Source organism: Periplaneta americana, chromosome 8, assembly GCF_040183065.1.
Source record: "Periplaneta americana isolate PAMFEO1 chromosome 8, P.americana_PAMFEO1_priV1, whole genome shotgun sequence".
Lineage (NCBI taxonomy): Eukaryota > Metazoa > Arthropoda > Insecta > Blattodea > Blattidae > Periplaneta > Periplaneta americana.
Window position 1 is genome coordinate 38633346 of NC_091124.1, and position 251821 is coordinate 38885166.

Consider the following 251821-nt stretch of genomic DNA (forward strand, 5'->3'; position numbering starts at 1 on the left):
CACTCCTATGGATGAATATCAGTTTGGATTGGAACTCTACTCATCTTCGCCACTTCCTTTCCTCCCCCATCATCCTTTCCTCATCATTCCGTTTCTGGTTTTTTAGTTCACTCTAAAGGCGGCCTCCCGGAACTACTGTCTCTCTCAACCGGCCTCCGTGGAATGTAACTAAGCGACGTTGGATGGCTTCTGCAACGAGCACCCGAGGCGGACCTACTCGGAGGAGGAGTTTCGCCTCGGACCGTCAGGGGGGCCTTGGAGGGTAGTTGCCGAAGAAGGAATGGTATATGGATTTCTGTTGGTTGTAGGGACCGGTCGTCAGGGAGTCATGTGGTTAGGGCGGTGCGCGTAGGGGATCTATAGCATGCAACTCATTCCATATCGAGGGTTAGCGCAATAGATGTCAACAGGTCGCAGTGCTGGGCCACCCGTGCCCCCCTCACTTAAGTATTTAAAGCTGTCCACTTGCTCTATTGCCTCATTTAGAATTCGCAAGTTTATCTTGTATTGTATTATATTTGTATTTTTCTTCCTATGACCATGGTCTCTACAGCGTCGTTAAATAACCAACTAAAAAAACCATGGTATTCGTCTCTGCTCACAGCTGTCATTTAGCTCCAGTAGCATATCCTTTAGTATAATTTCCTCTTCTGCTAACAACGCCATATAGTCAGCAAATCTTATGCACTTTTTTAATATCTTTATAACGAAAAAATATCTGATATACGAGCATATTTAAATGTAAAGTTTGTATCCGTTGCCTTGACTAAATATGTGTCTGCAGAAGATTCGAGAAACGTTTTTGATACGAATCAAGTGAAATCTTATTTTGTTCATTTTTTTACACAGGAAGTTGCTGTTCAACACCGTTGATATGATAAATCTTTAATAGTTAATGTCAATATTGTGTTTACACTACTTTAAATTAAAATAATAATTTCTATTGTGGTACTGAATGTTGTACGTCTAGGGGAGAGAGTTTTCTGTGAAGCTGTAGTTCTAATAAGGGTCCTGTTTTGAGTTTCATAAATTGTGGTCACATTATTTTAACCACACTCGACCCATCTACTCATCCAACCATCCCTTTATACAGTCACCGACCTACCCACCAGCTACTCTCTTATCAATCACACACCTACACATTCATGAAGCTACTACTTCCTTATTAAATCATGTGCATAAATTTCTTCCAAAAATGTATACATGAAAGAAAATTAATAGCAACCGTCACTCAAAATGGATATCGTGTGTTATCAATATCAAAGTATATCATCTTTATACTGATGGAAGTCTTAACAAGTTTGCAAAGATTGGAAAAGTGAAGCATTACAAAAAATAAAACAATTAAATAACTTACGGCAATATTACACATACATACGTATTCGTTTATTTATTTACTTATTTAACTAGCTAGCTAGCTATTGAGTACAAATTAAAATTATAAAACAAAAATGTTTCTAGTCACTACCGTAAGAGCCAGGCTCGTGTACGGTGTGATCTTAGTCAATAATATAACATAAAATTTACAAGGACAGTTTACTAAATATAGTAAGTAACTTAATTCAAACCAATAAATAACACACAAGAGCAAAAAAAAAAAAAAAAGAGGAAAAGAGAGAGAAAAAAACACATTAAATATAAATTGACAATCAGACAGAAGCCGGTGATATTCAATAAAACATGAATATAGTCGACAGAAATAGAAGGTAAAAAAAAACACACATTTGTTAATATTATATATCATGAATAATTTTATAAATTTCTTTTTTAAAAGCTTCAATTTTAAAATATTTCAAATTTTGAAAATGATTTGTAATTTTATTATAAAGTGTTGGGCTGAAACTAGCACCATGTTTAAGAGCTGCACTTGTATGACATTTAGGCTCAATTAATGGAAAAGTAGACCTCTGTCTTCTAGTACGATATTCATGTCTGACTTACGTTTTATTTGATTTCTGTGGCAGTGAGTTAGTAAACTATATTTATACATTTCTTCAATAGTTAATATTTAAAAATCTGTATAAATTAAATTTGTTGGGTAATCCATATTTTTGGGTAGACAGATTTTTATTAATATTTTGTGTAATAAAATTAATGGATTCACAAAATAGTTTTTAATCAAATGCAGTGGGGGAGGGAGAATCATTCATAACTGTAGGCTTATAGCCAATGTCTGAACAGAGGGAAAAGAATATTTCTTGCAGTGACTGAGAAATTTTCCTCATCTTTCCTTCTGCAAGTCTCACAAATCTGTTTGCTGGAATAATATATTATTTTATGCTGTTCTATATTCGTACAACGTGTTCATAATATGTGCGTCCGTTTCATCTGCAATATTCGCCGAGCTGATCACGTAACACCATCCCTCGAAATGTTGTCCTGGCTCCGTCTAGAAGATCGTAGGAAAATCCACTGTCTTTCCCTTCTCTTTCACATATTGCATTTCTCCACTCCTGTATATCTTGCGTCTAGTTTTCAAAATTTATCCACCCATCATAACCTAGACACACGATCACAACACTCCTCAATATTATCCATTCCCTCCCACCGAACATCCTCATATTCATCTTCTTTCACTGTGGCTGTTCCTCGGCTTTGGAATTCCCTACCGAGTAATGTCAGGACTGTCAGACATCAAACCAATTTAAGAATAGGCTAACGAAATATTTTCCTAACAATTCTTATTAATAATAGCTGTTTCAGGTTTCTCAATGTTTAATGGTTATATATATATATATATATATATATATATATATATATCACAGATAAATATCTAAATTATCTCATTATTATTATTATTATTATTATTATTATTATTATTATTATTATTATTATTACCAAGTCCGTGCTGTTGATACTTGCATCGTGCAAGGGAATGTAAAAATGTAGACGCAATGTGCTGCGCTCTGGCGGCGTGAGACCTAATTAGATGCTTACGTAGCCGTCAAGTGGAGCAGCGTAGCGGAGACTTTTTGAACGTTCAATGTATGCGACGTACTGGTCGGCATTCACTTTCTTTCCATGGCAAAGCAAGCGGTTCATATTTCGCATTCCGCTAATTGTGTATGGAAATATATGGAAGAGATAAATGCGAGAAAGAAAATCATAATGCTTGAAGGAATCCTGTTTGCAGCAATCGGTGGCGGCTATTAATACATTTTAGCGTGCCCGGCTAGCTTACTGCATTCTTCCAGCTTTTATTAATGATCCAGATTTGGTTCGCGTGCCGCTGGAACCTTGAAGGCCTGCATTGATTCATTGTGTGAGTGGACACACCAATTCCGTTAAGTCAAATGGGCTCCAAGAGAAAAATTCTCTCAGACCTTCCACTAGGGTTACCATCCGTCCGGCAAAAGGAGAACATGTCCTCTTTTTTAATTTGAAATGTCCGGCATTTCGCATTTCAACTAGAATTAATATGAATATTGAATAATTTGCGATATTATGTACGCAATGTCTAAACAAATGGTGAAAAACCTATGAAAGAATTTAACAAACCTCCTACATCTATCGATTATTGTCTTATACATTGTAAATGTCCGATTATTAAAGAGTCCTCTGAAGTTAAGTATTTAGGCATAATTTTCGATAATCATTTAAAATGGAACAAACACATTAATTACCTTTGTAATAAATTACGTAAAATAGTATGTTATTTTGTTTTATTGAGGAATTACTTGTCAATAAGTTTATTACGCACAATATATTTAACTTTATTTCAATCGGTAATTATATATGGAATTATAGGACGGGGTAGCTCATTTAAATCCAATTTTAATCCACTTTATTTATTGCAGAAGAAAATAATTAAAATATGTCGTCATAAACCTATTGATTTTCCATCTCAAAAATTGTTTTTAGACTTTAATGTACTTAACATAAGACAAATTTATTATATTGTATTAATAAAATTCATACATAAAAATCGTAATAATTTTGAATTGTATTCTCATAGTTATGAAACAAAAGGTATGAATACTTCAAAACTGCTTGAACCAAAATGCAACACTGTTACAGTATTTAATCATAGTAGTAATTTAGACCCAAGAATATATAACAAATTTATATTTAAATATCCTAATCTTGTCAATTCTAATAGTTCTAGTATTACATTTAAAAAGTTTTGTATGGATTTTATAAAAATTGAAAAATTGTAAATTTAAATTTATATATTATAATTGCATAGTAGACATAATACAAATTGTATTGCATACTTCTTAATTTCAATTCAGGAATCCGTCCCTGAGCACGAGTTGTACTCTTTCAGGGGCGAGCTACAGTTTTTCTGTATATATTATATTTTATGTTACAATTATTAGCAAAATAAAAATAAATAAATAAATTATAAACTGCTTTCAATGGTTGAAGCTGGAGCACATAAAAAAACATAAAGTATGATGACCTATTGACATGCATTGAATTATTACTCTAAAAATGTCACTATTCGTGATTCTAAGCTATTATACCAATTTTATTCTTCAATGTACAAAGATATGCCAATCAAGTTAATTTTGACAAAGATTTAAATTTAGATAAACAATGGTGAAAATTCTTCAATTCCAATAGTTCTAGGAGCACTGAAACTTTCTCAGAACTCTGAAAAATATGTCAGTTCTATTTATTTATCCAAAGTCACAATGGAAGTGCTGAGAGAGTATTTTCCCTAATATCTGCTCAATGGACAAAAGAACGAAATCGCATGCTAACGGAGACAGTCAGAGATATCTTCATGGTGAAATATAATTTCAAGGACATGTCCTGTGAACAGTTCCATAGTTATTTGTTACAAGATAGAAGCTTGTCTCTTCAGGCTCTTGTGCACTCCACCGATAAGTAAGGTACAGATGTAATACTGATCCAGCAACTAGTGAGAAAACTAACTAAGGTGAGCCATTGTTTTTATCTCTAGTTTTGTTCATACCAATTTTTAAAAAGTTCTTCTTTTTTCAGCAATGTCCTCTTATTTTAGATTCCATGTCCTCCTATAGAATTTCTTCTCATGGTAACCCTACCTTCCACACTACTTTTTCTGCTACCTCTTTCCCCCTCCCCTCCTTTTTCGTTCTTTTTTATCTTTCATTACTCGTAATCCTCTTCATTCTTCTGTTTCTCTTTATATTCTTTCCCGTCCTTTTTTTTTCTATGACTGTTATGGTTATCTAGCGTCTGAATGAGATGAAGGTGATAATGCCAGTAAAATGAGTCCGGGGTCTAACGCCGAAAGTTACCCAGCATTTGCTCGTAATGGGTTGAGGGAAAACCCCGGAAAAAATCTCAACTAAGTAACTTGTCTTACCAGAATTTCAACCCAGGTCCGCTCGTTTCACGGTCAGGTATGCTAACCGTTACTCCACAGCGGTGGACTTCCCGTCTTCTTACTTTTATCCCTAACCTCTCTCTACTTTCTCGTCTTCTTGTTATATTTGAGACAGGCAGGTCAAAAACCCACTAACTCAAATTTTTTACAAACTTGAGTTAAGGGCTGGATGGTGCTCTTTACTTTGTCCCGTATGCATGTAAGGCAAGAATATACTAATTTCGACATTCATCTGCATTCTGGGAGCTGTTTTAAAACTCGTGGAAGTCAGAATCCACTTACTCCATGGAATAAGAGAGTTTTTGCATTCCAAGCTTAATTTCCCAGTAGGTGGCAACACTATCGCTCAACCAGCTGAGTAAAGTGATACGGTATTCAGAATCTCAAAAAAATCTATGAAATCCATATAAGTAAGACTATTAAAGGCACAATATCGAGTCGATTTAACTTCCAGAAACCCAATACAGATGCAACGTTTCCCAGTCAACTAAAGTACAATTCAGCATTGCCATTGAAAGAAGAAAGCAGTAAAAGGACTTGCAAAATTTAATGGTTTATTTCCGAGGAAAGTAGGATGTATTATCAAACTCTGTTTTTGGACAGTAATAATCTAGAAGCGCAGGAAGAACATGAAGGTGAGACAAAAAACAGAATGTGTAATATGAATCAGACTGTGTTAACATTTTAATATTGTTTGTCGTTTTATTCGTGTAGTTTGATGTGCTTCATGATAATTTATAATCTTCTGTCTCATATATTTGAAATTAAAAAAAAAAGTAGCAATGTTAATCTTAATAATAAACTTCCATTTTCTAGTATATTCCAACGTTTCATAGGGGAATTATGATATACTTATATTTTTTCACGTGGCTCATATTTATTCACTTTTCTTAATGTATACACTGTGGAAGTCAGAAAAGCACTAACTCCAGCAGTGTTTCTTTCAAATTGTAGCGTAAGATAATATAAAAATTTAGGTTTTGAAGTATTTAATTGATAAAGAATGTAATTTTACACAATATTAATAGGTAAATGTATAATATTTAAGTTAGTAAGACAGTTGATACGTTTTTTCTCTCTCCTGTAGAATTTAGTTTATTGGAATTAGGGAGTTTTTGATTTCCCTGTCTCATTTATTTAGGTAATCGGAAATGATAGACTCATAGATTGTTTTATTTATCTTTTTTCCCTTCATCTTTTCTTTTTCTTCTTCTTTTCCTTAGCTTGTTCCTCTCTTCCTCCATCCAGTCAACCTGATGCTTGTTTTAGTTTCAGACTCTCTCCCTCGAACTGTCTTCGTTCATAGATTGCGTAACTGTTAGCAATATATCGTGATATGCGAATGCTAGGTCCGACCGTTTCTCCATGAATTTATTTTACCCATTACTCACTGCATTCTGCTGAATGGAAAAATTATAGTAATCACGCACAAATTGACTTCCAGATTTCAGCGGAACAACCGCCTTTGAGTCCAGTTGACCGCGTTGTAACTTTCGCAATGACGTCAGCGCGTACAACATGCAGTATGTATGCCAGTGTGTTATGAATGCATCACTGTGATAAAGAACTCCACACGAACCAACAAATATTCTTTCATCTCAATATATACCTGTTGTCCCAAAAATAATTACGACTTTAATGTCTAACGTTCATTTTCGAACTAGCCTACATAGAAAAAATTAAAGGATTGTGTGAAACGGAAATTACACTGAAGTCATCCCATGGTTCCTATGAGAAGCTTATGTCATATCCGATAAACTCATCAATGTAAAGGAGACCATTCCTATGCAGAATGGGAGTCCGCAATACATACACATACATTACCTACTTGGAAGATTTTATTATAGAACTAGCCGTACCCGTGCGCTCCGCTGCACCTGTTAGAAATAAATATAAAGTAATTACATACTTAAAATAGGACGTTTGATCCAGGGTACATTCGTGTTTGATAGAAGGGTAAATCCTTTAATATGTTATTTAATTTAAATTGTATTTAAATAATTAAAATGCGGTCATTTTGGTCCAGAGAGCAATCATTTGGTGCAATGACAATTCCTTTAACATGTTTCTTAATTGTTATTACATGCAACCATAGTTTAATGAAGATTGACATATCATTTAGTTTTAATATTACTTGCTATATGTTTCAGAAGTTACTATAATAACATTGTAGAATTATGTCCATCTAAAGAAACTACACTTTCCAATGGTGAAATAATAATTAAACAATTAATTAGCTTCCTATATTACTTCATACAAACACAGAAACATTCTCTGCAGGCTATGTTTAATAGCTTTCGATTGTTGTTGTCCAAGGCCCCTTATAGACGAAATCGTTTGTTTTTATTTCAGTACAGCGCCTTAGATGGCGTTGTTATTGTAATTTTGAAACACATTTATCTCATTAAATATCAGTCCTATCAAAATTTTGTATAGAATAAAACTTATCGGAAGTTATTTTTAAAGAAACTTTTGTTATGTAATATTTTTCATAATTAATAATAAGGGAGATATTTCGATTTATTTAATTCAAGTCCCCTTATAACCCCCCTTTTAAATAAAGTATTTTGAACTGCTATATAGCCTAAAATCTAAGTCACAACGAAGTTAATTTATATTCCAATTTTCTTATAAATCGGTTCAGCCATTATCGCGTGAAAAGGTAACAAACATCCAGAAAGACAGACAGACAGACATACAAACAAAAATGTCAAAAAAGCGATTTTCGGTTTCAGGATGGTTAATTATACATGTTGACACCAATTATTTTTGGAAAATCGAAAATTACCAGAAAAATTTTGGCTATAGATTTATTATTAGTATAGAGAGATATAGATATCAGGGATTTCAATATATTTAAAGAAATAAACTTATTCAGTTGTGATTTGTCATAGACTCGAAACAGACGTGTGCACAATACATACGTAACTGTAGAAAGTCAATACAAGCTTGGCGTTACTCACAGATGGATGTCAATAAACCTAGTACCTACATAAAACTAGTACATATTTTCTGTCATGGAATGAAATTATATAATAAGCTTCCCAGTCAATATTATAAGTTACCGACCAATAGTTTCAAAACTAGATTTTATAATTGACTTTTAATTAATCATTTCTACTCTGTAAATGAGTTCCTTAACATAAATTCATATGAAATTGTTTTTTAATAAATAAAGTTATTTACATTTAGTTACAAACAATACATTAAAAGTGAAGTGTTTGAAATAATTTTTTAGAGTTTCAAAATCTTTTGTGTTTTCATTCTATTTAAACTTCACTGTTCTCAATTATATGTGTATTTTCAAATGTATGTTTTTCCCCCCTTCTGTATTTGTCACGAAGCCTATCACTGTATGTTTAATGGTTTAATAAATTGAATTGAATTGAAATAATTATAGGGTTGTCGTAAGTCTCGAGATCTACATCCCGGGATCCCGAAAATACTTCTTGGGACACACAAATGTCAGGGTTTTCAACGAACAAGAAGTAAGAGAATAAAATGGCGTTCACTTCCTTTTCCCACTATTTTATTCCCTTCAATTTATGGATGCGGCAGCTCAAAATAATTGAACTTAGTATTTCCAGGATTATGTTGTCTATGCCACAAGCATTGCGATAAGACATTCGTCGGCAGAAATAATAATAATAATAATAATAATAATAATAATAATAATAATAATAATAATGTTTTATTTTCGCTGGCAGAGTTAAGGCCATAAGGCCTTCTCTTCCACTCAACCAGCCTTAATCAATACAATACATAAATTTAAATTAGAAATATTTACACTACACTTAAAAGGTTCTCCAGCAATATTCTTCACTACACATTTATTTAAATTTAGATAAATCTATAAGGTAAAGTAGTAAAGTGTCATCGCGATGCCTGTTACTAAGTGACGTAGCAGGAGCAGGCAAGGAATACACATCTCCCCTTCCAAACCCTTTGCAGGTACATTGTACAAGCAGCTACCAGTGGCGTAACATACAGCTAGTTAAGCATGGCTCTATCCAAAGGTAGGAAACGTGTATTTACAGAAGAATGGGAGGAGAAGTATTTTTCTTGTGCTTATGGAAATAATAGTAGGCCTATATGTTTATTGTGCTCGAAAGTTTTAAAGGGCGTTTATCAACACAATATTAAATGTCATTATAATGTAGCCTATGTCATAAAGAGCATCAGAAGATCACAGGTATTTATGAACATTTTAAATCAAAATTGCAGTACGAAGGGCAATAGCAAAACGTAGTAGATATGTACGATATAGTGCAATCATTCATTACAATGATAGACATCTGGAAATCAAATATGGGGGAAAAACAGTTCCATCATTTTCCATGCTTACAGTCTCTTTCTGATATTTCTGAATCAAATTTAAATAATTATGCTCATCTAAATGTAAAAACTGAATTTCAACAACGGAGATTCGATGATTTTAATAATATTGTAAATGATTTCTTACTTTTTGCGAATCCTTTGACCATAGACATAAGGTTAAGCCAGAAATGCAGCAAGTAGTAGCTGAGTGATGCATATTTATTTATTCATCTGTCGTAAAAAATCTTAGCTTCTTTTTTGATAATAATCTAAGTTGGAATTTTCAAGTTAAAGAAACGATAAAAAAAAATCTGTTCCTCCATTCACTCTTTGAGTCGCTTGAGAAACGTCTTGCCCCAGCAACTAAAACTTACCCTAGTACAAACCCTAGTAATGCCGCACTTCGATTATTGTGACGTTTTGTTAAGTGACCTAAGTTCTGAACTGTCAGTCAAGTTACAGCGAGCTCAGAATATGTGCGTCAGATCCGACGATATGATCACATATCACCGTCCTTCGCAAGTCTCTCGTGGCTCCAACTTAAAGAACGCAGAACTTTACACTCTTTGTCTTTACTCTTTCGAATTCTGAACACCTCAACACCAAATTACCTTTCGTCTCGTTTCTCTTATCTATATTCTAACCACGACGTAAATACCAGATCACTTATCTGTGGCACGCTAAATATACCTCTTCTTATTCCTCATCTTTTACAATATCCACCTCGCGCTCAATGGAATTCCTTGTCACAAAGTATTAGGGGCTGCAAGACAATAAACACCTTTAAAAACAGCTTAAAAGATAACCTTATTAGCATTTCACTCCAGTCATACTGATTTTAACTATCACTGACTACACTGTTACTTTTTTCTTTAGACATCATCCTGATTGTGCTGTATTTTCAAAATTGTCTCATAATAATCTCTTTCTATTATCTAATATCATTTGAAATATATTAACATTCTATGTATTTTAGTTTAATTCTGCTACACAGTTTATTTCAGTGTTTAATTAATAGTTCATAGTATTTTGTTGTTTAATTCGTAAATAACTCTTGTATACATGTAACTCTCATCTAAATCAAATTGTTGAATTCTTTGTAAGTTCATGCATATGTATATACACTTTTTGCTGGTTGAGTGGAAGAGAAGGCCTTACGGCCTTAACTCTGCCAACTAAAATAAATCATTATTATTATTATTATTATTATTATTATTATTATTATTATTATTATTATTATTATTTACAAACGCGGTGCAAAGACATGTGTGGTTTAAATCTCTTTAAAATTCTGTCTACGGAAAAATATGCTTCCCTTAGGTTATTTGCAGCCAATATAATAGCGGCTATGTTTGGTTCCACTTACAGTTGCGAACATTTTTTTTCCCCCAAAATTGAAACTTGCAAAATCAAAACAAAGATCGCGGCTGAAAGATGAAAGTTCATTCGCTATCTTGAGATTGGCTACTTGTGACATAAACTTAGAATTCTGTAGCACGTTGAAAGTTACGGTACAGTAGATACGAAGTTTGTATGGCTGCACGCCACTGATGTCTTAGCGGGCTCTCAACCCTACCCTCAATCATGCGACGTCATGAGTATTGCTGGTTGCATTGCCTGATGTCATCGTGAGTACAATTCTGCCGATGACTGCGATAAGACAGACGGCATATTAGAAGTGCTGAAACTTGTACCTGAACGAAAATCTCTAAATCCATTAGTATTCGGAGAATCACAATACATTTTCTTTATACCAAGTCTAATGAAAAATTAAAATTATGTTTCTGGTATTATAATGCAGTTACACCGCTACTCCATAGTCCACATCATCATCATCATCATCATCATCATCATCATCGTCATCATCATCATCATCATCATCTTCTTCTTCTTCTTCTTCTTCTTCCTAACAAGTATTAGGCCAAGTGGCCTGTTACGGTCTCAAACTAGAATTTTCAGTCCATCTCTTCTTTGGACGGTCTAGAGATCTTTTGCCATATGGATGGTAATGAAACAGTGCTTTTGGAATTCTGCATCGATTCATTCGTTCGAGATGACCCTTCCACTGAAGTTGATATTTGCTGATGAACTGCATAATGGGTTCTATTTGAAATTCTTGCATTATATCCTCATTTTTTTATGATCCCAGCGAGTATATCCAGCTGTTGCTCTCATAAACCTCATCTCACTTGCTGTTATTCTACTGACATCTTTATTCTTCACAATCCATAGTCCACAAAATTGTTGATATTATCCAAATTAATGCTGTATTAGGGGAAATCTTCAACATCAGAGCATAAATAGATACTAAGATAATAAACAGTGCATGTAATACTTTCAACGAAGACTTGCTTAACAGATAACAGTGTCAGATTTGACCTTCATGAACATTGCTTCTTTAGAAGACATGAAAAAATGAAACGGTCAAATTTTATTGCTGCTTTTATTATAGCAATGTCTATTCATTTATAGCCTACCAAGTGCCTATGAGCGGAAATATGCGTCATTACATAACACACATTGATCTGTCCAAATGACCATCTGCATTTTAAACTTTAAACACACGCCAGGTTGTTGACTTTGAAGCAGGCGCACCTTCATCTATTTCCGAGCAGACAATTCGCGTGCCGAGATGCAAATTGTGTTGTGATCTTATCCAAGAAACTTGCGAAGCACCCATACTTTATAACCTTCATCACGTCTAAATTATAAATCTATATTTATGCTTCGGAGAATTGCTGCTGAGGTTTTCGAACTCAGAACCCTCATATATCATTACATGTACTTGTGAACGTCTACTCCATAATGACTTCCCAAAATTCAGATGAATTGAAAGATACAACTCAAAACTAACACTTCGTATGACCTCAATATTTCATGACTAAGATGTATTCAAGTTGGGGTTTCATATTTCTCCAACAGAGGAGAGAAATTTAAGTTTCTTAACGTGAGACGTATATGCGCTTGACATTAGAGAAATCTAATCACACTTTCTGACGTCATCAAACAAAGCAGGCCTTGGATGATTGAAATATGATGAGTTTAAAACAAATTATTAGTTTCGAATTCAGCCAGCCGTGATAAAACAAAAAGAGGAAACAAATGAATGTGACATCAGAATGAATTAATTATTTTTCGTACATAAATGATGGAATTCGGATCATTGTGCTAAATATGTCAATAACCACGAAATATATTTTTTCTGTCGCAAAAACTACGGAATACGCACCAAAATTTTATTCAGCACTTTTAAAAAACATGTTTGTAACTTTTGTTTAAGTTCTTTTGAATCGCTTGGTAACGCCAATATTTCTGTATTTTCTTTGTGGGTATAGTGTACACTGGCATCCAAAGATATCTGACCTACAATTTTCTGATCTTGTAAGCGAACTTTCTTACCACGGGATGAGTCAGAACCAAAAATATAACATATTAACAAACCTTGAAATATACGACAGCGAAAGGCAAGGGTCCATAAGAGACCTGGAACTATTTAAACAGGCATATAAAGTGCCACCAATTAAACCTCCCAAATATACCGGTTCCTCTTACATGACATTATCAATTTGCTCACTCTACTATTGGTAGAGTTACGTTGCCTTGAAATATTTCAATTTCTAACTTGTCATATGACCTCCTACATTTCTTTTAAAAGGAAAGGGTCAATTTAAAAAAAAAAACACTTGAAATGCTCGTAGTTCCGATAGTTGTCAATAGGTGACACTATTGGGACGGTTAAAAAAGTGTCGGGGAAAATGATGTAGATTAAGCATAAATTATTCTCATAATTGACAATTGACAATATCAGTGGCTTTCCGCTAAATCCAGAGTTGTTTTACAAGCAGCAGAGCGGGATGAAATTTTGAATTCTATAATACGGTATATTTATGTACGGTTGGCAACGCTATTGTTGTCGCCATCTATTCATAGAAGTAATAACTAAAGAAGCCACACTTACACGAACAAATTATCGATCACTATCGATTAGTAGAGTTCAGGCACAGTCTACTATATACAGTCGCGAAGCTCAATATGTAGTAAAAATGCAAACATGGGTAGTTGCCCACCACTAGGATCGCTACTATCGCCTCATCACAGATCTCTCCTAGCAGACGACAAAATATGTTACACTTTCGTTGTCGGGTTCTTTTGGAAAAATTAACACCTTCCTTCCATTATTGAAATATTAAATGGATAAAGTTCATTTATTATTTTAATGAAGTATGTTAAATTCCGCCATAAACTCGAAGATACCTGCAAGAAATAGGTTAATATTTTTGTTTGTGCAAAACGAACTGAAATTTACATAATCGCTTCACTCATTCAAGATTATAGCAATAATGAACTATGAAACCAATAAATATTAATTTGCATTTCCCTTTACAACAATAATATAATAACAATAATAATGGAAATATGAATTAATGGAAGTAACTTACGTGTACCGGTACTTGTAGTGTAGGCTTACGTAGTTAACAAAGTGGGATGAGGTTAAGCAATAATAATCACACCAGAATTGGAAATAAAACGTGATCAATAAATTTTATTGTAACAGACTTACTTTTTCTACGTCTCTAGTAAAATAACAAATAAAAATAGCAACAAAATTAACGGCTATAATTAAAAACATATCCTATGAAAAAAAGTAGGCCTAAGTTGTCTGAAAATGTACAATTATTCAAGGAATCAGCTGATACAGACGTAGAATTAATGCAAAGCTTTTGTCTCTCAGCTGCAGGTAATAACAGAACAGGTTTATTTGAAACATCAAATAAAGTTCGAACTGCATTCCAGATTAATTTACTTTTGTTTTCATTCATAAATTGTGTGTTTTCGAAATGAAGAGAGCAAAACTTTATATTATTATAAAGATATGCTTCATCCTTTGTCATTAGATCTTCCCTCCTGCTGTTTATTAACCACTTTTTGCATCTAGAAGTAAAATAAGAAATAGATGTTAGGATTTTTCTTCACGAGCATCAATGCGAAATACGCAACGACCTAGCACTCGATAGAAATACGACACAGCCGACTCTAAATCCAAAGTCGACAGTGGACAGCCTATTGTTTCTAGTTGCTAACCACTTGGAGCGCTTTATAGCGAGATTTGCAAAAAATCACCTCAAGCTTCGCGACTGTATATAGTAGACTGTGGTTCAGGTATCTTTCAACGCCAGTGTACACTCATTTTTATTATCTCTATGACTTTCGGAAGACATCGATTTCTGTAGTCCACTGCAGAAAAGTTTGAAGAATTCTATGCACCCAAGGCAATATTTTGATGCGAAAAGGTTTTGGGAAGATTTGTAGAGAACCACAGTGAATGTGGCGTGAATTGTTTGCAACCAAAATTGATTCCCTCCATTTAATGTGAGCAGTAAGAGGAACTTTTCTTCGTACAAGAAAATACTCATCGATTGTAGCACAAATCTTCGAGCGGACAATGTAGAAATCTTGTTTAATTTTTTTAGTGATGCTGATATGTGATAAGTGTAACTAAAAAAAAGTAACAAAAAGTTTTATATGAAACATAACATAATACATTTAATTGACGATTTATTTCACGAAACACCCACCGAATTGACAACTTATTTCACGAAATACCGACCGAATCACTGGCAGGTTTAACATCGATATCACTCAGTTTATTTCACCAAAAATATGGTTCCTAATAATGCTTATCCCCGCATTAAGGATTGAGTTAAGGCTCATTCACAATGAAAATTAAACATAACGTAAGCGTTAACTTAATGTTACAGTAAAATCAAGAAGTCATACCATCATTCACGATGGGAACATAAACATAACAGCAAACATACTTGGTAACCATGGAAACATAAAAACGACGCCATTTCCTCATTCTGTCGTATACTTCAGCGCTCCACGATTGTGTTCTGTTTGTAAATCACGTAAGCATAAGCACGAAAGTTTGGAGTTTGCAAACTTTCATGTTAACGTCTTACGGTAATGTTTATGTCAATGCTTATGTGAATCATTGTGAATGATCCCATTTGGTAGCCTGGGCGCGAACTTCTGTGTTTATGTTACGGTTATGTTTATTCGCTCGAGGAATTGTCTATAGTAGTGTCAGAAGAGATATGAGATTTGCCGATAAATCCACGAGCGAAGCAAGTGGATTTATTTGGGAAATCTCAGACCTCGAGTGACATTTATTAGGACTATTTCGTGAATAAAATAAAAATGTAAATAATATAGCCCTAAAATTCGCTCACAAAATATTAATAATTGTATATTTATGAATAGTCTACTTAACCTTTCAGACATTGTGAAGTCGAATTTTTTTTTATTTTATTGGGTTATTTTACGACGCTGTATCAACATCTAGGTTATTTAGCGTCTGAATGAAATGAAGGTGATAATGCCGGTGAAATGAGTCCGGGGTCCAGCACCGAAAGTTACCGAGCACTTGCTCGTATTGGGTTGAGGGAAAACCCCGGAAAAAACCTCAACCAGGTAACTTGCCCCGACCGGGATTCGAACCCGGACCACCTGGGTGAAGTCGAAATAGATGAATAACGATTACTGCAAAAAAGAAATTGAAAGTTATTCAGTAATGCCAATTGAGAAAAGCGAAATATAGTTTTAAAAATGTTAATTACATGTACTGCGCTTTTCTCTTGTTATTATAACAGAAATACCTTTTCATTATCTGCTGAAATCATAATTTAATTTAAACATTTTATAGTATAATTACAAATAACCTGAATAATACATTAATTAAATGAACAATTGTTATGAAGGAGTGTAATTTTCTTTAGATACAATGGACATGGAATTAGAAGATGAAGATGTAGATGTGGAAGTAGGATTTTGCACTTTATTTAATACAATGGATTCATGCTCATCGATTTACGTGGAAACAGTTGGCGACACTGACTAAACAAAAGAACGACCATGCGATAAATTGATAGTGATAAATCGAGCTGCAGAAATTATCGCGATGTATGACTGTGATTGGTTGGAATTCAGAATTTCATTACACTTCATTGGCCGAAAATGGAATGACGTCATATAAACGAAATCGTCAGCGTAATATTTCTTTTTTCCTGAAGGCAGACTAAATATAATTTTGACTGTCATAACATGTTCTACAGTAACTATAGGTGCAAATATTTTATAAACATTTTTTACCACTAAACTGCTTCATACACAATTACAATAATTTTCCAAACTTAACTTTTTTATTTCCTGAATAATTTTGTGGCCAGAAATAGTCTTCCAATACTTCGATGTCAATTTATTGAAATACAACAATGGCGTGACACTTGATTTAAAAGCTCATAAATATTGCCGTCAGTGAAGGAAACAGGTGGAAGTACTCGAGACTTATATCATCGAAGGGTGCACACCTTATCATTGAAACGATTCGTACAATTTTTGGATTTTCATTCTACACCATTCATATTTGATGCTAACATAGCCTGTAATCATGAAATGCAATATCGTTCCACGTTCTTGGTATGTTGCATGAAAATTCTACGGATTGAAATTTTCCATATTTACAATTAATGTCTCTGTTAGGGATGTCACGAATATGACTAAATGTCTCAAGCACTTAACGTCTCGTGCGATCGCAGAGACCTTCAACGGACAGAGGAGAAGAAAAGACTGAAAACAGAGTGCAATACATATTGAAAGGCTGCAACTTTTAAGAGATCTAAATTTGGGACAAGCAATTATAACCTAAGTCTTTTGGCTGATGTAACTACCCGTGGATTTATTCAGACTCGGTGAGATCTGAAACCGAAGAAATTTGGAGAAAAACATACGAATACAAGAAATGTAATAGAATTCAGCACAGCATCATTGAATGCCGTTACCAGAAATATTATGGAACCTGGTGCAGAATCATGTAATACCAAAAATTACATAAAAACCTGGTCCAACATCATCGATTACGAGATATTTTATAGACTCTAGCAATGCATCATCGCGTACCAGAAATGTTATGGAATCTGGCATAGAATTACAAAGTACCAGAAATATCATGGAGTCTGGGACAGTATTATTAAGATACCGGTACCAAACATTTTCGTGGAATCTAGCACAGTAGTATTAAGAACCAGAAACATCTTGGAGTCTGGCAAATTATTACATACCAGAAACTTCATGGAATCTAGGGCTGTATTATTAAGTACCAGAAATTTCATGGAATCTGGCATAGTAGACTATTATTAAGAACCAGATACCTTATGGAATCTGGCACACCATTACTAAGTTAACAAAATGATAATGGAATCTGGCACAAAGTTGTTAAATACCAGAAATACCATGGAATCTGGCAGAGCATCATCTATTACCAGAAATTTCATGAAATCTGGCACATTATTAAGTAGCATAAACTTCATGGAATCTGGCACAGTATTATTAAGCACCAGAAACTTCATGGAATCTGGCACAGTATTATTAAGTACCAGAAATTTCATGGACTCTAGCATAGTAGACTATTATTAAGAACTAGATACCTTATGGAATCTGGTACACCATAAGTAAGTTAGCAAAATGTTGATGGAATCTGGCACAAAGTTATTAAATACCAGAAATTCCATGGAATCTGGCACAGCATCATATATTACCAGACATTTCATGAAATCTGGCACATTATTAAGTAGCAGAAACTTCATGGAATCTGGCACAGTATTATTAAGTACCAGAAACTTCATGGAATCTGGCACAGTATTATTAAGTACCAGAAATTTCATGGACTCTAGCATAGTAGACTATTATTAAGAACTAGATACCTTATGGAATCTGGTACACCATAAGTAAGTTAGCAAAATGTTGATGGAATCTGGCACAAAGTTATTAAATACCAGAAATTGAAATTTCATAGAATCTGGCATAGCATTATTAAGCTAATCCTCGGGCCTCACCTCATCTCACTACATCTCGCCAAAATATTGTAATAAATTGTAGAAAATTGTAAAAACCGTAAAAATTTTAAAATATTGTAAATATTGTAAAAATTTGTAAAAATGTAACTGTTATATTGGTAAAATTTTGACTTGTTCCACATCTTAAAGCTTCATGGCTCATGTAAGATCTATGGAATATAATATAATAAATGAAATAAGTACCAGAAATGTCATGGAATCTGGCACAACATTATTAAATTACCAAATATTTCGTGGAATCTGGCATAGTATTATTAATTACCAGGAACTTCATAGAATTTGGCACAGCATTATTAAGTACCAGAAACTTCATTTAATGTAGCACAGCATTATTAAGTACGGTACCAGAAATTTTATGGAATCTGGCATAGTATTATTAATTATCAGGAACTTCATAGAATTTGGCACAGCATTATTAAGTATCAGAAACTTCATTTAATGTAGCACAGCATTATTAAGTACGGTACCAGAAATTTTATGGAATCTGGCACAGTATTATTAAGGACCACACACTTCATGGAATCTGGCACACCACTGTTAAGTTAGCAAAATTTTAATGGAACCTAAGAGAGCATTGTTATTTACTTAACAAATTGCTTTTAAGGAACCCGCAGGTTCATTGCCGCCCTCACATAAGCCTGCCATTGGTCTCTATCCTGTGCAAGATTAATCCAGTCTCTATCATCATATCCCACCTTTCTCAAATCCATTTTGATATTATCCTCCCATCTACATCTCGTCCTCCCCAAAGATCTTTTTTCCCTCCGGTCTCCCAAGTGGGTTTGCCCATACGTGCTACATGCCTTGCCTATCTCAAATGTCAGGATTTAATGTTCCTAATTATGTCACGTGAAGAATACAATGCGTGCAGTTCTGCATTGTGTAACTTTCTCCATTGTCCTGTAACTTCATCCCTCTTAGCCCCATATATTTCCCTAAGAACCTTATTCTCAAATACCCTTAATCTCTGATCCTCTCTCAAAGCGAGAGTTTCACAGTATTGTTAAATACCATAAATTTCATGGAATCTGACGCAGTATCATCTATTCCCAGACAATTCATGGAATCCGACACATCATAACTAAATACCAGAAATTGAAATTTCACGGAATCTGACACAGCATTATTAAAGTATCAAAAATTTAATGGTATTTGACAGAGCATTATCAAGTACCAGGAATTTCTTGAAATTGATACAGCATCATTAAGTACCAAAGTGCCAGAATTGTTATGGAATCTGGCATAGTATCACTGAGTACAAGAAATTCGAAGACGGCGAAGTATTTGGAAAAGAACACAGATTTTGGTCACAAGAAATTTGATAAAAATCTGCCATAATTAAAAAATTTCAGATAAAATTGTCCTAAAATTGTCATCTACTATCATTTTATAAAATTAAAGAAATTCATATTAACTGATTCAAAGTAGTAATTCTGGTGAGTAGACAAGAAGGATTTAGAGAAAATTCGTCCTACAACATCTATGAGAGGTTGTAACAGAATTGTGATGCAGTACTTGAGACACCGTCAAGTGATAATATTACGGCTGGGTCTATGACCAACAGGGTACCAAAAATATTGACCCTAACTCTAAAGGTCATAACAATGACGATTTACAAGCGATGTGCAATACGTGCGTGCAAGAAGCTCCAGTTTATGACAGACGTCTGCGTAGGCGATCTCAGAGTTCAACAGCCACGAAACTGAATGGTTCAGGGCCAAGAAAGGACGCTACTCACAGACCTGAGACCATGACCTCTTGCAAGGTGCATGGTGCAACGCAGCTGTTACGGTTTATTACACACGTGGACATGCTTGGAAATTTATTCTCAAATTTTAACTTTCAGACTTTGCTATAAAAATTATTACATTTATAAAAACAAAATTGCCTGTTTATTACATCTGAGGGGCGATGAACTGTCATAAACGATTCAGCTCTGTATGGAAATCACAGGTGGAGAATTTCTTCGTCACACAGAATTGTATGTGCCTTGAAGTTCATCATTACTTGACTTGTAAAGCAGGTTACTCCTCCACAAGTAGTGAGTGAATACTGTAGACCTTTTGACGTCATAGAATGTCATTATCCTACACCACAAGAGCCGCTAGTCTTCCATTCATGCTGGCCGGGTTCGATCCCCACTAGAATTGCCAGGTTTTTATCACCAGTAATCTCACTAGACGTTTTGATTTATCTAGAGAAAATCAAAACTCGAGTGGGATTTAATTGACTATTACACGATTAGAAGAAAGTATATAAAGATTAGAGGTAACGAAGTACTCCAATAAAATAAAATATTAATTGACTTACGAAAATACAACTGTCTTCAAATGTATTATTGTACCATCTCAACATTACAAATATTACGCTAGATGCATGCTAGATGGCAGTAGTGTCTTTATACAGACACTGTAATGATTACTATTCAATAAATCTTAATATTAAACAATCTCTGATACGTGACTATCCATAATATCATATAGCAGAAGTTCTTTTTATCCTCTCAGAGCAGAAGCTATAATATAACCTAACTAATATACACAAGTGTTAGAAAAGTTTTAATTAACGACGATGACATAAAAAATAAACATGAATAATTTTAAAAGGAATAATTATTGAATGTACAATTTTCAAATTTCAATGTGGTTGGTGGTTCAATTGATGTTATATTGGACGTGTGCATAATAGAAGTGGAACTCGTTGATTTAGGCCTACATGGTGTATTCAACTTATTCAGAATTTCCGAATGGTGCTCTTCATTTATTTGTAAATCGGATTTCAGAAGATGCATAGGTATGATCAGTGATTTTTATTAATTCTTGTTCTTGAATGCCAATGCGAGTCATATTTGAAACTGCTGTGCATCGACTGGAGTGGTTTGTAATTTTATATATATTTTTGACGTCCAGACCAGCGCAGTTTCAAATGTTGGCAAACAAAAAAACAAATGCTAGGGACGCGATAAAATTAAACAAATGCTAGGGACGCGATAAAATTGTGCGATAAGCAGCCATGATTGGTTGAAATACGTCCTTTCGTACCGTTTTATTGGTCAAAAGTAGTATGACGTAGTAAGAGTGTAATAGTCAGAAAAAAAACGTAAAATTTGCCATGATATATTTATTTTTTACACTGAATAGAACACTGTTGTTTATATATTCTATATTTAATTTACTCCTGGTATTTCTCTTCAGATTTAGCTGTTCGTAACAATTTTTCATCTTGTTTTGCAAATTGGTGAAAATGTTCACAAATGAAAGACAAATTCAGTAGGGTCTACTATTTGTAGTTCTGATTTGATCAACTCAGGATGACTCCTCTTTATAACAATTGTCCATTTATTCTTCATTGGTGTAAAACACTTTCCATAAAGACATAAGAAGCTGGAACACTAATAACAGTTCAACAAGGTTAAAAAAAATTATTGCAGTCTCAGTATATAAACTTCATTTTCAATGATAGAATAATCAAATTCTTGACTTTATGAAAAGCTATATAACTTTCAATATCGATTATCGTCTGTAAAATCATAGCTTTTTTGAAGTTAATGCAGTAAATTGGCATAAAACTTACAAAAAAATAACAAATATATAAAAAAACAAATAGTGTCATTACAGTATGTAGCCTATGTGATTCACCGAGTAAATTGAATATTCCGAGACTTGTAAATGATAATGATTACGTTATAATAAAACAACCCAATCTCACAAACTTCATCACACAGTTTATCAAAGTTCACAAATTCTTGCAGACTCAACATATCAACCTCATTCTCACAGATAGAATAATCAAATTCTTAACTCGATGAAAAGCTATAGGCTTACCTATTACTTAACTTATGACTTTTAGAGACACCGGAGGTTCATTCCGCTCTCACATAAGCCCGCCATCGGTCCCTATCCTGAGCAAGATCAATCCAGTCCCTACCATCATATCGCAACTCCCTCAAATCCATTTTAACATTATCCTCCCATCTATGTCTCGGCCTCCCCAAAGACCTTTTCCCTCAGGTCTCCCAACAAACACTCTATACGTATTTCTGAATTCACCCATACGTGCTACATGTCCTGCCCATCTCAAGCGTCTGGATTTCATGTTCCTAATTATGTCATGTAAAGAATATATTGCGTGCAGTTCTGCGTTGTGTAACTTTCTCCATTCTCCTGTAACTTCATTCCTCTTAGCCCCAAATATTTTCCTAAACACCTTACTCTCGAACACCCTTAGCCTCTGTTCCTCTCTCAAAGTGAGAGTCCAAGTTTCACAACCATAAAGAACAACCGGTAATATAATTGTTTTATAAATTCTAACTTTAATCTCTTTCGAGAGGAGACTGTATGATAAAAGTTTCTCAACCGAATAATAATAGATATTTCCCGTATTTATTCTGCGTTTAATTTCCTCCGGAGTGTCATTTATATTTGTTACTATTCCTCCAAGATATTTGAATTTTTCCGCCTTTTCAAAGGATAAACTTCCAATTTTTATATTTCCATTTCGTACTATATTCTGGTCACGGGACACATAATCATATTATATTTTGTATTTTCTGGATTTACTTCCAAACTTATCTCTTTACTTGCTTCAAGTAAGCTACAGGCTATAACTTTCAATATCGGTTATTTTCTGTAAAAAAAATTACAGCTTTTTTTTCAAGATAGTGCAGCATATTTTCATAAAAGTTACATTCTATCCACATGCTGATTCTATTTTATTCTTTTCTACCCATTCTGCTACCGGTTGTACTCCACACATCTCTTTTATGTGTTCATTTCTGATTCTGTCATATAATGTTTTGCCACTTATCTTTCTTAACATTTTCATTTCATTTCTATTCATCATCCGCCTTGTTTGAGTTGGTCCGGTTCTTGTTTCTAATGCATATCTTTACAGGTCTAACCACTGCTTTATAACTCTTACTTTTGCTTCTTTTCTCATATATTTGTTCTACCATGCTAGTTCATTAACACATCCTGCTATTTGTACTGCTTTTACTATCTGATAATTTATTTCTTCAATCAGGTTTCCTTGACTGGTAATTTGACACCTAAATAATTAAAATTCATGACCTGTTCTATTATTATTTGCATTGCAAGGGTTTTTTCATAATAACTGTTATTGTTTTTATTCTATTAATAGATATTCCCATATTAAATTTCTGACAGTTATAATGAAGCTGGTACAAAAATCTTTGTAGATTATTGTCGGTTTCTGCTATAAGAACCACATTATCGGCATAAATATTACATCAATTTTCTAATAGTCCACCGCAGTGGAGTTAGGGTTAGCTTATCTGACCGTGCAACGAGCGGGCACGGGTTCAAATCCTAGTTGGTTAAATTATGTTTGAGGTTTTTTCCGGGGGTTTCCCTCAACCCATTAAGAGCAAATGTTGGATAACATTCGGCGCTGGACCTTGGACTCATTTCGCCGGCTTTATCATCTTCATATCATTCAGACGCTAGATAACCACAGCAGTTGATAAAGCGTCGTAAAATAACACAAAAATTTCCTTATCCCCTATTCTTTATTTTCTTACAATATTAAAACGCTCAGTTGAAGCAATAAATAGGTTGACAGTAAGTACAAATAGTGATAACAATGCGGATTTCGTGTCTAATTGTTTGGTCTAGTCAGACATAACGCACCCTAGAGTTCAGGCGACTTTCAAATCATTATAACTAAGTAATTCTGAAATAATAGAAGCGATAAATCTCCAGATAACACTAAATTGTTCTTCATATAGCCTATGACGCGTTTTTTGCACTGAAACCAAAAGAATAAGTATATAATTTTCTGGATTAATTAAGTAGAATTTTGTTATAGTTTTATTTCTAAAGACAATCACGAAGCTTGTGAAGTAGGTCAAGTTTATAATGCAAAAAGAAAATGTAAATTTGGTGTGTGCTGTCGTTGCAATTTTGTCACGCTTTGTCCGATATCGCAGCTTTGTCGCGGCGATATCGCCTTAACATATGCAACACTTCATGTTAATTATTCTTAATGTTATCTCGACCAGATAATTAGCAATTATAAATATTCAAATCGAAAACGTTTCCTACGCAAAATTACTGGAAACGAAGCCACGACATAGATCTAAACCAGGTAAAATTTTTTTGTAACTATGCAATTGAAACATCTGAAGTACGTTTTCATTTCGATTTTTTTTCCCTACATAATAAGACCACAGTCTAGTATATACAGTCACGAAGCTTGAGTTTTGAGGGTGCTAGGAACAATAGACTGTGCAGGTACTACTCCGCATTGTCTGTAATGAGGCGATATTAGCGATTCTAGTAGTTAGCAACTATCTATGGATGCATATTTACTACGTATTGAGCTTCGTGACTGTATATACTAGACTGTGATAAGACCTATATGACGTTGTTAACGAAAGAGGAGATGATACTAAAGGATATGCTACTGGAACTAAATAACAGCTGTGAGCAGTATGGGATGAAGATAAATGCGAACGAGACGAAGACCATGGTTATCGGAAGAAACGTGCGAATTCTAAATGAGGCAGTAGAGCAAGTGGACAGCTTCAAATGCTTGGAGTGTACTGTAAGAAGTAACATGAGCTGCTGCCAGGAAATCAAAAGGAGGAAAGATATGGAAAATAAGTTTTTAATGGAAAAATGAGCATCTTCTGCGTACCTTTGGAAAAAGAACTAAGGAAGAGGCTAATGAAGTGCCTTGTGTGGAGTGTGACATTGTATGGAACAGAAACGTAGACAGTACGAGAAAATAAAGAGAAACGACTAGAAGGATCTGAAATGTACATAGCTATGAAGAAGAATGGAGCGTGTGAAGTAGACAGACTGAATAAGTAATGAAGCTATGTTGGAAAGAGTGGGTGAAGAAAAAAGTAATTCTGAAACTGATCATTGGCTGAGAAGAAACTACCTACTGAACGATGCAATGGTAGGAATGGTAAACAGGAGAAAAGTTCGATGCAAAGGAAGATATCAGATGTTAGACAGCATTAAGATATAGGCTATAAATCGTATGCGGAGATGAAGATGAAGTTGGAAAATACTGAAGATTAGAGAATGCTGATTTGCAGTGAAAGACCTGCCCTTGTGCAGGAAACTATAAGTGGAAGAATATGTTTTTTCGAAAGCAATTAATACTAAATAAGTAGAGAGATTTAAATTCACTCCTCTTTTATAAGATTTAAGAGTAAAAATAGCACCTTAACACCACCTTCAGTTATGATTTATGATACAGAATGTAAAGGCACAAATATGGTACTGTCACAACTTACAAGAACTGAAACCAATTTCTACGGACAAACCGTACGTGCCTTAAGTCCAGTGTCGTTACTCCCGATGACGTGAACTACTAGAAATTCCAACTGGAGAAGAAGAACGCCTCATGAATATTAACAATATTGATATACTAGAGTTAGGCTTCTTCAAACAGCAATTAAGGACGGACGACGTTTCATGACACGAAATGATTTTATTGAACTACTGCATGGATGTCATGACAGCGATTTCATTTGTCAAATCTTGATTGTAGAATTGGTTAAATTTTAAAGCAGAATGGCGACTGCAAAGGAACTACGTGGTACTAAGAAGCTAACATTCCCACGGGGACAGATAAAAAACGTTATTTTTTTTCTTCCACCATGTTAATAATGTCAAAAGAAGTGCTTATACAAATATTGGCCACTCGACCGCTATTACGAGGGCCGTAAAAATAAGTTCAGCAGAGGTCGTTAACAGAAAGAAAACACAATTTCATCGGAAAAATTTATTGGAACAGACACAACATTTGTAGAGCTATTTTTCAACATATTCCCCACCGGAATTGAGACATTTGTCATATTGTCATGGGATCGACAGAGAAGTACAGACGGCTGTCAAACGCTGGTTCCGATTTCAGGCGACTGACTCCTACGATACAAGGATACAAAAATTGATCCCATGGTATGACAAATGTCGCAATTTCAGTGGGGGATATGTTGACAAATAGCGGTTGTATCTGTTTCAATAAATCTTTCCATGCAATTGTGCTTTTTTCTGTAAACGGTCCCAGGGAAAATCATTTTCTGAACGGCCTCGTAATTGCGGTCGAGTGGCCAAAATTTGTATAAGCACTTCTTTTGACATTATTAACATGGTGCAGGAAAAAAATAACTTTTTTATCTGCCATCATCAGAATGTTTGCTTGTCAGTCCACAGTATAAGAAGAATCATTAGGGACAACTCTTGTCGTCACCTTTGATGTTGTTGGTACTAATTCAAGCTCAGTAAGGTCTAGTTCTCAATGAATCCAACTATGTCGCTAGTATCAAACCACTATCAAAATATTAGTAAAATATTTATTTATTTATTTTATTGGTCAGTAATACGAATAATCTTGTATGTATATTATCTATCATTAATATTATGTCACTAGGAAGTCAAAATACTTATATCCATTGTTGACGTTCATGGTCGCACTTCACCGCAACGGACGCCATGATGTATTATGTTGTACTTGGATCAATTTTACCAACATAAGCCTCAAACAGTGACTTGAACGTTAGCGTCAATTAGTGAATATTTTTATGATGATTGCATACGGAAGTAATTATTATTATGGTTATATTGCCATTCCTTTGCCTCATGTCTTTAAAATTATTAAAAGATGAGTAATGAATGTTTTCAGTTAATATTAAATTATGTCAGCCCTGTCGTAGATGAAGATCCATCTGGTGGAGGTTCCAGATAATACACCCGGTTTCGTGACATGCGCACTCAGAATTTGTTCCCACGAAATGGCTTAGGTGTCTTTACTGTATGTTCTCTATACTGTGGTCAGTCTGTAGACCGGTGGATAAAAAAACTATACCAATTCTTTCATAATAATGGACTTAATACTCTTCAATTGTACTTGAGCCTTCATTCTTTGCATCGAACTCTTCAATTGTACTTGAGCCTTCATTCTTTGCATCGAAATAGAATCAAAGCGTTCGATTTATTCCTATGTCATAAAATATCTTCTTCTTCTTCTTCTTCATGCATTAAGCCCTACAAAGGCTTGTTGCGCGCTCCAAATTATTAGTTCATTGGTCTTTCCATCGTTTTTTGGTCTTCCTATGTTTCGTTTCCCTTCTGGTATATAATTTAATATTTTCTTTGGGTATCTTCTCTCATCCATTCTGTCTACGTGATCTAGCCATTTTTGTCTATGATGGTCTATTCCTTCATTTAGGCTAAAAATCTGTAATTGATTTCTTATATCTTCATTTCTGATTCTGTCCCTTTTAGTGACTCCCAGAACTGATCTTAAAAACCTCATTTCTGCTGCCTGTAGTCTACTTTTATCTCTACTTGTCATTGTCCAAGTTTCACTACTATATAGAGCTGCAGGAACTGCCGCAGTTTTATAAAATTTTATCATCGTATCTTTTCTTACTTTATTTTTTAAAGTTCTTTTAATTGTTCCGCATATTTTTTAAAAACATTTCAACTTTATTTCCAATATCTACCTCTTTAATATATGATATTGATGATCTTAAAAATTTAAATGTATTTACTTGTTCAATTATATTATTGTCTAATACAAGTTTACATCTTAGCGGATGAGTTCCTTGAAATGCCATAGATTTGGTTTTATTTTTTGATATATCAAATTATAATTAAGAATTAAAAATATCTATACCTATGAAACCTTGTTCAGACGTCTCCTAGCTAATATGCAATATGACCTTTAATTCGCCATTATAAACTTATTGTTTTTGCACACTTTACTAACACAATATAATTTAGAGTGTGTATTTTATGCATATAATAACTGTGATCGCCGGCACGAATAACCTTCAGCCCGCTGAATGATCCGACTGAAGGCTCTACAGCTACCTGTTTCATAATGCGGCGGTGCTGATAAGCCGGCGGATTTTCCTCCATCGAGATATCTTTCACTTGAATACGTAGCGTGAGGCTCGAATGCAAATCGTTCGTTATTCTCAACACGGTCGACGTTACACGTAGTGGAGTGAAGGCGTTGCAAGCCAGGGAAAGGATTCTTATACACGACATGCTTTCATTCTCATACTTCAACCCTTAAGTACAATGGACAGCTATTGTCACGTAACTACTATTGAGATGTATATGAGACCTCTGTTTATTTTATATATTTACTAGTGGCTTGTGCAGCAAATGCTGCAAATTAAGTTCATTAGACGTTCAAATAAAAATTTTTCAGATTTATTTTCAATGAAGAATACCAGACATTTTGAAAGTTATTTGCTTCCATAATAATGAAACATACTTCCTCTGAATGCTTTTTTTATGCTCAATACTTTTTGTTGAACTTATTCACCTTCAGTTTTTGAGTTTCAACGCGAGAACGCAAGTAGCAATGTCAGGACTATCAGTGATTTTTCTTGTGGGAGTAAAACAATAGCTATTTCAGGTCATTGTGGATTGAAGGTGAAAGTTAAAAATAGTCAGGTTTGCTATCCTTTCGAACAGACATAGCATCTTGGTATAACTGCTGCATGTAGAGCTTGAAATGTAGAGGGTAAAATCATTTTATCCTGCTAAGAGATCTTGCTGAAATGGTCGGGAGACTACAAAATTTTGTAGGCCCCTTATTTTATCAGTAAGTAATACCTTTTGGTCTTTCCTTAGTAACTGTAATTTTTGCGCTCTCTCGAGCCAATACTAAAGAAAATGACGCATATAAATATCTACACCACACCGCCATTAAGTATATGAAAAAGCCCAACTCCACTTGATTAATAACTATAAACAGGTTTGATTTTTAATAAAAATATTATTTTCTTACGCAAATTTTGTAGTTTTAATAACATCATGCCATTAACTATAATAATATTTCATTTCTAATTGGTAATAATGTCATCAAACCACCTCAAGTTTTGTAGATTTTAATATCCAATACACAGCTGTACTTAGAAAATTACACACCGTAGAATCAGACCTGTAAATTACTTTTAGTAAATCTTGAAGTTCTTAATAATCAATTGAATTTGAACTCTAAATATGTCAGCTATCTTGCAGGACATGATGTTCGTGTAATAGCTTATTGTTTATTGTAGTATGTGTTTTGTTTTATTCTGAAATGCATTTAGTTCTCGAAACTGACGAAAGATGGATTTTGGAAAATAGGAAAATTATATAGGAAAACTAACGCTTCACTGAAAGTTACTATTTTCCTGAAAATCCTTAGGTGCCAAGCTTCAAAATGACGGGTCATTTATTAAAATCCGTTGAGCCGTTTTCCCGTAATTTCCATTACCGGTTCAAATTATATATATATATATATATATATATATATATATATATAGATAAAATAAGAATTTATTATGTCCAACATATTCAGCACACTGACCATTGATACATGAGTACAGAATATTATAATATATAAATTTAAGTCGTCTTGAAAATTTAAATAGTCTAAAACAGTACCATGATGAATGAATGTTGGGAGTAATATTTTTAAAGAAAACATCTTCAGCACATATGTCAGAGAAAGAAAATGTCTGTTGAACTATGGCGAGTTTAAACCCATGGACGCGGTGAGTACCAGAATCTCTATGAATACTGCAACATTCAGCCGGCTGTATCACTTCCGGGATTCGATCCGCTGACGTTACGGGAATCCCACATGTAACATAACACCGTGATGATCGATCGTACAATTACAAGTCGTAAGGGTCTACGGGATGCAGGACATCAAGTAACGCCTACGAAACTCAGCTCTGTTTCTTGTTATACGTACACTCATTATATTCTGAGAATAGTGTCCTCCATGGTAGCAAATGGCATCGTTACTAAGCATTGGTGATCACAAATGTTGTAACACAGATAGATTTATACTTCATTCATTCATTTATTTCATTCCATAGATCTTACATGAGCAATGAAGCTTTAAGATGTGGAACAAGTCAAAATTTTACAATATTACAATTACAATTTTTACACATTTTTATAGTTTTACAATTTAGTAATTTTCTATAATTTTTACAATTTTGTGCAATTTTTTACAATATTTTGGCGAGATGTAGTGAGATGAGGTGAGGTCCGATGATTCGCCAAAATATTACCCGGCATTTGCCTTTTGGTTGGGGAAAACCTCGGAAAAACCCAACCAGATAATCAAATCAAAGGGGGGTAATCAAATCAAAGGGACTCGCCATAGACTCGCCATAGACCATCCGGCTTCAGTCCCACGACTGTGGAAAACCTCGGAAGAAACCAAAGACCAAAGGGATCCAACCCAAGACCGAACGCAGCTCTGGATCAGCAGCCCAGCGAGTCTGCCGACTGAGCTACATCGATGGCTCTACTAAAAGTATGCAATACATAGCCAATCAGATTATTAAATTTACAAACGCAAATGATCATTCATCAGTTGAGCTACATTATAATTCAAAACAAGTAGGTTAATCATATTTAAGGCATAAACAATTCAACCAGTTGTGATATACAGAAATTGATAATACATATCATGCAAACTACTTCAAATTACAAACACAAACAATTTATCAATAGAGCTATATAGATTACTATTCAATTTAAAGCATATACAATTCATCGGCCAAAACTATACAATACAAAGTAGCATACTTTCATTAAGCTATACAAATTTATGCAATTAATATCAAGTAGATTAATTCAATTTATAATCATAAACAATTCATCAGTTAAGCTATACAGATTACTATATAGTTTACAGCATATACAATTCATCAGTTGAGCTATACAGACTACCATTCAATTTACAGTAGGCCTATATACAATTCATCAGTAGAGCTACACAGACTAGTAATCATTTCAAAAGCATATGCAATTCATCAACCAAACTATACAAACATATACAATCAAATTATATCTCTTTGAACGTACGAAACCCCCACTGATGTCGATGGTTCAATATTATTATCAGTCTCATTATTGGATCACAGGTTTGTGTTTTTAAACCACGTCCAGGACAATGAACTGATAAGAAAGATACACATCATTAGCACAGCTTCGTCTTCGTAAAAAATTAACCATTCGTCGAAGAACCCTGAACACGAATGACAGGATTCCAGGAAATAGTAATATACGTTACAAGAGCGGTATGTTGACGTTTTCATGTTCGAGGAAAAGATTGAAAAAGCGAAACGTAGTTGAGCTTTTTTAATTTCTGAAAACATGAAAACAAACATACCGCTTGTGTATCGTACATTATTTTGTGCAAAGATCGTTTATTACATACCTGAAAGACGAATTTCTAATTAGTTGCAATGAAATCTCCATCTTGGTTTCTGTTTAATGACGGCAACTTCGGAAAACCAAAATATCTATCTTCAACATTGTTGCTATAAAATGTTTTCTGTGTTTACTATACTCCAGCAGGCCGTGATATACGTCTGCCTTTTTTTCCTCCCAGTCTATAAATGCGAACTTAAAACAAACGGTAAGGTTATGTAATGATTTATTTTTCATTTTAATATTTTAACAATATTATTTATATAACATATTGCAGTAATAACATCGGCATCTGGAATCTTGTTGATTTTTTCACGGCTTCCTTAATGTTACTTGTATCAGGAATGCAATAAGTTTCGTGGAATAGTAGACTTTACTTAATTTTTGCAAATATTTAAAAACAATAATTAACATTGCAATTTAGGTGAAATTGCAGTAGTAAGCTTCCAATTTATAATTATTACTATGTTAAATGTCTCTAAAAATAATATGTTAAAAGCCTAAAGCAGTAAAATGAATGTCGCGCTTAAGCGGTAAGAAGAGGGAAATTGTTATGTATGTGTGTTACGTTGGGAATACTGAATGTGGTATTTCACACTTACCGCATATTGGTTCTGTGCGGAAAACAAGCAAATACGCACGATCTCGCACAAACTTATTTGCTACTATTCTCTGACAAGTTTCTTGCTTCGTTTACAAGATTAAGATTAATTCGTTCATAGCTTGGTTCGATGATCTGTCGGTCGACTGGATGTTCTGTAGGTTAATTCGTCGATTGTTTCCTCCAGCGATCGGTCTGTTTGTTGATCCACCGATCAGTAGGTTCAAGATCAGTATGTTGATTTGCAACCAGCAAACCACTTTTTTTATTACATTCTGTAATAGGACACATTCATTCATCCACTGTTTTCTGCCCAAGGACACGTCTATCACTGCAAACCCGGAATTCTAAAATCTTGCCTATTTTCGCCTTCCTTTTAGTCTCCGCATATGATCCAAGTATTTTAGGCCTAATGTGTTGTTATGTGTTTCGGGAAAATACAAACCGAAACAGATGCGAGAAATAACAATGAAATTCGTTGTTAGAGCAGCCTTTTTCCAGAAGAAATAATACTGAAAGAAGGGAAGTTTTAAATAAAGCCATATCTAGGCCTATACAATCACTGATAATTTTTTATTTGATGGTAGGGACTGGATTAATCTTGCTCAGGATAGAGACCGATGGCGGGTTCCTTAAAAGCCATTTATAAGTTAGTAGTAGTAGCAGTAGTAATAATAATAATAATAATAATAATAACAATAATGACAATAATAATAAAGTATTAATATATATTAGTAATATAATAACAATTATAATTAATATCATGAATATTAACCATTCTGTATGGGAGGTAGGCCAACTTAAATTATTCAGTTACATTAGGCCTCACTGAGGATTTCGGTCACCGGCAGCTACTGGTTAAAAGAGAAGGAAAATAACATAAATAATTTGACAAAGAAGAAAATTTTTGTTCTATAATAAAAAGTTAAATAATATACAGTATTATATGTTGTAAAATACTAACAAAACAAGCTTCACTAAGACCTTCGCGGATATGAATATAACCAAGAACCTTATGTTCCATAGCTGGGAGGCTCATATTGTAGGTTTATGGCAGGTAAAATATTATGCACTGTGAGAGCGCGCAACATTTGTCGCCACTTCCCCCAACGTTGAATTTCGACACTGGAGAACCTCTGTGAATGAAAGAGTTATTAAATAAAATAATACTACTAATTCTACTACTTCTACTAGCACATCAGTACTGTTACTACTTCTACTTTTACTAGTACTATTGTTACCTCTATTATCAGTACTACTATTAGTACTACGGTATTAGTACTAATAGTATTTCTACTTGTACTACTAATAGTATTACTATTTCTATTTCTACTACTAGTACTACTACCATTTCTACTTATAATATTAGTTGTATCACTAGTAGACCTACTGTTACTATTTCTACTTCTACTGCTATACTATTACTCTTTCTAGTAATACTATTAGTGCTTGTATTACTGGTACTACTATTTCCACTTCTACCACTACTACTACTTGTACTACTAGTGATATTACTATTTCCACTTCTACTACTAGTACTATTTGGGGCTAAGAGAGATGAAGTTACAGGAGAATGGAGAAAGTTACACAACACAGAACTGCACGCATTTTATTCTTCATCTGACATAATTAGGAACATTAAATCCAGACGTCTGAGATGGGCAGGGCATGTAGCACGTATGGGCGAATCCAGAGTGTTAGTTGGGAGGCCGGAGGGAAAAAGACCTTTAGGGAGGTCGGGACGTAGATGGGAAGATAATATTAAAATGAATTTGAGGGAGGTGGGATATGCTGATAGAGAATGGATTAATCTTGCTCAGGATAGGGACCAATGGCGGGCTTATGTGAGGGCGGCAATGAACCTCCGGGTTCCTTAAAAGCCAGTAAGTAAGTAAGTACTACTAGTACTACTATCCTATTATTTATAATACTACTTTTATTATTGATACTACTATTATTTCTACTGCTACTACCAGTGCTACTATTTCCAGATCTATTACTACTACTAGTATTATTACCATGTCTCCTACTACTTTTACTACTAGTATTATTACTATTTCTACTACTAGTACTACTATTTCCAGATCTATTTACTACTACTTCTACTACTAGTATTATTACCATGTCTCTTACTACTTTTACTACTAGTATTATTACTATTTCTACTACTAGTACTACTATTTCCAGATCTATTTACTACTACTTCTACTACTAGTATTATTACCATGTCTCTTACTACTTTTACTACTAGTATTATTACTATTTCTACTACTAGTACTACTATTTCCAGATCTATTACTACTACTTCTACTACTTGTATTATTACCATGTCTCCTACTACTTTACTACTAGTATTATTACTATTTCTACTACTAGTACTACTATTTCCAGATCTATTACTACTACTTCTACTACTAGTATTATTACCATGTCTCCTACTACTTTTACTACTAGTATTATTACTATTTCTACTACTATTTCCAGTTCTACTACTAATACTTCTATTACTACTACTACTACTACTGTACTTTAAAATCTGCATCAATTTGACCTGGCATTCAACCAACGAATTTTAAAAGTGCTGGTAGCCGCCAACAAGGAATTTCGGAAACATATTCCTTCCCTCTGCACGTATACTTTTCAAGATCGTCTGTTGCGTGGGAAGGGTGTGGAGGGGTAGCTCAGCCTCTAGCAACACTGGCTTCGTGTAGCGTGTGCCGCTCCAGGGTCAAACAATGCTGAGAGAGAGATATGAGTTGACCGCAATGACGTCATCTAGTTAACGGTGTAATTCCAGTAAAAGAAGCGATCAAAAGACTCCCTGAATTTCCATATTCTGACCTTCACTCGGTTGCAGGGTAGTGACCCATGGGAAAGCACACATGAATTAATAAGTCTGCACTGCATGCACTTTGTAACGGGCGGTTCACGGACACAGACAGCCCTTGCGGCAGAGGGTTTATCATCGCAAAGCCTGGAGAATCCGCAGTCTCCATGACCTATGGACTACAGCGGCTGCATCTAGGGAGACCTGTTTATTTTCTGTCTTTTAAACGACTCAACCTGTAGTCGATATCCAGGCTTTAGATTCAAAGTCTGTTAGGGCCGATTGTATAAACCATTTAATCTTAGATCAGAGGTTAAATTGATCCTTGTTTCAGCTGAACTTGGTATTTTGTGTTGTATAAAGTCTAATCTGAGATTAATTTGTCTCAAACTAAAGTCAACTTTGACTGAAGAAATTTCTCCGATTAAGTTAGATGATCCAAGTTCAGTTATTTCTTTTCTGTTTGAAATATACGAGTGACAGATTGTGCAAATAAAATATCCATTATTATTAATATTAATAGATATGATAGGTACATTTATATATATTTCTTTCAATTTCTTGCCTTAATACACATTCTTATATTTTATAAGGCTCTATCGTGTTCAGCAGTATCAAATAACATAACCTATAATTATATTATGTTTATAACAACCATTAATTATTAATGGACATGATAGGTACATTCATAAATTTTCAATTAACTGTATTACTAAACGAAAATAGTCGTTTTATAAAGCTTTATTATGTTTAGCAGTATCAAACACCATAACATGATAACAACTCGGAGAACAGTCAACCTTCTTCTTATTGTCCGCTATTATTTTCATTGCACAAAAAACCAGTGTTTCCAACAGAGTGTACAGAAAGTCGTCAAAAAGTAGTTGTAAAGTCGCTAGATTTCTCATTATCAACAAAGAAAGATTAAATTTTAACACTATGGGGTGCTAGAAAGGTCACTAAATCCCTATTTAAGCAATATAAAAGTTAAAAGAAATTGTTGTTGAAAAAGAGTTAAAGTCGCTAGATTGGCGACACTGAACAAACCTGTATAACATGGTCCGCGCATCACGTATTTCACCTGTTTATGCGATGTTGCCAAATCCTTTTCACGTGAACTTAGATTGCATTTGAACCAAGGTAATTTGATCGCAGAAAAGTTTTATACAATAGAAGAAGTGTCTGAACTCGGTTCACTTTTCGATCTTCGATCAAAGTTGATCTTTAGTCAGGGAGTTTTATACAATTGGGCCTTAGTGGCCTAACATTGTAACCAGTAGGCCTACACTTGAAGTACGAGCTGTACGAAACTTTACCACCTTGGTAGCAGTGTTGGCACAAACCAGTGCGTTTAAGGAGAGAGGGTAAAGTGAAACATTGATCATATTGGTCAAAATACACGGTTTTTACATTTTTGCTTTATAATAATGTGTAGGATGACCAGATCAAAATGTTCAAAAGCGGGACATTTGAAGGAAAAAAGCAGGGCTTTTGAAAAAAAAAACCTGACAACACATTAAATTCCTTTTCATTCATTGAGAACAATAAAAAACAATAGGCAAACACAGTACCAAAGCTATCCATTGTTATTAATCTTACAATTTCATTGTTCATACTTCTGTGAAGAGGAAATGTCCTGCAGTAGCTCTGGGGATTTCAATAAATAGGTCTGAAATTCTTTACATGCAAAATGCTTCAAATTATATTGTACTGTTACAATACTTTTTACTGCTTATAGGCTACTGATAGTCTGATCCTTTCATCTGACCAATGGATATTTATTAGTGAAAATGCCCTTTCAACATTGACATTATGTGCAATTATTGAAAAAAAAAAGAATTGACATATATGCAGCAAAGTTTGGAAACACTTAACATTCATAATCTGCTCAAAAAATGTACTCCCTGAAAATATATTGTTTCCGTGAAAAATGCTTCATTTTGTTTCAAAACAAATTCTTTTAGAGCACGGAATTCATAAAATGCATACTTTTCATATAACGACAGAAACACATACTTTTGACCTCAGATTTCATCTTATATAGGCCCTACTGTATTTCAGTATTTGGCACATTACGTTGTTGAAAGGCAGAAAGCCGGACATTTTGGCTTTACCGTAGAAAGCCTGCCGGACGCTCACAAAATACTAAAAAAGCAGAACACGTCCGGCGAAATCCGGACTTATGGTCATCCTAGAAGGCTTGGTTTATGAATCCGTACGGACCCTATAAGGTTTGTTTTCATCGCCATTTTTGAAGTGCTGCGTTCAGCTTGCCCTTTAAATTGCTGCACTACATGCCCTCTTATTTATTATTAAGTTTCCTTAGCTCTTTAGAGGAAGGAATTTTATTACAATTGTCAATTCCTGGTCTGGCTGAATCAGAGAGGTTACGCTGAAATTACTACTAAGAAAACATAACAGGAAATATTTTTATAATCACTGCAGTAAACACATGCGCGTTTGTTTTGTGTTCAATTACTGGTCACGTTTCTGAAAACTGTATAATTCTAATCTCAGTGCGTTTACAGTGTTTTATACATAATATACAACTAGATATCTTTTATTAGTTATTTTATAGTACGTTAGGCTTTTTATTTTCTTATTCGTTAGTTGATTTTAGTGTATAAATTATAGACTAATAGTTTCATTAGGTTAGGTATGTATGTTAGGTTATAGAGACCACTGCTTATATATTTTGTATAGTTATTATTCGGTTGAGAAGCTTTTGTCATCTAGTCTGCTGTCAAAAAATCTTAAAGTTAGAATTTATAAAACAGTTACGGCTATATTACCGGGTGTTCTGTATGGTTGTGAAACCTGGACTCTCACTTTGAGAGAGGAACAGGGATTAAGGATGTTTGAGAATAAGGTTCTTAGGAAAATATTTAGGGCTAAGAGGGATGAAGTTACAGGAGAATGGAGAAAGTTACACAACGCAGAGCTGCACGCATTGTATTCTTCACCTGACATAATTAGGAACATTAAATCCAGACGTTTGAGATGGGCAGGGCATGTAGCACGTATGGGCGAATCCAGAAATGCATATAGAGTGTTAGTTGGGAGGCCGGAGGGAAAAAGACTTTTGGGAAGGCCGAGACGTAGATGGGAAGATAATATTAAAATGGATTTGAGGGAGGTAGGATATGATGGTAGAGACTGGATTAATCTTGCTCAGGATAGGGATCAATGGCGGGCTTATGCGAGAGCGGCAATGAACCTCCGGGTTCCTTAAAATCCAGTAAGTAAGTAAGTAATTATTAAGACAGTAATGTAAAGGTCACAAGGCAAAGGGTAGGAATAACATACAAGGCTGGCCCTTTTTGTAATATTCCAGAAGTGATCAGGGTTCCTGTCTCCAGCAAAACTGTAAGTAAATATAACCGCCAGTTTTCACGCGTGAACTTAAGCTCTCACGGAATCAGCCGAAGTGTTCCGAAGGGGACTTAATGGCAGCCGGATTTTTTTTTACGCCTACTGATCTTCGCAAGTCTATAGTGAATGAATTTTCATTTCACTTTTCATATTCAAAAATGATATCATATGATTAGTGTACAAAATGGAAAATTACGGACTCTCTGTCTCTCTCTTCCTTTACCCCTCTTTCTCATTACTTATGCACTATGTTAAGATTGTGTCTTTAAAGATGGCAAGTTAAACGGCTTCGACTTCAATACATTAATAAAGGAAGCAGATTTTTTCCCCTCCCGTTCTTCCTGGAACGCACAACATTTTCCCGAAGACTTCAATACTGTAGATTTGAACTGACATTTGTAATGTCGATTCTCAAGTGACGTTTATTGAACTTGGTTGTGACTTACAGGACCGAACGCAAATAGGCTTCGACATTTGCTCCTCTTCACCGAATTTGTTGACCGTGGTTTTGAACATTTTCCTATAGCGTAATGTAAAATGAATAAAATATCAATAGTACTGTTCCAGTGGTTATTGATATGGCTACAGTGTAACGTAAATTTACTGCTAGGACTTGATATGAGATGTAAGCATTCAAGGTGAGTAGGCTATATTCAGAAGAATTTCAACTTCAATTGAGACCTAATAACCTCAACGTTTCGGAAATGCTTGCAGGTTCCGACATCAGGATAAATTTGTCCAAGACCTGAACTGTCTAATACTCTGTTGGTTATGCCCGGTTACCTCGACATGTAGCTCCAAAATAATAATAATAATAATAATAATAATAATAATAATAATAATAATAATAATAATAATCATCATCATCATCATCATCATCCTTCACGAATTAGGCATCTCTAGACCTGTTTCGGCCCCATCTAGCAGTCTTCTTAAAGGTCTTTCTGGTCGACGATGTCCTCTAGGTTTATATTGCATCATAATTTTTGGGATTCTTGAATTTTCCATTCTTCTTATATGATCTAGCCAATTGAATTTGTATCTGCTGATTTTTTCTTCTACTGACTCTACTTCTAATTGTTCTAAAATTTCTTCATTCCTTTTTCGGTCTAAAAGAGTATATCCTGCTGTCCTCCTGAAAAATTTCATTTCCGTTGCTTTGATTAATAATAATAATAATAATAATAATAATAATAATAATAGTAATACTAATTATTATTATCATACTAGTAATAATAATAACAGTAATAATAATAATAATAATAATAATAATAATAATAATAATAATTAGTAGTAGTAATAATAATGATAGTAATAATTATATATTTATTTATTTACTTACTTATTTATTTATTTGCTAATATTTAATGTAGTATACAACAGCCAGTCAACCTGGTTGGCGAGTTGGTATAGCGCTGGTCTTCTATGCCCAAGGTTGCGGGTTCGATCCCGGGCCAGGTCGATGGCATTTAAGTGTGCTTAAATGCGACAGGCTCATGTCAGTAGATTTACTGGCATGTAAAAGAACTCCTGCGGGACAAAATTCCGGCACGTCCGGCGACGCTGATATAACCTCTGCAGTTGCGAGCGTCGTTAAATAAAACATAACATTAACATTACAACAGCCAGGAGACAGTAACAGTTCAGCACATGACAATATCATTACAAGAACATTAATAATGATAGTAATTGCAATAAAAGTACATAGGAATAATTATTATTAAAATAATGACAATTTAGAATATGACAACTGAAAATGAAAGATGGAATCTTATAAATGAATATAATACAAATAATAAAAGAGATAAGAGACTAATAATACAATATATATTTAAACAAAAGACAAATTAATAACAACTGACATAAAACTCCAAAAGTATATATTACACATTAAATGGATCTAAGTACAAACCATGCAAACTGGCATATTTTATACATCTGCAGGTCGGAGAGAGAGATTTAGAATTTACAATGTAAACAATTTTATGAAATCTTTAACCCTCAGCAAGAATACGAAGACTGATACTGCTTAAGAAGGATTCACAATCAATATCACCCTTAATTACTTTACAAAAAAAAAATAAATAATCAAGATCTTGACGTCTGACAAATAAACTACAGCAATTAAAATATTTGCAGTTAATCTCATATTTATAATCAGCGGAATAACAATAATAATAATAATAATAATAATAATAATAATAATAATAATAATTTAATATACCTGTGGAGTAACGGTTAGCGCGTCTGGCCTCGAAACCAGGTTGCCCGGGTTCGATTCCCGGCCGGAGCAAGTTACCTGGTTGAGGTTTTTCCAATATGAGCAAATGCTGGATAACTTTCGGTGCTGGAACCCGGACTCATTTCACCGGCATTATCACCTTCATCTCATTCAGAAGCTAAATAACCTAAGCTGTTGATAAAGCGTCGTAAAATAACCTAATAAAATAAAAATAAATAATTTAATATAAACTTTGTCATGTACTCCTGAAGAATATTACTTAATAACAGATCCAACAGATGACATAGCCGTTACATAGCTCCAGTTGGATATTCCTACATCTAGACACGGTGCAGAAGCCCAAAAGAAAGTATTATGTAATTTTGTTTTCTAACACTCCAGCATTTTCATATTACGTCCCCAGGAATGTTGTGATTGTAATAAAAATAAAAACGGTCTCAGCAGATACTATTTATAAAGCACTGTCTCGTGTGTCTATGTTGATGTTTTTTTGTTCCGTTTTGTTGTACTTGATGTACATGAATGTGATTGAGATCACAACACTCTGCTGCACGGTTGGTGAGCGGGAAAATATTTTCAGCGATTTAAATGTGGCCCATGCACGTAATACTGGCCGCTCTTTAGCCGCACGAAATATATAAACAATGCATGAGCGATTGTTACACCGAATCCCGTTTTAGAACATTCCATTCTTAATAATTTCAATTTCGCTAGTAACATGATTGAGTAACAGCGCTAGAGAAACATACAAAGGAAACTGGAAGGTACCAACTTCTTTTGAAATCTAGGGTAAAGTGAATTAACCACTTCCCTGATTAACCCGAGTTAACTCGGGTTGCTAACTTGTGTCAAAATTTATTAACCCGATGATGAAAGAGTGATGGAACGGAGAAAAATTCTCTCCGGCGCCGGGATTTGAACCCGGGTTTTCAGCTCTACGTGCTGATGCTTTATCCACTAAGACACGCCTGATACAACCCCGACGCCGGTCAGAATCGTCTCAGATTAAGCTCCATCTCTTGGGTTCCCTCTAGTGGCCGCCCTCTCCACTACGTCATAGATGTCTATGAACGCAGGACCGAAGTCCATACATGTGCTGAGGTGCACTCGAATGAGTGACTGGTTGGCCGGGATCCGACGGTATGGGCGCCGTCTTAAATCACAAAGTGATTTATTACGCATATCATATATATTTTTATGTACCGAAGTACATATGATATTTCCATGCAGATATTCTGCGTCATCATATGATGAAAGAGTGATGGAACGGAGAAAAATTCTCTCCGGCGCCGGGATTTGAACCCGGGTTTTCAGCTCTAGGTGCTGATGCTTTATCCACTAAGACACGCCGGATACAACCCCGACGCCGGTCAGAATCGTCTCAGATTAAGCTCCATCTCTTGGGTTCCCTCTAGTGGCCGCCCTCTCCACTCCGTTCCATCACTCTTTCATCATATGATGACGCAGAATATCTGCATGGAAATATCGTATGTACTTCGGTACATCAAAAAAATATATAAAAAAATATATATTATTAACCCGAGTTAACTCGTTTGAGTCCCATTTTCGCTGCTAAGGATTATATCCCGAATATATACGTTTCCATTCTTTCATTAACCTTTTCCTCACTAGATCGCTACAGAAGTTAGTGATATTGCTATATCTGGTGGTGTTTTTTGTACTTATTCCTTGCGAGTGGAATTCTATGCTCATATAGCATTCATACACAGTAGTGAGTAGATGCTAGTTAGTTTTGGCGGTTTCTGTTCGTGTTTAGTGTTTTGTTGTGCTGTTTTGTGTAAAGATGGATCAAGTTAGTGATTCCAAAACTTTTGATCAGGAATATATTCCTGTAGAAGATTAGGAAATGAAACATCGGTATCAGAAGACGAAGTTATAGACCAACAAACAAATTCAGATCAGTTGATGTCGCGTCTTTTCGAATAGAAGACATCTGGCACCACTTCTGCACCTCCGAGGTCCCCATTCCCTGAAATTTTAACATTGTTCCTGATAACGATAATTCTCAATTTTTTAATTATTCTTTGATAATGACCTCATCAACATTATATTCGAGGAGACGATTCGGCATGCTAATAAGTGTTCACAGAATGCTAAAAATAATTCGTGGCGGCCTACTACAGACTCTGAAATACGTGTAATTTTGGGCATAGTGATACTGCAGAACATTATTCACAAACCTGAAGAACAGATGTACTGGTATAAATATTCAATGACTGCTACACCATTCTTCCCAAAACGCTCTCATATAGGAGAGCAGATAGTACTGTCCGGAATGCGATGTGCCACTGGGCGTAATACCCTGCTTTCGAGTCTATCACACGACAAGCAACATTTAACGCCTTGATAACAGCACTGGTATTGTACCTCATAAATTAATCCATAAAAAACATAAGTTGGTAAATAGTTCAGAAGAAAATCAAAGTGGGACAACTACCAGAGCTGGAATCAAGGTGCACGAGATAACTCGGGATAATAATTCAGGTATGAATGTATGTCTATTTCATAGTAATTTTTTAGGTATGTAAGAAAATTAGTGATTTACAGTGATTCTGCAATATTAAATGATCTCTTTACGAAAATAAAAAAATGACACTTTTTTCACAAAACTGGTAAAATATATAGTAAGGGAAGAGGTTAAAGAATTCACAGAAAGAGAGGTGACAATGAAAAGATGACTTTTAGGATGATTATGAAAAACACAGAGCAAGCGAAGATGCAACAGTGATTACGATGTTTAGGAGATAATGATGAGGATGAATATGAAGGTGATTGCGATAAGTATGATACAGAAAATTAAGATTGTGGTGGTGAAATAGCTGAGAACAAGAGAAGAAAGGTAATAATGAGACATATTAACAAGACGAAGATTGATGATGATGAAGGTGGAAAATAAAAGGAAAAAGATAATGATTATGACAATGTTGGGCAGAAAAATGAGAAGAAAATAATAATAATAATAATAATAATAATAATAGTAATAATAATAATAATAATAATAATAATGGCTTTATTTAACCTGGCAGAGTTAAGGCCGTAAGGCCTTCTCTTACACTCAAACCAGGATTAAAACTTGCTTACAGTTGAACATAAAACTGAATCGGAATTAAGTAAATTACATACTGATACAATTTAGGTACATAATGAGATCAAAAGAGGTAGTTACATAAAATTTACCTCATAAAATAAAAATAAACATAGTGAAATACATATTAATGTTCTTAGAATCAAATACGAATCACATAAAAACAGATGCCGATAATTCAATAAAAAAAATGTACACAGTAAAAATAAAAATAAACACATTAGTATACATATTAATATTAGGGGAGAGTCGGGTAGAATCGGACATCGGGTAATATCGGACAGTGAGTTTCTTTCATCTACCACATGATGATAGTACCTGATTGACATGGTTACGTTTCTGTGATGTCGCATAGAGAAACGTAACCATGTCATTCAGGTACTACCATATGGTGGTAGATGAAAGAAACGCACTGTCCGATACTACCCGATGTCCGATACTACCCGACTCTCCCCTAGATTACAATTAAGTAGGATTTACATAATTAAACCAGAAACCGACAATTGAATAAAATGTACACAAAAATAGATTAATAAAAAAAAAACAACAACACAGTGGGATACATATTGGCGTTAAGTGATAAATAAACACGATTTAGATAATACAAATAAGAAACAAAAAAATAAATAAATACAGTGGAACACATTCTATTAAATATTTGCAACGCGTTAGGTCTGGCAACTCATCATAAGATATTTTTCTAATTTACATTTAAAGGAAATTAAAGTTCGGCAGCCCTTGACTTCAGGCGGCAGAGAATTCCAATGACGAGAAGTAGCAACAGTGAAAGATGAAGAATAAAGAGATGATGTGTGCAGTCGTATTTCTAGCGTGTTATCATATTGTGACCGAGTATTTAAGTTATGATACCGAGAAAGACTGTGGAATCGGACAGATAAGTAAGAGGGAGTAGAGGTGTGCAAAATTCGGTATAAGAGAGAAAGGGAATGTAACTTCCTCCTCTCATTTAACCTGAGCCACGATAATTTATCGAAAGAAGGCGAAATGTGATCGTAGTAGCGGACATTACAAATGAAACGAACACACGCATTATGAACACGTTGCAGTTTCTGGGATAAATCCACCCTGAGATCACTGAATAAAGCGTCACAATAATCGCAGTGAGGCATAATAAGAGTCTGTACAAGCGTCTGCTTTAATTTAGCTGGATAGTGGTACAATCTTTTTAATGAGTGAAGAGTGGAAAATACTTTCTTGCATGTGTGTTTGATATGCGTGTCCCAGGTAAGGTTAGATTCAAAATGAACTCCCAGGTAATGATAAATGAAGAAAAGATGGCCAGAACATCATGATATTCATATATAAGGTGAATCAAAAGTCTGGAACCATATAAATATCTTCAATATGCTTGACTTTCGATCACTATAGGTGTTACCAGTATATTTAAGACCAAATGCTCTACCAGTGACACATTCGATTCTAGCCCTCAGCCATCTCAAAAGCCGCCATTTTGAATGCAACTTTGAAATTTTAAATGGAAAGTGGGTCATGTAGGTACTGCAAATCATATGAAATTTTCAGAGAAAAACAATGGTGCAATCCGTTTTGAGATATCTCTAATCGTTTTCATGTTATTTAAAGATAACTGTCATAATGACACAAACATTAGTTACTGCATCTACATATATTTTGTGTATGGTACGGTACTAAGGAGGCTTTGGAAAAGGTGTTTTTATGCAATTCTGGTAATTAACTTTTCCTGCTTTACTGTTTGGTTAACCTGTGACAGTTTCAATGCTTTGTTGTGATTATTTGAAGCTTTCCTATAACAAATTTCTTGATTTTCGTGATGACATTATCGAAAGAGAAAAGAATTGATATCATTCTTCATTCTGGTAGGTTAAGCCACAGAAATGTTGCACCAGACTTGACGAACAGTTCCCTGGACATTGGATTGGTCGACGTAGACCAGTAGAATGGCCGGTCAGGTCTCCAGATTTAACACCCCTCAATTTTCTCTTTTGGGGTTACATAAAGAGCTTTGTAGGATGAAGAGAAAATTGAGAATGTGGAACATTTAAAGAATTGTATCATTGTTTTCTATCACTTCCCTAGCATTTGTTTTGTTTCTATCACCTCTCTCGCATTTGTTTCTTTTGCCAACATTGCACTTTCAATAAATTGTTCCTTTTAAAATGATTCATGTTTATTTCATCATCCTAAATTAAAACTTTTCTATCATTTACCTTGTTTATGTTATTTAGGTTATGTTATAGCTTTTGCTGTATGAGATTATGGATGGTCACGTATCACAGATTGATAAATTGAAGCGGACTGCAAGCGTTTTAATAAAAATGAAACTAAATCAACAAAGCCTTCTTGACTAGTAATCGCCCAATGAGTTCAATGAAGATTGCATAGTTGGTACAACTGCTGATCATAACACGCTACTGCCATCTAGTGGAATATTTGTAATGATGAGATGGTACAATAATACATGTTTAGTAGTATACATATTTTAGTAAATCAGTTAATATTTATTGTATTAGAGTACTTTATTTCTTCCTAATCTTAATGTACTTTCTCGTAATCGTATAATAGTCAATCAAATCCGACACGAGTTTTGATTTCTGTAGATAAATCAAAATCTCTAGTGAGATTACTATAGATAGAAGCATAAAACAAAAAAAAGCATCAAGAATTTTATTATTATTGGCAGTCTTTGCGGTGTGCCATTTCTGTGCAGTTACTAATGAAAAAATTGGTACTAGATCATCGTGGAATGACAGTACAGGAACGTGGAAAAAGGAAGTATTTGAAGAGAAGTTGCCTTACGTCTTATGACTAGGGATCGGATTTTTAGGTTTTCAAAAAGATCATTTTAGGTTTTTGGAATAGGTGGAATAGTTTTTTTTTTTTTTTTAGGTTTTAGGTACAATCTGTGAAAGGGGTCGCAAAAACTGCCCGATCGTTAAAAGTGTAACCCTGCAGTTACTCTTAAAAAAGTATTTATTAAGGCAACATGGACCATGAAACTGACCTTTTCAAGAACCAAACTATTTATCAAAATTTATAAGATTCGAAATTTTTGCTCCTTCCCCTTTAACATTGTTTGTAGTTTAAATAAATTAATATATGACAATTAACATTTTATCTAATATAATTTGTCTTGATATAACTACATAATTATTTCAATTTTCAATAGATAAAAGGTATAGCACACATACAAAACTTTTGAATTACATATCTTCAAACTTCATCAAGAATTATTTTAAAAAGTAACAAACAAACATACAAAACAACATTATTTACTGCTACTGTTCCTGGTTGCAATATATGACCAAATATTTTTAAAGATTCTGGACTGAGAAGTTTTTTCTATTGTCTCTCAAAATACATTTGAAGGACGAAAAGTTCTTTTCACAGCACATGACGTCATAGGTGCAAATTTCATCGCTATCACTGCAGCAGGTACCCACGGTAACTGACAATTGAAGCTTTCCTCCTGGAAATTGGAGCACACATTTTTTCATTTTCCAAACCCTGGATTCCTCTGCAATACTTTCTTCAGTTTTAATGTGACGGCTCCACCCACGGATCCTGGTACTTGCTTGTGTAGAAGCGAGTCAATGACACCAATTGTATCTTTCAGTTGTAGCGACGAAGATTCCAAGTACTCAATATATTATTTTGGAAGGTCACTGAAATGTGTCTTGAGGAAAGCAAGGGAATCATAGATGTTATCACTGATAAGTACAGATTTTGCCTTAGGGATTGAGGCAGCCTCCTCCACGTCGAGAATGTTCTTTCCTCTCTCTCTCTCTCTCTCTCTCTCTCTCTCTCTCTCTCAATGTTTTTATATTTCTCTCAAAATAAAAAAATGCAATATATATGTCAGTAAATACAGGATAATGCTTATCAACGATGATTTAGGTTTTTTAGGTACTAAGGTCCCATAGGCGGAGAGAGAACCATTTCCTTGGGCGGGGGGGGGGCAAAGTAAAACCATAGAATCCCCATATAACGGGGTTATGGGGGACATTATTTACCTCCTTTCCCCCGTTATAGCTTGACCGTGGTACAGTATATCGGAATATGATCATTTAATAAAGGTATTTTCGAGAGCATGCTTTTATAGTGTTACATCCACAACTGCGATGTTTCGGACCGAGTTGTATAAGGCTTGAACTGTAGGTTTACTACAAATTATAATAGGGCATAACTTAAAACAGTCTCCATCTTTTTCTCTCTCGTACAGAAACACATGCATTCATCAATAAAACTACGTAACAGTGTTAATAGAAATTTTTTTATATAAAGTTTACGTTCCTGAACATATCATTATGAAATGCAAACTCTAATTATTTTATCTCGTCTTTAAGTTTACAAATAATACCGGGATCACTTTTCTTTTTTCTGCATTGTTGTACATTATGTTTTTCATATTTCTCCAAGTGGTGGCCTGAAAACCTACAGACTTGTACAGGTCGTTACAAAAGAAACATTACAGTGCTTCCATTCCTCAAATGAGGTATAGAAATTCTTATATCTTCAGAAATTTAAAATAGTATATTATGCAACGAGCCTATAATGGTAGTAATTAAGACGCGAGTATGTTTATGAAACAAGCGCAAGCGAGTCTTAATTACAATTATAGTCAAGTTTCATACGACTTTTTATGCTCGACCATATTTCTAACTTGAAATTATTCATAAGTATTCATGTTATTCTTATCTGACTGAGGAGCGGAACTGATCTAGTGCAATACCTCGTAAATTGTGAGATGTGCGCAGACGCGAAAGTATTGATTTTTTCCGAGAAACAAATGTTGACATTGACCTTGATATAATCTAGAGAGTAAAATGAACATTAATCTTGATATAACCTTGAAATTGAATTAGACATTGAAAAACGAGATGACAAATTGAATTTATTTGAATATTATGTACAATTAACGCTAATTATTATAGTAACAGAACTAGTTGTCTTTCGATTGCATTTCCGAGAATAATCGATACTTGCGCTTTCATATTGCTACAATGGTATTTTCTGAACTTCAATGAATAGGTGTACTTTAATGAGGTCCATTACATTTCGGCATGGTCGAGCATAAAAAATATTACAGTCCAGAAGTCATTAATTAATCAATTTAAGAACAGAAACTTAATCATAAACAAAAGCAAAAAAGATCAATTTTTTTCGATGTTGGTAACTGTATAGCATCTATTAGATGCTTTATGGTTGTGCTAACAGATGGAGTTATTTGTCAACAATGTGACGCTTAAACGTGTATTCAGGTTACTGCCCAGCGACAGTCGCTAATATTAACCCGGCACACTCACAATCATACAAATTTCCAGACTGTAGACACCCAGGTAATTTTTCTTCTTCAAGAAAAATTCACCGGGAGTCGAGCCCGGGAATCGAACCAGGGACCTCCGGATCAGCAAGCCAGCATGCTGACCAACAGACCACGGAGGCAGTCAAAAAATCCTTTGAATTCAATATTTCCTAACGTTAGTAGAAAAAAATTCAGACAAGTTTGGGGGGGGCAATGTTCCCCCATGCCCCTCCCCCATAACTCCGCCTATGTAAGGTCCAATTTAGGTTTTTTAAGGTTGAACAGAATTCACATATACGAATTCTACGATCATGATTCGGAAAGGTATTGAAGAAATTAGGAGTTCAGAAGCAAGGAAAAAAATAGGTAAAACCCTACAAATCCGGTCCCTAATTATGACTGACACATTGCTAATATTAAAAGTATTACAATCGCGAGCAATAAAGAAGTCAGAAGGAACCTGGTCGACTTCAGAACAAGCGCAGTGAATAGCTTTCAAGTGGGAATTACGGAGCAAGCGCAGCGCTAAAAATAAATAAATTAAAATTTAATCTCCTCAAGGACTTGGCCGGCGAAACATCTGCATAGATTTTTTCCACGAGACGTGCCGGCCGCCCACTAGCAGGTAGGCAGCTCCTCAGAGCGGCAGCAGATGGGGACGATAACAGTGCTCAGCGTTCTGCGCCGCGCCTCGGCGGGCAGTCTGACACGCGGCCATGCGCCCTGCGACCCGTCCCACACGCGCACTGGACATCACACACATACCAGGAACAATAATGTCAGGACTGGACACCGGCTGTGAGCTCAGCTGAAGCTTTGTGTACGTATATTGTGACGATGTTGAAGATATTTTGCTCAATGCGTGTGTTCCTAACAAGAGGGCTTCAGCAGAAAGACTTCTAGACAAGAATCCATCGGGTTTCGAAGTGAGTACTTCCATTAAAAGAACAGAAGAAAGCATCTGTTGTTGATTTTTTTTTGCGACGTAAGAAATTATTGACACTATTTTAGCTAAAGAAGGGACTACGAATTTTTTTGTGTGTTTTCGATCGTGTTTCAAGTGGCGAAGACTGTTCCTCCTGGTATTGATCAAGTGGAAATATTGACTGTACAGAATCTATAATTCTACGAAATCGTGTTGCATGATACCACATCTTAGCAAGTTTATATGTAAGTATTATCTCATACAAATAACCACCGTAACAAATTTCTTAAATTTCCAAAGACTTACACATATTACCTGTAATATTACAGAATCATTGTATGAAACTGAAGTAATATCACTAATATTAAGAAAGGTGGCAAGAAGACGATACGAAGTAAACGAATTTTAAAGTTCTCAGTGAAAAAAAAAAGTTTTGAAAAACATCTACCGGGTTTCGAAGCGAGTACTTCCAGTTACAGAATTCTGAGAGAGAGATTTTACTAATACTTTTTTCTTAAGTATTGACAGTTTAACATTAACAGAACTAAAAAGTTTATATTATGTAATTTGGTGTGTTTTTGTTGTGTTTATATACGTGCAAGACTGTTATGAAACGATACACTGTAAGACTGCCCTCAATATTGATCAAGTGTGAACACCGGTAACGGCGAATTTATAAATAATTAATTCCCGATGGTGCGGCACCTAGACAAGCTTACATGTGAGTACTGACGCTTAAAATAAGACTCTATAATACATAAATTGCATTTTCCTTGAATTTTATGAGAACAGTTGTCAGTAAAACTGCGTAACTACTTTTTAATATTACAACAAAAATAATATTAAGCACAACAAAGAAGTATTGCTATAAAAAGGACAAATTTTTATAAAATTCTGAGTTTTCTCTAACTTTGAGTTTTGCTACAGTTGTATGTGTATACGAAGAAAGATGACTACAATGTCAGTTCAACTGCTTTGGACGAAAAATTCTCAATCAGTGAAAATCTTGGTAGCAACAAACTTGAGCGGCAAAGCATCGGCGTTCTAAACGTTTCGTCAAAGATTTTTTTTGTAATTTCCATACACATACAATGCCTGCAGTGCCTCTTTCAGTGGAATCAAACAGCAACACCAGTACATTTTCAGAAGACCCAGAGAGAGAATTTACAACTTTATACCAAGAATCAGAATTCACAGATGTCTCAGGTATCGCATTTACAGTCTTGCAGGAAGATAATCTCAAGATTAACAGGGATGAAGAAAGCGACGATATCGACCAACCCTTAGACGAAGACGATTTCGAAACACGTGAGCACACCCAAGCGAATCTGAGCCGATTTAACAGTAGCCACAAAGATCAGAAGATACTGAACCGCTCAAATGCCTACATCCTTCAACAGAAGCTTATGGACTTGAGTAAGTCGAACACAAGCGCACATAATCAGAGAAATCAGAAGAAACAGAAGCCTATAGGGAAGGTAATTAATAATCTGAGAGAAAACAAACCTTTGAGTAAATCAAACGGTCACCTGCCTTATCAAGAGAAATATCAGCTCAAGAAAGATATCAGTAAATCGTTTAATAATTTACAACGCCAGAATATCAATCAGAGTGAGAAGAACGTGGAAAAAGAGCATAAAAACTACCACAGATACTGCCATCTGTCCAGCAGTAACTACCTGTACAACAATATGACTTCGGTGAAACAAAAGCCTATCTACGATCGAGAATTTGGAAGCCTAACAGATACCAAAACGCAGAAGATCGAATCAGGGACGGGGAAGAGAAGAAGTCCCCCAGGATCAGAAGCTTACATAACGATGAATGGGAATAACAATAATAATATAAATGGACTGAAAAACAACGAGAAGAACAACAGATTTTACGGGAGCTACACGAAGAACGGATTCACGCACAACAGGATGAATGAGAAGAACCAGATGAACAGCGAGGAGAGCAGGAAGCCGCTGTTCATCACGACGGTGAAGAGCGGCAAGTTCCTGGACCCGCCGCCGGAGCTCGCGATCCTCCTGGGTCTGAACCACACCCTGAACGACTCCGTGTCCAGCTCCACGAACGGCAGCAGCAACTCGCTGAACGGCAGCATCAGGGACCGGCACCAGCAGCAGGTGCTGCTGTACTCCTTCTCGAGCCAGCCCAGGGTCCTGCACCAGCACCACCACAGGGCCAAGTGCGAGGCGGCGGCCAAAGTCGTCAACAACAGAGTCCGCAGGGAGGTGTCCAACAACTCTCAGGACAAAGCGTGAGTAGCGGTTCACTCGAGCTAGAATCCTTTCTTGATGTTGTTCAGAGGTTCATTGACACTCAGCTCTTTACAGGAATTTGCCTTCAGACTCACGAAACTAGAGAACTCACGAAATGTAGAGCCTAGGAAATGGGCAAAAAATTATAACATTTGGTTCTGTAAACCACAGGAAGTTAGATGCGGGTTTCTGGTTTACAGAAAAGTAACATTTCATCCAATTTGAGAATATTTTTAGTATCGTAAATTAAGGCCGTGTCTCAAAGCTACATTTACAACTGAAGTGAACTACATTGTTGACTAAATAGCAGGATTTGACGTCAGAAATTACAACCCAAAGCTACATAGTGCATAGCAATCTAGTAAATGAAAGCTGTTGACTTGTTAAGGGGAGAGGATGGTATTTTTGATGAAAAATTACTAAATTAAAAAAAAAAATCTTTAAAATACACTGTGATAAGTGTGGATCTCCATTTTTTTACTTCCTGCATGATGGATTTTTAAATCACTCGCCCACTTTTATTATTGTTTCCGGTAAATTAAATTTTCAAAACATTTTTTTTCTTTAAAATAACCTTTGATATGTGTGGAATGCATTGCATAACATTTTGTGGGTATTTGTGCCCTTATCGGATGTTGAGACGTCATTTTTAAACTTTCTGCGCTATGGATTTTTAAATCACACGCCCGCTTTTATCGGTTTCCAGTAACTTAATTTTTTTGCTACATTGCCAGACAAAATGGATATAATTTCTGAACTATTAAAGATACAGGCAAGAAATTTAGAACACACATTCTTTAGACTATTAGGAAACTTTTCTCTGTAACAGAATTTTGTTATTTGATTTCATTTTAAAAATACGTCCGTTTGTTTGCAAGAAAGGAAATCAGAAAACTGTTATTAAATTTTAATTTGTTTATTTTACAAACGTAGGGACTAATATCAAAATTCTGTTACAGACAGTTTGTAGAACATACTTTTGCAAATACATTGCAAAAACTATTTGAATCTATCTTTAAAAACGGTTTAGATATATCGGTTTCAGTACAATCCTACATTGGGTATATTTTTTTTCAAATTTGGGCCCCCAAATAATTTTTTTTTTTTTTTCAAATATTTTTATATGGTTGAGTTGCCACAGCTATGAGCTCTCTACATACAAAACATTAATAATTTACAGCAAATAGGAGACAAGTTTTAAAAAGTACCATCCTCTCCCCTTAACTTGTACACTAAACAGACTAATTAGCGATTGGGGTATGAAATCTGAAGGTGCTTTAACATTGAACATTGACTGCTTTACATTTTTTAAATATTGTAATATTTCAGGCCCTTATCTTTTCCACACATTTCGATTGTTGATAGCAAAACGTAATTTTCATAGATATCTTTTGAATATCTTTTACATTTCTACGTTTATTTTCTAGCGTCTGAGGAAACTAAGGTAGATGTCCCTGATATGGCCATGCTAAGGTTTAAGAATTTTTCTAGCCGCCATTTTGAAAAAAAAAATGTAAATCACTTCTTTCTTACTCGTTCTCAATCTAATGGACTTTCTTAAAACAATTTACTTTCCCCATAAAAATAGCTTTAATTGTCCAAAAAGTCCCAAATTCCAAATGTCTACCTAGTGGCCATATCAGGAACATGTGCACATGATATGGCCACCCTTGTTCCATGTTCTACAAATCGTGATTGTTTTCAGTTTGATAGCGCAGTTGTGCTAAAATTAAATAATGTTGGTGTAAAATGAATAAACATAACACTTAATAATCTTTTTTATAATTCAAAAGTGTAGTCAAAACAGGTTTTTCCATCAAAAATTAAGATGTTTTTCTTAAAATACAAAATTTTTGCGTAATCCCAGCTATAAGGCATGTAAATTTGTCAGTGAAAAAATAAAAGTGAAATGAACTTGATATGGCCATGGTGCATTTCATATGGCCATATCAGGAGCAGGTAAGCTTTCACGAAAATAGTTTGATTATGAACAACTCGTAAAAGATACGTCATCAACGACAACACCAATCAACAGAACATTAAAAACTGAATGGAGTACTATGGTTTTCATGAAACAAGTCTTTGAAAAACATGCATAAAACAAAGGAGACTTACCAGAGAAAAATAAGAAGAGGTCACATGAAAACTGCATAACAGGCAACTGACGCCATATTGCTCAACCTGACTGGATGGAAAACGATCAAGTGTCATACTAGGATGTCCTTTCACTGGATGCTGCTGCAATTTAGCGGATTTTTTTGGTTAATTAACTCACAATAGGGGGGTGGCCATATCAAGAACATGGCCATAACAGGAGCACCCACCTTACCATTCATTTTGTAAACCGGAGAATAAAGTTCCATGAACTGTTCACTGGGAAATTGTTTATAATCTCAGAATTAAAATTTCCAAACAATAACAGCTGATAACTCGTAATGAAACTGCACTAGGACACAATTTAGTGCTATAACGTCATGTCATGGTTTTTATAAAAAATAGTCTATGAAGAAGGCCATGATTCCAGCATACATACCCAGAGCTCTCTAGAGCGTAGTTTACAAGTCAACTAGTATAGTTGTGTAGTATAGACTTCAGCTTTGGGGCATGGCCTACTATTAATTCTGTCTTTAATATTATGCAGGGATTATTGATCTATAACGGATTAAGGCAGAAAAAATCGACAGGTCCAAATCTTTACTATGCTGCATGTTTTCACATAGATCTACGTGTGGGTGCGATCATCTATCGACAGGAACATAGCCTTACTATACTGCAAATCTTTACGTAGAACTACGTGTAATTTTTTCCATTATTCTCCTTGTATTTCCCTTGTCATTTTCTTTATCTTGTTCTTTTTCAGTTGGTTATTTAACGACGTTGTATCAACTATTAGGTTATTTAGCGTCGATGGATATTGATAGCGAGATGAGACCGAGGCCATAGATTACCTGACATTCGGTTTAAAAAACCTCGGAAAAAACCCAAATAGGTAATCAGCCCAAGCGGGGAATCGAATCCGCGCACGAGCGCACTTTATTCTCCTTGTATTCTTCTTCTTCTTCTTCTTCATATATTCCTTTTTTCTCCTTCTCTAGTATTATTCTTATTTTCAATGTATTCCCTTTGTCCTCGTCATATTCCACTTGTTTTATTTGTATTCATCTTGCTTTCCTTGTCTTTTCTTTGTTTTTCTCTTCGTTTTCCTCGTGTCCTTCTATTCCCTTTATTGTAATTGTATTCCCCTTTCCCCCTTGTATTTTTCTTGTTCACTTTGTTCTCCTGTCGCTCACCTCTGCTGAGGCATGTGGACGTAAAATTAGCAGTTGTTTGGTCGTGCTTCGCACCCTTCATGAGCTGTCGCGTCACAAATTATTATTATTATTATTATTATTATTATTATTATTATTATTATTATTATTATTATTATTGTTGTTATTATTATTATATTAAAAGAACTTCGGTTTCGGACACCAGCTATATCTGGATCATCGTGCTTACCACACGATATCTCCGCTCTGGTTGGATGATCGTTCACCTCTGTTTATGCATGTGAACGTGAGGTCAGTAGACGGTCTTGAACCTTTTTGAGCTCTCAAAACACTTATTATGTTTTATTTGAAAGAAATCAGTTCCTGATAGCTCCAGATATGTCTTATCGGGCATTGATGTCATGCAAAAATTTCCAAGTAGTCTAAGTGACCATGGACTTGTTCCACTATTCTCCCTTAACCATACCATATCTTATCTTTCTCTGTATCCGGCAAGACAAGACAAAGATAACGTTATAATACTCGTCTTCCAGTGAGTGTGGGTATTCCTCACTAGCTGCCCTCTGTGACTAATGGCATCTCGTCTTGTCTCTCGGTTTGCACACGCTTCCGTGGCGTTAATATCACGAGGTAATTGACGCTAAGTTGCAGTAATGGATTTAGTAATTGCTAATTTGGGAAGGTAATCGATAGCATCTCAGATTGATTTACCATATTACTAGAAGACCATTATGATAACGATGGTGCATACAATATGATGATGATTTTAATTTTAATTTAATTTACAAACTTGAGCATCATGGGTGCAAATGATGAAGATATTTGCACAATTATAATTAAAAATTAATTAATATTATAAAATGACATATCTATGAAACAACAGACACAAGTCAGCGACGAAAAGAAGGCAATTTATCGTTCATGCCTCGCTCATGCTCGTTCTGAAAAGGATTATTAGGCCTATAATGGTACATTTGTTCGGATAAAATTTGTGCACACTTAAAGGACAAAATTAAATTCTTTGAATCGCTTATTATCATAATACACTGCTCTCTTAAATTGACTGAGCATATTAGGAATTAAATCAATGGCTTTTCCAAAACACGCTATGAAATATTTCATAAAAAAATTTATCTCGGAAAGGAAGCAAAAACGAGCAAAATTGCATTAAACTTTTTTGTTTGAAATATCTCGAAGAATAACTCCCTGAAATTAATGACATTAGGCCTACTTACAGTTCACTCTGTTTACCTATACATGCATGGAAGGTTAAGGGTCTTCTTTTCGAAGCTCGGGGAAGTTCTTTTAAATATACTAATAGTTATTTGAAATCTCTAGGCATACTACGGCATGCTATTGAAAGTTTTTTTCCCCAAATTCTAAAGGACTCTATAGTCATACCACTCAATTGTAACCTACATAATCACTATTAGTGTTCTACCATAATTTTATTGCAGTTTTTATAGTTAGTAATGTTGGTTTTCAAATTAGTACTTTTTTCATGTTAATTAGTTAAAGTAAATTCTTGTGTTGTATTGTAATCTGGATTTCAATGGTCACCTGGTCTGCCAGGCCTTTCTTTGTGAGAATTTATTATTATTATTATTATTATTACTATTATTATTATTATTATTATCATTATTATTTTAAAATGTTTTCATTTAGGCAGTTCCTCTGAAAACCCTTTATTTGTAGGGTAAAGTTGCCTAATTCCGTGACATATTTAATAAAGTCTATATTTATGCCAAAATTGTAATACAATTTTTAAATAACACCTAAATGACGTTATTTGGACCTTCAGCTACAGTTTTTACAACATTCAGTGTCAACAGTTTCACAAGTTTGGTATATAATATATGATTCTTAATTGTTATACAAAGGCTCCTAAATCCGTGACAGGGATCCAAATTCCGTGATAGTGGTTTCCTAATTCCGTGACTGATATCCTAATTTCGTGATACTAAAATAATCCTCATTAACTGCTCAGAAAACAAACGTGTATTTGGAAAAACACTTTAAAGTCATGGTATATTGTTTTGATATGGATTAACCAAGAAATTACAACATAGAAGAAGAGCCAAAGTGACAATTTGATAGAAAATACTTGTGTAACTACATAAATACATATTACATATAATTTATATTATAAACAAAATAAATGTAAAGTTAAATTCAATACAAAATTAAATTTGAATAAATTGAATTATAACACAATTATTTCTCACTAGCCGTACTCGTGCGCTCCGCTGCACCCGTTAGAAATAAATATAAAGTAATTACATAATTAAAATAGGACATTTGATCCAGGGAACATTCGTTTTTAATATAAGGATAAAACGTTTATTATGTTACTTAATTTAAATTGTATTTACATAATTAAAATGCGATCATTTTGATCCAGAGACCACTCATTTGGTCATAAAAATTATTTTAGGAAATACAGGAAACGAATGTACAGAATAGCCTATCAAGTTTTCTGTGCATGAGAAGCTATTTTAATCTTACCTGTCCTCGATTCACTCAGAAGTTACTGTAATAACATTATAGCATTATGTCCATCTAGAGAAACTACACTTTCCAATGGTGAATTAATAATTAATTATACAAATCGGTTAATTTAGGTTCTGATATTACTTCATACAAACACAGAAACATTCTCTGTAGGCTATCTTTCATAGCTTTCGATTGTTGCTGTTCAAGGCCCCTTATAGACGAAGTCATTTGTTTTTTAATTCATTACACGGCCTTAGATGGCAGTTATTTTAATTTTATAACTCATTTATCTCATTAAATATCAGTCCTATCAAAATTTTTCAAGGAATAAAACTTATCGGAAATTATTTTTAAAGAAACTTTTGTTATGTAACAGTTTTCACAAAAATCAATAATAAGCGAGATATTTCGATTTATTTAATTCAGGCCCCCTTATAACCCCCCTTTTAAATAATGTATTTTGAATGCCATATAGCCTAAAATCTAAGTTACAACGAACTTAATTTATATTCCAATTTTCATCGAAATCCGTTCAGCCATTATCTCGTGAAAAGGTAACAAACATACAGATAGACAGACAGACAGACATACAAACAAAAATTTCAAAAAAGCGATTTTCGGTTTCAGGGTGGTTAATTGTATATGTTAGGACCAATTATTTTTGGAAAATCGAAAACTACCAGAAAAATTTCGGCTACAGATTTATTATTAGTATAGATTATTTATATTCCTAACAACAGCAGAAATTAAGTTAAATATATGCCCTATTATTTTATTATAATTATAATTGATATTTTCTATAACTTATGGGAGTAAAATTGTGACGCTGAATTATTAAAATAAATATCAATTAATATTTTTTACTTTTATATCGTTACTGCACTTTACAATGAAGGGGGACCGACCGTTCAGAAACCTCGTCTGAACTTCCCGTAAGAAGCAAAAGTTGTACGACACGTGGAATACAAGAACGAGGTTAGTTGCGTAACCATCAGTGAAACTTTCAAGCTCGTACTTGGCGCTCTATAGTCACGCGGCGCTGTTAAACAAAATGGAGACCCTAATGGTTCATGAGTTATTATTATATCTAGATTCTTACGTAAGTGGCATTGTGTACCTCGACATGTCAACCACAACTAGATGTAAACAATGTGACTTTCCAGCAAAATGGAGATACACTTCCCCACCACAAAGGTGTAGACTATAACGCTTCTCTATGAAGTTTTGGCGAAACGTTTAATTCGACATGATACTCACAGCATGTCGATACTTGAAACATCAGATCTGATAACAATGCACTTTGACATTTTGGAGTGCTGTTACTAATATTTATTTACTTACTCACTTATTTACTTATTTATTTCTTCATTTTAAATCGTTTGTGTGTCAAATTAGTTTGTTTTATTGTTTGTTCGTTTGATTCCTTTGTTCATTTCATTAATTTGTTTATTAGTTTATTTATTTGTTTAATTTATTTACTTAATCATTTATTTATTTATTTATTCATTAAAGGGTCTGTGGCAATTCTGAAAAATCATTTATACGGAATATCATAATACCCCCCCCTTTTCTATTCGTTAGTGTGTGATTGTTACAAATATATGTACAAATTTATTATTTCTTAAACTTAAGCTCCTAGTTCACATTTAAATTTGGCTCATCTATCTTACTGTAATCATTACTATTCTTATATGTGTGTTATTCTGTGTTTTTGGCAACCCAGGATGCCTGGGCAGACTATTTCTTGAAATAAATTATATATATTATTTATCGTTTTTTATTTTTGCTTATGTGTTTATTTACTTATTTATTTGTTTGTTAGTTTATTTATTTATTTACTTACTTATTCACTTATTTAATTGTTTGTTTGCTTATTTAGTTATTTATTCATTCATTCTAATTCGTTTGTTTAATATTCCTTTGTGTGTTTAATTTGTTTGTGTGTCTAATTAGTTTTGTTCGTTTAATTTGTTTGTTCATTTGATTCATTTGTTTATTTCATTAATACTGTATAGTTTATATATATATATATATTTATTTATTTAGTCATTTATTTATGTACTTATTGTTTATTTATTTTTGCTTATTTGTTTATCTACTTATTTATTTTTTGCTAGCTTATTTATTTGTTTGTTTGTTTGTTTGTTTGTTTGTTTGTTTGTTTGTTTGTTTGTTTGTTTGTTTGTTTGTTTGTTTGTTTGTTTGTTTGTTTGTTTGTTTGTTTGTTTGTTTGTTTGTTTGTTTGTTTGTTTGTTCGTTCGTTCGTTCTTTATTTATTTATTTATTTATTTATTTATTTATTTATTTATTTATTTATTTATTTATTTATTTATTTATTTTTACTGATAGAGTTAAAGCCATAAGCCCTCCTCTTCCACCCAACAAGTATAAAATACATGCCTATATTTAAGTGAGATACAGAAAACAATGCAATAGTTGTAATACTAATAATAATAATAATAATAATAATAATAATAATAATAATAATAATAATAATAATAATAATAATAAAGCAACAAAAGAGCAACAATTAAAATTTTACAAATCATTAGCAGTAACAGTTTTACTCTACGGTTCTGAATCCTGGATACAGAAAAAAAAAAAACTAAATTTAAGTAAGATAATAACACTGGATAGATCACGTAGAATGAGTGAAGAAAGATAATTATTCTAAGCAAATAATGGAATACGAACCAAAACGAAGGCAAGGTGTAGACAGATTCAGGAAGCGATTGGCTGAAGACGGAACAGGTCTAATGACTTCATCCGTGAATGATGATGATGATGATGATACTATGGCAAAGAATGAAAGAATGGACCATTGAAATTAAATTTTGAAGACGTTTTGCAAAAATTCCCATACTCGCGTTGTGAATCCAAGCACACGTCACCTTATACAACTTGTATAACTAGAATGTCGGAGAAGTTGCCTATACACATCGGCGTTCCGAAAATTTATCTGTTCTTTATTGTTACTAGAATTAATAAAATTCTGGTGAATCCAGAAATGCGTATAGACTATTAGTTGGGAGACTTGAGGAAAAAAAGACCTCTGCGGAGGCCGAGACGTACATGGGAGGATACTATTAAAATGGATTTGAAGGAGGTGGGATATGATTGTAGGGACTGGATTAATCTTGCTCAGGATAGGGACCGATGGCGAGCTCATCTATATGAGGGCGACAATGAACCTGCGGATTCTCTACAAGCCATTTGGTAGTAATAAAATTCTATAAAATATATTTAGACACGATATGATGAAATCATGATAATTGCAATTTTTTATTTTAATTCGATTTCAAACTACAAAAGTTATTCAGAGACAATGGGATGTCTATTAAACGTCATTTTAAACTACACTCACATTTTGTTCTCCAACATAGCACCTTAATTCCTGTGAGATTGTATGCAAAGGTTTCTCGGGATGTTCTGACCCTTTTTCTTCATCCAAAGACAAGGCGGCATTCAGCTCGTGTTATATTCCAAGCTGATTTTCGTAAGATTGAAACTGAATTTTGTTGCATTTCATATTAACTTATCCAAAAAATTGAATTATAGACCATTTCTTTAACATAGCATTGTATAGGAATGCCAAGGGATCGTTCCTTTTAAAATACAGCCGCTATTCATGGACAATGAAATGATAATATAATTATAACTCCTTATTTATTTAAGGTTCCTTTTGAACTACAGGGACTATTCATATACGATAAGATGATAATAAAATTGTAATTTTCATTTAACGTTCCTTTTAAAATACAGTACTATTCAGGGACAATGAAATCATAATATAATTATAACTCCTTATTTATTTAAGGTTCCTTTTGAACTACAGGGGCTATTCATATACGATAAAATGATAATAAAATTGTAATTTTCATTTAACGTTCCTTTTAAAATACAGTCACTATTCAGGGACAATGAGTTGATAATATAATTATAACTCCTTATTTATTTAAGGTTCCGTTTGAACTACAGGGGCTATTCATATACGATAAAAGATAATAAAATAAAATTGTAATTTTCATTTAGCGTTCCTTTTAAACAACAGTCGCTATTCAGGGACAACGAAATGATAATATAACTCATTTGTTTAAGGTTCCGTTTGAATTACAGGGGCTATTCATCTTCTTATATAAAGTCAATGTGGTTATGTATGTATGTATGTATGTATGTATGTATGTATGTATGTATGTATGTATGTATGTATGTATGTGTGTATGTATGTATGTATGTACTCAATACAAATCTACACGCTTTGAACGATATTTGCCAAAGTTTGCACATTTAACCTTCATAACCCGGAGAAGAACATAGGCTTCATTAAAATTGGACAGATGGACGTTAAATTATTGAAAACAATAAAAATTAGAAAGAAATGAGGCATACGTATGATATTAAAATGGCCTCCTATTCTACAGTCAACTGTCTTTTATTGAAGTCATCCAATCACGTCTTCTTTCGTTGTAAAAGCGGCCATATTGTTATTGAAATATTAAATAAAATAACATTAAATTAACATTACGTAAATGAGGGACGATTTCTTGATTGAATGTGTCATGAGCAACAAAATACAAAATTACATAAAGCACATATTTGTTTAGTTTTTATAAATTCAAAATCAAACATAATAGACAGCAAATGTGAAACATTCATAATACTTAAATTGAAGCACTAAAACATGTAGCTCTCTGTAGCATTGTGGTAAGAAGAAAGACTTTGATGTATGAGGACCCAAGTTCGAATCTGAGCTCGACTCCTCTTTTTTTTATTATTTTGATAATTTATTTACATTATTTTAGATACGTTATTTTATTTTAACCCGCCATAAAGGGAGTTAATATATCCGTAATATTTTATTTATGCTGTCTCAAAGAAAGTTACCATACAATTACACTGAAATCTTAATATATAAAAGTGAATGTGGGTATGAATGTTCTCTATACACATCTACACGCTTTGACCGATATGTGCCAAAGTTTGCACATTTAACCTTCATAACCAGGAGAAAAACATAGGCTATATTAAAATTGTACAAATGGACGTTAAATTAATTAAAAATAAAAAATAAAAATAAATACAATTAAACATTAATATGTAAATATTAAAATGCTATCTTCTATAGTCAATTGTTTTTTATTATTGTCTTTTGTATTCAACATCGACTTTCACGAGGCCATGGAAATTATAACACGAATAACATTGTTGATACACATCATGAAGGCTAAAACTAGATAATTCGTACAATAAATATCTTTACGCAGTCCAGGACCGTATTATGAAGTTCTCGATGCAGTTGTAGATAGTGAGCAGGCTGTGTTTTATCCAACTGAATTATAGAATTATTTCAAACTACAAGGATTGCTACCACATAATTTACTTAATATTGAAAAACCAGAAGTACTATTGCGAAATATTAACTGGAAAAACGAAAGGAGAAGATGTTTTTATCTCATGTATTGCTATGATACCCATTCTATTTAATGCAATTGCAATTTTAATGCGACTAGCATTTGTAATGACCACATTAAAATGAAGCTTAAGGACAGTACTTCAAAGTTGCAGACATTGACTTAAAACCTGCGTGTTTTTCACATCCTCGACTATATTTTATACAAAGGAGTGGAAAAAATAAGATTTTACACATATCAAAAAGCAATTAAATGATATTTCTGTCATGTTGCTAATGTAGTATGTGAATGTACGTAAGGCGACTGAAAATAGCATTGTATTAATTCTAAAATACACGTCTCTCAAAATATTGTTGTTCACGTCCGAAAATATGTTACTGCGAAGTTCTATCTTTATAACCACTTTGCAAATGTTATGCGTTGTGGAAATAGCAAATCTCTTAATTTCTAAAATACCGTTAAGCCTATACCTCTCTCAGAATATTAGTCTTTATGTTAAAAAATAACTTATTGCAAGTTTATATTGTATCTGTATTCTGAGTATAAAATAAGAATTAATATAATATGTTCTGAATTTGTGAGATACTGTTTTCCAAGTTATATTAAAAAAAACTGGGCATGATATAAGTGGGTGTACAGCAGTCAAGGGGTAAACAATCTTCCAATATAAATTAAATTATATATGTACATATTGATTCGATGCTGAAACTGATCAGAAAGAGGAAAAGGAATCATATTTTCTTTGGGTTTTACTTTGTTCATAGTTTGATTTTTCTATCATTTGATTTGTATTTCTGGCCTAATGGCCTTAACTACACCAGAATAAATAAATAAAAATAAATAAATATATAAATTTAAAAAAAACCTTGAACGTCAGGCACAATGCCATGTTTTATTTTCGGTGACTGATCTACAACTGTTTTAAATTGAGTTAAAGCTGGCAAGCATTTCGCTAAGGAGTTCATCAATGTATGTAAGTGACGTTAAGTTAAGATTAATCTTAGCTTAGTAAAGGCAATTTGTTTTGGTTGTCTATAGTTAGGTGCCGAGATTTCCGAAAATGTAATAAGCAGTTTAATTAAAAACAGAAGCAGAAAGGAAAACCCGTGCAACGCCGGGTGCTTTTAGCTAGTATACGATAAAATGATAATAAAATTGTAATTTTCATTTAACGTTCCTTTTAAATTACAGCCGCTATTCAGGGACAATGAATGATAATATAATTATAACTCCTTATTTATTTAAGGTTCCGTTTGAACTATAGGGGCTATTCATATACGATAAGATGATAATAAAATTGTAATTTTCATTTAACATTCCTTTTAAAATACTGTCCGTATTCAGAGACAACGAGGTGATAATATAATTATAACTCTTTACTTAATGTTCCGTTAGAACTATAGGTGCTATTCATAGATGATAAGATGATAATAAAATTGTAATTTTCATTTAACGTTCCTTTTAAACTACAATCGCTATTCAGAGACAATGAGATGATAATCTAATAATAACTCTTTATTTAACGATCCTTTTAAACTACAGTCGCCATGATAATGTAATTATAACTCTTTATTTAAAGTTCCGTTTGAACTACAGGGGCCATTATAGATGATAAGATGATAATAAAATTGTAATTTTCATTTAACGTTCCTTTTAAACTACAATCGCTATTCAGAGACAATGAGATGATAATGTAATAATAACTCTTTATTTAACGTTCCTTTTAAACTACAGTCGCCATGATAATGTAATTATAACTCTTTATTTAACGTTCCTTTTAAACTACAGTCGCCATGATAATGTAATTATAACTCTTTATTTAACGTTCCTTTTAACCTACAGTCGCCATGATAATGTAATAATAACTCTTTATTTAACGTTCCTTTTAAACTACAGTCGCCATGACAATGTAATTATAACTCTTTATTTAACGTTCCTTTTAAACTACAGTCGCCATGATAATGTAATAATAACTCTTTATTTAACGTTCCTTTTAAACTACAGTCGCCATGATAATGTAATTATAACTCTTTATTTAACGTTCCTTTTAAGCTACAGTCGCCATGATAACGTAATTATAACTCTTTATTTAACGTTCTTTTTAAACTACAGTCGCCATGATAATGTAATAATAACTCTTTATTTAACGTTCCTTTTAAGCTACAGTCGCCATGATAATGTAATTATAACTCTTTATTTAACGTTCCTCTTAAACTACAGTCGCCATGATAATGTAATAATAACTCTTTATTTAACGTTCCTTTTAAACTACAGTCGCCATGATAATGTAATTATAACTCTTTATTTAACGTTCCTTTTAAGCTACAGTCGCCATGATAATGTAATTATAGCTCATTATTTAACGTTCCTTTTAAACTACAGTCGCCATGATAATGTAATTATAACTCTTTATTTAACGTTCCTTTTAAACTACAGTCGCCATGATAATGTAATAATAACTCTTTATTTAACGTTCCTTTTAAACTACAGTCGCCATGATAATGTAATTATAACTCTTTATTTAACATTCCTTTTAAACTACAGTCGCCATGATAATGTAATTATAACTCTTTATTTAACGTTCCTTTTAAACTACAGTCGCCATGATAATGTAATTATAACTCTTTATTTAACGTTCCTTTTAAGCTACAGTCGCCATGATAATGTAATTATAACTCTTTATTTAACGTTCCTTTTAAACTACAGTCGCCATGATAATGTAATTACAACTGTTTATTTAACGTTCCTTTTAAACTACAGTCGCCATGATAATGTAATAATAACTTTTTATTTAACGTTCCTTTTAAACTACAGTCGCCATGATAATGTAATTATATCTCTTTATTTAACGTTCCTTTTAAACTACAGTCGCCATGATAATGTAATAATAACTCTTTATTTAACGTTCCTTTTAAACTACAGTCGCCATGATAATGTAATAATAACTCTTTATTTAACGTTCCTTTTAAACTACAGTCGCCATGATAATGTAATTATAACTCTTTATTTAACGTTCCTTTTAAACTACAGTCGCCATAATAATGTAATTATAACTCTTTATTTAACGTTCCTTTTAAACCACAGTCGCCATGATAATGTAATAATAACTCTTTATTTAACGTTTTTTTAAACTACAGTCGCCATGATAATGTAATTATAACTCTTTATTTAAAGTTCCGTTTGAACTACAGTCCCCATGATAATGTAATAATAACTCTTTATTTAACGTTCCTTTTAAACTACAGTCGCCATGATAATGTAATAATAACTCTTTATTTAACGTTCTTTTTAAACTACAGTCGCCATGATAATGTAATTATAACTCTTTATTTAAAGTTCCGTTTGAACTACAGTCGCCATGATAATGTAATAATAACTCTTTATTTAACGTTCCTTTTAAACTACAGTCGCCATGATAATGTAATAATAACTCTTTATTTAACGTTCCTTTTAAACTACAGTCGCCATGATAATGTAATTATAACTCTTTATTTAACGTTCCTTTTAAGCTACAGTCGCCATAATAATGTAATTATAACTCTTTATTTAACGTTCCTTTTAAACTACAGTCGCCATGATAATGTAATAATAACTCTTTACTTAACGTTCCTTTTAAGCTACAGTCGCCATGATAATGTAATTATAACTCTTTATTTAACGTTCCTTTTAAACTACAGTCGCCATGATAATGTAATTATAACTCTTTATTTAACGTTCCTTTTAAACTACAGTCGCCATGATAATGTAATAATAACTCTTTATTTAAAGTTCCGTTTGAACTACAGTCGCCATAATAATGTAATTATATCTCTTTATTTAACGTTCCATTTAAACTACAGTGGCCATGATAATGTAATAATAACTCTTTATTTAACGTTCCTTTTAAACCACAGTCGCCATGATAATGTAATAATAACTTTATTTTACGTTCCTTTTAAACTACAGTCGCCATGATAATGTAATAATAACTCTTTATTTAACGTTCTTTTTAAACTACAGTCGCCATGATAATGTAATTATAACTCTTTATTTAAAGTTCCGTTTGAACTACAGTCGCCATGATAATGTAATTATAACCCTTTATTTAACGTTCCTTTTAAACTACAGTCGCCATGATAATGTAATAATAACTCTTTATTTAACGTTCCTTTTAAACTACAGTCGCCATGATAATGTAATTATAACTCTTTATTTAACGTTCCTCTTAAACTACAGTCGCCATGATAATGTAATAATAACTCTTTATTTAACGTTCCTTTTAAACTACAGTCGCCATGATAATGTAATAATAACTCTTTATTTAACGTTCCTTTTAAACTACAGTCGCCATGATAATGTAATAATAACTCTTTATTTAACGTTCCTTTTAAACTACAGTCGCCATGATAATGTAATTATAACTCTTTATTTAACGTTCCTTTTAAACTACAGTCGCCATGATAATGTAATAATAACTCTTTATTTAACGTTCCTTTTAAACTACAGTCGCCATGATAATGTAATTATAACTCTTTATTTAACGTTCCTTTTAAGCTACAGTCGCCATAATAATGTAATTATAACTCTTTATTTAACGTTCCTTTTAAACTACAGTCGCCATGATAATGTAATAATAACTCTTTATTTAACGTTCCTTTTAAGCTACAGTCGCCATGATAATGTAATTATAACTCTTTATTTAACGTTCCTTTTAAACTACAGTCGCCATGATAATGTAATAATAACTCTTTATTTAACGTTCTTTTTAAACTACAGTCGCCATGATAATGTAATAATAACTCTTTATTTAAAGTTCCGTTTGAACTACAGTCGCCATAATAATGTAATTATATCTCCTTATTTAACGTTCCTTTTAAACTACAGTGGCCATGATAATGTAATAATAACTCTTTATTTAACGTTCCTTTTAAACCACAGTCGCCATGATAATGTAATAATAACTCTTTATTTAACGTTCCTTTTAAACTATAGTCGCCATGATAATGTAATAATAACTCTTTATTTAACGTTCCTTTTAAACTACAGTCGTCATGATAATGTAATTATAACTCTTTATTTAACGTTCCTTTTAAACTACAGTCGCCATGATAATGTAATAATAACTCTTTATTTAACGTTCCATTTAAACTACAGTCGCCATGATAATGTAATTATAACTCTTTATTTAACGTTCCTTTTAAGCTACAGTCGCCATGATAATGTAATTATAACTCTTTATTTAACGTTCCTTTTAAACTACAGTCGCCATGATAATGTAATTATAACTCTTTATTTAACGTTCCTTTTAAACTACAGTCGCCATGATAATGTAATAATAACTCTTTATTTAACGTTCCTTTTAAACTACAGTCGCCATGATAATGTAATTATAACTCTTTATTTAACGTTCCTTTTAAACTACAGTCGCCATAATAATGTAATAATAACTCTTTATTTAACGTTCCTTTTAAACTACAGTCACCATGATAATGTAATTATAACTCTTTATTTAACGTTCCTTTTAAGCTACAGTCGCCATGATAATGTAATTATAACTCTTTATTTAACGTTCCTTTTCAACTACAGTCGCCATGATAATGTAATTATAACTCTTTATTTAACGTTCCTTTTAAACTACAGTCGCCATGATAATGTAATTATAACTCTTTATTTAACGTTCCTTTTAAACTACAGTCGCCATGATAATGTAATTATAACTCTTTATTTAACGTTCCTTTTAAACTACAGTCGCCATGATAATGTAATTATAACTCTTTATTTAACGTTCCTTTTAAGCTACAGTCGCCATGATAATGTAATTATAACTCTTTATTTAACGTTCCTTTTAAACTACAGTCGCCATGATAATGTAATAATAACTCTTTATTTAACGTTCCTTTTAAACTACAGTCGCCATGATAATGTAATAATAACTCTTTATTTAACGTTCCTTTTAAACTACAGTCGCCATGATAATGTAATTATAACTCTTTATTTAACGTTCCTTTTAAACTACAGTCGCCATGATAATGTAATAATAACTCCTTATTTAACGTTCCTTTTAAACTACAGTCGCCATGATAATGTAATTATAACTCTTTATTTAACGTTCCTTTTAAGCTACAGTCGCCATGATAATGTAATTATAACTCTTTATTTAACGTTCCTTTTAAACTACAGTCGCCATGATAATGTAATTATAACTCTTTATTTAACGTTCCTTTTAAACTACAGTCGCCATGATAATGTAATAATAACTCTTTATTTAACGTTCCTTTTAAGCTACAGTCGCCATGATAATGTAATTATAACTCTTTATTTAACGTTCCTTTTAAACTACAGTCGCCATGATAATGTAATAATAACTCTTTATTTAGCGTTCCTTTTAAACTACAGTCGCCATGATAATGTAATAATAACTCTTTATTTAACGTTCCTTTTAAACTACAGTCGCCATGATAATGTAATTATAACTCTTTATTTAACGTTCCTTTTAAACTACAGTCGCCATGATAATGTAATAATAACTCTTTATTTAGCGTTCCTTTTAAACTACAGTCGCCATGATAATGTAATAATAACTCTTTATTTAACGTTCCTTTTAAACTACAGTCGCCATGATAATGTAATTATAACTCTTTATTTAACGTTCCTTTTAAACTACAGTCGCCATAATAATGTAATTATAACTCTTTATTTAACGTTCCTTTTAAACCACAGTCGCCATGATAATGTAATAATAACTCTTTATTTAACGTTCTTTTTAAACTACAGTCGCCATGATAATGTAATAATAACTCTTTATTTAACGTTCCTTTTAAGCTACAGTCGCCATGATAATGTAATTATAACTCTTTATTTAACGTTCCTTTTAAACTACAGTCGCCATGATAATGTAATAATAACTCTTTATTTAACGTTCTTTTTAAACTACAGTCGCCATGATAATGTAATTTTAACTCTTTATTTAAAATTCCGTTTGAACTACAGGGGCTATTCATGTACGATAAGACGGTAATAAAATTGTAATTTTTATTTAATATTCCTTTTAAACTACAGTCGCCATTCAGAGACAATGAAATGGTAATGTAATTATAACTATTTATTTAACGTTCCGTTTGACCCATAGGGGTACTGATAGACGATGAGGTGGTTAAGAGTTGTAATTTTTATTTAACATTCCTTTTAAACTACAGTCGCTATTTAGGGAAATTGAGATGATAGTGTAATTGTAACTCTTATATTTAACGTTCCTATTGAACTAAAGAGGCTATTTATATAAAATGAGACGGTAATAAAAACCTAATTGTAATTTTTTTTCATAGGTGATATGATAATTGGTTTTGTTCATTTAACGTGACATTTAAACTAGAGGCTGTTTAGAGAGTCTGAGGAGGTGGTGATTAGATAACAGTAGAATGAATGCGTTTAAAGTCACGATCCACTCGAAGTGACTTCTTCGAACAGATTTGTCGCCGAGATATGCCATACGATTTACCTCGAATAAGATGACAATCTTATTTAGTGAAAATCTGAGAAGTATGATTGGGCAACTCTGTGTGAGTGTAGTAATAGTTTTCGTGTCTTTATATTGTTCCATAAATGACAGCTTTAAGCGGACATGCATAAGGTATTGCAACTGTCCATTACGGTAACAGTAATAAGTAATTTAATGTCACTTCGTGACCATTATATATAGGCCTATTACAACGCGAGGCAAATTATACCTTCTGTGACATCTGACTGTTAGTTCGACACTGAATCAACAAATACAACAAAGGAAAATAAAAATTCAAAATTCATAATAATCTGTAAAGGTTATACAACTTAGCCTGATGATTTTCTGTTACACAGACCAGTCTTGTATTGGAGAATATGTAAGTCCGTAAATAATAGTCACTTAACCAAACAGATGCTTACTGTTTTTGTAAAGGATGCGGCAAAACATCCTCCCTAATTTAAAGTTTAAATAAAGAACAGATGGATCAAAATAAGGAAACTGTATTAATATGAATTGTATCTAAACAGTGGGAAATTTAGGTTTATATGCGTTGCCATAGCGATATCAAATGACATGCGCAAAACAACAAGAATTGACTAGGACAATGAATACACGGAATTGACATTCAATTAGTGCAAATTGTAATCTGTAACGAATTCCAACTATGCCTTGGACGGGTGAAGAATGTGCTTACGCTGTGGTATCGTTTCTGGTAAGTGGTAATTCCGTTGTACTGCTCAGATGTTTCCCGGACGCTTAATTTCTTCACGTGGCGACGTCCCCTGGCCAGCACGATCACCAGATCTTGCACCCTACGATTTTTTTCTATGGGGGCATCTTAAGGCTGAGGTGTTCAAACATCGGCCGAGGACTTTGCCAGACCTAAGAAATGCAATACAGGAAGAAATTGGTCTTATTCCTCAAGAAATTGCTAGTTAGAGTGATTCAGAATTTCCGAAGTCGCATTCAACAATGCATTGATAGTGAAGGACACTACTTGAGAGACACGTTATTCAAAAAAATGAAAAATTCCTGCTGTTAAGATACAATTCATATTAATAAAGTTTCCTTATTTTAATCCATCTGTTTTTTATTTAAATTTTAAATTAGGGAGGATGGTTTGCCGCACCCTTTACATGCTCAATATTCCCACGTGTCTCTATCATTGAAATGGATACCACAGAAATTATACATAGCGAGTCAAACCTGAGGAACCGGCACTCCTGCCGTCTCTCGGCACTATAGTCTGGCGATTAGATCGCGGATAATATTCTTGCCGTTTCAAAACACTACAGTCTGGTAACTGATTTTTCGCATAGCTAGAGAATTACTTATTTAAGGAAATAAAGATAATTTTACCTAAATTTTAGAACAGTTGCTTAAAATGTTCACCATTACATCCCATACATATCTTGCACCCATGTGTGAAATTTTGGGACAATTACTGAAACTCAATAATATCGCGTATTAGCCGTAATATTTCATCTTTATTAATATTTATTAAATAATTTAACAAACAACAATGTTTCGATAGTTGTGTAGCTTCTGTATTTCACAACATCTAATTCCTTACTTCATAGTAGGCCTATGAAGTTCTTTATTTCATCCATTTCTTCAATCCACTGTATCCAATTCTTAAATTCATAGTATTCAAGTTTTTAATTCACAATATCCATCTTCAATTGACAGAGTCCAATTCTTCAATTCACAACATCCCAATCTTTACTTCAGATTATTCAATTCTTCAACTCACAGAGTCCAATTATTCTTGAATTCCTAAACTCCAGTTCTTCAAATTATAATATCAAATTCTTGAATCCACAGACTCTAATTCTTCAATTTAGATTTCAATCTTTACTACACAGTATCCAATTCTTCAATTCATGGTATCCAATTTTTACTTCAAAATATCCAATTCTTCAACCCACAGTACTCAATTATTTATTTCACAGTATCCAATTCCTCAGTCACAGAGTCTAACTCTTCAATCAACAATACCCAATTATATACTTCACAATATCCAACTCTTCAATTCACAGAGTCCAACTCTTCAATCCACAGTACTCAATTATTTATTTCACAGTATCCAATTATTCAATTCACAGAGCCCAACTCTTCAATCCACAGTACCCAATTATTTATTTAACAGTATCCAATTATTCAATTCACAGAGTCAAACTCTTCAATCCACAGTACCCAATTATTTATTTCACAGTATCCAACTCTTCAATTCACAGAGTCCAACTCTTCAATCCACAGTACCCAATTATTTATTTCACAGTATCCAATTATTAAATTCACAGAGTCCAACTCTTCAATCCACAGTACTCAATTATTTATTTCACAGTATCCAACTCTTCAATTCACAGAGTCCAACTCTTCAATCCACAGTACCCAATTATTTATTTCACAGTATCCAACTCTTCAATTCACAGAGTCAAAATCTTCAATCCACAGTACCCAATTATTTATTTCACAGTATCCAACTCTTCAATTCACAGAGTCCAATTCTTCAATCCACAGTACCCAATTATTTATTTCACAGTATCCAACTCTTCAATTCACAGAGCCCATCTCTTCAATCCACAGTATCCAATTATTTATTTCACAGTATCCAACTCTTCAATTCACAGAGTCCAACTCTTCAATCCACAGTACCCAATTATTTATTTCACAGTATCCAACTCTTCAATTCACAGAGTCCAACGCTTCAATCCACAGTACCCAATTATTTATTTCACAGTATCGAACTCTTCAATTCACAGAGTCCAACTCTTCAATCCACAGTACCCAATTATTTATTTCACAGTATCCAACTCTTCAATTCTCAGGGTCCAATTCTTCAATCCACAGTACCCAATTATTTATGTCACAGTGTCCAATTATTCAATTCACAGTGTCCAATTCTTCAATCTACAGTACCCAATTATTTATTTCACAGTATCCAACTCTTCAATTCACAAGGTCCAATTCTTCAATCCACAGTACCCAATTATTTATTTCACAGTGTCCAATTATTCAATTCACAGGGTCCAATTCTTCAATCCACAGTACCCAATTATTTATTTCACAGTGTCCAATTATTCAATTCACAGTGTCCAACTCTTGAATCCACAGTACCCAATTATTTATTTCACAGTGTCCAATTATTCAATTCACAGGGTCCAATTCTTCAATCCACAGTACCCAATTATTTATTTGACAGTGTCCAATTATTCAATTCACAGTGTCCAATTCTTCAATCCACAGTACGAAATTATTTATTTCACAGTGTCCAATTATTCAATTTACAGTGTCCAACTCTTCAATCCACAGTACCCAATTATTTATTTCACAGTATCCAACTCTTCAATTCACAGAGTCCAACTCTTCAATCCACAGTACCCAATTATTTATTTCATAGTATCCAACTCTTCAATTCACAGAGCCCATCTCTTCAATTCCCAGAGCCCATCTCTTCAATTCCCAGAGCCCATCTCTTCAATCCACAGTACCCAATTATTTATTTCACAGTATCCAACTCTTCAATTCACAGAGTCCAACTCTTCAATCCACAGTACCCAATTATTTATTTCACAGTATCCAACTCTTCAATTCACAGAGTCCAACTATTCAATCCACAGTACTCATTTATTTCACAATATCTAACTCTTCAATTCACATAGTCCAACTCTTCAATCCACAGTACCCAATTATTTATTTCACAGTGTCCAATTATTCAATTCACAGGGTCCAATTCTTCAATCCACAGTACCCAATTATTTATTTCACAGTGCCCAATTATTCAATTCACAGTGTCCAACTCTTCAATCCACAGTACTCAATTATTTATTTCACAATATCTAACTCTTCAATTCACATAGTCCAACTCTTCAATCCACAGTACCCAATTATTTATTTCACAGTGTCCAATTATTCAATTCACAGGGTCCAATTCTTCAATCCACAGTACCCAATTATTTATTTCACAGTGCCCAATTATTCAATTCACAGTGTCCAACTCTTCAATCCACAGTACCCAATTATTTATTTCACAGTATCCAACTCTTTAATTCACAGGGTCCAATTCGTCAATCCACAGTACCCAATTATTTATTTCACAGTGTCCAATTATTCAATTCACAGGGTCCAATTCTTCAATCCATAGTACTCACTTATTTATTTCACAGTATCCAACTCTTCAATTCACAGGGTCCAATTCTTCAATCCACAGTACCCAATTATTTATTTCATAGTGTCCAATTATTCAATTCACAGGGTCCAATTCTTCAATCCACAGTACTCAATTATTTATTTCACAGTATCCAACTCTTCAATTCACAGTCCGGCTCTTCAATCCACAGTACCAAAGTATTTACTTCACAGTATCCAATTCTTCAGCTCACAGTATACAATTCTTTACCCCAGATTTATCACTTGTGTTGCGCAAGCTCAATTTAATACAGGGTTTTTTCTGGGAGCACCGTTTCTCCTGTGGCATCTCAACAAATGTACATCATTATCATCATCACCATCTCATCGCAGGTGTAGCTTCCTACAACGCACCCTGGGCAACAACTCCATCGGTAAATTAGTCTACACAACTGGCTTCATATGGGTGAGATACGAAGTGTCAAGTACCCGTAATTAATAAAAAAAAACTTCTTGGTATACAATTTTTTAGATCACAGCATTCTTTGTATCAATTCAAAGGCTTCTATTCTTCAATTTACAGCTTATCATTAAACGTCAATATTAAATGTTTCACATTACAAGCTTCAGTTCACTATTTACAACTTTCTATTCCTCAATTTACAGAATTATGTTCTTAAACTCGTGGTCTCGATATGTATGCTATTCCATTGGGTAGTTGAATAAGTCTTGAACGGCGAGTGAGAAGAATTTTTAATGGATAGTTGAAATTATCGTAAAAATCCAACACGCATATTCACTGAATAATTTCAAGACTACAAAGACAATGAAACGTTTTCTTTTCTTCAACTTTGGAAATATTTATTTCACGACTTCAGAAAGTTATCCAGACAATGTTACGAAATAATTATTGATAATAGCAACATCAATAATCATAAATATTTATTTTCATTGTGGTAACCGTCAGATGTCTCCAAGCAATGAGGTAACAGACATCGTTTTTACGTAATTTGTGTACGTAAGACGTAGGCCTAACCAAGATCATGAATTTATTAGGTTTTATTTTCTGAAGATAAATGTATATCTCAAATTGCGCGCAAGCGAAAGCAGAAAAATCGAGATTTAATATTAATTTATCAGATCTAAGTACTGAGTAGAAGAGGAATCTAAGTTTCTGATGGAACATGCAATATGAAACCTAACTTAGCCAAGAAATATTTAATGCAAAATATGAAATTACCGGTGTAGTTAGGTCGTAGTTTTTTTAGCTACAAACCATCGAATCGGTGTTCAACTGACAGCAGATTTATCTCCATTATTTCATAGGAACTACGTGCGTTTTTCATCAATTATGTTTCCAATATTGTCGCTTCACCGTGCTAACTACACGACTAGAGAGCCATGTTAATTATATCAAAAATGATATGCGTCTAGGCTTTTACGGTGACTACATTCAGTAATTTCACCGTGTCCTGGAGCTTAACATTTCTAATGTTTCGGTCCCATCATCAGGTATGACCATAGGGTCACCTACACTGTTTGGCTTGTTATGTCTGGCTACTTAAAACAGCTGCGCAACGATAATTCTTCCATGTTGCTTGTATAAGATAACTAATTGCAGGAGTTAAATGACACACCTGAATAACATAAACATAGTACATTATAATACAAAATATGTATGTTAATAATTTGTCTAAAAAAAGAAAAATCGAGTCACTGAGTAGTGGGTCGAGTATTGAATATCAATGTTGCAATCAGTAATAAATATTCCGAATAAATTACTTAATTGTCGTTTACATATGAAGACATTATTACAAAAACAACCCTTGTCAAAATTGCTGTTTTTCAGGAGAACAATAAAAATAAATAGAACAACACATGTCAGCTGTTTCCGTACAACTGGTGTTTATCCTTGTGGCTATTGCACTTGACATGTGCCATTTTTGGAGTCTATAAACATTTGAAATAGTAGCAAATTTGCCCTTAATTCAATTTCATTAAAAATGACTAGGGCTGCAAATCAAGATTTCAGGTATAACTCTCTGTAAAGTTCATTTGAATAATTTCGAGGGAAAAATTGTTCCGGGGCCGGGCATCGAACATGGGACCTTTGGTTTAACTTACCAATGCTCTACCAACTGGGCTACCCGGGAACTCTACCCGACACCGATACAATTATTCAAATCAACTTTACAGGGAGTTATACCTGAAATCTTGATTTGCATAATACACGTCACTGTTCGTTAACAGAAAACCACAATTTAAGTCACACGGAGTTAGTGTGCACTCGAAGTTGGTTGCTTGACGGTTGTCAGCCCACTTTGAGGTCTGTGGATATAGAGGGAAAAATTGTATCGGTGTCGGGTAGAGTTCCCGGGTAGCTCAGTTGGTAGAGCGTTGGTACGTTAAGCCAAAGGTCCCGGGTTTGATGCCCGGCCCCGGAACAATTTTTCCCTCGAAATTATTCATGACTAGGGCTGTTTTTGTAATATTGTCTTCATATACATACTAGTCTACTAGCAGTACGTTTGTCTCTGTTCTGTGAACTATACCTTTCCAGATTTGTGAACAGTATCATAGTCATACACATACTTATAGCCTACACCAGAAAGTACTTATAGGAGGTCTGAAGTTCAGATATTGACTTATGTTCTTGTTGCCAGTAAATTCCTGCTATTACTCGTTTCCTACGCGTTGTCGATTCAAGCTTCTATCTGGGAGAGCACTCCTTCGAACAGCAAATTGTCGTTTCAGAAGCTACAAGAATATAATTATTATAGTGCTGTTATGTTCAATGTCCTGATGATATGGCGTTGTTAGCAGAAGAGGAGATGATAATAAGGGATATGCTACTGGAGCTAAATGACAGCTGTGAGCAGTATGGGATGACAAACAACACGAAGACCATGGTTGTAGGAAGAAAAATAAAGAAGATAAACTTGTCAATTCCAAATGAGGCAGTAGAGCAAGTGGACAGCTTCAAATACTTGGGGTGTACTATAAGCAGTAACATGAGCTGCTGCCAGGAAGTCAAAAGAAGAGATAGCAATGGCAAAGGAAGCTTTTAATAGAAAAAGGAGCATCTTCTGCGGATCCCTGAAAAAACTAAGGAAGAGACTAGTGAAGTGCTTTGTGTGGAGTGTGGCATTGTATGGGGGTAGAAACATGGACATTACGACGAAGTGAAGAGAAACGGATAGAAACATTTGAAATGTGGATATGGAGAAGAATGGAGCGTGTGACACTTCACACGCTTCGTTCTTCTCCATATCCACATAGACAGACAGAATAAGAAATGAAGTTGTGTTGGAAAAAGTGGATGAAGAAATAATGATGCTGAAACTGATCAGAAAGAGAAAAAGGAATTGGTTGGGTCACTGGCTGAGAAGAAACTACCTACTGAAGGATGCACTGGAAGGAATGGTGAACGGGAGAACAGTTCGTGGCAGAAGAAGATATCTGATGATAGATGACATGAAGAAATTATACGGATCATATGCGGAGACAAAGAGGAAAGACTGAAAATGCTGGGTTTGCAGTGAAAGACCTATCCATGGGCAGAATACTTATGTATGTATGTATGTATGTATGTATGTGTGTATGTATGTATATATGTATGTATGTATGTATGTATGTATGTATGTATATATGTATGTATGTATGTATGTATGTATGTTCAATGTACTGAGATATAATTGCGATCAATTCGATGGTGCAGAGTGCTGATTCCTTTTTATGTTACATTTGTGATATTTTTACAACTGAGTGTATTAATTAACGTAATAAAAAGTAAAAAGAGAAAAGAAAAACACAGATATTACGATAATTGAAACTGAATATTTTCTCCCTAAACAATAATTTTTAATTGCTTTTTTTAATAAGGAGCATTAGCAAATTGAATTTTATACGTTTAAAATTTTCCAGGTTCATAGTGGACACTCTGTATTTCATCTTATGAATGCAAAGTTTATGGATAGTGGAGACATTTAGTGACAATAACACACACTTCTTTGAAATGGCGCTTATCATTTTTTATTCCTGAACTCTTTATACCAGTAGTCAGAAAGTATAGGAACTTCGGGTGGCAACGCCATGCTCTGCAGGCAACTTCTCTGCCTTGTCCGTGTGCTAAGTGACCTTCTCTCCAGGCGTATAGCCTCAGTGTGCCGACCGATCAAAGGAGAAAGTATTGCTTGAAGTACTCTTCGATATCCAGAGTTTCATGAATTTCGAGTTTATTCCTGAGGGTCAAACTGTCAGTAAGGAGACGCATGTTCCAATTCTTCGACGTCTTCGTGATAGAGTTCGACGAAAAAGACCCAATTTGTGGCAAGGACAGAATTGGGTTCTTCATCATGACACATCGGTCACTATTGATGAACGAATTCCTCGCACAACATAAAATACCAGTCTTTCCACAGCCACCATATTTTCTAGGACAGATATTTTGTGTTGTTCGAGGAATTCGCTCACTAAGAGTGACCGATGTACTACTGGGTGTTCAGTTCAAAGTGTGTCATGGCTCGCTGTATGTCGTCATGTGGCTAGCCGATGAGCCTAGAGAATTCAATCTTCCTACACTTCCGCAGAGGCGTATTACCTATGTGCCAGAGAAGTTGCCTAGCAAGTACGGCGGTCATTTTGAAGAGTACTTACCGATACGTACCGTAACGCCGATAGTGACAGGAATGTGAACTGTTGGAAACACGTACTGGGGTGAGTTTTTTTCCTACTGTTGGGATAGGGGGAGAGAGTTAAGACGATTACTTACGTACAGAATTTGTTGACATTAACTTCGACGGTCAACATGGACACGGAGCATTTGATTTGTATTGTGGAATGTTGCCGTACGCAACCGATGATAACAAATACCCTGCGTACGACTTGCCCGCGCAGAACACAGTTCGAAAGAGGTTATGGTAGCACACAGACAGTACAGACCGCCATCTGTTGCTACGACTTTCAAGTTATACCGTACACGTTCTCAAGTTCAGATTGAACGCATTGATTAATAGGCAACTTCTCTGACATAAAAGCTGACACTCGCTTCAAATCACTGACTCACAACAGTGACATCATGACACACTTTGAAATGAACACCCAGTAGACACTGTCATGATGAAGAACCAAATTCTGACCTTGCCACAAATTGGATCTTTTCGTCGAACTGCATCACGAAGACGTCAGAGAATAATGCAACATGCGCCTCCTTACTGACAGTTTGACCCTCAGGAATAAACTTGAAATTTACGAGACCCTGGATATCGAAGAACACTTCAAGCAATACTTTCCCCTTTGATCGGTCGGCATACTGAGTCTATACGCCTGGAGAGTAGGCCACATACCACACGGACAAGGCAGAGAAGTTGCCTGCAGAGCACGGTGTTGTCACCCGAAGTTCCAGTACTTTCTGACTCTTACTAGCATATTGCACGAATCATTTAGTAACCAACAAAATGTCCATCACATAACCGAAATATCAATGACATTCAAGTGCTCTGCTACGAGCTCACCTTGTAAAGACACCGCGCGAATTATTATTATTATTACTATTATTATTTATCATCATCATTATTAATTTTTATTATCTATTATTATTATTATTATTCTCATCAACATTATCATCATCATTATTATTAATTTCATTATCATCTTTATTATTATCATTATTATTAATTTTATTATCATTATTATCATCATAATTATTATTATTAATTTCATTATCATCTTTATTATTATCATTATTATTAATTGCATTATTATTATCTTTATTATTAGCATTATCATTAATGTCACTATTGCTGTTATCGTTATTATTATTGTTATTATTATTATTATTATTATTATTATTATTATTATTATTTATCATCAACATTATTATCATCATTATTATCAATTTCATTATCATCTTTATTATCATTATTATAAATTTTATTATTATTATTCTCATCAACATTATCATCATTATTAATTTCATTATCATCTTTATTATTATTATTATCATTATTATTATTATAATTAAAATTTAAGAAACGAGATCCTAAAGTTGGCACTCTAACTAATAGCAACTTAGAAATGGCTCCAGAGAGAATCAGAACCAAATCTCTTTTTGTTTCTAGATTTAGTCCTAATGTAAACGAAAATAATATTAAGGATTCACTCTTTCATCAACGTAAATTAAGGTCTCTCGAAATAACTAAATTGAAAACAAAATACCAGTCGTATTCCTCTTTTCATATCTCAGTTGATGAGAGGGATTTCGAGTTAATTAATAATTCTGATGTTTGGCCTGCGGGATGCCTCATTGCACCCTTTTTTGGTAAACTTAAACCTGAGCAGCATTTTGCTCCACCAGGTACTTCAGTTGATTCTAGGGTTAATGCCTCTTAATATTATTCTCTAACTCTCAATGCACAGTTCTAATAATCATCTTGAGATATTTTACCAAAATGTTCGTGGTCTTAATACAAAAATTGATGAAATTTTTCAAAATGTAGTAAGTAATAATGATATCATTATCTGTCTTACTGAAACATGGTTATCTGAATCAGTATTAAATACAAACTTATTCCCTAACAATTATACTGTGTTTCGAGCAGACAGAACGTATGAGGACACCAATAAAAAAAGAGGTGGGGGTGTCCTAACAGCGATTAACAACCAGTTACCTTTTACCTGTCGGCGATATGATTTAGAAATTATTAATGAATGTGTTTGGATTGAAATTAAAATGGCTGATGGTATTAATTTATTAATTGGAAATCATTACTTCCCACCTGATTTCGGTCATAATCACTTAAAATCTTACCTCAATTTTCTTGAAAAAAAACCTTGATACTCATAATTTTAGAATAGTAATTATTGGTGATTTCAATTGTCCTGGTATGGATTGGTCAACTGGTTTTAATCTTAATGATATTCATTACTACTCTAAAATTAAGTCCAGTGATTTATATTCCTCGTCTTGCCTTCTGGGATTAAAACAAATTAATTTTACTGTCTCAAGTAAAAATCTACTTGATCTTGTCCTTACTAATATTATTAATAGTACAGTAAAACTAGCCAATCATTCTCTAGTTTTGGAGGATTCTTATCATCCATCTATCTCCATTAATCTTGAAGTGTATTTGTCGCTACCTGATCACTGCCAATCTAGTACCTTCACAAATTATTCTCAAGGTGATTACTTGAAACTCTATTCCACTCTATACAATCATGATTGGAATTCCATATATCAAACTACTGATGTTAACGTTGCTGCTAACGCGTTATCCCAGATTATGAACAAAGCTATTTCTCTTGCTGTTCCTGTCACTTTCGTAAAAAAATCGCACTAACCTAAATGGTTTTCAAATACCTTGCGTATACTTATTAGGAAAAAGAACAAAGCACATAGAAATTTTAAGAAATTCAAAACTGATCACCATTATCAAATTTTTTCCAATTACAGAAAACAAGTTAAAGCTACAATTAAATCTGACAAATTTAAATGGTTACAATCCATTGATGAAAATTTGAAGAATGAACCTAATAAATTTTGGAAATACGTAGAATCTTTTCGTAAATCCAATAATTATCCCATCGAATTATTAATAAATGGGATTCACATTACTGATCAGCAAGAAATTGCTAATGCATTTGCTAATCAATTCAAATCGATTCAAAAACAGCCTAATTCTAATCTCTGTTTGTTGGAGTATAATTTTACTGACTTCTTATCCTTACCTAAAATTACAGTTGAAGACGTTTCATTAGCCATAAAAAACCTTAAACCTAATAAATCAAAGGGCACTGATGGCATTCCTAATTTTATTATTAAGGGATGTTCTAATATTCTAATACCCGTTTTAACCTTTATATTTAATTTAAGTTTATTAACCGGTACATACCCTATGCTTTGGAAAGAAGCATCCGTTATTCCTATCTTTAAGAATGGTAAAAAAAATGTTGTTTCCAATTATAGACCTATTTCAATATTAAACAATTTCTCAAAAATTTTTAAAAAAAATAATCCACAAACATGTTTCATTTTATGTTAAGAATAAAATTAATTCAGCACAACATGGTTTTACTAAAGGTAAATCAACAACTACAAACTTAGTATCCTACCTTAATCTTGTTATGCCTGTTGTTGAAACCCAAGGTCAAATTGACTCAATTTATATCGACTTTAGCAAAGCGTTTGATGTTGTACCTCACAATATTCTGATAAATAAATTAAAAAACTTTGGTCTCTCTTCTAACTACGTGAGCTGGTTTGAAAACTATTTAACTAATAGACAATGTTGTGTTCGTCTTGGTGATTCTCTCTCGGACCCATTTAATTGTTTATGTGGAGTTCCCCAAGGATCTACATTGGGCCCTCTATTATTTTTATTATTTATTGATGACATATGTAAAAGAATAAGTTCAAACTACCTGTTATTTGCTGATGATCTCAAAATCTTTTGCTCAATAAATAGTTCTGCCGATTGCCAAACTATTCAAAATGATATTAACTCCATTGAACTTTGGTCTGACATTAATGGAATGAAAATTAATGAAACAAAAACTTTTGTCATTTCGTACTCTCGAAAAACTACTTCCATAAAATTTAATTATTCTCTTAATAACGCCTGTATTATTAGGAAAAATTCTATAAAAGATCTTGGTGTACTACTCGATTCTAAATTATACTTTCACGATCATGTTCAATATATTTATAATCATTCAATAAGAATGCTTGGTTTAATAAGGTCTATAACCTATTCTTTTTCTACTCCTGAGTCACTATTAATTCTATACTTTACTTTGGTTCGCTCTAAACTTGAATATGCATCTGTAGCCTGGAATTCCATTACTTCAACCGATTCGGTTAAATTGGAAAATATTCAAAGAAAATTTATTTCCTTATGTGCTTTTCGATATATACCCAATTCCACTGACTTTAACTATGATATTACCTATAAATATTTTAACTGTTGTAGCCTTTATGCTAGACGTCTAAATCTTGATTATCAATTTTTTTGCAAAGTTATCAAGGGTGATATTGATTGTGAGTCTATCATAAACAATATCAGCCTTCGTATTCCTACAAAAGGTTTAAGATTTCAAAAAATTTTTTATAACCGAAATTCAAAATCACTTTCTCCAGTCTGTAGATGCATAAAATATGCCAATTTGCATGGGCACAATTTAGATCCTTTTAAGGTTTAGTTTCGTTTTGATTATTAGTTTTTACTGTTTGTACTCAATTGTATTCATGTATGTTTTTGTTATTTATGATATTATTTATTTTTGTCTTGCACCTTTGTATCTTCTGTTTGTGTATTGTGCTGAACTATAATTGGCCTCTGGCTGTTGTTCAGCACACAAATATTAATAATAAATAAATAAATAAATAAATAAATAAATTGCATTATTATTATCTTTAATATTAGCATTATCATTATTATTACTATTACTGTTATCGTTATTATTATTATTGTTATTATTATTACTATTATCATTACTATAATTATTATCATCTTATTATCATTATAATTGTCAAATTTATTATTATCATTATTATTATTATTATTACTATTATTTTATCATAACATTTATTATTATCGTTATTATTACTATTATCGTTATCATCATTATTATTGTCATTACTATGGTTATTAATATTATTATTATCATCATTATTATCACGATTTTCATCATCATTACTACTATTATTGAGAAAAGCACTATCAATATTAACATTATCATTACTGCCATCAACATTGGCATTGGAATTACGTTATCATCATTTGAAATACAATAAATTATTATAAACATTTTCGTTATTATCTACATCCCTGTTGGCAACTTGAATGCGGTTTTTACTTGTGTAAATACAATTTTTGTTATCATTGTTATTGTTGCATTACTTCCCATTTACGCGTCATGTCTACGATTCATAGTTTGACTATTTTCCCTGAGGGCCACTAATGGAAACTATTGAATACTTTATCGTTACCAAGGGAGTTCTCCTCTAGAGGTCACTGTGAGGTTTTTTGGGGTCTGAAAGCACAGCCCACAATCAATTATACAAGACAAGCTGCATGGAAGACGAGATCGATTCCAGGTAAGTGCACCGGAAATCGATGTGCGTCTTGGCATGAAGAATAAGCTATGCGGCGACGTAGAGATGAAAAGCGGGGCATGAATTAATGATGACTGTCGGCGGAATCGCATTCACCGCGCTCGTCCTTCGTGCCGTGCCGCCGCTGCTGCTTTTTATGTCCAGTTCGATTCCCATGACGAAAGTGGACATTAGCTTTCATTCCACGGTGACTAGGTTTGTGTACCTTGCCTTGTATTTGTCTGTATCGGCGGCCTTACGTCATGCCACTCAAACGATCAGGGATTCCTGCTATTTTTGAATGTCTAATGCTGCTTTATGAACTGCTATGGTTATATAGGGTTTGAGTGAAATGAAGGTGATAATGCTAGGGAAATGAGCTACCCAGCGTTTCGTCGCTGTTTTTATGAAACCTCTTATGTGACAGTACAGAAAATAATTTTTCACGAAGAAGAAAAAATTACCGGTAATTAAAAATCAATGGGCCTACATAAGAATATTCGATAATTCGGTAGAAAACGTTGGTGAATATGATGAATACAGATGACATCATCGAGGATCAGTGTAGGTTTATTGAATTTTAATTAAATTTGTTATTCCTCCTGAAAAATTATTTTCTTTACTAGCCGTACCCGTGTGCTCCGCTGCACCTGTTAGAAATAAATATAAAGTAATTACACAATAAAAATAGGACGTTTGATCCAGGGAACATTCGTGTTTGATAGAAGGATAAATCGTTTAATGTTATTTAATTTAAATTGTATTTAAATAATTTAAATGCGGTCATTTTGGTCCAAAGAGCAGTCATTTGGTGCAATGACAATTCCTTTAACATTTTTTTCTTAATTGTTATACATGCAACCATATTTTAATGAAGATTGACATATCATTTAGTTTTAATGTGTATACTTTATATTACTTGCTATATGTTTCAGAAGTTACTGTAATAACATTGTAGAATTATGTCCATCTAGAGAAACTACACTTTCCAATGGTGAAATAATAATTAAACAATTAATTAGCTTCCGATATTACTTCATACAAACACAGAAACATTCTCTTAGTCTATGTTTAATAGTTTTCGATTGTTGTTGTCCAAGACCGCTTATAGACAAAGTCATTTGTTTTTATTTCAGTACAAGGCCTTAGATGGCGTTGTTATTGTAATATTAAAACTCATTTATCTCATTAAAAATCAGTCCTATCAAAATTTTGTATAGAATAAAACTTATCGGAAATTATTTTTAAAGAAACTTTTGTTATGTATATATTTTTCATGAAAATCAATAATAAGCGAGATATTTCGATTTATTCAATTCAGGCCCCCTTATAGCCCCTCTTTTAAATAAAGTATTTTGAACTGCCATATAGCCTAAAATCTAAGTTACAACGAACTTAATTTATATTCCAATTTTCATATAAATCGGTTCAGCCATTATCGCGTGAAAAGGTAACAAACACCCAGACAGACAGACATACAAACAAAAATTTCAAAAAAGCGATTTTCGGTTTCAGGATGGTTAATTATACATGTTAACACCAATTATTTTTGGAAAATCGAAAATTACCAGAAAAATTTCGGCTACAGATTTATTATTAGTATAGATTATCACATAGGAGGCTTCATAAAAACAACGACAATTTGCTCTTAATGGGTTGAGAGAAAATTCCGGAAAAACCTCAATCAGGTAACTTGTATCAGGATTTCAACTCGGGCCTGCTCATTTCACGGTCAGATATGTTACTAACCGTTACTCCACAACGGTAGACGAATTTCAGTACAAAATCTATTCATTCATTCAGTGTTCTGGCCAAGGGCAGATATTTACTGCAAACCCAGCTTTCTTCAATCTTTCCAATTTCCTGCCTTCCTCTTTGTCTCCTTATATGATTCATGTATCTTAATGTCGTCTGTCATCTGATATCTTCTTCCCCGAATTCTTCTCCCGTTCACTATTCCTTCCAGTGCATCCTTCAATAGGCAGTTTCTTCTCAGCAGTGACCCAATCAATTTCATTTCCTCTTCCTGATCAGTTTCATCATCATTTTTTCTTCATCCACTCTTTACAGTACATCTTCGTGTCTTATTGTCCGTTATTATTATTATTATTATTATTATTATTATTATTATTATTATTATTATTAGTCATGGTTTATGCCAAATTAGGAAAGGATTACCATTGGTCATCGTTGATAACTATGTTGGCTATGACAGATATACCCTCTGGAATGAATAGAATTTCGGCCCAGTATGACCCAGTACTGCAACATTTCAAGATCTATTGCGCTAACCCTCAAGCTAGGCGCATTCCCAAACCTATACCGGCTGACTACACTAAGGTTCGCAGTGTACACAGGTTTCAAGCTGGCAACTCTACTCGTCCCTAAGCCAGCTCCCTCCGTGCGTCGCCAGCTGGAGTTCGGGGAATGCTATGGAATGACGACGGAATGCAGAAATGTTGACAGAATGATGTACATGACTAATATGGGGACACGGGAAAACCCCGAATAAAATCCCAATTGCGATCTTGTCCGCTACAAGTGTCAGTATGGATTTTTCGATGAGATTAGTGGAATATGTACTTAATCGGCTATGTGGCTATGTATGTAATGGAGGGGGAAAGAAACTGGTCACTCTACCCGATTATCTCCTAGTCTAGTTACCTCATAAGTGGTGTCATGTTGCTATCATTTGTGGGATTCAAACCTGTATTCGGACAGTTGACTAAACAACAATCCTAGCTCTGAAGGGAACTCGAACCCGGATCGTGTGACAGGTTCAAGGTCTGACCATTCAACCACCGCAGGGGTTAGATATCATCAATACCTTCTGCTTCTTCTTTCGCCCCGTCTTTCCTTAAAGAAATCGAGGTAGGCTATATTGCAGACACAGCTGCAAGTTTTATGTGTGAATATTTCTCTCATAGAAATTGCTGTTAAGGGAAATGTCAGCAGTGACGACCAACATCTCTCTCCCAGTACATATTCACTGTGCTGGGACTCCTGGGAGCGAAGTAGCCATGACTAAACACGTCAGTTGCTATAGTAACCATCGTGCTATATCGTTTACTGTCCGTTGGTTATATGTCAGCTCCCATTTGAGCTACATATTCCACGAAATTTAATTTTCTTTCTTTACTCAAATTAACTTCCAAATTATTTCAATTTAACTTACAGATTGCTGACTGTTGCTGAATTGAGATTGTAGCCCGGTTCGTTACGAATCGTTTGACACCATTACGAACGTTCTATCGCTTCGCATTCTCGAGTTAGATGCTTCGGCTGTCGCGCGTTTTTCGAGGACTATAGGAAACTTGGCGACAACTCGTTTGGTTTGACTTTTAAAATGTATGCAGGTATTGTGAACACGCTGTAGTCCGTGGACAAGATCAGTATTTAGGTTCGTGAATAGACAATCGCAATCGGACATTACTGACATTTTAATGAGTTTCCTTTTGAGACCAGTAGGTGCAACCTTGAACAAATGTTCGAGGGAATGAATACTTGCCAATGCTCACAAAAGATATAGAATTCTAAATGGTTTTAGATATTTGGCTCTCTAATGTTTATTATTGGAAATAGGGTAATTCTGGAAGATCTCGACATTTTGAAGATCTCGAAGGAAAGTAGCCATTGCGAGCGCTGTTCCTAGTGAAAGAAAAGTTCGAACTATATTTATGAGAACTGCGTTGACTGTGTTTTTAATCTCTGTGTAAGTGAATCTCGTGACTTCAGCTTGTGTTTTGCGTCCACAGAAGGCAATAAACACATTAAATGTAAGTTATACTTTCCTTTTCGGTCATTAAATATAATATACTATCTTTAGTTTATTGTACTTTGACTGGATGTGCGTGATGTTAGTAGATGCACAAATTATTTACAGGTTAGTAAAGGCGACAAAGTGATTACCCTCAAACAATTATCTTTATTTTGGGTGTGCTGTGATATTTTCAATGAAGGTGTCTCTCAGAGAGATTTCAACACTGTGTTTTGGGGAGATCTCGACAAGTGTCAAGTTCTCTCTGATTTCGCTTTTGATCCTTCTTAGATGACCTGAAGGGCTGTCTCTATCTGTCTTAGGAGAGTTCGCAATCCTTTATAGAGCTTTCTAGTGCCACTTTGTCAGTCTATCTGTTTTTCTTTCTCTGTGTCTGCCTGCATGTATGGAAGTACTCATCTTCCATTCAACCAATCTTAATTAAAGTTTATATTTTAATTTTTATTGATATCGGACAAATGGGAAAAGTTACAACTCTCAATAAAAAAACATGAAAGATCAATTAGTTCCTTCGCCTTGATTCTAAAGGATATAGGGGAGAGTCGGGTAGTATCGGACGTCGGGTAATATCGGACAAGACGTGTCTTCCATCTACCACCATGTGGTAGTACCTGAATGACATGGTTACGTTTCTCTATACGACATCACAGAAACGTAACCATGTCAATCAGGTACTATCATCGTGTGGTAAGATGAAAGAAACTCACTGTCCGATATTACCCGACGTCCGATACTACCCGACTCTCCCCTATGGATTAACTATTAATGACGTAAGGGAATTAACATCCTGACTTACTGCAGGATAATATGTTTGAGTACGATCTGATTCTAGCCGAAAATTGATGATAAATTCGCATTGAAGAAGACATTACCACTCTACCAAGAACTCCACAGACACCATCTGCACAAGGACATTTAGGCTTACCTAATTTCTCACCTAGACTACTGATACTTCCTTTGAAGAACTGTCGCCAGTTTCACTTCTAATACTTCATCTGACGGCAAAAGGGTAAGACAACTGCAAGACTCAGACTAATAACGTCTGAAAACTATAGGGAATAGTTGAAGGAGACTAAACAGCAAAACGAAGTTAGACTTTCCCACATACGGAATCCATCTAATGCTCGGAATCTATGAGAAGGAAGCTAGTTCATCAAACAATCTGGACAATCCAAAAAAATATATTGTATCGGGTATATATAACATATTGTATAGGATGACAATGCTATAGAACTTGGTTTCAGTATGTAGGAGAATGCCAAAAATTGTTTAACGAGGCATGAGTGGAAAATGACACCGATGAAAAATGCAAATGTTACCAACGCGAGTAAGAGTATTATAAAATATTTAGGTACATTTCAGGAGCAAAATTTGTGTTGTAAGTGTTGGGTTTTAAAGTGTTTCTTGTGTTTGTTATACTATTTCGAAGTCTCCCCCATTATGGGAGAAGTAGACACTTCGGCATCATCGATTTGTATTTTTTTTAAATACAGAGATATAAAATGATCACATTGGCACCAAATATCTGCAATGTACGGAAAATATATCCACACATATTATGGAAAAACGTTAGAATAAAATTTCAATAAATTTGTCCCAAAATTAACATTTTTCCTTAGCGTGTCGAGATGTCCCTAAACGAACCCAATATTGGTTTGATTTTATAATTAATAATAGTAATAATAATAATAATAATAATAATAATAATAATAATAATAGGGTAAAGCACATTCTGCTAGAAGTCAATGAGGTAACACGTTAAAGTACAGAGTGTCCAACATGCCCGACTGTCCAACAGACCCTAGTTTACCCTAATAATAACAATAATAATAGTTTGTGACATTAAGACACCATACAATATGCGCAGTTATCTGTTTTTTCTCTAGTGAATTTATTACTGGCAGCGAAGACTTATTAGACTATTGATTATTTTCATTGGTTTAAGAAGTAAATTGTCTAGTACAGAAAAGCGTCGTCACGCCAGCTTTCACCTACGCTTTGTAAGCAAGTGAAAATGCAAGAAATAATAAGTAATGGAAATAACAGATATTAAGACTCTACAGATATATAATAAGAATGTTGTGTGACTTGTTTCTAACGCCAAACATTTTACAATCCTTGGCTCTTCTCAATAACTAATAAGCCTGGTCTTAATTAATACCGTACTTAATTTTAATTTTTGCCCTTCGTATCTCGCAGGTAGGCAGATATCACTATATATATATATATATATATATATATATATATATATATATATATATATATATATAAGACAATTACGCTTTAAATCCATTTGCTGCCAGTTTTCTCCATAAGAGGTATCCACAATCATCCACAATATTTCATGAATAATTATTTTGAATTTCATCGAAGGAATGAAATTTGTAAAAGACTGCTGAAGTCGTGAAAAACGATGTGACTATCAACAGCAACTCATTAATAAATATTGTGGATTTCGTTTAAGCAAATAATTTGGAAAAGACTGGTGAAACTGGAAAACATACAGTACGTTGATATAAAATGTAATTATGTACTTTAATGACACAGGTAGAAATTTTTTTTTTACTAATGACGAGTATTTGACTGTTTTCCCCAGCCGTGGGACTGAAGCCGGATGATCAATGGCGAGTCCTCGGCATCAACCCCTTTGATTAGATTACCTGGTTGGGTTTTTCCGAGGTTTTCCCCAACCAAAGGCATATGCCGGGTAATATTTTGGCGAATCCTCGGACCTCACCTCATGTCCTACATCTCGCCAAAATATTGTAAAAAATTGCACAAAATTGTAAAAATTGTAGAAAATTACTAAATTGTAAAACTGTAAAAATTTGTAAAAAATTGTAATTGTAATATTGCAAAATGTTGACTTGTTCCACATCTTAAAGCTTCATTGCTCATGTAAGATCTATGGAATAAAATGAATGAATGAATGAATGAATGAATGAATGAACGAATGAACGAACGAACGAACGAACGAACGAATGAATGAATGAATGAATGAATGAATGAATGAATGAATGAATGAATGAATGAATGAATGAATGAATGAATGAATGAATGAATGAATGAATGAATGAATGAATGTTCGTCATTCACCCATCTGAAGCCAGTTATGTAGATCAATTTACCGATAGAGTCGTTGCCCAGGGTGCGCCATAGGACTACTCTACACACGGTATGAGATAAAAGGTCATGGAGATTTGTTGGGATGGCACAGTGAAACAAGAGCTCCAGGAGAAAACCCTTGTATTACCTGCACCATGTGCTTGCAAAATACAAGTAATAAATCGGGGATACACTGGGTCCGCAGGATTATAAGTCTAGCACTGTAATCACTAGACCATTGTGGCGGCATGTAAGTGAAAAAGTTGTAAACGAACATTGCCTGCTGCACGCTCCGCTCTGAAAAACGCACTACGTCCCGCAGTATTCAGGCCTTAGGGTGAAGCACAGTATGCATTTCGATAACAACACCGTCAATCATAAATTAAAGTGATTTATTAAAAATTAAAGTGTTAAAGGACGTTTAAAACGAAAACGTAACATGAACATTATGCAAAATAACTTATGTGTGAGAACTGAGGACTCTAATTCAAAGACATTGTATTGTATTGTATTTATTAAGGCCCATTCACAATGAAAATTAAACATAACGTAAACATTAACATAAGCACATAAACATATGCCACAAACTTAAGTAGCCAAGGCCCATTCACAATGAAAATTAAACATAACATAAACATAACACGTGTGTGGAAACAAACATACCGAATCAACAAAACTACAGAATCTATTACATAAAAATGGAGAATTGCACAATGACTGACGATGTAGCTATTCAATTTATGTTTCTAATAACTACAATGGGATCAGTATATGGCTGTCAGTACTTGAAATCAAAGAAACGGAGATGTAAAAAACGATGGTGGATTCATCCATTGAATTAAAGAAGAATACAACAGGGGGACTTTTATAACCACATTCACATACTAATATATTTTGAAACACCAATACTTTGAACTATAAAATAATGTTAGTTATAAAATGATTTAACTAATACCTACCTTCAGAATTCATTTTCTGTGCTATTTTTTTTTTTTCCAAACATTCTCTTTTAATGTAATATCTTTGTATGTTTTATGTTTCTTGTCGTATAGACAAGGGTTTTCTTGGTATAAAATAATCAACTTTTCGTCATATGATTCCATGTTGCGCGCCTAGCTATCATCACGGCCAATAGATCAAAATATTGCTTGTAGGCAAAGCCCATGAGATGTTAAACAAAAAGTGAAAACACGCTTTCCGCTTATGTACTGTTTCCAAATCGCATAAACATAAGCATGAAAGTTTGGAGTTTGCAAACTTTCATGTTAACGTCTTATGATTAAGATTAAGTTTATGCTTATGTAATTCATTGTGAATGCTTTCATTAAATAACATGGACACAAGGTTTTATGCTTACGTTATGTTTATGTTTAATTTTCATTGTGAATGGGCCTTTAAGATTCCATGATATTCATACATTACTTCACAGCTAGAATATGGAACAAGTCAAAAAACTTATACTATTATAAAGTCTTAATTTATAGTCACAGTCTAGATGAAATATATACAGACGAGGTTTACAATATAGTCTACTAGTACAACATCAAGTTTTAGTATCAATTTCAGGAAGCGTTACTGAATGTCATGAATTCACCTACAGAACAGAAGGCGTGAGAAATTACGTACTTCTTTAATTTGGCCCTAAATAATCTTATGTTTTGAGTTTCATTTTTTTATATCGATAGGGAGGCTATTAAAAATTTTTACTGCCATATAACGCACTTCTTTTCGATAGCACGATAGACTTGCCGATGGAGTATGAAAGTTATTTTTTGACGTGAATTTATGCTATGAACTGTTGAATTAGTTAGGCCTACACAGTTTTCACGATTACGTACAAGGAAGTTTATTAATGAAAAAATATACTGACAAGCCATGGGCACTATTTGTAGTTTTTTTTTTAATAGTCTAGATTTGGCACCTACTATTATTCTAATTACTCTTTTTTGTAATAGGAATATACTGTTACCATCTGTGGAATTTTCCCAGAATATTATTCCAAAACTCATTACCGAGTGGAAGTATGTAAAGTAGGCCTACAGTTTGTTTTTAAGGTATTGATATTTACTATCTTTTGCATAGATCTAATAGCAAAACATGCTGAATTTAGTTTGGGGGTAATTTCTTTAATATGATTTTTCCAGTTTAACACATTATCGATTTTTATGCCAATTGATAAAATGCGTATATTTATAAATGTGTTCAAAAGATAATGGGACCAAAACTTATCAAGTAAAACAATTATTTCTGTGAAATCTAATCGCAAAGGAACAAAATGCCAGACGACATTTCCATTCATACCATACTGAGGATTCGTCCCTTAAAAGAACACCTTCTATTCTTTATAATATGGGTGGCAGAAGTTTCGGCCTTAAAACGAACAGTTGTTTAGCATACTGTACACGTAACATCTTACAAAAGCGGAAATAGGGTAAACTAGGGTCTGTTGGACAGTCGGGCATGTTGGACACTCCGTACTTTAACGTGTTACCACGCCACTTGTGGGCACCACATTCAGCTAGAAGTCAATGAAGTAGGCACGAGTGGGGCTACTTCCGTCATTGACTTCTAGCAGAATGTGGTGCCCACAACTGGCGTGGTAACGCGTTAAAGTACAGAGTGTCCAACATGCCCGACTGTCCAACAGACCCTAGTTTACCCTATTATTGAAACGAGTTTAGTGAGAAGTGGGTATTGGGGATTGGAACATTGCTTTCTGACTGCACCGCGTGGATGAATTTTTAAAAGCAGAAATTCACAGAGCTAACAACCCATCACCGTAAAAAACAGCTTGTTACAAATCCATACAATAAGGATAGGGACCGATGGCGGGCTTATGTGAGGGCGGCAATGAACCTGCGGGTTCCTTAAAAGCCATTTGTAAGTAAGTAAGAAATTCACAGTAGGTGACAATGACCTTAACGATGACGATGGCAATGATGATAATGATGATGACGACGACGACGATGATGATGATGATGATGATGATGATGATGATGATGACGATGACGACGACGACGATGACAACGATGACTATGCTGTAGCTTGTGAAAAAATTGAACTCCTGAACGAAAGGAATGTGTGGCACTAGTAAAACGATGTGGCCGATATAGGGGTTTAAAAAAATAACGATGTTTCGTCGAAAGAGCCACGTCAACAAATGATGCCGGCGTTTACCAAGACAGAAATTCACGATTCGCGTGTGCAGGCCGCAGTCCGACAAACATGATCGATCCTGCAAGGAGCGGTTTAGTGTTACGAGCGGGCGAATGGTCAGTGGGCGAGATCGATGCACAAGTGTCCTCGTTCAAATTCTGTGGAAAGATTAACCTCGCTGTTACCACGTTAATTATATTATGGAACTGACATTTCTTAATGGTTTACAAACAATAAATAATTATTAAGAGCTTCATTCCGGCACCCTGGCAGTGTTACCGGCTACAAATCCAAAAGACCCTGTGTGTTGTTGTTATTCCATTCGTGACAACACAGTCCTCGAGGGCTAAGGCCATCCAGTCGACTGCTGGGCTGATGTTCATGTGCCTCAGCAGAGATGAACGATCATCCAACCACTACGCGGAACGTGTGGTAGCCGTTAACTGGTGTACGAAACCGGATTTCGCTAACATTGTAGTTCCCGAATTCATCACAATGCTGAGTAGGCAACAGTCCCAGACATTGATCGAAATTATATGGGAAAATTTCTTCGAATTGGCCTTAGACCACGCGGTTACGAGCGAGATATTATTATTATTATTATTATTATTATTATTATTATTATTATTATTATTATTATTATTATTACAGTAAAACCTCGTTAATGCGGACTAATTGGGTGATAAGTTGATCGGTTTAAACGAACGCTCGGATTACAACTCCGTTTATAGCAATAAAACACGTTTATTACGGTGTATTTAAAGGTCATAGTCCTAAATACACTATACTGTACAGTAAAATGCAAAGCAATATCTACAATACAGTACATACTTATACTTTAAACCTTTGTTTGTGTAATCGATAATAATATTTGTTTGTTAGTTTAATTAAGTAATTATAGTACTATAATGCAAACTTGATGGATTTTCTTTATTTTTAATACTATAGGTGTAATATTGTAATTTCATATTCTAATGTATAAAAGTAAGTCTTCAAACAATGTTCTTCAATTTTTCCAAACTCATCTTTTTTTTTTTGACTGTCCGGATTAAGCGAAGTCCGGCTTATCGGGGCCCGTATTAACAATATTTTACTGTATTATTATTGTTATTATCAGGGAAAGGATTTATATGTAAATACATATTTACTTATAAAGCTAATATAATTTATATTTTGCATTATCTTTATGTTTCACAATGTGTAGGGTTGAAAAATCCTACTTTTATTTTCCATATTTTTCCATATTTTAGAGTTTAGTACATATTTTCGTTAATTTCCATATATTTTCCATATTTCATATAAAACAGTCCATATTATATTAGGTTTAACAATAAAACAAAACAAAATTCCATTAACTTTTAAAAATACATTTCAACAATAGAGATTTAAACACATGTTCAGTAATCCCTTTAACATCAGAGTTATTTGAAAATTAGCAGTCCTATCAACAATGGGAAAGTAAGTTACAAAACTGTATTAATTTAATTTAAAATTTTTAACAGACTTCAGTTGTGCAGCTCAACAGTTAAATGCCAGTCAGAGTACACATAGGTTCAGTTTTGTAAATCATACTATAAAGACGGTAAATATGCCAAAAGTACGTCATTCAGTCAATTTAAAATCAAAACTAACAAGTTACATTTCAGAATTTAAAGAAGATGGTTTATCAACTGACAATAAAATATTATTTTGTAATTTGTGTCAGTGTGCAGTATCATCTACACAAAAGTTCCTGGTGCAACAACACATTACAACTAGTAAACATCAGGCCAACAAACAACTAAATTCCAAGCAGAGACAATTGTTTTTAACACAACCAACAACATCGAATGTAAGATCTGAGTTTAACATCGACCTGTGCCGTTCTCTCATCTCTGCTGATATTCCTCTCTACAAACTAAAGAATAAGGTCTTCAGGGAATTCCTTGAAAAATATACTCAACATACAATCCCGGATGAGTCAACACTTAGGAAGACGTATGCTCCATCCATCTACGATGAGACAATACAGAAGATAAGAGATGAAATTAAAGATAGTTCAATTTGGGTTTCCATTGATGAGACTCCCGACAAAGAAGGTAGACTTGTTGGTAATGTAGTTATCGGTTTGTTAAGTGAACAATATTCTGAACGAATTCTTTTACATTGTGATGTTCTAGAAAAGTGCAATAACAAAACTATAGTTAAACTGTTCAACGAAGCTATGGGTATCCTGTGGCCAAAGGGTATTATGTACGATAATGTGTTATTCTTTATTAGCGATGCTGCCCCTTATATGGTCAAAGCTGGACAAGCATTATCTGTTGTATATCCTAAATTGACTCATTTTACTTGTGTGGCGCATGCATTTCATCGTGTGGCAGAAGTGGTCAGAGACAATTTCCCTAAAGTAGATTTGTTGATTTCATCAGTGAAAAAAGTATTTCTCAAAGCTCCCAGTAGAGTTAACGTGTTGAAAGAAATGTACCCTGAAATTCCATTGCCACCAAAGCCAATTTTAACTAGATGGGGTACATGGCTAGAAGCAGTTGAATATTATGCCGAACATATAGACTCTATTAACAATGTTCTCCTTGCATTGGACTCTGAAGATGCAGTCTCAATTGATACTGCGAAAACAGTTACCTGTGACATAAGTGTGAAGAATGACTTAGCTCACATTCAGCATACATTTTCATGCATCATAAAAACGCTCAAAAGTCTCCAAAATAGGCACCTTTCACTATCTGAAAGTTTTGAAATTATAAATAGTACTGTGGAACAACTGAATCGTGGTAGAGGTAAAGTTGCAGATGCAGTAAGAGCTAAGGTGGACACTGTACTTTCAAAAAACCCTGGATATGAAGAACTACAAAAGGTTGTTGCTGTGATGAGTGGTGAATCAACAGTGAAGATTAACTTGGACTTATCCCCAGCAGACATTGTGAAATTGAATTATGTACCAGTTACTTCTTGTGACGTCGAACGCTCTTTTAGTCAGTATAAATCTATCCTCAGAGACAATAGAAGAAGATTCACTTTTCAGCACTTGAAAGAAATGTTTGTAACCTATTGTTATGGTAACAGACAATAAAAATTGTGTTTTGTTGAAACTACATTGGAAGATAAGGTACGTCCATTATATTTTTTGTTTAGTTTGATTAAAATGTACCAATATTTAACGTACATAGTCATTTTTTTATAATTTTAAGTCCATATTTAATTCCATATTTTGGTAAAAATCCATATTTAATTCCATATTTTGGTAAAAATAACTACATATATATTTACATATTTCATATATTTTTAGTCCATATAAATCCGTTCCCTGGTTATTATTATTATTATTATTATTATTATTATTATTATTATTATTATTATTGTAAATTTATAACATCATATTATTTTAAACAAAGATCTGATTTTTTTATTTACATTAACGGTTACTGTCTTTTATTTGCCGTTAAATTAGTTATAGCAAGTCACAAACTATTATTATTATAAATTCTTAAACATCAGATTATTTTAAACAAAGATTTGATTTTTTATTTACATTAACGGTTACTGTCTTTTATTTGCCGTTAAATTAGTTATAGCAAGTCACAAACTATTATTATTATAAATTCTTAAACATCAGATTATTTTAAACAAAGATTTGATTTTTTATTTACATTAACGGTTACTATGTTTTACTTGCCGTTAAATTAGTTATAGCAAGTCACAAACTATTATTATTATTATAAATTCTTAAACATCAGATTATTTTAAACAAAGATTTGAGTTTTTATTTACATTAACGGTTACTGTCTTTTACTTACCGTTAAATTAGTTATAGCAAGTCACAAACTATTATTATTATAAATTCTTAAACATCAGATTATTTCAAACAAATATTTGATTTTTTATTTACATTAACGGTTACTGTCTTTTACTTACCGTTAAATTAGTTATAGCAAGTGAAAAACTGTAACAAAGAATTACACTTTAACAATATCATTATAAAATCAATTGAGTATGGTTTTTATTGGAACTGAGAATGAAAATTAACAGTAAATAAAAGCAGTACAAAATATGTGTTTAAAAAATCGCCACGTGATTCCATTCTTTTTAACGTGAAGTATTTAAGCTCTCGACATTCGACAAATCTGGCCCCACTTCCTGTTAATACGGTGACGTCGTTAATTACAGTAGGCCCTACACCTCGAATGACTGAAAGTATGATGTGATAAAACGCAGTAGTTTCGAATCCAGCCAATTGTGATAAAATACAAAGGGAAAACAAATTAATGTTAAATATTGAATTCGTTATTTATCGTAAACAGACTGGATGATTAACAAATATGGGGAGTGTAAAGACAGAAATAGTTAATTTAACAGTTTAATTCTGAAATACTGCGGTATTAATTTATAAATGAATCCAATTGTCTGAAATTACATTATTATTATTATTATTATTATTATTATTATTATTATTATTATTATTATTATTATTATTATTATTATTACAATAATAAAATTTCAACTCAATGGCGTTATGCTGATATACTGGTGTGTGAATCGTTTTGACTATAAATCTGTTCTGTTGAATAAGTCATAAAGTACCGCTATTAAATAAAAATCTCTCCAGAAAGTATTCATCACTATGCATAGAAGATTTCGAAATTCTTACATCAACCTAGAACACATATTACCAACGAAAGTAGATCTGGAATATTTTTATTTCGCATGTTTTCAAACAATTCCAATGTATTAATTTGGTCAAAGGCCTTTCCATAATCAACGAAAATTAAATGAAATTTTATAGGCCTACTCGAATGAGGGTCATCTAGAAATATTTAAGAAAGTGTTTTTAGAGTATTATTTAATATTTTGTAACAGAAGTTTAGCAAACTTAATCTTTATAATTTTGTGGGTGTCGCCTATCGTTATATTAAAAAATTGTTATTATTATTGGAAGCTTCCATTTCAGTGACATATTTCCGGAAGTATATTGTAGGGCAAGGTGAATGTCTTTTTCATGAATAGAACGTAGGGTATCAAGACAAGTACTTAGGGTTCTATCTATGCTTAGGTAAAATTACAGAAAAAGTGCTGTAATTAAAATGACAATCACAATAGCAGCTGTAGTAGACAATGATCAAAACTGTATTCCATGCAGTAAGTAAACGTTTTCAACCAAACATTTTTTCTATTTTAAATGTGTTATTTCTAGATCTCTTATGTTAGTCCTACCTGAATGTGCAAATACAATAAGTCTAAGCTTTGTAGAACATTATTTCCGATCATCGTGAAAACAACATTGCATGGGAGATGGGAAGCACGAGATATTTGTGTACGTAAAACCTTGGATGTAGAAGAATTATTCGTCCTTCAACACACAAATCCAATATTCGCCATCGGTCTGTATGCAGTCTTGACAAATAGAGCAAACCTCCACTCTGATGGAAGAGTTATTTCATGTGTTTTTTGCCGCTATAACTACAAACACAGCGCCAGACTTATCAGGGCTTTATCTGCCACAATCAATCACTAAGGAAAGAACTGACCAAGTAGAGTCTGAAGCCGGATTTGTCTAGCAGTTTCTTGATATTCCGTAACTATGTCACAGTCCCTGGATGTTCTGGGAAATGCCTATTCAATACTAATCAACGGTTTCAGAAACTAAAAGTTGTAAGATTCATGGAGAACGAAGAAGTCTTAAGAAATGTTACATATATTTTTATTTTATGTGTCCTTCCAGTATACTTTCTGCTCAAAATTCAATTTTAAAATATTGAAGATAATTATAAAGAAAAGCGCCATGAGAAAGCTTACTTAAGTGATTACTGGCTATTTAAAAATATGATGCAATTTTATAACAAAGTTTTTCACATCTACAGGGTGTTAAGAAAAAAGTATCCAATATTTTAGGAAGTGATAGTATGCATCAAAACAAGAAAATAATATCTAATAAACATGGGTCCTACAACACATACTTTCTGAGATCTGAACACTTGTTCATAGGAGGTGCTCAATGTGACGTCCATTCATGGCAATGCATTCCTCTGTCCTACAATACAGCAGGTAATCATACCCTCGCATGGAATACTGATACGTCGCAAGGAATACTGAAAACAAAAGTCTGGTTGCGGATATGAGCGGGGTTCAGCAGAGATGATGTTGTTAATTTTCGTAATCAGCATGTGTGGGCTAATGAAAATCCCCCTGCAGTTGAAGAAACAAGACATCAGTACCGATTCTCAATCAACGTATGGGCAGGCGTTCTGGATGATAAATTAATACGTGCTACCACAGAGATTAACTGGGGATCGTTATCAGGACTTTCTTATTATCGTACTGAAACAAATTTCAAAGAGTTCGTGATTCCTTATGCCGAAGGACAGAGGAATGCATTGCCATGAATGGATGTCACATTCAGCACCTCCTATGAACAAGTGTTCAGATCTCAGAAAGTATGTGTTGTAGGACCCATGTTTATTAGACATTATTTTCTTATACATCTTGATTACACAACTTTTAACACTGTATCACTTCGGAATATGTATGATAAGACTTTCTTATGTTAAATTCTAACGTACCCCAACGAAATTCTCAACACACAACTCAATTTCAGAACACACACACCCTTTGATGCTACACTATACCACACGAACGCACCCTCACAGGAAACAGAACAAGAGGCGCCAAGACCAACAACAACCAGTTCTGAGGATGATCCATAAAAAGGTCGAAACATGTAAACAAGGTACGTTAGAATTTAACACAAGAAAGTCTTATCATACATATTCCGATTATTTTCCTGTTTTGATGCATACTATCACCTCCTAAAATATTGGATACTTATTTTTAACACTCTGTATATTCGACGGCGGCTCCGTTCAAACGTTTTGATGAAACTAACATTAGTGAAAAAGAATTATAGAAAGTCAATTAATACCTATTTTATTGTACGTAGATCTTTTAGAGTACTTTATTTCTTCTAATCTTTTTGCGATCGTCATTTGTTTACCGTATAGATAATCAACTGAAAATAGCGGCTCCGTTCAAAAATATTGGTGAAGCTAACATTAGTGAAATAGAATTTTAGTAAGTAAGTCAATTAATATTTTATTGTATTAGAGTATTTTATTTCTTCTAATCTTTATACACTTTCTTCTAATCGCGCAATAGTCAATTAAATCCCACTCAGTTTTGATTTTCTCTAGATAACTCAAAACCGGCGACGCTGATATAACCTCTGCAGTTGCGAGCGTCGTTAAATAAACCATAATTTGAATTTCCTCACCAAATGTGAACTTTAACCTCATCAGGCAATTCCAAACTAACACACTAGATACACGCTTGGCTGGACTCTTCTAACATGGTGTCAGCAACTCAGCAGGATGACGAGCTTCCGCCTAAAAAATCATAGTGACAACGGAAAACGGTCACGTCCTAGACAGAATTTGAACCCAGGACTGTAGGGTTACACTCGTACTCGATGTTAAATGCTACACTCCCTAATATTTGTGTATCTCGTTTTTCACTGTGTTATATTTATATACTGTATGGATATACAAATTACCTTAAATGAGCGCCTATGAATAGACACAGTTATGTAAAAGAAAACTTCTTCTGTCTGTTATCGACTTAGTATGGATCTGGTGGCAATTTCCTGGCATTTCAGAATTATTTAATCCATACTTTACTTTCTGTGAGTCTCGCGTCGCAGCCGTGTTGTCTAAAGCGACATATCTTATAAACCTGATTAAATAAATATAAACCATTTGTAATGCTGTTTTAACGGTTCTGCTTCAGATAGGCCCAGAAAGTGTCCTCGATTTTAAACAAGTTGACCGATGTCTTTATCAAGTATATACGTTCATGAATAGATTGTCGACTGTAACGACGAAATAATATTTCCATAAAATAGTAGCCTGGTCGATGCCATAGACCTAACTGGTATTAGCTCGATATCTCTGTTCCTTTATCGTACACGATAGCGAAAATATGCCATGGACTAAAAAATTCGGTCTTGCCGGGTTTTCATAATTTCACTGCCGAATTAGTATATTTCCAAATTTTTACTGTTTATAATAATAATAATAATAATGATAATAATAATAATTTATTTATTTAATCTGGCAGAGCTAAGGCCAGTAGGCCTACTCTTCTGCCCAGCCAGACTCTAATTCTAATTGAATACAATTGCTTACACAGTTATTACATTAATAACTAGACCATAAACCAACATGAAAGTAAATAATGAAAGTTGGATAAGTAATGTTAGTGTGACAATAATACACATTGGTAAGAAATAGTTATAATAATAATAATAATAATAATAATAATAATAATGATTAGATAATTTAGATATTTATCTGTGATATATATATATAACCATTAAACATTGAGAAACCTGAAACAGCTATTATTGTTAACAAGAATTGTTAGAAAAATATTTCGTTAGCCTATTCTTAAATTGGTTTGATGTCTGACAGTCCCTGACATTAATCGGTAGGGAATTCCAAAGCCGAGGAACAGCCACAGTAAAAGAAGATGAATATGAAGGATGTTCGGTGGGAGGGAATGAATAATATTGAGGAGTGTTGTGATCGTGTGTCTAGGTTATGATGGGTGGATAAATTTTGAAAACGAGACGCAAGATATATGCCAGTCTTTGGAAATATCTGCCATATTAATGACGGTTAAGTCACAGTCGCATTTTGCTAGTTCAATGTAAATGTGCAAAAATGCGACAACCACATTGGACTTCAGAAACGAAGATAGTAATGGAGAAAATGAAATTAGAGATGTGTTTTAACTAATCTGAATTTAAATGAAATGTTACTGGCATGGACAATGTTCAAAAAGGTATTGCGCAATAGATATTCGGGATTTGATTTCAAACAGTTGGTGCAATTCATGTAAGTTAAGTGAACAATTTCTTCTAATTGATATATATCATTCCATCGCATACTTGTGAGCGAGGATTTTGTTGAATGAATCTTGTAAAAACTGGAATTAGGAACCGCCTTTCAGTAAAAGAGTTAGCACTCTGCTAACAATAAATCTTGAAGAGCAAACTAGTCAAGAATTTCAATGTTTAGTGCCCATAAAACAACGTATTTTAATGTGATGTAAATTCAATAGTAATGATTAACTTACATAAGTATATCTAGAGTGTGGTAAGATGAATTGAAAGTAATAACGCTACAAGAAACAAATTACATAGCCTACTATAACTTTTAGTTTCTGCATATTTTATTAATTTTATCATTCTTCACAAATATTTATAATATTGCACAAGCATTTCGCAATTTGAACAAATATAATTTTTCATTTTGCATTTTGCGACAATTATATATTTTCTAGCGTAAACCCTGATATTAACGATTGGCGGTGATTTAAATACTTTTAACATTTCTGATTTGATTTGACGATTTTGTTCTGTTAACACACTATGTGTATCGCGTATTTCAATTATACTTGAAACGTAACTTCAGGAATAATTTTCATGTCTTCAGTAAATAAGTGGTCCAGAGTGATTTATTAAAAGATCGATTAATTTAATACAAGTTGAAGTATTGCAAGCACATTTATTTAATAACTGAGCTTTTGTGCTTTATTTTATACATTACTGTATAAATATTTGTGTCATTTTATATCCATGTCTTGTGGGTCCCTATCACCACGGCATGGCGCGTCCTCAGGTTGCGGATAGAGGAGACGGCCTCCAGATATGGAGCGTAGCTGCGAATATATTGAATAATCAGTCGTGGACAGCCGATAAGGGGTGGTCCTCCAGCTTGTGGGTTGGGCGAAGGGCTCACAGCCCATCACCGAAAAAAATAGCTTGTTACGAACCCCTACAATAAGCCTCGGAATGGGACTGATTCTCTGGCACGAAAACAGCAAAAGTGGATTAATCTTGCACAGGATCGGGACTGATGGCGGGCTTATGTGAGGGCGGCAATGAACCTTCGAGTTCCTTAAATCCATTTGTAAGTTATTTTATAGATGTTAGAAAATAGTCAATAACTTTTTTTGTTATATTACAAAAAGAGGGATGTTCAGTAAGAATACGCCTATACTCAATGGTATTTTCTAAACTCCGAACGCTCCATAATATGAGTATTATTTCTATCTAATACGCACGTCAATAATTTGTTTAAGGCCTTACCGTACGTAATTCATTGATGAGATACGAATTATTTCGTACAGCTGGGCTGATATTTCTCAAGGAACGGAACGAAATTATCGAACATCAGCGAAATGTCCTCACAACTACTTTCCACAAAAGGATTGACGTGCTTTGTAATAATTAATGACACTATTAAATATTCAGATATGTCTTGGATTTATGCTTTATTATTCATCGATTTATCGAGCTATTCACAAGGAAATGGGTAATTATTCAGGCTTCTACTTTCCCGGTTAGACGTTGTTTTACAAAGCGTTAACAAGATACAGTAACTGTTGAACAGGACTCAAAATGGACCGGAGAGGACCGGTTCGTGGACTTCAGTAACCTTCCTGTTCCGACTCATAAGAGATAGCTATTGCAGTGTTGCAACTGGCCGAAAATAAAATGTACCAGATTTCTCTGAAAATTGTCACAGATTGTACAGATTTTTTTCTATAATGTACCAAATTAGTACCAGCCCAATTTTCTCTTGAAGACACCTATACAAATTACAAATACAGACAAAAAAGCATGAACATATTTACATAGACAACACATGTTAGTGTGTATAGTCTGGAAATCAATGGATGTAACCTTGATGAAGATTCTGGAACTGCAGATGGGGTGGACCGCTCTCCATTTTTTCAGCGTCTCTAACATATTTGTTTGTCACTTGAATCTGTATTCCGTATTTTTTTCCATTACATGTGTGTAAATTACATTTTAATATATCAGTAATCGTAATTTGTCTCTTGCTTCTTAATAATAATAATAATAATAATAATAATAATAATAAGCTAATAATAATATATGCGTCGAAGTAAATTATTAAAGATATGTATATTTTATTCAATGTAGGCCTATTTTTATTCGACCAAATATTAGTAGTCTCCGTTTATATAAATATGATGGAAAGGATTAAAATTTATGAAGACATATGTCCGAAATTTGTATAGGCCTACTAATTGATGTGTATATCAATATTCCATGGTAATACTCGGCGTCATCTCATTGATCATTAATTTCGTCGTTGTCATCAACACCACTGTGCCTACGAAAATAATAGATCGTCCTGGTTCGTGAAAGCGTCCATTTCGAGCCCTGGTTGCACGTCACACCGCTAGCAATAGTAGAGTTAGTGTAACTGATAAAAATGTCCAATTTCGCTTTATGTAAATATCATCACTAGAGCCCGGATGTTTAGGCATATAATATAACAGTTAAAATAGGCAGGCAAAAAAGGCAATAAAAATGTAAGAAAAAAAACACAATTATTTTTTAAAAAGGCATTATAAATTTTGAAAAAGCATAATATATTTTAGCAATAAATTTAAATTATATCAACATAACACATATATTTACTTCGTAGGTGATACATGTTGACTTATAAAATACTCTTTTTCGTAATTAACTTTCTTTTCACAAACTTTACATAACAAAACTGTTCCATCGGTTGAAAACACATGGGCACCAAATTCACTAACGTAAGCATGAAGTTTACTTTTCAATAGTTTACTGAATTTAGGCATTCTAGCTAACCGATCTTATACCTTCTGTCACCCGACAATAACTGACTGTTCCTCACTCAAATTTCTTTCTCCTACAATAATAAACACGTGTAGCACAAAATTGTAACAGTAAGATTTAAAAATATGAAAGAAAACAATTGAAAATGCTACGTGACAACCTCTATGAGAACGAGCTTAATATTTAAAATTAAAAAGCTGATTTTTGGTACCGTGAAGACATGACAATATTATATAGGGTGTCTGAGGAGGAATAATAAATATTTTAGAGAGTGATAGTATGGATTTTTCTGAGTAAAAAAGTGTGTGGATTGTCGATCTTTATTAATATTACACTAATCGTATTAAAGCATGATTATTAGCAGATTAAGCACCGAAATAAATTACTTTTATATACACACTATTGTTAGTAAAGTTAGTCATTGTTTCAAATATTTTAATTTAATATACATGACATTGCAATTAATTAGAAAATTGCAAATAAACAAGAAATATTGATTTAAAATGTCAAAAAAAGGCATTTACTAGTAAGAAACACCTTAAAAAGGAAAAATAGGAAAAATAAAAATTGACCCTATCACTTTGATTTACTCCAAATCATATTAGTGCAAATAATGATTTACTTCCACTCAGTAAAAAAGGCATTTTGCCAAACATCCGGGCTCTAATCATCACTATCACTTGCTTCCAAGTTCAGTTTCATTCGGTCCGGAATGTCTTTTCTCCCGTGACAATATTAACCAACATTAGACAACACAAGATAAATAAGAGTCTGAGAACAAATTACCAAGCATTATAAATGGGAATAAAATCTCACTTCCCTTCCAGGAATCAAATAACATTATTGCTTGAAGCATTACAATTTTTTTCGTTCTTGTTATCATTACTGTTTCTTCCTCAACTTTGTGAATATTTTAAGATAGGAACGGTCTCATTAACAAGTTATCTTGACATTGCTCATTCTGTATGTACAAAGTGCATTATTACTACTATTATTTTATTGCTTTCGCACACCTCTGTGACAATCTGTCCAAGATAGGAACAGTCACATTGACAAGTTGCTGTATTTATGCGACTCACGCTCAGGGCACGACCAACTATTTGACACGTCGATAGAATGACGGAATTTTCCAGTTGTGTGTAGGTGTTTGGAGGACATCTGTTTATTTGTCGAGGTAATTTCTTTGCGTCATAATGTAACGGAATTATGATTACTTCTTTTGGTCTCAGAGGGCCGTATTCATAGACATTCTTAGCGCGGGCTTCCGGTGGATGATCAGCGAACTAACGTTTTTCGTATTTATAAATTAGTGTTAGCGATATGATATGATATGATATGATATGATATGATATGATATGATATGATATGATATGATATGATATGATATGATATGATATGATATGATATGATATGATATGATATGATATGAATCCTGTACAAGTAACCAGTCGATAGCCAGGGCTAGTTCAGCACGCTCGCAGCGCGGACTAGCGAAATGTCTATGAATAGCACCCAGAGAGTTTTTGTTTATTTGTTGTTTTTTAACCATTCTCGTATGAAGATTATGATGCGGATTTCATGCGTTAACATAAAATAAGTGGTTTTGTTTTCTTTATCCATGGGCGACTTAGGTAAGGTTCTTTCTGTAATGGCATTACTGTAATTATATTATATTATATTATATTATATTATATTATATTATATTATATTATATTATATTATATTATATTATATTATATTATATCACTCGGGAGGAAATTAAACGTAGAATAAATATGGGAAATGCCTGTTATTATTCGGTTGAGAAGCTCTTATCATCCAGTCTGCTGTCCAAAAATCTGAAAGTTAGAATTTATAAAACAGTTATATTACCGGTTGTTCTGTATGGTTGTGAAACTTGGACTCTCACTCTGAGAGAGGAACATAGGTTAAGGGTGTTTGAGAATAAGGTGCTTAGGAAAATATTTGGGGCTAAGCGGGATGAAGTTACAGGAGAATGGAGAAAGTTACACAACACAGAACTGCACGCATTGTATTCTTCACCTGACATAATTAGGAACATTAAATCCAGACGTTTGAGATGGGCAGGGCATGTATCACGTATGGGCGAATCCAGAAATGCATATAGAGTGTTAGTTGGGAGATCGGAGGGAAAAAGACCTTTAGGGAGGCCGAGACGTAGATGGGAGGATAATATTAAAATGGATTTGAGGGAGGTGGGGAATGATGATAGAGACTGGATTAATCTTGCACAGGATAGGGACCGCTGGCGGGCTTATGTGAGGGCGGCAATGAACCTTCGGGTTCCTTAAAAGCCATTTGTAAGTAAGTAAGTATATTATATTATATTAATTCATATTGTCCTGCCCAAGGGCAGGTCTTTCACTGCAAACCCAGCTTTCTTCAATGTTTCCTATTTTCTGCCTTCCTCTTTGTCTCCTCATATGATCCACATATCTTAATGTCGTCTATGATCTGATATCTTCTTCTGCCCCGAACTCTTCTCTCGTTCACCATTCCTTCCAGTGCGTCCTTCAGTAGACAGTTCCTTCTCAGCCAGTGACCCAACCAATTCCTTTTCCTCTTTCATCATCATTCTTTCTTCATCCACTCTTTCCAATACAGCTTCGTTTTTTACTCTGTTCATTTCACACGCTCCATCCTTCTCCATATTCACATTTCAGTTTTTATTTATTTATTCTTATTTTAGTGGGTTATTGTAACGACGCTTTATCAACATCTTAGGTTATTTAGCGTCTGAATGAGATGACGGTGATAATGCCGGTGAAATGAGTCCGGGGTCCAACACCGAAAGTTACCCAGCATTTGCTCATATTGGGTTGAGGGAAAGCCCCGGAAAAAAAAACCTCAACCAGGTAACTTGCTCCGACCGGGAATCGAACCTGGTTTCGCGGATAGACGCGCTAACCATTACTCCACAGATGTGGCCTTCACATTTCACATGCTTCTATTCGCTTCTCTTCACTTCGTCGTAATTTCCATGTTTCTGTCCCATACAATGCTACATTCCACACAAAGCACTTCACTAGTCTCTTCCTCAGTTCTTTCTCCAGAGGCCAGCAGAAGATGCTCCCTTTTCTATTAAAAGTTTCCATTGCCATTGCTATCCTCCTTTTGACTTCCTGGCAGCAGTTCATGTTACTGCTTATAATACACCCCAAATATTTGAAGCTGTCCATTTGCTCTACTGCCTCATTTAGAATTCGAATTTTTAACTTTCTTACTTTTCTTCCTATGATCATGGCCTTCGTCTTGTTGACATTTATCTTCATTCCATACTGTTCACAGCTGTCATTTAGCTGCAGTAGCATATCCCTTAGTATCGTCTCCTATATTATATTATATAATATAGTAGCACAAAAGTCGGCAGGTAATTGCGATATCGTTTGCATCATGACTCTTAGTGATCATTTGGACTCCTGAATAGCGAATAGAATTGGTACTGCTTGATCACAGCCCTTACTGTCTCCAGACTTCACTCTATTAACTTTGATATAGGTATGTAAAACTGCATGTTTTTCAGGCATAACCTGTATTTATAGACAACTCTAAAGAAAGTATTTCACATGTTGTCCACCATTTATCATCAGCAAAACTATTAAGTCTGATAGAGACATTTCAGGATTGAAAATTATTGTCCTGAGGTAAATAAATCGTCCTACCAACATTTCGGTAGCAAATACTGCATAGACACTTTTAGTTATGCTAGCAAGAGAAGTTGTTTTATATAAAGCAAGCAATATCAGCCGAGAATAATATAATATTGTTTATGTTTCACAGAAAATAATTATTTAATGTTTTGTTTTGTAGAAAATAATTTATTATGCCTATACTTTTCATTTAAAATAAGACCTACCTTTTGCCATACGTCAAGCGAATATTGTATTTTATCGTCGTTGTTATCACTATTTTCACAGTTTAGCAAGCGTTCACTCGTTTAAACGAACTTGCCATTATCTTCACAGTTCGTGTTGATGCCAATGTGCCAAGTTTCTTCACACTGTGTATGATTTATTTTGCAGATGTTGAACTAATTGCATTACCGTTTAGCAAGTCGCATGATTCCTGACAATTAGCTTCAAGTTGTAACTCAACAGCAATGCGAATATAACGACTCAGAATAGGAGGCGTGAGTCGCACTGTTTACTTTTATGTACCACAGAGCAATCGTTATATTTTTGCTGAGCGCGTGTATATTACAATGTTAAGTAAATGACATGCAATTAAATAATACAGGGACATCATTTTATTTTTACTTACATTTTTATTGTACCTGCATTTCTGAATGTACTTCACTCCCACCCCTTCACTAATGTCCTTGCTCCCGTCAGACACACAAACTTACGGCCGCTGTTGCATTCAAACTCTTCAAGCACTGAAGTAAACACTGCAGTGTATAGTGTGTTTCAGAAATATGATTGCGTTTTCTATAGAAGAAAGAACCTATATTAATAATATCGTACTAAAAAATTATATTCAAGAAACGATAAATTCAATTTCAGAGAATATACTTCAAAATGTTTTTAATAATATGCGTAAAGAATTGAAGCCTGCATTGTAATGAACGGCAACCATTTTCAGCAACTTGTTTAAAAATTCAGATTAGCTTATTTTGAATTGAGGTGGCTACAAGCAAAGGAATGCTAGTGACATTTGTAATAACATGAGTTAAGTGCATCCAGTGTAAGCTAAAGTATCTAAAATTTTAGTGGCAAAGGGATATTTTAAGCTCATCACACATTAAAATTTCAATAAAAATTTCACCGATTTTACGAAAGCTTAAATATTTAAACCCCGTTTTCTCAAAAGTAACTTAAGTGCACTTACAGCCCTTTACTTATGACCTCCACAATTTAAATGTACTCTCTATATTGTATGTTAACACAAATAATAAAATTAATATGCTAAATAAAGTAGACATTACATAATGAACATAGTCGCCTGAAAAGTTGAGTTTTTGAAAAAAAAATGTTACTACTCTACTGTACTTTGATAAATTCCATAAAAGCGATGATCAAACTGAAAATCGTAATATCGTATTTCCCTACAACATAAATGGATACACTACTTTTCTCTCTTCCTATACCTAGTAAAATGATTTGTTTACATATTGCACTAGCAACTTCAAACTCCTGTAATGGAAGGGGGCAACAGTGTTTCCGAGTATAGCCAGGTTAATGTTAAAAATGTTGTTAAAAATAAAGTGATGTCCCTGTATAAAGTATGATACATTCAATCCAACAAACATGTCTGCAAGAGGATAAAACTTTGCCTCTAAGGTTACTGAAAAGTAAGTTCCCATTTCGAAATAGTTGTACATATCAGCAGTTTGGCTTCATATACAGGGACATCATTTTATTTTTACTTCAATTTTTATTGTACCTGAGTTTTTTAATTCACTTCACTCCCACCCCTTCTACTAGTAAACTTCGAACCGTTCACGACACAGAGCCGAGGGCGCGTAAGCAGTACTGAGTTAGCGAGTATAGTACGTTCCAGAAATATGTTCGCGTTTTCCAGTGACGAAAGAGCTTTCAATATTGAATCATATTTTCGTACAGGTACTGTCGTCCGTTTGCCTACGTCGCATTCCGGTTTCCCCCACCTGCTTCTGTTCGCCCCTCTGTTAAGTCTAGTAGCTGGGCTATCTTAGCTCTTTTCTGAAAACATTAATTTCCTGCTAGGAATTGGACGTCTACGTAATATTATACAAGTGTTTAAAATAACTTAAATAAAAGGGCCTCGTTAAGTAATTAACTGTCACGTGATCCCCCCCCCCTTTCTACGATCCTGCGACAAAACCATTTGAACGGACAGTAGATAGCATTTCTGAGTAATTTTATCTTTTTGGATCGGGCAGAAGTGAAGATTGAATTTACAGTACGTAAGGTACTCTTTTATAGAGTAGGTACAGAATTATTTCAACATGAGTTACTCGTACGAAGGACGAAACTGGTAATTGGAATTAGGTACAATAGTCTGCAGTGCGATAATATGCACAAAAGAACTGAAGCCTGTATCGAAATGAACGGCCACTATTTTTAAAAAATGTGTTTAAATATCCATATTATGATTATTTTTCAATTTAACTTCATTCTCTATATTGTACGCTAATATGCTATAACAGTACAATATACACTGCATAATTAATACGTCCGAATGGATAGCTCAATTTGTGAGTAAAACCACTAAGTGTTAATACAGTACTGTATTTTGATTAAACAAAAACCTAATGAAAATTATCAAACTCAAAATTGCGATATTTCCTAGTTTACGTAAATGGATGAACTACTTTTCTTCCCTCCTATACCTAGTAGAGTGATTTGTTTGTGTTTTACGCCAGTAACATCGAACTACAGTCGTGGAAGGGAATAGAAAACTGTGTTTCCGGTTCTCTAAAGATATAGACAGGTTAATATTAAAAATGCTAGTAAAAATAAAATGATGTCCCTGTATAAAGTTTGGAGCAATCTTCTGGCGCGTGAGAGATGTTTTCTTCTCCTCTTCTAGATTTCTCATGTGATGCAGATGTGCATCATTCACGTGTTCCAGTCGCCTATAGATGTTGTAGTCAAATACCTTACTATAACAACACCGGACAGCTAGCAGTTTTACGCGCGAACGACGCTGGTGCTGCTACCTAGACGGCCGGTGTGGCGATACTATATTGTTGCTGGGCTAGTTAATAGTTTTATTAATTAGTGCTGTGTTAAAATGTAAGGGTGTATATGTGCTGTTTATAATTGCTACAAAATTACAGCATTACAAATTACTCCAAATCGTACTTTCGATTTCCGAGGGATCATAAAACATGAGTCAACAACATTCTTCAGTAGGCCTAATTCCTTCGTCTTTGTGTTGATAGAAAAATACAAATTAGTTTTTTATTTAGACCTAATAAATGAACAGAAGTTAAAATGTATCGGAAATGTCAAAGTTTTATCAAATTAAGTTTTATTGTTGTCCACATGCCTTTACTAATTATTACAAGCATCAGATTACTATCAATTTTATTTTTGCAGTTGTCAGCAATGCGTATATAAAGCATTATTGTAAATTCATTCCTAATGTCAGAATTGATTTTGTCTCACTAAACCTTCTATTCTGTAGGTGAATTCATGACATTCAATAACACTTCATGAAATTGATACTAAAACTATGTGTTGTACTAGTAGACTATATTGTAAATCTCGTCTGTATATATTTCATCTAGACTGTGACTATAAATTAAGATTTTTTAATAGTATTAAGTTTTTTGACTTGTTCCATATTCTAGCTGTAAGCATGTATGAATACCATGGAATGTTAATAAATACAATACAATACAAAACCAAAGAAAAAATACGCAACAACTAATTACGGAAAGTAATATGAAGCATGCAATATTTCTCATAATATGCAGTTTTGATATAAGATAATAATTTTACATTAAATATTATTCAACAATTATTAAGTGTTTCATATATTATTCCACATTAGTAACTCACGTTTTAAACAATAGTTCGGATCCCGATATGTTAATATTTGTATATGTGGACGTAATTCCATCCCGCTCCGCGATATTTCGCACTCACGCCAATGCTGCTAGTATATAGCTGTCCGGTATTATTATAGTAAGGTATTTGCTGTAGTGTTGAATGAACTTTCGCATCAACCCAATATGAAAGAAAATGTCGTTTTTGTTCCGGACCACGTAGAAAATAAAAACTCTACTCATCGCGTAACAAACAGCAGATAGACCTATAGATTTGTTTCCTTCCCTAATAACGGAACCATTACGTTGCTTAGAAACCTTGGATGAAACATTAATAATTCACTAAACCGAAAAAAAAAATGACATGTTTGTGCGAGATCGTGCGTATTTGCTTGGTTTCCGCATAAAACCAATCCGCGGTAAATCTAAAATTCCACATTCAATATTCCCAACCTAACACACATAACAATTTCCCTCTTCTTACCGCTTAAGTGACATATTGATTTTACTGCTTTAGGCTTTTAACATTATTTTTAGAGACGTTCAATATAGTAATAATTATAAATTGGATACTTACCACTGCAATTTCACCTAAATTGCACTGTTAATTATTGTTTTTAAATATTTGCAAAAATTAAGTAAACTCTACAACTCCACTAAAGTTACTGCATTCGTGATGCAAGTAACATTAAGGAAGCCGTGAAAAAATCAACAAGATTCCAGATGCCGATGTTATTACTGCAATATGTTATATAAATAATATTGTTAAAATATTAAAATGAAAAATAAATCATTACATAACCTTTTACCGTTTGTTCTAAGTTCGCATTTATAGACTGGGGGAAAAAAAAGACAGACGTATATCACGGCCTGCTGGAGTATAGTAAACACAGAAAACATTTTAAAGCCACAATGTTGAAGATAGATATTTTTGTTTTGCAAATTTGCCGTCATTGAACAGAAACCAAGATGGAGATTTCATTGCAACTAATTAGAAATTCCTCTTTCAGGTACGGTATGTAATAAACGATCTTCGCACAAAATAATGTACGATACACGAGCGGTATGTTTTCTTTCAATTCTCGGAAATTAAAAAAGCTCAACTACGTTTCGCTTTTTCAAACTTTTCCTCGAACATGAAAACTTCCACATACCGCTCTTGTAACGCATATTACTATTACTAAACCGAAAAAAATGACGATATGTTTTCGTTCAGCAACGTGTAAAAAGTGATCAAGGAATACGCAATATGTGAAAAGTGTAGCGCACGGTCATCTTAATACACACGGACAGAGCATTCCAAAACCTGCACACCACCATTGCGTGCAGCGAGGTGTGGAGAAAGTTGTCAACCACACACACACACACGCATAACACAATGCTCTGCAAAACACTCCCCCTCTTGAGTCTTAATAGTCTCATCGACGTGTGTATTCATGAATTAACCAGTGGATACCTGTCGCGGCGTACAGTACATGGCCGTTAAGGCACGGTCCACTCTTTGAAAATTATTTTAATGACGCTGGTGATAGAATAAGTATCGAAATAAGCCAAAATCAAGACTTTGCAGTGCAAAATAATCGATGTCATGAATGTGACACTTCATTATGTGTATTACAAGTTACGTAACAATGTAGTTTCTTATTGATCTTATGCTTTTTTTAATTGGGCTATTTTATGACGCGGTATTAACGTCTCAGGTTTTATTTAGCGTCTGAATGAAATGAAGGTGATAATGCCGGTGAAATGAGTCCGGGGTCCAGCACCGAAAGTTACCCAGCATTTGCTCGTATTGGGTTGAGAGAAAATCCCGGATAAAACCTCGGCCAGGTAACTTGCCCAGACCGGGATTCGAACCCGGGCCACCTGGTTTCGCGGTCAGACGCGCTAACCGTTACTCCACAGGTGTGGACGATCTTATGTTATCAGTGTCATTTCCATTTGGGGTTTATTTTTAACTATTATTCAAGATGCTTATAAATGAAATCATTTACAGTGCACTTCAGTAAGATGAACTGTCCTTTTCCGCAACACAAAAAAAAATGGTTTTTATAAACCAATAATTTGATATTCGATTTAATTTATAAATTGTACAGTTTAAGTGGACGTTTTCGATGGGAATTTGTGAATCAATATGTATTCGGTACCTATAAACATCCAATTATAAAGGTCTTCATAATAGCCGTAAATAATTTATGAAGGGTTCAATTTCGACCTGCAAAGTCGGTCAAAGTCATGTAGAGTGCATCTTTTCTTCTTAGCTACACCTTAGAGTTGTTGTAATCTTTTCTGAAGAAAGACTGGGAAATGATTCATACCTTGGGTTTATTTACGTACGGTATCAATAATTCGTAAATATGTAGTATTTCTCTCAGTCGATCGTTTTTATGACACAACTTTATCATTTGATTTGCCACTCTGCAGTCAAGAAGAGCATCTTTAAAGCCAATTTTAAATAAATCGTCATCGTATTATTCATTTCAAATAATAGTTATTTATGGTACTTGTGAGGTAAGTGCATCTTTATTGCACGAGTGGAAAGATTTAAGCACGAGGCGTCAGCCGAGTGCTTAAATTACACGAGTGCAATAAAGATCACGCTCACAAGTACCATACGTAATTTTATCCATGACCATAACGAAAAATTATGTTTTATAAAAGAAAATATGTTGAAAATAAGTCCTCATGTAATCACATACCGTGGCATGGATTTTAGAATCAATACGTTACTAGGTAGGTCATGATGTAGGAGGCCATGATTAGTAAAGAATGGTATCTAAGGCGTTGGATAAATAACAAATTATAATTAATTATATAATTTAAATATATATTTTTTCTCTATAACGTGTATTTTCGTCTTTTTGAAGTTTCAGGGATTATTTAGAAGTGTTCACGGAACTAATGTGATTAAAATAATTTCACATTTTACTTCTGTAAACTTAAGAGGAATATTAAAACTTAATTAATCATCGTGTCTGTTTAGCTCAGTTGGCTAACGCGTGTTGTTTTAAAATCCTATAAACCCAACTTCGTAGGCTCAAGTCTCCTTGCATCCCAAGAGGTAAATTATTACAAAGTTTAAAAAAGATGCATATTAGATATGGATGTAATGTACAAATTACGACGTAGCAGATAGAGAAAAGAGAAGGAGATTGAGTGTAGGTATATTTAAGAAATTGTAATAAAGAAGTAGAGGTCGTGACATCTAGTAACTAACATATTAACTTCTTGAGTAATAGCTGAATGGAAAAGTATACGTGTGTACCCGGGTACTAGGAAAATACTAATGAACTGTGAGGTAAAGTCTTTATCTCACTAGTGAAATAAAGTAATGTTGAATAATAGCCTACTTTACACACGCAAAAGTATTTAGTAAAGGCATGTTTTTCGTTATGGTCATGGATAAAATCCATTAATTTTCAGAAAAATAATGGATATAATCCATTAATTTTCAGAAAAATACATTTCATGCACACCTTTTCGGGATGAAATGCCTTGGGGATGTTGCATTAAAAAGTTCATTCAATAGTTTAAAAGAAAGCGCTGTACACAGACAAAATAAGTGAGATTTACGTGAACGAGGAAAAGTTTAAAAATACGAGACGAAGTCGATTATATTTTATTTTAGCCAAAATATTGTATGTTTTATGGGTATTTATATGAATTGGATTTTATTATAATGGGAGAGATTAAAAGATGAATCTCGTATATTGTTGTTATGGCAATACGTTTGTAAATAAGTATTGTTGTCCGTGTCGCCATATCTTGAAAGATGTAAGGTAAACCGGGGTAAGTGTAAATTTGGGGCAAGTGTAATCCATGCCATTAAACACAAAAATATGAGATTGTAAAGTGGCGCTAACTATTTAATATTCATGCTACTAGAAGCTACTTCACATATATTCTTGAGTGGAAATATTTTCGTGCCCAAAATATAAAATTCTGATTCTATGTGCCTTTTGATTATTTCAATTTGTCTTAAGCAAAAGTTTTTAGTAATATAAATAACACTTTTCATTTAGTTTGTGTGTCATTTTGTCATTTAAATAATATTTGCAGTGTATTAAATGTGCAAAATATAAAATTCCCATTCTATGGATCTTTTGATTATTTCAATCTGCCTTCAGCAAAAGTTCTTAGAAAAATAAAAAATGCTTTTTATTTAGTTTATGTGCAATTTTATTATTTAAATATTTGCAGTGTGTTAAATGCCCAAAATATAAAATTCTGATTCTATCGGTATTATTTTAATTTGCCTTTAGCAAAAGTTCTTAGTGACATAAAGAATGCTTTTCATTTAGTTTATGTGTCATTTTATCATTTAAATATTTGCATTGTATTAAATGCCCAAAATATAAAATTCTCATTCTATGTGTCAATAGGCCTACCCAGATCCTTGATTATGTCATTTGTGTTCACCATATTCACCAACATTTTCTACCGAATTATTTCATATTCTTATGTAGGCCCATTAATTTTTAATTATTGTTTTCTTCCTCATTAAAAATTATTTTCTGAGAAGTCACACAGGAGATTTCATAAAATAAACAACGATATATTGGTCGAGATTTCATGAGAAAATTTCTTCTCTCATGATAACTCGAACGAGCGTCTGTATTGCCAGTCCAAGACATGACGCCTTAGACCACGCAGCTACGACGCGAAACCTAAAGCTAGAATGCAGAGTGTAAAGGGAAAGAATAATTGACTTCGAACCTGAATTTGCTTTGAACTAAAGTCCAGGTTATAGAGGGAAAGAAGAATTCATTAGGGACGTTCTATGATAGTCTAATCCTAGAATGTAGGATGTACTGTATACCGGCAGAGAAAGAATTCACTATGTATCGGCATATTTTTAAGCTGAATTCAGGGACACAGGAAAGAGAAGAATTACCTGTGTACCAAATAAGTTTCAGACTAGAATTTCAGTACGAACAGGGTAATAATATATCGGAATACACACTCTACGTGCCCTCTGATTCAGGTTCTGGCTGATATGTATATCTATTATCGAGAAGAACAGTCTGATCCGTTTGGGTATGAATAATATTAATTTATTATTATAAAGCTATTATGATAGTATGACAAATTTCTTGCTGATTATATTATGATTAAAAGATAGGGGTTTCCATATTATATGACAGTTAACAATGCATAATCTGAAAGGACAAATGAAAATCGTAGATGATTAAAATGGCTACTACAAATCAACAACAGGCACACTGTGTTCTTTGGTATGCTAAATTTGAGAGTGTTAAAAGAGTTCAAAGGGGATTTCGACGTGAGTATGGTGTGCGTAATGTACCTAATACGATTCCATAATGTTGTAAAAAGGTAAAGGTATCCCCATAACATGCCATAAAGGCACTTGGGGGGGGGGCATGGAGGTAGAGCCCGTAATGTTGTGGTATCGAAAACTTGTAAAACAGGTTCTGTGTTAAAAAAAACATGCAGGAAGTCGCAGGCTTAAACAAGTATGAAAAGCAGCTATCTCTTGGCTTGGTCCCCAAACTCCTCAGATCTAACCTCTCCTGACTTCTTCGTGTGGGGTTTTGTTAAAGACATTGTCTATTCACAGAAACCCAGGAACATTGATGATCTGAGAGTAAAAATTACTCAAGTTTCCAACAAATCACCCCTCTTATGTTTACAACGGACATGGGCTGAATTGCATCACCGTTATGAGTTGTGCAGGGTATGCAATGGGGATCATGTTGAGCTCTGAGGAATATCCCATCTTTCAGTGTTGTATGCAAAAAGTTTCAACAAATAAAGTTCAGTAGTAAATGTTTTACGCAAGGATCACCCTGTACATTTCACTTGATATGTCAGAGAAAAAAACAATTGTTTGTATACATCTGAAGTCTGATTAGTATAATATGTTAATATGTTACTAGTCAGCGATGTATACAATGGAGGGGGAAGGAATTGGCCACCCTACCCCATTATCTTCCGGCTTAGTTGCCTCAATAGTGATGCCTTATTCGTGTCACTTATTAGGTTCAAACCTGTCTTCGGACAGTTGACTAAACAAAAACAAAACACTTTACGTCAGAATACAGAAGGGTCAGAGCAACAGAAGTTCCAACTTGTTCTTTCCATACATGATTCGTTGAACACCATTCTGCAGGTTTCTCGCAACTGCACGTCTGACTCAACGCTTCTCAGAAAAACAAGACAATATCAAAACGAAATTAATTATTGAAGAAACTTTCCACTAGCCAAGACCCACAAGACGTCGGTAAGCCCACTGATCCTCCCACACGGGTTTAGTGCCCCTTATTTCGCATGCCATACCGAGAACTCTCATTGGCGCTCCGTGTGTTATCTATGCAGGAGAACCGGAAGCGCGCCCCGAGGTTACTACGTCACGTTATGGCCAGTCCAGTCGACTTACCACACGGAAATATCGATCTGAATGTCTCAAGTATATTAAAAAGTAACATGGCCACAGCGAGAATTATATGCGGGTATGGATTTGAATTATACATACACACGTAATTGTTACATAAACGGCATTTCTACTTCGACGCAATAATGACAGAATTTCGATCTGTCCCGGGTTCGATTCTTAGCAGAGAATGAGGATATCTTCCTTCTGAGTGTGTGTCCTTTTCTTGTGGTTGTTATGTGTTGTTTTAAGCCCCACTCTTCCGCTAAGCTGACCTATGAACAGGGATTTTGAATGACTGGTTATGGTTCATGCCTCACCATAATGACGTTAACAGGTCGGACACTTAATTATTGAAGTTCATGACGATGAAAAAGATGATGAACAATGTGAAAGTTCTATATTATTATCATTATGGGAGGGAAAACATACCAAATCTATTTGATAATATCGATAAGGCAAATGAAACTTCATGAAGATTTAAAAAATGGAAACAGTACTGGGTTTACAGATTTAAAAAAATCTCCATCAAGAAGACAGAAATAGAGATTTATTTACGAGTATCTACGCGAAAATCTCTAAAACGATTTTTGCATCATTAATTTACATTTTATTGCATTTAATACTGCATATGCAAAGGCAGGCGTGCATGCTATTTCATCACAGAGTACAGCAAAAACCTTTTAAGGTATAAAAAGTTTTACAGTCTTTATTAATATTAATAATGTAAGCTCTACTTACGTGCAACTTTCATATACTGATATATGAAACTATGATTCATACTACTATGATTCATGTATTACTTAATTACTTATGGCTTTTAGAGAACCCGGAGGTTCATTGCCGCCCTCACATAAGCCCGTTATCGGTCAAAGATTAATCCAGTTCCTACTATCATATTCCACCCTCCTCAAATCCATTTTAATATTATCCTCCCATCTACGTTTCGGCCTCTCCCAAGGTATTTTTCTTTCCGGTCTCCCAACTAAAACTCTATACGCATTTCTGGATTCATCCATACGTGCTACATGCCCTGCCCATCTCAGTCTGAATTTAATATTTCTAATTATGTCAGGTGAAGAATAAAATGTGTGCAGTTCTGCGTTGTGTAACTTACTCCATTCTCCTGCAACTTCATCCCTCATAGACCCAAATATTTTCCAAAGAACCTTATTCTCGAACATTCTTAATCTCTGTTCCTCTCTCAAAGTGAGAGACCAAGCAAGCATTTCCCATATTTATTCTGCGTTTAATTTCCTCCCGAGTGGCATTTATATTTGTTACTGTTGCTCCAAGATATTTGAATTTTTGAACCTCTTCAAACAATACATTTCCAAATATGATTCATATTATTACTTACTTACATACTTACTGGCATTTAAGGAACCCGCAGGCTCATTGCCGCCCTCACATAAGCCCGACATTGGTCCCTATCCTGAGCAAGATTAATCTATCATCATATCACATCACCCTCAAATCCATTTTAATATTATCCTCCCATCTACGTCTCAGCCCTCCCAAAGGTCTTTTTCCCTCCGGCCTCCCAACTAACACTCTATATCCATTGGATTCACCCATACATGCTACATGCCCTGCCGATCTCAAACGCCTGGATTTAATGTCCCTAAGTATGTCAGGTGAAGAATACAATGCGTGCAATTCCGTGTTGTGTAACTTTCTCCATTCTCCTGTAACGTCATCCCTCTTAGCCCCAAATATTTTCCTAAGCACCTTATTCTCTGGCTATGGGGCATATAAATTTAACATTATCTTAAGAACCGTATGTATGAAACAATGAAGGAATTACAATCAGTGGGCCATTTTTAGAAATTAGCAGGTTTTTTTATAATTTATAAAACAAGAGAACATCATTTATGGCTGCTAAGTCGAAGCCTGATGTTTTCTTGTTTTACAAGTAGTCAAAGCCTGATAATTTCTAAACATGGCCCACTGATATAGTAATTTTTTCATTCTGTTTATACAAAGGATCTTATGGCAATGTTAAGTCCATATGCCCTATACCAAGAAAAATACAAGAAACAAAGAGCTAAATTTTTTATCAGCAAACATGGAGTAACTATTTATCAAACAGAATAATCTTGTCGATGGAAACCGCTATCGCTTTTATTATTTTATGAAGAATGTCCACGACTAACTGTATGTCAGTACACCTCACTACAATTTTCATGAAGAGACATACGTTAAGGACATGCGAAATAATTTTAGTGTACGTACCTTACATTACCATATGGGTCAATATATTAAGATAAACAATGTCCTTTCAACCATATATGAACTGCAGAAATTTGACTTCTGATCTAACCTTAATCCTCTAGAAATGTCATTAAATGTAACTATTTTACTTACATCGTGACAGCGAGATGATATTTGGGAGAAATTACAACGAGAATTCGACAGAGATTTATTTGTCATTCGTCTTATAATTGAGTAAAATCACGAAAAAATCCAACCAGATAATCAGCTGAAGAGACTCGAACTCACGCCCGAGTCCAGCTTCACATCAGAGAACTTACTCCTTTCTCCTGAGCTACGCCGATTGCCCTACAATAATTCTTCACATTCCGCAATCCGCAATGGTAATTCGGATACAAAAATAGTTAATATGCCTTTCTTTGTCAGGGGTGTAAAGTCGGGTTAAGATTAATGAAAAGTTCAATGATTTGTTGTTTGATGTAATGGTTGCCATGTTCGCTATTACATTATGGGTTTAAACACAGCAGTCAATGATGAATTGAGGCGCTGACATGGGAAAGGTAGTAACTACCAAAAACAAAATTTTTCAGGGGAAGCAAAAAACAATTTATGAACACTCTCTCACTTACATTATTACAGAAACTGCTTTAAATGAAAGGCATACATTCATGTTTGTGTTACATATGAAATTTGAAAAGTCTGGCACAGATTTATCTGTGAAATCCTATTTTATGAAAATACAACATTGAAATCACTCCTTAGCCAAACTCAGAATTAACGTTATTTATACATTATGCACAAATATTTCGGTAAAATGCATGATACTTTTCATCGAAGAAGTCTAACATAGATAACAAGTCTCTCTTTTTGGCATCAGGGACGACTGGTCTTTCAAGGCGTTGCAAGCACTGCAAGTTAGTGATTGACGTTAATGACTGTCCTTTCTTAAAAATCCTGTGCTCTCTCCACATTTAAAGGTCATTAAATGACTGTCTTGTTTTTGTTAGAGGAAAATCAGTTCTTGAGAGTCTAATGCAGTTGAGGGTGCTGATTTTGATAGGAGTTGTATTCAAAAACTTGTCACATTCTGCAGAAAAGTCGAAGAAATCCTCATCCTTCATCATTATTACATTATTAGGCCTTACCTCTTCTGGAACCATGGTCTTGCATCTTTTTTTTTTTTCTTTTCTCTATGATGCCAAATTCCCTATCACATGGCATGTAGGAATGTTCTGAAACCAGGGATTTCAAGTCCACTGAATCAAAATGTTTCTTGGCAATAATGTAAATCAGGACCATTAGAATCACCCGATTCTTATTCTGCCCTGCACAGTTATCAGCCCATATTTGTCTAGACACACTCTGATGTTGTAAAAGGAGTTACTACCTTCTCCGCGCCAACAGCTGTGCATATACAACTTACAACATCTAGTCACTACGTTTCCAACTTCGTTTCATTACATACGGACATACTACCTTCTCTGTGCCATTGGCATGACCATTTACTACCTTCTTAATGAAAAACCTAAAAATTCGAATTTTTGGCAGTTACGACCTTTTCCATGTCAATGCCTCAATTATTCTTATCTAACTGAAGTATGTAACGTGGTTTGCTTTGGAAAAGAAATATAATTAGAAAGTTAAGAATAGTAAGATAAATAATTTATTATAATCTATAAGCGATTGGATACCATGGTCGTCAACAGATCAGAGTACCAAATGAGCCAATATATACTTAAAGTCTGTCTAACGAAAGAATAAAGTGATGTAAACACATACACGTGATCTTGAGATCTCTGATTGGCTCTTGGACTTGTCACATCTTTTTCTCCCATAAAACAGTCCTAGCGAAATGTTCGCATTTTGATTTCTTATGTTTTTAAGTAAATATAGGTTATTATAATAATACAGTAGTTACTTGTTCATCAAGTGTATAATATTGAGAATTATGCCATACGTGAATGTTTTGCGCATGCTCATGCGCTAATTTTCACAAATGACTTAATTCGAGATTTTACGAGTTATATATTGTACGTTTTATACAATTCTAGCATCATAAAACATTATTAGAAACTACAAAATTAAATTTTCATCATTTTCTTCGTGTAATTCCTTAGTAAAGGAATGACGTAATGGTTTCCAAGACAACCTTGTTTTGCTTATACTTACCTACTGGCTTTTTAAGGAACCCAGAGGTAATTGCCGCCCTCACATAAGCCCGCCATTGGTCCCTATCCCGAGCAAGATTAATCCATTCTCTATCATCATATCCCACCTCCCTCAAATCCATTTTAATATTATCTTCCCATCTACGTCTCGGCCTCCCTAAAGGTCTTTTTCCCTCCGGCCTCCCAACTAACACTCTATATGCATTTCTGGATTCGCCCATACATGCTACATGCCCTGCCCATCTCAAACGTCTGGATTTAATGTTTCTAATTATGTCAGGTGAAGAATACAATGCGTGCGGTAGGCTTATTTGAAGGATTCGTAACAAGCTGTTTTTTACGGTGACGGGTTGTTAGCCCTTCGCCCAACCCCCAAGCTGGAGGACCACCCCTGATCGGCTGTCCGCGACTGCTTATTCAATATATTCACAGCTACCCTCCATATCTGGAGGCCGTCTCCTCGATCCGCAACCTGAGGACGCGCCATGCCGTGGTGATAGGGACCCACAATACATGGTTGTTTTGCTTATATACTAATAAAATTGACAAAGAGAATAAAAGTTGGGCCAACATGGATAAAATTCCTGAAGAATTAATAAACCAAGCCCAGGAAGCAGAAGCTCAACTGATTCTACGAAAATAATATCAGTAGTGGTTCAGGAATAACATTTTCAAACATAACAAATTATACTTTCAATATTTATTTTACCAACAGAAATAAATCTTCCAAATAATGTAAAAATCAATGTTTATATTTTGTTTTAATAAATATGGTTTGTATGTGTCATAGTTCTTATGTTGCTAAGGCAACCTTTACGGCACGTAGGCTATGCTATAATAAGTGAACGATGTTGAACATAATAAGAATGTTTTTATAATGTTAGAGCTGCATAAATAATATAAGGAAGGAGGTTTTTCTTTCGTTTGCTGCCATATGAATAGATCTATTGACTTGAATACTTAACAACGGGGAAGCTTACATTACTTCTTTATTCTTTCCCTTGACAGGGCACAATGAGCCTTCTTTTGAAAAAGAAATAAATCCGGAGGTCAAAGAACTCAGTCTCCGAAGGAGAATATTCCAAGAGAATTTACTGACCTGACATCAGATATATAATTCACAAAAATCACAGTTGCAGTCGCCGGTGAAAACAAATCCTCCATATCCGGAGGAATTGTGAAACGTGTCGTAGGCTACAAAATATGTTGCCCTGTTTAACACATCTTTAAACATTCCTAAATATTGCGATTAGGACAAATGTTTATATGATATTTTTTGCTCAGAATGTCTTCGGAAATAAGCTTCGTAAGGAACGGTAAATTCTCATGAATCATCCTGTATATATTTTCTGTTAAATAAACATTTTCAGTACTATTTGTTTTGGCGCATACTGTACAACTATCATTAAGCTTGTGACTTGTTACAATTCTTATAGTAAATAGATTTCAATTTCTTAAACGTATGTGTATTCTCTCGTAAGAGAGAAGGATATGAAACATTCAGTGTTCTACTGGCACCGAAGAATATTGTATGTAGAACATAACACAAATTGGTAGGTGATTTAAAGAATTCCCAGGGCCGTATACATAAACATTCTTAGCGCGGGCTTCCGGTGGATGATCAGCGAACTAACGTTTTTCGTATTCATAAACCAGTGTTAGCGATATATGATATGATATGAATCCTGTACAAGTAACCAGTCGATAGCCGGGGCTAGTTTAGCACGCTCGTAGCGCGGGTTATCGAAATGTCTATGCATAGCACCCCCAATGATTACTTCATACAGCCATCCACCAATTAAGGTAGGCCTACCTAACAAAATAAAATATATACATTCTGTAACACTGTATGTAATAATGTAGTGTATTTTATTTGGTATTCATGTAATACATAGGTACGGAATGGAATGTAATTTAACTGAGGGGGGCACGGATGGCTCAGCACTGCGACCTATTGAGATCTATTGCGCTAACCCTCGATGTGGAATGAGTTACATGCCACAGATCCCTTACGCGCACCGTCCTAATCACATGATTCACTTAACGACCGAATACATAGGTAACGAATACATATTCCCAATATGTCCATGTTTATTGTGAGGATGGATGGGTGGTTGGATGAATGGACAACGAACAAACGAACAAACGAACGAACGAACAAACGAATCAGTCAATAAATCACTGGAAGTGAGGGAGGGAGGGGAATCATTTAAAAGGTTCGCGAAAACCCGTCATTGCAAGGGAAATTTGGGCTGATAGGAAGTGTATATATGAGCACCAAGCCTTTTGGCCACTTGTCTCACTTCGATCGAGACACATTAAATATAGAATGGAGAGTGACGGGCCACGTGTAAAACCACTTACACTTTTGTTTTCATGGTACCACAAATGACGTCACAATAAACTTTGGATAACAAAACATTACAACTTTTCACTTTTGTACCTTGAACATAGATGTTTCATATCAAAATGAATTAAAAATTGTATTACTTACCACTCGTAGATGGTAAGAAGTGAAGCTAGTACGAGAATCTGGAAATAAAGAAACACGTATCAGAAATGAAAAATTCTCTTCAGTAGACAATTCTCAATCTATAAAATTATTCTTTATTGAATATTGGTGTAGTGGTTAGCACGCCTGCCTTGTATTCCGGAAGTCCGAGGTTCGATCCCAAAGGTCGGCTACACTGAACGGATTTTTGTGGCTTGTACTATTGTACCTTCAGGCAAATACAGAATATGAAGAAATCTAGGATGAATCGCGCATGTTGTAAGTAACCTAATATAATGCTAGTGTGTGAAATATAGAAATGTGACAGGGCCTCCGTTGACGGATGATGTTAAACTTTTATACAGAATGTTCCATTTATCTTGTGCACCTATTATAACTTTTTTGTTTGGGTAGGTATTGGAATTTTTGTTTTTGAGAGTTATGTTAGAACGAGGGGCTAACATGAGTGTAGAGATTTGGTGCATGTGACTACATTATGGCACAAGATACACGTGACGTTATCAATTTTTCAAATAGTACTACATACTTTAATCACGTACATTAATTACACACATTAAGACAAGTTCAAAAATGTACCACAATGTCACCTTCCCAATCAATAACAACAACAAAATGCAAAATGAATGCCTTCAGAATGTGCCTGACGTCCGTACATGTCGTGTGTTTGCTCTCTTAACATTTAAACAAACCACAGCAACTGTCGACGCCACAATCCACGTACAGTGGCCTGCACGTTCTCCGGACCTGTCGCCACTCGACTTCTTTCTGTGGGGAACTGTAAAGGACAGTGTGTAACAGAACATTCTGACAACACCAGACGACATCCAGCAACGTATTCGACAGTTTTGTGTGTTCATTCAGCCAGCAACATGCCGGGCAGTCATACGGTCTTTCGGGGAACGTCTTCGAATGTGCTTTAATGTGAATGGTCACCATTTGGAACATCTTCTGTGACTCTCAAAGCTTAACATTATCACATTGCAATTACGTTTTTGTGTCGTTTAGTTGTTGTTATTGATTAGGAAGGTGGCATTGTGATAAATTTTTGAACTCGTCTTAATATGTATAATCAATGTAACATGATTGATGACGTCACGTGTATCTTGTACCATAATGTAGTTACATGCACCAAATCTCCACACATGTTAGCCCAATTCCAATACCAATCCAAACAAAAAAATTATGGGTGCACGAGAAAAATGGGACACCCTGTATGTTTTGATGACATTTCTCATGGTCATGTGTGCGATACGTGATATTATAGAATTTTCATCACAATAGCGTACACATTTTTAGTGAACTTACAAATAAAACGCCTCTCTCTCTCTCTCTCTCTCTCTCTCTCATTCCAAACAAAACTTTAACGAGGAAGAAAGACATTATCAGGTTTACAAATTCGACGAACGTAAAAGGAATTGTTGCTTTTCATAATGAGACCTAGGAGCACCCTACATGACAGTAGGTTTTATTTGCATAAGTTGTTGCAGTGGCGTGTCGTCTTTTGTTACAAAATTAGATATAGTAACAAATGCTAGCTAAAAGGAACTTATTGAAATTGAGAAACTTTCTACCTCCCTGTTGATCGTTGCTCTATGCGACTGTCTAAACAACCTGTAGACTGTAAACAGGCCTCAAGATCGATACTTTTATTATATTAGCACGAAGTAAGTTGTATCACGAATGCGATATATCTTGTTAAGAGGACAGACGGCAAAGAAAGTCCGAATATAAAGCCAAGGAGACATGCAAGCGCTATATTCCGAACCTCAGACACTTGCTCGTATATAATGTATACTCTTCCATAAAATTCAACTCCGGAATTAATTATTTACTATATTTGCGATCTCGTCAGATATAAGTCCCCGATGTTCTTCGGCATATATTTTATAGCTCAATATTTCTTGATACAGTCGTCTCGTCTATAAAGTGTCTGAAAGCTTGGTGTTTCTTGTGTCTTCAAATGTATATCACAGAATTTATGGAACTTCACTTCACACAAACATTATAAACGAAATACATTATTCACTTATTAATTCAATAAGACTTACTCTAATTTTTTTGGTATTTACTTGTTTAATTATTTATTTACTATATCTGTTTATGTTTTTACCTATTTGTGTATTTATTTATTTATTTATTTATTTATTTATTTATTTATTTATTTATTTATTTACTATTTGACTATTTATTTATTTGTTTGTCTGCCTGTCCGTCCGTCCATTTATTTATTTATTTATTATTTATCTATTTATTTATTTGTTTGTCTGTCTGCCTGTCTGTCTGTCCGTCCATTTATTTATTTATTATTTATTTATCTATTTATTTATTTGTTTGTCTGTCTGCCTGTCTGTCCGTCCATTTATTTATTTATTTATCTATCTATTTATTTGTTTGTCTGTCTGCCTGTCTGTCCGTCCGTCCATTTATTTATTTATTATTTATTTATCTATTTATTTATTTGTTTGTCTGTCTGCCTGTCCGTCCGTCCATTTATTTATTTATTTATTATTTATTTATTTGTTTGCCTGTCTGTCTGCCTGTCTGTCCGTCCGTCCATTTATTTATTTATTATTTATATACCTGTTTATTTATTTGTTTGTCTGTGTGCCTGTCTGTCCGTCAGTCCATTTATTTATTTATTTATTATTTATTTATCTATTTATTTATTTGTTTGTCTGTCTACCTGTCCGTCCGTCCATTTATTTATTTATTTATTTATTTTTCTGCCTGCCTGTCTGTCCGTCCGTCCATTTATTTATTATTTATTTATTTATCTATCTATTTATTTGTTTGTCTGTCTGCCTGTCTGTCCGTCCGTCCATTTATTTATTTATTATTTATTTATCTATTTATTTATTTGTTTGTCCGTCTGCCTGTCTTTACGTCCGTCCGTCCGTCCATTTATTTATTTATTTATTTATTTATCTTTCTATCTAGTTATTTGTTTGTTTGTTTATTTATTTATTCATTCATTTACTTATTTGCCAATGTTCTTACTGATTTATGAGTACTTAAACTTTTATATACCAATAACCTAAAATGGTATGAGAGACGCCACAGGAAGTGCAAAAATTATATATATATATATAAGTCTGCAATGAATGGAAGTACTGTTCAGTGTAACATGTTCCAGTAACTTTACTACAATAATTATATACAGGGTGATTCACGAAGATTTACCGTCACTTACGAAGCTTATTTCCCAATACATTTTGACACGCACTGTATTCTTCACCTAAGATAATGAGAAACATTAAATCAAGACTTTTGTGATGGGCAAGGCATGTAGCACGTATGGGTGAATCTAGAAATTCATATAGAATATTAGTTGGGAGACCGGAGGCAAAAAGACCTTGAAGAGGCCGAGACGTGTATGAGAGGATAATATAAAATCGATTTGAGTGTGGTGGGATATGATGGTAGGGACTGGATTAATCTTGCACAGGGTAAGGACCGATGGCGGGCTTATATTAGGGCGGCAATGAACCTCCGGGTTCCTTAAAGGCCATTTGTAAGTAAGTATGGCAGGTTGAGTTATTTTAAATTGCGTTGAAGATTACAAGGAAAAATACATTACGTAAAAATGATTAAATTATTATTGAAATTACAGAAACATGATATTATTATTATTATTATTATTATTATTATCATTATTCTTATCATTGAAATAAAACTGTGTCTAATACATTGTAAGTGAAATGTATCTTTATCTTGGGATCCATCAAGTTGAAAGATAGTTGCACTATATATTTTTGTATTTCCTTTCTGTTACAGAGACGATGGACCTGTACCGTATGGAAACATCATGTACGACAGAAGAGTCGTGCGCGGCAGCACCTACGCGCAACAACCCATGCCGGTACGTAGCGCAGACTGGTGGTCCTTTGTACGTACTGTACTATACATTGCTTGTAACAAACGCAGATGCTACTACTACTAATACTATTAAATCTAAATCTATGCACAAGGGAAGAGACTTTAAAATCATTAGACTTCTTTATAGGATGTTTTCCAGTAAATACCTCGTGTGCCACTGTACTTAATATATGTTGTAAGTTCAGTTCTAACGACACATTTACCTCCCAAGACGCGTTTCAGTGATATTGCAGAGACATGTGCAGTGCAATGAAAAATTGGTCTGCAGAGGAGACTGAAATCTTAATGATACCTTTCTGTGCAGATGTACCCGAAACATCAATTGAAGACCTCCCCGAAAAATGAATGTCTGAATACACTTGTATCTTTGATTAGTCAAATGGTTGTGATAGTAAATATAGGCCTAATGAAATATGCTACTAAAATTATTTTCCTTTGTCCTGAAATATGAATTACAGTTACATTCCTATTTCGAGGAGGTCTTCAATTATTATACACTGACCTGCAGACACGCCTGCAGTCTTAATGAGACTGGCAGATACCATCACTATCTAGAAGACACTGACCTGCAGACACGCCTGCAGTCTTAATAAGACTGGCAGACACCATCACTATCTAGAAGACACTGACCTGCAGACACCTGCAGTCTTAATGAGACTGGCAAACACCATCACTATCTAGAAGACACTGACCTGCAGACACCTGCAGTCTTAATGAGACTGGCAGACACCATCACTATCTAGAAGACACTGACCTGCAGACACACCTGCAGTCTTATGAGACTGGCAGACACCACTACTATCTAGAAGACACTGACCTGCAGACACCTGCAGTCTTAATGAGACTGGCAGACACCATCACAATCTGGAAGACATTGACCTGCAGACACACTTGCAGCCTTAATGAGACTTGTAGACATAATCAGTATCTAGAAGACATTGACCTGTAGACACACTTGCAGCCTTAATGAGACTTGTAGACACAAACAGTATCTAGAAGACATTGACCTTCAGACACAATCAGTATCTAGAAGACAGTGACCTGCAGACACAAGCAGTATCTAGAAGACATTGACCTGCAGACACACTTGCAGCCTTAATGAGACTTGTAGACACAATCAGTATCTAGAAAACATCGACCTGTAAACACAATCAATATCTAGAAGACATTGACCTGCAGACACAATCAGTATCTTGAAGACATTGGCCTGCAGACACACTTGCAGCCTTAATGACACTTGTAGACACAATCAGTATCTAGAAGACATTGACCTGTAGACACAATCAATATCTAGAAGACATTGACCTACAGACACAATCAGTATCTTGAAGATATTGACCTGCAGACACACTTGCAGTCTTAATGAGACTGGCAGACACCATCACTATCTAGAAGACACTGAACTGCAGACACACCTGCAGTCTTAATGAGACTGGCAGACACCATCACTATCTAGAAGACATTGACCTGCAGACACACTTGCAGCCTTAATGAGACTGGCAGACACCATCACTATCTAGAAAACATTGACCTGCAGACAAACCTGCAGTCTTAATGAGACTGGCAGACACCATCACTATCTAGAAGACACTGACCTGCAGACACACCTGCAGTCTTAATGAGACTGGCAGACACCATCACTATCTAGAAGACACTGACCTGCAGACAAATCTGCAGTCTTAATGAGACTGGCAGACACCATCACTATCTAGAAGACACTGACCTGCAGACACACCTGCAGTCTTAATGAGACTGGCAGACACCATCACTATCTAGAAGACACTGACCTGCAGACAAACCTGCAGTCTTAATGAGACTGGCAGACACCATCACTATCTAGCAGACATTGACCTGCAGACACACTTGCAGCCTTAATGAGACTTGTAGACACAATCAGTATGTAGAAGACATTGACCTGCAGACACACTTGCAGCCTTAATGAAACTTGTAGACACAATCAGTATGTAGAAGACATTGACCTGCAGACACACTTGCAGCCTTAATGAGACTTGTAGACACAATCAGTATCTAGAAGACATAGACCTGCAGACACATGCAGTCTTAATGAGACAGATAGACATCATCAGTGTCTAGAAGACAATGACTTGCAGACACACCTGCAGTCTTAATGTGTTGATCTTCAGAGATACCTAGTGTTAGTGAGACTCTGACATACACCATCAGTGTTTATGAAATATTGGCCTGCAGACACACCTGCATCTTTAATGAAAATGACAAACATCATTAATATCTACGATATATTGACCTGCAGAAGTAACTACAGTGTTAATATCGACCTCATAAGCTAAGGGATCGGGGTTCAAATCCCGCTCGACTCTGAATTCATAACTTGTGTTGGGGAAGCCAGTGGTCACGACAATATAGGAGTTTTCTCCAGATGCTCCGATTCCCTGTGACATATCAGTTTTTCATTATCATAATTCACTACGAGTGTAATGTAGATCTGCCGCATGTGGCGCATTCTGGATAGTCTCTGACGAACTAAGTCTTCTCGGTACCATTGAAATCTATGAGCACGCTCCTACAGTCAGGGCAAATGACGGCAATTTCTTCTTTCTTTGCTTTCTTCTTTCATTCTTTCCCTCCCCATCATTTTATCTTTTTCCTCCCTTCTCTTTCTTCTTTCTCTTAATTTTTCTTACTCTCTTTTATTTTTCTCTTAACCTTCTCTTATTTGCTTTCTCCTCCTTTTTTCTTATTTCGTTTTTTCTTTCGTCTTTCGTTGCTTATAGACAAGGAACAGCATTTGCGTAAGTCCTTATCTTAACTAGATAGCAAAACAATGACATATACTAATTACCTCATTTCATGATAATTTCTTAGACACGTTACTCTACAAATTTGCAAGATAAGAAATATTTCCATTCATGTAACATAGATAAGACAGGTACTACGCTAATAACGCATCCTTGTTCAACGAATAATAACATTTCCAATGAAATTCATATCTTGGTTATGTCAATGCATGGGACCGACTGAAGGGCAAGAACAGCAGGGTAGCAACAGTGCTACAATGTCTCACTATCGTCTTTCTTAAACTAATTCAGTATGTCTTACGACCTGCGTTCAATGAAATAGCAACGAGGCAGTAGTGTTTTTTGTGTATCTAAAACGGCTCCGCATTTCAATATCGCTTGTAATATACAAGGTGTATCTAAATTGGTGTCAAATATTTCGGGGACATGTTCCTAACACCAAAACATTACAAAACATTCATATGAACATTGGTCTCAAAATAATTTATTTCAGAGTTACAAGACAAAATTTAATGTTACAAAAATTGCTCGGAGTGGCTTCCTCCTGCTTCGATGTGTCCCCTAAACATGAGTTACATGCTCTGGCGTACTCTGTTGAAAATTCCTGGAGTGTTTCGTATTTCGTGAAATCCAGTTTGGATACGATCTCAGAATATCAACATTAAGTACAGGAGTCGCACAAACCAGGGACTTTAAATGTCCCCAGACGAAGAAATCCATTGGATTCAAATCAGGCGATCGAGCAGGCCATGCAATGAATCACCTTCGACCAATACATCTTTGGGGAAATCGATCATTAAAAAAAATTACGAACTATCAGACTGAAATGAGCTGGAGCAGCATCGTGTTAAAACACATTCGTTGGATGACGTCCAGAAGCACATCTTCAATTAAATGATGCAAATCATTTCGTTCTGTTCACTCACAGAATACATTTTCTTCTGATTTCTTTGCTCTACAAAATACAAACAAACAAAAAACCATCAAACAATCAGCGGCCAATGAAGGGACAAATCCTTTAATAACTCCCCAACGAATGGTTTTCAGACCCATGTTCTTATTAACTTTTTAAATTGTTTTGATGTTAGGAACACGTCCCCGAAATATTTGACACCAATTTAGATACACCCTGTATATTAAGAGTACAAGAAAATCAACATGAACATTCCTAAAACACAATTTCTTGGAATACCTATTCTTTCATGTTTTGATACTATTAAATACAAGATCCTTTTAAGTAAAATTTAACACTATTCTTAAGATAGCCTTCTTACTTTTTCTAACATTATTAACCTAAGTTTATATTCTTTTAACTAAAATATAACACAATTATGAGAAAACCCTATTTCTTTTATGCAATTTCCAAATGAATACAATTCTCTGTAATGACATATTTTTTTCCTTACAATTTCCAACAAATTATTCTAGTCATATTTTGTCCCAAAGATCCTTACAATCCCAACCATGCCCACAGTAACATTCACAAACAGTCTAAGTCTTTCACGCAATTATAGGGAATCCATTATTCCCTTTTCAATTTAACGTTTAGACATAACTACAGTTTGCTTATTGGAATGATAATTAATCTACTAATGTACTGAGAAGCCCAATGATTTTCTCTCTTCCTTTTTAAAATCTCTTCGACTTTACATTATGTAGTGTAATAACAATGTTGTACAAATTTTAAAGACTGTACAAATATAAATAGAAATAGAAATTATGTGCACGGTAAAATGTTTTGTATTAAATTAACATTCTCTATTAAATTATGTATTCTTATGGAATGGTATAAGAAGAGACCTTGTTTGTACAATATTGTACTTTCATGAATACGTGTTTTTACACCGAAGAACAATGGCTACATTATCAAGTCCAATTGGAAACAAAGAAGCCTTCTATGTAAACAACATTCATTTGTCAAAAGTGTTTTCGTGTCTGCAAGATCAATACGTCACAAGTGGCATTGGTTTAAACGAGACATTTAGTATGGGAATGAGAATAAACACAATTCAGCGAAAATACATTTCATTCTCAGAAATTGATATTTTCACTTTGAAAAGTGTTAGTGTAGATTATATTTTTAATTTCTTATTATTAGAGACAGATTTTGTTCTCATTATGACGTTAAACCTGGAGACTTATCACGTATTTTATTACATTATTTATTTATTTATTCATAATGGTAAGAGTCATTGTCGTAACTTAAGAATTATGAGAGGAAAATTAATTATGTTCCCAAATCTCGCTTGGATTGATTACGTGTATAGTTTCTCTCTCTCTCTCTTTTTTTTTAAGTCTTCCCCAGTTATAAGTTCAGCGCCAGGTAACTACATGGCGAAACTCGGACTCTTGTCGATATTACCAATTCCAAACAACCGAGCAATTGATATAGAATCGTTAAATAAGAGATTTATAAAAATAATTCAAATACATTTTATGACAAGTTAATTCCATTGTTAAAATTGTAATATGTACAATTTAATCTGAGGCTTAGGTAATGAGAAACAGATTGTGGTAGAAATTCATGCTTTGTTGCCATGCTTTATCTGCAGACTTAGGTACTAAAGGCTTTACCAATAACCAAAAATGTATTTAAAAATAGGCTTAAGGGCTTTACTAATAGATGGTAGTATATTATGCACACTATTTAAAAGGTGTATCCATGTTGAATCTTTCGTACACTACTTTAACACTTGAATATAAATAACTGATTAAATGGCGATCATAGTCCTGTTAATTATGTAAGCATGTGTGGCTTACAGCTATTTCGGTGTTACTTGACACCATCCTCAGAGCCTACTAGATCTCGGCGATATCTCAACTTCAACACTACAACACTACAATGAAGAAGTGAACACAATCAAATACATACAAGAATACAAGAAAATGGTTACAACCCAAACATAATAGACAACATCATAAGGAAGACAAAACAGAAACTCAACAAACACAACATAAACACAAGAACACAAGAAATACATCACACCTACTTAAACGAATTGTGATAAATATTTGTCACTACCGTAGCGTGAAGTCTGATATTCATTTTATCTTCGCTAGCAACAAGTAGAAAGGTTATTTAAGTACTAGTAAAACGGAAAACTTAAGTTGTATTTCAACCTTTGGGCAGTCCTCGTAATTTACGATCTGGCACTTAGATTTTGTACGTCGCTTCGTCTTGAAATATTTACGCGCGCAATAACTTGGAAAAAGTTATTTGGTCTGATATTATGGAAATACTTACTGAATTTTTTTCCAAACAAATACAAATCCGTTGCGCGAGAATCCATGGAGAGACAAGACCAGCCAGTCGACTGTAGGTCCCATATCCACATGCCTCAGCAGAGGTTAACGATCATCCAACCAGTACGGGGGCAACGTCTATTTATCACGATGGTACTTCTGACCGTTATAACTGGCTTGCGAAACCGGATTTCGATACCCACTGTAGCTCTTCAAATTCGTCACGATTCTAGGTGGGCACGGGTTTCATATTCTGGTTGAAATTTCTTGAGAAAAATTTTTCCCCACGAAGACTCGAACGAGCGCTTATTCTCTCAACGGCATGACGCCGTCTTCCATATTCTCGTAATCATTAACAGACAATAATTAACATCTAGCGAGTGGCGCGAAGCTATTAAAATGACTGCACATGTGTCTTCTGTACGTTCCCTTCCGAGCAGAACTCGGGACAACATCCTCTGTCGGCGATGCCACAGAGAGTCAGAAACACTCGCACATGTCCTGGGCTCTTGTCCGCACGGTGAAGTACTCCGTAACTCACGACACCATAGAATTTGTTCGATGATTGCCGAACAGTTTAGATCAAAAAATTTTCAAGTGTTCGAAGAAGTACACGGACTGGCAGACAATGGCAGAGTAATAAGAATAGACATGATTGCCAACCCACCAAATAACAACAATGGCTACATCATCGATCCCACCGTTAGATTTGAAAAACAAAAGAGCCAACTTGAAGATTAAATAGGGAAAAAAACGACATCTATGTACGTACCGTTCCATATTTCATGGACAAATACGGCCTACAACAAATTGAAGTAATAGGCCTTATGGTTGGAGCCCGCGGAACTATTCCCGGTTTCTTCTTCCAAACCTGGCAACGTTTCAGCCTACAGAGGAAGGCAATTGATGACATCGTTCTTGCAGCTCTGAGGATCCATATTTCTACTCCCGATACCATCTCTACGGTCAAAAGTTATCTTCAAATAATTAATTAGTACCTAATTATTTATTCAATCATTTCTTGTCATTATTGTGTGACCTCATTAAACTTAAACATAATATATATGTTACTTGTACTATCAACTGCTTATTGTACAATATGCTATGTCTTTGTGGTAGCCTGTTAATACAGGGACCTGTTATCGTTTAGATAAATAAATAAATTGCTCACGAGATATTAGTTATCTTGGCCACAAAGATAAACCGGTAATTCGAAACTGTCTACTGAAAAATGCACTGGAAGAAATGGTGAATGGGAGAAAAGTTCGGGGCACAAGATATCAGATGACAGACAACATTAAGATACATGGATCATATGCGGACGCGAAGAGGAAGGCGGAAAAGAGGGAAGATTGGAGATACTGGACCTGTCATTCATTAATTCACGGTGATCTGTCCTAGGGCAGGTATATGATCTAATTGAAAGAAGACTCTCATATCTCTAAAGGACCAGAATCTGATTTTGTCGGCTAACCAACTTAAGTTTTGACGTAGAATAATATATTTCTCTTCACTAGATACAGAGGAGAGTAAATTCCAAATTGACAGACTCATAGAAATGCAACACCCCCTCTTTGTATTCCTCTTGTTTTCCTTGTATCCCCTTTGTTTTCTTCCTATTCTCCTTGTATTCCTCTTGTTATTCTTGTCGTCTCCATCCTCTCCTTGTCGTCCCCTTGATCTCCTTGTCTTTCAATATTTCTCATTGTAATCTCCCTACCTTTGATCTCCTTCTCTTCCCCTTTTCTCCTTGTATCGCTTGTATTTCCCTTGTCCTTGTATTCTGCGTCCTTTTGATCACTGTCTTCCCCTTTTTCTCCTTGTATTCTCCTAGTTATTCTTGTCGTCCCCTTGATCTCCTTATCTTCTCCTATTCTCCTTGTCCTTGGCCTTGTCGACACTTGGTCTCCTCGTGTTTCCCTTTTTCTCCTTTACTTCCCTTGTTATCCTTGTATTCCCTTTATTCCGTTTGTCTTCCCCTGTTCTCCTTTTATTCGTATTTTTCTCCTTTATTCCCCTTCTCCTTCTTATACTCCCTTTGTTTTCCTTTGACTTCATTCCTTTTGTTCTCCTTGTGTTTCCCTTACACTCTTGTCTTCACCTTGTACCTCCCTTGTCCTCCTTGTACTCTCCTTGTTATCTTTGTCTTTCTCTTGTTTTTCTCACATTATCCTTGTTCTCTTTGTCTTTCCTATGTTCTCCTGGTATTTCCTTTTTCCTCCTTGTTATTTTTGTCTTCACCTTGTTCTCTTCGTACTCCCCTTTTCTTCCTCTTATCTTCTTTGTCTTTCCCTTGTTCTCTTTGCTTTCGCCTTGTTTTCTCTTTGATTTCCTCTTATTCATCTTTTTATTTTATTTTATTGGGTTATTTTACGACGCTGTATCAACAACTCAGGTTATTTAGCGTCTGAATGAAATGAAGACGATAATGCGAAGATGGTAATGCCGGTGAAATGAGTCCGGGGTCCAGCACCGAAAGTTACCCAGCATTTGCTCGTATTTGGTTGAGGGAAAACCCCGGAAAAAACTCAACCAGGTAACTTGCCCCGACCGGGATTCGAACCCGGGCCACCTGGTTTCGCGGCCAGACGCGCTGCCCGTTACTCCACAGGTGCGGACTCGTATTTATCTACTACGTATGGATATGCACGTAAGTACGTGAAGATATGTGGCATAGCAAAGCTAGCTTCTGTCGATTTTTTTACATAAAATACTATTTCATGTTGTTGACTTTCCATATTATCATCTCTGTGACGTTTGGCTGAACTCCCTTCAGGATATCTAACAGCTTATTTTATCTCATCTTTTCTTGCTCATTAAGATAACAATAATTATCTTCATTTCATGAACAGGGACGAAAGATCAATACCTTTTCGGTAAATTCTATCTCACCAGTCAATTTACTCGTATTGCATAAGATTTTTAATTATAAAGCCAAACAACTGGACGCGTAAAAGAATCAAAATGAAGCTTAAACGTCTGGATGTAGAGTGTGTACAACAGACAGGAGTCATGACGCCTGATATGAACAAAGCGTCATGCTTCTTTGCTTTAATTTATTCCAGGCATTTATTTTTGGCGGCTACACGGCATTTGGCGTGAAATTTGAAGCGGACCGAGGCTTGAAATGAAGCGAGAAATTGTCACGTAAAATTAAACAATTGAACAACAACGTGGTATAGGAAAGAGGGAACCCAGCAGAAGTGACATGCTACTATGTCAGTCACGCTGCCGCCCAGTTGACCTGTTAGCTAGGTCAGCAATGGATCGCAACACTAAATAATTATTTACGTACTTGCTGTTTATTATTCAATCAAATATGTGGATCGGAAAATAAAAATGTTTGAACCTTATAAAAATCTTGCCTGCAAGAATAGTTCGACCTTGCAAAATAAAAGCTCTTAAAAGTTTGACAGCATTTGAAAATACGTATTTGTGCAAAATAAATTTCTAGTCTATGATTACCATCAAAACAAAAGAATAATTTCCTTGAAATTGAAAATGATATTAGTGTGTGTGTGTGTGTGTGTGCATGTGTGTGTATCGAATAAAGAGTTCAGATTGGGGAAGCTATTTCTTTGAAAAAACAGGCATAATTTATTACTGGAGTTTTTCTCTTTTTATGTTCATACATTCAACATATATGTACGTTAATAAGATTTTTTTGTTTTATTTTATAATTCACCTCTCCAATTAACTCAGCTCTTTACAGGATCCCCACTTTGAGAATCACTGGACTAGGATATTGGGAGTCTTCTTGTATGGATTTATTGTTATGGTCGTTAGTTAGTAAAATAAATGTTTTAAATGTTATATCAGCATCGCCGGTGTGCCGGAATTTTGTCCCGCAGGAGTTTTTTTACATGCCTGTAAATCTGCAGACATGAGCCTGTCGCATTTAAACACACTTAAATGCCATCGATCTGGCCCGGGATCGAACCCACAACCTCGGGCATACAAGGCCAGCACTATACGAACTGCGACAATCAGTCCGAGTAGTTAGTTAGTATATAGTACAGTTTGATATACAGGGTGCGTCAGAAAGAACGGATGGATTTCAAACTATCGATACGCAGCGAGGGGAGGGATAGAGTGAGGGGGACCATGACTGTTGGATCAGCCAGAGAATGGAGTTTCAGTTGAGAACATGGTGTTGGTCTGGTGTACAACGTGCTTTCATCGCAGAGACATTTTTGAAAAATGAAGAGTCTGTGATCGCCACTCAGGACTCATTTCGACATCGGACGTCACGCTAGGATTCCAACTCGGAATACAATTTTGCTGAGGGTGGCTTCATTTCGTACCAGAGGTTCAACATTAAAGAAGAAATCACCTGGACGAACACGGAGCGGATGTACACCTGCAAATGTGGAGACAGACAGTTGGTTGTCCGGCCACCTCAACGATCAGCCCGTAAACATGCGATTGCACTGAGATTGTCCGAGGTTACGGTAAGATCTCGCACCCTGCGAGTTCTTTCTTTGGGACCATTTGAAGGCGCAAGTAACCACATACACTGGACGAACTGAAGACGGCGATTCGTGAAGAAATCGCGGCAATCCCACAAACTATGACTATGAAAGTTACGGCGAACTTCGGAAAACGCCTCCATGCCTGTATCGAAAACCAAGGACATCATATGGATGATGTTGTATACCATAAATAAATTGCATGTATTGGTGAATCTGTTGATAACAATAAATTTTTGATTTGATGAATCCTTACAATATTCTTGCCCTGTGAAATCCATCCGCTCTTTCTGACGCACCCTTTACATAGGGACTTAACATGGAAAATTAATTATTTGCAAATGTTATTTTTCCTGTATGTTTCACAGGAGAATTATATAAGGAAAAATGATAAGGGAATAAAATACATCAGAATGCATTATAATTTATATTTTATTTTCTTAAGGGGAGTTTGTACACCGAATTTTGACAAAAAAATGAAATTTTGGTTTTTATCGTTTTTCGGTAGTTTAATACGGTCAACTCTGGATATAATGAACTTCTACGGACTTGCATATTTCGTTCACTATATCCGAGGTTCACTAAATGCGAAGTGTCTCTCCCCTAACCTTAAATGATAGGAATGAATGAAATTGTGAACAAGAAAATAAAATACTAAACAGTAATTAAAATATTTCATTTTTGTGGAATGGATTACACAGTATATTGTTAGTCACAGTTGATTTACTTAAACTATGCTGTCGACCCACGTCCGCTTGCGAAAGACCACGTTCAGTATCACTTATAACATTCGCCTTATCTTCCAAAGAAAACACCTTACGCTTCGATATTTTTATACAGTACATTCACTATTCGAACAGTAGAAATAGACTGATCAGGTAGAAATGACAAAATGCTGTTATATTATGACTCCGTACTCAGCCTTGGAATTTCCCATGTCACGTAATGGGAACTGGGAAGGGGTTGGTAGAGTTTGAAAGCAATCGGAATCTTACCTTCATTTATACTCTGGATATAATGTCCGTCCCCTTTTAATAAAAGAAGGCAATTTTATTTTCCGTTGTTTCGATGCTATCAGTCATAATGGAAATGTTTCTGAGAACAAAAGGCAACCCTTCGACGGTGGAGTGAGGCAAGGTCGTCACGAGTTGCCTGGATTTACAGTACAGCTCATTGTCTAAGAATCACTAATCCTACCTTTGTCCTTTGACTAAAGACGTAAGAAACTTAGAATGTTACTCTCAACACATTGTTTCAATTTTATAGGCCTACAAGAATGTCTGATTCAAATAAGAATTTTTCAGGATACAACTCCTGTAGGGGCGATTTCTCCGGGCATGCTATGCTTGCTGCGCAAGCCCAATATTTTCGTAGAATGTGTATTTCTAAAAATAGGATTACGTACATTAAAATTTCTTTTGATTTTTGTAATAATGTCTAGGCATAATACCTTCCGCAGGTTGCGCACCGCAAGATCGCAACGCTTGCTCGTTTCTCGGAGCTACAGGAAAGACGTAGAAACAGCGAGAATATGATGCGCGCGCAAGTGCCTTCCTCCTAATCCGTCCCAGTCGCACATGCTTCTGTTACATGCTGTATGAAGCTCTGGTCCGAGAGCTACACCAACGACTATATTTAACGTTACACAGATAGCAGCAGTGTTGCCGCCAATTCAGCGGTTTTCCCGCTAGATCTAGCGTTTTTTGGCGTTAGTTTAGAGGGTAACATTTATGAAACTTGTATTGCTGATCTAGGGATTTAGCGGGTATTTTTAGCACTCACAGCGGCAAAATAATATAATTTTACATTGACAATATAGCAATTTAGCGGTTTCTGCAATGCTTCACAGCGGATGTTTAAGAATCGAGTTGGCAACACTGATTGGCAGCAGTTTTTACCAGTAAATGTGCTGTGATTTGCGAGTGTAATGTAATTTTATGAGCGGAATGCATATGTTAGCTGCTGCATGTATTATTAGTTCTTAAACGTTAATTTGAAGTGTTGCAATGAGTTCGGAAATGTGTGTTATTGAAACTTTATTATCAAATCCATTTTCCCGGAGGACTATTCAAGAGAAGACCGACATTATAAAGAACGGCAGACCATGTCCAGAGTTCCCAGATTTAAAAAGACAGCATAAGGAGGAAAATAGAGAATATGTGCGCAGGTTCAGTACATCTCAATACAACAATACGCATTGGTTGGCAGGATCGAAAAAACTGAATGAACTGTTTTGTTGGCCGTGTTTGTTATTTTCTACAGATAACGGTGTATGGTGTAAAAGTGGCTTCGACAGTTAAAATACTTTAACATTGTCTATTACAAGACACGAAAAGTCTGCAAACCAGATGAATTATATCCTCCCATCTTCCCCCATCAATAAAAGAGCAAGCCTAACTTTCGTGACCAGCATTCGCCCCTGAACTCCTGTAACTTCAATTTTTAACGTTGACTATAACCGAAGCGAGGGTTCACTATAAACGATTTAAGTTCACTATAGCCGAATGTTCACTATAACAGAGTTCACTATATATCCAGAGTTGACTGTATGTGTAAAATGATAATATGATTTTATTTCTTCTAATTGTCAGCTTTTAGCCCTATCTTCGCCCTTTCAAAAGTTTGGGAACCACTGTCCTAGACCAATCTGATATTCAACTCAAAGTGGGTTGCCCTTAAAACTGGATTAATGATCGTTCACCTCTGTTGAGGCATGTGGACATGAGTCCAATAGTCACCTAGTCGACCCTTGTACTCAATCGGCCGGCCACCGGCGTGGCTCAGTCGGTTAAGGCGCTTGCCTGCCGGTCTGAAGTTGCGTTCGGGCGCGGGTTCGATCCCCGCTTGGGCTGATTACCTGGTTGGGTTTTTCCCGAGGTGTTCCCCAACCGTAATGTGAATACAAGGTAATCTCTGGCGAATCCTCGGCCTCATCTCGCCAAATATCATCTCGCTATCACCAATCTCATCGACGCTAAATAACCTAGTAGTTGATACAGCGTCGTTAAATAACCAACTAAAATCAATCGGCCGTTTAACCACGGATGTTGTTACAGAGCGAATTATCTAGTTCCTTAGCAAACAAAGATCTGGTGGAGCTAAAATTATAATTAGATTGATAGCCTTCGAGTGGTGCAAATCATTTAAGGTGGCGCTGTATAGTTTCTCACATACATTCTGCGCGTGCTTTTTCGACAAGACAGACAAGTGACTGTCTGTAAATTAGTCAAGAAAGTAAATATAAGCGTTGATACAGAGAATAATGCTAAACTCTAAAGTTGGTGTCTCTTCTTATACCATAGAAATTGCATCCAATATAAATGGTATTTAGTAATAGTAGTAAGATATGGGCTATTTCTTTAGCACTATCTGTATACACGGTAGTTTCCTCTAAATCTGTTCTTTCACTAGCAGCCTAAATGGAACCCTTATTTCGGATACGCCAAACTACTCTCACAGGTCAGTTATGCATGCTTAATGTCGTCATATGAATGCAATTATTTCAGTTTATTTATATTATGTACTTTCTTCACCTGCATGGATATTAAGTGCACTTTTCTTTGGATATTCATTTTTTTCTCTTAGCAACCATGACACGTTTCCTGTCCTCTTTTCTTCAAAAATTATCTTTCGAAGTATTCCTAACTTCTTAATTTCGTAAAATTGGCCTTCCTAATTCTAATATTCTAATGACCGTTTTCTGTAATTCATTATCTCCTAAACACTTTAATTTAAAATTAATGAATACTCCTTTTTTATACATATTGTACCTTAAAAGTTATGAGTTTAACTTAGTAAACATAAAATATTTGATATTTTGATATTTATTTATACTAAATTACACAAAGCATAAAAAATCAGTAACAACCGTATGAGCAAAGCTCGCGTTCGAATGTAGTTTCATTATAATATAGAAATACATAAATGCATGCAGACAATAGTATATTACAATACAAGGTTGGGAAATGCTGTTTACAAAATCGAGGAAAAGTTTGAAAAACAAGCAGAGCGAGTTTTTCAGTTTCCGAGATTTTGTAATGCACTTCACAAACGTGTATTGTACAATATTTTTTACACGATCATATTTTTAAAATTGCAAATACAATATATTTTGCATTGAAAATTTAGAGCAATATTCCAAAGCTTTCGCAAAATTGCACTCTAATGGTAACTAAGTAACAATAAGTGCACTGTAATGAGTCTATTTCAGTATAGTTTTATGTTATGAAGTATGGTTTCCCTAGCAACAAGTTTCTGTGTGGGAATTCTAACTTTCAAGGCCTAAGAACAATAGCTGTGAATATAGCAAAACACAAAACGATCGAGCAAAAACGTTTCATACAATTATAGTTTTTCTGCATTTAGTTTTAGTGCCTGACTTTTATGCAGAAACGTGTGCAAATTAGACAAGAGTTGTCCGCAAGAAGATGATTATGGATATAAGTAAAGGATATGACATAGAACATTTTATTTGTTATACATGGCCTTCAGGAATAGCCTATTTTACGAGTATTATCAAATCAAATTCAGGGACATTATAATCAAAACCATCTATCTTTGGAAAAAAACAATCATTATAAAAAAAGAAATTAGAAAGAGGCGCACCCAAATTATCGTGGTGTCGACAACAAGGACACTATTGACAATTAATATTTGAGTAGAAAAAAATTCGCTCCGGCGCCGGGGATCGAACCCGGGTCCTTGGTTCTACGTACCAAGCGCTCTGACCACTGAGCTACGCCGAATTCAATCCACAGCACCGGACCGAACCTTCCTCCTTCAATGTTTCTCTTCAAATATTAATTGTCAATATTACAGATATTATCCTGTAGGACAAATTAATAAATCTATAAAGGACACTATTGCTTCACTTCGCCTCTAGTCTATAAAAGAAGGGAATACTTCGAAACCTTGTCCTCAAAACCTGCATATATCTAAGTCAATGAGGATGCACTAATCCGAAGCACATCTTCAGTATGTTTTGTGTTTGCACCTTCAAATTGAAATATAACTTAAGCTTGATACATTAAAATTAAGCAGTCTATATCTCAACTCGGCCTCGCTCCGAATTATGCTTGGTGTTAATAATTACATTTGTAGAGTGAAAGGGAAAATAGAGGCAACGTCCTTTTAGTAACCGTTATAACATTATACTTATAAAAGTTATAATTTAGATACGTTTACTTTTTTTCTCTCAAATTATTATGTGCCATTCTTAATTTCAGACACAATTCGATGGTGTTTGGATAAAGGGAGGTGTCATAAAAATGAGTTTTAAGATAGATGAAAATTAAACTACGAAACCGTATTACAAATAATTTTCTACACACATAAAACACATCAAAAGCTAGTACTCTTTTGTTTTTTGCACACCCGCTTGTAGAATTTAACTTGTGTAATCAGAAGGGCAACAAAACTGCTTTACCCGAACACCATCTGAATGTAAAATGGTACGGAATATTATCAGTAACTTTACAAGTACAGTAGAGCATCGATTATCCGAACACCTATCAATCGTAACATAGGTTAACCGAAAGCGTTCCAGTCGGCAAATTCAAATTTGCGCGCGCGCCATGTAGAAGTTTCGCTAGCGCTGTTTGCGAGATTTAGCGGCAAAAAAACGAGTCTCAGCTCTGAAGAAAAATAAATTGGATTTCTTTTCCTAAACTGTAGGCCTACTTTAATTACCATTTTGAACTTTTCAAACGACTAGTCAGTTCTCTGTGTCATTTGTAATACGTGTGATACAAAATATATACTGTATGTACAGTTTTGTTTAATATCAATGTTTCTTTGTTTCATACTGATTTTATGACACCGGTACAATTTGTTTCCGTAAATGATCGGTTATCCGAAAAACCAGTTATCCGAACACCCCTCGTTCCCAATTGGTGCGGATAATCGATGCTCTACTGTAGTTTTAATTCGACCGCAACATTTTATTTGTAAAAAAAATTTTTGTCCTAAATGAATCAAGCAATATTATACTATTGTTTTAGAAAAAAACTCAGGTGTCTTGTGAATTGTATGAATCGATAGTTGCACAAACAACATGAATCCAAAAAAAAAGTAAATTTTACACAGAGACATAAACAATTTTTCATCTATACTACGAATGCATGGGTGACTTCAATTAGTGCAATATTAACTTTTCATATCGGGCATAAAATTCAGGATGATACTTTTTAATTCAGTGTTGCCAATTCAGCAGTTTTCCCGCTAAATCTAGCGTTTTTCAGTGTTAGTTTAGCGGGTAAAATTTATGAAATTTGTATTGCTCATACAGGGATTTAGCGGTCTTTTTAACACTCACAGCGGTAAAATAATCTTATTTTTACATTGACAGCATAGCAATTTTTTTTTTTACAATTATGCCATATTTACAATCTGTCTACAATAGACAATAAGTAAATAAAGAATCGAATTGGCAACACTGATTTTATTACTATTTTTCTGCAATTTGCTTTAATTTTGTGGACTAATGTTGTTATTGCGAGATAAGATCTTTAAAGCGAAAATTGATATAAATGCGTAATATATAAATAGGGTGACCAGACGTCCAGACAGCGCACCTCGCTGCTAAAGTCTTGGTTTTTCTGAACCGACGCATGCGTCGTGCGAGATCGACGCTTCGTATCATCTTCGCAACGACTGCTTTTCTGAGAGGTTGATTAATGACGTGGTTTTTTACATTGCAAGTTCATAGGAGATGCTCGAAATGTCCACCATTCACTTCACAACACGATTTTCGCCTTCCTTTCCCATGAATGCCTTTAAAAAATGACCCGAATGTATTTCCTGCAACTACAATATTCAACAGATGCTCTCTCGTGGCGTGTCGTTGACAGTAAACTAGTCCCCACAACCAGAAGTCGTAGGGAGTGAGTTTAGGCGATCGCGTCGGCCATGCAACAGGCCCGTTGCGTCCACTCCATCTCCCTGGATACCGTTCATTCAAATGACGTTTCACTGCACGCGGATGCTTCATTTTGCAGTAGCCAAGTGTTCAACCGTGTTGACAGTGGTACCATTTGTTGTGGTAGTTCAGTCTGCAAATACGCAGCACCTGTTGACTGACTGTAGCGTTTCTCTCTCTTCACTTGTACTTACTGTGTACACTTGGTCAAAATGAAAGTGGCCGGCGTCTGAGAGACTAAGTTCGACTCGTATATTTCCGTGAGCGCTCGGGACAGCCAGGCTTTGTTCAAAAGATTGCGTATATTCTTCTAGTAGTTATAATGGGGAACACAACTATTAATCACTGAAATCTTCCGAGAAAATAAGTCATATACGAGATTTAAAACAGACAGATCGTTCAGAGTGTTTAAACAGTGAATATTGTAACACAAACACTATATATAACAGGCTCACAAGTAGAGTACGACCATTGCTCGTTACAATGCTATTCTGACTGCAGTAAAACTCTTAGCGTAGGGGCCTAGTTGGTATTGCGTTAGCTAAGAGTTCGTGATATCAAAAGTTCAAATCTTCGTGGAATTACTCAACTTTCTTTTGTTACCTTTTAAATGCATCAGTGAAAATATAACAGGTCATTTTTTTTATCCTTAGAATATTTTTGCTTTATTATTTTTCTCGTGTTAATAGAAACTTTTGACGCTAGATGGAAGTAACGCTAAAGACGACAATTAGGGGCTTTCATATTAAAATGCTGTGTTAATTATTTTATTAATCCCTGCTGCTCTATTGCCAAAGGAACATTCAGTAAATATGTTGACGGTTAAATAATTGACATCATTAATTTGAAAGTTCTGCTACAGGGAATATGATTATTATACTTATATAAATCCGTGATTATCAGGACCTAAACGTAGTAATTGTAAACAAGAAGAAAAACCATAATTCTGATGACAAAATATAACCTGATTTCCTGGAATTATAACCACAAATATTCACCAATTTTGTAATTATCTGCAAGTAATATGAATTAACATAAGCAAACTTTTTTGATTATATTACACTAAAAGGAGTTGTAAAAATAAAAGGACAAAACAAAACATTCTCTACGGAGATTCGAAGCATGCTGTGGAGGTAGCTCAAATCAACGCCTTGTAATATTATGCAGTTAACTAAAGCGGCGCACGGAGGTTTAATGTAGTGAACTGCGCTCACCCGAAGGGACTTAGAAAATGTTCACTGCTCAAGAGACCGGCCACTTTCATCCTAGAAAGTTGAAACAATAAATCTGTGTTTTCATGGCAACTGAAAACAAATCAGGAGATAAAGGCAAAATATTAACAGGAAGGCTTACACTGTTTGAAAAAATTAAAATCCGTTTTCAGTCATGAAAAATAAATTATGGTTTATTTAACGACGCTTGCAACTGGAGAGGTTATATTAGCATCGCCGGTGTGCCGGAATTTTGTCCCGCAGAATTTCTTTTACATGCCAGTAAATCTACTGACATGAGCCTGTCGCATTTAAGCACACTTAAATGTCATCGATCTGGGCCGGGATCGAACCCGCAACCTCGAGCACAGAAGGCCAGCACTATACAAACTACGCTACCCAGGCCAACTTCTGTCACGAATCATACGGCATTAAATTAATAAGAAAAGTATTATGTGAACTACATTACGTTTTCGTTAGTCGTATTACTTCTGCGACAGCCAATGAGAGAGTCTCGTATCTGTTACATTTGTTTACCTTCACCTGTTAGTAAGAGCAGCACGAGAATGTGTTCGTTACTGTGGAAACTGTGTGAGAAGTTTTAACTATGAGACCAGAGTCTCTCTTTACTGTTCATTTTTCTGGTTACTATGAAAACGGCATAAGTGTTAAGCCCTAGCTCTCGAACCGACTATAATGTATAAATATCCTCTTCCAAAACTATTAATTACTTTCGTTGCTATGGAAATAGTACGAAGTGTTAACTATTACATCGTTTACATAGCACAGATATACACTTTCGGGAACTGTTGAATATTACAGAAAGGAATGTGTTTGGACTGTATAACAGACCCAGAGTGCATGCAATGGGTATCGGTATCACAAACAGAATGAGACATATTCACGCAATGTTATGTGTCATTTATTTATCGTGTTGACACGCAAATATTTGATGTTATGCGCATTTTACTGTCTGGCATCTGTTTCGAAATCATGTACATAACGTCAGATGTATTGTTTTAATTAGAAAGTAGCGTAACATATTTGTAGCTTGTTACTATCAGAACATTTTTAAAAGCAGGATATTTGCGATTTTTTAAGGTTTAAATAAGTGACAGATTTAATAGATAACAATGTCCATTCATATTAAAAGTCAAATTTATATTATCAACGCCTACGCTAATGCTAAGACTAAGAATAGGCTTTCATCAAAAACATTATGTTGTCATCTTTATTTTAATGAAAATCCTTTGATACAATCTTTTCTCAGTGATTATCTATCTATCTATCTATCTATCTATCTATCTATCTATCTATCTATCTATCTATCTATCTATCTATCTATCTATCTATCTATCTATCTATCTATCTATCTATCTATCTATCTATCTATCTATCTATCTATCTATCTATCTATCTACCTACCTACCTACCTACCTACCTACCTACCTACCTACCTACCTACCTACCTACCTACCTACCTACCTACCTACCTACCTACCTACCTACCTACCTACCTACCTACCTACCTACCTACCTACCTACCTACCTATCTATCTATCTATCTATCTATCTATCTATCTATCTATCTATCTATCTATCTATCTATCTATCTATCTATCTATCTATCTCTCTGTCTGTCTGTCTGCCCACCCGCCCACCCACCCATCCACAAAGATATTAATTTTAGGACCCATTTTTTTTAAATTTTTTTATTCATACTGCCTCCTCTCTAAAAATTATACATTTCCCTTATCACTTTGTACACGTAAATATTTCGTTTTAAAAGAGGAACAAAGCAATAGTAACTTATTTAAAGGAAGTTTATACTTCTTCTGCTGCTTGTGAATCATACACAAAAACTCACTCGTAGGTGAAAATTTTCTTAGAAATTCTTTGGTATGAAAACCTAAAGTCTTGGATTTTTCTGAATCGACGCATGTGACGTGTGAGTGCGAGGCCCGCCTTGCAAAAATCCGGATTACACGAGAGATAGTGAGTGGTTTCTATAATAATAATAATAATAATAATAATAATAATAATAATAATAATAATAATAATAATAATAATTTATTTTAGCTGGCAGAGTTAAGGTCGTAAGGCCTTCTCCTCCACTCAACCAGCAAAAAGTATACATACATATGTATCAACTTACAAAGAATTCAAAAATTTGACTTAGATAAGAATTATATGTATACAAGAGTTATTTACGAATTAAACAACAAAATACTATGAACTATTAATTAAACACTCAAATACAAACTATGTAGCAGAATTAAGCTAAAATACATAGAATGTTAATATATTTCAAATAATGTTAGATAATAGAGATTATTATGAGACAATTTTGAAAATACAGCACTATCAGGATGCATGTCTAAAGGAAGGAGTAACAATGTAGACAGTGATAGTTTAAGTCAGTATGATTGAAGTGAAATGCTAAGAAGGTTATCTTTTAAGCTGTTTTTTAAAGTGTTTATTGTCTTGCAGCCCCTAATACTTTGTGACAGGGAATTCCATTGTTGCGAGGTGGATACTGTAAAAGATGATGAATAACCAGATGTTCTATGAAGAGGTATACTTAACGCGCCACAGATAAGTGATCTGGTATTTACGTCGTGGTTAGAGTATAGATAAGAGAAACGAGACGAAAGGTAATTTGGTGTTGAAGTGTGCAGAATTCGAAAGAGCAATGACAAGGAGTGTAAAGTTCTACGTTCTTTAAATCGGAGCCACGAAAGACTTGTCGTGTAGTCCGGATTTGTGGGAGGCGGGCCTCGCACCTCGCATGCGTCGGTTCAGAAAAACCAAGGCTTTACAAATCTAAAAGAAGCGAAGACAAAACTCCTTGCGTGACATCATAAGAAGACTTGAACAGGGAACCTGTTACGTCTCAGTCTTTTATATACAACTTTTGTCTGCTTTATTTGATGTCACATTTCATGGGTAAAATCGATGTTATAAATATGACAAATACTTTCTTATTATAGTCAGTTAGAAGTGTTCCGAATTTCGTTCTGTTATTATACTATGAATTATACACTTCTATATAATTTATTCTCTTCAAAAGACATACAAGAAAGGAACAATTTTCTATACACTGAAAGGAAAAAACAAACGTTAGTTTTCTGGATCACACAAAGAAGGCATTTTTGTATAATTCAAGAACATAAGAACGGAAATGCAAATTAATTTAAGAAGTCGTGTAATTTAAAAGATACGTTTATTAATCACAGATCTCGTACATAAAAAATTAAAATTACGAATCACATGATAAAACTGTAGCAAGTTGACAATAAATTTATAGTAACATTTTTATTTCTCAACTAGAAACACTTGCTGCATAGACTGTCTAAATGTTTTAAAATGTGCGTCACTAACAGATTATATTCTACAAAATTAGTTGCTTCAAGGTTTAGTCTCTTTACGTTCGGATTGTTATACAATGTTAAATTAAGTGGAATTGGAGGGAAAGTTCTTCTTCGTCTTGTGTGCCACACTAAGATTTCGGTACAGTTACTAGCTTTCAATTCAGTTTCCTTAGGTTCAAACGGAACCAGATTTTTAAGAAAACTATCTTCTTCATAACCAGCAATGTAGTAAATAACACTGAGATTCACGGGGTAAAAATCATAAAAAGTTTCAAAACGCAGTAACATTTCTGAACTTGGAACACTTATTGAATATACTGTCTGTATGTATTAAAAATATCCGCCACTAAAAGATCAAGTGCTACACAATTAGCTGTTTCAGTCTCACTAAATTCGTATTGGCATATTTTGTCATATTAAGTGGACGTGAAGGAAAGTTCTTCTTCGTCTGTGTGTGCCACACTAATATCTCGGTACAGTTATTAGCCTTCAACTCAATCTCTTTAGGTTCAAATGGAGCCAGACTCTTCAGAAAACCATCTTCTTCATAACCAGGACTATAGGGCATTTTTGCATTCGGCCTTTGTAACAGAAACTCCACACTGACTGCAAAGCTTGCCATATCCACAGGAAATTTGCGTGACCCAATCCATCCATCATAAAAACCAACAAAACTGCCATTCACTACCACAGGCGAACTTACTCCAGTCTCCGTGCATAACCCTACAGGAAACATAGACACGCGTTTTGTGGTCCGTATCTCTTCAAACAATCGAATGTCGTATGTGTTGTCGTCATCGGCGAAGTACAGGACTCCGGTTTTGGCATTTTCTCGTATCCATTCGACACCCCGATTTCTGTTCGATACTCCACGTGGTTTCGAACCCTTGATGTTCGTATATTGCGCTGGCATTGGAGCTACCAGGTGATCATAAGAGATTCCAGTTCTCTCTAACAATTCTGTTACCAGTGGCGTCTTGTCGACTGCATCTTCGATGACTAACCAATGTAGATGCGGTATATGCAACAAGGTCTGTGCCATTCTAGTCAAGTCTGGGATTTGTTCTGGTCTCCGATAAGTCGGTGTAATTATATATAGGCGACGTGATTTTGATGTTACAAGAGTATTATTTTCGAGCTCTGACAACCTGTTGCAAGCACCCATCACCAATAACTGGCGCCCCATTTTAAGCAACGAATCACGGAACACTTCGTGACCGATATTAACAGCTACTGTGTCATCCAGAGGTATTTTGTCCACTATAGCCTCCAGTAACTCTTCTTCCAAAGTCATAGAAACACTTGGTTTTCTGAAAAGTGGTCTATTACCAGTCCCAGTGTTGGGTGCACCACTGAAAGTCCACACGGACGATACATAGTACTGCACTAAAACCACAGAAGCAGCAAACAGCATTACGAACCACATTATAAGCGACAGCTTCATTTCTGCTGCCCAAATCTGATTTCTGCTCATGGGTTACTTCTAAATGTTGAACAGCTACGAATCTGATGGGACACTGAAGTCTAGGGCTCCATGTTGTCCTGCAGCAGCTCACAGAAGTAAGACTCAGTTCCTTTCTGTAGGAAATAGAAAACAGTTTCACTTGTTGCAACTATAGTTTTAAGTGACTTCACATGCATAGTATACAGAGTGACTCTTAAGTAATGTCGTTAATTTCAGGAGTTATTCTTTGAGATATTTCAAACAAAAAGAAATTAATGCAATTTTGCTCATTTATGCTTTCTTTCCAAGATAAAAATTGTCTTATATGAAACATTTAATTGCGTGTCTTGGGAAAGCCATTGGTTTAATTGCCAATATGCTCAGTCAATTTAAGACAGCAATGTATTATGACAATAAATGGCTGAAAAAAATAGTTTTGTCCTCTATCTGTGTAGAAATTTGATCCGAAATGATGTAACTTTTCCTTCTGCAAAGGAATTGTACAATTTTACACTTTTTCGGATCAAATGTTTCCACATTTATAGGAAAACTAAAATTCTTTCAATCATTCATTATCAGAATACCCTGCTCTCTTTAGTAGGTTATTTTACGACGCTTTATTAACATCTCAGGTTATTTAGCGTCTGAATGAAATGAAGGTGATAATGCCGGTGAAAGAAGTCCGGGATTCAGCACCTAAAGTTAACCAGCATTTGCTCATATTGGGTTGAGGGAAAACCCCGGAAAAAACCTCAACCAGGTAACTTGTCCCGACCGGGAATCGAATCTGGGCCATTTGGTTTCGCGGCCACCCTGCTCTCTTACATTGACTGAACATATTGTGGATTAAATCAATGGCTTTCCCAAAACACACTATATGTTTCATATAAAACAATTTTTTTCTTGAAAAGGAAGCAAAAACGAGCAAAATTATATTAAACTATTTTCTTTGAAATATCTCAAAGAATAACGCCCTGAAATTGATGGCATTACTTACGGTTCACTCTGTATAAATTATTCAAATTGGAAGCGATATGGCTATAAAGAGGTAATAATAGAAAAATAACTGGGAAAACCGAAGTACTCATGCCGAAACCATGTCATATAAATATGACAGATAATATCTAGAGATAATGAGATGATGTCGTGGCGATTAAATGGTAGGATCAACTGTAACAAATAATATATATGATATGCGTAAATCACTTCGTGATTTAAGACGGCGCTTATTCCGTCGGATCCCGGCCAACTAGTCACTTATATTGAGTGCACCTCAGCACATGTGTGGACTTCGGTCCTGCGTTCATAGACATCTATGACGTAGTGCAGAGGGCGGCCACTAGAGGGAACCCAAGAGTTGGAGCTTAATCTGAGACGATTCTAACCGGCGTCGGGGTTGTATCCGGTGTGGCTCAGTGGATAAAGCATCAGCACGTAGAGCTGAAAACCCGGGTTCAAATCCCGGCGCCGGAGAGAATTTTTCTCCGTTCCATTACTCTTTCATCGTATGATGACGCAGAATATCTGCATGGAAATATCATATGTACTTCGGTACATTAAAATAATATATGTAACAAAGAGGTTTTTTCAATAAAAGTCTAGCAGAATATTCACAAGTACGATGATGTGAAGATACGATGATATGACAATTGGGCAATAGTAGAATGAAGATTCTGTGGGAAGTCCATGTAATCATATAAATCTGTGATACAACCGCTTGTTACTACATTTAAGAGAAAACATTAAGATCCTAGTGGCACAATGTGAAATGAAAATCGTACCAGGTCAACCACTAATATCAGACAAGATTGTAGATGATGAATAATAAGGCAGTGGGACAATATAGCAATGAAAATACAGCAGAAAGCTGGATTAAAATAAACAGAATCTGCTATACAACTACAAATACAAGAGAAGTATTCAGAAGGTACGATTTATATATCAATAGTGAAGCAATGCTGTAATGTAGTATTACACAGAGTTGAAGTAAAACAAATCTGTCTTAGGAATGTTCTGTTTCCCAAATAAGATTGATAAAAAATATTGGAGCAATGGTGCAAAAAACATTGGAGAGTTGGTCGTTATCGTATGCAAAATAATGGTTAAAAATAGCTTATCTTCAAGCAATCGTAAATATAATACTATTTTGTGCGAGATCGTGCGTATTTGCTTGGTTTCCGCAAAAAACAATCCGCGGAAAGTCTAAAATTCCACATTCAGTATTCCCAACCTAACACACATAACAATTTCCCTCTTCTTACCGCTTAAGTGACATATTGATTGTACTGCTTTAGGATTTTAACATATTATTTTTAGAGACGTTCAATATAGTAATGATTATAAATTGGAAACTTACCATTGCAATTTCACTTAAATTGCACTGTTAATTATTGTTTTTAAATATTTGCAAAAATTAAGCAAACTCTACAACTCCACTAAAGTTACTGCATTCGTGATGCAAGTAACATTAAGGAAGCCGTGAAAAAATCAACAAGATTCCAGACTCATCATAGACTGGGGGAAAAAAAGACAGACTTATATCACGGCCTGCTGGAGTATAGTAAACACAGAAAACTTTTTAAAGCAAAAATGTTGAAGATAGATAGTTTTGTTTTGCAAATTTTCTGTCACTGAACAGAAACCAAGATGGAGATTTCATTGCAACTAATTAGAAATTCCTCTTTCAGCTATGTAATAAACGATCTTCGCACAAAATAATGTACGATACACGAGCGGTATGTTTTCTTTCAATTCTCGGAAATTAAAAAAGCTCAACTACGTTTCGCTTTTTCAAACTTTTCCTCGAACATCAAAACTTCAACATACCGCTCTTGTAACGCATATTACTATATCAGAGCTTTTTAATTTTTAGTGATGTATGTGTACACATTAAGCTTTAAAATTAAAAAAGAATGGTTACTCTAGAGTAAATCTTTACCCTTAAAATAATTTTTGAATTTAAACACAATTTTTTATAAATTCACTAAATGCCTGAGATCAGGTACACTCTATTCACTTATTATAGCACACAATGAATTGAATATTGAATGTTAAGTTATGTTTTAATTGTTATGTTTTATTTAACGACGCTGGCAACTGCCAAGGTTATATCAGCGTCGCCGGTGTGCCGGAATTTTTGTCCAGCACGAGTTCTTTTTCATGCCAGTAAATCTACTGATATGAGCCTGTCGCAATTAAGCACACTTAAATACTATCGACCTGGCCCGGAATCGAACGCGCAACCTCGGGCATAGAAGGCCAGCGCTATACCAACTGCGCCAACCAATGAATTGAAATTTTAGCCACTTACTGCTAATAGATACTAAAATACACCCTACTAAAATTTATTAATTTATCTCCAATATTATGGTCATAGAGCTTATACCAATATTCACCGTCAAACTTTCTTCTTTTTTTTAATTTATTGACGGTTATCATTGATTTAAGCCCTATGACCTTAATATATTAGGGGAGAGTTGGGTAGTATCGGACATCGGGTAATATCGGACAGTGCGTTTCTTTCATCTACTACCAGGTGGTAGTATTTGACTAACATGTTTACGTTTCTGTACACGACATCACAGAAACGTAACCATGTCATTCTGGTACTATCATCTGGTGGTAGATGAAAGAAACTCACTGTCCGATATTACCCGATGTCCGATACTACCAACTCTCCCCTAATAATTTTAGTAGGGTATGTTTAGTATCTATTAGCAGTAAGTGGTCAAAATTTCAATTTAATGTGTGCTATAATAAGTGAATAGGGTATGCCTAATCACAGGCATGTAGTGAATTTATAAAAAAAAAATTATGTTTAAATTCAAAAATTAGTTTCTAGAGTAACCATTCATTTTTCGTTTTAAAGCTTAATATGTACACACACAACACTAAAAAATTAAAGATCTCTGATAAATAGTATTATATTTACGACTGTTTGAAGATAGACTATTTTTATCATTATTTTGCATGCGATAATGATCAACTCCCTTTAAGGGAGAGAATGCATGATTTTCCTCGAGTACATAATAGAACAGAATATTGAGAAACCACGCATGTCTAGAAAACTAAACTTTTCACGAGATACAAAAAACATCTCAGAGCCTAGATTTGTGCTCAAATTTTTTTTTTAACCCTTTAGCTAAAATGAATGATGATGGGAATATGTGGGGTTTCTCTTCATAATATCATGAAGCCTACATGTTTAGAATACGAAATCATATATAAGTCAATTTCGTAAAAGAAAAGTGGACATATGGAGTTTCTCAATGTTGTGATTCAATTGGAGCCCGAGAGATTTATCCTGAGGGCTACAAATGTACTGAGGAGAAAATGTGTTTCGATCCCGTGGTGTATATACTATTTTTTCCAAGGCCGCGACTAAATTGTCGCATTTTATTTTATTTTTCTTTATTGAAGTTTGTTGAAGCTACTTTTATTGACGGCATATGCACTGATGCAAAGGAAATGTCATAGGAACGTTCTTTTGTTTATATTATTGTATTGTTAGGATTTGTATGTGCAATGCAAAATGGGTAGTCTTGAAGAGCCAAAAGAAATAACGTATGCGGTTAGTGAAGGAATTTCTGGTTTACTGCCAAAAAAATCCAGAAGATTATAATATTAAGGTGCATAAACTCGTTTTAATTTTTAGTAGGTTATTTTACGACGCTTTATCAACATCTTAGGTTATTTAGCGTCTGAATGAGATGAAGGCGATAATGCCGGTTAAATTAGTCCGGGGTCCAGCACCGAAAGTTACCCAGCATTTGCTCATATTGGGTTGAGGGAAAACCCCGGAAAAAACCTCAACCAGGCAACATGCCCCGACCGGGAATCGAACCCGGGCCACCTAGTTTCGCGCTAACCGTTACTCGACAGGTGTGGACAACTCGTTTTAAAGAATGGTGTTTATTGAAGAATGTACAAATGTATTCAGAAAATGTCTTGTTGGTGTACTTCACGGAAAGAATGAAGGAATACAAGTTTTCTACGATATAGGAAAAATATTCTACGTTAAGATCTTGTTTAAAGGTAAATGATAACATCGATATTAGTAAATATGGATAACGTATTGTATTGTTAAAGAGGAATTCAGTTGAATATCGTGCAAAAAATTTAAACTTCAAACTTCCTTGTCGAAAGCGGATGACGATAGAATAGATTGTTCAATGCTCAAGTTAATATTTTATACTACATTGTTTCATAATTCTACGTCAGTATAAAATATATGCTATAATAATGATATGTTCCTTTATTTTCATTGTTAGGTAATATTTCTCTTCTTTAGGGAGAGAAGTACTACATTATCTCTCTAGGGAGAAAATTTTACATTTCCCTACCGCTTTTGGTAACCTAGAAACCGTTATTTAGTCACGGCCTTGGAAAAAATACGTTATACAACCGTTTTGTTCACCACAAATATCAGAGAAGATATTCAGAGACTATAAAAAATGGGGCAATGTTCGAATGAAAAGAAAGGCTCAAAGAAATTCGACAGTCAATTTGCTCACTACAAGTTCCACAAAAACTGAGGTACGATGAGAGATGATTTATATAACAGCAAATTATAAACCGAATAACTAAGAGAAAGCCTTTTCCAAGTATCTTTGCCTACCATAGATTTCACTGTCCTATAACGCCGTAAAGTCAAGTTTCAAGCGAAGTAGACTTTCCAGCTATCAATGTCTTGCATTCTTCACATAAGTTTAGACTCATTTCAAATATACAGCTCACGACGGATAATAAATTAACACGTATCCACTGATTTCCCACTTTTAGTGCACTCGAAACATTCGTAAATGTCGATAAAAACATGTAAACAGTCCATAGAAATTATGACAGTATACGATCGCTCACACTGGTTGGTCGCGTTGCCATCGATACTAACCCCGCACTTGCTGTCTTTCCCTGAAACCTTGGCAGAAATAATTCCACGTATAAGTATATGCTATCGTCCTGCCAGATAATAGTACTATCGTTCTTTTGTTGCTTCATCACGCGAGAAAAAAAAAACGATAGCGTCGAGGACATAATGTAACTTATCGGACAGGTTTCCGCTCAAGAATGTCCTGACAATTAGCAATCAGGACGTTCGCATTCTAAATAACGTTATTCATACGTAAACAAAAAAAAACACAACCTGTTAAGGAGGGAGCCTGCCGAGGTTTTAACTCTAAAATGGTCTCAAAATCAAAATAAAATTTAGGTTTTGGCATAAAATCATATCCCAATCCTTGCATCACAAGGGAGTATTTTATTTTTCTCGCGGGGCCATTTTTAAAGGAACTACAGGCAAATACCTTACTATAATAATACCGGACAGCTGTATACTAACAGCATTGGCGTGAGTGCGAAAAATCGCGGACCTGACATCTAGCAAAGAGGGATGGAATTACGTCCACATATACAAATATTAACATAGCGAGATTCGGACTATTGTTTAAAACGTGAGTTACTATTGTGGAATTTTATATGAAACACTTAAGAAATGTTGAATAATATTTAATGTAAAATTATTATCTTATATCAAAGCTGCATATTATGAGAAATATTGCATACTTCATATTACTTTCCGTAATTAATTGTTACATATTTTTTCTTTGGTTTACCGAGACAAAATCAATCTTATATTAGGAATGAATTTACAGTAATGTTTTATATACGCATTGCTGACAACTGCAAAGATAAAATTGATAGTAATCTGATGCTTGTAATAATTAGTAAAGGCATGTGGACAACAATAAAACTTAATTTGATAAAACCTTAAAATCCAATACATTTTAACTTCTATTTATTTATTAGGTCTAAATAAAAAAACTAATTTGTATTTTTCTATCAACACAAAGACGAAGGAATTAGGCCTACTAAATAATGTTGTTGACTTACGTTTTATGAACTGTCGGAAATCGAAAGTACGATTTGGAGCAATTTGTAATGCTGCAATTGTCACAATTATAAAAAGCACATATACACCCTGACATTTTCACACTAGTACTAATTCATAAAACTATTAACAATTAACTAGCCCAGCAACAATATACATTGCAGTTGATTACAGCTTGTTTCGCGAGTATCTCCATCCCGGCAGGTAGGTAGCAGCACCATCGTCGTTCGCACGTAAAACTGCTAGCTGTACGGTATTATTATAGTATGGTATTTGCTACAGCGGCATTTAAACAGCATGTTCAATGCACTTTAATTTGGTCGTTCAAGTCAGAGTAGCATTTTCTCAAAATAACATTTTTACAATACAAAACGTTCCAAGCGTTTCAGCTTTTCTCCGATTTCCTTGAAAGTTTACATACATATACACATACTGTATGTTGTGCATAAACTATACTATGAATATAAAAAGAAAATATGCATTACTTTCAAAAATATTTTGTGTCAAAGACTGAAAAATCAGAAAATAATTTTAAAAATTATATATTTAATAACAAAGAAAACCCGTAGTGCATGATATTTCATATGTCTATTCTAAAAAAGTTTTAGCAGAGTGATAACTAAAAAATCGCACAGAAGCAGCTTCTAAAGAAACTTACAACTTTAATTCAAGGAACATTCCCACACTCTTGAAACACGTGACTCTTCACTTTCCTCATCAGCTAAGCTTATAGACTTACGCCAAACATATTCCCCAGAGCGCTTCAAAAAGGACTTAACCCGCACAACTTTAATTTTACAAAAAGTGCTGAAAGTGACTTCTAATTTAGGTAAAAACTTGAACCCGATTCATGGCATTTGGAACTATCTTACGTAATATTTATTCACGTATTTTCGAAACCTACCTTCTAGCGTTAGCTTTCAATTCTTCTACTGTACGAGAATTGCTTTCGAACATTATACCTTTTAAAATACCCAAGGAAAACAAACTTGGACAATAAGATCTATCGATCTTGAGAACTACAAATATTTTCAGGTAATCTGCCTCTATAACATCGAAAAATGTGACTTAGCTAGAACAAGTAGGAAAAGATTAATGAAGTACTAAAAAGGAAAGTTTTACAATATTTCCAAATCATTTTTGCGTCTTATAGATTTTATTGACAGCTGGATTTTTCTAGGTAACTTTCCCTTTGTACTTTCAAAGAGAGCTTTGAAATATTTCAGAAAGTTCATTCGTAAAATATACAGTTGAATAAAACAGACTTTTACTAGATGATGACTGTGTTAGCCATGAGTGCATCAGATTCGTGCCATTATAACATCAAGAGGGCGGTGGTAATTAGACAGTTTAAAAATTAATCAATTTCAGAAATCTACAATTTCATTATGGTATGTTTCTCCTTCAATTTATAACGTAAAACAAATTATATTTACTCAGGATCCATTAATCTTACGATGAAAGAGTAGTGGAACGGAGAAAAATTCTCTCCGGCACCGGGATTTGAACCCGGGTTTTCACCTCTCCGTGCTGATGCTTTATCCACTAAGCCACACCGGATTCCCATCCCGGTGTCGGATCGAATAGTCTCAGTTTAAGTTCCACCTCTTAGGTTCCCTCTAGTGGCCTGCCCTCTGCACTACGTCAAAGATATCTATGAACGTAGGACAATGCCCACATATGTGCGGAGGCGCACTCGTTATGAGTGACTGATTGGCCGGGATCCAAACCCAAGAGGTGGAACAAACTGAGACGATTCGATCTGACACCGGGATGGGAATCCGGTGTGGCTTAGTGGATAAAGCATCAGCACGTAGAGCTGAAAACCCGGGTTCAAAACCCGGTGCCGGAGAGAATTTTTCTCCGTTCCATTACTCTTTCATCGTATGATGACGCAGAATATCTGCATGGAAACATCATATGCACTTCGGTACATTAAAATAATATATATTCATTAATCTTATTCATAAATTGAGACAAATATCAAAAAGGCTTAGAGCTCACACAGTTTCTTACGACTTTTATTAAGAGGGAACTTACACCTTTAACGGCTATCAAATTATAAGCCTAGATTGTATTGTTAATTATAACTACCTTGCAGTTTATTTTGTAAAATATGAATTGCAAAATGCAATTACGTGTAACCTTAAAATTATATATATATATATATATATATATATATATATATATATATATATATATACTTATCTATATTAGAGAGTCAGTCAAACATTTACGGAACCACCTATATGGACTCTAATTAAGTGTACTGACAAAACTGATGCACCATTATCATTTTTCTTTCTCTTATTAGCATCCATTGCTTCTTTACTTGTAACTTTTTTTATTCTGTAAATTGCCATTGTTTGTTTGTTTGTGTACTTGTTTACTTTTTTCTTACTCTTTTATCTTTCATCATCTATTTGTTCTTGTATTGTTTTGTATGCTTTGTCTAATGGCAACTTCAAATTTGAGGAAGCTCAATAAAATAAAATATAAATATAAACAGCTCCTGGAATTCTAGAAATGGAACATAATCTCCATCTAACGCTCCATAACGACGGTTTCCAGTATTTTTTTTTTGTTTCCTGTTTTATTAACGTCACGTATCTGGTTCACTATTTCTTTCATGTTTATTTACTTATTTATACATATATATTTTTATTTATTTCCAAAATTTATAAAAATCAAAACACAAACTATTACAGCATGCAGATAGCATATGAAAGTCTATAAAAAAATTAGCATCACGGTGCGATGTAGTCGAAGAGGATAACACGAGTATATACTAACTTTTAAACGATCAAGAAGGCTGTTGAAATGAGTATATATTCGCGTTAGGTAGAATGTTTTTATTCTTACGAAAATGAGTATGTTCTAGTAGTTACGAGTATATAGTCACAGGATGTGCTCATATACATAAGTACAAATCTTGAGAAAGTACTTAAGCTTTATTCTTACTAACCATACTTTATTATTACAAGTACTCCAAATTCCCTTCTGTTATTATGTTATGAATGATACATCTGTGTATAATTTATTTTCTTCAAAAGACATACAAGAAAGGAACAATTTTTTATACACACAAAGAAGGCATTTTTGTATAATTCAAGAACATAAGAACTGAAATTCAAATTAATTTAAGTAGCCGTATAATTTAAAAGATGCCGTTTATTAATCACAGTCTCGTAAATAAAAAAATTCAAATTACGAATCACATGATAGAACTGTAACAGGTTTGACAATAAATTTATAGTAACATATTTTTACTTCTCAATAGAAAACCTTGTTGCATAGACTGTCTAAATGTATTAAAATGTACGCCATCAACAGATTTAATACTACAAAATTAATTTCTTCAAGTTTTTGTCTCACTAAATTCGGATTGTTATACATTGTTTAAATTAAGTGGAAGTGAAGGAAAATTCTTCTACGTCTGTTTGTGTCAAACTAAGATCTCAGTAAAATTATTAGCTTTCAACTCAATCTTATGTTGAAGTGGACTCAGATGTTTCAGAAAAGTATCTTCTTCATACCCAGAAATATAGTAGGCTAAATAATATTAAGAATCATAGGATAAAATCGTAAAAAGTTTGAAAATCTTGTACGATTTTTCTCAAGTAGGAACACTTATTTAATAGACTGTCTGCATATATTAAAGATATGCGCAAATAACAGCTCCAATGTTACACAATATTAGTTTATTGAATATACTGTCTGTATGTATTAAAAATATCCGCCACTAACATATCAAATGCTAGACAATTAGCTGTTTCAGTCTCACTAAATTCGTATTGTTATACAAAGGGAAAGTTCTTCGTCTATGAGGCCACACTAGGCTCTCGATACAATATTATTACCTTTCAATTCAATCTCCTTAGATTGAAACGTAGTCTGACGTTTTAGAAAACCATCTTCTTCATAACTAGCAATATACAAAATTCTACATTACGAATGAAAGAACAAAATTGCAAAACGTTTGACGATATTTTTGCAGTAACATTTCTCAACTATAAACATTTATTGCATAGACTGTCTTTCTTTATTATAAATATCCACCACTACACAATTAGCTGTTTCAGTCTCACTAAATTCGTATTGGCATACTTTGTCATATTAAGTGCAACTGAAGGATTGTTCTTCTTCGTCTGTGTGTGCCACACTAATATCTCGGTACAGTTATTAGCTTTCAACTCAATCTCTTTAGGTTCAAATGGAGCCAGACTCTTCAGAAAACCATCTTCTTCATAACCAGGACTATAGGGCATTTTTGCATTCGGCCTTTGTAACAGAAACTCCACACTGACTGCAAAGCTTGCCATATCCACAGGAAATTTGCGTGACCCAATCCATCCATCATAAAAACCAACAAAACTGCCATTCACTACCACAGGAGAACTTAGTCCAGTGTTCGTAACCAGCCCTACAGGAAACATAGACACGCGTTTTGTAGTCCGTATCTCTTCAAACAATCGAATGTCGTATGTGTTGTCGTCATCGGCGAAGTACAGGACTCCGGTTTTGGCATTTTCTCGTATCCATTCGACACCCCGATTTCTGTTCGATACTCCACGTGGTTTCGGACCCTTCTTTTTCGCATATTTCTCCGGCATTGGAGCTACTAGGTGATCATAAGGGATTCCAGTTCTGTCTAACAATTCTGTTACCAGTGGCGTCTTGTCGACTGCATCTTCGATGACTAACCAATGTAGATGCGGTATATGCAACAAGGTCTGTGCCATTCTAGTCAAGTCAGGGATTTGTTCTGGTCTCCGATAAGTTGCTGTAATTATATATAGGCGACGTGACTTTGATGTTACAAGAGTATTATTTTCGAGCTCTGACAATTTGTTGCAAGCACCCGTAACTAATAACTGGCGCCCCATTTTAAGCAACGTATCACGGAACACTTCGTGGCCGATATTAACAGCTACTGTGTCATCCAGAGGTATTTTGTCCACTACAGCCTCCAGTAACTCTTCTCTCCAAGTCATAGCAACACCTGGTTTTCTGAAAGGTAGTCTATGTTCAGTCCCAGTGTTGGGTACACCACTGAAAGTCCACACGGACGATACATAGTACTGCACTAAAAGCACAGAAGCACCAAACAGAATTACGAACCACATTATAAGCGACAGCTTCATCCCTGCTGCCCAAATCTGATTTCTTGCTCGTGTGTTACTCTTGAATATTGAATAGCTTCGAATCTGATGAGACATTGAAGTCATGGGTTCCATGTTTTTTTTTTGCATCAGCTCATAGAGGCGGCAGATCTAAGGTTCAGTTTTTTCTGTAAGAAATAAAAAACACTTTTACTTGTTGCAACTATAGTTTTAAGTGACTACACATGCATAATATACAGGGTGAACCGTAAATAATATCATTAATTTTAGAGGATTATTCTTTGAGATACTTCAAACAAAAAAGTTTAACACAATTTCGCTCGTTTTTGGTTTTACATTCTAGACAATGGTACTCAGACATAAAGAAAAGACAACCTGTAAAGGAGGAGAGCCTAACGAGTTTTTAGGTCTAACTGGTCCCGAAACCAAAATTGAGTTTCGGCATAAATCATACCCCAATCCTTGCGTCACAAGAGAATATATTTATTTTATTCGTGCGGCCATTTCTAAAGGAACTACATCAGTATTTGAACGGCACGTTTGCTGCTATTTAATTTTTTCGTTGAAATTAAAACAGTATTCTTACATTGCAAAATGTCCCAAGTATTTAAGTTTTTCTCCGGTTTTCTTGAAAGTTTACATACATATACACATACTGGGTGTTCATTTCAAAGTGTGTCATGACGTCACTGTTGATGAGTCAGCGATTTGAAGCGAGTTTCAGCTTTTGTGTCAGAGAAGTTGCCTATTAATCAAGGCGTTCAATCTGATCTTGAGAACGTGTACGGTATAACTTGAACGTCGTAGCAACAGATGGCGGTCTGTACGGTCTGTGTGCTACCATAACCTCTTTCGAACTGTTTTTTTTATCATCGGTTGCGTACGGCAACATTCCACAACACAAATCAAATGCTCCGTGTCCATGTTGACCGTCGAAGTTAATGTCAACAAATACGTAAGTAATCGTCTTAACCCTCTCCACATATCCCGACAGTAAGAAAAACCTCACCTCAGTACATGTTTCGAAACAGTTCACATTTCTGCCACTACCGGCGTTACCGTACGTATCGGTTAGTACTCTTCTGAATGAACGCCGTACTTGGTAGGCAACTTCTCTGGCAGATAAGTAATACACCTCTGCGGAAGTATAGGAAGATTGAATTCTCTAGGCTCATCGACTAGCCACGTGACGGCATACAGCGAGCCATGACACACTTTGAATGAACACCCAGTATATGTTGTGCATAAACCGCAGTATGGATATAAAAATATTCATTACTTTCAAAAATATTTTGTAGCAAAGTCTAAAAAATCAGAAAACAATAATTTTAAAAACTGTATATTGCATATGTTTTTCCTATACTAAAATCGTACAAAAATAAAAACACAGTACACATTATTTATTTATACAGAACGAACCGTAAGTAATGTCATTAATATCCAAGGGTTATTCTTTGAGATATTTCAAATAAAAAAGTTCAATAGAATTTTGCTCGTTTTCGGTTTCTTTTCGAGATAAAAATTGTTTTATAAGAAACATTTCATTGCTTGTTTTGGGAAAACCATTGATTTAATTCTCAACATGCTCTAGCAATTTAAGAGGGCAGTGTATTATGATAATAAATGGTTGAGAGAATTTTAGCTTTGTCCTTTAAACGTGCAGAAATTTGATCCGAAAAAAAACTTTTCGTTCTGCAAAGGAATTTTACAATGAATAATGAGAATTCATTGAATGGCTTTCCGAAAAACAAGCTTTGAAATGTTTCATATAAAACAATTTTTATCTCGAAAAGGAAAAAAAACGAGGAATATTGTATTAAACTTTATTATTTGAAATACATCAAAGAATAATCTCTGAAATGAATGATATTACTTACGTTTTACCCTATATACTTCATATTTGTATCCTAAAAAAGTTTCATAGTCATGACTAAAAAATTAAGACGCCTGGGACTTTTTCAGTTTTTTATTTATTTACTTACTTAATTGGTTACTTACTTAGTTACTTATTTATTTATGTATTTATTTATTTATTTGTTTATTTATTTATTTATTTATTTATTTATTTATTTATTTATTTATTTATTTATTTATTTATTTATTTATTTATGCATTCAATTATTGCTTTACTTATTCATTTATTCAATTTACTACTTATTGTTTTATTTATTTATTTATTTATTTATTTATTTTTGTTTATTTATTTACTTTTACTTCCTTGTTTACCTATTTATTATTTCAAATCTGGCTTTCTAAGGTATAGTTCCCTGTAAAGCTGACTTGAATAATTATTCAATTTTACTTATTACTCACTCACATAATTATTTATTTATTTACTTATTTATTTATGCATTCAATTATTACTTTACTAATTCATTTATTCAATTTACTACTTATTGTTTTATTCACTCATTTATTTATTTATGTTTGTTTATTTATTTACTTTTACTTCCTTGTTTACCTATTTATTATTTCAAATCTGGCTTCCTCAGGTATAGTTCCCTGTAAAGCTGACTTGAATAATTATTCAATTTTATTTGTTACTCAGTCACGTATTTATTTATTTACTTACTTGCTTATTTATTTATTTAGTATTACATAGGAACGTACGCAAGCCAGATGCTCATCAAATCACCTTCTTCAGATAAATATGATTAACAATAGACAAGGAATTCCACGATAAAGAAAACCTAACTCTATACCTGCTTGCTCGAGCAACGAAACGTGATTCAGGCAGTATTGGGGATTGTTATTTATCGGGCGGATATTAAATTGTTTAATTACTAGCATTTCGCTTTCTTGCGCAAAATACAAACGAATTAGGAAGCAAGTCAAACGAGAGATGTCCTGTAAATGCCGGTTCACAGTGTACGAATTTGTTAACGGTATTCGTGGATGTTTATAGACGGATGGCGAATCGCAGGCGGTCCGCCAGCAGGAGGCGCGGCGGCGGGCCATGGCCAGGCGGCGGGCCCAGGGGCAGCAGGCCCGCAACGCACGCTTCAAGCTGCGCACGCCGCCCCCCGTACCGGGCCGCAAGCATGAGGACGTGCAGACGGAGAACTACCTGGAGGAGGTGAGTCTGCACCCTGCATACGTACGTACGTATGTACGTTATGTATGTATCTATGTATGTATTTATTTATTTTATTGGGTTATTTTACGACGCTGTATCAACATCTAGGTTATTTAGCGTCTGAATGAAATGAAGGTGATAATGCCGGTGAAATGAGTCCGGGGTCCAGCACCGAAAGTTACCCAACATTTGCTCGTATTGGGTTGAGGGAAAACCCCGGAAAAGAACCTCAACCAGGTAACTTGCCCCGACCGGGATTCAAACCCGGGCCACCTGGTTTCGCGTCCAGACGCGCTGACCGTTACTCCATAGGTATGGACTGTATGTACGTATGTATGTATGTATGTATGTATGTATGTATGTATGTATGTAATATAAGTTGTTTAGTCAACTGTCCGAAGACAGGTCTGAACCTCACAGGTAACACCAACAAGGCATTACTTGTAAGGCAACTAGGCCAGGAGATAATGGGGTAGGGTGGCCAGTTCCTTTCCTCCTATATTGCATACATCGCCGACTAACTACATTACACTATGATCCGTCCCAGAAATCTGTAGAGTAGAAAGACGAAACAAGACTTCTGCGCAAGTGGTATGTGGGAGGGCTAGGACCAATGATCGCTCTGGGGGAGGTGTTGGTTGAACGAAGCTAACAATCGCTTGCAGGGAGGGGATCATTTCTATCTGAACTCTACTCTACCTTCTACCACGAGCCTCTTACCCCTTAGCGGCCTCGAGCTGGTGCTGCCCGCAATACACTCCGGCACAGATAGATTCCACCCCCATATGCGTGAAGTTACTCCACAGATTCCTGGAACGGACCATAGTCAAACTTCAGATGCATAGAAACAATTGTTCTTCCTCTGACACATATCGTCAAGTGAGGTGTACTGCTTGATAATAGATGTACATATCAGTCAGAAGGTTTATATACAAGTGTGCTTTGGTAATGTGATATGCCTGTTCTTCATAACACACGGAAGAGGAGACATCAGTTCCTTTCAATTTAACAACTCAGGGTATTTTGGCACGTTACTGATACAATCGACAGGTGCATGACTTTACTATGCTGAGTATCTATTCGCAGAACTATGTGTTCTTCTATTCACCTTGTTCTCCTTCTATTTCCTGTAATCTCCTTGCCTTTTCCTTGTTCTCCTGTTATTCACTTGTTCGCCTTGCCCTCTTCTTGTTCTCTTGTACTTTTTGTTCACCCCTTTTCCCCTTGTGTTCCCTTTGTCTTCTCTTTGTTCTCCCTGTATTCTTCTTATTTCCTTGTATTCTCCTTGTATTCCCCTTGATTTTCCTGTCTTCCTCCTATTTCCTTGTATTCGCCTTGGTCTACTTGTCTTCTCCTTGTTCTCCTTGCATCCTCTTACTCTACCTGTATTTCTCTTATTTCTTTCATTCCCCTTGTTCTCCTTGCATCCCCTTGTTCTCCCTGTTTTCCTCTTATTCTCTTTGTATTCCCGTTTTTCTCATTGCCTTCCCCTTGTTTTCCATGTATTAGTGTTGTTCTTCTTGTATGCCTCTTGTTGTCACTGCTTTTCTCTCATTTTCTTTGTATTCCCATTGTTCTCATTGTCTTCCCCTTATTTTCCTTTTATTTCCCTTGATCTTGTTGTCTTCCCCTTGTTCTCTTTGTATTTCCATTACTCTCCTTTTATTTCCGTTATTCTCTTCCTATTTCCCATGTTCACATTATTTTCCCCTTGTTCTCCTTGTATTTCCATTACTCTCCTTTTATTTCCGTTATTCTCTTTCTATTTCCCAAGTTCACATTATTTTCCCATTGTTCTCCTTGTATTTCCATTACTCTCCTTTTATTTCCGTTATTCTCTTTCTATTTCCCATGTTCACATTATTTTCCCCTTGTTCTCCTTGTATTTCCATTACTCTCCTTTTATTTCCGTTATTCTCTTTGTATTTCCCTCGTTCTCATTGTTTTCCTCATGTTCTCCTTGTATTTCCATTATTGTTCTTTTATTTCCGTTATTCTCTTTGTATTTTTCTTGTTCTCATTGTCTTCTCCTTGCATTCCTTTTACTCTACCTGTATTTCCCTTATTCCTTTTATTTCCCTTGTTCTCATTGCATCCCCTAGTTCTCCCTGTTTTCCTCCTATTTTCCTTGTATTTCCCTTTTTCTCTTTGCCTTCCCCTTGTTTTCCTTGTATTAGTCTTGTTCTTCTTGTATTCCTGTTCTTGTCACTGTCTTTCTCTCATTTTCATTGTATTCACATTGTTCTCTTTATCTTCCCTTTGTTCTCCTTGTATTTCCATTATTCTCCTTTTATTTCCTTTATTCTCTTTGTAGTTCCCTTGTTCTCATTTTCTTCCCCTTGTTCTCCTTGTATTCCCATTGTTCGCATTGTATTCCCCTTTTACATCATCTTCCTCCTATTCTTCTTGTATTTTAATTGTTTTTCCTTGTATTCCCCTCGTCCCTGTCTTCCTCTTATTCTCCTTGCATTCCTCTTATTTTTCTTGTATTCCCCTTGTTCTCCTTATCTTCCTCTTGTTCTCTTTGTATTCTCCACGTTCTCTTTGTATTCCCCTTGTTTTCCTTGTTTTCCCCTTGTTCCCGTCTTCCTCTTACTCTCCTTGTATTCCTCTTATTTTTCTTGTATTCCCCTTGTTATCCTTGTCTTCATCTTGTTCTCTTTGTATTTCTCCACGTTCTCTTTGTATTCCCCTTGTTTTCCTTGTATTCCCCTTGTTCCTGTCTTCCTCTTATTCTCCTTGTATTCCTCTTATTTTTCTTGTATTCCCCGTGTTCTCCTTGTCTTCCTCTTGTTCTCTTTGTATTCTCCACGTTCTCTTTGTATTCCCCTTGTCCCTGTCTTCCTCATATTCTCCTTGTATTCCTCTTATTTTTCTTGTATTCCCCTTGTTCTCCTTGTCTTCCTCTTGTTCTCTTTGTATTCTCCAAGTCCTTTTTGTATTCCCCTTGTTTTCTTTGTATTTTTCTTGTTATCTTTTCTTCCCCTTATTTTCCTTGTATTCCAAGTTACTCTCCATACATAGTGGGGAGAAATACGTATGACGTCAAAATATGCGTAGAATCAACACGTACCAGTCGTATCAATAGGGAATTTCGATAATGGGAGTGTATGAGACTCCGATGCAAATTTAATTGGCTGTGGACATAGCAAGGCATGTCTCAGTTACAATGCAATATTACGTGTTGTTATCATAATAGGGAAAACGATGTGACCACGAAATTAAAACTGGAAATGTACAGTTGACAGGAAATTCTTTTGGGAGTGAGTGTAGTGTCACAGACCTGGCAATGAGCTACTGCATGGGAGGATGGACGTAATTATTATATTTGTTTACTGATTTGCGAAGTGTAAGTTGAGATAACTTCAGCAGTACCTCGCGAGAGACCCAAGCCAGCTTTGAAAAACAAGCAATTGTCAGATTTATTTGCTCTCACGGGTACAGCCCGCAATCACAAGAGTTCGGCGCCTTGGAAGTGTGCGTGACACTCCTCTGAGTAATTGACTACCGCTGTTTAAGATCTCGTGGCGAGTTGACTGACATGAGAAGTACGATTCGGCTAACCTTAGGTTTAGTTTCTTGATGGTTATCACAGCCGCAGGGCGGAGCAACTGGGGCATTCGCCCCCGTATCAATGTAACTTCGTACGCAATAACTTTAAAATATTGGCTTTAACAGGAACATGTAAACATAAACATGACATTGTAGACATTTTACTTCCTTATCTGTCATCATCTCCTTAAGTCAGTACGATATGTAGACCTCAACTTTTTAAGGGTATATATACGTGAACGACCACAAATATTATCAGAAGATGCAGGCTCTAAATTTCTAAAATTTTATAAGAAAATGAACTCACAATTGGACAAAAATTACAAGGTACCACAACAAGAATTATTAGAACTTAAATATCTAATGAAAGTATAAAAAAGATTACTAATAATATTTTTCAAACCAGTTTTATTAAAGTATGAAAAAAAAAAAAATCTACAGTTACATCACTTGGTAACCATAAAATTGTTATAGTCTCTCTGACATCTTCAGTATTTTTCCTGCATGTAATAAACACTTATTTCTGGAAAGTAGACTACTCTGAGACATGTAGAGTTGTTTATTTTAATACAATTAACTTTCCATTTGTCCTATATAAAATATTGTTATGGAGGATATTTGGACTAGTGATAAGGGAAGTAAAATGGAGAATCCGATATAATCATGAATTATAAACCGTATACAACGATATAGCTTTGTCAGCTTTCATACGGATAAGGAGACTGTAATGGGCAGGACATATAGTCAGGATGGAGAAGGGAAGGATACCAAGGAGAACTTTAGAGAGGCAATATGGAGGAAAAAGACCTGTTGGAAGACCACGGAATAGATGGGAGAATATGGTTCAAGAAGATACTACCAGTTTGCTGCGATTGCGAAACTGGAAGATGGCAGCAAGGGACAGAGAAGAATGGAGAGGAGGAATTGGGGAGGCCATGGCCCGAAAACGGGCTGAAGAGCCGTAGATAGATAGATATAAAATATATTAAAATTTACATAATATTTTTTGATCTAATTTTTCTATTTTCAAAGATATGGGCATTATTGTAGTCTGTCTTTTGCATAAATGCATGTTAAATCAGTGTACAAAATTTCAGAATTCTATCTATAATGGTTGTGGAGTTACGAAATGATATGTGTGAAAATTTTCAAATTTTATAAAATTTAATTTAAAGTAAAAAGTGAATTCTAAAAAATATTATTAGTAACCTTTTTATACTTTTATCAGATATTTAAGTTCTAATAAGTCTTGTTGTGGTACCTTGTAATTTTTGTTCAAATGTGAGTTCATTTACTTATAAAATATTAGAAATGTAGAGCCTGCATTTTCTGATGATATTATTTTGTGGTCGTTCACGTACATAAACCCTTAAGAGCTCTTATTTTCAAATCACACATAGGCCTATATATATGTATAGATAAGTAAATCTGTATCATTAGAAAATTGAATAATTTTACATTTCAAAAGACATTCATTTTGGTTGGATGTAACAGTGTTTTAAAATAGTGACGATTTCGAAAGACGATAGGACAAAATAAAAACAAACAAAAAGTCCGAACTTTTACAATGAGGTAATATAAACTGTTTCATGTTATATCGAATTTTACTTCCTTCCCTACTCAAAACCAGTACGACTTTTCCGTAACCATCTCACTCGTAATGTGTACTCGCACTCGTACTAGCAGTGTGTGAAGTCAGCCCTTTCAGCACCAGTGCGTGGAGTGAGCATAGTGTGCCTGAAGTAATAATTTGAGGCTATCGAAGAAAAAACATTGTATGGTACACATTCGTGAAGTTGTATTTTGATAATCGCGTATTTGAGAAACTCGGCAAGCGTCGTTCCTTAAGCCCACACTCCTGTTACAATACTACCCACTTCACGAACTTATACCATAAATTACTATTATCTATACCGGTGACGTAATAGCGTCGTATGCCTTTCATTTCTAGTGGGACAAGAAGTTCATTACCACGTTCGTTTTCCTTATTTCACTCGTTTCCAGGAATGAATGATAGTATCAAGTACATTTCAAAATGTATTGAAACTAAGTACAACATATTACGACTAGTTGTCTAACTTCCCGTTATGACAAATGTTGTATGCATGTTTCCTCGTATTCACTACATTTTCGATATTCTAGTGATATTTATTTCATTTTATATATGTTTGTTTCATCATATTTCCCGATAATGTTATGTCTATCATGTGATGTCTTGAGCTACTTATAATCATATTTTTTCTTGCTGTGTGTATTCTCATTTATACTCTTTCTTGTACTTTATTTCTGTCTTTCTTCCTATTTTCTTTCTTCTAATCCTCTGCTTTATATCCTTCCCGTACTTTACCCTTTTCTTCCTTCTCTTTCTCTCCCTTCACCTCCTCTTCTCCGTTCTCAACACTTCGTCTTTGCTTACATCTATCCTTTCTTCTCCATCTTCTATATCTCCTATGCCTCTATACTCTACCTTCTTTCTCACTTTATCATCTCATTATCTTGTGCTTTTCTTTTCTCTTACTCGTTTTCGCCTACTATTTCAGTTGGATCACGCCATAACATCCTGCAATATTCCCCTTGTTACAGATAGTGAACCGTCCTCCTGAAAGTGATGCATCCTGCCAGACGGATTTGTTCCTGGACCGACCGGAGACTCCGGTGTACGTGCCTGCCAAGGTCGGCCTGGATGCGGAAACGCAGATCTACCCCGGAGATGTGAGTTGTAATAATGTACAGGGTGATCCGTTTGAGTATGGATAAAATAAAAACACCGTAAAACATTTACTACTGAACTTTATTTGTTGAAACTTTGTGCATACAACACTGAAAGATGGGAGATTCCTCAGAGCTCAACATGACCCCATTGCGCACCCTGTACAACTCATAACGGTGATGAAATTCAGCCCATGTCCGTTGTAACATAAGAGGGGTGATTTGTTAAAAAGTTGAGTAATGTTTACTCTCAGATCATCAATGTTCCTGGATTTCTGTGAATACACAATGTCTTTAACAAAACCCCACACGAAGAAGTCAGGAGGGGTTAGATCTGGGAAGTTTGGGGGCCAAGCCAAAAGATAGCTGCTTCTCGTATTGGATTTCGTCTGCGACCTCCTGCATGTTTTTTTAAACACAGAACCTGTACAGAATCGTATTTAGGTACATTACTCGCGTCGAAATTCCCTTTCAATTATTTTAACACTCTCAAATTAAGCATACCAAAGAACAGAATCTGTTTCTACAATGTTCGATACCACAACATCATGGAATCGTATTACTCACGTCGAAATTCCCTTTCAATTCTTTTACACTCTCAAATTAAGCAAATTTCTGCAAGTGTAACTTTTCGTTCTGAAAAGGAATTTTATAATGTTACATTTGTTTTGTTTTTTTTTTTTTTCGTTGTTGGTAACTCTATAGCATCTACTAGATGCTTTATGGTTGTGCTAACAGATGGAGTTACTTGTCAACAATGTGACGCTGAAACGTGTGTTCAGGTTACTGAACAGCGACAGTCCTGATGTATTTTTTATATTTGTGATGATTGGTTAATTAATATTAACCCGGCACACTCACATTCATACAAATACCCAGGGAATTCTTCTTGTTAGAATCAAATGTCTGAACATTTAACGGACAAAACTAAGATCCTTTAAATCATTTATCATAATACACTGCTCTCTTAAATTGATTGAGCATATTGGGAATTAAATCAATGGCTTTCCCAAAACACGCTTTAAAATATTTCATACAAAACAATTTTTATCTCGAAGAGGAAGCAAAAACAAGCAAAATTGTTGTATTAACATTTTTTGTTCAAAACATCTCAAAATATGCCCCATTACTCCTAGAAATTAATGACATTACTTACAGTTCAGCCAGTATATAAGCATTATATAACAATGAAACGTGTCTGCTTATTAAAAACGTATGAAACCATGCGATCGAATGAAATAGGCAAAAAGGGCAAAATTCCAATACTACCTATTACACACATTATTTAAAAAGTCCTAAAAACAGACATAACAATCTAAAATTTGTCTTTGTTCCTTAAACACTAATATTACAAATGGATATTTTAAAGAATGTGACATGGTCTGTTGTTTTTTGTCATTGACCTACACTGGAAATAACGGGACGAATTCTTTCGACTTACTTCGTGTAATGAAGACGCCATCATATTTGAAGTGGGGCAGTTCATATCGCTTCCGCATGGCGCACTGTATTCCTTGATTTACTTGATAAAGAACCATCCGCCTCTCCCACAACCTTAACCGCAATTCCTAACGGCATAGTCAATAATTCCAGACTTCGCTGATATATTCACGGTGAATCCGGTGCCCTAGATTCAGCAGTAACGTTCTCAGATTAAAGATTACAATCTAGCTGTATACATCGATTAAACTAACATCATAGCTTCTAAAAGTATGACAAGGCAACAAAGAAACAGTTCATATCTGACGTACTTAAAACTATTAATTCTCCTACAAAATCTACCAACACAAGTGTAACCATGTAATTTGATAAAATCAAACTTGTAAGGATTGCACCAATGTTCCGTTAAGGGGTTAGGTACAGCTTAGAGCAGTAAAATTTTTGGAAATATTCAACATTTTTTTGAGGTATGTGGGAAAGGCTTCATCACTGCACAGTAAACTGAATTTTGAAAAAAAAAAAAAAAAAAGTAAATAATTGTTTTAAATCGTAAAAATATTTTTTTCATATAGTAGAAGGACATTGTTTTACACATATATCATACTAATTTTCATTATTGTACAAGATACAGTAATGGAGGAAACAAAAATGTTGAATATTTCCAAAATTGTACTGCTGTAAGCTGTACCTAACGCCTTAAACAAACCGCTAAGAATTTGTTTTCATGTAATAGTATTTTCAGTTCACCCTTTTATTACGTATAGATTGAACATTTAGGCAGAGTAAAGTTATCACCATATTAGCCACATCCAAAACAGCAGAGATTTATCGGTGTTGATTTTGTGTGGAACGTGAAAAAAAACACCTAACACAGACATTAGTAAGCCATACACTTGGATTCAATGCTGCACTTAGGTGTTGTTTAAATATATTCAATTTAGGCCTAAAAGAAGAATATAATTCTGGATTCCTTGACTCAAACTTTTCATCAGACACTTCTGGAAATTTAAGCTTCAGAAATTATAAAACAGACTCTAATTTAGTATCAGGGGCAAGTCTGTAAACATGAAGTGAGATAAGCTTAGGAATACCAACTAATGAACAGTAGCGGCCGGTGATCGAAATCCTCGGTGAGGCCAGATGCAACTAGTTTAAGTGCCTCCGATAGTAAATGTTTATTTATGATATTAATTATTAATGTTATTATTATTATTAATGAAAAATAATAATTTCACTCACCAAATAAGCTGTTATGCTGTGAGTTTCAGTGATTGTTTCAGTGTGATGAAGCAACCCACATTATGTGTTGAAATTTTCCTTTCTTTCTTTTCTTTTTACTTTTTCCTTTGACAGCAACGAACAAGGCCAACAGAGAAGTTTATTTTGTACCACATTACCACTTAACCATGTATGTTGCCCATACCAGGATGCAATAGAAACTCCCGTTTTAAGACTATCTATCGGAAAAAATATCAGCGATGTCGTAGATATCTCGGTAGGCTCTCTCATTATTTAAAACTTCCTTTCTTTCAATATTATTTCTTCTCGACAAAGGACACTCTAATAATGAATTGACAACACCTGCATTATTTCTCGCATTTGTTTCTATTTATATTGTCCCGAAACAGATAACATTGGCCCAGATTCACTAGTGTACTACGAAGTACAATAGTACAACACCCTCAAGTCATAAACTAAGACATAAGGGGAGAGAATAGTGTGGGTCTCTGCCTGCCAAAGAGCTGGAATTTTTTGTTATGGCCTATTTAGGAAGACAAGTCACCACTGCTATTCCCATTCCACTCTACCCTTGAGGCCGGCCCATAGATGGGAGGAGCGCAAGCTGACCAGGCTACGAGGCCAGAAGAATTGTGCCTCAGCGACAACGTTTTAAGCGCAACCTCAAAGCCCGCGAAAATACACGAAGTGCAGAAGCCAGTCCTGACACGAACGATGCTGGCCTCAGGAACAAATTTTACTGAAAAACAGGTCTATATACATCACAAGCCAGACCCGGCACGGGCGATCCTGCCCTCAGAAACAAATTTTACTGCAAAACAGGTCTATATACATCACAAAGTTTTCAAATGCTTCTACAGCGATATGCTTCATTCAAATAAATAATACATTATATAAAAACACAAAATTTGATTTCAGTTAAGCCAAGTGACTGAGGCCCGGCCTCACTTGCCTCAGTCAATCAGCCGCCACTGCTAATGAAACAACATCGGAAGCACTAGAAGTCATATTACCAACTATCGGAATACGCATTTGTTTGTGCTACGACGCACCACATCAGTCCATAACTCTTCCTGAACAGTTGCCGTCCTTTCACCGTCATTATTCTTATTAACTATATTCACTTTTTTTTCGCAATTTAAAGGCTTACATGTTGAATTTATTCTAGATTCCTCGATTCTATTATCACATTGCACTTGATCCACAGCACTAGTTTCAGGGTTACGTTTGATTTCATTACGTAACCTACCTGCATAAATCCCGGATCCACTGATATTTGTTACTTGATTCGTTGTAGCTTTGACTTAAGTTGACTTTGTTTGTGATCCCTCGCCTTCTGACGAGTTACGTGATTAGCAGAATTTCCAATAGGCGAGTCGCCATCATTATGAGATGACTTAACTGATCCATCAGTAGATACAGAAATATCACTAGACACATTCACTTGTAGCACTTCTAAATATTCCGTAAACAAAGTCACTTCATCGATTAAAATCTTGACTTTTTCTTTTAGTTCGTTAATAACACAATCCTTTTGATTCAGTAAAAACTTAACGACACAAAGTTCAATACGCCCTTCATTATTGCACATAACATCCAATGCTTCATAAATGTCGTTATCATTATAGTCAATTTTGTTACTTTCACTTTCACAACAGCGTATAGTAGACTTATCAATAAACTTAATTCCACTGATTAATTTTGCACAACTGGGATGATAACTATTAGTGCATTGCATACAGTTTACACCATTAGCTAATTTTGACTTAATTACATCGTCTGCAACATCGTGTAGAGACAGATCCGTCTTCAATCACACACGGAGCGAATACAGGTATGTCCATAGACCCAGACCAATTGATCAATCAAAATTGATTCCATAAATTAAGAAATTCTCGCGAAAGTAATGACAACATATAATATGAATAATTTCAAGGGAAAAATTGTTCCGGGGCCGGGTATCGATCCCGGGACCTCTGGTTGAACGTACCAGCGCTCTCCCAACTGAGCTACCCGGGAACTCCACCCGACGGTGTCGATACCCGGCCCCGGAACAATTTTTCCCTTGAAATTATTCAAATCTGCTTTACAGGAAGCTTCACCTGAAAGACTATATTTGCATAACATATAATATGATTTGAACACAAACTAACATTAACTGTCCACACCTGCGTAGTAACGGTTAGCTCATCTGGCCGCGAAACCAGGTGGCCCGGGTTCGAATCCCGGTCGGGGCAATTATCTGATTGAGGTTTTTTCCGGGGTTTTCCCTCAATCCAATATGAGCAAATGCTGGGTAACTATCGGTGCTGGACCCCGGACTCATTTCACTGGCATTATCACCTTCATCTCATTCAGACGCTAAATAACCTAAGATGTTGATACAGCGTCGTAAAATAAACTACTAAAAATATTAACTTAATGAATTTAATACAAAAATATAAAAATTCTCATAGGTAATACCATAAGAGTTTTCATCTTGTCGATAATTCGCTGTAAGAACTCGCGCAATATTCGAATAAAACTATAAGACTGTTTCGTGGATAATAATCGAGGAATCTATACTAATAATAAATCTGTAGCCGAAATTTTTCTGGTAATTTTCGATTTTCCAAAAATAATTGGTCCTAACACATATAATTAATCACCCTGAAACCGAAAATCGCTTTTTTGAAATTTTTGTCTGTCTGTCTGTCTGTCTGTCTGTCTGTCTGTCTGGATGTTTGTTACCTTTTCACGACATAATGGCCGAACGGATTTCGATGAAAATTGGAACATAAATTAAGTTCGTTGTAACTTAGATTTTAGGCTATATGGCATTCAAAATACTTCATTTAAAAGGGGGCTTATAAGGGGGTCTGAATTAAATAAATCGAAATATCTCGCTTATTATTGATTTTTGTGATAAATGTTACATAACAAACGTTTCTTTAAACATTATTTCCGATAAGTTTTATTCCGGGAAAAATTTTGATAGGACTGATATTTAAGGATATACAAGAGTTTTAAAATAACAATATAATACATTTTCAACGCCGCCTCAGATTATAGCGTCGTTGTTCCGTAATTCCTATGTGCAAAATATAAAAATTTTCAGTAGGAAGAAAAAACAGATTTATTCATTCTATGGCAGTGGTACATAGGAGATCGTGAATTCTTACATTTTCGAAAGAAAGAAATATAATTACATATAGGAGACTGTATTATTTGCTGTATAATTATTTAAGTTATTTAATAGAACAAAAATCTGAAAATCGATATGTCACAAAGGAGTTATTGCAGGAATGACATCGATGGCTATAATGAAATTAAAACAAATGACTCCGTCTATATAAGGCGGCCTTGACGTTTATCAATATTAATATACAGAGAATATTAAATTTGTCTGTTTGTATGAAGTAATCTCAGAAGCTAATTTGGATAATTCCTTCACTATTTGAAATTTGTAGTTTCTCTAGATGGATGTAATACTACATATAAGGAATGAGGTAAGATGAAAATAGATCTTTACGCACAGAAAAATTATCTTCGTACACAATCCACTCTATTAATTTGGAGTAATTTATTAAAGATGCATTCAAGACTAATTTAGAAAAATGTTAAACGGATTATCGTTGCATCAAAAACGGATGTTCTCCGAACCAAATGATCATATTTTAATTATTTGCATGTAATAACAAATAAGAAATATGTTAAAGGAATTACCATTGCACCAAATGAGTGGTCTCTGGACCAAAATGATCGCATTTTAATTACTTAAATACAATTTAAATTAAGTAACATATTAAACTATTTATCCTTCTATCAAACACGAATGTTCCCTGGGGCAGATGTCCTATTTTAATTATGTAATTAATTTGTATTTATTTCTAACAAGTGCAGCGGAGCGCACGGGTGCGGCTAGTAAATAATAAAAAAAGATAACAATTATATTACTATTAAATAAAATATTTAATTTGCTAATTTAATTTATATTTCATTGGCCTTGGCCTCCTGCAATATGAAATCCATGGGTGAACATTTGACAATAACTGTTTTTTTAGTTGGTTATTAAAGACGCTATATCAACTACGAGGTTATTTAGCGTCGATGATATTGGTGATAGCGAGATGGTATTTGGCGATATGAGGCCGAGAATTCGCCATAGATTACCTGACATTCACCTTTCGGTTGGGGAAAACCTCAGAGAAAACCCAACCCGGTAATCAGCCCAAGCGGGAATCAAACCGCGCCCGAGCGCAACTTCAGAACGGCAGGCAAGCGCCTTAACCGACTGAGCCACGCCGGTGGCTGACAATAGGTGTTGATCGAAAAGATGAGAACTCTTGTGATATTTGAATAAGACTATTTCGCGAATATATTAATAAATAATTTATAACATACAAGAACAGATTAGCCTATAGACAAATTAAGATAGTACTTACATTTGATAGCCCGGCCATCACGCAGTATCACGGTCCACTGTTTTGTTCAGGAAACTGTGCAACATTTAACATATGAACATCACGTGCGATAAGATATTAAACAAATGGAGGACAGGTGTGACGAGATTGCAGCTGATAGCAGTTAACATTGATTGGTTAAAACTCGATACATTCTTACGCTGTATTTGTGCATTAGTACATGCGCGAAATAGTCACCGGAAACTCTTTTCCCTTATCAGTGATTATAGATTTAATCTGAAACGTCGTAATATTTGAAGCCATATTCTCGGATCTGCAAAATACAATTCATAATCCTTCACTCTTATAATATTATAGGCAGCAAGCGTTCTCGTTATGTAAAAATGTTATTCTAAAATCTTAAATTCGTGTTTCCTTATTTTTTTTCCAAAACAATGCTAAGCTATACAATTTGCTGTAATGTTTACATTCCACGACAATGTTAATTCTATCGAATATAAAATGTTTCACAATGTCTGAAAGGGCAAAGCCATATCTTTACGAATTTTTGCAACTCTCGCCGCTTTAATTGCTAGAATAAGTCTCTGTTGTTTGCAAGAAGCCACAAATAAACTTCCCGATAATGGATTTCGTGTCAGTAATGCAAATTGTCGGACGTAGCTACTTATGGATTGAATGCTACAACAAGAGATGTCTTTCGCGATAGGCCTGTCTGTCATCCTGATGTAGATAAATAGCACTGTGAGCATAGCAACCTAACTATGTAGGTCTGTGTTGTGCAGGAAAATTTCTAGGCCAGACACATATATCACTCAAGTCTAAGATGTTTCAGAATAAATATTCATAGTACAAGTTATCAGAACATTTAAATGTCACCAGAGTGCGAAATATGAATGATATTTTCCATCGAAAGTAGATTTCTTTAATGGCAAATGCTACATAGTTTAAAAATGTAATAATAATAATAATAATAATAATAATAATAATAATAATAATAATAATAATAATATATTTTAGTTGGTTATTTAACGACGCTGTATCAAGTACTAGGTTATTTAGCGTCGATGGGATTGGTGATAGCGAGATGGTATTTGGATTCGCCATAGATTACCTGGCATTCACCTTACGATTGGGGAAAACCTCGGAAAAAACCAACCAGGTAACTTACCCTGACCGGGATTCGAACCCGGGGCACCTGGTTTCGCGGCCAGACGCGCTGACCGTTACTCCACAGGTGTGGACTAGTTCATTCTCTATCTATATTATTATTTTACCCTTAAAACTCAAGAATAATGGTATTTTACGAAGAACTTCAAATTACTGTAATTTTGAAAATATTGAGATTAGGACAAATGTTTATATGACATTTTTTGCTGAGAATGTCTTCGGAAATAAGCTCCGTAAGGGACGGTAAATCCTCGTGAATCACCCTGTATAATTACTAAACGGGTTCACATTTTTTCCAAGGCGTGTTAAGTCAAGTGACTTAATACATTTTGAAACATATTAAAATGTTTAATAACATTGCTGCCCACAAAATATCAATTTCCTAAAATTTAATTTTATCAATACAGATCACTTTCCATAATGTTTTAACGCCCAAAGTCTCCTCTCAGTGTCTTCAAGATATTGCCTTTTATACAAAAATCATTTTTCCTGAAAAAGTAGCTTTTTTGACTTAGCACCATTTGGAAAGTCACTCTTCAATTACCATGGAAAGTATAGGAATTTTTCCGGGACTTCAGAAAAAAACGAATGCGTGTGAAAAATGCATTAAGTTTGAAACGTATAAAATAATGGTGAATTTGCAAAACGACTTAAGTCTCTAGAAGTAGTTTTGAGAAAATTAAAGAAAACTGTTTTTAGCCTCGCTGAACCATATTACAGTATTGTTACAATATAATTTTTTATATGTAAGGGATATGTAAGAGAAATAGTTTTATTATAAAAATTCATACTTTTGAATTCTTCTTCAGGTCGTAAAAAATTTAATTATCTTCAGGACTTAAGTTGTTCTGCAAATTAACTTCAATCCTGCATCATAATTATTAAGTTACTGACACATAAACATGTTTAACTAAATGTATTTATACCAAAATCATAAAATAACCTTATTGCAATTGTTGAACAACATTATTTTGAACAATTTGTTAATCACAAGAGCACAGACAACTCTTAGGATTGTTATAACGAGACCACAGCTTAGCTTTATCTTTCAGTACTTTGTTGTCTCCCACGCTATAATGTGTTCGTAAAATGTATGCATATCTTCTTCATCACGAATGTACTTAAGCATTTTACGAATATCTTGAATTTTGGTTTCATTGATCGGAGATAAACCATTGTGTTGGAAAGTTAAATGATGCTGAAAATGATCAAGAAGTATAAAGGGAATTGGTTGCGTCACTGCGTGAATAGAACTACCTACTGAAGGATGCACTGGAAGGAATGGTAAACGTGAGATAAGTTCGGAAAGAATTACCAATGACAACAGACAAAAAACAATTTGTCAGCTGAGTGTATGATTAAAATGACATATTATATAAGTTTCTTCAGGACTTGACAGTAAAAACAACTTAAGCCCAGGACTAAAGTCGTTTTACCCCTTAACCAAATATTCTGCTGCTAATAAACACTATACAAAAGTCGTGGATTAAAGTCATTCTGCTACTAAACGACGCCTCTTGCACACAGTAACATAATCATGCTCTCAACTCAAAACCCCCAAAATGTGGACTTAAGTCGTTTTGCAAATTCATGATTCAAAAGAGCTTTCACTGTATAATGAAATGTTGTGTTGCAGTTGTTCGACTTCGACTTAGAAGTGCAACCTATCCTGGAAGTGTTGGTCGGGAAGACAGTGGAGCAAGCTCTTATAGAAGTTCTGGAAGAGGAGGAGCTGGCGGCCCTCAGGGCCCAGCAGAGGCGGTTCCTGGAGCTGAGGGCCGGCGAGAAGGCTGAACACCAGCGACTAGAGGAGCAGGAGAGAAGACTGCGAGAAGAGAAGGTTACCACCACGGCATTTTATTCTTTACCAGTTTAGAGAATATCAATACTCCATACTATCGTCCACTACAACAGAATATTTGCATGATTTTCCTCATTTACAATTTCTGCGATATCCTTCTTTGGTTGAGCTGTTACAACTAAGTCTGCGGGTTCAAACCTAGACGACGTTGATAGATTTTTTAGTGGTAATCCTAGAAAAGATTACTAAATTAATTATGTGTGTTGTTAAATACAAGGTATGAAATGGAATGGAATGTAACTGAGGGAGGGCACGAACGGCCCAGCACTGCGACCTGTTGAGATCTATTGCGCTAATCCTCGATATGGAATGAGTTGCATGCCACAGATCTCCTACGCGCACCGCCCTAACCACATGACTCCCTTAACGACCGGTCCCTACAGCCGACAGAATCATATACCATTCCTGCTTCAGAAAATTCCCCCAAGGCCCCCCTGTTGGTCCGAGGCGAAACTCCTCCCCCGAGTAGGTCCGCCTCAGGTGCCATTGCAGAAGCCATCCAACATCGCTAAGTTTACTAAGTAAAAGCCTCATGTTCTCTTATTTTGAAAATTGTAAAAACCTGCAAATTTCTAAACATAGCCCACTGATTAAGTTATTTCTACGTTGTTTTTATAATACATAGATTTCTTATGGCAATGTTACATCCCTACGTCCTACACCCAGAAAAACACACAATATCTCTGTAGAATGACTCATGATACTATACAGGTATACGCAGACCAATGTCTCATTAAACTGCAGATGTTTCTGCAAAATAATCTCTCAAGATACTGCACTTCTATCTTCAGGCCATTGTCGCTCAAGCAACGTCCCTTGATACTATGGATATATCTACAGACCAATCACATTATGATACTGTATAAATCTCTGTAGGCAAAAGTCTTGAGAGATTGTAGATTCTCTACAGGCCAACGTTTTTTTTGAGGCAGCTGTCGTGTTTGCAAGATATTCAGTGATAAATTCAGATGCATTCAGGGCGTCTTGTGAGACTCTAGATGTATTTGCATGAAGTCTCGTGAAATTATACAGACTTTTGAGGATCAAGAAGGGGAACCAATAGGAGCGTTATGAGAACGAAATACTAAATCAGAGACGGGTAACTCGTACTGTAAACAGAGCAGTACATACAACAGCAAGTAAGGTAGCGAGAGAAGGGAACCCAAGAGTTGGAACTTAATCTGAGACGATTCTGTCCGGCGCCGGGGTGGGTATCCGGTGTGGCTTAGTGGATAAAGCATCAGCACGTAGAACTGAAAACCCGAGTTCAAATCCCGGCGCCGGAGAGAGTTTTTCTCCGTTCCATTACTCTTTCATCGAGAGAAGCTAAGCTCTCTAGAGAGGCTGATCCCCGTCGATGAAATAAATCAAAAGGATGAAATTATTCACGTAGAGAGTGAAAAGCTGATGAACTCTCAAAAAGAAAGAGCCACATAGGCCTAATAATGATACAGTGATTTGTCATGAGAGCTTTGCTTGAAATTCTAGCAATAACAGTAATTCAATTGCAGGACCGTCGACTGGAGCAGAACAAGGAGGCCACCAGGGAACAAACAGAGACGGACGAACGCGTGGCGGCCGCTATGTTCACACAGGGCTACCTGGCAGACTTGCTGCCCAACGTACTCGAAGGGCTCAAAGAGGCCGGCTACCTTATTGACGACAACAAAGTCGGCAAGTATCAATCTTATTATATTATATTATATTATATTATATTATATTATATTATATTATATTATATTGCATTGCATTGCACTGCACTGCATTACATTACATTACATTACATTACATTATATTATATTATATTATATTATATTATATTATATTATATTATATTATATTATATTATATTATATTATATTATATTATATTATATTTTAATTTATATTATATTATATTATATTATATTATATTATATTATATTATATTATATTATATTATATTATATTATATTATATTATATTATATTATATTATATTATATTATATATAATTCAGTGTGTCCGCAGAAACATTCCGGGGTTATAAACTGCTATAGCGTCGCTGTCAGTTGCCGGATTTATACGAAACTGGTATCATTACCTGTATTGTCGGACCATCGGATCTGTGCCCCTTCAGCGCTGTCGTCGTTCTTGGAAAAGTTAACGCCTGTACTCACTCCATTCCACCCGCTTTCCTCCCACCACGTTAAACAGCAGGCCACGAATCTTGTCGAATAGGGATGTTGCCAAACTTCCGTCAAACGTTGTCATAAATAACTGGTCCTCCATGCTACAATAATATTTCTTTCAATCAAAATACATCTCGTATTTCTACATTTTTTAAACCTGAATCCCATGTCTCGAATCACTTTCCGTAGTTTTTCTCTCCATCCTTGGAAATTATTACTTCTCTCGCAAGCTTCAGTAATTTCTTCAATGTTGAAACTTCTTTCTGAACGGTATGAAATTCTTGTATCTTTCTTCTTAAAATTCATCGGTTCATATCATCTACAATAATTAAAAGTTCCCTTCGTCTGTTCTTCTCTGGTGATTCTAGCTTTTCATCTCCTGCACAGACTCCCTCTCTCCTGATTTTCTTTATTAAGAGTTCTGACCTGCCTATATAAATTACATAAAATGTTGTATTATTAGTATTAATTAAGTAAGTAATTTTAATACATAATCAATTGAAATAAAATAAGCCTCACCTGTGATATCATTTGCTCTTTTCGTTGCCTGATTTATAGGAAACAGATATTGACCTGTATGTTTCTCTTCATCGCAAAATGCTATTACGTACTTGCTTAATAATATTTCTTTCGCCACTCCGTGCTACAGTATTCATGTTGAGTTGACAACACTGGACTGCAAGTGCAAATATTGTAAACTGTCCCGCAAGAAGGCCAAAATTGTGAGCAGTGGGGGACAAAAAGGGATAGAGATATAAAAGAGAGAAATAGGAATGCAGGGAGAGAAATGAATTACCGAGGCTGAGAAGGAATTAGAGTTCAGTTCGCATATCTTACTGAGGCACAGATCCGATGGTCCGACTATACCTACCTCAAAGACACTCGATGTGTGCTCCACGTGTCACGCTGCAGACATCAAGGCGATATTCTCACTCATGTCACACACGTTCCAACATATCTATAGGGATGGACTCGATGGTGGCAGTGATACGAAGTTGGAGTTCTTGCAGATTTTGACGTAGTGGAGGTATATAGACAAGATTCTTTATGTGACCCCATAAAAAGAAATCACAGACGATCAAGTCCAGCCAGCTGCAGAAGACATCTTAGTTCCCAGTGCGCCCATTCCATCTTTCTGCAAGTTGTTGATTTAGAACATTCCGTACATCAAGATGCCAGTGAGGAGGTGCTGCATCTTGTTGGAAAAGAAATTCGTTGCCTTCTCCTTCCAATTGTGGAAACAGCCACTCAGTAAGCATATCAAGATAACTCATACCGGTGACAGTGTTCTCTAGAAAGAAAAATGCGCCATACACTTTCCGTTTCGAAACGGTACAAAACACATTTAGTTTAGAGGAGTCAAGTTCAACCTCCAAAATGAAATGGAATTCTCGATCCCCCCAAATCCTTACATTGTGCTTGTTTACTTTTCCATTGACGTGGAACGTCGCCTCGTCACCAAAACTTAATTTGGCTGAAAGGTCTTCATCAACCACCATTAGTGTCAATAAATTTTCACAGCAAACACAAAATTCACATATATTTGAAAGTTTAACATTCAGATCATTTAACACAATTTTCTTATATCCAACATTGCCTTAATGACAAACGAAATAGCGGAAACGACGTTTTTTTTCTTTCTTCTTGTGCTGCCATCTGTTATTTCGGTCAACAATTATCAATTACGCATCTCCTGTAATTCTTTGAGCTGCTCTTTCTAATGACACCGGTATGAATTTCATGACACATAGTGACAGAATTATAGTAGTTTATAACCCCGGAATGTTTCTGGGGACACACTATAATATTCAAAAGGGTTTTCAGAATTCTTTAAAGATCAGTGTTTGTTAGAAACGAGGTAAAAAATAACTTGCTTCTTTAAAACACAATGAAAACTGGCTGTTATTATTGTGGTATAATTTGTAACTGTGTGACAAGCGTCTAGTATTACCACTTTCTATATCTGGGATATAGCTTATAGATGCCAAAACCATTCAATGTTCCTTTAAAGTTTTTGTATTTATCTTCATAAATATTCGTTTTTCTTGAAGAACGTCAAATATAACGAAGACTAATTGAATTTAAATATTCAGTAGAATCGACCTTTCCCTCTCCTCTGATACGACACTAATTGATTGATTGATTCGTCGTTCCACTTTCCGCAAACAGCAGTAGCCACGCTATACTCCTATTGTATCTTCAATCTGCATAATTCTAGTAATGCATGGAAAACACTATAAATACAAAGAAATATTATGACTTGTCTTATCAAAAAACTAAAATACTATATTCTCCGTCGTTCTATTAAAAAAAAAAGAAGACTTCATAATTCTATTACTCAATAAAACGATATGTATAGGGGTTTTAAATAAAAATGTTACAGAGATACTTAGTACAGGGACATAATTTTACTTTTACTAACATTTTTAATATTAACCTTTGGATCAACGCCGTTTGCTATCCCCTTCCACGACTGGAGTTCGATGATACTGGCGTAATAAACAAACAAATCACTTTACTAGGTATAGGAGGGAAGAAAAGTAGTTCATCCATTTACGTAAACTAGGAAATATCGCGATTTTGAGTTTGGTCATTTTCATTAGGTTTTTGTTTAATCAAAATACAGTACTATATTAACAATAAGTGTTTTTACTCACGAACTGAGCTGTCCATGTGGACGCATTCATTATGCAGTGTATATTATACTGTCTACAGCACATTAGCGTACAATATAGAGAATGACGTTAAATTTAAAAATAATCATAATATGGATATTTAAACACATTTTTGAAAATGGTGGCCGTTCATTTCGATACAGGCTTCAGTTATAATGTGCAAATTATCGCACTATAGACTATTGTACCTAATTCCAATTACCGGTACCAGTTTCGTCCTTCGTACTAGTAACTCGTGTTGAAATAATTCTGTATCTACTCTAAAAAACAGTACCTTACGTAATGTAAATTCAATCTTCACTTCTGCCCGATCCGAAAAGATAAAATTACTCACACATGCTATCTACTGTCCGTCCAAGTGGTTATGTCGTAGGGTCGTAGAAAGGGAGGAAATCACGTGACAGTTAATTACTTAACGAGGCCCTTTTATTTAAGTTATTTTAAACACTTGTATAATATTACGTAGACGTCCAATTCCTAACAGAAATTAATGTTCTCAGAAAAGAGCTAAGACAGCCCAGCCACTAGCTGGCGAATAAGAGTTGGTGGGGGGGAAACCGGGATACGACGTAGGCAAATGGACGACAGTACCTGTGCGAAAATGATTCAATATTGAAAGCTCTTTCGTCACTGGAAAACGCGAACATATTTTTGAAACGTACTGTTTACTATGACCGTAAGGCTACTATGATTGTATATGCGGTCTTGGATCTGTGTGGAGAACGGTTGAACTTCATTAGTAGAAGGGGTGGGAGTGAAGTACATTCAAAAACTCAGGTACAATAAAAACTGAAGTAAAAATAAAGTGATGTCCCTGTATATACTTACAAGGTTGCCATACACAGGATGTTTCAGAAATACTTTGAAAAACTTTGGGGGCATGTTCCTCATACCAAAACAAGAAAAAAAGTTCATATTAACATATGTCCGAAAATCTTTAGTTTTTAGTTATTAATGAAAGAACATAATGAAACATCCGTTAGATATTGTCAGCTTGGTAGCAAGTGTTGCAATTTTAATCAATTCAGAAACTCATAACAATGAAAGTTTACGTTCAACGTGTTTTGAGGTACAATCTAACAACTTAACTAAAGTTTGTAACCGACAATAATATTGTGAATTTATTTCAACTCAACAATAGGATTTTATTCTTCCAACAATAATTCCTTTCTACAATTCACCTTAAACGCTCTCGTCAACAATTGGATTTTCACTCAACACAGTATTCGCTATAGCACTCCACTGACGGCAATGACAATTTACTTGGACTATTACGAACAACAATGAACTGTTAATCTTAACTAATATTTACAAAGCACTATTTACAAATCAGAACTATCAGTTCACAGTTCTTCTAGCTCAGTCACTCGAGTTCACAGTATCTCGAACCACAGACCTTCAGAGACAGTTCACTGTACTCGAACTCAGGTCCCTCCAACTGCGGTCCACTGCACTCGAACTCAGGCCTTCGGATGCTGACACAGTTACGGACGCACACTCGAGTCGAACTCTGGTACACAAGACTGGCTTGCTTGCTCTGGCTTACTCACTGACTGGCTGACTAATCAACTGAAAACTGCTCCGCGTTCACTTGCGCGCGTAATTTATACTCACACCACAGTTTCTGGAAAGTACGACTTCTCGAATTATCTGGCTATCTCCACTTCGGACGGACTTCTCTAGAATATTCGGGAGGGTCCGTCCCCATTTACTCCGTAAGTAGCAGCTGCGCGCGCACTCTCCCCTCGTCGCGTTGACGTAATACACTCCCTCTCTTCTCTCCGCCGCGCGCCGTCCCTCAGTGCTCCGCGCGATCTGCTCTCTTGCGGGACGCTGGTCGTGAATTCGAATATCACGTCGCTGTCACAATATTCATTTTGTTAGATAATCGAATGTTGTTATTGATACAAGTCTGCTGATGCACCCACTGTATCCTAGATGGCTATGTGTTGCCGAGGAGTGCATGCGTGTGTGGAAGCAAGAGGAGGACATTTTGAACATTTGTTATGAGTTTCTGAATTTATTAAAGTTGCAACACTTGCTACCAAGCTGAAAATATCTAACAGATGTTTCATCATGTTCTTTCATTAATAATTAAAAAAACTAAGGATTTTCAGACATGTCTATGTGAACTTTTTTCTTGTTTTGGTGTGAGGAACATGCCCCCAACGTGTGTCAAAGTATTTCTGAAACACTCTGTATATTCTTAATTTGTGACCATTGTATAGTGGGTGATGTCGGATGAAGAACTGTTTTAGGCTACATCTAATCTGCCATGATGTGAGCAGAGAATGATATAATAAATAAAAAAATTGTATAGGGATAATGTAAGAGGTAAATTTAATTCCTCACATTTTCTTCATTTTGTAAACCATCTTTAAAATTCTGGCACTGGCATATTATACAAAAATGGGGCTTTTTGCATCACAATCCATTGCCATAACTTCATTGCATCTGTCCACCATTTTGTTCTTGTACAAGTACCAGCTTCTCTTCAATGCTGTATACAACAACTCTCAGTTCGTGTCCTGGAATATCTGCCACAGTGTGTGAGATGGAGTCCTTCAACTCTTCAATTGTCGTAGGTTTACTCAAGAACAATCTTTCCTTCAGATAGCCTCACAACCAATAATTTTCTGGCTTAATAACTGGCGATCTTGAAGGCCAAGTTACAGGAAAGTGCCCTCTCATAACACGACCACCAGATTTACTGTTAGCAGGGCATTAACTCTTTTACTGAAAACAGGTATCTCATTTCAGTTTTTACAAGATTCATGCAACTAAATCCTCTCTCACAATTTACAACATGCAATACAATTTTTGCAGTAGACTGTATAACTAAATCAATTGAGGGCTTTGCCGGAAGAAAGGCGGATAGACCTATACGCCCTTCTTCGGGAAAACGGTTTAAAATGTAGTGAATTTACAGTAGCGAAATTTTGTTTTCATTGTGCTGTACATACCTGCAGGACAGGGCTGCGTGCGTGTATAACATTTTATTCAGGTGCGTTTTAAAATCTTAAATTGGATGTATCTCAATTCGCCATATTGACGTATATGCCCTTTTTCCGGCAAACCCCTCAATTACAGGAAAATAAGGCGCTAAGACATATATCAGGATGAGCCCTAAAAGAAATGAGCCACGGACCTACATTTCCTTCCTCATCAGATCCCGGTATTTTTTCACCATTTAATAAAAACTGCACGTAACTTGTTAAAATACATTAATGTTACCAACTCTTTCAAACACATTCCTGATCATCTAGTGTTCAATACGTACTTACAAAAAATAGCTTTTAAGGAATCCAGAGGTTCATTGCCGCCCTCACACAAGCCTAACATCGATCCCTTTCCTGAGTAAGATTAATCCATTCACTACCATCATATCCCATCTCCCTCTAATACATTTTAATATTATCCTCGCATCTACGTCTCGATCTCCCCAAAGATCTTTTTCCCTCCGACTCCCAATTAACACTCTATATACATTTCTGGATTCATCCATACGTGTGCCTACACCTGTGGAGTAACGGTCAGCGCGTCTGGCTGCAAAACCAGATGGCCCGGGTTCGACTCCCGGTCGGGGCAAGTTACCTGGTTGAGGTTTTTTCCGGGGTTTTCCCTCAACCCAATACGAGCAAATGCTAGGTAATTTCTGTGCTGGACCCCGGACTCATTTCACCGGCATTATCACCTTCATATCATTCAGACGCTAAATAACCTAGATGTTGATACAGCGTCATAAAATAACCCAATTAAAAAAAATCCATACGTGCTACATGCCCTTCCATTTCAAACGTCTGCATTTTATGTTTCTGACTGTCAGGTGAAGAATACAATGCGTGCAGTTCTGCGTTGTGTAACTTTCTCCATTCTCCTGTAACTTCATCCCTTTTAGCTCCAAATATTTTCCTAAGCACCTTACTCTCGAACACTCTTAACGTCTCTTCGTCTCTCAAAGTGACAGTCCAAATTTCGAAACTATACAGAAAAATCGGTAATACAGTATATCTGTTTTATAAAATAATTTTAACGTTCAGTTTTTCAAAGCAAACTGGATGACAAAAGCTTCTCAACCGAATAATAGGAGGTATTTCCCATATTTATTCTGCGTGTCATTTATATTTGTTACTGTCGCTGTATTTGAATTTTCCCTCCTTTTCAAAAGATAAATTTCCAATTTTTGTGTTTCCGTTTCATACTATGTTCTTGTGTATTGGTATATACCTTTCTGAATATTGCCCATTCCATTAACATTTAATTTAAATTTAGATTATTCAGAACTAAATAGTTCATACACATCTCTGATTTCATTCCCTTCATAATCATCTTCGTTTCTGAAGTTTTCTTAAGTCCAATGTGGTTGTTGCATTTTTGCACATTTAAATTTATAAATCGAGTAGCAAAACCTGCCGAGTACACACTTTTAAGAAGAATCGGTATATTGTAAAGTCACGTAACCTTTAAATTTAGATAAACCGTGCCTTATATCACTTGAGTGACAGAAACGAGTTCATGAATTGCTATCACTTCCTGAATGTGGCACGATACAAGCTAGAATAACAGAAAGTATAGGAAAAGAGACCTGTTTAGTCAAGATATATTTTTAAATTCGTTGTGTTTGGGACTTTCACATATATATTAGAAACACATTTTGTTAGTTTCTTCCAGAACTATAACACCTAGAGTTATGCTCAACTGATCCATCTATTAATAACGTATACTTTTACTCCAGTGTACAGTATCTTTTCTGAAACATTTATTTTTGAAATATGGATAGCTTCCGAACTACAAACCAGGGGACAGCAGATCTTTAAGAAGACCACCAAAACACAGGCAGGAGACTCTTTATTCATCGCAACTTTCATCCTAGCGAACATGAATTTAAATCCGGGGTTGTACAAAGAGAACATCACCCTGTATTTCTAATGGGATAATGTCTGTAACATTAAATTCTTCGGAATGAAATTTTCCACTTCTTCACTGAACTGTAATTGGCCTAATAAATTAATGTAGTTTTAAAATGTTCACGAAAATGTAAAAAAAAAAATAGACAGGTGCATAGCTATGCTACTTTGCATAGGGTAAACTAGGGTCTGTTGGACAGTCGGGCATGTTGGACACTCCATACTTTAACGTGTTACCACGCCACTTGTGGGCACCACATTCTGCTAGAAGTCAATGACGGAAGTAGCCACGAGTGGGGCTACTTCCGTCATTGACTTCTAGCAGAATGTGGTGCCCACAAGTGGCGTGGTAACACGTTAAAGTACGGAGTGTCCAACATGCCCGACTGTCCAACAGACCCTAGTTTACCCTATCTTTACTTAGACCTAAGTGTAGTTGCTATCACCTGTCGAAAGGTGCATAGCTTTGTTATGCTGCATAACTTTACGTAATGTGTGTATTGCATTCATCTTGTTAGCCTTGTTTTCTTATCATTCTCCTTGCCTTACCATTTTTCTCCTTGTCTTTCCCTTGTTATTCATGTCTTCCCCTTGTTGTCTTTGTATTCTCCTTGTCTTTCCCTTATTAGTTAGTAGTACCTTATTTTGTCTGACAGATTAAAGCCATAAGGTCTTCTCTTCCACTCAACGAGGTTTGATACATACATACACATGAAACACACAGAATATATAAAAAAAGAAAAAACAGAATGCAAGAAAACATAGAAGTAGACACATACGAGAACACTTCAAATAAAAATTGGACAGTTACATCTACCAAAATTATTCTCCTTCCCTTCCACTTGTTTTCCTAGTATTCCCTTTCTCCTTGTTTGTTCTCGTATACCCGTTTTCCTTTACTTATTCTTGTACTTATCTTTCCCTTATTCTCCTTGCCATCTCCTCATTATCTTTGTATTCCCATTTTTTTTTCTTTTATTTTCCTAGTTCTCCGGGTAATTCTCTTCTTCCTTGTCCTTTTCTTGATCTTGTTCTCTTTGTATTCCCCTTGTTTCCCTTATATTCCCCTTGTTTTCCTTGTTCTCCTCGCATTACTCTTATTTTCCTTCTTGTATTCCTTGTATTCCCCTTGTTCTCTTTATCATCTTATTACTGCCCTTGTATTTCCCTTGTTTTCCTTGTCTTCCCCTTGTTCTCCTTGTATTCCTCTTGTACCGGCGAGAGAGGGTTTCGTTTTTATGCTACAGTGAATCCCCAAATTATCTCACATAATCTGGTTAGGAGAAAGACGTAGTTCTACATCTGAAGTACGTAGTTTTCAGCATACCCTCCCTCTATCTGTCTCTCCTGTGTACAGTGACTGCTTATAAAATATCCGACATATTTTATTCATATTCAGCATCATGAATTCAGTTCATCCGGGAAAAACACACATGAAATAAATATTTTAGTGTTCTCAGAGAGAATTACGGAAGTGCATGCAGCAAAGCCTGAGTTCTTTTAACTACAATGATTACTTCAGCGTAACTGCCTGAAAATGTAGGGAGATTTATGAAATTCCAATGAGAAAGTAACACTTTACACAGTCACAACACAAACTTGCGTAAAATAGATGTTTTATTAGTTGGTATGTAAAATGTTATAATAAGAGAATATATCATTTACATGGCACTTTTTATTTAATTAGACATTTGATTTAATTGTAAATATTGTCATGTGTGACGTAGTGCATAATTTGATGTATAAAAACCATAAATAATCTAATCCATTTTACCTCTCTTTTTCTAGGGGTTGAAGAGGGTTTCATGCCGTGGCTGATGACAGAAGTGACGCAAGAAATTAATCAAATGCTCCGGAGCAGAGAAATTCTAACAGGTCTGTTACGTATTGTACACAATGTCTTATTCCAAACTTCCATGACGTTTGTTCGATTATGAAGCCAGTATTTTCCTTTTAAAGCAATAAATAACGTCCTGCTTTCACATGAGTCGTGACTCAAGAATTAAATAAAAATTCATGAGCAGAGAATTCCTAACATGTTTGTTACCTACTCTTATGCGATTTATTATTTTAAACTTTCCAACAGTGCAATATTGTTTCGTTATAAAATCAGTATGTTTCCTTGAAAGCAATAAATAACCTGAGCTGTCTAAACTCTGGTTTTCACAATACACAGCAAGCTTGTATTAACAAACTGTTAATTTTCTAACATTTCGTATGTTGGTCTGTAAGGCTGTATGCCAACCTATATTATTTTGATATAATATGATAAAAAAATATATTTTTAATTTAAATAAACAATCATAGAACTTAACAACACAGACAGTTAATGTCATCCATTAAGTACCAGTAAAGAATTTTTAAGTATAATTATTCAAAAGGATTAACAGATGTTTAAGGTAATGTAAAATAAAACGTTGACGTGGGTGACTTTTTGTCACATCCGTTACAGCGCAAAAATGGCAATAAAATGAAAATCTTCAGAGCAATAATTACGAAAATTCATAGGAATCTAAGAAAAATCGCAAGGTGACGAAATGAGACTGGAAGACCGAAAAAAATGTACATTTTTTTAAATTAACCTCTAAAACTGTGTACATGCTACATCCGTTGCAAAAGAATGGCTGTTCAGTCATGCTTAAAATTTCATTACAACAAAATTATTCATTCATAGACAATTTTACATAATGTTTCATTATACAGCAACTTTATACTGTACTAGTGCTGCACATGAATTAGGTTTTCTTCGGAGCAGTTGTTTGCGCGCTTTCAATCGGAGCATTCCTTTATTCGGATCATATATTGGTTCGAATCCGAGTATTTTTTAATAAGTGTGTAATTTTTTGTTCATTCTCTAATTTTTTCCCTCTTTCATTTTTTCTTTTGCTTGAAGTACTGATTTAGCCCAGGGTTTCCCAACCGGTGTGTCGCGCAGCCTCATGGAGTGTATCGCGAAATTTCGGAATTGAAAAATAAACGTTATGACATCCAGAAAATCTCTTTACAACGCATTTTTTATTTACAACGAAGTCTTTGATATAGTATATTTTATTTTGAGACAGACTTTACTAATGAAAGTGAACACCTGCAACAATGCTTAGTAATTCGTTTACTCTTCCCACTTAGTAATAAACAGAGTTTAGAATCGTCAGAATATGTTGGTCAGTTTCAGTATATACAATACGTATGTGTGAGGGGGTGATAGTGTGACTATTTTATCACAAAACCTTTATTTAGATTTTGACATGGACAAATTTTTAATTCGAAAAAAAAAAAACAATCTTAATCAAGTTCTGGGTTAGATGACAGCAGTACTACTTCAAATAATGTGAGTGAAAATTCCCTTCTGGGTTCACAAAAACGCACCGCGTTTCGTAAATATAGTGATGGATACTTGCTGTGTCGTTTTACATGGCGTGGAGATGAATATAAACAAAATGCCAAGTGTCTTATATGCGGAAATGTTTTTTTTTTCAAATCAGTCGATGATGCCAAATAAACTAAAAATACATTTAGAACTGCCGTTTTCAACGTCATACTTGTGTGAATCAGCATTTTCTACCATAAAAATAGTGAAATCTAAACAATCTTGAAGATGATTTAGTGTTGGCCTGTCAACCATAAGGTCACGTATAGACAAACTCTGTGCAATCCACAAAACGCAGACTTCACATTAATTCAAATAGGTGAGTTTTCGAAAACGATCATATAAATCTTTCATCGGACATCCAGCATAGGTTGGGATTTCTGACACATACCTTTGTTTTTTTCTAATGCCACTCAAGTTGCTGCTTGCTTCTTTTTTTTTTTTTTTAATTGTCGATTGCGTATTAACATCGACATATTTACAACAATGGATGTCCGACACTACATAAGAGTTACTTGTTATTATTATATTATTATTAATAAAACAAATAAGTATGTCGCGATATCGTGGGCGTTCAGTAAAGTGTATCGTTAGTCAAAAAAGTTCGGAAACCACTGCTTTAGCCGACATATTTTTTTTCTACATTTGAAATTCATAGCATTTGGTACAGATAAAAAATGATATTATGATGGTGATGATGATGATGATGATGACGATGATGATGATGATGATGATGATGATGATGATGATGATGATGACGACGACAACGACGACGACACGAAGCGCCACTTCCCTGGCTTCAGTTGATTTTACACCCCTGAGTGCAACTAATTTTGAGTTTCGTTACAGATATCGTACGGGAAATACTAGAAACTAGAGCTGAAATATATAGAGTAATGGGAGAAGATGACGCCAAAGAACTGGGTCTGGACAGCGAAGAAGAGGAAGTACCAAAACCAATCAAAGAAGAAGAGGAACCCGTCACGATAACAGAAGGTGAGGAAATAGATGAAGACACAGAGCAGAGTAAGTAAATGTAGGTGAACAAAGACATTATAATTATTGGATGATGACTGATGATAGCTCTATGCAATCCTTCACAAGTGTACAACTTTGATTTTCTTTACTAAACCTACTGTAATAACTGTCGATATTTGTTGTAACATCGCTTGGGATTCATATTTTTCTGCTATGAAATACCTATGTTTTCTCCCTAAGGTTATAAACGGTGTAAAACATTCCAACAACAATCTCTATAGCTTAGGATTCAGTGTTTATTTCCATATTTAAAAACCTATTGTAAGATCATAAGTAAATAAATATTATAAATATACACAGTGATCCTATATTGCCTGCTCTGAGATACTACCAACAAGGAAAGGTTTTCCATGTGATAACTTCCATTTTTCGTCGTGGCTTACAAGAGAAAATGTGTTTCTGTATTCTTTTTTGGTTCGCCCTATTTTTTAAGGGGAGTTAGTTATTAAGCCATGTCGATGGTCCAGAACCAGACTGTTCCAAGTCCATTTTACTATTTTTTTCAGGGGAGCTATTTTAAGCTCCTGACATTCAAAGCTTCATGAAACAATTTGGAATAGCTTCACAGCAACCTTATGGAGAGGAATATTTACAATTTTGTTAGGTTCATGCAGACAAGAACGGGAACACAATGAAACACAGATTTCTTTCTTATAAAAAGTTGGACTTAGAACAGTCTAATTCTCAGCCATCGACGTGAAATTTGTGGAGATACAACTAAGTTACATTATTTTTTATTTTGTCGTAGCTTTGGTTCTACTTCTCACAACTACCATACGTGTTTTTTTTTTTTTTGGCTTGTTATATTCTCTTTCTCCTTTTAAATATCTTCTAGAAGTTCTAATACATTATAAGACATTGCTTTATTTTTTAATTGAATCGGGGATTGCAAAAACAGCACATGTCACTATGTGTGGCGTATTGACATATGCTGTTTCTGCAATCCCCGATTCAATTAATAAAATGAACACGTTTTAATTAGTACATGCATATAATATTTTTAAAAAAGTATTGTTCACATAAACTTAAAAGTGATAGAAGAATTTTTTTCCAGGAAGAGTAGAGTTTCTTTAACTATTATAGTCTTGGGGCATATTTAAATGTTTGAATAATTTAAAAAATATGATTTCGTCTCATATAACGAAATCTATATCACAATAATTTTAATATTATTTCAATTAATCTGATAGACTAGAATTATTATGCATTTGGTAAGACAGTCCAAAAAATTTTTAAGTCCAGCTGAAATAGTTTTTCTACAAAGTGTGCTAATAACTTGGAAAATGTAGGTTTTGGAAAAACAGCGTTTAAAATATGACGCTACAATTTGAATAAGCACATTTATTTGATATAATTATTCTTGGAATATATATAAATTATATATGAAATTGTTCAGGGAAAAAAGCTATTGAGATCTAATATTATGAAATAAAAAATTGCAACTTTGTACCATGTTAACGACTAACTCCATTTAAATGATTTGAATACTTAGTCCTGTATTTTTTTTATGAAGGAAAACTTCAAGCGATGATTGAGGGCTTTAAATTTTATATTTATTTTTCGACTCTTCCTGACAGGTACGAATTTATTTTCTCAAGAAAAAGGTAACCTCCCAAATTCATCAGCCAGAAACGTCCTTGAAAATTCGTAACTGAGTAATTAGGAAAAGAAAAGATGAAATACAAAAATCTACTGATTAACTTTATAACTGTTTACTGTGTTAATATGAGGAAATCACCTGGCTGACTAGTTTCGAAGTGATGTTCTTCATTTTCCAAAGCCAAAATGAACAATATAACTTCTAAACTAGCCAGCCAGGTAATTTTCTCATATTAACATAGTAAAAAGTAATCAGTGGTTACATAAGAGTTAAAAAGTGTATCGTGTATTGAACAATGGACAAAAATATAGCTTACAATTCTAGCTATAAGACACAAAACAGCTTCCAAGAATATTGTAAAACTTATATTTTAATGGCCTTTTCCTCAGAAAATTGAAATAAACATACTCGACACGACTTTACGTCATATTTTGCTTATCAATTAGAGCTGTTGATCGGAAAATGATCTACTGTCTGTCAAAAGAACGACAGAAGCTTCAATTGAATGACTAAAGGTAAGCGTTCACTACATCGTATCGCACTCATCGGACGAATCGCACGGATCGGAAAAAGACAATCTTTGCTGTAATTGTTAAGTAAACGCGTTCACTGCATCGTATCGCACGCATCGCTTCTCGGCAAATCCGTCCACGTTTCTCGGATGAGCAACTTTTCTGATGCGTGCGATCATGGTCTTCTTTAATCAATCAATTTTAATTGCTCAACTGCTACTATTATGTTGTGCCATGTTCAGTGTCTCGCCAAAATGACAGACGGAAAACTTATTTCGCTTGTAGAAAATTGCGAAGAATTATATAATTTGAGGCGTTCCCATCACAGTAATCAAGTAATTTCTTACATATATATTATGTAATCAATATTTCTTTCGTTTCTTCCTCTTCAATTAAGACGCATGAAGCAATTACAAATTCTTATTCGCTAACATTCATAATTAATAGACCTAACCTCAGCTCCTCTGCTTTCAGTAATGTCAATATCGTACGACGTCATGTTTCAAACAGCTGATAGGGGAATCCGATGAGGTGAAGCCGTTACAGTGAACGCACTGCACTTAAAATATCCGTTGCGTGCGATTCGTACGAGGAGTGCGATACGATGTAGTGAACGCTTACCTTAATGTCCAGTTTCTGGTACACCTCAGTTAACTTTCAGTTACTTAACTGCACTTATAAATTTAACTGCACTAATAACTTTCATGAGTTTCCGAAAAGTTAAATGTAGATTTATTAGCGCTTGTAACTAACAGTTGAGGTAACTTCAAGTTCAGTATCTCTTGTTGTCCATAGATGTCTCCACTAGTATTTTGTTAGTGATTTGTTTACCGTAAAGTTGGGTGACTTTGAATGCCGAGGTGACTTTGAACAGTAATTTAGCGCCCTTCTAAATTAAATGCTGTACCCTATTTCGAAAAAACTGAACTAATTTATTGACAACTTAAACCGTTTTTTCGCAATTGGGTACAGCATTTAATTTAGAAAGGAGCTAAATTACTGTTCAAAGTCACCTCAGCGTTCAAAGTCAACCCACTTTACGGTAGTTATTTTTATTTGCAGGAGTTTTCAATAGTAATATGGCAGCGAGCTCTGTACTAGTAGGAGCAAGGCTTTTTAATTAAGGAACCGTGTGATAAACGATAAATCTAAATCGTAATATGATTGAAAAAGCAATAATTGTTGTTATTTGGCGTGATCATCAAGGTAAATAATACTAATGGAGAGAGGGCTAGGTGTAATTTCTGCTACAAAATTGCAACCGCAGTCATCTGTGGTGGTTATGGCAGCCATATTGGTAATGTAAAAATATGTTACATTAGTCCATATGAATGCTTTCATGTGTTCAAATGGACTTTTCGGAGACCGAAATACCATTGGCATTGGTAGAGCATCTAAGAATAAAATATTCCTTGACTGACGACAAAAGAATCTGAAGTTTATGACGAAAATGAAGCTTGAAATTCGAAACTGTCTTTACAAACACACATTATTATCCTAATATGTCATAGAAAGTATAACATTTACCGTAAGTTACGTAAATAAAACGCCAATTTTTTTAACTATATCGATAATATAGTAAATTAATTAATTCCGGTTTATATTATTATTTAATATCAGTTATTATAGTTCGATCCCAGGTGGTGACAGGATTTTTTTCTCGTTGCCAAACTTTCAGAACGGCCCCGAGGTTCACTCAGCCTCCTATAAAATTGAGTACCGGGTCTTTCCCGGGGGTAAAAGGCGGCCAGAGCGTGGTGCCGACCACACCACCTCATTCTAGTGCCGAGGTCATGGAAAGCATGGGGCTCTACCTCCATGCCCCCCAAGTGCCTTCATGGCATGTTACGGGGATACCTTTTTTTTATCATAGTTTACGAAACAGTAATGCAGTAGCTCCGCATGTCGGTATTTGTTCGAATCAGTACTAACAGCCAGGTAACTACAGGCCGAGGCACAGTTACCAGTTGAAGCACAGATAGCTGTAAAGATGACGATAACTGTTGTTTCGGAAACTCGTTTCAAACATATCAACGCGTTAAATCGTAGATAACTATGTATCCGCCCCTGAGCACGAGTTCTACTCTTTCAGGGGCGAGCTAAAGTTTTTCTGTATATATTATATTTTAAGTTACAATTATTAGCAAAATAATTAAATAATTGTACAGGTAACTGTCCTTCCAGAAACCGGGCATAAGACTATCTGTCTTGAGATTCATAGCAATATTTTTTCGAGGGTTTTGTGCAAAAGTAATTAAATGTATTATTTTTCGGATTTTTTCACGCTGACATGGTTCTCCGTCATATCCACTAGAGGGCAGAAAGCTGTCGGATTGCTTCTACTTACATTGAAAATTGTAGGCAGAAGAAATGTCATTTTCAAAATTCTGTAATTTAATATTTATACCATGGTCGTGGTCATATTATAATATGGATAGTCAAAATTCTTAGAAACAATTGCAGGTAACTGTAGCATATCAATACACCCACTCTAAGGAAAATTCACCAGCGTAACAGGACTAGGTGATGTTTTCACAGGTCAAGGATTTATTTTTATGAAGGAAGAATACTTATTCCTTCTTGCGATATGCAATAATTAGCAACAGAAAATCAATATGGAAAACCTCTCCTTTTCCACAAGGACCACACAAGATGAAATTAATTCTGAAAAATGATTGTATAATCAAAAGACTGTATAAGCTGTTCGTATACTACAAAAAGATCATATGAAATCTATCTCAGAGTTTAGGTAAACAAATTTCTGTAACTATAATGTAAAACCAGTACACTTCACTGCAACGTATGATCATAGTGTAGGAAATACATACGTCATTCATTGTTGGAATATTTCGCCTTCGTCTCTTATTCATCAAAAAAGAGTTGTCATTAAACAGTGAAATAAAACTGGTTGTGTCTTATGAACTGACATCTGTAAAGTAGATACATTGTTGTCTAGTCTGGCTCCGATCGAACTGTACTACTGTTTTGTAAATACAGATCTTCACCTCCACTTCTTCTGTAACAGTGCAAACTGTCTTGCAATTAAAAATAACTGTTTGTATAATATAACATACGCAATCCTTTCTGCCACAGAAATATTTCACAAGTTAGGAAACTCTGTAACACATTTTCCGAACACTATGATCATACTATGAATCAGACTGTTGAATGTTTACTTATGATCATGTCCTTAGACCTGTGTGAAAGAAGAGTGAACTATGTGTATATCATAGGAAAGTTAAATTGTATTTCCCTTCTTTTGTTATAGCTATAACTGTAGTCCATTCACACTACAATATAGTTACAAATAAGAAACTTTAGATATATGAATAACCAATAATTTTTTTTCTTGTCATTTTGTTCATAATGATTTAAATATCCTTTTTATGTTAATTTATTAATTACAAATAGAACAATTTTTAATTTAACTACTCCTTCACTTGTTTCATGGTTTGTCGAAATATATCCTGCAGTCCTAAAAAGCACTAAATATCAGAACCAAGTTTTATCATATACGGAGCGATTAAAAATAACAATGAAGTATTTTTTACCATATACCGTAGGTGACTTTACACAGCCTACGTATTTTGAGATAAGAAGTGAGTTATCAGCGAATCCTCACTTTATCGCAAAAATGGCATTAGAACGAAGATATCTCCTGAAAGGTCCATAACTCCTACATATTGACCTTGTTATGTCAGCTGATTATCTTTCTGGCATTATGGATGTTTATAAGACTTACGGACATCGCTACATTTCTATAATATTTCTGACACTGTCCGGGTTCGTCACTTCGAATACTAATCCTGTTGCCTTCCCACTGTCACAATGAACTAAATATATGCTGCAATGTTAAAGGGTCATTTACGTTACAATGATTGAAAGTGAGGTTTTACGGATGACTTGAGATATTTACTGCCGAAGCGTAGCGGAATTTCGAAGGGAATTCGTACAAAACTTTAATTTCTTGTAATGTACAATACTTTATTTCATATTAGTCTATGTAGAATTTCATTATTTTTAATAAATGAATATTAACATGTTCATATTGAACAACCGGTAGAAAAAGGACACCCCTAAAACATGCTCAGAATGAACTGGTCCGTACGTATTGTTGAAGTTGGTGGACGAACTACGCTATACGGGGCTATTCATTCAGGAACAATTGATAGACGGAAAATCATGAAGGGAGATTTCGATAGATGCTTTGAACTTCGAAAAGAAGTATCAGATAAATGTAACGAAGCGATGGGAGAATGATCCAAGGGGGTAGAAATTTTGTAGAAATTTCACAAGGAGAACAGACGCAGGTATGTACGACTTCCACAATCGATAGAAGTAATATTCCATCGATTTGTGTAATGGATAACGTGAACTGCACAATAAATATAAACATGGTGCAGATGTAGGCTTAAATATTATTTACTAATTTCTGTATTATTCTATAATGTTGTACGCCAATTCTAAAATATTGTAGTATGAAGTGTTAAAAATTCAATATTAACCTTATTTTTGTTCTAATTGATTACGTCGCATTTGTATGTTAATAAAATAATGTTTAAGCTATTGCCATGATGCTCATTACGGGGCCGGTCATTGAACAATTGATAGAAAATGACACACCTAAAATCTGCTAATAATGGATTGCCCCGAATTATACCAACTTTTTTAAATATGATAAAAATAATTTGGAAGTAAATAAGTAGGCTTTGTCTGTATAATTTCTATTGAGTACCTTCACTTGTTTAGTTTTGAAGTTACTAATCAAGTAGGTCATGATTTATTCATATGTTGGTGATAGTGGCGTCCCTTTTGTGAATCTTAGAGTACATTGTACTGTAATGTTTTGTTTGTAGGCCATTTGGAAGATCATAAAGTAGTGAAATGAGACATAGTATATACGATAGTCGCCTGACAAAGAAAGCCATAGTGCAGGAGATGTTGCATACCTTCCAAGAGAGATCTCAAATTCAACGCACTTTTATGAGAATTGAGGCTATGCTTAACACTTATTTCCTCAGTCAAAATATTTGAGTAATAGTGGCTCATCTGACAAAGATAAAAAACAATATTGAAATTTACAATAGATACAGTAAGTTTGGATAAGTCATTGCAATGTCATACTGTAGACTGTTAGGACTTCTAGTTACGTAACGTATGTTTTAGTTACGTTTTAAAAAAACTGGTTCTGGATTTTAAGTTAGCATTATGCGAGGGAAAGTCAGAAAGCATAGTTCTTAAAACTTGTACGAAAAATATTACAATAACTTCTACTATAAAAACAATGTTGAATACTAATTTGCATTTTGGTTGATGCAGCTTCCATTACTTGGCAGAGGTTTATAAGTGAAGTGGCTGCAGAATCCTATTTTCTGTCTTTGTACCATATTTTTTCCCATTCACAGTTATATAAAATTAATTCCCAGTTAGCATTAATATGTAGAAGATCTCATGTTCAGAAACTCGTGACTCATTTTATAACTTAAGACGTTACTTTCCTTAATAATTTTATTTTAAGCTGCTGAAGAATGTGATGTGTTCAATATGAGATAATTCGAGTGTAATGTAAGAGTATTGACAATGTGTTTCATTTTATAGATCAGACTGAGTCCATGCCGATTATTCGAGCAGTTTGGGAATGAACTTAAGGTAATAACGCTCCAAATTCAATTAACTTAGAATATTATTTGTCCAATTAGCTCCGTGGAAGAGTGTGAGATTGTTCTCTTAGCGAAAAATTATACAGGGTGTTTCAGAAATATTTTGACAAACCTTGGGGGCATATTCCTCACACCAAACAAGAAAAAAGTTCATATAAATATATGTCTGAAAATCCTTAGTCTATTAGTTTTTAATGGAAGAACATAATGAAACATCTGTTAGATATTGTCAGCTTGGTAGCAAGTGTTGCAATTTTAATTAATTCAGAAACTCATAACAAATGTTCAAAACGTTCTCTTCTTGCTTCCACACACGTATGCACTCGTCGGATCATGGACTCCTCGGCAACACATAGCCAGTTAGGATACAATGGGTGCATCAGCAGACTTGCATCGATAACATCATTCGATTATCTAATAAAATGAATATTATTATCGGTTACATATTTAAGTTAAGTTGTTGGATTGTAACTCGAAACGCGTTGAAGGTAAACTTGCATTGTTATGAGTTTCCGAATTGATTAAAGTTGCAACACTTGCTACCAAGCTGACAATATCTAACAGATGTTTCATTATGTTCTTTCATTAAAAACTAAAAAACTAAGGATTTTCGGGCATATGTTTATATGAACTTTTTTCTTGTTTTGGTGTGAGGAATATGCCCCCAAGTTTTGTCAAAGTTTTTCTAAAACACCCTGTATAATGGCATTAACTCCACTTAAATCAGTAGGCCTATCACTGCTACATTAAAAAACATCATCTCCATTCCTTAGTTTGGGAAAAAAAAATCCTATTCTGGCTACAGTATCCATCTTTAATTTATACAACCAATAACTCCTCTTATCAAAATATTTATATTTTTAATTTTCTTTGCTGATTTTGTTATCCTTCATTTTGCTGACATTCATTCAGCGATCTGTGTATTCTTCAATTTTCTTTTTCAGTAATATAAAATATAAGTTTTTCTTATTATATTCATAATGGTGTATCCTTTTGCATTTCGAAGGCATCACGTTTCAGCTCTTTGTCTCTGATTATATATCCTTGTTATCATTATTAATTCGAGTTTATTAATAAAACTGAAACTAATATAACTGTGTTAAACTTTACTAGAGTGTTCGCTCTCGTTATATTTAAAGTTACAAAGTGGATTAATTTCCCAAGGAAAAACATACGCGTTGAAGTTTTCTCTTCAAAATTCAAAATAAACTGACGTCGTTAAAATTACACACAGCCTATTATGCGGTACATATGAATCTTATTCACGAACTCAATATCTGACTAAAATAAATACAGACTTACGTATGTTTTAATATGCAAAAATAGTTTATAAATATCAGTTGACAACAATGTCTACACTGGTTACCAAGGTTACGAAAGATTACTGACTGTGAGTCTCGTCTCACGTGTCAGGAAATTTAAACAGAGACACCAACGTTGTTTCTTTTCTATCATCATCAAAATACATCCGACGTAGACAAACTTCGTCATCCACACACTCAGTTATTATTATTATTATTATTATTATTATTATTATTATTATTATTATTATTATTATTATCCACGTTTATGGAAATTTAAACTTGAGATATTTTCTGCAGAAATTGATAGTATATTTTGCAATTGGTTTCGTCACTAAATTCTATATAATTTAGAATGGTCACACGACCCCTTTTGTATTTGAAATTTCAAATTGTATCCAATATGTCGGCTTTAAAGATGGCGGGGTGTTACAGTTATGTGTATAACTGGTTGATTCATTGGTGTTAAAAGAAATAGGAACATCTATATTCTAATATACATTATCAGACATGATTATAATAAGGTTGCTTCAGACTTTTGATTCACTCTGTAAATTAATAATAATAATAATAATGATAATAATAATAATAATAATAATAATAATAATAATAATAATAATCCGTGACCCTACAGCCCTTTAAGAGCCCAGACCGACCAGCCCGCTGCTGGCTTCACGCCCACATGCCGAAGCAGAGGTGGACGATCATCCAGCCAGAATGGAAGTACCGTGTGGTTAGCACGACTGACTTTCGTAACCGGATTTCGTTACCTATCATACCTCTCCAAGTGCATCACGATGCTGGGTGGGTACCGGTCCCACACACTGGACGAAATTTCATGAGAAAATGTCTTCCCCCATGAGGATTCGAACCAGCGAGCATTCCGTAACGCGAGTCCTAGGCAGGATGCCTTATACCACGACGCCACGGTTCGGATATAAAATTGGATGCAAGTTTGAAATTCCAAATGCAAAAGAAATTATTTGAAATATTAATAACATAAAACAAACTATTTTTTTTTTTTCATTTGAAAATTCAAAGTTGTATTCAATATGGCGGCACTGGACACGTTACCCAATACCTTGTAGTCTACCTATGCTAAAGATACTTATTAAAAGTGAAGTGCAGTAACAATTTCTTGGAAATTACGTGTGACTTCCGATCATGTGCAACGCCTATTATTTTCTTGCCATTCTAGTGACCCGACCAGCTCAAAAATCTCTTTTCATGAACACTGAACTGTAGAAGAGTTTGACGAACTGTCGATATGAAGCCTCATCATTTTAACGCACAATTTTATAAATTATTATGCTGCACTACCGGGAATGCAAAACCAGATGAGAAATAGTCACGCATCCGTGTCTGATAAGTGGATAACATTGCAAGCAGGAAGGAACTCCGCCGTAGAACTACTTCTCATTGTCGCAATATCTTAAAGACACTCGCTTCCTGAACCCTTCATACATTATTCATTACGGACAACAGCACAGCTGAATTTCATACAAGTCTTTACAAGTACTACCTACACTAGGACTAATTTCCGATGTCCGAATAGTAAGTAAATATATATATTCCTTCTCAAATGGATTAAATGTACAGGGACATCATTTTATTTTTATTAACATTTCTAATATTAACCTGGCTATACCTCTGGATTAACGGTTGAGAACCGGAAACACCGTTTGCTACCCTCTTCCACCACTGGAGTTCGATGATACTGCGTAAAATACAAACAAATCAGTTTACTAATAATAATAATAATAATAATAATAACAATAATAATAGGCTAATAATAATAATAATAATTTATTTATTTCATCTGGCAGAGCTAAGGCCAGTAGGCCTTCTCTTCCGCCCAGCCAGACTCTAATTCTAATTGAATACAATTGCTTACATAGTTATTACATTAATATCTAGACCATAAAACAACATGAAAGTAAATAATGAAAGTTGGATAAGTAATGTTAGTATGACAATAATAAACATTGGTAAGAAATAGTAATAATAATAATAATAATAATAATAATAATAATAATAATAATAATAGCAATAATAATAATAATAATAATAATAATGAGATAATTTACAGTAGATATTTATCTGTGATATATATAACCATTAAACATTGAAAAACCTGAAACAGCTATTATTGTTAACAAGAATTGTTAGAAAAATATTTCGTTAGTCTATTCTTAAATTGGTTTGATGTCTGACAGTCCCTGACATTACTCGGTAGGGAATTCCAAAGCCGAGGAACAGCCACAGTGAAAGAAGATGAATATGAGGATGTTCGGTGGGAGGGAATGGATAATATTGAGGAGTGTTGTGATCGTGTGTCTAGGTTATGATGGGTGGATAAATTTTGAAAACGAGACGCAAGATAGACAGGAGTGGAGAAATGCAATATATGAAAGAGAAGGGAAAGACAGTGAATTTTCCTACGATCTTCTAGACGGAGCCAGTTATACTAGGTATAGGAGGGAAGAAAAGTAGTTCATCCATTTACAGTACGTAAAATAGTAAATATCGCGATTTTGAGTTTGATAATTTTCATTAGGTTTTTGTTTAATCAAAATATAGTACAGTATTAACAATAAGTGTTTTTATCATGAATTGAGTTATCTATTCGGACTTATTCATTATGCAGTGTATATTATACTGTCTACAGCGTACAATATAGAGAATGAAGTTAAATTGAAAAATAATCATAATATGGATATTTAAACACATTTTTGAAAATGGTGGCCGTTCATTTCGATGCAGGCTCCAGTTCTTTTGTACATATTATCGCACTATAGACTATGGTTCCAATTACCAGTTTCGTCCTTTGAAATAATTCTGTATCTACTCTGTAAAAGAGTATCGTGCGTACTGTAAATTCAATCTTCACTTCTGCCCGATCCGAAAAGATAAAATTACTCAGACATGCTACCTACTATCCGTCCAAGTGGTTTTGTAGCAGGATCGTAGAAAGGGAGGAAATTACATGACATTTAATTACTTAACGAAGCCCTTTTATTTAAGTTATTTTAAACAATTGTATAATATTACTTAGACGTCCAATTCCTAACAGAAATTAATGTTTTCAGAAAATATCTAAGACAGCCCAGCCACTAGCCTTTACAGAGGGGCGAGCAGAATCTGGTGGGGGAAACCGGGATGCGACGTAGTCAAACGTACGACGGTACCTGTGCGAAAATATGATTCAATATTGAAAGCTCTTTCGTCACTGGAAAACGCGAACATATTTCTGGAACGTACTATACTCACTAACTCACTATGTTTACTATGACCGTAAAGCGACTTTGACTGCATACGTGGCCTTGGTTCTTTGCGGTGGACGGTTGGAAGTTTACTAGTAGAGGGGGTGGGAGTGAAGTACATTAAAAAAATCAGGTACAATAAAAATTGAAGTACAAATAAAATGATGTCCCTGTATATCCCTTGTCTTGTCTTAACTTGTGGTTTATCGCCATTTGATCACATGCTCAGGGAAACACGCTGGTTGAACAGTCTACTATTTATTTTAAATCGTTAGAAAAATAAGGACGTATCAGGCCAAGGGAGCTTGCAGCGCAACGCCTTAACCGTAACACTACCGCTCCTTTGCTTCAAAATAACTGAAATCAAAATTATTTTTACGGTGTATCCTATAACGTAAGCATTTCCATGACGACAGAAATCGAAGGACGTTAGTGTGATTTCTGTTCCACAAAATTCTTTCATTTTTTATTAATGTGGTAGAATATAATTATGTTAAAAGTCAAAAAAAGTATCAAGTCCTTTCCCCAAAAGTATCGATCGTTTTCGATACCTCCAACTGACTGAATGTAAGTCTTATCTGTATTACCCTCCACTTCACGATCCCGGTTGGAACAGAGATATGAATACGTCCATCAGCAGACGGAATTACAGCCTATTATTTCATCTTAACTGTCCACCGAATCATGTCTCATCAACCCCCCCCCCCCCAACATAGGAGTGTAATAATCCTGCAGCACCTGCCGGAGACCCATTCTGCACACATATCACTTATCTCGCCATTCCAAATCAACTATTGAAGCTCTCTCTAGGGTGGATGTGTCATATTCGCATTTAAAACACAGCCCCCAACAGCTGGAAGACATTTCCGTCTCACCCACAAACTAGCAAACCACATGCAGGTTGTTCGGTGACGTTGTATCAGCGACTAATGCTGTTTCGGAGGGTGGATATGAACCCCACGTGCAGATCCAGGCGGGAAGTCAGATAACATTAGCAAGTGTTCTTCTAGCTGACATAGTTCACGCAGATGACGAATTCTCACGAAAGAAAGTGCGTTTCGATCCCCGGCAGATCTTTTTAGATTTCTGAATATGAACTACGAGACAGGTTTCAAAAATCTAGGTTTGTCATATTTAAAAATCCGGAACACTTTACTTTCATATTGTAAAAGTCTGACTAAATATTTAACTTATACTCTGTAGGATGAATTTGTGATATTGCGCAGTAACTTTTCAGAACCGCCTTAAAATCAATTACAACTGTGTTTCTTGATAAGAAGTTTTGTAAGGAAACTTCTTATCTGATAATACACCTCGTACAATACTGAATATGTAATCGCACTGCTACTCCCTCTACCTCCAGCTCAGTCCAGTCCACTTCAGTGTCAATCATAGAAAATCAAGAAATGCCAACAAAATTGAACTTTGGAAATTGCCTTAACAAATTTTTACTCCCTCTGTCCCATAATAATTGTCGGTACGCTTTTATTTCTTGTCCCATAATAATTGTCCGATATCCATAATTTTACACTGGCGTTTACATAGGAGCAAAATGAAACACATGAATGAGTAATACAACTGTATTACTCCAGAATCAGTATAAAATTGTCACTAATTTGATATTCCGCTCAATTAGCAAAAGAAAAACATTATTAATCCGGGATCTGTATAAATTGGCCAATCATTGAGCCAAAAAAGAACATGAATATTACTTGCACAACTTTATGACTCCAAGATCAGTACAAATTGGCTAGTCATTGAGCCGAAAATAAATACTCCTAGAAATCCAAATTTATTAACTGCAGGAGTAGTGTAAATTGACCAAGAAGTGAAAGAAAGAAAAACATTCTCCTGCGAGTAAAGACGAAAAAACTGCCTGTTAGACCGCGAAGGTTGTCATTCCAACAGTTTTCCTAGAACCACAGATCTACTGCTGCAGTGCTACTGTAGCCTCGTCGTAAATGTTCCGAGGACACTCCAAGCGAGATGGCAGGATGTTGAGGTGGTCCAGGTGCCCCTTTTGCATATGGGGAATCTTGTTGTTGTTCCCGTCATTGACTTTCATTATTTCATTGAGATGGGACTGCAAAGTGAGAAAGAAGTTGTTGTGCTTGTCTCGTGTGAGTTGAGAGAAAGCTGTTTCAAGGCGGCGATCAACTCCTCAATATTTTGTGGAGCTGACTGATGCTGGAGAGACTGAATAGCCCGGAAGTAATCCAGATCTAAAACATTCATATCCAGAATGTTTGGCGGTTGGCACACGAGTTCCAAAGTGAATCCTCTGGCTGCTGCAGCGTCCATCCAGATGCGGTCATTGGGAACGATATGCGGACGCGCATTGTCCTGCTGAACTGGCACCTGAATTCTCCCTGTGCGCGGTCCAGGAGGCCATTTTGCATTTATTGCTGGGATTAATTTGGTGATGAGCATGGATCCACTTTCCAAAGATTGCCAAAAGGGGGCCGTTGCCAAATGCAGCGTGCTGTTCTTTTACTGATATGAAATTTCTCGGCCGCACCTGTTATGGCACCTTTCTTCACTACGTCAGCCGTGGTGTTTTTCAACAAAAATTCCTATACCGCCTACCGTTCACTGTCTGTAAGGTTCTTCTACCCCTGTCACTCACTACCGCCAGTTGTGTTTCCAGGATGTACATGTCTGTTCAAACTAAGTACTCACTGTAGGAGTATGTTCTATTAATGATTTCCAGCTTGCTTTGCTACACTGGTTTGTATACAGTGCCACACCGGTGAGTTGAAAACCAATACCCACTTTCGGTAATCTTCTGGGTGATGTGTGTTGCTTGTCAATAAGATCACTTCATTGCTCTGCATAACCTTGTGTACTGATCTACTGGGCTTCTCCTCATGCGTGCACTTCTCATTTGCCCCGTCGTCTGTACTTACTGTAATATCATTTCGGCGTACCGGACAATTATTATGTGACAGAGGAAGTATTAATAATGCCGTTAAACTTATCCAATTATTTTGCAATAACACAAATGTTTTATTTTAACATGTTGATGAACGTTTTCGGTTCAAAGAACCATCATCAGATCTCCAATGAACCTACAAAATCTTATGAACAAAGTAGCCTATTATAAACAATCAGTAAAATCATGGGTTTTATGAAATACATTCGAAAGCATAATGGATTATGATGATACATATGGTCCAGTTTCATCAATCTTTGTTAAATATTTAACATGTCGTTAAGGCAGTTTAACAGTAAACTTAACGGAAGAGATGTTTCATCAACAGTTATTATTGCTAACATCATGTTAAACTCACTGTTAAATTAACAAGGCATACTCCCGCAGTTAAATCCTTAACGTCCTGTTACAGCGTGAATCATGGCTGCCAGGGATCATATGATACAAGCCGCATTATTATATCGAGATATATTTTTCAGTGAAAACAATTAGCTGCAATCACTACTTCAGCATTTCTAATTATTCAGAATAGATATGTTCATAAATACTAAAATGACTGATATTAATATTGGCACTGCAACCGCAGTAAAGAGAAGGTACGTGCTTATTAATGTAAGCATTTCTGTGATTATTATTCCGTATTAATACTCAGATATAATTGCAGATTTTCAAAACGATGATTTAACAGTTCACATGTAAATATGACTAATGACGTGTGAAGATATGTTAGGTATATAAGATATTAAAATAATGTTAACGCTTACCATTGTAGTATTCAGCATCACAATTATCTTCATTTGCTATTGGTTCTATTTGATCCTGGATAAATAACTGAAAGAATCTTCGCACAAATATCAACTTTGAGAGTGAAAGTACCACCGTCAGTTTTAAAACTTTCCACTGTATCTTGTGCATGACTCGTCTTAGCATTTCTCTAATATTTTCATAATATTGATTTGTTTCATAGTTCGCATTTTCACATCCAAATGGCGATTGAAAATCTTGGGTTAAAGAGACCCATGCTTGTTCCTTTTTCCTAATGAAAGTTCCATCACTACGTTTGCGTTCAATTACATTCTTATAATGAAGTGCTAGATCTACTAAAATAATTCTATTTCTCATATGAGATAAAATTACGTAACATGTTCTTTTTCTCGACTTCCGTTGTAATTATATTAGTCTCCAATACTTCCATGATGTAAAAAATACAATTTTCCGCTAAAACAAATGACTACACAAATTAAAGGCATATTCTGTAAAGTATCATACATTCACTGCTTCTTTGATTCCTGTTGCATTAATCTTAAAGTCATGTTACCTAACCAAAGTATCTCAAATGGTTGGTGAAACACTATTACACTTACAGCATGTTTAATTTTTAACAACACGTTAGTTAACATGCTGTTAGCGTTATTTTAACGAAGCTTGATGAAACTGGGCCATAGAGTCACACGTAAATGGATAAAATCTATACTAATAATAAATCTGTAGCCGAAATTTTTCTGGTAATTTTCGATTTTCCAAAAATAATTGGTCCTAACATATATAATTAACCACCCTGAAACCGAAAATCGCTTTTTTGAAATTTTTGTTTGTATGTCTGTCTGTCTGTCTGTCTGTATGTTTGTTACCTTTTCACGCGATAATGGATGAACGGATTTCGATGAAAATTGGAATATAAATTAAGTTCGTTGTAACTTAGATCTTAGGCTATATGGCATTCAAAATACATTATTTAAAAGGGGGGTTATAAGGGGCCTGAATTAAATAAATCGAAATATCTCGCTTATTATTGATTTTTGTGAAAAATGATACATGACAAACGTTTCTTTAAAAATAATTTGTGATAAGTTGTATTCCTTGAAAAATTTTGATAGGACTGATATTTAATGAGATAAATGAGTTTTAAAATTAAAATAACTGCCATCTAAGGCCGTGTAATGGATTAAAAAACAAATGACTTCGTCTATAAGAGGCCTTGGACAGCAACAATCGAAAGCTATGAAAGATAGCCTACAGAGAATGTTTCTGTGTTTGTATGAAGTAATATCGGAAGCTAAATTAACCGATTTGTATAATTAATTATTATTTCACCATCGGAAAGTGTAGTTTCTCTATATGGACATAATGATATAATGTTATTACAGTAACTTCTGATATAATATAATATGATATAATATAATATAATATAATATGTAATATTATATAATATAATTTAAGTTATTTGAAGGGTTCACAACCATAGTGGGCCAAGCGCCATTTACTGAAGACGTAGAAAACAAAGGTTAAAATTAAGTTATTACCATAATTCAATGGAAACCTACCTGTATAACAAGTAAAATAAAATATACATATTAAATCTAAATGATGTCAATCTTCATTAAACTATGGTTGCATGTAATAAAAATTAAGAAACAGGTTAAAGGAATTGTCATTGCACCAAATGAGTGTCTCTGGACCAAAATGATCGCATTTTAATTATTTGGATGCAATTTAAATTAAGTAACATATTAAACGATTTATCCTTCTATCAAACACGAATGTTCCCTGGATAAAATGTCCTATTTTAATTATGTAATTACTTTATATTTATTTCTAACGGGTTCAGCGGAGCGCACGGGTACGGCTAGTATATGATATTACCATGAAACAGTAGAAATTGTATGTACAAGGATAAAATTGTTAAAAAGTAAACGATCAATCAAGTTTTATGAGTATAAGTTCAAGCTATATAAATAGCATAAGCACCATTCCATGTGACTGTGTAACAGGATTAACATGAAGTCTGCATTTACAAATGTCAGTGCTGTTGCAAATTGGCAGAGTAGTGAGGAGAGATGAACATTATGTAGCTTCATGCGTAGTAAAACATCTGTGTTATTGCCAAATAATTTGATAAGTTTGACGGCATTATTAATAAAACTTTGTTAATTCATACAGCTTATCGGACCCAACATGGTTTTTAAATTTGGAAATTGCGTTTTCAGTAACTTAAGTAATAAATAAATATCTTTAAAAACCTTTCGTGTTTTTTATTCTATTAATGTAACATTGCAGCTTATCTTACTTTTGAGGTTAAGTATTGTTGTTTCGTATTTCCGCTCTGAGTAGTTGACAATAGTAATTATTTAGTATGCCGTGATAGATAGCAGTTTGTTTTTTGAACTTCATTACAAGGAAACATAATAATGTCTTATTACTGTGTTTTATAATAATTATCATTTACGTAAGTAAATCAGTTTTGCTTCTGAAAGGTATTTAATCACTAGCCGTACCCGTGCGCTCCGCTGCACCCGTTATAAATAAATATAAAGTAATTACACAATTAAAACAGGACATTTGATCCAGGGAACATTCGTGTTTGATAGAAGCATAAATCGTTTATGTTACTTAATTTAAATTGTATTTAAAAAATTAAAATGCGATCATTTTGATCCAGAGACCATTCATTTAGTCATAAAAATTATTTTAGGAAATACAGGAAACGAATGTACAGAATAGCCTATCACGTTTTCTGTGCATAAGAAGCTATTTTAATCTTACCTGTCCTCGATTCACTCAGAAGTTACTGTAATAACATTATATAGCATTATGTCCATCTAGAGAAACTACACTTTCTAATGGTGAATTAATAATTAATTATACAAATCGGTTAATTTAGCTTCCGATATTACTTCATACAAACATAGCTTTCGATTGTTGTTGTCCAAGGCCCCTTATAGACGAAGTCATTTGTTTTTTATTTCATTACACTGCCTTAGATGGCGTTGTTATTGTAATTTTGAAACTCATTTATCTCATTAAATATCAGTCCTATCAAAATTTTGCATAGAATAAAACGTATCGGAAATTATTTTTAAAGAAACTTTTGTTATGTAATATTTTTCATGAAAATTAATAATAAGGGAGATTTTTCGATTTATTTAATTCAAGCCCCCTTATAACCCCCCTTTTATATAAATTATTTTGAATGCCATATAGCCTAAATTCTAAGTTACAACGAACTTAATTTATATTCCAATTTTCATATAAATCGGTTCAGCCATTATCGCGTGAAAAGGTAACAAACATCCAGACAGACAGACATACAAACAAAAATGTCAAAAAAGCGATTTTCGGTTTCAGGGCGGTTAATTATACATGTTAGGACCAATTATTTTTGGAAAATCGAAAATTACCAGAAAAATTTCGGCTACAGATTTATTATTAGTATAGATGAAGAATAAAATCCGAAACCAGTAATCGCAAAAATATTGTCATGGAAACCAGACTAAATACAAATACAAAAAGCGTCTCCGTAATTTCTAGTCGGAGACGAAATGTCACGGCGTCGCCACATGTTAGAAATACAATAATGCCACAATAGAATCCTGCGTGGTTATGGGACACAGAGGGTGCCGGCTTTAATATATGAGTTTCGAATTGGATTCAGATGGAAGAGCGTGAAGGATACAGAAAGACCATGCATAATGTACACCGCGCGACAAAAGTCAGACAACTGGCTTGCCGTGGAGAGAAACCAATAGCTTCTCTGCTGTATAACGTCGACGATTGTCTTCTATTCATTTCACGATGTAAGCTTCTAGATCTTCCCTTCTTTTCTTATGTTCGTCTTGGTTTCTCTCATTCTTTTGACTGTACACTAAGCTACTTGAGCTAATCTGACGTTTTTACACGTCTAGTGAATGTTTTCTTGTAGCTCAATGTTGGCTTGCACTATATTCGGATTGGAACTCCGGTGTTGATTTTCATCATATCGTCGGCTTACTTCTAAAACCCTTAAGTCCAATTTTTACCGAATGTCGAAATCTGTGTATATTTTCAAAAATTCGTCTGCTGACAGCACCTCGTGAGAATGCTAATGTTTCGGTGATTTTAAAGATACGCTGGAAAGGTATGATGGAGGGAGGGGTCAATGTCTGATTTAAGTTTCTTTTTGGGTTAGATGGCTTAAATAAAGGGATAGCTGAGTGACATTAAGCCGAGGTATGTCACAAGGTTAGTGGGTTAGTTGAGGGGATTATTTAAGTGATATGAGACAGAGGAATTGTGTGACATATCTTTAAACTTACCAATATTTCTATATTTTATAAATAACAAATGCTTAACAATTGTTAGTTGGGTATAAAAAGAATAAGAAGTTATTTTGCTCTCTTGGAGGAGTTCCTCAAATGCCATTACGAGGTATTAAAAGTAAGCCAACGATATATTATATTATGGACATAATTTCGTATCATGACATTAATACAGTGATATGAAGCAAAGGATGGCGTAGCATCTCAGGTGATATCGGATATGGGCAACTAAACGTACAGTTGGAGTTTGGGGTATCGTCGTGGTTGTCATAATGCTGCAGAGCTGAAAAGCCGCGGGTTCGATTCCCCCGATCTAATTCTTTTGACCGCACTATGGCTCTGGGGTTTATTCAGCCTCTAACAGAAATGAGTTCCAGGCAGATTTCCTTGGGAGTAAAGGGGAAGGACTGAAGGACTGACATCCCTACTATCATTAATGCCGATTTTCTACAAAGATGAGAGCCTTAATCTCCCGCCTTCCTCTGTGCCGATTTGGCCTGTAGTGGGCTTGTCTTTACCTCATACAATATGTAGGCCTACAGTTGTCTTCTACACGACTCTGTACATCTCTGTAGGAAATATTCTCGACAGTGCACTAGTTTCAATTATACATGTCTTTGGCGAGACCCATTATTATGCGGATTGTTTTATAGATCTGGTGACGGTTAAGTGATTTCTTAAGCCTATCGTCATACTATCTCCGGGCTAAAACTCCGCCTGTAGAGTCCTCTCACTTCACTCCTGCTTAATAGATCAATGACATAGTGTAGAAGGACTTCCGTCTACCCATCTGTAGACAAATGAGTATTTTTTTCTATTTCTCGCAATTTTCTGCAATTAAACATAAGGAACAACTGGATAATACGCACGGTCGAGCAATGTCGATGGTCGACGTTACTCGCTGGCCACTAGTCACCGGGCCGTACCGAGCCGTGTCAAACAAAAGCCAATCGAAATGGTGGTAGTAAAATTCGCGACTATATTCTTAAATAAATCACTCCATTAGTCAAGTGTAACATTTATGCAGTGCAACAACGATGTTTTGAATGCACCAAAAAAAAAGGCATATGTAGTAAGATGTTAAAGTAGGTTATGACAACGAAATAAAAGGGAAAAAAGGTGTCTTTCACGGAATATCATTTAAATAACAGAAAGTAAATTTCCGGTCAATGTTCACCAAAGCGTTAAGTACGTAATTATGACTGCGTTGCAGTTTTATTTGTGGCCTAGAGAAAAAATACCAAGCCTTTTACAAAAAAAAAACTTTTAGGGGCCATGAAATTATTCCCTGCTTTAATTATATTATCGTTTATCAATATCACGAAACAAAAACTGTCATAAAGGCCATGACCGACTAGAAACATCGATACCCCAGAGATAAATCCATTCGGCCGTGATAAAACAAAAGAAAATGCGAGAGAGATTTTAGTTCGAGATAAAATGGATACACAATTTTGATGACTATACTGTTAGTAACTGGAGATCGCTTGTAAGATCTGTCTTAATCTTCTATGTAGAAATGTCGTCCAAACAAATTGGTTGTCCAGGGAAAAATCATTGAAATAGATGAGAGTAACAGTGGTGCTATCTCTCAGTAATGTTCAGAACGAAGGAGGTAGAGAGAAAAAGAAACAAATTTCTCCTTCTGACGACACCACAGACCAAAGTCATGTTCTTATGTTGTCAACATTGTATATTTAGTTAAATTTGGTCGTAAACGGAACGGTACGGTTCAAATCTACCGTGCTAATTCTCCAGTTTAGCAAAAATATTTTATTTTGAAATCACTGAATCTATTTTTCTAATTCGATTCCTGAACGTAAAAATGTTATCTCAGTTGCCAGTGGTTGATTGCAATTAATTTTTATTGGTACCATCAGACTTCATTTCCAAAAGGCAACTGCAACTTCATATATTTAACAACGGATATGAAAAAAAAAAAACTTTCCATAAAACATACTGCTATTGTTCTCCAACAAGGAGATCAACCTTGAAAGGAATATGCTTACTATTGCATCATCTATTGGAACGAAGTAGATAAATAATATTACCGTTATAACGCCAGTTTAAAAACCATGCGCTCTCCTGCATATGTTATTTCCTGTATGAAGGGATTAAAAGACCAGGAGATTAACTGTGATCTAATTTTGTAACTAGGGTAGTATCAATATGTCTGTATCAATGTTATGGTTTGTGCTGTGAGAGCTAGCCGATAGAGATAAGAGTACCCACGTGTGTGACCTTATGACATCAACATTCATTCACAGCATTATCCCCCTTCGTCTCATCCGGCAGAGACTTTCTCGTGGTTGGAGCACAGTATATATCTTTCAGGCAGTTTTGAAATGATTGAGTTATATTTCTAGTTGAGCCGATAATTAGTCTATGTCCTAGTTGTGCTGAATTTCAATCAACAGAACTGTATATTAATTTCAACATCTACTCTGCTTCTTCGCTTATAACGTTTCTATGGAATTGCATCATATATTAGTTTATTACGCACGTGCTATCCATGTCAGTCTTATTATCAGACGATTACAAATCTCGGATTATATCTCTGCCTCTGTGCAACGTCACGTTTACGGTAAGGAGGAGGAGGGAAAGAGATAAGTTCGCAATGTTTTTCATTCCTTTGACTCCCACCAGAAAGATAAGCCGTTTGAAAGTTACCGCTCGCTCACCGGTAGAGATATAATCCGAGATGATTGATGATGATGATGATGATGATGATGATGATGATGATTCTTATTATTATTATTATATTTCACTGGAATTTAATTATTATTTAAATAATGTCCTAATAAACAGAACTGATTGTGTAAAAGATACACAAATATTCATTTACGGTCAATAACTTATTCTTTTTCCACGCCTGAATCTCTTTTAATGCTCTGCTATACATTGGTGCGGTCGAAACTCGAACATGCGTCTGTAGTTTAGAACTCGATTACAACTACTGAGTCGACTAAATTAGGAAATGTACAAAGAAAATTTATATATTTATTTTATGTTCATTGAGATTTCTGCCCATTAATTTCGGGTATAGTTATGAGAGAAATTGTTAGACGCAATGAACTAGATTCTCTGTTATTTTGCAGGGTCCTCAGAGGTGATATATCCTGTGACTTCTTCTTAAATAATATTAGCTTACGTATTCCGACGGAAGATATGAGAGCTCACAAATTTTTCTATAATAGAAATTCAAAATTTCTTTCACCAGTCGCCAGATGCATTAAAAATGCCAACATGCATGGCTGCGAATTCACTCCTTTCAATATATACACTAGGCCCGGTTTTATAAATACAGTTAATCTAAAGATTATGTTAAACTTAAGTTAAACCTAACCATGAGTTTAACTCAACGTGCCGTATTACAGAGTCTTAGGCCCAATTGTATAAAACTCCCTGACTAAAGATCAACTTTGATCGAAGATCGAAAAGTAAACCGAGTTCAGACACTTCTTGTATTGTATAAAACTTTTCTGCGATCAAATTACCTTGGTTCAAATGCAATCTAAGTTCACGTGAAAAGGATTTGGCAACATCGCATAAACAGGTGAAATACGTGATGCGCGGACCATGTTATACAAGTTTGTTCAGTGTTGCCAATCTAGCGATTTTAACTCTTTTTCAACAACAGTTTCTTTTAACTTTTATATTGCTTAAATAGGGATTTAGTGACCTTTTTAGCACCCCATAGTGACAAAATTTAATCTTTCTTTGTTGATAATGAGAAATCTAGCGACTTTACAAGTACTTTTTGGCGACTTTCCGTATTACACTCTGTTGGAGACACTGTTTTTTTTTGCAATGTAAATAATGGCGGACAATAAGTAGGTTGACTGTTCTCCAAGTTGTTATCATGTTATGGTGTTTGATACTGCTAAACATAATAAAGCTTTATAAAACGACAATTTTCTTTTAGTAATACAGTTAATTGAACATTTATGAATGTACCTATCATATTCATTGGTTGTTATAAACATAATATAATTATAGGTTATGTTATTTGATACTGCTGAACACGATAGAGCCTTATAAAATATAAGAATGTTTGTGTATTAAGGCAAGAAATTGAAAGAAATATATATAAATGTACCTAACATATCTATTAATTTTAATAATAATGGATATTTTATTTGCACAATCTGTCACTCGTATGTTTCAGACAGAAAAGAAATAACTGAACTTGGATCATCTAACTTAATCGGAGAAATTTCTTCAGTCAAAGTTGACTTTAGTTTGAGACAAATTAATCTCAGATTAGACTTTATACAACACAAAATTCTAAGTTCAGCTGAAACAAGGATCAATTTAACCTCTGATCTAAGATTAAATGGTTTATACAATCGGGCCTTAGTTAAGTTAAACAGTAGTGGAATATGATTGGTATTACTGTTAGGAAAGAAAAGAAGACGATCGTAACTGTTTAATTATATTATTGATTTAAAATAGCCGACGCTCGTGGAGAATCTTCATTAAGAAACATTTTTGTTCTTCGATATCGGAGAGAGTATCATAAAAAAACCTAAAGAGGACCAATACCGTCTACTTCAGTATGCTTGTCAGACTTAACCTCAAATAGTTTCTTAACTCTGGCTACAACGTTATACTCCCAATCACAATGCAGCCAAACTAAACCTTGCATGACCATCCGCAACGTAACTCCACACATAATCAACTGAGTAATGAAGTAATAATATTATTGTGCGTATTTTGTGTGTTGTCTAGAATATTTATGAAACAATTCAGTCAAACAATAAAATTATTTTTACAAGTCTAATAAAATTAGGTAATATTATTAGTGTGTTTATAAATCAGGCCCTATAATAAATCTTACCAGGAGACTGTCTGCCACATACAGTACAATGCGCAATAGGTTTATAGTAGACTTATGGACACGTTCGAAATCTTCCATCGTTTTCAGTATGTCTACTACCAGAGGAAAAATAGCGCAGCGTAACTAGTACCTAACTGATGCAGGGATTCAATAGAATGTTTTCAAAAATAAAAAAGAAATCATATATATTTTCAAATAATCTTTAGATTCAAACCCTAAAACACATATTTTTGCACTTTCTCATTTTTCTGTTGCATGTTGTATACGAGTTTCAATTTTTCGAAACAAGGTTAGGACTATAAGCCTAATTCTGAAGGTTAGGACTGTCTGCTTCGAAAACCTCAACCTGTTTTAAAACTTATGTTCATTTATGTATATTTAAAAGTGGTGCACTCTATTTCGAAAAATTCTTGGCCGCCGTGGTCGTTCAGTAATATTGATCACTCACATATCGTCACTCATAAGTTCTTGGAAAACATCTGCAGTATCCATCGGTCTTACTAATAAAAACTCTATATACAGACGTTTAACTGTCTTATACAATGAGTAGCTCGTTTATAAGTCGTGTGTAAATTCCTTACTAATAATCACTACATACGTCGTGTATAACAGTATAACTGTTACACAGCTACGTCATAGTTTCGTCATTACTTCGTTACGAAAGGTAATAGAATATCTGAGATTCTCTATTGCATCCGGTAGAGCACTCTAGTGTGGAGTGTTAAATATCGATAGTACAACTGGCTCTAATCGATTACCACACTACATTTTGGTCAAAGAGTACAAGCTACAGAAATATTATTCTAATAATTCTATGATCTTTGGATTGTTCTTCTGTGGTTACAAGGTAACCATCATCATAAAATGATAGTCGATACGAACAGCTGTTAGAGAGGCGGCCATTTTTTCTCTATATACAACGCTTAAACAAGGAGTTTCGTGTATATAACTACTGCAAAGCAATTCCCATTGTATAGTTACAGCCTGTTTATACGTCCATAGCTTATTCACGTTTTATTAGTAACGTTTTCTGCCTCAACTCTGCATAAGTCTCGTATAAAAACTATACACGGTTTATTAGTAAGACTGCATGTGTATTGCGGGAACCGCCATCTTGCACTGTTGAGCCTTGAACTGCAGTTTAAACGGCAGAAACCTGCCGTCAAGTTAAACTCAAGTTAACTCAAGACTAACTGGTAGTTAAGGTTTATAATTCGAAGCGGAACGAAAAACTTCAGTTTAAACTGAACGTAAGGTTTAAACGGCGTTTATAATACCGCTCCTTTAGTTTTGCACTTGAAAATGACATCATTTATTTATTTATTCTTTTAAAAATATCTTTAATTTTCTTTGTAATATTTCTAGTACCGGTATTGTTATAGTACAATATATCACCGATTAGAGGAAAATTCTTCGTTTACGATTGTTTTTGTTTTTATTTTTTTCCATTGATTAACATTATAGTATTTATTTATTTTAAATTTATCATTATCACTGTAAATATTGATTTAAATTTATATTATTGTATTATTAGTGTATCAATTGTGCCAAGCTATTATTGGCCAATTGCTGTTGTCTGGAACATTAATAACATAATAAATAAAATTATTATTATTATTATTATTATTATTATTATTATTATTGTTATTAAGTAACTCAATTACCTGCAATCAATAAAGCTATATTCTGCGAGCGGTTTACACAACACAAATGGAAATCGTACGACATTTATATTACACTCCGAAAGCGAGAGTATTTTTTTATTTAATCAGATCCATGTTTACTTACGCTTGGTTACATTTTAAAGAGGCCGGCATTAGCATGGACTTTTGAGTCCGAGTCCGAGGCGTGCATACAATCCGATCCCTTTCTTTACATTCGTGGACAATGGACTGGATTAATCCGCAAACACAAGTGCAGGGCAACATGAAATTTCCCTCGCTCCCCACAAACCGAATACATTTTGCAAAGGGGATATAATACAAGGAATGGGTTGGTACGTGCATGGTGTGGTCCGTGATGATTCGTTTTTGTTGGCGGTTTCCATCGCAACTGCGAGGCTGTGTGAATCCGTCAGCTGCGAGACACCCGGTACAGGCCTGTGTGGAACAGTGACCTACACGCGCGCGCAACTAAAACGCCGCGCGGAAGTCACGGTCGTGGCTTCGAATTCCGTCTACGGATTGCATGTTTATCAAGAATATGATGCCATGCTTCTATTAGGCGATTAACGGCATTATGCTGCAACAGTCCTACCAATTGTTATTCATCTATTCTCAAGCCGCACGTAAATAAATTACTAAATAAATCCTAACATGAAATAGAAACACTTAGTATATTAGTTGTTTATGTATATATTCATTCATTATATTATTTACTTACTTATTGATTCATTCAATTTATTATTTCTTCATTCAATTGTTTATTTATTTATTATTTGCTTATTTAATTAATTAATTTGTTTGCTTATTTATTTATTTATTTACTTGCTTACTTATTTTATTTATTTCCTTATTGATTTATTCAACCTATTACTTATTCATTCAACTGTTTATTTATTTATTTCACTTATTTATTTATTTACTTATTTATTTATTTATTTGTTTATTTATTTTTATTTATTTATTATTTATTTGCTTATTTACTTATTAATTTATTTATTTCATTTATTTATTTATTTACTTACTGATTCATTCACTCTGTTATTTATTTATTTACTTATTTATTTATTTATGTATTTATTTTCTTACTTTTTTATTCATTTATTTATTTTCTTATTGATTCAATAAATCTGTTATTTATTCATTCAATTTTTTATTTATTTACTTAGTTATTTATTTTTTATTTATTTATTCATTCTTTATTTATTTGCTTATTTGTTTAATTATTTATTCATATATTTATTTATTTGCTTATTTATTTATGCTTTATTTATTTATTTATTTAATCATTATTTATTTATTTGCTTATTTCTTTAATTGATTATTTATTTATATATTTATTTATTTGTTTATTTATTCATTTATTCGTTTATTTATTTACTACTTACTTTACTAAATTATTTATTTACTTACTAACTTACTTAACTTATTTATTTATTTATTTATTTATTTATTTATTTATTTATTTATTTATTTATTTATTTATTTATTTATTTATTTATTTATTTATTTATTTATTTATTTTCTTACTCACAAATTCACTCATCCAGTCATTCAGTCATTAATCCATTCAGACATTTATTCGTTTGTTTCTTTATTTATAATCAACCGTAAGAATTGAACTTGTTAGATAGTTTCATCTTAAAAAACAACAGTATCTGATTTTTTCTATGTATAGTTGGTCTTCCTCTTGCTCTTAGTCCTTCAGTTATAATAATAATAATAATAATAATAATAATCATCATCATCATCATCATCATCATCATCATATTCTTCTTCTTCATTTTCAATAAGTGGAATACTTCACTACACTCTGGGTAACTATTCGGGTCCATCTCCTCTATACGCTCTTGCCATATCGTGGTCGTAAGCATCATGTTTTCTCAAACATGCTAATTTCTAATATTATTCCTGGTACAGTTAGTCATGCAGTATTCTGCAGTTATACGTAGAAGATAAATTTCTACTATCTCTTTACGTCTTCAGTGTCTTTTTTTCTTAGTAGAGTTCTTCGACTTCGAATCATTTTTTTTTTCCAGAGCTCATCTGTTATATCTCGTCTTGTCATTGGTAAGATATCATTATATCTCTTGCATATCTCTACAGTATTACAGTATTAACACATTTTACATTTATATAATCTTATCAACTCATTTGCAATTTCATAATTTTTAATGCTGTCCATTCTAATACTGCATTTACGGTTATTAGAAATTTAATGTTAGTTCTTGAATTGAAGTAATGTATTATTTTTATTCATACTCACGTGCGAAGGTGTGTGTTGCTGATAGGCTGTGATAAATAATGAAGTAATGAAAAATATTCGTCCCATAATCTGGAATCATTTTTAGGAGTTCTTTGACGCATTAACAAATGACATTATTCAGACTGATATCAGTTTTATAATACAGGAAAATGTGACAAACTTAAATAAGGTCTCATATTAGACGGTCTTTAAAAAAAAGCCTCCAACCGGGGATTCATAACTATCGCGACACTATTATTACTCATAGAACTTACGTTGTATATTGTTATTCAATTGTTCTGACAACTTTGCTGAACTTTTTGGAAATTTCTTAACGGTAATAAAATGAATAGTTTTCGTATTTTAAGAACAGTAACACAATATCCAATCAAAATTGAACTCTCACTTTAGAACTAAAGGACAAAACCTGAAAATATTATTTTATAATTTTAAGTTTGCATTTTTATTCGCCATTTTAATAATGTGATACTGCCTTTTGTTCCAGGTTCCTATCCCGTGTACTGAAGTTGTCCTGTTCCTCTCTCCCAAAACTAAGAGCTAATATTATTAATTTTAATTTTTTATTAAAATATCTACAAAATTAATAAAATTTTGGAGCGTAACTACCTTTAATTTCATTGGAGGTATTAATCAAAACATCTTATATTAAAGATATGATATCTATTTCTCTTTCGACTAACTAGTAGTTAAATAAATAAACTACGTTTATAAAATTGTTATGATTTGTGATCTGTATGAGTGTGTGATAACATGTACATGTGATCATGTTATAGAAATAGTTCAATGCAATCTATTAGAACAATAAGTGAAATTTATTGTCATTTTTGCACATTTTGTTATTCGCAGTTTGTTAGTTTTATGTTTGACAAAATGAAGAAAAATTGTTAGCATGAGATTGTTTCCTGAATTAACGTAGCCTATGCAGAAAAGTTTTATATTCATTAAAATCAAATGACTGTCCTAAATAACAATCAAACATGTGTTTTATCCATAAACTGTGACATATATTTATATAAATGTTTTTCTCTGCTTTCCTTCCACATTGCAATAAAAGTGATGAAGTTACAAAGAGTTTTTAAAAGACAATTTTGTGTGCTTGTAGGTTTTCATTTATTTTTCTTAGATATTAAATACTGTCTTCAAGAAGTGTACCAACTTATGGAAACGTCATAGATAATAAATTTGTGCCATTGTTATTTTATGTTAATCAACAACATACAGAAAAGAATCTTCTAATTGTTACTAATAAATTAATTAAAGAAGATGTGAAGCTACAAGAGCTTGTACCACAAATTAAATTAAATATCATTTAAATATTAATTTAGCAGTTTTAAATAAATTAAGTGTATTTACAACAGCAGATAAAACTTATATGAACTTCCATAATTATTTGTTATCTGAAAGCAAAGGAATGTTGTGTTAAGAACATTACAACTCCTTCCATGAACAAAGACAAAAGAAATATTAATTTTCTCATCAGAGAGATCCAATTAATTTCAATAAAAGTCTCTGTATATTAAGAGCTGAGACATATTTAATGTCTAATCAATTCTGATTCAATGAAACAAGAAATCATTACCTACCTTAATCATACCATATTTAATCATAATAAAATTTACAGATGGCCTTTCAAATTATTCCACTTCTATTACAAAACAAAAGAACACTGAACAACGTTGTGTGTGTGTTTTTGTATTATAAAAAACGAGAGTCATCTGTGAATTGATCTAAAGACTAAATATGCCATGATGAAAGAAAACAATGATTTTTGGTGCAACCAATCAAAATTGATTAACACTATGGCATTGTTTACTCATTTGTCAAATAAAATATTGCAGATATTTTTGGTCTACGTGTCTCAAATCTGTACACCTACGTATATTAATTGATTTAAACTGCCACGTATAAAAGTACATAGCATTGTTTAGGAAGTATTTTCTGAAATGTTTCGTATAAAACGCTTTAAAATAATAATCATACAAGACAAAATGTTAGAGCTTTGTGGTATCTACACAGAATTCTTGAAAAAATTGCACAAAACATTTCATAAATTCAAAACACGTTGATAGAAGATTTATGTCAAGTACCGTAGTTTAAAATTTTATATTATGTACCAAGTTTACAAGATAGAAGACGATCAAGTGAAACGTGTGATTTTCATATTTAACTACATTCTCCATTGGAAGTTGTAAAAGATATACCCTTTTGTGGGAACTATGAATATTAATAGAATTCTGACATGTCAGGAATAAATTTGCAGCAGTTTATTTTATATTACCAATGTGAATAAACTTTAAAACATGATGTAACATGCATGAATGACTTACATCCGGTAGATTTAGGCATTGTTGTAATGTCTCAAGATAGTGTATTATACTGTGAAATAAAGGAAGCAAATTGAAAATAGTGGAAGATGAAGCACTCCACACTGGAATTAATTGAACTACTACAGCTACTCTTGAGTTTACACACAACTATTGTATGTAAGGAACCATGCGCAATCTTATTGCCCTGATTTTTAAGTTTGTATATTATATTTACACAAAAAAGAAGAATATATTACAAGTTTTCTTTCAAATAAAATGTTGTCATAAATTCATCTGTATCTATTTTCCTTTCCTACGTTGTGTTTTTGTTTTAATACCAACTTAACAAACATTGTTAGATTAAAAAAAGAAACAGGTTTTATTTGATGAACAATAATTCAAGACATACTGTAATTTTGTTCAATAAATCAAACTTTTCAGTACTTCAGAGTTTCTTATTTCTCAATCGGTTCAAATAGACAATAGTTATGTTATAAATTACATAATATTAATTGAATAATCTGAAATTATAATATTTAGAAGAAGAAGAAGAAGAAGAAGAAGAAGAGGAGGAGGAGGAGGAGGAGGAGGAGGATGAAGGGGAAGAAAAAGAAGGACAGCAGCAATAGTCAAACTCTTCCAAGAAAAATTGCAACTAAAGAATAGTTTTAAAGAGTTTTTAAAGTTCTAAACTAAAATATCCTAGTGGATAACTGTCATCAAACACAAGGAGATACAGAAAGTCCAAAATGTGTGAAAAAAATGTCTCTCTTTTTCACATCACTAAGTAAAAAAATAAAGTATTGTTAGCCTAGAGAAAATGGATTTTCAACTTCACATATAAAAAAAAAATGTGGTTTCGGAAATGCCGTCCATCTGTCTCTGTCTCCTAAACTATTCGACTTCATAATAATGTAACAAAACTAAAGAAACATTACGTAAGGCTCAATTGGGACTCTCTTACATAACTTTAATTCCATTTTTGCCTTTAATAAGCCAAAAGAATTTACATGTTTCTTATACAGTGAAGGTGCTTATGATTAGGATTTCCATAAGTCCGTATTTTGTACGGACAGTTTGTCCGGATCGTACAAGCAAAAAAGTGACAAACAGTCTGTATTTTCTGGTTAGGAGACTAATTTTATAATATTTAGTTTATATATCCTTCAAGGGACGACACCTAACATACAGGGCTTTCATTTCAAAACTTTCCAGTCTAAATAACAGTATTTAAATTGAATTCAATTTAAACAAAAAAAAGTCAATTTCAGGGGCGGCCCGTCCTTATGTGCTACAGTGCTACAGCACAATGATAATTTTTGCTCAAATAATGTATTTGCAATACCACCATAGTATCTGATCTGCCATTTGACAATTTTCCGTGGTTATGTTCATGACGCGTTATAGAGTGTTTAGTCTTCGCTCTTGGCTCTTTCGTGCCTCAAGGGGTACAATGTGCTACTCAAAACTCTAAATGAGAATGTAGACAATTAATGCGCATGTGCGAAGCTGAAATCACTGCCCTGATTGGCTATTTTTACGCGGGGAAGTGCTGTAGTCAGCTTCAGCACAACACAGCTTGGAGATTGCAAAAGTAAATCGTAACGAGAGAATGCTTGTTTGTGGAAGAACTCGGAACTATTTACAATGTAGGCCTATTTGGTAACTGAAGTGTCCGACTGCTGCTGCCGTCTACCTGGTTTTTGAGGTTCCTCCTGAATCAGTCAGCAAGCGACGGAGAATGGAATCCCAGAAAACTGAAGCCAAGGAAGTATGTGACCGTATAATTCAGAAAACTACTCACCGTTTCCAGTCTTTAAGCTATCTAGATGCAACAAAATTGTTAAACAGCAAATTTTCTGGCAATTTTTGGATAGCCTAATTTTCCTGAACGCGAACTTGAAGTTGCTGTCAACAGCTATACTGTACTGAACAAAAGAGTGTTAAAGACACAACTTTGAGTTCTATACGGAACACCTGCCTTCCGGAATATAGATGGAGCTGTTCAATTGTTACGATACATAGCCTCCAACAATTCACAGGATCCATTCTGTGAAGTAACACTGTCAATAGAAAAGATTATGATATCCAAGTTGAAGGATTTAACACCAGGGTAATTGACAGGTTCTGCAGTAGGAAAGAACTTCGTATGGATTTCATATTTCGTCACTAGGCGAGTCTCAAATTAAGATAAATACATGTAAGTGTATACAGTAGGCCAATATAGAAATTGTAGCACACATTATTTTGACCACCAGCCGCTACTGGTCAATTTAGATAATGAGGGGAAAGTCTGAATCCAGGCTTAATTGTATTTTAGATTTCACGCCTCACCCCCCCCCAGCCACCCCCTTTAGGAATTTCAAATGGCACCCCTATATTTTTATATTTAAATATGAAAGAGCATTCAATTGTTATACACCTCATTCATTTATTTCACATCTTTTGTTTTATATCGTTGCCTGGCAACCTCGATTGTTGTTACTGTTGATTAGAGCTGACGCTACAAATACCATTGAACATTTCTTGTAATAGTTGTGTTCGTGTATTACATTATTGTAAAATGGTGTATACCCTTTAAGAGAGAACAGAAATTATATTTATTTATGGAGCTGAAAACCGTAAATAGGTAAGTCTCTATTTTAAAGACTGTATTAACGAAAACTATGCATAAATTTGAAGGCCACGTGATGTGAAGATGCCATAGGTTTCATCACATGAATAGGCTACCTTGGTTGCCATAACAATATAAGGAAACTAATATATTATGAAATGTAACAGGAACTAGGAGAACAATACCTGAATACTGGTATCTACATGATACCAAAGTTGTCATATAACTGTACAGTTGGACTTCCCATACAATCTGACAGAAAAATAGAAGTAAACAATACCTCATAATACTGTACTGTACATACTACCAGCAATAACTCCTAGACCTACCAAATTATTAATGGAGCTATCCCAGCTGATATAAATGTGATGAAAAATTACTAAAATATCTTTTTTTACAATGCTGTAATTTTTCTCAACCAAACAAACTTGTGAACCATGAAATATCGGTGTTCATTTTTTTTTCTTCCACTGTTTCCTATTCAACCAGGGTTGCCAGATACTCTCATCAGGAATCCAGGACAGTTAATGAAAGGGTCTACTGCGTACCTAAACGTGTCTACACATATGAATTAATACAATTTGTAATACGACTGATTTTATTAATTTTATGTATTTAAACTAAATATATTGGGTCTGCCTAAACTTCTAATTTTGTTACATTTTTGCTACGTTATGCAATTTCTTTTGAATTATTGATAAAGTCTGGAAAAATAATGTCATATTACAGCCTGATCTATACAGGAAAAGTGCATGATACAGCGTTTAAATCCTATCGATAATAAATCAACTTCCAAAGGGAGTAAAGAATAAATATTCATTTATTCATTCATTTCATTCATAGTGTTCTATCCAAGGGCAGGTATTTCACTGCAATTCCAGCATTCTCCAATCTTTTCTACTTTCTGCCTTCCTTTCAGTCTCCACATATGATGTATCGGGTAAATGACAAGCACAGGAAAGCCATTTCGTAGCGCTTTTTGTGTTTGTAAAATTGTCCCATAAAACCGGTGTTAATTATCCTTTCTCCATAAACCGCCTAAATTTAGTAGTAAGTAGTAATTACTCACCAATTAAATAGACGAATGCATCTTACAATATCTTTTCTAAAGCTTTTATAGGACACAGATATGAAAACCCCACATGTTTTTTGAAAAGCTTCGAGGTTATTTTTAAATTAATTTCACACAGTTTTACAAAATGCACCACCCAGAGTAACTTACGATTGAAATACACTCAATCACATTTAGTTTCCCATCGTATTGCATTTCTCCCAAATAAAAATGTTTTCTTGCTTAACACTTGCAATAATTTTAAATACGTACACTATTTCTTTTAAAAAATGTTTTTCTGTCCAATATTTAAAAAAAAATGTTAAGTATTTCTCCCAAACAATATTCGCATTCATACTTCATGTTTATAACAATTATAAATTCTTTCAACTACCAACTACCCCTACGGTTATAAAGCGAGTTTGAGGATAGGCATCTAACCCGCGTTTTAAGATAGCCGCGCTGTAACCGAGGGCTATAAATTTCTTCGAATTCCTTGATTCTCAGTCTAAACAGACTCCCGACATTTCCGATATTTTAGCGTTCTATTCCATACATTTTCGTTTCATTCTCGCCTGCAAGTGAAAAATAAATGGGAAGGATTTTAACCCAACGGCAACGTCAGCTAGTAAGATAAGGTAAGTTATATAAACAATAGCGTTATATCCGAGAAGTGTTGTACATTATTCCCACTCGCTGTTTATAACAAACGTAAAGGTTTCTTTGAAATACAATTTTTATTTCTGTTTGCTGTCTTAAAGATTAAAATTTTTAACTATTCCTGGTAACTACTCTCTTCTATTTTAAACATTTCTCCTAAATATACATAATTTTTTCCATCCCTCTTCGCTATTTACAATCAAATTGATTTCTCTTAAATGCCACTTTTCATTCACTCTCTCTGTTCGCAACAATTGTAAAATAAAATATCTTGTACGACGACATAATTGACGAACGGTTTTTAAGCGAAGCGAGTCACAAACAACAAAGCCGGAGCATTGATTAAACCTCGAACACCGGCGTTTTAATATATCTGTCCATCACTGATCCCTCCTCGTGTTTTGCAGACTCCAATTGCGGACCATTTAAAGTTCTCCCCCATTCATCTAATCGCATTGTAGCCACCCCTCATCTCGGCAGGCTATGATTGCACACACTTGAGGTCAGCCATTTAAATACCCGTGACGTACAACAGGTGCACGCCGCTCCCTCGTCACGAGGGGACTCCACAAAGACCGCAGCCCAGAGGGTGGGGACGTAGCTAAAACAAGACGCGATAGTCGTAATTAAATTAATTATATCTTGGGGACAATTTTATATTTTGTTGTATAAGAAAACTCTTTTCTTTTATTTTATCGTTGCTGTGGAAACAGATGCAGCTGCAGACTTCATTATTCCGATTACGTAATACACTGAATTGATAAATCTGTAGTTCTTTACAATAAATAACTACTACAACTATAATTATGTAGACGATTACGTCACAATCGACCAGCGAGTTAAGCTAGATCTGAACTATTTAAATGCGGTTCACTTCGTAGATCCCTAAAACTTCGTAATCTTTGAAATTCAATCGCTTCTCACCAATCCCACCCTGTTTTATTTCCTGCTTTTATCGGAAGATTACCAAAAGTTCTCAGCTTGGCGCTAGTGAATTATCCAAAGAGATGATAATTCGTGTGATATTTGAATAAGATTACTTTTATTTATTTATTTATTATTTATTATTTATTTTATTGCTAATAAGTTTGAAATGAATACAAGTTAATACAATGCGAATGAAGTAAATAAACTACTGATTAAAGGAGATAACATAGGGCTAGTTATAGCCTATTACCACAGTCTAGTATATACATTCACGAAGCTCAATACGTAGGAAATATGCATCCATAGACAGTTGCTAACCACTAGGATCGCTACTATCGCCTCATCACAGACAATGCAAAGTAGTACCTGCACAGTCTATTGTTCCTAGTACCCTCATCAACTCAAGCTTCCTGACTGTATATACTAGACTGTGCTATTATTATTAAATAAAATATTTAAGTTGCTAACTTAATCCATTTCATTGATCGGTATGACCCTCGCCTCCTGCAATATGAAATTCACGGGTAAACATTTGACAATAGCTGTAGAATTATGATTAGTGAAACAGCAAAATTAAACAAATATTTGAGGTTATAACATTTTATTTTGAACTAGGTACTTCAATTTAGTGAATTATCGACAAGATGAGAACTCTTGTGATATTTGAATAAGAATATATTCGCGAATATATTAATAAATAATTTATAACAAACAGAAACAGATTATACCATAAATTAAGATAATTTAATACTTACATTTGCTAGCACGGCCATCACGCAATATCACTGCCCACTGTGTTGTTAAGGAAACAACGGAAATATTTAATATCTGAACATCAGGCGCGACAAGATTATTAAACAAATGCGCATCAGGTGCGACGAGACTGTTTCTCCAAGACTGCAGTTGATAGTGTTGGCTTTGATTTGTTAAAACTCAATGGAAGGGAGAAAATATGAGGGAGATAAGTGGCCAATAGGCTTGGAGCTCCCATAGACATTTCTTCTCAGCCCCAATTTCCCTTGTAATGACACGTTTTCCCGTATGGACCATTCGGTATCTAGTGAAACCTACATGCGCGTGAGGGGAAGCAGAAAGTGGATTGCGAAACTTCGCTCCCTCACTACGATTCCACTTGTAGCTAGCTGACTTACTTACCCCCACCATAAGGTTCTTACTTTAAGCACAGTCTAGTATATACAGTTACGAAGCTTGAGTTTATGAAGGTACTAGGAACAATAGACTTGCAGGTACTATTTCGCATTGTCTGTAATGAGGCGATAGTAGCGATCCTAGTGGTTAGCAACTATCTATGGATGCATATTTACTACGTATTGAGCTTCGTGACTGTGTATACTAGACTGTGCTATAAGCTAAGTAGACCGCACGCTTGCATTTGGTTTCACAAGATAATGAGTGATCAATATGACCTATTAAATATGTCTTCTATCATTTGTGGCGATGAACCTCTGGGTTCCTTAAAAGTCATAAGTAAGTAATCACCAGGGAACGGATTTATATGGACTAAAAATATATGAAATATGTAAATATATATGTAGTTATTTTTACCAAAATATGGAATTAAATATGGATTTTTACCAAAATATGGAATTAAATATGGACTTAAAATTATAAAAAAAATGACTATGTACGTTAAATATTGGTACATTTTAATCAAACTAAACAAAAAATATAATGGACGTACCTTATCTTCCAATGTAGTTTCAACAAAACACAATTTTTATTGTCTGTTACCATAACAATAGGTTACAAACATTTCTTTCAAGTGCTGAAAAGTGAATCTTCTTCTATTGTCTCTGAGGATAGATTTATACTGACTAAAAGAGCGTTCGACGTCACAAGAAGTAACTGGTACATAATTCAATTTCACAATGTCTGCTGGGGATAAGTCCAAGTTAATCTTCACTGTTGATTCACCACTCATCACAGCAACAACCTTTTGTAGTTCTTCATATCCAGGGTTTTTTGAAAGTACAGTGTCCACCTTAGCTCTTACTGCATCTGCAACTTTACCTCTACCACGATTCAGTTGTTCCACAGTACTATTTATAATTTCAAAACTTTCAGATAGTGAAAGGTGCCTATTTTGGAGACTTTTGAGCGTTTTTATGATGCATGAAAATGTATGCTGAATGTGAGCTAAGTCATTCTTCACACTTATGTCACAGGTAACTGTTTTCGCAGTATCAATTGAGACTGCATCTTCAGAGTCCAATGCAAGGAGAACATTGTTAATAGAGTCTATATGTTCGGCATAATATTCAACTGCTTCTAGCCATGTACCCCATCTAGTTAAAATTGGCTTTGGTGGCAATGGAATTTCAGGGTACATTTCTTTCAACACGTTAACTCTACTGGGAGCTTTGAGAAATACTTTTTTCACTGATGAAATCAACAAATCTACTTTAGGGAAATTGTCTCTGACCACTTCTGCCACACGATGAAATGCATGCGCCACACAAGTAAAATGAGTCAATTTAGGATATACAACAGATAATGCTTGTCCAGCTTTGACCATATAAGGGGCAGCATCGCTAATAAAGAATAACACATTATCGTACATAATACCCTTTGGCCACAGGATACCCATAGCTTCGTTGAACAGTTTAACTATAGTTTTGTTATTGCACTTTTCTAGAACATCACAATGTAAAAGAATTCGTTCAGAATATTGTTCACTTAACAAACCGATAACTACATTACCAACAAGTCTACCTTCTTTGTCGGGAGTCTCATCAATGGAAACCCAAATTGAACTATCTTTAATTTCATCTCTTATCTTCTGTATTGTCTCATCGTAGATGGATGGAGCATACGTCTTCCTAAGTGTTGACTCATCCGGGATTGTATGTTGAGTATATTTTTCAAGGAATTCCCTGAAGACCTTATTCTTTAGTTTGTAGAGAGGAATATCAGCAGAGATGAGAGAACGGCACAGGTCGATGTTAAACTCAGATCTTACATTCGATGTTGTTGGTTGTGTTAAAAACAATTGTCTCTGCTTGGAATTTAGTTGTTTGTTGGCCTGATGTTTACTAGTTGTAATGTGTTGTTGCACCAGGAACTTTTGTGTAGATGATACTGCACACTGACACAAATTACAAAATAATATTTTATTGTCAGTTGATAAACCATCTTCTTTAAATTCTGAAATGTAACTTGTTAGTTTTGATTTTAAATTGACTGAATGACGTACTTTTGGCATATTTACCGTCTTTATAGTATGATTTACAAAACTGAACCTATGTGTACTCTGACTGGCATTTAACTGTTGAGCTGCACAACTGAAGTCTGTTAAAAATTTTAAATTAAATTAATACAGTTTTGTAACTTACTTTCCCATTGTTGATAGGACTGCTAATTTTCAAATAACTCTGATGTTAAAGGGATTACTGAACATGTGTTTAAATCTCTATTGTTGAAATGTATTTTTAAAAGTTAATGGAATTTTGTTTTGTTTTATTGTTAAACCTAATATAATATGGACTGTTTTATATGAAATATGGAAAATATATGGAAATTAACGAAAATATGTACTAAACTCTAAAATATGGAAAAATATGGAAAATAAAAGTAGGATTTTTCAACCCTACACATTGTGAAACATAAAGATAATGCAAAATATAAATTATATTAGCTTTATAAGTAAATATGTATTTACATATAAATCCTTTCCCTGGTAATCACTTTCCCCATTCATTCATTGTGTACTCATCATGCCTCTGGCAGTATTAATCCTTAAATTCATCCTTACCAATCTAAAAATTCCATTGAGTTGATAAACCTGTTTTTCCTATTCATTTTATTTTTAATTGATTTATTTTACGACTCTTTATCAACTGCTATGGTTATCTAGCGTCTAAATGGTATCAAGGTATAATGCTAGTTAAATGAGTCCAGGGTCCAGCGCAGAAAGTTATACAGCATTTGCTCTTAATGGATTGAGGAAAAACTCCGAAAAAAAACCTCAACCAGATAACTTGTCCTAAATAGGATTTGAACCCGGATCCGCTCGTTTCACGGTCAGACATGCTAACCTTTACTCCACAGCTGTGAATTTCCATTATTAAAATCTTTCTTTAATTTCTGCATCATTTTTATGATCACTAGTAGTTCTGACTCTTAAAATTTAAAATGAATACGCGTATAAGTATTTAATTTAAATCATATTTCATACTTCATACCTGTCCTCACCTGTGGAGTAACGGTCAGCGCGTCTGGCCGCGAAACCAGGTGGCCCAGGTTCGATTGCCCGGGTCGGGACAATTTACCTGGTTGAGGTTTTTCCTGGGGTTTTCACTCAACCAAATATGAGCAAATCCTGGATAACTTTCGGTGCTAGACCCCGGACTCATTTCACCGGCATTATCACCTTCATCTCATTCAGACGCTAAATAATCTAAGATGTTGATAAATCGTCGTAAAATAACCTACTTAAATTTAAAAAAAAAATCAAACCGAATCCTCAAATACAGTAGACCAATATAAATATTTTCATTTTTGTCGAATTATTTATTTTATTATTTTGCTCATTTCTAGATTATTTTTGTCTTTATTGGTTTGATTTGTAATTCCTTATTTTATTGGTTTTGTTTCTTTTGAATTGGATTTATTATTTTTTCTTTGTTGTACTAGTTTGGGTGTTTATACTGTGATAATTGCTAGGTAAGGTATCCCAGTAACATGCCATGAAGGCACTTGGGGGGCATGGAGGTAGAGCCCCATGCTTTCCATGACCTCGGCACTAGAATGAGGTGGTGTGGTCGGCACCACGCTCTGATCGCCTTTTATCCCCGGTACTCAATTTTATAGGAGGCGAGTGAACCTTGGGGCCGTTCTAAAAGTTTGGCAACGAGAAAAAATCCTGCCACCACCTGGGATCGAACCTCGGACCTTCTAGTCCGTAGCCAGCTGCTCTACCAACTGAGCTACCCGACCGCCTAATTGCTAGGTTGGTCATCTAATTCTAATTATGCATTATTAGGAGGATTGCGTACAGTTGATCAAACAATTTCTTATTAAGTTAGATTGGCTTTAATTTTATTATCTTTTTTTATTTTTAGTACTTACTTCCTTATGGCTTTTAAGGAACCCGGAGGTTCATTGCCGCCCTCACGTAAGCCCGCCATCGGTCCCTATCCTGAGCAAGATTAACCATATCCCACCTCCCTTAAATCCATTTTAATATTATCTTCCCATCTACGTCTCGGCCTCCCTAAAGGTCTTTTTCCCTCCGGCCTCCCAACTAACACTCTATATGCATTTCTGGATTCGCCCATACGTGCTAGGGGAAAGGCCCCTATATTGAACCACTTAGCCTTTAACACTAAATTGTGGCAATAATCTCAAATCAAATTTATCAGGAAAATATGCATTACATTTGCAGACTCTTTGGCTATACATAGCCTGAACACAATTGCTAATTAATATTGTCATTATTTAAATAAAAAATTAAAACTGGGAAGGTGCGAAATGGTCCAAATTAGGAACATGGTCTTTAAATTGGACCACCCTTATCTTAAAATGGACCACATCATTTTAAATTCAGAAATATTTTTATTAACAGAAAATATAAATATTTTGTCCTATACTTAAAGCAATTATTTAATTAGCAACAAAAGTACAAAAGAAGTTTGTGATTATTATGTCAATTTCCTTGAAAACTGGAGTTTTTATATAATAATAAAAAGCACCTTGTTTTTAGAACATGAATTACAAATATAGGGTTTTCATTGTTTTATAAAAGAGTCTATTATCCACAGTCTTCACAGTAAAATACTTTCTGTTTAGCACTAACGTTTGAACATTTTTGGTGAAGCCATATCCTACATTTCATGCACTGGATCATATCCATCATTTCTGACAATTCACAATTTTTCTTGTCTTCATTTTCTGGTTGACCATATTGGACCTTTCTCTTTAACGGTTTATTTCTTGGTGTCGATGTATGCCTACCTGCTATTTTCTTGCTTTGCTTTTCCTGAAACTCATTCCTGTATGGACTGCTTATGACAATTGCAACTGACGTGGCTTTTTTGTTTCCTTGATCTGGTAAGTTCAGGAATAGGAGATATTTCAACAACAGTGTTAGGCCTACGCCTAGTTATGTTTGGAGATTTTTCTGGACAGTGAGAATTGAACGCAGAAATGTATTCAGAAGTGTTAGGTCTACTAGATTGAAAAGAGGGAATTGGATTTTGTGAAGGTGAGTTTGGAACACTTGTGTTAAGGTCATTGTATTGTTGACGGCAGCAGGAGCGAAGTCGCTGTCCTGGAATAAGTTTCTGTCGAGTGGCCCAATTCCAGTTTTCGCAAATCCACTCGTTGCATTTACCACTGTAGCAGCTTTACCATAAGCTTCTCCTATTAAAGCTGACACCTGAAACTGAGTTATATTTCGAGACGGGTTACTTCGAAGCTTGAAGAAAGACACGTCACATGGTTGAAGGTTGTACGTTGCATGTGCGAGCAAATAAAGCATTACAATACCATTTTCCCGAGCAAGAATGATAGCTTCTACATTTTTGGTGTAAGTGGAATGGCCATCAAGGATAAGTAACACTTTATTATTAATGCTGTTCTTCACAATGGCGATGAAATGTTGAAACCACTTAAGAAATAACTCGCTAGTAATCCATCCACTTTCAGAACATGTGCATATTGCACCCGGTGGTGCACCGCTGTTCAGTTCATCCTTAAATCTCAGCCTTTTGAAGATCAACATGGGAGGAACATACGTTCCTGTTGCACTCATGCAACACACATAGGTTGTTGGTGCCTCTTTCAGCACTTGTAAGGTATATCTATTTGCGCGAGATATTCACAGTTGGAAGCTCCTAAAACATAACAAGGTTTCTTAAATTGGACCAGTTCAATATAGGGTTCAAACGGTGGTTCAAATTACGGGCAATGCCATTTTACATTCTTTAGTAATCGTGAAACACAGAAACGTGTTGCTTGAAAGAGTTTACGCATGGATATTGTTGCTATGTAACTACGTCACAACATGCAATAGATTAAGATTATTACAATCTTACCTAATTTGTTGTACAAGCTTAGCTAGGAGAGTCAAATATTATATCAGAAGCACCATAAACACACAACACTTCTTACAGCTGAAACCATTGCTCCGAACGCAAGGTCAACTGCACCCAGCATTCACTGCGCTACACAGTACTCTCCTGCTTGGATTATGGTGAAGTCTGTCGGACAGTTTGGGAAATAATCGAGTGTTTCAATTTAAGGCACGGTTCAATATAGGGACCTTTCCCCTATATGCCCTGCCCTTCTCAAACGTCTGGATTTAATGTTCCTAATTATGTCAGATGAAGAATACAATGCGTGCAGTTCTGCGTTGTGTAACTTTCTCCATTCTCGTGTAACTTCATCCCTCTTAGCCCCAAATATTTTCCTAAGAACCTTATTGTCAAACACCCTTAATCTCTGTTCCTCTCTCAAAGTAGAGTCCAATTTTCACAACCACAAAGAACGACCGGTAATATAACTGTTTTATAAATCCTAACTTTCACATTTTTTGATAGCAGACTAGATGACAAAAGCTTCTCAACCGAATAATAATAGGCATTTCCTATATTTATTCTGCGTTTAATTTCCTCCTGAGTGTTATTTATATTTGTTAATGTTGCTCCAAGATATTTGAATTTTTCCACCTCTTTTTATTTTTAGTAGTATAATTTAATAAAATTTTATGATTTTGATAAACACGTTATTCTATACCATTATTTATTTAAAAACTCATGCCGGATGGGAATGTTATGATTTGCCTATAAAATGTCCATGCCCCAGCATAAATATTATGACTTAATGCTGGTTCTATGGAATCACGATGTTTGATTCTTAGAACAAAAAAGAGTCATTTACTTCGAAAGGCTGTTTCACCATCCCGAAGAGGACTGGTAGTACTTACAAAATTAATATTTAATGCTTGTCGACACTGATGGAACTCTTGGAAGATTAGTAGCTCTCTTTGAATTTAAAGTCAAAACACACGTGACGGTGCACGTGGCTCAGGAAATACCAATGCTATTGACTGATTGATAGCACGCGGACGGCACACGACCGAGCGACAGACAAATCCAGGTCTATCCCACAAGAGTACATCAGTGCATATGTTAATACACAATACATCCTTACGCTTCCATTATATCGAATCGATGGGGGGCTGATGGCTGGAGGAGGGGTGTGCACCAGAGTGGTGACAACCTTGCCAACAGAGGGTGCGGCGCGGAGTACAGGCAGGGCCCGTCCTAGAGGACACCGACTGCAGTGCTGGTAGGATCGACTGTCGAACTAGTTCTGCAGAGATTTTATATGGTATTATTTCATTACGGTAATCTAGGTCTTCGTTGTGACTTAAGTGGTTACAAATCCAGTAGTTTCGTACTCAGTGGGTGGTAAAAATAAACATGAGTATATAGTATATACTGGACTTTTTTTAGTAAATACTCTTGTTAGTAAGAATAAAAACATTTGAGTACCTACTCATTTTTGATTACATACTCATAACATGGAAGCATAGCAGAATATACTCAAGTGTCCATCTTGTACAGAATATATACCCATGCTTGATAAGAATAAAAGCTAGTATATTCTCATATTTATAAGTTCGTTCTCATGTTATTCTGAGTATGGTTTGTAGCAGGCTCAGTTCTGGGTATTTGTTGATTTGTGTTCAGTTTAAAGTGAAATTAAAAAAAAAATGGCATAATTTATGAACGATGTAGTGGCTCATGGAAAAATATAGAAAAAGACGTGAACTTCAGAAGCCTTTAACGCTTCACAAAAGTGAATGTAAAATTGGCTAAACATTTATTTGTCATTCATAAAAAAATAGCCTATAAAATATGAATGACTATCAAAAAGATTAGATTGTATAGTTAAATATAATTAACCATTACAGTTTATTTTGTAAAATTTGAATTGCAAGATGCAATAATTACTTGTAACTTTAAAATTATATATATATATATATATATATATATATATATATATATATATATAAAACTGCTTCATAATAAAAAATACAATTATCATAACTGGAATTGTAGAAATGGATTGTATTCTCTATCCAACATCCCGTAATGACGATTTCCCAGTACTATTTTCTTGTTTCTTGTTTTATTAACGTCACTTATCTGATTCATCTTCTCTTTCATGTTTATTTATTTATTTATTTACTTATTTATTTATTTAATTTATTTCACTCATTTATTTAATTATTTAATGTATTTAATTAATTAATTATTCATTTATTTATTTAGTATATTTATTTATTTAATTAATTTTATTTATATATTTTATTTATTTATTTAATTTATTTTATTATTTAATTTATTCATTTAATTATTTATTTATTTAATATAATTATTTTATGTATTTATTTAACTATTTATTTATTTAATTGATTATTTATTTGTTTATTTAATTAATTAATTGTATTTATGTATTTAATTATTCAATTTTTATTTAATGAATTATTTAAATTATTTATTTATTTATTTACTTACTTACTTATTTATTTATTTATTTATCTATCTATCCCTTATCAAAATTTATAAAAAGAAAACACTAACCGCTACAGCACGCTGATAGCATATGAAAGTCTATAAAAAAAACTGAGCATCACGGTGCAATGTGATCAAAGAGGATAGGTAACATGAGTATATACTAACTTTTAAATGATCAAGAAGGCTCTAGAGATGAGTATATATTCGCGTTAGGTAGAATGTCTTTATTCTTACGGAAATTAGTATGTTCCAGTGGTTACGAGTATATAATCACAGGAAGTGCTCATACTCATAAGTATGAACCTTGAGAAAGTACTTAAGCTTTATTCTTACCACCCATTATCTGGCAGAAAGTACGGAGTTTTGTACCTTCAATAGGAACAACACTTAAGCTGCGCAAAGAATGACTCTAGCTCCTTCTAAACTGTGGACAGAAAAAAGTAGATACCGCATTTGATCTATACTCCTGCCGTTCTTACTAAAAGATGGACATAGAAAAGCACGTCATAGCTAATGTATTCCTCCTCAAGGTGCCGCTTTCTATTGGCCTTACGTGGTTAATTTTTCTATTTCTTGGAACTATCTTCGAGCCTCAAAAATTGCTGAAACGGGAAACACCAGCAAAGGCTGGTTCACAATAAACCGGGAATGAACGAAAACGAGAAAGAGAACGGATTATTTTTTAAGGGGTTAGGTACAGCTTACAGCAGTAAAATTTTGGAAATATTCAACATTTTTTTCCTCCATTACTGTATCTTGTACAATAATGAAAATTGGTATGTTTAAAACACTGTCCTTCTGCTATATGAAAAAAAAAATAGTAAATTATTAAATGTGAGTCACACAAAAATTGAAAGACTCTATCTTGTACCTGAAGATGCCCCAAGAGGGTGAAAACGTTAGTACTAGAACTTAATAAGATGTAAAACATAAATTGTTTGTTTTATATAATTAAATTATTAGTGTCTAAGCCATAAGATTGAATAAACATTTGAATTTATTGATATACAGGGTTAGTTAAAAGTCCCGCACCACCTAAATAACTTTTCAAGCATGTGGTTCAGTGACATGAAACTTGGTATGTGAGGATAACCATATACTAAGAACTCAATAATGGTATTACCGAGTTTTTTCTACTTCCGGTTTAACCGAAAGTAACTCCAACTCTCTTATTTTACATGGAACACCCAATATATATTTTTTTTTATTTTTGATTAGTGCTCATTAAGATCTTTAAGAAAAACCCACACTGGATATTTCTGTACAAATTCAGTGTTGCTAAGTCAAGAAAACAGAAAAGTGTACCGAATATTAAAATAATAAATGCACTATCTAAATAACTTTTGAAGCATACGGTTCAGTGACATGAAACTTGGTATGTGAGGATAACCATATGCTAAGAACTCAATAATGGTATTACTCTCTTCTTTTAAATAGAACACCCAATATATTTTTTTTATTTTTAAATAAAGCTCATTAAGGGCTTTTCAAAAAGTACCCACACTTGATACTTCTGTACAAATTCTGTGTTGCTAAATAAAAAATGTATTGTTGCAAGATATTTCTAAAGCCTGGTTAAATCATTCCTTAAATGGTTTCTATGATCGAGTAACACATTGTAAAGCAGCTGAGAGCTACCAATTTGAACACATAATTTAGAAGGTGAGCTAGCTTTGTTTTGTTTTTGTTTGTTTTTTTAGGTTGGTTATTTAACGACGCTGTATCATCTACGAGGTTATTTAGCGTCGATGAGAATGGTGTTAGCGAGATGGTATTTGGTGAGATGAGGTCGAGGTTTCACCATAGATTACTGGAATTCACCTTACGGTTGGGGAAAACCTCGGAAAAAACCCAATCAGGTAATCAGCCCAAGCGGGAATCGAACCCGCGCCCGAACGCAACTTCAGAACGGCAGGCAAGCGCCTTAACCGACTGAGCCACGCCGGTGGCTTTGTTTTTGTTAAGGAAGGAGTATTTTATTATTTTAATATTCGATACACTTTTCTGTTTTCTTGACTTAGCAACACTGAATTTGTACAGAAGTATCGAGTGTGGGTACTTTTTGAAAAGCTCTTAATGAGCACTATTCAAAAATAAAAATATATATTGGGTGTTCCGTTTAAAATAAGAGAGTTGGAGTTACTTCCGGTTAAACCGGAAGTAGAAAAAACTCGGTAATACCATTATTGAGTTCTTAGTATATGGTTATCCTCACATACCAAGTTTCATATCACTGAACAGTATGCTTCAAAAGTTACTTAGGTGGTGCGGGACTTTTAACTAACCCTGTATATCATTAATAAGGGGCTTAGCTGACCGTTATCCAACATGAATTGTAAATTACTTATTTAACGACGCTGTATCAACTACTGTGTTATTTAGCGTCGATGGGATTTGTGATAGCGAGATGAGACCAAAGAATCGCCATAGATTACCTGACATTTGCCTTACATTTTGGAGAAAAACTGCGAAAACCCAAATCAGGTAAATAGTCCCGCAATCCCCGAGCGCAGCTCCGGAACAACAGGCAAACGCGCTACCGCCTGAGCTACTCCGGTGGCTAATTTGGGAGTTAAACACGAGAAACCTGAAGTCTGCGCTGAACAGTACAAGCAAGTGACATGGTGCGTGTGCATGTGCAGCGTGCCCAGATCTCTTTCCAAGTCCCTAAGAGGCGTATGAGAGAATTCTGTGTTTGGTACAGCTGACACCGTGACGTTCGGTGTAACACAAAAGGATTTTTGGTCAGAGGGGTGTTGACTAGGACCTCTCCCCCACCCTCAGCAAGGGGAGAGGGACAAGAAGCCGAGATTCACCTCATCTCGATGCACTTGCAACCCCCATCCCCCGACGCTGAGTTATTCTCTTCCTACATATATTTAATAAAGGGGAGGGCGTATACTTGTTAAGGGGTGCAAGGTGGTTGGAATTAATGGAGGGGAGTTATTTAAGAGGGTGGATCTTGTACCCCTGGTTATGTATCCTATAATATATAATGAGAAGTAAATGGTGATTGATACCGCAGTGCCCGACTCATATTGGTGCTGGTTGTGTGGTGATACGGTTTTGAAGTCGGCGACCAGGTCTAAGGCAGGTTAACATTAACACTGGAGCTTGTGTTTCTATAGGAATATTATGGTCAACAAATCTAATTACATACTCATAAATTAACTATAATCAAATTTAAAATGTATCCTATAATACCAAGTCATTTACTGAAATCTTCAACAGAGATGTCAACGTCGTCATCTAGTAAGAAATTGCAAAATTCTTCAACGAAAAACCTGAAGACAGACACTCTCAGAGTCGCATCAGTACAAACGAAACAGAACATTGAATCGATAACTAGTGTCACTGCAATTACCGATATTCCTTCTGGAACCTGCTCCGAGGACATCAACGCAGAGGAACTGGCTGAAGAGACGTCTACGGTCTGCCAAAATGTGAGTACATAAAACTATCTGAATTACTGTATTTAATTTAAGTGTGAAATTATGAATATCGTCTCCCAATATGATTTCATCGATATTTGTCAAAAAGTTGGACGACCAAGGAAACGATGGAAAGATCAAGGGAACTTGATATTTATTGTACAGGTAATAGAGAGAGCTCTAGACATAAAATAGTGCAGCAATAATGGTACTGTTATTATTATTATTATTATTATTATTATTATTATTATTATTACCATCATCATCTTCTTCATCGTCATACTTAATCGAAGGTAAATGAAAGAAAAGTCGCAAACATCAAAAGTATCTTGAGATTTCATGACAAAAAGAAAATCATTATAATAGATAAAAATGTTTAAAATTATACTAATGATGATGATGATAATAATAATAATAATAATAATAATAATAATAATAATAATAATAATAATAATAATAAATTCATGATCGAAAAAGGTACAAAAATTAATGTCTTCTTGATATCTCGTAGAAATGACATTTTTCGTAACTCTACAAACGTATTATTATTTATTTCTTTGTTTCTTTGTTTCCTTAAATATTTTTATTTATTTATTAACTTATTTATTTAATTATTTATTCATTTATTTATCTATTTACTTATTTATTTACTTTTTAGTATTTGTAGGTTATTTTACGACGCTGTATCAATATCTCAGGTTACTTAGCCTCTGAATGAAATGAAGGTGATAATGCCGGTGAAATAAGTCCGTGATCTAGCACCGATAGTTACCCAGCATTTGCTCATATTGGGTTGAGGAAAAATCCCGGAAAAAACCTCAACCAGGCAACTTGCCCCGACCGGGAGTCGAACCTAGGCCACCTAGTTTTGCGGCTAGACGAACTAACCGTTACTCCACAGGTATGGATTACTTACTTACTTGTTTATTTATTTTCACTTATTTACTTATTTATTTACTTACTTATTTATTCATTTTTATTTATTTATTTATTTATTTATTTATTTATTTATTTATTTATTTGGTTGTTTGTTTGTCTATTTATTTATGTATTTATTAGTTATTTACTTATTTCTTTATTTACTTATTTATTTAATTATTTATTTATCTATTTAATTATCTATCTATCTATCTATCTATCTATCTATCTATCTATCTATCTATCTATCTATCTATCTATCTATTTATTTATTTATTTATTTATTTATTTATTTATTTATTTATTTATTTATTTGATTGTTTGTTTGTCTATTTATTTATGTATTTATTAGTTATTTACTTATTTCTTTATTTACTTATTTATTTAATTATTTATTTATCTATTTAATTATCTATCTATATATCTATCTATCTATCTATCTATCTATCTATTTATTTATTTATTTATTTATTTGGTTGTTTGTTTGTCTATTTATTTATATATTTATTAGTTATTTACTTATTTCTTTATTTACTTATTTATTTAATTATTTATATACATATTTAATTATCTATCT

General features: G+C 34.6%; 2 protein-coding genes across 6 annotated transcripts; one reads left to right on the plus strand and one right to left on the minus strand.

Moving 5' to 3' along the window:
- The first annotated feature begins 49828 nt into the window (after nt 1-49828).
- On the plus strand, nt 49829-232541 carry Rsph3 (Radial spoke head protein 3). Its single transcript, XM_069832746.1, has 10 exons — nt 49829-52398; nt 131538-131622; nt 169985-170155; nt 176291-176419; nt 186302-186505; nt 188038-188200; nt 198066-198152; nt 200494-200640; nt 208393-208443; nt 230277-232541. Exons 1-9 carry the CDS (start codon nt 51227-51229, stop codon nt 208434-208436), a joined length of 2202 nt encoding a protein of 733 aa, XP_069688847.1. The 5' UTR covers nt 49829-51226; the 3' UTR covers nt 208437-208443; nt 230277-232541.
- Nucleotides 153410-183670, minus strand: LOC138704649 (galactosylgalactosylxylosylprotein 3-beta-glucuronosyltransferase P-like). Of its 5 annotated transcripts, XM_069832748.1 has the most exons (3): nt 183520-183619; nt 170876-170965; nt 165110-167246 (listed from the first exon to the last, which is right to left on the minus strand). In XM_069832748.1, the coding sequence occupies exon 3, from the start codon at nt 167206-167208 to the stop codon at nt 166018-166020; it is 1191 nt and encodes a 396-aa protein (XP_069688849.1). In that variant the 5' UTR covers nt 167209-167246; nt 170876-170965; nt 183520-183619; the 3' UTR covers nt 165110-166017. The 5 variants fall into 5 exon arrangements, with proteins under 5 accessions (XP_069688850.1, XP_069688851.1, XP_069688852.1 ...); XM_069832749.1 differs by lacking the exons at nt 165110-167246; nt 170876-170965; nt 183520-183619 and adding exons at nt 153410-155204; nt 160688-163514; XM_069832750.1 differs by lacking the exons at nt 165110-167246; nt 170876-170965 and adding an exon at nt 153435-155204 and having other exon boundaries at nt 183520-183626.
- Nucleotides 232542-251821: the final 19280 nt, after the last annotated feature.

Coding starts and splice junctions, on each gene's coding strand:
- Rsph3 (XM_069832746.1), top strand. CDS start 51,227: ATGCCTGCAGTGCCTCTTTCAGTGGAATCAAACAGCAACACCAGTACA. Junction 186,506..188,037: donor GAAGACTGCGAGAAGAGAAG/GTTACCACCACG, acceptor ATTCAATTGCAG/GACCGTCGACTGGAGCAGAA. Junction 200,641..208,392: donor ACCCGTCACGATAACAGAAG/GTGAGGAAATAG, acceptor TTCATTTTATAG/ATCAGACTGAGTCCATGCCG.
- LOC138704649 (XM_069832747.1), bottom strand. CDS start 167,208: ATGCAAAAAAAAAACATGGAACCCATGACTTCAATGTCTCATCAGATT.